Source organism: Vigna unguiculata, chromosome 8, assembly GCF_004118075.2.
Source record: "Vigna unguiculata cultivar IT97K-499-35 chromosome 8, ASM411807v1, whole genome shotgun sequence".
NCBI lineage: Eukaryota > Viridiplantae > Streptophyta > Magnoliopsida > Fabales > Fabaceae > Vigna > Vigna unguiculata.
The window spans coordinates 32,026,130-32,314,487 of NC_040286.1; the positions used below are offsets into that span (position 1 = coordinate 32,026,130).

Below are 288,358 nucleotides of genomic sequence, written 5' to 3' on the forward strand. Positions count from 1 at the left end.
TTGTTTACAAGAGCAGAGAGAGAAAAATAAGTAACATAGAACGGGAGAGTAAAAAATATTTTACAAAGAAGTGCTTTTTAAAGAGCATAATATTATATATGAGATTAGAATTCTTTATTTTGTGGGCATAACAACAGTTACTTGAAATTAAAAAACAAAGCCTAGACATTCAAAACGTAAACAACTCAAGATAGAATATAAACTATATGACTCAATCCTACTTATCTGAATATGCTGACTTTGGTTCTCAGGACTTCAGATATAACTTTTGGAAGAGCTTTTTATTAAAATATTTGCATTTTTATCTATGGTTATTCTGTTGTTTTTCGATGATTTTCGTTCAATGCTATATTCAATCTATGTTCTTAATTGCACTTCTTTTAATGTCTCTATTCCTCAATCAGTTCTCTCTCTCGATATCTCTTTATATCGATCATGTTTTTTTTAATGTCTTAATAGGATATACTCTTGATCTCTTTTCAATTTTTTAATATCGATTCCCCTACTCCTCGATGCACTCAAGAATAGTAAATTACTATCTTGTAATATGTTCTTACATATTCTCTAATAAGAGTGTTTCTGTAATATTTTAAGCAATTTATATCGAAGGTTAGAATAACATTATGCATATGACAGAAAATTTATTATTAAATAATATTCGTGCTACTTCTCAAAGTTAAAAATGATCGTCATATGAGCAGAGGCGGTTCTTACCCACAAATTTTGAAGGGGCCAAAATAATATAATTTTCTAATCATTAGATTGTTGGATCATTAGTATAATATTTTAAAAATTGGTTTCTCTAACTGAATAATTTGATCTTTAGTATAATGTTGTAAAAAATATAATCTATCTTGTTTCCATCTTCACGAATAACTTCACTTTTATCACTTTTGAATAATGAATTTATTCTTTTATTCTTCATCAATATACCAATTTTTTAAAATAATATTAAAAATAATTTATCATACATTACTTACAAATTTGAGAAGTGTAAATATTAAAGGAAAAATATAATATAGTTAAGTCACAATTAAAAATCGGTTATGAAAAAACACATAATACATTATTTTTCTTCTATATTCATAAAAAATGAATATACCAAAGACTCATGAGATAAAAGAAACAATACTAACTATTAAATTAATATTTCATTATCAAGTAAGATAAAAGATAATTACTTTTCTTTTCTTCAAAATATAAATAAGAGAAATGAGAAATGAGAGAAAAAATAATTACTTTTTTCTTAAAAAAAATATGACAGTGAGAGATGAGTACAATTTTTGTAAAATTAAGAAGACAATAAGAAAGGACATAAAAAATATCTTAATAAATATTTGGTTTAATTATTCTTTTAGTTCTTGTTTTAGTTCAAAAATGTTAAGTTAGTCCTTCAATTTTGTTTAGTTTCAATTTGGTTATGAATTTTGAAAAGCTTATGCAATTTGATTATTTTTATTAAATTTCTTGAAATAGATCAATATTTTTTCATTAAAATTAAAGTTGTAAATAGAAATAGTTTGTTTTGTTGGTATAATTAACATAATCTCACTGTCAATCTTGATGAAAATTGTTGATCCACTTCAATAAATTTAACGAGAATAATCAAATTGTATCAATTTTTCAAAGGTCGGGATCAAATTAAAAAATTAAAACTAGAAAATATATTACTTATAATTTAAAAAAACTTTAAAAAAATCAAAATTTTCAAAATGTATATAACATTAAAAAAAATTCAAAAATCTTGGGGGGCCATGGCCCCTCCCAACCCTTAAGATGCTCCGCCACTGCATATGAGACACTGGCGGATCTTGATCAAAAGTTTTGGAGGGGCCAGAATAATATAATTTTTTAATCATTTGATTGGACCATCAGTATAACACTTTAAAAAAGACTCCTCTACAAAACAATTGGATCATTAGATTGGATTATTAGTATAATACTTTAAATACTTTAAAAGATGTGAAGAATATAATTTAACTTGTTTTCATCTTCACGTGTAGCTTCTTCCCTTTTACTACTTCTACAAAATAAATTCATTATTCTATTCTTCATCAATATGTTTTTTTAAAATATATTAAAAAATAATTTATCATAATCTAATAAAATATTGAGAGACATAAGTATTAGAAGAAAAATATAATATAATCAAGTCACAATTAAAAATCGGTTATAAAAAAACACATAATACATTTTTTTTCTTCTATAATCATAAAAAGTAAGTATACAAAAGGCTCATGAGATAAAAAATAATGTTTATAACTATTAAAGTAATATTTCATCATCAAGTAAGATAAGAGAGAGTTACATTTTTTTTCTTCGAGACAATGAAGGAAACAGATGAGAAATGAGAAAAAACATAATGAGTACGTGTCTAACTTTATTTTTCTTAAAAAAAAAACATATGATAGATGTGTACAGTTTTGTCAAAATTTAAAAAGACAATGACAGAAGAAAATAAAAAATATTTTAATAAATATTTAGTTTAATTACGCTTTTGGTTATTGTTTCCAAAAATGTAAGTTGATCTTCCAGATCTTTTAATTTCAATTTAGTGACAATTTGATATTTTTAAACGAAAACAGATACTAGAAGACTAATTAAACCTAAATATTTTTTTTATTTTGGATTTTATATTTTATTATTTATTAACATTAAATGTTGTATTTTATAAAAGAAATAAAGAATCACAATTTAATTATCATCAATTTCTAAAATATACTATTTAAAATTTTAAAATTTTCAAAATTTTTAAAAATTAAAAAATAGATATATAATTTTGAAAGAAATAAAAAATATTGGGGGAGCCTACGCCCCTCCCCGCTCCTATGATGCTCCGCCCCTGATATGAGATTAACTCTGCACTTGTGTCAGTAAAAAAGGGGCAATGTACTATTTGTAATCAAAATTGATGAATAAAACCATTTATGCTTTGTAAAGAAGAACAAACCTAACTTAGGTTAGGATGAACTATTATACAAATTGAAATAATACATTATTATGTTCATGAAAAATGATTTTTTAACTATTAAATTTTAACAACTTTATCTTATAACATGAGGTGACATCTTTTAAGTGGTTTTTCATTTTTTCATTTTTTCATTCTTAATATTCCAAAACCACTTAGAAAATGTCACTTCATGTTGTAAGAGAAAGTTGTAAAAATTTAGTAGTCAAAATATCATTGTCTTTATGTCCATTATTCATTTCGCTCATAGTTGTCTTTTCAAACATCTTACAACATTTTTGTATACTATTTTGTCGGAATGACAAAGCTAATCAATCTTAACTCACCGTTCAATCACCAATTTGCCACACATATTTATATTTTTAATCGAATCTAATATGATGACCTTTTTTTATTTAAGAATTAAAATGTTAAATGTTTTGAGTTGTACTATTTGAATGATGCAAACACTAGTGCAGAATTGCATTTTTACCTTGCCTTATAGGCCTCGGTTGGCGAGGAACCATAGCATATAATGGCGCGGTGGCAATTTTACAATTACAGGCAACCTTTATGCCTCGGTTCACATAAAACCCGAAGCCAAAAGCGGTTATAGGCCTCGGTTAAAAAAAAAAAACCAGTGCCAAAAGAGGTTATAGGCCTCGGTTAAGGAGGCTCGAAGCCAAAAAGGTTGCCAGAAATTTCAAAAATGCCATTGAAGTTGGGACTTATAGGCTTCGATTGGGGAAAAGTCGGTGCCAAAAGGGGTTTTAGGCCTCGGGTGTTAGGGAACCGAGGCCAAAAGGGGTTATATGCCTCGGTTCTAAATTGAACCGAGGCCATATAGTTTAATTAGGGCTCAAAACTGAACACCCTTTCTTCCTCGCGTGCGCTGCTCCTCCATTTCTCTCTGCAAATTCCGGCCACTCTTCTCTCTGCAAGTTCCGGCCACTCCAACAACGCGAGCTCCGTGCTGCCACTGCCACCGTCTCCCGTGCTGCCACTGCCACCGTTGTGCTGCCACCGTTGCATTGTCATCGTCGTTGTCTCCTCCTCTCTCTGCGACTTCCGGCGAGACCACCACGTGAGACCTCCTCGCGAGACCACCACACGAGACCTCCTCGCGAGACCACCACGCGAGACCAGCACACGAGACCACCACGCGAGCCCCCTGTCACCGTTGTGCTGCCGCCGTCTCGTCTCGCATCCGGCTACGCTGCTCCGGCCAGTCGTCCCTCTCTCTGTCTCTCTGCAAGTGTTCCGGCGTCCCTGCAAGTAGTTTAAATGTACAATTATAAATTAAACTACTAAAACTTATAAATTAAGTTTTAAGTATTAATTATAATAAAATGATAAAACATGTAAATATAATAACTTTTAAATTTATTTAATTAAAAATATTAATTAATCAATTAAAATATTAAAATATATTTACATGTGTTTTTAATAGGGTTAAATATATTTTTGGTCCTTTGAGTTGTAGTGAAAATTGAATTTAGTTTATCTCCAAAACTTTGACCCAATTTAGTCCCTCAACTTTTAGATATGGTGGATTTAGTCATTTAAATCACATTTTCTGAGTTTATTTGAAGTTTTAAACGCATTTCATTATAGTATTTGACTTTACTTTAAAGCGAAAATGTGTCAAATGGTGTAAATAACTCAAATGTTAGCATGAAATGTGTTTAAAACGTCAAATAAACTTAACAAAATTTAGTTAAAATGATTAAATCCAAACATTTATAAAGATGAAGGACTAAATTAGTCTAAAATTTTAAATAGGGACTAATTCCAATTTTGACTGAAATTTAAGGTACAAAAACATATTTATACCTTCCTAATATATACATAATTAAGTAAAAAAGAAAAAGAAACTAGAAGGTATGGGTCAGAACTTTGAACCCACCTAACTATTGCACACCAACATGCCTCGCCCGTTTTTGTTGAGTCAATGGTGGCGGACAAAAAGGTTTAGATCCATTTATCCATTCCAATATTCTCAAACCATTATATGTCACTTGTGTTTTAATTAACAATTTATTATGAAATTTTATCTCTTGTGTTTTGTAAGCTATTTTCAGAGTCCAAAAAAATGTCATAGAAGTTTTCTAAAGATTTAATGCTTCAAGATAAGCTATCAACTTCATGCTCCATAATTCATACTCATCAAAAGTGGCTCACCAATTGAATGCGATACATCTCCTTCTATTTTATTTTATTTTTCCTTCATAATAACTTTAGATGACAACTTGTAATATTTGATTTATAAAAAAGCAAGAGAGAGAAAAAACGAGTTACTTAAAGTCACAAACATTATTTATTAAAAGATGCAATGCAATTCTTTCTTTTTTTTCTTAATTTTTAGATTCTCAAATTGAGCATGAAATTCAAATTAATGAATACTTCTATAAAATGTTTGAAATTTTTATCCTCTAAATTGATAAAGGTTACGTAAATAAGTTTAAACATAACTGTAAGACTTACTTAAGTAGAAATAAATGATGATTTGCAAAATAGTGAAATCAATGATGATCTAGATAAGATTTAAGAAATTTGGTCAAAAGCTGAAATGTCATCACGAAATTAAACTATTCTCGTTACAAACTTTGTAGATTCACTAAACTTACAAAGAAACGTGAAAAGTCAAAAAAAATTATCATGCTTAGTCAATAATAATATTACTTCGAAAACATGGCCTTCTTTATAGGATGGCAATTCGTGACGAGCTGGCCTGCAGACCTGTATAAAAAAATGTGAGACGAGCTAAGATGTTGAATATGCTGACTCAAAATGGCTTGTCACGCATAGGTCTGTAGCCCGCACGAGCTAAAGGCGGCGAGACAGGGCGGGCTGGTCCATTTACAAAATTATATGTTCTCATTTTTTTAGTTCTCACATCATTCATCATGTTATTTCTCTAAATTCCTTTTATTTTATTATTATTATGTATACTCATTGTATATAAGATATGAAATATCTTTTTATGCATTTTTAGGTATATGTCTTGTAGCGTGACATGTTACTATTGTATTTATAATTTTTGTTACTATTTTTCTTGTTTTTATTAGGTAAACTAATTTAAATGATTTCAATAGAAAATGAATATCAACTATTATGAAAAAATTAAAAAAAATTATTTTGTTAAAAAGAATATTCGTTCATCACAAATACGAGTTAATCCGCAGACTCACAAGACAAATCGAAAAAAAAATGAATCTAATAATAAATTACACGACGGACCAACCTGCACTTTGCATATTAAAATACGAGCCGACACTACAACAAAAATGAATTTCAGTGACAAAATTTAGTGACAAATATAAATTTTGTCATTTTTTATATATTAGTTGTGACTAAATTTTTATTTGTCACAATTATTAATAATAATAGTGATAAAACAAAAAAAAAATGTCACAAAAACTATATTAAAAAATTTATTAAATAAAATTATTATTAATATATAAATTATTAAATATTAATAACTTAGTTTTTATTTTTATTAGTAATAAACTATTAATTATTACAATACTAAAATATTTGTTTCATTAATAATAATAATAATAATAATAATAATAATAATAATAATAATAATAATAATGTATAACAAATTTATTTCTTATGTTTAAAATAATATATATATATATATATATATATATTAAAAAATATTAAATTCTTATTTGTTCAGATATGAGTAACATATTTTTATTTTATAAGTAGATATTATTTTCATTTTGTCACAACGTGGTTAATACAATAATAAATATAAATTTTGTCACCATTTATTCATAATTTATAATTATCTTTTAATTTGAAACAAAAATTTATTAAAAATGACAAAATATATATGTCACAAATAACTGTTTTTTTACAATATAATTAATAGTGATAGAGATAGAAATTTGTCATTATTTATATATGTAACCGTTTTTTAAAAATTTTATTTAAAACAACAAAATATCATAGTTATTATGACAAAATTATTTTTTGTATAAAAATATAATATTAACTTTCATTATATTATCGGTAACGGTTAAAAATAATAATAAATTTGTTTTATTCTAAATTTAAACTCTAGTTCTTTTATTTAAAAATTAGTTGTATTTCCACTACGCCACTTCATATTTATAAAATTAATTTTACTAATACATTAAATTATCTATTTGTACATACTTTTATACTATGATATTAATAAATAATATATTCATTTTAAATTTAAATTCAACATATTAAATTTGAAATATCTAAATTATATAGTAGGTCTATATTTAACATATTTTTCTAATTTTAATTTTTTTTTTATCATTTGAAAGATGGATTAGATCATTTCCAAGGAGATGATATTTATTTACGAAGATTTGGTGACAAATACTAGAGTTATCAAAATGAGTTGGAACCGGCGAGCCAACCCGACTCACCATGAGTTCAGGCTGGGTTGGGTTGAAATTTTTTTACAAATTTCAGTACGGTTGATTTTTTACCTGGGTCACCTAGAACCCTGCTCACCCGGGTTGAACCCGTGGTAGACCGAGTTGGCTTATCAACTTGTAAATAAAGGGTCATATAAGTATTTTGTGTTAAGTTGGGTTTTGTTTTTGGGTCATGTTAGATTTTTTTTAGCTAACACATAGATAATTTGTATTTTTATGATTTTGATTTGTATTTGGATTGTATTAAAGTTTATTTAGATTTTAATTAGAATTAAAATCTAGTTTTGACTCAAACAAAAAATAAAAAAATTGTATTTTTTTAATTAAGTGAGCCCGTGAACCAATCCATTTAACCCACCAACCCGTAGTGGGCCAGGTCGGGTTGGATTTTTTTTGGCTCGCTAATGAGTGAGCCGGGTTGGGTTGGCTTACTAAGTGATTAATCCATGGTCAATCGAGCCAGATCGGGCTGGGTTACCCGTTTTGACAGCTCTAACAAATACCAAGTAAATGTCTCGATTTGAAAAAATATATTTGGCAAATCTCATGGACATAGTCTAGGTGCAAACGACCATTCCAACAGAAGAGACCTCGAATTAAATGAAACATAAAGAGACCAATTACTATTTCTTTGGAGAGGGTCCTGATACAAGCAAATCAATTACCATTCCCACACAGAGGGTGTTGTCAATGTAAATGGAACAAAATGAAATTAGTGACAATTCATATAAAGAGGGTCGTATGTAAAGAAACCATATTTTTTTAAAGAATTTGAGGTTGGTATATAGGTCATTTCATATGAATGAAGAGGATCATTAACCTAAAGAACCAACTAAACATTTTTTTTTCATTTTCTGAAGAAATGATTTGATAATCATTGATATGACTGAAGAGAATTTCAATACGAAAGGTAGAAATTATTTTTTTCTTTTCCTTTTTGAATTTGATGAATAATATGTACATTATGCATGATTATGTCAACACATAAATGAATGGATAAAAATTTGTTTTCTATTTTCTTCTACCAACACAATATATAGAAACCTTTTTGTTTGAATTAGGTGTCAAAACCTTAAGATGAATGCATGATAAAGAATTTGTTCTTTTATTTTTCTTGCTACTCAAGGAATAAAAAGCTTAGTCTTTAACATTAAAATAATTTTCAAAATCATATAATTTATGATCTACATATATCTCAAATATCAATAGATACCCAATATTTTACATACTTGAATATACTAAATTATTAAATTTAATTAAATATACCAAATAATATTTTAATAAATTAAAAATTAAATCAATAAATTAATTATAAAGTATGAACTAAATTTATTTTTTTATATATTTTATTAAACCTTATCTTTAATTTTATATCTCTAAAAATAAAATTGATTCTTATTTATGATATATTATATATATATATATATATATATATATATATATATATATATTATAATTGATTTGTTTTAAAAAGATTATAAAATTTGTTTGCTAGTGTTATTAGGATATATTATTACATAATCATTATTAAGTTATATTAATACAAAGATATATAATTATAAATTTTGTTTGATTAAATATTAAACTTTTTATTATATAAAATCAAACAGTTTAAAAAAATTTAAATATAAAATTGTTTCTTTAATATATGAGGATTTTATTATGAAAGTTCGGTTACTAAACAAAAATTATAAGCGCTCTTATTTGGCGCTATTAGAAATTTTTATTTGGCGCTATTAGAAAATTGACAGGTAGTTTTATTAAAATTTGAAATATTAATGTAATATTAGATTTTTAGGGAGTTAGTTTTCAAAATTTGTGAGATTTTTGTGGTATAAATGTATGCAGTTTCTCTTTCCATAGTTCTCACCTCCTTTAAAAGCATCCGTTTTTAATTCATACGCTTATGCCACAACACACAGAGAAATATATTGAAGTTCCAACTCAAATTCTTAATCAAATGTCCATGAGGGAAGAACCTAATTTGTCTATATACGGTATTAACTTCTCTCTTTCTCTTTTTTCAATTATTTGTAACGCTATATAATTGTTTATGTCATGTCTATGAAATACCTATTGTTCCTCTTTCACGTGAGACTCAAGAATCTAATTGTTCCTTTCTCATGGTGAGACTATAGAATCTATTTGTTTCTTTTTCATGTAATTGATAAAACAAGTTAAATATGCAGTTTCATTTTCTTTCCATTAGATGTTAATATTTTGCTTTAATGTCATCCTAATTCATTGTTTTCATATTTACTAACAAGTACACAAATCTTGAATCTTTATGTCGTATTACCTTGTAGGTGAGTTTAAAGTTGATTAAAATTGTTTTGCTATTATTTGGCATTGTAGATATATTCATGATGTTAATTATTCTATTTTAATATTTTACAGGACAATTTGATAAAGGGGATTGAGGTGCACGGAGAAGAAATTGAAAAATAACTTGTCCTTTGAGGAAAACACTTTAATTCTGTGTTAGAATACAATTGATTAAAATTGTTTTGCTATTTTTTGGCATTGTAGATATATTCATGATGTTAATTATTCTATTTCAATATTTTACAGGACAATTTGATGAAGGGGATTGAGGTGCACAGAGAAGAAATTGAAAAATAACTTGTCCTTTGAGGAAAACACTTTGATTTTGTGTTAGAATACAATTGAATCATTCAAAGGGTGTGGTGAAACAATTTGTTCGAAGTCAAGATGAAGATGCACAAAAAAGAACACTTAATTTAGAAATAGAGTTATAAATGATCATATGTATTATATTTGGATTCATTAGTATATATTTATAGTGTATTTTTTTTATCATTTAAAATGTAATTAATACTTTATATTTTAATATTTATATTTGATGTACATTTATTTTCTTTGTTATTTATTTTAACACTTTTCAATTATTTGTCTATTTATTATGATATGGAAGGAATGTGACAATTAAATATTAACATAATTTCTAATGATAATTATAAAAATAATTAATAATTATAAAAATAATTCATAATTATCCTAAAATATTTGAATTAATAACATAATTTTAAAATATTGTCACAAATATAATAGTAATTAGAGTATTAAGAGTGACAATTAATTGATATTATTATTATATATAAAATATATATTAGTGATTACTAATTTATCGTATATGTGTGATAGTGTCTTTTTGTCACTATTATATTAAATTACTATAGTGACAAATATTTTTACCACAATATAGTTTAATTTTAGTGATAGTGTATTTTTGTCATTATTATAAAAAATTATTAGTGATAATTATTTTTGTCACAATATACTTTAATTTTAGTGATATATAAAAATATTGTCACAAGTACAATAGTGACAAAGTTATTAGTGACATTTTAATTATTATCACAAGATGATATACGTTCGGACGAGGAGGACTAAGAAATAGTATAAAGTTTTAAAGTAAAATAGTATTACTTTTATAAAATTTAAAAGTTGATAACAGATATTATAAACTTATGTATATAAAATTAAACTCGAATAGATAAGATTAAAGCAATTGAAATGACACGCCACTCTCTCAGACAAATTGAAGATGTGACAAATCAAACTAGTCCATCACTAATTTTGTGATACAAATAACATTTTTAGCCCGTTCTGACTGGCCCATTAATTTACTTTTTATTTATTAAACTTTAAAATAAAAGAAGTTTTTTATTATATTAATTGAAGAATATAAATATGTTTAATGTTAACGAATATTCATAAATTAATTTTTAATTATTAATTATATAAAATTAATTTAACATATTTAGACAATAATTTATTCAAACATCAATTAACCAATTAAAGATTTATAAAATATTTTATGATTTATTTTTTAATATGTATGTATATATTTAAAATAGAAAAAAGGATAATTAAAAAACTGATAAATTATTTAGTCCATCTGCCAAATCACCCTTATGATTGAGCACATATAGCCATATATGCATCCCACTCACTTGTTTTGTCACTATTGAACAAAAAGTACTTTTTTAATTTAGCTTTGAATGTTCTATCTCTATCCCTTGTGTGGTAAAGAGAAAAAAGATAGTAAGAAAAACTACAAATATAAAAAGGAAAAGAAAGAATTTGTTTAATTGAAAATTAAAGTAATTTTTTTTAAAACAATTTATTAAATAACAAAATATTGTTATTGTTTTCTGTTATTTATTTAATAATAATAATATACAAAATTAGAAGATTGGTCAAGAAAAAAGGAAATCTTTAGTTAATTTATCATTTTTTTAGTATTTATTGTATACTTACCTGGTACACATGTCAAAACAAGAAATAACTCATGAGTCAATCTGACTTATCATGAGTTCGAGTTGGGTTGACTTGAAAATTCTGAAAATGGGTTGGGCTCACTTAACCCGCAATTCACTTATTTTTCATTTTGCACCAAAAAAAGGAACTCTTATTTCATTGTATTTATCTGCATCTCTTGACAACGGCAGAACTAGCATGTGACCAAGGGGAGCCACGGCTCCCCCAAGGTTTTTAATTTTTTTTATATATTTTTTAAATTTATATTTATATATTATTTTTATTATATATATATATATTTAAAAATAAAATAAAAATTAATTTGATGGATCTTGATTAATAAAGGATTAAAGTTTTGTATCTGACTATAAAGTTTTTTTTCGTATCAAACTATTAATAAGATGTAAATGTAAAAAGAAAGACAGATTGAGAAATGGAGATGGGAGAACAAAGAGATCGAAGAACTCATATTCACAATATCTCCTGAATCAGTATCTTAGTATTCTAGTATGATTTATGTAGGTTAGATTTATGATTCTTCCATTATGATATTTCTTCTAAATTAAGTTTTCTTTAAATTAGTATGAAAACTAACTTAATTTTAGGGATTATTTTATGAATTGACATAAACCCTAATTATATTTTTCTCAAATTAGTATAATCCTACCTTATAAAATGTTGTGATTTTATGTTTTCAAGTGCATACAATGAATTAGTTTAATAATCTTAAATTGGACTAGAAATTAGAATACCATTTTGCTTGAATTCAATCTATTAAAAAGATTAAAAATTGAGAAGTGTGAATTGCAATATAAAAATGGTTTAAGTAAAAAAAATAATTTTTTTTTATTAATAAATTATATAAAAAGAAATTAAATTGGCACCCCCGAATTTTTTGTCCAAGTTCCGCCATTGTCTCTTGATATCTTTGATATCCTGCAAATTTCAATATCAGAAAAAGAATAAAATTGTTTTCATCTTACAAATTTGAATATTTAGAAATGATTATAAAATATTTTTTATTTTTATATGGGTTAGTGAGTCAACCTACTTAATCCACCAACTTGTAGTGGGTTAAGTCAAGTTATTTCTGATTCACAAAAATGTGAATTTGACTCATTTTGACATCTCTATAAATACTACCAAATATGTCTATATTAAAACTACCAAATTTTGAGATCGAGTACAACTCAATATTTAGAGGAGTCACACTTCGCGTATGTAAAGTCCAATCAAAACGTAATAATTGTCAACAAGTTGACCAAACACCTTAATTAGATTCATAATTTTGGTTAACTTTTATAATAATGATTATTAAGTGATTGAACCTCAATTAGATTAAAAATAAAAGGGGTAAAACTCACTATAAAATACAAAATGTAGTTGATATATTTTTTACAAGCATTTATGAAGACCCTCATTCAGACAAAAACTAACTTGAGATCGGAGTATCTTACTTGGTGTATTTATTATTTGCTTTTCCACCAAGGTTAATCTTCTTTCACTTTTACTTTACTATTTATCCAAACAACATAAACGAAAGAAATAATTTATTCTATCCAAAGCGGTAAGTAAATGACAGCTTGTATTTGAAAAAATATAATAATAATAATACTCTACTTTTAATTTAGTAGTAGAATCTCGTTGGTTTGTTAAAAAAATATTGAAATTTCTTTCAATACTGTAATTTTTTATTCATCAGTGTACATATTAAATTAATGTTTGACACTCCTTATTCCAGACTTGAAATCGATATAATATATACTATATATTTTACAATGTTGAACTTTGGGTATATTCATGAAGGAAAACAACGTAATCCAAAAATTTTAAAAGTTAGAAAGATTTAGTATCGATCATTCATGAGATACTTTATATAGATGATATTAATTTTAGTTCAAAACTTTTAAGATAATGATATTTTTACTATACATCAAAGAGATTCACCTTCATCACTTCGTTTTCTATTCTTTTTATCGACAAATAAATATATTAATTATGGAGCATTTAGGGTGTTTAACCATTTAAAAAAAATACATACTTAATTTTTATAGCATTTTCAAAAATAGTCAAACAAATTTTAAAGTGTGGTAATAAGTAAAATGAGATACATATTTTGAATAGAAAATTATTTTTTAACAATTAAATTTTGACAAATTTATCTGATAATTTAAAGTAATATTTTTTAAGTAATTTTCTACTTTTTTTTATTTTTTTTATTTCTTTATATTACAAAATCATTTTAAAATTAAATTGTAAAAGAAAATTATCAAAATTTAACTCTAAAATTATCATCGTACATTTTGAACCACACACCATAATTATAAGCATCATAAACTCCTTCTACAGGTCTGTGAGCAATTCCAAAGACAGGTATTTATCATATATAGCAACACATACAAAATTGTATGGAGATTTAATCTCAAGATTATCAGTTAATTAAGTTGGATCATGTCTAAACCTTTTGAACCACACTCTTTCTGTGGTCGATTGTTGCTATAAATATAGATTAATTAGATTCTTTACTTGTGTTTTTATATATATATACTGCAGAACTAACTTTAGAAACGTTAATGCACGAAAAAGGTCTTGCCTCATCAAAAGAAGATGTTCAGTGTGACTATCCCTTTTGCTTGCACCAGTAACTTCTGCATAATGGACAAGAAACAAAAAGCACGAAAATACGAACACGAACTAACTTTAAGCACAATAAATTACTTTAACAAGTTTTTAATGTTCATCCTCATATCGGTGGTTGTTTGGTCTACTTGGTCTCAGAAATGGATTTGTCTTTAAGGAAGAACAAGTAGATTTAGCAAAAGTTATGCCTCACAGAAGGTTAGGTCTTCATCTTAGTTTGACTTCACAGTCCTTTATAATTCATGAGGACTTTCTATATATATAATATACTATCTCTTACATATACTTTTCATTTTCCATCAACATTTTTTAATAAAAAAAATACTTTATGTAGTTGTTAAAAGTTGATACTTATCACCTATTAGTTTATTTATTAGAAAACTATATTTTGGTTAAAAGAAGATCGAAAGAGAAAAGTCAAAATATTTCTTTATTCGAATTAACTTCAGAGTTTGTTACTCTTCTTCTTTTTTTTTTTTCAAATTTTACACTCCAAAAATAACCATAGCTAGAAGCTTGGTCCATTTGTAGAATATCTAGTACTACTGTCAGACAGCTTTTGCATGAGTGTTCTGGTAGCTGCAACCACCACTCTTAAGATAGCATTCACTTGGAAACTGAATGGAAATTGTACCGAACACTTAACTCTCATCATAATTGAAATATTGCATTCATTTAGATAACTTGATTCTTCATTATTTTTTGCTTTGGCCATATATGAACAATTCGAATTCAACTCCCGAAAAAAAACTAAAACTCAATGACAATTTGCATGTTATTTTTCTCGTATTATTTATGTTGCAGGAACATGCAGACGAACATAGTTTAGGTCATCAAAATATACAAAGGACACTTGCAATTACATGAAATATAAAACTCATGTTAAATCCTCCAATAATCTTCCCTAAGATTTCCTTGTCTAGTGTACTATAGTATAATTGTAGTGCATTTGGTGTATTAAAGAGAACATATTTTAAAAAGATAATAAAATCTTAAAGCTTCTTTTTAAGTGCTTTTAAAAAATGATTATTTTTTCAAAATTATATACTGTAACAAACATGCACTACTACTACTGGTATATATAATGAGTTGGCAACATGTGCTAACAGTTGAGATCTATTTGTGTGTTGGTGGACTCGGAATTTTGTACTGGCGTGTCTTCTTCCAAAGCACCAATCAGGGAAGAAGGTAAAGCAATTGTTAGGTCAAGATTCAAAGAGGGTGACGAAATAATTGCTGATTCTTGTTCTGTGAAGGAAATCCTGTGATGAGTGGCAGCAAGTGGGGATTTAAAGATGGGAACTTTATTGTGGCCTTTGTTCATGGATTCGGATGTTGATGCCCCCTCAGCAGAAGAAGCATGAGGACGAGAAAAGCTTTGGTGTGGCTTATGGTTGTTTGGATCAATCCCCATCTTTATCAGTTTTCTGCGGATGTGAGAATTCCAATAGTTCTTCACCTCATTGTCTGTTCTTCCTGGCAATCTTCCAGCAATGAGTGACCACCTATGTTTTCAAACATATGCATCCAAATTAAAATGAATTCTCTATCAAGATTATGGATTCTGATATGAAAAAGTTCTTATTAAATTTTGATTACCTGTTACCAAGGAGGGCATGGAGTTTGATGATAAGATCTTCTTCATCTTCAGCAAAGATTCCACGTTTGATGTCTGGTCGTAAGTAGTTTAACCATCTCAGTCTGCAGCTTTTGCCACAACGATGCAACCCTATATATAATATGTTGAACGACAAATGGTTACAAAAATAGTACTGTAAGAAATTCTTTTACTGATACCATAGTTGAATGAATGAATGAAACTCTTTCTTCTTTATGGCTTAAAATCATTCATTCATAAACACTAACCAGCAGCTTTGGGAATGGAACGCCAACAACCTTCACCATGAACTCTGATGTAGTCAATGAGCTTTTGATCTTCTTGCTTAGACCATGCTCCTTTATTGATGTTTTCTTTGTCACAACAAGGTTTTCGCATAGTTGGTTTCTTTGTTGTGGTTGTGGTTGTGATGAGAGAGAAAAATAAAAAGGAAGGAAGTGGAAGGTCTGACAAATGGCAGAAGAGAGGGTAGATGGATATATATTTGTAAAGGAGAGAGGATGAAGTGTGGACTTGGACTGGTGGTTTTGCTGTGTTGTTGTTGGTGGTGTTGGTGAATGGTTATTATAACTTAGTGTGAAATGTGTTGTTGTTTTTGTTTGAACTTTTATGTTTTGGTGATATATGATAGGTTAAGGGCATGCATTTGACCTTAGGTGTTCTTAGCATTCCATTGCTTACCGTTAAGTAAATGTCTTTGTCATGAATCTTAAACATTTACACACTATATAAAATGGTGGTTATTGGGTCTGATTCACAATTTTCGTACTCATATACAAAAAACTCTGGTGTTTGTAATAGCTTTTATTTGGAGAAAGTAACGCATGATATTCCAAATTTTGGAAAAAGACAGATATAACCGCACAAGACCATATCCTTCTTCACATCCAAAATCTAAACCAATCTTCTTAATCCTTTGTAAGTTGAGATTTAGACCGAGTTGTGTATTAAAATTAATGTTGAAACTGATAATTGAGTTGGAATATACTTTGACAGTAATTTATTCATTCACTTCATATAGACTTGTCTCTTTCTTGGTAAAAAGAAAGTATAAATGTAAGTTGGGTTGAAAAAAAGTGAGTGAGATGAAGAGCAGATTTATACGTATTAATGAGATGCATGTGATGGGAGAGAAAGTGATGAAGAAGTTGATGTCTCCAACCACACAGCGTGAGTGATATGAACACCATGGTAGACACGGAAACGAAGTTGTTTAGTTATAACCAAAATATATATATAAGAACAAACAGGTTTATCGTGCTGCAATCATGAATCATCGACTTATACCTAACTCGGTATATCTATATAACAAGCTACCTCAACAACAAGTCGCATCTGCACTTCTCATAATACTTATATTATCATAAACTTATAAGATAATTAAACACTCTCATGCATAATCACATATATAGATAGACATAAGTAGCTTGGTTAGGCAAAACCACAATTGTGCCAGGATGAGTCCAATTCACTCAAACAAGTTGTAATAATGTAATACGACTTTAGTTCAAAAAACATGTTTAAAATTACAGTGATATCAAGATAATACAACTTTAATTTATCACATTTCTTAAGTTATACTAAAATGTGATGAACTAAATTCGTATCACATTAACATGACATCAACTTAAAATTTCTTCTTGGTAAAATCGTTAGAAGTTAAGGCGACTTAGTTATTTCCGTACATTTTTTTTCAGATCTACCCACTTCTAATTTTTCAAAAAGATTACACCAGAATGCTTTTTCCAACTTGGTCCAACATTAATCAAACAGAATGAACACTAAAATTGTCTATTCAGTCACGGGGGATGCACCTTAATTTGTTTGACTCTTGTCGGGACATTAACTAGGGCAGCAACAATCATTTAAGAATAATTACTTTCTGTTTCATTGCTGTGGTTTATGCACATTTAACCAAACCATTTACACGGTCGAAAAAGAATAAGATTTTCAGATGTACAATCATATTAGACTACTAAATTTTGATAACTTTTTTTTACAACATGAGATGTTATCTTTTAAGTGATTTTTAAATAATAAGAATGAGAAAAAGAAAAAATAAAAAACTACTTAAAAAATTACACACCTAAAGTTGTAAGAAAAAATTATCAAAATTTAGTAGTTAAAAAATATTTTTCTTTTCATCTTTTTCCAATTATACAAGGAGAATACTAGATTGACACACTTTCACTCATTTCACATGTTTTTTTAATGGAAAAGTAAAAAATAATGTATTAAATGAGTATAAAAATATGTCAGAGTAATTTTTTTCCATTATATAATATATATTAATACCTATGCATAATTCATCGCCCCTTGTAAATCAAAAACTTGGTTAAAATTTCACTAAGTAATTCATCTCCTAATTGATTTATATGAATTTAATGACTCAATCAATTGTTCTATAGTTATTTAATTGTTCAACCCAGTTCACATATAATACAGACTTATTATCTATGATGAGAGAGGTAAAGAATGTTAAAACTTCAATACAATAATCATTGACCGGATATAATTCAATTTATCTAACTTAATTGTATTTGATAACAATTAAACTTCACATGAAATACTGCTTATTATATTATTTCAATATTAATTTTGATAATGTTGATATGAAATAGCATGCTTATGCATTTTTTAAATATTTGGACTTTATATTAATTAGCAATGTTAAATATTATATATAATTATAGTTACTTTAATATAATCACAGTAATAAATTATTTTCCTAAAATGAAAATATTTCAAAAATATGTAATTAAATTTTAAAGAGTTGTAATTTTATTTGAAATGGAATTGTTTTTTGTAATAATATTTTTTATTACACTTTTAGTCATATTGTATGTTAAAATGGATAGGAAGGATTGCATTCACACAATGGAAATTTAAGTAACATGGTGGAGAACTTGTATTTGATCTCACTGTGTACAAAAATTTGTTCGATCAAGAAGAAAAATAAAACATTAATAGATTGCCTTTTCTATTCTATATATATTTTAAAAAATGCAATTCATGATTATATTGCCATACTTTAAGTAATAAATTCCTCTTATTTTTTGTGCATTATGTGTCATTATTAGTTTTCCATGCTTAATTTTTAAATTATTTTTTATATGAATGTTTTACAGTAATATATTGACGAATATCAGCTCTGGTTTTCATCTAAATATAAAATTCATATTGTTCAAAAAAAATTAGAAAATTAAAAATAAAGGGTAAGAAAAAGAAGAAAAAGAAAGGAGTTAAATTTATTTTTTTGGTATTTTGTCTTGAATGCGTTAAAGCTTAATATATTTGGACCGGTAGGTTAGTCGCAGTTCAACGTCTAACGGTCTTAGTTTTACTCTGTTAAAAATGGATTCAGATTAAATATCAAAATCGCTTTTCTGCTTTGTGGTGAAGAGTCATCCTCATTTCTACCACCAAATTTTCACCTTATTAATTATTCCTTCGATCAACCATTCACTTCTAACACGTCAAAATTAATACTACCAGATGACGCCAAATTAAAATTTTTTCATATTCTAAATTTAATATATTTTATTTTTAAAATTTTAAAAATAAACAAATATAATTTTTTTAATTCAATTATTAAAAATAGTCTAAGTGAATCAAAGTTTATCTTCAGTAAAAAAATAAAATTAAATACTCTATAAGAATAAAAATCTATAAATTCATTATCTTACTTTAAAGTTTATACATATATATAATATGTCTTGAATGACATCCCTATATAAAATATAAAAAATTCATCATCATTTAAAAACATAATTAACCCTTAAATTTTTTTTTTTAATTCTCTAAAATGGACCAGAGCTCGTAACAACATAAAATTTCTATTCATGTTTTTAATAAAATGAAATATTTATGAATCTATGGTTTCCGTTTAACATAATGTGAAAATTATGATAATGTCGAAACTCTAATTTTAAAATTTGTCTGTGGCTGAAAATTTAAATAGTTTAAAACTATATATATAATTTTTTTATCTGCCAAATTTTGTAATTGTTATAAATAAAAGAGTATTTTGATTTATTTATTTTTATGTTTTGGAGATGTTTTAGGGTAGTTCCAAAATCTAAAATCTTAGTCCAAAAAAAGTATAAAAAGATGTGTAGGTTGTAGCATGGTTTGACTTTCCTGCGAACATTCCTGACACGTGTGAAGTGGTTAAAAGGAGGAAATAGGAGGACTCATGTCACCTACTTCTAATCCACCCACATCTCACTTAAACCACGTCTGCATCAAAAATTTTAGTAACTTTAACACAAACTACTTTTTTATGTAGCTATCCTATTTTCTGCCATTTGCAACACCCTACACAAACACCAACACACTTACAGAAAATGCTTCTACAAATGTCAAAGTTTGGGTTCAGCACATAGCACATAACAAATATGTTAACTTTCATTTAATATTTTCTTCATAAACTTATATGAGTAGTTATAGAAAGATATCACCACGTAATTTTGTCCAGGTCATTAGTTAAGTTAATTATCGAGAACTTTTGTTCAAAATCTAACTGGAAGTTTAAGTCTCGTATCAAATAGAAATGAAAAAATTGAATAAGATATCATGTAAAAGATTTATAAACTCATTATCTTTGAGACTTTAGATCGAAGAAAGCGTTAGTCTCTTATGTAAATTGAACTCGAATTTCATTAATTTTGTTTGTCTCTCGAGTCAATTCTTTCAACAAAATATCCATTAGTAATATAAGAGTTATGTTAAAATCAAATCTGTCTAATACTCTTAACCACAAAGGGATCTGAATTGATTAATGAGTTTTTCACTTACTTAATGTGAATCTTGAAGGAGTCTTTAAGGTTTAAAACTCAATTAATCAATTATTTCGCAGTTCTGGGTTAATGGACTGTTTAAATCAATCAAGAAAGATTAAGAGAGAGAAGAAAAAATCAAGACACACAATTTATACTGGTTCGATTCAATGCGAATCTACATCCAGTCTTCTCCTAAGTAACACACTTAGGAGGATTCCACTAAACAGAAAGGATCCAAGAATTACAAACACACCTATGTAATTCTAACCCCCAAAACCCAAGAACTTGATTCAACGATCAAGAACTCCCCCTAGGAGCAATGCATCCACACAATTGCACCTAGGTCCACACTTCAAACACTGAAGCAACTGTAATCAAAAATACAGAAAACAAAACAAGAAACGAATACACCTAAGTTGTGCAGATTTGACTTGATGCTCCTTGATTCAAGCAAGATCCATCATGGTAGAATCAACCATCAATTCTTCTTGGATCTGCACTTGAGTGATCTTGCAGAATCTTCTGAAACTTTGTGTCTCTCAGATGGCTCTATCTCAGATGAAAACTGCGTGATCTTTCTCATTTTTCCTTTCCCAAAACAGATTCCAAAACAGCTTTTATACAAAGGTTTTTGCTGTCACTAATTCGATTAGCAATTTACCTAATCGATTATCGTGAGTATATTTTCACTTACTTTGTACAATACTCACAGCTAATCCATTAGTTAAAAAACTAATCATATGCAGAATTACACAGCAGGCCTGAAATACATTTGATAAAGAGAAGCTAATTGTCTGATGCATATCCTAACTGGACCAAGCTATGTTTTATCCTATATCAGTAGACATCATCAAAATTGTTCTTCATTTATGGATGAAAGGCTCCCCCTTTCAACAAGTTAGTAATGTCAGAGTTAATGGTTAGTTTTGATGGACTCGTATTAAAAAAACCAATTTGCAATCATTTTTTATGAAATAATATTGAGTTTTGATTCCATGATTTAGGCTCTGTTCGCTTGAGAAGATGGATTTAAGGAAAAGTGTGAAGATGAATTTATGTAGATTTGTGTAGATAAATATGTGTGTTTTTTTTAGTGGAGTTAGAGGGTAAAGTGAATGGATTTAAAGATGAATTTTGTGAGATTAATGAGTGATTTGAGTGATGTAATAGATTAGAAAAGAAGTTATAATAAATAAAATTTAAAAATTACCAAACTACCATTTTAATAAAAATAATATTAAATAATTTTTAAATAAATAAAAATATTAAATTTTAATAATATTTTAATTTTAATTATTAATTATTATATACATATATTATTAATAACAATTATATATATTATTAATTATTGTTATATATATATTTATAATTATTAATTATTATATAGATATATTATTAATGACAAGTACATAAATGAGAGTAAAAAGAAATACATGTAAGGGAGTAAATTGGTAAAATGTGATTTTATTCCTCCAAATTTGTTCATAAATATGAGGAGATGAAGTTTTCATTACATTTGAAAAATCCATTGTTTCAAATCACGGTATTTCACCATAATCGAACACGAATGTAATTAAAAGTTCATTGCTCTCAAATCTGCTGATTATTCAAATCAATTGAAGCGAACAGAGCCTTAGGGCCTGTTCTCTTGAGGGAATATGACTGTTTAACTAAATTTGGGAGCACGTATTTATTTTTCAAACGTGTTCCATTTCACTGATATGAAGCGATACGCGAGCGTTGATTTGAGGGATTGAAAAAAAATTTCATCCACGATAAAAGCAGAGATTAGCGAGTATTAGAAGACCTTTTACCATATTGCCCTTGCCCTTGCGTTTGTTTGTAAACCAGAAGCTTGTTTGTGAATGTGAAGGTCATCTGCGTGAGAGATGAGTTATGGTGTGTGATTGTTCAGTGCGGAGGGGGAAGAAGATGAGGTTGTTTGGGGTGTGGTGGTAGTCGTGAAAGGTGTTACAGTGGTGTCGTGAGTGGTGTTGGAGGTGTTACAGAGCTGTGTTTGGGGAAGGCTTTGGGATGGCACCAGTGTAGATGGGTGGCACCGGTGTTATGTTTTTTAGAGAGAGGGATGACACCAGTTACGGAACCAATGCTTTGTTTTCAAAGGTTTTTTTTTTTTTTGACATTTTTCTTGACTTTTTTTTCTAATTTTTTTAACTTTTTTTTTAACTTTATTTAACTTTAGTTTAAAATTTAATTATATAATTTTTTTAAAATTTAATTGTATACTTTTTTTTTACATTCATAAAAATTTAATTTTTTAATTTTAAAATTTTATATAATTTTAATATTTTTTTAATTCATATTAATTAATTATAATTATTTTTATAACATCAAATTACAAAACCATTCTCTTTTTTCATCAAGTGTTTTGATAACTTTCTAATCTATCTATTTTTACAATTTATTTATTTATCACATCAATCAAATCTTTCACTAACTTTTATAAAACTTATCTCCAAATCTACCCACTTTACCCTCTAAATCCACTCAAAAAAACACAAAAATTCATCCACCAAAATCTACACAAATTCATTTTCACACTCTCTCCCATATCCATCATCTCAAAGGAATACACCCTTAGTCTGGTTGTAGGAAGATTTAGAATGGCAAATAGTTTGAAGCATTTATGTTTGTGGGCACAGTCATTTTAATGCCATAGTTGAGGGAATGGTGGTTGGAAGGGCGATATAAGTTGTTTCTACGTTATACAATATCATGTAAAAACGTGAAGAAAGGATAGAGTTACCAGATCGATCGTAAGTGTATGTTATCACAATAGTAATAAAGAAAATTACTATAAATATTCAAACAAACTTAGGACGTGTACTTTTCACTTTCCTAAATCAAATTTTCCGCTAAGTACACTCTCATTGTGCAAACAAAGGGCATGTACAAGAATTCGAGATTTGAAAAATCAGGCTCAACGTTCAATTCTAATGTAATTTATCATTAATCTTTTCTATATTTTCCTTCTTTATTATATAATACGTATAATAAAATTCTTATTTTAAGTTTATTTCTTACAAATGCATTGTTTCTTCCTTCTATAATGAAATAATTCTCTTGGAGTGACTCCTTGCAAATTAACCTAGAGTATGCAACTTGACACTAGATGAATTGAATAAGATGAGTCCATCTTAAAATATTTAAAGTTTTATTAAATTTCAAGTTTCAAATCCATAATAAATTTAAATATTTTCATTAATTAAGTGATATGATTGTTTTTATTATTATCTAAAGAATAATCATAAAAGCTACTCGTCAATTTTATATTCATCATAATATCTTTTTTTTATATATTAACCAGTACATAATTATCAGGTGAAAAGAGAGAAATAAACACGACCAGACAATATAAAAATTAAATAATAAAAACTTAATTAAAAATATAAAAAATTTGAATACTCAATAAATTAAAAAATAATAATTTTAATTAAAAACATTCAAATTTCTGATCGAATTAAACTATCTCTTTTTGAGTGTGTACGTAACACTTCAAATATAAAGTAGTAATATTTACCCAAAACATTCAATAAAACTCAACAACAAATACAATTTCATCTCTTACATGATCAACGTCCTATTTTTTCTGGCAGCAGATGTTCCGTTCTATTGTTTATTACCGAAAACGCTTTAGCCACTTGGTTCATAGTTAAGCACATTCTATGTTATAGTGACAACTTTTATAAATAAATACATATACAAGTGTTGAATTTATGGATGTTGAATAAAGCCTATTAATGCAAGTGTAAAAAAAAATACACAATTATATTCAAACAGACACATGTACACATGTACGAAAATAAAATTTAGACCACATCAAACATTAAGTAAGCTCGAATTGAAAATTTGTAAGAGTATCACATAAAGAAACACGCCAACAATTTTAGATTACCAGAATTATAGAGGAACAGAACAGATTTCATAACCTACGAAAAATAAGAGATGCAAAAAGAGACAGACACAATAGTTAGACAAAGATAAACCACTAAACTTAGACAAATCAAAACACAAAGAATAGAGACATCTAAGATTGACGATAATCAACAAGAAGAAATGATGCAAAACTAATCTTTAACTACTAACTCAACAATTCGATAAATATATAACATTATGCATCGAAGTACATACTAAACTTCTAGTAAAACAATGAGAAAACTCGCCAAAATGTTTCAACAAATTTATAACGGAAAACAGTCTAGTACAAACATAAGAAATAAACACTCCATTCCTAAACCATTCAACAATTTAATAGAGCCTAAAATTTAAGGCCACTTCTGATGAGGAAGGATCAAATATCATGATAATTCTCACAAAACTTATCAGTGAATGCAAAAAGAAAAAGTTTTCCCAGAATCCTTCATGGAGCTTAGAAGGATTTATTGACCCTAAAGACCCCTCACCCACCCAAAATATGATCGTAATGCAACCAATGGACTGTCAAAAATTAGCATTTTAGTGCAATTCAAAAACAGATATCCATTCCCATAACAAACACATTCATCAGCTGAAACAGTTAAGTAAATCAATGAAACTTAGAACAATTACTTTTCTATTCAAATTACATGTAGTAAAAAAGAGTCACTCTTCACATCTTCTTTGCAAGCAAAAGATCCAATCCACCAGTATTCTTAAATCTTAGGAAGAAGCACGTCAAACATGCTCAACCGGTTCCCCTACTTAATATGATACAATTGTAAAGGACATGTAATGTGATTGAATTGCTTTCAATTATATAAATTTAAAAAATGGCATGAACTATAGAAATTCAGAAGGCGAATTGGCATCAGGTTTTACATTACCTAAACCAGCTCCATGATGCAAAACCTGAGGAGGCAATGGCCCTAATCCATTACTCAATCCATCAGTTCCAGACCCAAAAAACTGGCAAAGGAGCCTTGCCATGATCCCAAGAACCTGCATTTGATTCTGGCAAGCCTCAACATGCATCTGCATCATCTGCTTCTCATGCTCAACCTGCATTGCCACCATCCTCTGCCTCCACTCCATCTCCTCCTCCTCCATCTTCTCCTCCACGCGCTTCCGCCACCGCCGCTCCGCATCCAGCTCACGCTCCAACCTCATCCTCTTCTCCAGCTCCCTCCTCGCCCACCTCAACTGCCGCTCCTCCAACTCCATCTCCCGTTCCTCCAAACACTCCCGCCGCCGCTCCCGCCGAAATTCCACCTCGCGCCGCTTCCTCTCCCGTTCCGCCTCCACCTTCTCCCGCCGGAACTCCCGCTCCCGCCGCCTCTCCTCGCGCTTCACCACCGCCTCCCTCAGCTCCACCACGGAACCTAACTTCCTCACCTTACACACATCCTCGTCTTCATCACCACAGTCCTCGTCCTCCTCCTCGTCCTCCTCGTCATCGGAATCGACCTCAAACCCTAATTTACCGGTGGTGAGGGGTTTAGGCGATTCCAACAACTGCACGTCGCCGAAGACTTCTTTATACTTGAGAAAATTCTCCCAGTGATTGTTCCCGTCCTTCCAATTGAAGTGGTGAGGCGCGAGGCGGATCTTCTGCTTGACGCCGAGGTACTGGTGGCGCATGTTCTGAACCTTGATGGAGACGTCGCGCCAGGACCACTTGAAGGGGAAGGAGGAGGGGTCGCGGTGGTGGTGGACGGCGTTTACGTGCTCCGCCACGGGCTTGAACTTCTTCTCGCGCGTTTTGAGCTTGGCGAGGGTCCCCGAACGGAGGAGGTCTGAGTATTTGGACAGTAGGGTTTGCTCCTCCACTTCCGACCACTTCTTGCGCTTCATTGACGGTGGATTCCACTCAGATTGCGTGATCGATCGATTGCTCGGTGCAGAATGAGTTTCGTTGAAATCAACGCTGAAGCGACCCTGTTTTGCTTGGACCCTCTTCACACTCTTTTCTTTACCACAAATTACAGACAAGCAGAGTGAAGTTAGTGGGTCAACCAACCAAACCAATGCCTTTTCGCTTTTATACTTTACTTCTAATTACCACTAAATGGATAGATAATCTATAATAAATTTTCCAAATTCTCTTTTACTTTTTCTATATAATTCAAATTTTTAAAGTTAATATTTTTTATCTTGTTGAACTTTAGTTTGGCGAATTCAAATGTATAAAAAAAGTTAAGTTTATGGGTTTAAATGAAAACGATAGGATCAACTCGAATAATAGTTTCTTTAGGTCAATGTGTTATTAACCAAAGGTTCATGTCCTTTTCAGTACCACATACATTAGTCTTGTGCCGAAGACTAAACTTTAATGCCACTCAACCTTTCCATATGGCTACATCTTGGTTGCCTAAATCTTGAAAGGCGTGTTCATGAGTTAGAGCACTTGCATTGAAATTTTGAAGGCAATATGTTAACATATTTTGTTCTATACTTCTGTGATTTTTATATAACCCAAGAATTCAAATAATCATTGGCTCTTTGGTATGTGTTTAATTTCACGATAGAGTTGAATTTTATTCGTATCAGACGAGATTTTCGTAAATACGATTTGTCACATGAATTTGGTTTTGATACCACACATCTATTTGACTAGAAGTGTTAAGATAAAAATAACGTTCGAATTTGGATGAACAATGTACGTGGAGTTTTACATCAGACTTGCTTTCAAGATAAAAAAAATGAAACATAAATCACTTGAATTAAAACTACGTGTTTGAAAATATGTTTTTTTATGTATACTAAACCTAAGAACCATGTCTAACGTGGTAAAAGATGCAAAAACTACAAACACGAATCAAATTTAACGTAATAAAATTCCAAGTTCTCACAAAATCAGTTTTATAAAGTTAATTTCATTCAAAATCATTTTTTTAAAAGGGACACTGAAACTCCCATTTGTTTGGTCGGTTAGCTGCTCACTGTTAATTTGTTTCGCCTGTATGTGTCGAACATGTAAATATTGCGTATTTGCTTTTCAGCTCGTTGCCAAAATCCACAAGAAACTGCATCCTCGAAAATTGCCATAAACCTTAAATCAACAACTTCCGTAGTGACGGTTGATGTCACTTAAATACCAAATTCACTTCAAACAACGATGGAGATGAATGCATAAAATGGTGACAGGTCAATTAACAGATATGCAAAACCTATTATGAGCCTTTTTACTTCATTATGTTTTTCCAACTATTGGACAGTTGAAGAAAGGGTATTTCTTCTGATATCTCACTAATTTGTTGGCTAATTTGCTATTCATTTTGGAAGGAACTTTCTGGAATCTAAAAATACATTCAGGAAAGCCTACTTAGAAAATCAATGAGGTGATGAAAGTTGTAAAGTCTTCAAGAAGACCAGCCTTGTAGGATAACGATAACGACAAACAATTAAGGAAATTTATATATCTATCAAATATTAATGATAATCAAAGGTAATATAGGTAACCACAGCTAGGACGAAAATAATACATTATAAATCTTGGGCTCAATACGTGCTTCGACCACAACTCAATCATCTCAATTGTCGCGCACTGTATTTACAGAAGAAAATGATAGGCAAACCAGGAAACGAATAAGTCCTCTAACTGAATTTGATGCGCGTGTCATGAAACAAGACCTTCCCGGGCGATGCTGGTCACACGAAGTACAGCTTGTGCACTTAGAGGAGAAAGTTTTGACTGACAGAAGCTTTCCCAAGAACTCATCTCTGGATGCTCATTCACAGTATGATCATTAGCCGTGTGCTCATTCACAGTGTGATCATTAACAGTGTGCTCATTGACAGTGTGATCATTGACAGTGTGATCATCGATAGTGTGCTCGTTGACAGCAGATGCCATGTGATCATGAAATTTCTCATACACGTTTTGAAGCTCAAGAAGTAGAGCTCGAGCTGCTTCCCTGGACTCAGGTAGCTGGTCGCTCAACTGCGATGCGGCTACTTGGATCAATTTGTCAATCCCATATGTCTTTATGCCTTCTGCGCCCTTTTTAAATAAAAGTTCAAGGATAGAAAACAGGAACTGTTAATTAATGCTCCGCATCCTAATTGCAAAAATAAGCTGATCATATCCATTATCCTTTCTAGTTCAACAAAATCCTTCTACATTCCAATTAGATAATGCAGGGTAATATACTTAAATATGTAACAGTCATTAAACCTTTTATAGAAAACCCCCTCCACCCTTTTGTTGATAACGTAAACTCTAAAAAAATAGCAATAAAATAGAACTGAGCTCTTTACATATATAATTATCTAAGTAAAGAACCTGAAAATAATTTTGAAAAGAAGAATACAGAGAAAGAGAAAGAAATAGATGAATGAACATATATTTTCTTTACAAACAGTTTCACAGCATTGCACGATAAAATATTAGAACCAAGCAAGAAACAAGTACATTTACTTAATAATCAAAGAAAAACTTGTTATGGCATGACGTACATTATCAATCAAGACAAGTGCTCCTCATAGGCTAAAAATATTATTTATTGGCAAGTTCATGACAAACCATTCTAAAATCATAAACAAAGAACGGTTTGTTGGATAAATTTTGGACAAGCTGAACAAATTTAAAAATTGTACAAATATATCCATAATCAAGGCAGATTTTGGACATCAAAGTCATCCGTTAGGACAGTTCTTTTCCTGCATCATTAATCACCTACTTAACGTTTTAACTTCCATTTTTTTGAAGATAAAATCACTTTGACAAAAAAAAATGGATAAGAGCATGTTTAAATATCACCAATATAGGAAAAAATCATGAATGTTTCTCATACCAGTCGTGGAACACTTCGAGAAAAGCACATAGATGCCTTTGCACGGATACGAGGATTCTTGTTCTTAAGATATGGTTGCAATTTTGGCAATAGAGAAATAGGGGAAATCCATGTAGTCATTGATATCAAGGCTTTCTCAGCTGCCTCACATACAAAGCGTTTGTCCTGTGAAGCCTTGAGAAGAAGTTGTACCAGCTGCATTCACCATATATGTTTCAATAGAACGTGTTAATTTGCAAATAAGACTATCAAGTGTATATTGAAATTCCATTTTTCTTAAATGAGGAAGTTTATTAGGCCACATAACAATAGTTGACTTACCAGAGGATCTAGTGAATCTATTATGAGATCATTATATGTGCTGAAAATGTCAGCAGATGTCATAATCGCTGTTTTACAAACAGCGCTTCTAGGACTTTTCAAGGACTTTGCAATAGATGTGATCACATCTCCCCTGTTTACCAGATAGAATATGAATAATTAAATAAATCCAATTAAAAGGCAAAAAAAAAAATATTTGATATTTTAATTTAAAAAAAAAACATTTTAATCTAAAGAAAAAGTGTTTGTTACTTACAGCATATCAAGCATTGCTTCCTTATGAAATATAGATAACCGCCGTACGTTATTTAGTGTATCACAAACCAGGACCCAATCCTTTGAGTCAAGTCCAGCTAGAAGGGTCTGTAACAAAACCAAATAACTATTTTCACATAATACAAGTGTTGCATTTCACACATAAGTCTACTAATCAGAGGTAAATTGCTAAAAGAAAAAATGAAACATCCACATTATTTAAGCATTTGAGCTACACCAGTTTCAATGATTCTCAATATTCAAAAACATGCCAGTTCCTTGACTCAATAAGTGGATAAAAAATACCTTGAGACAAGTATCAATATCTTCTAGATCATTCAAGTTCTCAGATTCAATGTATTCTACTTCTGCATTTACAACCTCTGCACCAGAATTAACAGTCACAATCTCATTTCCATTAACAGCTGGAGAAACCAAGGAGGATGAAGTCTTTTTCTTTTGCCGTTCTTCAATATTTTCATCTGCATTGTCTACAGAGGGCTTGGTTAAGCATGCCTTACTGGAGTCCTCATTCTTCCTTTCAGTTCCAAGAGTTGTATTGAGATCTCTAAGAGCTTTCTCTGACATACCTGACAGCTTTAGTCTAGATCAAAAGAAAGAAATCAAATCAAACTCAACAATAAGTGGTACAGAAAACACCATTTATTTTCTTAAAACGAAATCAATGTAAATAATGAATTTAACAACCAAAACCAAAAACTCACAAGTCAAGATCTGAACTTAACGATAAAGGCACGGTCATGAAAATATGATGCACTTCCATAACGCTCCCTCCCCCGACCCAAAAAGAAAATACTAACTCTACAAGTCCATTGAATTTAAACGACTCTTTCTCATTCTCGATTTCTGATTCACACCTAGTCTTCCATCCTCCCTAAACTTTGGTATTTCAACACTGTTTCTCTTCATGTTCTCAATCTCATCTACCCGATAAAAACACAAATAATCGAATTTCCAAAGAAATCCTTTCATTCAGAAGCCAATTCCAATTTTAGAATTGAACTTCACCTCAAGCTCAACAGACAAATACAAAGCAAATCACCACACGCAACACTCCAAACACACACACAAAAAAAATAAAAACACAATTCGAAGTACTAAATGTGATTCACGAGCGTCAAGACAGATAACACTACACACAACGCAGATCAAAACATTACCAAAATCAGAATACAACGCAGATAAAAGCCATAAACCAACAGATTCAATGCAAAATTGACGGTGCGCAGCCAAATCCCCCAAAAAATCTCCAAGAAAAAAGAAAATACAAAAAAACAGCAAGATCTCGGTATATTCCACACTACACTCCCCGAATCTCCATTAACAAACACTCGCATTTCAATCCTAAACCCTAACATCATAGCATTCAATTCGAATACAGAGAAACAAACGAGACAGTAATCGCAATTGCGCGCACGGATCACTTCAATTACAGTGAACAGTAGAGAGAGAAAGAGAGAGATTACCAAATGATGATTTAAGGAAAGAGAGAGTGATCGGAGCAAAAATGCAAAGAATGCGATGAGTAGCTGAGAGAGTAGTGAGCGAGTTAGGAAGACTCAGTCAACTCAGTGTGAAGAAGACGAAGAGAGAGAGAGAATTAGTGTTTTTAGTAACCGACGAATGAAGAGTGGTGACAGTAGTCGCACACCCAAAACGACGGCGTATAAGGTACCGGGGCCGGCAAAATAGCGGGGCCAATATAAATATAAATTGCATTTGCATTTGCATGTGAATGTGAATGTGATGGGAAGCAGAATCAGGTGAACCAAATTAATTCCACCTTTTTTTTTCTTTTTTTTTTAGATTTATTTTCATATTTAATTATTTACCTCGATCGTTTTTATTCGATTCACCAATCAACACTTCGGTTATTATTTTTTAGTAATTTCAAATTTTGATTTTGATTGCAGTAATTAAAACGATGGTTGTTTCAAATTTTAAATTTTGGTATATTATCGCTGTTTTTAACGTTAGGTAGCATGTTTCTCCAGCAATCAATGACGCTCCAACACGATAAAGGTGTAAGTTTTGCGTTTTAAAATGATGCTTTATCATTTTGGACAAGGATTAAATATTTAATTAATTAATTCTGTTAAATAAGGATTGAATAGGAAAAAACAATTATGGAGAGAAGGTTAAGTGGACAAATGTCACCTTAAGGTATTTGTCAAGACTCACTAAATTACTCTTTGACCAATTAAAGGCTATTTTCTTTTAAAAGAAATTTTTTATAAATATAGATTTGAGAATCAATTTCTTAATTATTTTCTTATAACATATAATTATCTACTGATTATTACAATAAAGGTTATAGAATTAAAAGTAGACAACTTGTTAGGTTTATTTAATAAAATGCCAAGTATACTAAAAGCATTTTTTACAAGTTTAAGTAGGTATATAATGAGCATTTCAATAAAACACGATTTTTTTAGTTTTCATTGAACAGGGTAAAAAAATATATTTTTTTCATTCAAATAGCATATTTAGTTTTGAAATTTATTGAGAAGGGTTTGTTGAATATTTATATAGATAGTATGATTGTTTTTTAAGTTAGAATTCGGTTTTTGAAAAGTTAAATCTTGAATTGAATTTTCAAATTTATTTTCTTTCTCGTTTAAAAGAAGAGGAAGAAAATATTTAAAAAACAATAAGATTTATCCAATTTATTTTTAAATCTACTATTTAGTGAAAAAATGTATAAAGAGACCTTTATTTGTATTTCTTTATCTTTTAATTTTTGTTCAGTTACAAAATTTTCACATTGCTTGCTTTCTTTTTTCAAATTTTTATATAAAAAGTTACAAATACACTCAAAAATAGGACACTAAAACCAGAGAACAAAAACATGAAAAAAAAAATAGTGCATCTCATTTTAGCTCTAGAGGAAAAAGTATGAAGTAGTGGTCACCATTTAATCAAATTGTAAGGTACCCACTAAAAAGATGACTCCTTTTAACGATCATAGGTACTTTTTGGCAACTAAAAAATATATTAGCATTTTTTTATTTAAAATTTAGTCTCGTATTAAGATACTGAGATATAATAAGTCTTATTAAAATTTAATTTTAATATAATATTAAATTTATATTCATAATGTAAGAATTAAGGTTAAAAGGAAGTTGGGATAAATATATTTCGATTCTTCTTGAAATTTGATACGAAATTGAAATTTGTTCAAAATTTAAAATTATAATACAATTTGATTACAAACTTATAAAATGAATAGATATAATTCTTTTAATTAAATTATCACTAAAAAGATTTTAACGTGTCAAACATATTTTATATTTCCATTTGAATTATTTACGTCATTTAACAAATTATTATTTCAATATATTTCAATATAAGATATAAAACTCGTTTAATATATAAAAAAAACTTATATTTTGATTATAATAACTATATTTATTATTTTTAAAATTTAAATTCTAAAATATGTTTTAATCTTATACAAATTTTAGTTCCGCGTCGTATTTTAAGGATTAAAAGTATATTTAATAAAAAAATTGAAAACATTATTTTCTTATCTTATTCGGAAGTGATAAAATTATTATAAATATTCAAATTTCAAAATGAATAATATTTCAAATTCAATGACCAACTTTAAACATATTATCTCAAAGAATGAGATAAAAAAAAACGTTATTATACATATAATGCATAATGCATTGCTTAATTAGTAGTGTTTATGGTTTTGATTATAGTATTCATAAAGTTAAACTAAATGGGTCCTTGATTATTGGAGAAAACACCTTGAGTTGAGTGCGAATTGAGATGGGTCCAGAACATGCAATATAAAAAGGTTGCAGCTGATTTTTTTTCATTAATGCAATAATGTGTGCTGTCAATCTTGTCCTTTTTCTTGCCCATCTCACTGTTGGAAGTGTTAGTTAAGATGAGGAAACCCTTCTGGATTTGACATCTTCTGTTCGTTTTTAAATCTAATACTTTTTTCTTTTTACATTTTTATTTTTTCAAGGGTTAAATATCTTTTTAAAGGTTAAATATCTTTTTATTTTTTTAATTTTCAATTAATTTTAAAATTAGTTTATTTTAAAATTTTGAATCAGTTTAGTCTTTTATTTTTTAAAATATGTGAATTTAATTTTTTAATTAAATTTTGTTAAATTTATTTAATATTTCGTGTATATTTCAGAATTGTATTTAAATGATTAATACTATTAGATATATTTTTATTTTAATGTAAAGTCAAACATTGTTATGAAATGCACTTAATGTCAATTAAGTTTAATAAGATTTAAGTTTAATAAGATTTGATTAAAAGAACTTAATTTACATATTTCGAAAAATAAATGACTAAATTTATCTAAAATTTTAAAATAAACTAAATTTAAAATTAATGAAAGTTAAAGAAAAAAATATATTTAATTTCTTTTTTAAAGAATCATCCCGATAATAGTGTAAAATAACAATATATTCACACACTTAATTACTGAAATAGAGGAAAATTAATCGCTGTAAATATCTAATATAGATACATGATTAATTTAAAACAATAATTTAGAAGTTTGGGATGTTTAAATAGAAATAAGTTTGTGATATGATTTTAAAGTGAAGTTGGCTGTAGCAAAATGATGAGTTGGTGTCGGCAAGTTATCGTTGATAAAATATAGAAAATGGAGTTATGTTAATGATGTTGAAATATAGTCCCAATTAAAAGATAACTTTTTTTATCACCATTAAAGTGTTGAACCAGAAATTGAGTGAATCATTTTATGTTTGATTTTCATTTATCCTGTAACAAAGTTTTTTCCAGTTTAATGGAACATAAATCTTATTCTGTCTTACCCCTCTCTCTCTTTTGCTTTCTATATTTTATAACATTTTAATTATTTTTTATCTCGATTCACATTATACTATTGAATGTATCAAAATGAATTTTTAGTCAAACTACTTTTCTATTTTTCGAGTTAAAGGTCAAAATGACGAGAGTCTATTCTTTGAACCTTCTTTTCATTCCAAAAATGGATTCAATGTTCCAAAATTACATTTGTAAAGTGAATTACCACATCCGATATTGTATGGTTAGGAATCTGAAACTTATATTATAACTTTATGCTTGAAAAGGTGTTTCTAAATATTGAAGAAAGAATATAATCAATGAGATACCAAATCTAAATTTATTGAATTTCATTATCACTTATATTGTATTTGTTTGTGTAGATGAAGACATAGAACAAATTTGCGAGCGTTGATTAACAATGATTTTTCATGTTCTTTTGTACGTATTGGAAGGAGAGTGAAAACGTGAAACCGTCAGAAAAGGTCATTTTTTCTATCCTACTTCCACAAAGAGATTTGCAGGTAAAGGGTGATATTTTACTAAATTATACTCGTAAAAAGCCTTACACGTTTCCACTTTTCTTCGAGCTTCAAGTTGTCACATTTTTTCTAGCCACAATAAGATTCCTGAAGCAGCACAAGGGAGATGCCTAACTGAAGCAACACACGAGAGATGTGTGGTATTCCTAAAACAACATAAGTGGGGTATGTGGTGCAAAGAAAATGGTGAGAATGGAGGTTCAGAACGACATTGGTGCATGGAGAAAAACGAAATCAAACCTAAAGTGTTTTGGACCGGATCTACGTTTTAATACCAAAAATGAAATTGATTCTCTTTATTTTGGAACATATTCCTCCTTTTTAAACTTTTGGTTGTGTGTAGGAACTTTTGGTTTTCTTTAAATTTTTTTAGCTCTAATATTAAAAATTAAAAAATTTAATTTTTACATCAAATATATTTTAATTATTGTTTATTTCAATTGGAAATTATTTTTAATAATTTGATTCATCATAAAAAATGTGTGACTTATATATTATGAATTGACCTTATCTCTAGTCAATGTGTGACTTCTAACAAACTCAAAATATAATTAAGCTTTATATAATCCTTAAAATATATATATATATATAGGCGTAAATCTCATCTTATAAATTTTGATATGGTAGGATTAAGTTAAACATGTTAACTTCTGTCACAATAAGAACCTATCTTAACCATGTTACTTCCACCCGCTTTACACTTCTTAACATAACATGTTTTGTATAAAATAATTATTGTTCATGTGGAATGGGAATAGACGATTAGCAGGTGACTACCTTGTTTCTCTAAAAGTGATAGAAGGTGATGTCGAATGATAATTAAGAATATTCATTCCAAATGCAATTTCCATATGCATAGTACATGTTGAGATTAGAGGGTGACACAATCCGAAATTACTCCCCTATTTTTGAGTTTCATTTGCACATAATTTATTCATTTCTCCTTATTATAAAAACATAATAAAAATTAATAATACAAATAAAAATTTAGTACTTCTAAAATTATTATTAAAAATAAAATAAAATTTCAATGTAAATAAATTATTTTTTACTTTATAAATTAAATTTATTTTCATACCAAATATATTGTATTTTTTTTTAAATATTTTTTTTATAATTTCAAATGTTCAATTAAATTTATAAAAACAATTCTAAATATTTATATCATTTTATATTAATTTTAACAATAAAAACAATTTTATAATCTAATCTTTTATCTCTTAAAAGATTTTTTTAATATATTACATCGATCAATCCAATAGACTTTCACTCTGTTGAATCTCTTAATTCACTCCAAAATCATACTAAAAGATACTTCTAAATATCTTAAAAAAAAATAATACAAACTTCATTCTTTAATCTTTCCAATTTTTTTCTCTTCCTTTTCCTTCTTTATCTCTCATATCATTATTACCAAAAAAACATGTCCTTAATCTTTTCTATAAACATAAACTAATCTTTAATTAAAACATTTTCATCCAAACAACAAGAGATTTTGTTATAATTTTCTTTGAAGGTTGTGTGATAAAGGTTGTAATTATAACATGGGAAGAATTAAATTGAAGCAGATTTATTATAAAGGTAATTTAACATTTTATATTTTAATTTTGCATCAATTGCCCTGGAACATTGTTCTCATTTCTCGATTATCCTAAGTTGCAGCACAGCAACATTCTCAGATTCTACTGCCACTAGCACAGAACCCCACCATCTCGAAATTGATAGTGTAACTTGTTCGTTTTCCTCTAATCTATGGATTCTGAAAAAGCGTTAGAGCTTGTCAAGCACGGTGTCACTCTTCTCTTCCTCGATGTTCCTCAGTACACCATGGTCGCCATCGATACCCAGGTTCTTCATTCTTTTATTACTGTATGGTTTACCAAGTCGTTGTCTTTTTATTTTCTTTTTTGTTTCAATGCCGTCATCATGGTATCTGAAAATACAATTTGAAATTCGTGGGTGGAAGGCTAAAATAAAAATCCAACCTTGATTTCAGCTTTATTTCACATGGACAATCTGACATTGTTTTTCTTCTGTTCTTCGTTTCGTAGATATTTTCTGTGGGGCCTGCTTTTAAGGGTATCAAGATGATTCCTCCTGGCACTCATTTTGTGTACTATAGTTCATCAAGCAGGTTTAATCATCTTGCCCAATTATCAAGGCCTATTTTGTATCTTATATTAGTCTCTCTTTTGTTTACTTCTTTTTATTCCTGCAAAAGTTTAGTTCTTTTTATTCCTGCAAAATCCCATGTTTACCCTGTGGATATATTGAGGAGCCTATAAGAGAGTGGTGGGTGTTCTTGTGTGTGATAAGACATTGTTTTTGTCCTTTCAATCTTGTATACTGTGGCAAAGTGTATTTTTTTTTGGAAATAACCTTGGATCATAGTATTTGAAATTATATATCTCTTTCATATGGTCTCTCTATTGTCATGTTTGCTGACCATATAATGTTAAGCATAAGACGTCACTGTTTCTGTCAGTTGCTAGAATTAAAATTTTTCTTAAATTTCCTGATTTTTCAAATTATTTGGTGCATTGAATCTTTTGTTTTTCTTTTGGGGGATTCATGCAGAGATGGGAAAGAGTTCTCACCAATTGTTGGATTCTTCATTGATGCTGGCCCTTCAGAGGTATGAAAATAAAAAATTCAGTGTCTAAAATAGTTCAATGAAATTTACATTAATTTTGGTTTGACAGAGCTTTGATCGAATATGTTTAATAGTTTAGAAATCACGATTGCCACCATATCTTAGTGTTTTAATTACTGTTCTTACTTATTGTTTGACAATGCAATCACAGCTCAGATGGGGTGCAATCTGTATGCTTAGGTTTTGAATGATTTTGTTAGTTTTTGATGAAATGGATTTTTGCTATGCTTTTTCGATAGATTCTCAAGACTTCATTGTTTTTCACTGGCCTATTGGAAAATGTCCATGATACGTCAAAGCTTAAAAATTTAAGAAATGAATTAGTTTTGAGTAACACCAATACACCAATACTAATTTTATGAACATGGTAACTCATAAAGAAGGTAAAGTGATAGAAGCTTACCTGTGACTCTATTTCCTTGCAGAATGATGGTGAAGTTAAAATTATTACATATAGTTATTGCCTTCTTGGTGTGCAATTTTTTTCTTACTTGTACATAATCATGTCTTTCAATAATTTGTGTAAGTGCACTTTAACCATCTTCATTATAAGTAAAATATTTCTAAATATCAAGACAAAGTTATAAATGTGGGAGGAGTTATCTAAAGAAATCAAGACCAGGAAGAAAGGTGAATATAAAAAGGTTAAGAACAAGAAACTCCAACACAACTTGCTAATTTCTCTGTAAATCTAACAAAGACACTCCTTTAAGAAAACCATTAGCACAGTATCACAGAGAATCAAGGGGAAATACTTAATCTATTAATCAATGCTCATATGTTTTGACCCTGTTTGTGGTTAATTTGTATTTCCAAAAAATATCAGAAAAATGTGACTGATTATGTGGTTTTTGGTCTCATGACCGTGCAGGTAATTGTTCGTAAATGGGACCAACAAAAGGAAAGGTTAGTTAAAGTTTCTGAGGAAGAGGTATGTGTTCATTTAAAATTTTTAACATGGATATAGTTAACGTAACATGTCTGTAATGCAGCCAAATGTCATGATGGTATAGTTTACATCCTGTTAGTCAAATTAGGTTATTGTGAGAACAATATTTGGGAAACTATAATTTTAGTGAATTTCCTTCACAGAGCTTGAGCATTTTGTAGAAAATGTGGGGTATTCCCTAAAATTCCATCCAATCAGTGCTAATTTGTGTTTGTGTTTATATATCAGCCACAACTTACCAAGGAAACGATTTTTCTACTTTCATTTCTTTAATTCCATGATCTTCATTTTATGACATATATTTATTCTGTTTTGTCTGTTTATCCTTTAGGAAGAAAGATACAGTCAAGCTGTTAAAAATTTGGAATTTGACAGACAACTTGGGCCTTACAATCTTATCCGTTATGAAGATTGGAAACGATTATCTAATTTTATCACAAAGAATGTCATTGAACGGCTTGGTATGCCATTTACTTGACTGAGTTTTCTGTGTATTAAATACTTCATTGATAAATTGATATTGTATTATATTGTTAATGTTAACTCATGAACAGAGCCAATTGGAGGTGAAATCACTGTTGAATGTGAAAATGAGATTGTTAGAAACTCTACTAAAATCCCAATGGAAGAAGCACCAGAGAAGCAGCTGAAGGTTGGCAATTCTGCATCATCTGTTGGCAAGTCTCAGAAGAAAGGATGTTATTATACTTCAATTCCACGTGTTGTTAAATGCAAGGGTATTAGTGGGCAGGAACTTACTTCTTTAAATCTTGACAAGGTTGGTATACACAAACAGCTGAATGTTTGGTCCCTTAAAAGTAATTGGGATAAAAAGCTTCCTATAATGAATTCTCTTGCCCTGAAATTTTACATATTATTGTTTGCTGATTTGTGCAATTTTTTTTGTATCCCTTCTCAGACACAATTGTTAGAAACTTTACTGGCAAAAGATTATGGAGGTTCTGAAGACATGCTTCTTGGAGAACTGCAGTTTGCATTTGTTGTCTTTTTGGTACTGTGGAAAAACATATTTTCTTTATATATTTTGTTGACTTTTGTTGAATCCAATGTGACATTTTGCAATGGCGCAGATGGGCCAATCGCTAGAAGCATTTCTCCAATGGAAGTCATTAGTTAGCCTTTTGTTTGGCTGCACTGAAGCAGTAAGCATTACTTTTTAACCAGATTGGATAATGCATGCATAGACTCTCTGTCTGGACTTTAGAGTTTCCGGTTTATCTCAGATACTTGTCTATGTGATGACTATTAAACCAACTATCTCAAAAACTTCAAGCAGTTAGGTGAAGCCATGCAAGTGGTTTTATATTGCATCTCTAACATGCACCCTTACGCAAGAGCCCTTTGGGTTTGAAGGGTGGATAACATCCCTACCCGTTGAGCTCAATATGAGAAGAATCAGGGTGACAATATTTTAGCTGTTGGGCGAAGGCAGGGGAATTGTTTTATATTACATCTGTAGCAATCTGCTTTTCTTCCACCTAAAAATTTTAATATATTGAATTGGTAATGTTGAATATATTAAAGCTGTTTATCAAACTTTCAGAACTATATGAGATGTCTATATTTAATTACTCAAAATAGTTTTATTAACCATTATGAGTTTCATTAATCAGCTGTTCATTACAAGTGATATATGTGTGTGTGAACAGCTAACATTCATCCTTTGAATTTATAAACTCGCTATTGTTATTGATTATTTTATTAACAGCTTGAGCTTTAAGTGAATTGACTCTATGACGTCTGCTTAATGTCTGTTGTTGCTCTGTATTCAACGAGTACTTCTGTTTTCTTGGATGCTTGTTTGGTCTTTCAACTTGGTGGGTCGGTTTGTTAAGTTCTGTATTCTAACTTGGATTCTGTGGGATTTACCATTTTTACTTTGCCTAATTTGCCACAGGTTCCTCATCTTTTTAGATTTGTGCTTCTAGCCAGAAAGTAGATATAAGCATAATAAGAGATATCATTTTCTATTCTCTTTTATGGAAATTTCTGCAATATTTTTTCCCGTGAACACTTTTTTCTTCTTTCTTAGGACATTTTATGGTGGTAGAACCTCAATTATTTGTTAGTAGTCCTACGTTGGGTTGAGTTGGTGCAAATCAATTTGAAGTTGTATGATTTCATAAGTATATGTTTTGTAATTATGTTTCCTTGACTTTGTATGCTCTTTTGCAGCCTTTCCGCACACGAACTCAACTATTTACAAAGGTGAACTTTTAATATAACTTTTCATATTTTTGTTACCTTTAAGTACAAAACAGTGGCATTAATCCTTGGAATGGTGTTAAATTCATCCCTGGTTTTAGCAGTTCCGACTTCTGAATGTAGTCTTGGAACTACTAGCTATTGATTATTCATTAAAAGAAGAGTCGTGATCTTGAATCTTGTGTTATTTGTCAAACTCATTTCTAATACATTACGGATTCTTGCAGTTCATCAAAGTCATCCATAATCAACTAAAATACGGACTACAGAAAGATCACATGGGTGAAACAGGATCAGCACTGTTGGATGATTCTTTGATTTCCACTGATAGCTTTTTGCACCATGTTTGCAAGGTATTTTCAGTGATGATAACTCAATAGTCACATGCAGATTTAACTCTCTGACCTACCTTTATTAATTTAAGTTGCTGGATTGGCATCTGTTCTGGTCAGTTATGGATTTTAAGATCCTGAAATTCTAAAACTCGTCATTTTAGCATAAAAAAGCATGAGCCAATCTTCAACATGGAGGTTAGCAGTTCACACATGTGGCTGGTCTTCTTGATTTATCATGGTTAGCATCTTAGATTGCATATTGTTTTTCCTCAAGTTGATATTGCCTCCACTTTCTGATCATCCTTGTCTTTTTAGTAGTTAATGCCCATAAGCAACTCATTCCAAGGTGAAAAAAAAAGAGTTCATAATTTTCATAAGAATAATGTAGGTTTTTCAGGATGCACTTTCCTTACCTTACTGAAAATCAATTCCCCATATTTAAGCATATTCATCCTTCCTACTGGCACCAGCATCCCTATTCCAGAATAACAAAATTAATGTGTGCTTATAACAAACAGACGTGGATGTAAGAATGATAAAACATAAAGATGTTTTTGTGAGAACTAACTTCTAAAAATTTTTCAAGGAAGCCTTGGTCAGGGTAAATGTGGCTAGAAGAAAATTCCTCATTCTTGTTCTATGATTCAGTTATCCTCCTTACTGGGCAGGTTTATTTTGAGGAGGCCTTTGATTCTTGTGGACCAGTTGCCTAAAGTGTTGTTTGTTTCTTCTAACACTAATTGAATATTACTTTACCATCACAGAAATTTGATTTTATACACTTTTCTGAGCTAAACTGCAACTTTTTCCTTTTGATTGTTTTGAAATTGTAGGACTTCTTTTCATCATTGCTAGATGGGTCGGTTGTTGATGGAGATCTTTTAAAACGGGTATGAACATGTAACTCATGTTTTCCTATAATGTGATATTTATTATTGATATAATGGTTGCAGACTTGCAGCATTTGCTGCTTGCTAGGTACAATGCATATGTATTTGATTATTTCTCTGAAAGAGGAAAGTGTAATCTCCCTGTTCTTGCAGACAAGGAAATTTAAGGAGCTATTGGAGAGCAGTCTAGGGTGGGAGTTTCAGCTTGGCAGTGCTGTTGATGGGATATATTTTGAGGAAAATGATGAGGTCAGTATATGAATCTATCTCAGTTACTTTGCTTTGTGTTGTGTATGCTGCTTTTTTCTGTGTAATGTTTGTTTGTTCATGGATCTTACTGGTTCACTTTGCAGTATGCTCCTGTAGTTGAGATGTTGGATGATGAAGCTCTAGTAGGTTAAAAATGTGGATTATGTCATCACTTGGCTATAACATTATGTACAGTATTTCAAATTTCAATTGAGTTAAAAATCAGATGCTGGATCTGAAGTAGAAATTCAGTAACTTTTCTCTTTGGTGTGGTAGAATTTCAGTAACTTGATGGAGGTTGATGTTTATTATTCACAGAGCTGCTGAAATTTGGTATTTTTCTAGCTTTCATAGATTAGGGCATGCATAGGAAATTTGTGACTTGTTTGAGGAGCTGCTAAATGGAGTATTGGCCTTTGAAATTGGGACAATGAGATAATCAGAAGCAGATAAATTGTACTCCATATATGACTTGAAAAGAAGAAAGAACCACTATTTTATATTGAATTCTTTTTTCTTTTCTATCTATCTTCTTTCTTATCCATACACTCCAAACATTTGGTATATTTTTATTTCATTATTTTTGCTGAACTGTATTAAAAGGTTATATAGTGGACATTTGCGTCACTTATTATTATCTGTTTAGCATGAGGCAAACTTTAAATTATTAAAAATTAACTTGATGACAAAATTGCTTTTAAGTGAATAAAAAAGGGCTTTTGTTTTCATTTTTAACATCTACATGACAACTAAGGTGCGAACTCGTTATGTTTTAATGTTTTTGATTAAATATAAGAAGAAAATTATTTTTTTACTTGTCAAATTACTCAATTCCAATTAACCATTGAAACTTGGAATATTTTATCATATTAGTGTTTTGTTTGATTGTTTTAGAACGTGGCTTAATTTTGACGTTGAAATATAATGTTAAATTTCGGTGCAACATCGTTTATCCTGTGTTCACATTTCATTCAATAAATTTAGTCATATTAATGATCAATAAGTTAATGTCAAGGTATTAAATACAGAGGAAGCACAATATATTATTTAATGCATGTCGGGTTTCTTACGCTTACAATTTGTTTAAATCAAAATCATAAAATTTCTAATTTTCTTAAAAAAGCTGGGTAAGACATGACAAATCTTTGCAATATAATGATAAACCATGCATGAAGAAAAATCACTGATAAAATGTGTCCAAAAAAATTGAATGATAGTATGTGAAAATTACAAATATATTGATGAAAATATGTAAAAAATAATGCTTGCCAAATTATTATAGTGGTGTAATTAAGTTGTTTTTTTTATTAAAGTATATAATAAAATTATGGGTGAAATATGTTTTTTTAAATTATATAAAAAATTGTATTTTATTTTTAAATTGAATTATAAAGTATTTAGTCCATTTTATGAAAGTAGTATAAAACACTCTTTTCAACAAAATAGCACACGGGATGTTTTTCATGTGTCAAACTTAATTTTTGAGATTTTTCATGTGTCAAAACACTATAATATATTTTTCATATATTGTTTGTTAAAAAGGATTTACATGACTTTCATAAAATTTAGAAACAAAATATTTATAATTTAGTTTAATTATGAAACACAATTTTTTATAATAATTTAGAAAAAAAATACATGTAATCTTAAAAAATAGGTCCTCTAATAACTTCTAACATGCTTTTACATATTTTCTAGATTTTCCTTAATTTCTTAAAGAGTGTGATTTGTTCCCCTGATTAGAAAAAAAAAACAACTTTAGGTAACTAGTGCTTACACAAAAATAAATAAAGAATGTGTCTTTTATAGATTTAGGTCTTAAATAATGAATTGGGTGGATTCAATTTAAGTATATTTATGCCAAAGTCAATGAGGTGGTGAGGCATTGAAGTGTAGGTAGGTAGTGATCTGAATCACTTCATGCCTTATGCTACTTGGTACTACAATGGTAGACTAGGGTTTGTCATGCATGACCACATTAATTGAAAAACCCAGGTTTTGGTCCTCTCTCCTTACTGTCCAAGCAAGTGGAAAATATAGTAAGAATAATTTGGCACTTTTTAATGTCTCTTATCATGATATTGGTCCCAGCACAAGGTTCTCTCACTGTAGCAAATGCCAATTGTCATAGCCATTGCCAAATATGGTTTCTTAATAATTCTCATGCTCAATGTCAACCCTAAATCATTCACACCAACTTTTGTCAATATGATAATAATAATAAACTACCTACATTCATTTCCCTCTCCACCAACAACTCTTTCATTTTGTTTGGTCAAAAGAAGAGAGAAAACACACACCATCCATATTAATGGCTTATTGTTGAATTATCAGAAGAAAAAGTTTCAATATTTAATAAATTCAGAGAAGACAAATGCTATGGGAAGTTTGCAATAATTTCAGTCAACAAAAGCTTTTTTTTTTCCTCTGTCCGAACCGAACATAGATCTAACTCTAAACTTTTCGCCTGAAAAGTTGCTTTTTTTAAGCCCCCATTTGGCATAAAAAATTGTGATGCACTGGAATCATATCCTTAAATTGTGTGTTTCCAACTTATTCTTCAGTGATACTAGTCAACAATAGCACCCACCAGACATTGAATTGTCTTTTGGGTTACAAAAAGCTTTGAACTTTCACCACCATTTCTCTCTCTCTCTCTCTCTCTCTCTCTCTCTCTCTCTATATATATATATATATATATATATATATATATATATATATATATATATAACGTAATAAACTAGCGGTTGAGACCATGCAAAGTTATTGTCCAAGAAAGACAGCGAGCAACGCAACAACGAGGAAAAAAGATAAGGTTGAAGCTATGGATCCCACCAAGGCCAAAAATAAAAATGCAAACCATGGAATCAATAAAACCATGTATGACAAGGGACAACAACAACAACAGCACACCCTTCATCACTTTTCAACTTTTTTTTTTATCAGTTAAAAATCTACTAAAAGTACAAAATTTATTAAGTAAGAAACATGATTTATAAAAATGGATACTGATATGATGTTCAAGGTTCAATTAACTGATACAAGTTTGAGTTCTGTCACGGATGCTCATGATAATGGTTTTTATATGATTTAATTAGAGTTATCTGTTATTTAAAGAAAAAACATGTATTGATATTAATATTTGTGACAAGATCATGTTCCACTTGTATAATCTAATGTGAGGAAACTGCGGCATGAGGTCAACCCAGTTGTGGTTTTTGTTTTGTCCCTCTGAACGGTCAAAAGTCAAAAGCATGAAGTTTCCAAGATCATCACTCCTGAGGCATTCACATTCACACACCCACAATCCTTAGGCACTGGAAGCCATTGCATTGAATAGGGCGGTTAAATCCGCGCTTGACAGCTAACCTTCATGTGGAAATAGCGTTCCTTTCACACTTGCATTCTTGTTTTTCTCCTCTTCACGGGCTCTCTCATCTTTTCCTTTTGCTTCACCATCATCATCATCTTTCATCTGCACCACTTTCCACAACTTCAACTTGTTGCTTATTTACCAACCCCTCTCTCTCCTCTAGCTTCTGTGTTCTTCCTCAGTTCTCTCTTCATGGGGTGCTGCTTCAGTGCCCAGATCAAAGCTGAGAGCCCTCCACGAAACGGTAATAAACATTCTTGCATGTGTTGTTTTCACTCTTCCCTGCCTCCCCTTTTGCTTCTTCTTTTTGGGTTGATCAACTTTTTTGGATTCCTCTGGAGTTTGAATGACTTAATTTGTGTTTTTGCTGTTCTTTTTGATAAAATATGGTTTTTGGGTACTTGAAACATGGATGTTGTTAGTTTTGGCAGATTCATGTGTGGAAGAGGAAAGAAATTTTTGGACTTTTTTGTCTGTTTAGGAAGTATGATTCACTGATCGCAACACGAGGGTGACTTGGTTTAATTGGTTTTTTGTGCTTGCTTGGTAGTTTTTGCTGTCGTGTAGGATTTGGTGAAGGTGCAAGAGTTTATGATGAAGATAAATAATAAGTGGAACCCTATTGTTGGCTTCTTGAAAAAGATTGTGGAAACAGTAAAAAAAAAATGAACTTTTGATTTAACTTGCTTCGTGTCAGGATTTTCCTACTTTCTTCGATTTAACTTGCTTTGTTTCAGTTGTTAAGATGAAATCTAGAGCGAGAATTAGAATTGAAAATCTTCAACCCTTGGCGTGCTTGCTAAAATAAGTTTATGTAATTTCTGAAGTGTTGCATGTTTTGGTGCTCTAACCAGTGCAGTGTGTGATTGGTATGAAAGTTGTTGTCTTTTCAGTGTACCCTGACAGTGATCTTTCTATTCAAGCCTAAGCTTGATTTGTTACTGGTGTAGAATGCTTATTTTATGGTCTGAAAAATGAACCCTGTTTTTCTTTTGAAATGGGTAGGTTTGAGCTCAAAGGATGGTAACAAAGAAGAGGATGGCTTAAGCAGCAAAATCTCCACTCCCTCCTTGCCTCCAACACCAAGGACAGAGGGTGAGATCTTGAAGTCCTCAAATATGAAAAGCTTCACCTTTGGTGAGCTAAAAACTGCTACAAGGAACTTTCGTCCAGATAGTGTGGTGGGTGAAGGAGGGTTTGGCTGTGTTTTTAAGGGGTGGATTGATGAGCAATCACTTGCTCCAGTTAGACCAGGAACTGGATTGGTCATTGCTGTGAAGAGGCTTAACCAAGAAGGTCTGCAGGGACACAGTGAATGGTTGGTGAGTGTCACTTTGGAACTTTGCTTGAAGCCTCAGAATTTAAGATGCAGTTTTACTGCTCTGGGAAATGCCAAAATCAGTTTTTGATGGGATTTTCTTTTTCTGAGGAATTCCTCCTTTGGATACATGTAGCAAACATTAATGTTTTAGATGATTTTCTTGGTTTGTAATTAATTAGCCCTGTGCTATAGACAGAAATCAACTACCTGGGGCAGCTGCATCATCCTAATCTTGTGAAACTCATTGGTTACTGCTTAGAGGATGACCATAGGCTTCTGGTGTATGAGTTTCTGACAAAGGGAAGTTTGGATAATCATTTATTTAGAAGTAAGTTATTGATTTCTCTCCTTGTTTATCCACTGCTAGACATTGTTTTGTTCCTTAAACATCTCAGTCTCTCAACAATGTGCTCTTTTTGGAACAGGAGCTTCTTACTTTCAACCACTTTCTTGGAACATCCGAATGAAGGTTGCTCTCGATGCTGCTAAGGGTCTTGCATATCTTCATAGCGATGAAGCAAAAGTGATATACCGAGACTTCAAAGCTTCAAATATCTTACTTGATTCGGTAAGCATATCTCATTGAACTTGCATTTTACTAATCATAATACTCTCTTTTCTAACATTCCTTTTTGTTGATGATGACAGAATTACAACGCAAAACTTTCTGATTTTGGCTTGGCAAAGGATGGACCAGCAGGTGATAAAAGCCATGTCTCTACAAGGGTAATGGGCACTTATGGCTATGCTGCTCCTGAATATATTGCCACAGGTAACTCATTTGTTGAGTACTCAGTTTATGAGCACTTTAATTGGTCATACAAACTTCTTTAGATATAATATAATCATGTCTTCTGAATTATTCTGCACCAATCATGTAATAGATTACCAGAAAGAAGAAACCCTCTTATTTGTTCTGTTTTAAACTCTGGTGGAGCTTTTTAGCTCCTTCATTAGCAAGCAAAAATTTCCCACTGCAGCAGATATTATCACCCAATCACATTTTGTATTTTGTATGCTAACTGAAATTCAGAGATCTCCCATAAGATACACTGTACAACAGGCTTATTAATTTGATGTCTCCATGTTACTTTAGACATTCAAGTGTGAGGCCGAGTAAAAATGAGAAAAATGAACGACCTATAAACCTATTGTCGTAAGGTTTTGTGTTAGAGTCGGTGTCATACTCACTTTTTTCTTATTCTAAAGTGCTTATGGAAAAATATATCCAAATTCATCACTTGAACGCCATGCATGATGAAACACTACATTTGAAGTCTCTTGAAGTGTGTAAATAGAATCAAAGTTGACTCCATGCTCTTGTGTTTTTGTGAAGGTCACTTGACAAAGAAGAGTGATGTATACAGTTTTGGGGTTGTTCTGCTTGAAATCATGTCTGGCAAACGTGCTCTTGACAGCAACAGGCCAAGTGGGGAGCACAATTTAATCGAATGGGCGAAACCATACCTCAGCAACAAACGCAGGATCTTCCAAGTCATGGATGCTCGCATTGAAGGCCAATACTCGATGCGCGAAGCCATGAAAGTAGCGAACCTTGCCATTCAATGCCTCTCTGTGGAGCCAAGATTTCGACCAAAAATGGATGAAGTGGTGAGAGTATTGGAGGAGCTTCAGGATTCTGGTGAGAAAGGTGTTGCAGGGGTGGCAAGCCATCATCATCATCATCATCATCAAACTGGGAGAAGGAGTGACCATAGCTCAAGCAGCAGTGGCAACAGACAACATAGAGGTAGACAACATGAAACAACAATGAAGTGAAAGTGAATGTTGGTTTCATGTTATCTGATTTTGCTCGAGTTCGTAATTGTATGTATATGTATATGTACATCATGATGAACTTGAACTTGAACTTGAACTTGTCTTGAGATTTCTGATTGTTGTACAGTTGTTGATTCAGTAATAATATTAAAATTTTCATATTACTGGTTTTTTAAGCATAGTATTGATATGGATTATTCATTGCTGCAATGCACTTTCAAGGATATATATATATATATATATATATATATATATATATATATATATATATATATATATATGTATGTATATATAACACTATTAATAATATTTTGATGTGATGAATAGAACTGAAACAATTTGTATTCCACCATGCATCATTTTACCTTTTTTAACTGTGTAATCCCAATGGGAGCAAGAGTTGTAACATATATGTTCAACCATTTATTAAGAACGAAATTAAATAATTCAATTATTGCGAAACTGGAAGCCAAACAGTAAAAATAACACCATTTATGTAAAAATGGTGACTTTAACTTAGAATTTACTGTAACAAGTACAGACAGTTTTTCCAAAGTAAATGGATATTCTGTTTCACAAATTATGGAATATGCTCGTTATAATTACCGTTGAAAATTTTGATTTCAAAAAGATATTTATAGAATGAGTAAAGAATAATTAAAATAGGATTTAAAGTTCATTTGAATTGGAAAAACAAGTATCAAACATTTTTTTATTTGGTCCAACAACTTATAAAAGTGAAATAATTCAAACATACATTTTCGCATTCAATCCACTAATGCATCAAATTTTCGCTTTCACGGAGATTCTTAGAATGTTCTCCCAGCGTGAAATCACCATTATTTCAATCCACAAATGCATCAAATTTTAACTTTCTCGAAGATTCTTAGCATTTTCTCCTAAAGTGAAATCATCATCATTTTTATCACTCGTACGGGTTATCAAACTAAACTATAATTCTCAACTATCATTACAATTTATGTCCTTACAAAAAAGAAAGTTATTGTATTTGTTTATATCACTAAAAATGCAACTATTAATATAATTGTTTCAATTGAAAAGAAATATCATACATGTAATGATCACTCTTAATAAAAGTATTCAAATAGTTAAAAAGAATTGTTCACTTAGAAGAAAAAAATGATATTGTTACTTTTTTCTTTTCAATATCTAAATAACTTCATTTTTGGATCTTGTACACACCGCTCATCATACTATGGGAGTTAGCTATACCCGAAATCGTTACCTTAACTGCAAGGAGGGGATTTCCAGAGGCAAGGCTAGTGATTGGATTGAAGTTGTAACAAGGTAGTTATAATGCAAGGTACGACTGGATCACCTTTTTAAGGAGAATTAATGCTTGTTGGGTAGTTTGACACTGCTTTACACAAACAACAAGAAAAAGAAGTGAGTTATGTTTGTCCAAGGAGACTCAAAAATAAAGTATGTAGATATATCGATCCAAAGAAAGTTAAGAACATGTAATGACATAGATATCCCATATGCATAGATTTAGATTTAGCATGCTTATACGTAAAACATATATAACAAAAAGATTGCACATCATGTTTCATGCGGATCAATAAAAATAAACATGTAACATATATAATGTCTTTTAACAAATAATTATTTCATTGAACTTTTGGGCACACACAATTTTGTTTTTTTTTTAAATAAAGTCATGCCTATAAAATTATTTGAAAGTTTCATTTTCACAATCTTTATATGTTACCAAAATGGGGGTTACTACCATAAAATTCTTTTAATAATTCAAAACCAAGCAAATTTATAATATTCATGATTGATTTTTTTTGAAATAAAAAGAAAAAAAAGAATCCATTTATTATGTAAAATTGATATAACTAAAAGGATATAATGGCTAGAAAATAACTATTCTTTTAATTTGATATAGAATTAGACATTTACTTAGAAATATGGAATTCCTTAATATTTACTAAAATTTATATCTTTTAAAATTTAATTTAAGTATAGAAATTGTCTACTAACTTAGTCCTAAGGTTAGAATTTTAACTTTTTTATGGTATCTCACTCATTGTTCTGATCATTTTAAGAGAAGGTTTTTTTGCCCTCCACCTAAGTTGCATAGAAAAAGTCCAAAAAGTTAATATAAAAAAACATTGAAATTTCATAGGATCTTTATGTCGCGGACCTTCAACAAATATTTAAGAGTATTACAATCTTTATATAAATATATAAATTTTTTTGGATGTGTTGATAAATTTTTTTGGATGTATAAAAATGTAAGTCTCGCACCTCTTATTTTTTTCGTGAACTTGAAAAAAAAAATCAGCTAAAAATGTTAAAATAATTTATCATGCATTTAATATTTGCCTTTAATTTTTATACAAAATTCACTCTAAGAAAACTTATAATTGATTATATATATATATATATATATATATATATTTATTTGTAAAAATAATTTATTATTAACTTTTAGTTTATGTTAAAAAATCTTCTTTTTTACTTTTTTATTTAGCCAAATATATTTATTCTATTCTATTTCTCATCTGTTTTTACCTTCTCTTCTTTACATAACTTTACGCTTTCTTTTTACGTTTTTTCCTTCCATACCAAACAAAACCTTAGTTTTTTAATATAAAAACTCAACTTTTTATTCTTCCCATTCTCACACATTACCTTATTATAATTTCAATAAATATTATAGCATCAATCAATTGCATAAATCGAACTAAAATTAAAAACAACTTAAATATAAAGTAACTCTACAAGATTTTTTGTTGTTGAAGAAAATAATTTTTATAAGAAATCAAAGACTAAAATAATGAGCATTCCGAAACAATCCTCCAAGACAATGGTTGGTTGGAAAAGGTTCTTGTTTTTATCCTTGTAATCTTAATTATTATTTAAAAAAAAAAAGTACAAAGTAAGGGTTTAAGGTTTTAAGTAACAGTTTTTTTCTTCTTCTTCTCTTCCCTTCTTCATTTTATGAGTTTTCATTATCTTCTTCTCATCTCATGCCAAAGCCAAGAGTGAAGAAGCAAAGGTAAGATTCAACTACACTCCAATCCAATGCTGGCGCTAATTCAGAACTGCTCCATGCCACTCGCACGTGCGGTGCGACCTCCATCTCGCACGCAGGTGCAACCTTATTTCTCGTCCATGGTGTGTGCATCCATGTCCCCACGTCCCAACTCCCAGTCTCAGGTTCTCCTTGGTTTATCAGAGAAGGAGCTGCAACAGCTTGCCCTTGACTTCGGTCAGGTAAATTTATCATCTTTTCCCAATTTAATTGGAGCAAAACATAAAAGAAAAAAAAAAACATTTCAATTTCTCATTTTTTGGTTCGATTTTTTCAGGAAACCTACCGGGGCAAGCAACTTTATCATTTCTTGTACCAGAGGAAGCTTAGAGAAATTAAGGATTTCTCTCAGTGTGGGTTTATTATTATTTTTCTACTCTTTTTTATATTTATTTTTTATTCATTCCCTTTCGTATATATATTTTTGTCTCTTTTTACGTTTTTTCTTTAGACATTTCATTATGGTTGTGTTATGGTTTTCTTACATTGCAGTGCCTCAGGGTTTTAGGAATACTCTTGAAGGAGCTGGATGGAAAGTGGGGCGTTCTCCTATTTTCGAAACTGTAACTGCAGCTGATGGAACTGTTAAGGTGAGGAGTGTAATCATAATTCAACAAAAAAGTTTTAAATTGCGGTTGTGGTTTCGTTTTTATATATTTTGATGGTTTCTTGTTGTTTAATTGGCCATTTTATGTTTCAAGATGTTCAATTGAGGATGAAATGTTGATTTTTGTGGACGAGTTCTGAATTATTTTGGCAATGACTTTTTTTTTTCTTCTTTTGATGATATACTTGGTACTTGCAAAAAGTAGGATATACTTGCTCTTTGAGGAATTTGATTATGGGGATTTCCTTGGCTTCTTACACTTTTTAGTGTTGGCTTGGCGTTTGATTTTGCAGTTGTTGTTAAAGTTGGAGGACAATAGGTTGATTGAAACTGTTGGCATTCCAGTTATGGATGGCACAGGTTTGAGTCGCCTCACGGCATGTGTCTCATCACAGGTGTTTTCCCTCTTTCCTGAAGTATTTGTACAGTTGATATGGTAACTTATTTTTGTTTATGTGATAATTAAGTGCTGATGTTTCCATTATGTTGTTATTGCCATCTGTTGTTTGGATATTAGGTTGGTTGCCCTTTACGCTGCTCCTTTTGTGCCACTGGAAAAGGGGGGTTTTCAAGGAATCTTCAGAGACATGAAATCGTTGAACAGGTTTGTGTCATGTCCATGATCCATCCATGTTTGTCCGTTAAAGCAGTTTGATGTTAGATTATCTGCAGGGTTGATGAGATAGTCAGGTAGATTACTAGTGCTTCTGTGATTAATTAAAAGAGATTATAAAAGAAAATAGAAAGTAAAAAGAATGTATAAAGTAAAGATAAGAGGCTTTGGTTTAGGATTGTTAATGTTCTGAAACAAGCTTGACTTGGTTTTCTGCAAGACAGGGATAAAATTCATCTTATGTGAAACAGGTCTTGGCCATTGAGGAGGTCTTCAAGCATAGGGTGTCAAATGTAGTGTTTATGGGAATGGGTGAACCAATGTTAAATCTGAAGGCAGTACTTGAAGCACACCGTTGCTTGAATAAGGTGAATAAATATATGTGGCATTATTTCCTTCGAAAGGCTTACTCAAAATTGTATGTTGTAAACATGTTCTATGAGATTGGGAGATCAAACTTTCATGTATTTACATAATATATTTTTTATGAAGACTTTCCCGACTTACTTTATGCCACATGTGAATGCATATGTAATTTATCTTCAATACAAGTGCAAAGTTTATATGCATACATTGCTCTCTCCTTCAAAACTTCAAGGAATCACATTGTCTGCATAATATTTGTTCTCGTTTCACTTTCTATATTTCATTGTATTGTGATAAAGTATTATAATAAGATTTTGTTGTAAGTATGCTTTGCTGTGTTCTTTTAGGATGTGCAAATTGGGCAAAGAATGATAACCATCTCCACTGTGGGCGTTCCAAATACAATAAAGAAACTTGCTTCTCACAAACTTCAATCTACCTTAGCTGTGAGGTAATTACCTTTGATATGAATAAAATTTTGACTTGCTACTAATTTTACTCTTCATGCTAAGCTAGATGTCCGGTAGCAAAATGACATTTGCACCAGTATTCAGACCTTTAGGCTGCCAGCACTGTATCTTGAATTTTCATATCATTAGTTTTTAGTCAATGCAACTTCGTAATATTTCCAAAGTTGGGATAAAATTTGAACTTTCATGAGTCTATGTATCTTTCATTCCATTATTTCGTAATTTTCTCCAGAACCTAAATTTTTCTGCAGCTCAACAACAGGCATTACTAGAATGTTGCAAATGCACTTTCCATTAAGTTAGTTGAAGATATAAACTTTGAAATGACATTTCTCTCTTTATCATTTTTTTTGTAGAATGCTCTGAATTGCTGAACTGATCTCTTCCCCTCCTGCTTTAAAAAAAATAAAATAAAAATAAAAGAATCTGTGTTCGACTATTTTGGATTTGTGGCTAGAGTATATTATTATTCTGTGCTTGTGTATAATTTCAGATAGCTTTTTAATGGATTCTTTTTTATCCATATATATGTATATTCTATTATGTGAATTTTCTTTTGTGTTTTGTATCAGTCTACATGCTCCTAATCAGAAACTTAGGGAGACAATTGTTCCAAGTGCAAAATCCTACCCGCTGGATGCACTTATGTTAGACTGCAGAGATTACTTTCGGCAAACCAGCAGACGGGTTTCCTTTGAATATGCACTTTTAGGTATTGAAAGTTCTAATACATACTATTCACTTCTCTTACTAAAAGGTTGGTGTAATCCTTATAATTCTCATGGCACATTCTTGGCATTTGAGTAGCTGGAGTCAATGACTCGGTAGAGCATGCAGCAGAACTTGCTGAGTTACTCCATGGTGCGGGCAGTGGATATCATGTCAACTTGATACCTTTCAATCCAATAGAAGACTCTGAGTATAAGCGTCCTTCCAAGAGAGCAGTATGATAATTTTCTTGTCTTCTGTTCATTTTAGCACACAATTTAGTTCATGCCCTGAATCATCTTTGTAATTTTCGTTGTTTAATCTAAAAATCCTAATTGGGTAGGTGCAAGCATTTTCTGGTGCTTTGGAGTCTGCTAAAATAACTGTTAGTGTACGTCACACAAGAGGGTTGGATGCAAATGCAGCTTGTGGTCAGCTACGGAACAAGTTCCAGAAAACTCCTCTGGCCGCTGACCCTATGGATCTTGCAGTAAGCTGTTGATTGCAGTGTCTCTTTCTTGGCTGTTGATTTTACCTACATGCCTGTATGTCATACAGTAACAAGTTTGCAGTAAGCAGTTGGTGAGAGAGGCTTGATGAGCCAAAAGATGAGCATAAAATCTACTATTACTTGTTGTGAATGATGAAGGTGTTTACTGTTGCTGCATCAGTTGGCAATTTTGCTGGATCTTGTAGACCTTGGAAATTAGTATTGTTGGACTCTATGGCATCTATATGGACTACACTGAGAGCAACACGTTAAGAAACAGCAGAGTTAGACCTAAAAGGCAAGAGGGAGATATTTTCCTATGTGTCTGATCTCTAATCTCTTATTACTGTAAAAACATGCTTAACTTTATTGTTGCAAGATGCACACTTTCCTAGCAGAAAATAACAGAGAGTAACAAATTTAAAACTACTATCTTGTTTTGAGATGTACCAAATATGTTTGTGAATGACATTGTTTAAATGAAGCAAATTAGTTTTAATATCCTAGCTTTTGTTTAATAATACTGTTCTTGGTGACTGTCTTTCTCAGATATATACATGTTGAGAATTTTTGTCCTTCATATACAAAAAATACGTGTTTGGTTTTGGAGCCTTAATACTTGGAAATCATTGAAATAAATAATTTGTAATAACGTAAAAGAAAACTATTAAAAATTTATAATTCTAATATTTATGAAATAGAAAAGGAATACAATTATCTTTTTCTAGAAAATGATAAAAGAATATAATATTTTGTTAAAAATAGCTTCATAACCCTAGTTTTCTATGTGAATAGAAACTTGTAAAACAAAGGTGAACATTTTGTCGAACCAAAATAAATACTTCTATAAATAGTTTTTGGAAGTAAATAAAATATTTTAAAAGTAGGAGGTTTTGAAAAAAAAACAGAAAATCAGTTAAAAAATATCATCTAAATGATAAAAAAAAATTGTCAAAATTTAATTATTAAAAAATCACTTTCCTTCAAAGTAATAACAGACTTTCAATTAAATTATTTGTCTGTCTTACTATTTTTTGTATAAAATTTTGATTTGTATGTTCATTAGTTATATATTCTCTTTTTAAGTACCGGAAAAAATAAATTATATACCACAGCAAATATTCCAGCTTATTAAATATTTTCTCAGGTTTTAAAAATTAAAGTAGATCTATCTATTTGTCATCCCTTCAAAAAAGAGATTGGTAAATATAATTAGTTTTAATTCTACTTCCATTTGCTAAAATCTGAAACTACCCGTTTATTTTTTTTTTAAATCTATCAATTTGTCAACTAACATTTATTTTTTTATATCAATTTTTAATTAAAAGTACCCATTTTCTAATTTAAAAATCCTATCAATTTGTTATTTAAAACTAGTAATTTTAAAATTTTAGAAACATGCCGATTTTTAATGAAGTTTCCAAGGATTTATTATCATCTTTTTGTTTTAAACTTTTTGCACAATAGTTATGATTTGTAATATTTATACTTCCACGCTCTGTGCCGTGTGGCTTGCACAAACCCCCCATCAACCACCGGGTGAGATCGGCCGTAGCACAAATCCCTCCGATTCTGGCGAACGATCTGCGCGCTGCAGTAACTTAGTGCTATTCTGCAGAAAATCAGCCGCGACTCTCACGACTTCGCCGCCATTCTGCCGCAACTTTGTCGCTAATCCGGTGCAACTCTGCGACGACTCTGCCGCTGTCTTCTGTAACTGCGCAGTGACTCCCCGGATGATTCTCCACTGATTTGCTGAGTTGTAAGGGACACTAATTCTCTCTCCCTTCCTTCCTATTGGCCGTGCATTTTGTGTGTCTCCATTACTTTATAGTGTGTTTTAGGACTGTGACTACACTATAAATTTTACACTGTTTTAGGGCTGTTTCTGAAAATTTCCTTCTCTGTTTATGATTTATGAGTGTTGTATTCCTAAATTTTAAAGTAAAATGTGGATTTGTATTATTAAATTTTGAAAAATGGATTTCTCTAGTCATCTCAAGTGAAACTGCGGGAAACTGTTAGTATTATGGATGATGAAATGAATACTGAAAACCACCAATTCTCAATCTTATTGAATAAAAGGTAATTAATCAAAAAGGGCTACATTTAGTAGAAAAGAAGGCTATATATACGCGTAACAGCAGCAAACACTAAAGTCAGAAAAATAAAAAAAATGAAATGGAAAAATAAAAGCAAGATATAATGTTTAGTAAAAGGAGAAAGAGAAGAAGGGAATACGTACGCATGAGGGAACAACGAAAGAGGGAAAAGAAAAGGGAGCAGTGACGCCGCTGAACCAGAGACCCGACGGAGCTGCGACGCGAAGCGATCGGAACTGCGACGTGGACGAGCGGAGCTACGGCGTCGAAGGTGATGAAGATCAAACTCGAGATCACGAAATAGGTCAACGTTCGATTAGGGTTTTCCATTTGGGATTTGGGCTTCGATCTCTGCTTACAATTGGATTTTCGATTTGAGTCGTTGGGGTTTTAATTTGGGCTTAAAATCTGAATGCCAACGACATGTTTTTCTGTCATTTCATCCCGTTTTTTGAACTCGGTATCTCAAACTCACGAGTCTGGTACGAGTCAGCGAGTTAACTCCGAGTTTACTCCGAGTTTGACAAATAACGAGTTTATATGCGAGTTAACTCGTCAACAGTGTCATGACTCGCAGACTCGACCATACTGGTACTGCACTCGTCTCGTCTGAGCCGATATTAACCATCGACTCTGATACCACTTGTCAGGTTTTACAGAGGGTTTCACTGGGGAGAACAACACCAATGAGATCTGAGCCTAACCACATAAGACACTGACACCACTTTCAACCCAAAACTTTAAGGCAATGAGTTTATAGGTCTTTATTCTTATATAGTGCTCTACATTCTCATTTTTTGTCAATGTGGGACTTAGACTCACACTTGGATTCCTAACATAGACTGCATAATAAACGCCTTGACCAAGTTGAATATTAAGTTGAGTTTTATGACATTGGGGATATTCTGTTCTCCTTATCAAAATTTCCTTATAAATGAAATTTTCTTTTCTATGTTCTCCTCACTTTTATACTTTTGATGGTGACACTAGAAGGTAGAGACCAGCATACATGTTCACCAATGAACGGAGGCAACAAGAACGAACAGGGAGATATGGAACTTCCAGAGTGGAATTCCTTCAGGTTTTTCTTCCTTCTCACATTTTCAACTATAATATAACAATGAAAACACTTAACTTGCAATCAATAATAATGTACCAATAAATTGTATGTCTTGTGATTGTTTTTTTGGACCTAGATGGATATAATGTTTGTTTCAGGAATTGGTGACTCAGTTTCAGAACACATCTGCAGATGAAACAAGAGAGAAGATTTTGGCAAATTTGGCCAACTTTGCCTATGATCCTTACAACTACAACTTCTTGCGTCAGGTAGGTCCTATCAGTTTGCTTTCCAGAAAAAACTGTACGTCGTTAACTAAATGCACTTGCATAATATTGCAGCTTAACGTTTTGGAACTTTTCATTGACTGCTTAACGGAACCCAATGAAAAGCTTGTAGAATTTGGCATAGGAGGGATCTGCAATTCTTGTGTTGGTAATTCCAGTGACTGTATCTTCAGTGATATCATTATTTCTGCTTGTCTAATTGTTTATCTTATTGACAAAAATTACAATTTTGTGTAGATCCTGCCAATTCCGCAATTGTAACTAAGTTTGGTGGGATACCTCCTATAATTCAATGTTTATCAAGCCCAGATAGAAACACTGTAAGAATAAGTTCTTGCTTTTTTGGCTCCTAAAATGCAGACCATGTAGCTTGTAGGTCAAGGGGGATTACTAAAACATCAACATCCAGATTTTAAAAATTTCTGTTAGCATTTCCTCCCATAAGTTTAAGTTTACAGGCATGATTTTGTTTTTTACTCCATCACTAAGTATTTTTTTACCTGTGAAAATAATTGTGATTTTTCATATGAAATTTAATTATTTGAAACAAGCACTTTTTCACTTATTAGAGAAATATGTTCTAGTAGGTACTCTTTTAATTACCTAACTCACAATACTAACAACTCATTATGCAAATTATTTTTTGCATTTGCAGAGTAATGTTTCTTACATTAGCCTGTACATTCTAAAGTTATTTTTATTTCATAAAAGAATCAATTACAATGTGGTAAATTAACGGTGCATTTATCTGATGCTTTAGGTAAATTATGCACTTGGGTCACTTTATTATATCTGTGACGATTTTAACAAGGAGGAGATTTTAAAGCCCGAAGTTATTGACATCATTAGAAGGTACGCCGCTGCCGAGGATGTTAGTGTGAGTTTCAGTAATCTGGCTAAAGCTTTTGTGAATAAACATCTATCAGGGAACGAGTGAGATTTAAACTTTTCTGCTCACAATTTACACTACCTTCTACAATTAAGTATGTATTGTTATTAAAACTATGAGTCTTGACTTACACACAAACACATTTATTCCTGTGGTCTGGGTTGAATTTGAGTATTGGTATCATTGTATATTCGATTGGTGCTATAGAATTTAAGAAATTGACATGATTTCAGAATGAGAATTTTCTCTGAAAACCCTATAGACACAATTATTTCCTTGGTCTGGGTTGGTTTTGAGTACTAGAATGGAAACATTTTCAAGTATATTTAATGGATAAAATCTTATCTATGATTAATAATAGACAAAAATCTGTTATGGGTTGCCGGCTTGAACCTATTTTAAAAAAAAAAATAATTGGAAAATTCTTTTATATGTTACAGTAAATAAGCAACGAAACTATGAATTAAAAAACATGTAAGATATTATAATCAAAGTATAGAATAAAGAAAAATAATAATAATGAAAATTTTCAACGTGTTTATATAAGGTATAAATCTATTGAATTATTAACTGAATTTATCTTTTATTGAAAAGAATTATCTTAAAAATAAAATATTTTTTACACTTTAAATATGTTAATTTTTTCTTCGTTTTGTTACCTTATTTTGTGTGAGCTAATTCTATCAAAATAAATCTATTTTGTTTTCAACAAGACACTTCTTTTAGTCTTGTTTTTTTACAGGTAATAAAACAATTCTCAACATACAAAACAAACAAGCATTTGTATTATATGCCTTATGTAACGTCCCATAAGAGGGCTTTACACCTTACATACTCAAAAAGTATAATCAATTTAGTTATTTGATTGTGTAAAATTGATTATTAATTATTCCAAGTTGTGTGATGGATAGTTGAACGTTGGTTGTAACTTAACAAGAGTTTAGAATTTTATAATATAACAATTTTTAATGTTATATAAGAACGGCATTATGAAACATTTTGAAATTTATATTATAAAAAAAATTGCATAAAAAGTTAAACATGTATTTATTGGATAAATTTTAATTTCACAATGACCCCTATAAATTATTCGTAGCTCCATCATTGTTATTGATGTTAAAATAACAATTGAGATTGTATTTGTAAAAACAATTTCTGTATAATAAAAAATTCTTTCCAAGATAAATTCATCAATTTGAATGTCATTGATGATTGTAAGAATATTTGTTCTATCAATTTGATTTTGTTGATTCTAAAGATCCTTTATATCTCTTAATGAAAATCTACAATGTGGGATTTAAGATTTTATGAGAGTTCACTTAATACTGAACAAATTTGAATACCAAAAATCAAATTATCTTGTATACCTAATTCATTTGAATTGAAACCATTTTTTAGTTGATCTATGACGATAATAATATTTTTCCAAATATAAGAACTTCTCATTAAAAAAATATTTTTCACCATAAAAATCATATGTTAAAATCTAAACTCACTATCTTTGAGCAATTCGAAAGAGATTCGATACACACTACTCAAATATCTTTAATTCTTAGTATGTCAATATAGTTTTCATAACTTTTTTTTTTCAACTCTCTGAACTTTAAGTTCTATAAGTGACATCCTTGCAATAAAAAATAACCCCTTAGCTCAATAACATTGTAACATCAACTATATTAGTCAATACAATAACAAATAATAATTATTATAGTTACCAAAAATGTTAAAGGATGTCTGATTTTATAGAAAACCTTTCACATAACTTCGTGTGTAGTGTTGATATAATTTCAAACTCACAAACACCCTAAATCTTAATACTAAATCTAAAATGATTATTGAATGAGTTAAGGTGAACACTAACACGATCATTAATATGTCACATAAGTGTTTGAAATAATGAATTGATAGGCAGAAAGATAATTTTGTAAAAATATATTCTTTTTGAAAGACTTTTAAAAACTTGATGATACATTTCTAAACAGTAGATTAGATACACAATTAAAAAAAGAAGAAGCAAAACTAACTTTTTCGTCTGCTTTTTAACTAAATTGACTAAACATGCTTATAATTCTATTTTCTTTTTTTTCTAACAGGCAATTCACAAACTACACTCACAACTAATAAGTTAATAATTTCAAAACAAATTCATTCCATTTTTGTACTGATATTCCTAAGTATATATTTATCTCACTATTATATTATTATTATTATTATTATTATTTATTTCTAGCATATTATGTTAATTTTTAGTCCAGATGATGAATTATAAATTTAAAATGCAATTAATATATATTAAAATATACTTATCATAAAATCTAATTACCTAAAATACACATCCAGGTGAAACGCTTACAGTTTCTTATGTTTTTGTTTTGCAGGGGTCTTTTTGTCTTTTTATTTGAGGTCGGTCGCGTGCATTGCGTAGTAAGGGTGGAGACGCAGGTAGCGTGACACGGTCGCAGTTTCCAAAACAAACAAGACCCAACAGTTTTGGGCGCGACGTGGTTCACTTGCTTTCTCTCCCTCTCATCTCCGAAGAAGAATGCGACGCAGAAGCGCTTCCCAGCGGAAGAGACAACCCTCAACTTCAGGTAATCAACAACCTTCTTTTTTCTTCCCTATAACAAATTCTTCTACTTTCTCCATTTCAACTTGTAATCGACGTACCAATTCAAAGGTTTGTTTGCTTTGTTTCGTTTTTTTTTTTTCACTTTTTTTTTTTGTGTAACTATTCTCGGTTTCCCCTAATTTTTCTCAAGTTTAGAGTTACTTTGTTTCTCAAATTTTAAAAAGAAAAATGTGTGACTTGGTGAAATGCTAATACATGTTTAAGGATCAAAATGATACTAAGTGTTTAAAAGTTTAGATGAAACAACTAGAAATTTAAGGAACTTGTTTGGATTTTCCATAGTTTCAGGGACTAATGTAACAACACATTACACTTTTCGGGACTGATGTGATAGTGTCACACTTTCATATGCTTGAGTCGAGCTCTAGACTCATTTTCTTAGGGGAATAATTTTCTTATCTTTTTCCTAATCATGAAAATCAATGCTCTACTCTTAATGAGCTCTAATTTTAGTTTTACACCAATTACTGGTAACATGAATATTGTTTTGAGTATTTCCCGTCAATTTTGCAGAAGATCAAACTGGAGCCCAACAAAACTCAGAAGATGGAAACAAATTTCAATCACCTAGTGATAATGGTTTGATAAAATGATGTCCAACAGCTATTACTGAGCAAAATTATTTTACCCACGAGTGATCAACGTTTATACTGAATTTCAGGAGCACTGACCGAAATATCTCGAGAGGCTGTTGGAAAGCTTCTACGCCGTGCTAATAAAGTTGGCACTTCCCGGAGAAAAAAGACTGTTGGTCCCTCTAATTTGTTATTTTTACTTATCGTAGTTTGTGCTGTGCAATTCTTCTGGTGACTTAATTATGTGATTTTACTTTATTCTTAGGCGTTTTTATGTTTAAATCATATTATGAGTGTCTAAACTCTTAAAGCAGCATGTTATTCTTCTGATATTCTTATAGGCTGAGTTTGAGCCTGAACAAAATGGAACCCAAGTCTTGGATCCAATGCTTCAACCAAAAACTTCAGAGGTTGGACATTGTAGTAGAAATCCCTCGGGAAATGCTTCTGCTGGGGAGAAATGTAGTAGTTCGGGTGAGGACCACTTGGATAACAAGGAAGAGCTGGATGACTCCGATTGGGAAGATGGTGTAGTTGCCAGGGATGATCATCCTGTAACCATTGAATTGAATATGACCCCTAATTCAACTGTTAAGAAACAAGTCCGACGAGCTTCTGCCGAGGATAAGGTCAATTGCTATAACACTAAACTTGACTCGGCTTTAATATGAAAATAACATTTAGCTACTTGGTAAAAGTAATTTGTAAAATTCTTCAGGAGTTGGCTGAACTTGTACACAAGGTCCATTTACTCTGTTTACTCGCACGAGGAAGATTAATTGACAATGCTTGTGATGATCCTCTTATTCAGGTTGACTCTTGTTAATTTTTAGTATTTTGAATAGATAAAAACTTTATATTAGCATTTCTTTTATATGCTACATCTTTGTTATCAAGCTTTTGCCTCCTTAGCACCAATTGTTTGTGGTCATCCGTAACTCAACTACTGTATCAGATATTACTCTCTTTGTTATATTTTTTAAAACAGTTGTTACTATAGGGATTTCATTACAACGTGTTCATTTATATGTATACTTTAAGCCACTCCGTCAATTTTGATTGAGTTTACTTGTTCCTAATTATATTTTAAAATGTTTGATGGAAATTTAGTTTGGAGAACATTTTTTTTAAGCTGTCATCTGAAGCTGCAAACGAAATATGAAGCCTGGCTGGCCACAATAAAAGCTAATCTAAAAGTGAAACAATTTAAAACTTGTTTTCTCTCCAAAATTGCTTGTCAAGTTGTGCATTTCTTGATAATGGCAGGCTTCGCTGCTTTCTCTACTTCCAGCACACTTGCTCCAGCTATCAAATGTTGAAAAACTCACTTCAAAAGATCTATATCCTTTAATATCATGGGTATGGTTTCATTTAATTAGGATACATACTATTTGGTTACATTTGATGTGCTGTTGTATATAAATTCATGCTATATCGCTTGTTATATCTTGTTTGATTCCTTGTGTGAAACACATGCAGTTCCACAACAATTTCCATGTTAAAAACAGTACGAGTCGAGAAACTTCACCATGCTTTGGTTTGGCATCAGCTTTAGAATTACACGAGGGCAGTCCTGAAGAGGTAGATCTATTTTTATTATGGTCTTTTTTAAGATGTCTCACACTGGGTAGGAATATGGCTAGATACTGCTTATAAGACTTGGGTAGTCCTGCTCTCCCAATCTAGTATTTTGGGAGCGAGTTATGCTTAGTTGTGTTGTTCTCTAATAGGGTATGTAAGCCTCTTTGATATCAATGTTGGGCCATCTGTAGATGTTCAGCTCCGCAAACTTTAGGCTCTAGATGTCCAATCTTGACGGGTTGTGTGCTTAAGATAACCCATATTGATTAGGAATATGGTCAATACATTTTATAAGGCTTGGATAATGCTTCTTCCTTGAGCTAGCTTTTGGATGCAAGTTTTCCCCAGTTCATTTTTAGTAGCATTTTTGTTAATATGCTTCACTAGATGTTGAATTTGTCTTTTAATGAAGCTTCCATTCTCTGTCATATGATTAACCAGGCATATAACAAATGCTCTAGTTCTAAGGTCGGAACTTGAAATTGCAAGATATGTTACTACTAATTCTTTCATTACTTGAAAGAAAGGATTTGATGGTCTTCTAATGACTGTCTTCATCTGTTTATTATTCACTAACCTAATTAGTAGTAAAATAAAGTTTCATGGGAGTGACTAGATTGGTTCTGTTATCTTATATACTTTATATAACTGCTTAGTGCTTTGCAGAACATTTACAAGGGTAAGGATTTTTTTTTTAAATTGCAGATTGCAGCATTATCAGTGGCTCTATTAAGAGCTTTAAATCTTACAGCCAGGTATTAAAGCACATAACAGAATATCTTTCCTGAATTACTTTTTACATTGTTGATTGGAAAAAAATTGTACATTAAATACTTTAAGTGCAACATTAAGCTAGTATTTTCTATTTGATAGAGAAACACCCTGATATTACATATTTATATTCTTGGTTTCCAACTGCTGAAGCATTCCCTAATTTATGAATCATCCACTCCAAAATGCTTTCACATCTTTAACCACCTGCTGGATCGTGCTTTCTATTCTATTATTTGGGCTGGGAATGGTAATATACAAACAGTGACGGTGCATGTAATGAATCTAGAAAAGGAATGATAACAATGATAACGTAACGTAGCAATTACTCTATTTTTACCTTCATGGTATAGAATGAATTTCTGACTCCAGATACCATGGCAAGTCAGAAGTTTGCCTTTAAATAATTGGTAGAATAAAATATGTTATAACAAAAGATGTTAGTGGATCAATACTATTGCCATGAACAAGTGTCAGTAACAAAATTTATTCAAATTTTTATGACTCATGGACTTCTGAGGATATGTGCTGTTAAATTTCTTATCAAATGCATATTTCAGGTTTGTGTCCGTTTTGAATGTTTCTCCTCTTAAACCGTTTCAAGTTGCAAGCGGATCTAGTTGTGGGATATTTAAAACTTCTACACCAATGATATCTAAGCGAAAATTGGATTTTAAATCACCTCAAGAAGCATTATCTTGTAGTGAGAGAGAGAATGCATGTGAAAGTTCTCTTGCCCATTCTCAGAAAAGTAAGAAATGTCGTGTGACAAAGCACATGGATCAGTCTAGAGATCCTCCTATTGTTGAAGTGAGAAATGATAGTGCTGCAAAATCGAAAGCTTCTGAGACGCAAGATAGTAACCTGGAATCGTGTCTCACTGACAAATCTCGTAAGTCAAAGAGGAAAGGAGATCTTGAATTTGATATGCAGTTGGAAATGGCTCTTTCTGCTACAGCCGTTGAATCTGAGGAGAGTAAAAACAAGTCAGCTGCAAATCCTGAGTCTTCGTGTTTTTCTTGTCCATCCAAAAGAGTGAAAAGGGTTACCGTTGAAGAATCATCAACCTCCTCCCAAGTAATTTCTACAGCAATTGGATCAATGAAAGTAGGATCCCCTCTGTATTGGGCAGAAGTATATTGCAGTGAAGAAAATTTGACAGGAAAGTGGGTGCATGTTGATGCTGTGAATTTGATTATTGATGGAGAGGACAAGGTTGAAGCCATGGTGGCGGCATGCAAAACATCTTTGAGATATGTTGTTGCCTTTGCTGGGCAAGGGGCCAAAGATGTGACCCGCAGGTTTGATATTTTTTCCATATATGTTAAGTATGACAAAGTGAAGCTTTTTTAACTTGTATATTATTACTTCTTTATTATTTGTTTTTGGGAATTTCAAATATTCTTAGAAATTAAGAATGAATTATTTGTGTTTCTTGGAGATCAAACAGTAATTCTGACTCAATACTTTCATGGATACTAACAGAAGGACAATAGATGACAAGTTTTGCAGTGAATAAGCACTGTAGGATCAGTTATAGTAACTGAGACTATAACTAAATTTTTCATTAACTCTCTTCAAGTGAGAGGAATACATGGTGAATCCTGTTCACTAAAATATCCATGTTTAATTTGGTCAGATACACAATGATACGAAAAACCGAAATACTCCCTTAAACGTTGGAGGGATTAGTTTAAAGTTAATAACTTGAGCTGTTGAATGGGTTTCTAAAGTAGGAAAGACATGGTGTGAAGACAAAGTGGATGCCCTTTTATAATTTTACCTTGTTAGAGTAAAAGTTTTATAGGGAACAGGTGGGAAATCTGGGGGCCAAAATCCCACCCTTCCCATTTTCAATTCAACCCAACCCAACGCTTCCCCCTTCCCGCCCTTCTCCAATATTAGGACCAGTTTGGGGAAGAAAAGTGTTTTATAATTTGTGAATTATGCTGATTAAATTGTCTTCAGGTATTTTTTCCTATAATTATAAGGTTATCATTATTTTTTCCCTCCCCTCCACCCTCTTCTTTGAACAAGTTCATGATTACTTATTAGTAGCTTTTCATAAGGCTTGAGACACCTCTACATAAAGTTACATCTCATGGTGGCCTGAAAATGCTACCACATGTTGACATGTCAGGTATTGTATGAAGTGGTACAAGATAGCATCACATCGAGTCAATTCAACATGGTGGGATCCGGTGTTGGCACCATTGAGAGACTTGGAGTCGGGAGCAACTGGAGGTGTGAATGATTTAAGAAAAAGCCAAATCATTTCTAAGCAATCCGACACGAGGGATTCTTTTGTCCCTACTAGGAGCTCTATTGAGGATATTGAGTTGGAAACTAGAGCATTTACTGAACCTCTTCCTACCAATCAGCAGGTAGGTCAAAAGTAATAGGAAACATGATGCTTAATACTCTATATGGCGATATATATCTTGACTATCTATCCCTTTGCAGGCCTACAAAAGTCACCCACTTTATGCCATAGAAAAATGGCTTACAAGGTATCAAGTACTTCATCCAAAGGGTCCAATACTGGGATTTTGTTCAGGTCACCCAGTTTATCCTAGGACTTGCGTGCAAACAGTTAAGACAAAAGAGAGGTGGCTGCGAGAAGGGCTTCAAGTTAAACCAAATGAATATCCTGTGAAGGTATAAACTAGCTATGTTAGCGTTGCTTTCCTGATTGTGCTGTATTCTTTCACTTTAATTAATGCAATTTATTATTTACCCAAAAAAATCCATCAGGAGCTTCAACGTTCCATAAAGCCTCAAAAAGTACAAGATTCTGAAGCGGATGACTATGGCTGCAGTGATTCTATGGACAAAATCAAACTTTATGGGAAGTGGCAACTGGAACCGTTAAATTTGCCTCATGCGGTGAATGGGATAGTTCCCAGGGTAATGTCCCTTACTTTCTGGGTGTTGTTTAAATACTGGAAATAGCATGGATATGTATGGTAAAATGTATGAAAAATTCTTTGCAAAAAGTATTCAACTATTTACCACATGACTTGCGCATTGGATCATTGCAAAACAGTTGTTGGTTTGACATTTTAAGATCATGTCAAGTAGATTTTGTCACCCCAACTAGTGTATAGCTATTCTAACGAAGACTTTTTGTTCTTAGTTATAATATTATCTAGACTATGAGGTGACATTGTAAAAACCTCAATCATATTAAAATCCCCACATGTTCTGTGACCGGGAGGAGCCTTTCAAATAGTCATTTTTTTTGTACTTAAAATGTATGGAAGCAGTTGGGAGAAAGAAGTTTTAGACTTAAATGGAAGAGAATGAAACTGATGGAGCTTGAATACAATTGCCTGCGTTAGTAGCTGCACCATGTTAATAGACATTCACATGAACTAACTGGAAAGGGCAAGTTCACTTTTGCTTGTTTTTGTGGAGATTATAGATGTTTTCGTATTAATGACAGTTATATTTCTTATTTTACATCCAGAATGAACGAGGTCAAGTAGATGTTTGGTCTGAAAAATGTCTTCCACCAGGGACTGTACACTTAAGGTTTCCAAAGGCCTTTTCTGTTGCCAAGAGACTCGAAATTGATTATGCGCCTGCTATGGTTGGTTTTGAATTCAAAAATGGTCGTTCATATCCTGTCTTTGATGGTATTGTGGTGTGTTCCGAGTTCAAGGATGTACTGCTAGAGGTATTTTTATCTTGCTGAATAAATATAATTGTTGCAAATAAACTTAACTTTGACTTATGAAGCTGGTATATCATCTACTTTATTGCTCTCAATATATCTGTTGAATTTAAGTTGATAAACTTTGCTTTGCTATGTATGATAGCTTTGGTATGGTAAGTTTGCTGTGGCTAGCAGTTTATTGTTAAGGATAGCCTCTTTTTCTTTAAATTTATTTCTAAGAAACAATGAATTTGCTTCTTCTTCGCTCATGTAAATTTTGTTTAGTTTTTGTAGTTTTTTCATAACGTTTATGATTTATGCTATTAATTTTATTTTACTCCTTTCCCCAGGCTTATGCAGAGGAAGAAGAAAGGCGACAAGCAGAAGAAAAGAAAAGGGATGAAACACAGGCTCTTAGTCGGTGGTACCAACTTCTTTCGTCTATTGTAACTCGTCAAAGGTTAAATAATCGTTATATTAGTAACAGTTTGCCTTCAGAGATGCCAACTAGTGGCCAATGTATGAACAATGAGTCAATTACCATAGTTGGTGAGAGTTATGACAAGAATCATAACGTAAGACACCAACAACAGGTGGAGCAATGTGATACTACTAGTGTTGTTGATGCATCATTAAGCACTCCTGTAAAAGATCACGAGCATGTGTTTTTGAAAGAGTTTGAGAGCTTTGACAGCGAAACCTCTCTATTGACAAAGCGATGTCAGTGTGGATTTTCGGTACAAGTTGAAGAATTATAGTATTCGTTAGAAGATAACTTCATGCTTAGATCTTAATTCTCTGTCCATGGTGCTACAATCAACGCAAGACATTTTTTCCCCTTCAGTTTTGCATTTTTTGGAGCTCAAGTTATTGCTTAATTAGTGACTTGGGAGTGAATAGCTCTGATTAAAGAACTTGGCTGTAAGATATAGACTTCACAAATTATTAAAAAAATCTTGATTATCGTATAAAATGCGCCATTTTCTTTTTTTTTTTCGTTAGCAAAATCCTAAAAACATGTTTATCAAATGGTCTCTGGTTAGTTTTTCATCATGAGATTTATTTATTTAGTCTCTTTAAATATCATGGGTTTCTTAGTGCCTCTAAATATTATGAGCATACTTCTTTGCTCATGTTGAGCTCTTCAAACCTTCATATATTCTACCAGAATTTTACTGCTTCAAGTTACATGATTTATATGTCGAGAAACACTTCGCCAACATGAAAACTGAGATGAGTTGTACAATCTCAAACCTAAATACGAGGTATCTAGTATCCTTTAACTGACACTAGTCACATTGAATTTATCTGTCGAATCCAAGTGGCGTACTTAGTCATTGCATGCTCCTTAACTTGGAACCTTAATACTAAGAAATCCTGTTGCTGGTTGTGTATCCTCCAAATGAGATTCAATAAGATTCAAACTTGGATGGAGGCTATGATATATTTAACGTCGATTGACTCTGTATGATGAATCTGAGAATTTCTTATTATTTATGGTATCAATTTCCATCTTGTTAGAAGTTTTGGTTATGGTCTTCTTCATCTGACCACCAACTTATAATTTAGGGCAATTAATTTCTGCACCTCATCAATTTCTTCTCCCACCCCATCAAAAACCTTCTCGAAAGTGTTTTCTGTAAAGGGAAGGACATTTATTTTCAGGAAAAAAAGTTTTCAGAATTGTTTTTTTGTGTTCCAGAAAATAAATTCCGGAATTGATGTACATGAAGAAATTCCGGAATTGCTATCTCTTCAAGGATCCAACTCACCCCTAATTTCTCTATCATAAATTTGATTTTTTTTTTTTCAAATCTAGGGCACATATGTTCATCAAATTATCATAATCATTATTACTTTGAACATAAAATAAACTATATTGAGAAGGTAATGCTAGGTTCATCTATAGTGTTAGTTTTTGGTTTAGACGATGAATAATCCTTATCATAGTTATCAGATAAATAAAACTATACCAGAATCATATGTTGAGAGGATTCTAAGACGTGATCAATTCTTTCCTACATTTATTTTCCTATTACTTTTACCATGAACTCATTCTTTTATATCAAATATTTGTGTGTTTAGATAAAGCTAAAAGAGTTTAAACGAACACTTTTAAATAATAACTTTTTATACATGTATTAAAAATCATTGCTATTAAATTTCACAAACAAAAAAAAGTACTTTTCAAATTTAGAACCATAGTATAAAATCTACAATTTATAACAGTTTATAACAAGGTACTTTATTTGGTATGCACAAACACCTAAAATTGTAAGTGTGCAGTAAAAACAAAACCTCTCACTTTTTGTAATACTTAAAAAAATAAAAATATCTACGCAAAACTTACAATGAAGGATCATGGTAATTCTAAACAACAACAAAATGAAAATTAATAGAGTGAGAAAAATAAAGTGGAAGTGGTGAATTTATAGTGAAAATGTGCAGTGGATTGAGACTGTGAAGAATATGTCTTGAGTTTCAAGTGCATGATCATGAATTGCCCATTCATAAAATTTCTCAAAGAGCATCATTAGAGCAACACGTTCATTCCTCTACGTTTTACACTAATTCAATCGAAACATGTATTAAGTTATAACCAACCTACTTGCATACCAAAAATCAAGCCTCAAGATAAGAAAGATCTAACAAAAATGCAGTTTACGACCACAATTTTGGGCAAGATTTTTGAAGTCATCACCACCATTGGCAGCACTTTAAAAGCTTGGCACAGTCCCCACTAACGCTGAATATTGAGCATGTCCTTGGCCTCGGTCTGCTCCTCCATAAGCCCCTCACTCACATACTTACTCAACAGCTCCATCTTCTTCTTCTCCAGCACCCTCCTCTCGATCTCCTTCTCATCCGGCAGCGGCACGTGCACAATAAACTCCCTCTTCTCCCTCTCCTCCTCTTTCTCTCTCTGCCTCTCCTCCTCCACCACCTCCTCCTCCTCCTCCCTCAGCATCTCCCTCGCCACCGCCGACACCTCTGCCACCTCCCCACTTTTCACCCCCTTCCTCGCCTCCCTCCTCACCTCATCCAATCTCCTCCACTCCTCTGCCGCCTCCCGCCGCATCGCCTCCTCCGCCGGGCCCTCCAGCCGCTCCAGCACGCCATCCTCGTCATCACGGTAACCGTAGTAACTCGCATCAATCCGCTTATAAATGTCGTACCGCGTGCGCCTCTTGCGGAGCTCCGGGGGCTTCTCGAAGAGCTCCTTGACACCGGGAAGCTTCTTCGCCGCGCCGAAGTAGCGGTAGCCGGGGCCGCGGCCGCCCGGGTTGGGGACGTCGACTATGTTGCCGTCGAGGTCCGTCATTTTGGCCGAGTGTTTAGCGTAATTAGGCCCGCCGAGCTCCACGATTCGTCGCTCCCAATGAGACTTCTCCCGAATGAGCTTGTTGATCTCGTCGTTGAGGTCGCGCAGGCGGTGTTCGCCCAGACCCTCGTTCTGAATCTCCGCCACCTTCCGCCCGATCTCGCGCATGATCTGCTGGCGCCACTTGTCGGCCTCCGACAGGTCGCGGCACTCCGAAGCAAGGAACGGCCGGCGCTCCTTCGGCTTCTTCTTCTCCTCCGCCTTCATCGTGATGAAGCGGTTCAGCATCGACTGCGCCTTCTCCTCGTTTCGAGCCATTTCCGATAACGAAAAGAAAAACCCTAACTGAATGTGAATGCAGAACTTCACTGCTCCTTCTCTTCTTTGCGATTTGCGATTTGCGATTTGCGATTTGCGATTTGCGAGAACGTAACCCTAACAAAAAACCCTGTGTCGCTGCTGTTTTATGTTGCTGTAGACAATCTTACTCTAATAAGATACAAAACCTCTCTCCACCATTGATTTCACCCATTTGGATGTATCCAAGGGATCACATTTTAAACGTCAATATACTCTCCCTAAAATTTATTTTAAAAAAATCATTAAGCACGCATAAAAAAGTTAAATGTGTTGTAAAACTATTTTTCATTTAAAAAACAAAATTAAAATAAAATACAAAAAATATTTATCATAAATATATTAATTAAATACACTTTACATATTTAAATATTCGTATTATAAATTTTGATTATATAGAATAATATCTATTAATAGTACAGATATAACAGTAAGGTCTATATGATTAATATATATTTTAAATATGAGATTTTAACTTTTAATTTAATCTGTTAGCTCCAAATTTAGCTTTTGAGTATACCGTTACAGTGGCGAATTGGTAATTTGCCCGAACCCTAGTCAATTGGATATATAAATAAAGATCCTGCCCCTTTTTTCTCCTCAGTACTCAGTCTCTGTTTTCTCAGATCTGATATTTTTTTTTGCTAACCCTAGTTATCCCTTCAACAACTTTTCCTTGAGTAAGCATTTTTTTTTTTTGTGATTGTAACTGCATCTTGTATGGTTTTCTATTTGTATTTACATTGGAATAGAGGATTCGAAACGATGCTAAATTAACCGGTTTCTCATGGTCCCTGTTTTAATGGATATTAGCTATTTCTCGCAGGATTCACAATGTCTAATATTTTGTGCAGTTTGTGTTTTTCCCCTTTCTGGTTCTTTTTTCATTTTGTTAAAATAAAGATATAAATCTGCTGCAAGCTTTTTTCTTTATGATATTTTTCGTCTGTTAGGATTTTGTGTTTCTATTATTATTCTCTAAAATTAAGGAATTTATGGCCAAATTTGTATCTATAATTTTTTGTTTGATTTGATTTGGAATTGTTATTCATTAATGTTTTTTTATCTGTCATTGTATATGTATGCGATTGCTCGATGATGAATGATTTGCTTTAACCACACTGAAGAGAGGCTGGATGGGATTTTTAGGGTTCCTTTTCTTTAAGATTTGATGAGATCCTTTTTTTCTTGCTTGAGCCTCATGACTTCAACTTCTAATTGAAGAGGTATTCAGTTACCTATTCTTTTAGAGATTGGGAGAGGGCTTTCGCAAGCATTTGAGGGGGCTCAGCTTAAATTGGAAGGGTCTTTTCCCATCTTAAGTTTTCTCATGTGGAAAAAATTGGCCTTTCAACTGAGAGCAGTTAACTTCTGCAACTATTCTGTAGATTAGTTTTGTGGATCTTCCAAAAGGAAAATTGGATTTGGTGGGTCTTTTATAACATGGTTCTAGATCAATAGTCTCCTCATCATGATATTAGGCTCATGCATAATCAACCTTCTCTCCCTTTTAGGATTGATTTTTTCTTCTTTCAATTTCATCTCCATTCTGTCTTCCAACTTACAGCACTCTATGAATGATTGTGGGAAGATGGAAAACAATAGGATTGATTTTTCTTATTTCAGTGTCATTGCCATTCTCTCTTCCAACTTACTGCACTTTATGAATGATTGTTGGAAGATGGAAAACAATTTAGAAGAGGATGGAGATGAAATTGAAATTAGAAAATTCAATCCAAAAGAAAAAAAGAAGGTTGGAGAAGCTTGAGCTTGATGTTGACGATGAGTAGAAGATTGATCCTGAACCTTGTTGTGATGGCTATAACATTGGATATGTTGAAGATTAGAAGCAGACAAATGGAAGGATTCATTCAGTACAAGAGAAAGCAGTTGAACTTTAGAAAATAGAACTGTAGAAGATATAATATAATCCAGTCTCTATTCTTATGATTTATTTTAATTTTAACAAATAACATTTTGTTTAAAATTAATTTCATTACTTAAATAATAACTTTTATTTTATTTTAAACTAATTGAACTTTATTTTAATTAATTTTAATTACAAGGGTAAAATTATAGTTCATAATTTTATCTATTAAAATAGTTTCTTTAGCATCTATATCAATCAAATTGTTCATAAATTATTTTTTTTCAATTTTTTTTATTTTTCATTATCTTTTATTTTAATCCAAATAATCTCATTTCACTTCTCTTTATTCATTATATAAATATTTAAAAAATATTTTTAATCCAAATGTCCTTTATATTGAAATTACTAGACAACAAATATTAATATTTTTTATTGTATCTATATCCAGGTATAAAATAACTTTTCAATTTAGTTAAAGTAGGGACATAAAAGAATAACTTCATCGAATTCTTCATGTAATTAAGTTGATGCTTTTTGTAAACGGTATAAATACTTGTAACAAAATTAGCATATAAAGGCATAGAACAAATTTAACATATAATAACAAGACTTAAAAAAATGTTTAATTAGTGTAAACATACTAAGTTTGATCTCAAAATTTTAAAGCAATATCCAGTTTCTTTTTAATTATGCTCTTAAGAGTGAGGTGATGTGGCGTAGTATAGTTGAAATGTGTCATAAATGTTAATTGTATAGTGACATATCTTTGGTGTAACGTGTGCATACGAACAAGATAGGGGTTTATATGATACTGACAAGGAATGGTTGCGACCCATACGAACAATAAAGAAAAAGGATGACTTTGTGTGTGAGACATTATCTTCAACAAATTCCTTGCTCTCTTCTGCAATGAAGAATAATAGGAAAATCGAGAATCAGGCCAAAGGAAGATTAGGGTAAAAAAAAATTGAACACATGTATTTAAAACAAAGCACTGCATACATTACTTCAAAAATGTCATTGTACAATTAACATTTGTGACACGTTTCAATTATACTATGCCACATGGTGTACTACATTGATGCAAAATTTTAAATTTGAGTACTAAATTGAAACAAACTTAAAATTGGATATCATTTTAAAATTTTGGGACTAATTAAGCCTAAAAAAAATTAGCATATGAATACTTGTAACAAAATTGCTTACTCTCTCTTTTGTTGTTGACTTTGTAGAGTGTATAAGTTGATCATTCTCTAATACAAAATCTAAAGGTATACAAGAAACATAATAAGTGAATATAAAACATGACCTCACATACTATAATTTATAAATATAAAATTCATCATGTCAAATAAGGTTTAAAACTCTTCACTTGGAGGAATATGTATTTTTCTCCACTTTATCAAAATAGAGAAATCATCAAAGTATTTTTTCTTATGTACGTGATAATCAAAAAAATGTTGGTTTGTTGTCTCGATAATCAATTAGATACTAATCGATAATCAATTAGATACTAATCTAGTCAACTAGGTTAGTTCTGAAACTTGGATTTGGGCATTGTCAATGTAGTAAAGTAGCAAATTAATCCAAAGTTGTGTACTAAATCAAGTATTATTGTTCCATTACTATCACTATTTCTGTATTAGTTTTTTGTAGTTTCTTGAATATGAAATTATGTGTGTTATCATTATGATTGTGGTAATTGTGTGTAATTGTTTGGAGCATTACAATTTGCACATTTATTGAAGAAGTGTTTCCAAAAAAGTGTGGTTTTAGAGTTTAGGAGTTGCATAGGTGTTTCTTGTATTCCTTCTCTTGTTCATATAGTAAAATTTCTAGTGAGAAAAACTAGAGACTGAATGTAGATTCATTGGAATCGAACAAGTATAAATCTTGTTGTCTCTTGTGTTCTATTTCATTCTTTTTTAATTTTTGCTAGGTACAAAGGTTTAATAATATGTATTCTTAAATTCTTTTTGTCAACTGATTAAAGATTTCATAAAAACTGTTTTTCAAGTGTAAGAACAAATCAAAAGTTTAAAAAATCAATTTACCTAAAATTAACTAAACTAACGCGTTATATATATATATATATATATATATATATATATATATATATATATATATATATATATATATATTTCGCAAGAAACAAATCAAAAGTGTAAGAACGTAAAATATTGATGCATTAAAATTAACTAGACTAACGCGTTATATATATATATATATATATATATATATATATATATATATATATATATATATATATATATATATATATCGCAAGAAACAAATTCAAACAAATTAATTTCTTTTTCATACATTTATAAAGGGACCTTTTTGGTTTTCCTTTAAACACATATTTCGCACTGTTATTTCAAATCAATAGTAGAGAAAAGGACAAAGACATCATTCTCTTGATAAAAATATTTGTATAAGTTCAAAAAAAAATATTGTCAACTTTTTATTAATAGAAAAAGATACAAGATTTAACTTAAATAAATCATCACTAGTATATTATTTACCAACAAAATAACTTCTTTATTAATAAAAACTATACTGGATTCTGAAAACAACTTTATAACCTTATTAGACTAATAATAAAGTATTATTATATTTTTTCTAATATAAAAAGCCCAAAATATCATTTAAAACGAGATAATTTCAGAAAAATAATTTTAAACTTTTTAATGTTTTTTTTAAACTCGTTTCACGTTCTCATATAAACAATTTTTTTTTATCACCGCACATATTATCATTAGTGTGAAAGTCTATAAATCAATTATTTTGGCTAAAACATATTTTAACTTTAGGCTAATTACATGATACTTGTAACACGGGAAATAAGAGGTGTAACAACCAATATTTGAAACAATTTATATTACTTCAATAAATAAAAATATATTTACTAAACTTTTCAAGTGTATCCATAGTGAAATTACACTCATATAAGAAATGCGTATAAGAGACTAGTTACACTTAATTAAAAATGCAAAATACTGTATACTTTTAAAATTCAAATAACATTTACCCAATCATAAAATAGTTCAATTTAGAAATTTTATTTTTTAGCAAAATATATAAAATATATAACATATATCACAATTTGATACCGAGAATTTAAATAATTAAATATTTATAAGGAACTACACAAATTTTTTCTTTAATTTTGACAGATGATATTTATTTACAAAAACAATTTTAAAAACATTTGTAAATTATATAAATTATTGTTTAAATAGTTACCAAAAATCTACATCTCTCAATTTTTTTAACATTGCATATAAGCCAGTTGTTTTTAACAAAAGTATCTATTTAATAAGTTAGTATCTCTTTATAAATATTTTTCATACCCATATGTCAGCACTAGAAAAACTAGTTTAATATCTACTATAGAAAAATTCACAAAACAAATGTTTTTTAGTTATTTTAATTTTTGGTTAAAAAAATTAAAAGACTTAAATTTGTATTACGAATCTTACGTTTTTCTTATGTGTAATAGTAATATATTTTTATGTAGTTTTTAATATATATTTTTTCACAAGATTTAACTTAACCTTATTATTTTAACTGGGATTAACAGGCATACAAATACTTAAAGGCTTAATTATCATTTTGGTCCTCTAATTTATTGGGTTGGTTCACTTTGGTCCCCTTATTATTTTTAGGTTCAATTTGGTCCTCTAATTCTTTAAAAAGTTCAATTTGGTCCCTGCCGTTAAGTCAACTTTAACACCGTCTCCGTACATGCCACGTGTCATTTTGTGGAATTTTCAATTTTTTTTTATTTTTATTTTTTATTTTTTTTTTATTTTTTAATTTTTTTTTAAATTAAACTGCCACGTGTCACCTTATGGTTGTGACACGTGTCATCTTATGGTTGTGACACGTGTTACTTTGAGATTTTTTATTTAAAAAATGTACTGTACTGCCACGTGGCAAGTCACGATTGTGCCACGTGTCAAACTAACATTTGTTGTTTTCAATTTAGTCCCTCTATTTACAATTTTGATTCAATTTAGTCCCCCAATTTTTTAAGATGATTCAATTTTGTCCTCTCTAATTTGATACCAAATTAGTAATTAAGCTTAATTACAACTTATATATACATATTAAAATAATTTTTATTATATTTATAGATTAAATTACTCCATCTAACTATTCAAATTATTATTTTTTTTTACATGTATAAAAACTTTCAAGTGTAAAAAATTACAAGTGAAAAATATAACAAATGAAATAACATGAGTATTTAGGGAGTAATTTGATGTATAAATGGTAAAAAATTATTTAAACATGAATGTATAAATTGTAATTAAGCTTAATTATTAATTTGGTCTCAAATTGGAGAGGACAAAATTAAATCATTTTAAAAAATTGAGGGACTAAATTGAATCAAAATTGTAAAAAGAGGGACTAAATTGAAAACAATGTTAGTTTGATATGTGGCACAATCGTGACCTGCCACGTGTCACAACCATAAGATGACACGTGTCACAACCATAAGGTGACACGTGACAGTTTAATTTTTTTTAAAGAAAATTTAAAAAAAAAAATTAAAAAAATTTAAAAAAAGATAAAATAAAAATTTGAAAATTCCACAAAATGACACGTGGCATGTACGGAGACGGTGTTAAAATTGACTTAACGGCAAGGACCAAATTGAACCTTTTAAAGAATTAAAGAACCAAATTGAACCTAAAAATAATAAGGAGACCAAAGTGAACCAACTCAATAAATTAGGGGCCAAAATGATAATTAAGCCATACTTAAAAATATTCATAAGTTTAAATTAATCAGATGAATTTAAAAATCTCGATCAAACCAAATGGATTAAATTAAACAAAAAACAAGACATTAAAAGTGTGTGTTGGTGCTAGGGTTTAAAGATTCGAAGTCGTGGTAGTCTTCATCTTCCTCGTACGCACCTGCGAGATTCCTCTGTCCTCACTCAAGGTATCATCAATCTCATTTTTGTTTCTCACGCCATCTTCTTCTCACTGTCATGGTTGAAAAAGGAATTAAACACGTTTCAATTTGCCTATGACGTTTTTTAATTCTTTCATTGTTTGTTAGGGTTAGCGATGCGGCGTAACAGTCCTGCATACTACAGTCCTCCGCGGCGAGGATACGGTGGCCGTGGAGGAGGGTCCAACAGAAGGGGATTCGGTGGAGGCAGGCGCAGGGACAACAACAATGGAAGCCTCTTGGTTCGGAACATTCCTCTCGATTGCAGACCTGAGGAGCTTCGTGTTCCTTTCGAGCGATTCGGACCTGTTCGTGATGTTTACATACCCAAGGATTATTACTCTGGGTGAGCCACTTTAATTAATTGATTATTTCAGAACGGCTAGGGTTTACTTCAAGTAAAGAACTTTTTAGGGCTAGGTTTTGTTTCTGATTCAAATTGAAGGAGTATGTTGAGTAAGTAATTGTTTCGGGGTGTCAAAGTGCTGCTGGGTGCAGATGTTAACCTCGATTTTGATTTAAGTCGAGTTTGGATAAATTTCTCGATATGCACTTAGAGGAGAATGGAATAAGAAGATCAATTGAAATAATTTTTTATCATAAATAAAATTAGCTTATGCATGAGAGGAAGTCAACAACATGTGGAAAAGCTAAATGAGAGAGCTTTTCTACCAATTAGCTTATGCATATGTTAATTTTAATTTGTGAAAGAAGCTTATTTCATTTTACCTTTTTTTTGTTCTTTTATGTGTTTATTGAGAAGTTTGTCCAAATTGACGTAAATGTTATTCTTTTATTTATTTATTGGATTGTTGAATTGATCTTGGACTGGTTTGTCAGGGGGTATGTTGGTTTGAAATTGTTCAAGTTAAAACAAGAACAAGCCCCACGTTTGAAGAGGAGATCTACTAACTCTTTTAACATATTGGTCCTCAAGTGTGTTAGTGTTCATACATCATACCAAGAGAAATTATATAAATACACATCTCAATGAATGCAAGATTGGTTGGTTGGTTCTTGTCCCAATTGAAGGCTTCGTGCAGTTTTTTTTAGTTTGTTGTGGGAGCTTTGAGTTCAAGTGCTTCTTGTAAGTATAATGAGAGTGTTGAAGAATTTTTGAAGTCTCTCCCGTTTACTACTTGAGTGTAAGTAAAGGAAAGGCCCGATCACAACTAAGCTTTTGGATTTTTAGAAGATTTAGTAAATTCAGCATCCGCTGCTGTGTGTAAAGAAAGCTATACTAAGTAATGTGATTTGAGGTGGTTTACTGGGGTATGCAAATTCTGCCTAGTCAGCATATTCTACAATCTGTCTGCCAATGTTTTTCTAGCAGTGTTAGAATGAAGCTCCACTTTTTTCCCATACAGAGAACCTCGAGGCTTTGCATTTGTGCAGTTTGTGGATCCTTATGATGCCTCAGAGGCACAGTACCATATGAACAGACAGATTTTTGCTGGAAGGGAAATATCTGTGGTTGTTGCTGAAGAGACAAGAAAAAGACCAGAGGAGATGCGACACAGGACCAGGACCAGGTATTTTTGTTTTTTACCTTCTCATCACTGTATGGATTTTATTTTGTCTTAACTATTTTCCTTTAAATATATTTATATGGTTTTTGTATTTTGCAGAGGACCAGCAGGCTATGGAGGCCGAAGGTCTTCTCATTATGGTAATATTAGTTGTCAAATATATATAACTTGGGCTTTCCTTTGTCAGATATGAAATTCTGTTTCACCTGCAACTGTTGCGCATTTTTTATTCTTCTTCCACGTTAGGACATTTGTCCATGTAGGGTGAACATGAGAATGAAATGATAATTTAGATGAATATCTGATTGAATTGATAATTTGATTATCTTTGTTTACTGTTTATCGGTTATCAAGAAATAATTGTTGTTTGTCATGATTGTGACTGTTGCAATAGTTAATCTCCAGTCTTAGCATTAGTGGATTTAACACATATTTTAATCTAATCTGATGTATAGGAGCAATGGTATTATTTTTTCTTTCTTATAGTTGTGTATCAAGACTTTGTTATTCTCTTAAATTGTGTTATCATAATGGTTGCTCCAGTTATAATTGTTTGTGAGGACTTCTGAACCTCTATGGAACCTTGCTGTTTCTCTAGAAGCTAATTTAATTAACATACTAGTTAGCTTACTGAAAACCATTTTAAGGATTTCCTTACTTTGGAGCTGGATTCCATCAACCATTATTGTGATGGGGAACTGAAAACAGCTAACTTGTTAAGTTCAGACTTAATAACTATTTTTGTTTCACCGGATGCTTCAAATTTTTGAAGAATTGAGCAATATTTAAGTCTGCTCTTCTGTTTTCTTGACAAGACCTAGCCTTTTTGTTTATCAGGGCGTTCTCGATCTCGCTCAGTTTCTAGATCACGCTCACCACCTTATCATGGAGGTTCTAGAAGTCGGTATCGTTCAAGGCAAGTTTCTTCAAAGTTCAAAGTGCCTTCGTTTATAGTTCAGTGAAGCATGTTATCCATGTTTTTAATTTTATATTTATCAGGTCCTATTCTCCTGCTCCAAGACGGCAAAGTGATTACTCTGTTTCCCCTAGGAGGCAACCAGAGCATCCTAGATCACCAAGAGGTCCCCCCAGGGAGCGAGATGGTGATCTAAAGCGTAGATCTTATTCTCCTGCATATGGCAATGGTATTGAACAGAATCAAAGCAATGGATATGCTGAGTGAGTTCATCCATTTTCTGTTTAGATTCTTTACTTTATCGTGTGTCTGTATTTTCCCCTTATTTGTGTTTACTTATGTATTACCATTCAATGAAAAAAAAAGGAAATCTATGTACAAGTCTGAAGCTGATCGAGGCCAGTGGAAGTCATCGAGATCACCCCTTGGTTCTAGATCAAGATCTGCTGACCTGTCACCAAGGCGTGGAAGATGAGGTAAAATTTCAGGAGTGATTTTTGTTATTATAGGAGATTGGATTTTCCTTGGGTTTGATTTTTGTTTCGTTTCGATGGTTTTCTTCATGCAGGTTGCAGGTCACTGACAATGTGTTGCTGGGCTTCTGTACATTTCCTGCAATTTATCAAGACATTTGCAAAAACCTGTATTTGCTTGATGTTTACGAATATGATGGATGAATGTATAACAATTGACTTTATGTGCGGGTTTGTTTTTAGACCATTCGAACTTAGCCTACAACCTTGACTTGAATTATTTATTGAGTTTGATTTATGAGCCTATGATCTTAATTCAACTGCTGCTGTTTTTGAGCCTGTCATTAAGTAAAAATTGCGTATGAGCTCGTCCAACAAGATTAGTTTTATCATCTTGCTTTTAAACAAAAGAATCCAAACATCAGATTGTAGTATGCTTTTGATTAAAAATTTATGTTTGCAAATTCTAATCCAAATATGCACTATGGTTACTGGCTACTAAAGTAAAAGCAATAATCATAGTAAAAGGAGTTTACGAGCCTAAGTTATGATTTTTAAAAGATAAATGGTTTTTGGACCAATATTTTATGGGACAATTAGGTTAGATTTGACCAATTTTATTTAGTATAATAATCGCTAATTAAATGATCCATATTGTTCAGTTTAATTTAAACAAATTAATTAAAAAATTAACAATTTTATCACTAATTATACATTATCAAAAGAAGGGTTAATTTGCGTATGACTTAAATGTTTTGGACTTAATAAATAAGAGCTGAAATTACTGCTCTAATTAATATGTTCAATTGAATCATATAATTTTTAAGATATTAAATATAAGGACAAAACCTTGTTATTTATTGCGTGGGTAACTTGTCAAAGCCGACTTTTGAGAAACAAAAGTGGAACAAATAACCTCGGAGATATGGATTGAAAGGCATTCCTCGTCCCAGCCATAAATCAATGGGTAAAGACGGGCGCAGCCAAATCAACCATTTCCTATCAAGACTGGGAGAACGGCGATTTGACAATCGACCAAGAGACAACTATCCTACCCCTCCAATCCTACAGAAGGTCATATATGAACCTCTGGAGATATTTTGATTTAGTTGAAAAATAGCAGCTCTGGATATTATTTAATTTATAGTAATTATTCTTCACAATACTATTTTTCATCGTGTTCCATGGTGAACCCAAAGGTTACAAGAGTACTTCCCATGGAAGAATTTAATTGTCGTGTTTAGCCTCTTTTCTTACAGTGTTTGTTTTTTCTTTGCTGTTTTATAATACTGAAGAATATTCGTCACTTTAAGAATTCATTGGAGTTACTTAGTTGTGCTTTGGACAAAACTTTCAGAAATTGTGTTGATTTTTAACTTCCTATAAGTTAAAAAAAAATGTTTTTATCTGTTTGAAATCCCATGTTGTCTAATCGTAAGGTAAAATAATATCCTATCGAGGAAAAGAAGAGAAAAAATCATATATAAAAAGATCATAAATTTCATTTTATAAGTTAATTATGTGAGATTGAAATTCTTAAAATTTATTTATGTGATATACAATCTTAACGATATTTTTTTTTTTGAATTAATCATTCCATAATTGATCTTTAATCTCACACTCGATTCATATCTTACATCTTGAGTTAAAAATTTATTTTACTCACAAATAAGTATCTACAATACCCTCCCTTTATTATATTGTTAAATTGAGTTAATCTTATAATTTAAAAGTTGACTCAAATAAAAAAAAAATTCATATGTATGTATGTATGTAATGTAACAGCATACCGTGTGAATCATGGAACAAGTCATCTCGTACATCCAATGAAAAAGTGGAATGACGTGAAACAACATTGCGTACTTTCAACGTGGCTGACTTTTTTCAGTTTTTCAGTTAAATTAATTTCACTCGTTTTCACTTTGATGAAGGTAGGTTTTACTTTTCCTGTCAATTTCTTAAATTAATTAGTAATAAGTAAACAAATTTTAAAGCTTTAATAGCACATTTCAAATGAAAATTATTAGTGTTGTTAATATATAAACAGGTTATGATCATGGTTTGATTCACTAATATACAGAAAGTTTGCGAGTTTTATTCGTCCTCTGAAAATGCGTCTTGCTGAATTAGGGATGATGTGAAGATTTTGTCTTTTTTGTTGGTGTGTTTTGTAATAGTAAATTTTCAAGAGACGTCATAAATATTTTACGTGGGGGGTTAGATTAAATCTACTCAGAGGTTTAGTCGTTTGTATCAGTGGCTGTTCATTGACTATTCAAGGCTTTTTGCTTCATTGTAAACCAGGGAAGGTTCTATTTTTCATTTCCTTGCCCACTAAGAGAGAGAGAGAGAGAGAGAGAGAGAGATGGCATTTGGGTTCATGGAGGTGGAGCTGGTGAAAGCAAAGGGTCTTCATGATACTGATGTCTTTGGTAAATTGAATCTTTAGCTCAGATTCCTTTCTTTTCTCATATTCTTTTTCAATTTATACATCATGCCCTTTTTATTAGATTTCAACTTTTTCTTATTCTAAAATTGGGATTTTTCTAAGCATTCATTCATCTATATTCAATTCCTTGTTCAGCTTCTAATCTGAGTATCTGACATCTCGATTCCTTGAGTCCAGTATAATTTAGATGAATTCAAGGCACTTCCATGATGATTTTCTTCTTCATTAGTTGTTCTTCCCTAAAAACGAAGTAAAAATGAAATGCTCAATTGCATGCGAAGTCTTAAGACCTTTCTATTATCAGATTCTGACAAGGTGCTGTGTTCTTTTTGTTAATCTGTTTTCTTTGTTGATAGCTCGTATGGATCCTTATGTCCTGTTACAATACAAAGGTCAAGAGCGCAAGAGCCGTGTAATTCATGGTTAGTTAAATGCTTCTTTTCCTAGAAATTTGTATAGCATTAACTATCAAGTCTAGAAATGCTTAGGATTTCACGATTTTTGTGTGGTTATAGCTTGGCATGGAGGGATAGGTAAAACTTTTTATCACCAATCACCATGATTGCCTTCTGCTGTAACTGTAATATAGAGGAGAGGACAACTGAATGATATTTCAGATTTGAAATTCCATTGATAGATATGGTTTCTTTGAACTATGTATTTTGAAATTGTTCAATCATTTCATTCTTCTGCTGAGATTACAATATAAATCAAGAATTTCGTAATGCTAAATCTAGCAGACATATAGTTCATCTGATAGTGGTATGCTTTTTCTGATGCAATATGTGGTTTCTTCCTTTCCTTCTTTTATGAAGGACTTGTAATTAGATGCGTATAGCTCAAGAATCTCAAGCTAAAAGGGCACCACTGGAGGGAATAAGAATTAAGAACTGTCAAATAAGGAGTTTTATCCCTTCATTTCTCTTCCCTCCCTTCCCTATGTGTGTATTTCACCATGACCATAGTTAAATGAAGCTCCACAACTGTTTTTAGTGTTGTTGTCCAATTAAAATGGAAGTTTCACTTCAATAATCTATGTTCACATCTGTAATCGAAGCCTTGATTATTATGTGGATTTCTGGTGTGAGCCTCTAATTCTAATTGGAGATTAACACTAAAAGCAATTACAAAACTGTATCTAGCTTTTGTCCTTTCACTATTTCCTTTATTGAAGTAGATGGGTAAGCAAAAGAAAAATAAGTGTGCTTTCTTCCCTTTTTCAACTGCCTAAAATTGATAGTGTTTCTTACTAGGCTTAAAGTAACATAGATGCTGATAAAAGCTGAGTTGAATTTTCAGTTTTTTAGCATTAATAAGGCATTTGATTAGATGATTCTTTTATTGATGCAGAGGGAGGCAGAAATCCTGTATGGAATGAGAAATTTGTATTCAGAGTAGAATATCCCGGATCAGGTGACCAATACAAGCTCAACCTTGTAATCATGGACAAGGATGTATTTTCTGCAGATGACTTTGTTGGCCAGGCTGCGTAAGACTTTACTAGCTTCTTAAATATAGTGAATTTTTCATGATGAGTTGCTCTTTTTGACTAAATGAAAATGTTCTACCTCTGACTCAAAATTCTAAAATTGCATGTAGTTTAAAGTTTTTTCACACATCAATAATGACAATAAATATGTCAACAATTTCTCCAAATTCATTCTCTCAAGAAATACATAACTTTAATCGTCTGGAAATACAGACATTTAGGAAATTCCATTTGCATTCTTTTAATAAGTTAAAGTTCCAATCATCTTGATATGAAGGAATTACTGTGTTAGTTTCTGAATTCTCATGTTAACTTTTTGTTAAGGATGCAAATAAGCTTTTTGATTCCTCTATATCCAACGAAGAAGGGTTGCAGAAAATTCAATAAGGAGAAGGACACCCTTAAACCAGGATCATGAGAAAAAGATGATAAAGCATTTTACTTGTATTTCTTGTTCATAATAGAGGGTCAATTTTCTGTATCCAGAGTTCATGTAAAGGATTTATTGGCAGAAGGAACAGAGAAGGGATCGGCTGTGCTTCGTCCTCACAAGTATAGTGTGGTTCGTGCTGACCAATCTTATTGTGGTGAAATTGAAGTTGGTATAACTTTCACCTTAAAGGTAATATTTTAGTTTGAGAGTGCTCATATTTCTTGTTATGCAAACAACAGCAAAGAATCTAAGCTTGAGTTCATATGAAAAAAACATGCTAGTTATTTGCTCTGCACAATGAAAAATTTGAAATGAAGTTTGTCAACATGTAGTATATTATATATGATGTTAGGACTTTAGGAGTTTCTTTAATGTTGTTGTTTGAATTCACAGGAACAAGAATATGCTGATGATGATGAAGATGTTGGAGGATGGAAGCAAAGTTTCTTTTGATTCAGTGTGCTTCAGATTTGGATTTTGGAACGTAACATAACATGATTACATGGAATATGCATAGAATTTGAAATCCCTTCTAGTGTCTGTATGAGATGTTACGAAAACAGTTGGCATTAAGATAGTTATTAATGAGTTTAACCGTAAAATTTGTATTTATCATACACTGAGTGAAGTACATAAGAACTGCATGGAACTTTGGTCTCTGATTAAAACTCTGGAATATCTTTTTGCCACAAGAAATGCTCCTTTGAGTTTTCTATATTCATTGGCCATGCTAAGAAGTTTTATAATACTAATGAAAAGGAAGAATATTTTTGTATTTCTTAAAATAACATTGTTTCATATCTGGTTTAGTGAGACTCACATTTATGTGTTTTCTTTTCTCTTCTTCAACACTCATTGCTTTTCCTTTCTACAAATAAACGATGAAACTTTTAAAGGACGACCTCGAATTTTATTGTGATTACAACCAACACAATTTGGCCATTTATGTCAAAATATGTTAGACTACATATGGTCTTCATATGCAGTTGTTTGAATTTGATTTCTATTGGATTCTTTCAAAATAAATGTGTGATAGACCTTTTTCTATTAAAAGTGCCATAAATAATAAATTTAAACCTTACATTTTTAATAATGTATAAAATATGTGTTACATTATAAATATCTGATTTTATGGGCTATATGTAATATAATATTATTTTTTAAAAGTAGTTTGGCTTAATTTAATTAAATGAAATTTAGAATAATTTATGGAATAGTCAGGTTCAAAATAGTTAAATAAATCTAAATTAAGAACTTTGTTCAAAAGGAGTATGATACAGTACTTCAATTTAACTCCAACAAATTTAAATAGTTTAATATTAGTTCATTTTTATTTTCCACACACTTATATGTGTGTGTGACATTCAGCAGATGATATTAAGTTATGATCATCTAATACATGTTAGATATATCTTTAGTATACTTATCTAATATTTTTTTATATATAATATTTTAATTTAAAATTCAATTATTTAACTTTAAAATCTTAGTATTCCTAAAAATGTGTTTACAAAAGTATGTAGGCCACAACTATCATATATGTTGGTATTGTAATGAATTAAAGACACAAACCAACCAATCAAACCTAAAAATCTTCACACACATATAAGCTAAGGCAACACAAAAAGCCCAACAACCATTGCAATCATCACAAAAACACATTTTCAACAAGTTTTTTCAAGAACTCAAATGACATATCAAACAGACAAATATAAAAAGGATATATCACAATCTTTTTTAGAACTTTCATATTAAAATTTCACACTAGACTTAAACAATTTCCAAGTATTTTAATTACAAGAATCCAATACAATTTAAAAACCACAGTACGTAATGTTGTAAAAAAATCATAGTATTATTATTCTTATAATAACAACTAGCCACGAGTAATAGCAACAATATAATATAATATAATAGAAACCTTAAAAGAGTTTATATGAGAATTTATATATTCAACCCTCAAATAGCTGTCATAATCTTAAATTAGTTTGTTAAAGAGAGAGTAAAATTAAAATTCTTTTTATCATTGCGTTAAGCTACATTAAGATCAATTGATCTAGGTTTAATATTGTTTTGAAATGATTCAATATTTTTAACAAAACTAATATACTAAAACATTTTATTAGGTTTATTAGGTTAGAAAGTGGATAAGCTTGGTTATGACTTTAACATCACTATAATATCATTATGTTAGAAAATGGACTTTAAGCTTAATTCAATCTTACAAAATCGATTTGTAATAAGGTGAAATTTATACTTCACTTATATATTATAAAATTATCTTATTTCTAGTCGATGGGTCTCCAACATTTTCAAATTACTATTTAAATTCATTTTTTGATTTTATAACCTTATATATGACGTTATATTTTTTTTTATAAAAGTATATTTAAAATATATATTTTAATGAATGAAAATTGCAATGCATTACAAAGTTATAATATTAATTCACTTTATACTATATAACAACATTCTAGAAAAAAAAATCAACTAGTATGAAGGAAAATCCTAGTAGCTTGATGTATTCCAAAATAGACCAGCAGACATTTTCATAGTGACTGGTTGAACTGGTCAACAAATCTTATATGACAAAGACAAACTCAGAGAACATAATGACACCATTCATTAGCTTTGTCATCATTCAAGTTCAAACCGATTCTACCCTAAGAAAAGGACTTGTCTTCAAAACGAGTTTGCTACAGCAACTCAAGGGAAATGGACGTTTAACATGAATTATCATCAATACTAGATAATATGACATTTTTAACTCTTAATAAAAACATTTTTAAGATTAACATATATGACATTTTCTAATTCACCTTTTTCTAAAATTATAAGTTTTTAATTTTAATTACTAATGTGAGTTATTTAAAGAAGGAAGCACATGGCAGCGCTTCTAGACCCTCCTCCACCCAATAAAAAGTAGCAGCCATGATGAGTATAACTCAGTAAAAGTCTTACCGAGTCATTTGGTTATGTATACTTTTCATAGAAAATAATACTTAGTTGTCCTTTTCAACAATTTACTACGGCCAAATGACATTAAATTATTTGCGTAGGTTTTTGGAAATTGGAAGACCAAGTTTGAGGTGCATGCGCGTACGGTCTTATCCTATTCAAACTTTTGATTTTTTGTGCAATCCAAAGTCTTGGTCATTTAAACGCATAGTCACACTTAGAACCCTATATAAGCAAACACAAGGCTACCATTTTTTCCAACTTCAACACTCATAAACCTAAACCAGATTAAGCACGTTTATTGTAAGAATTTGGTGAATCAGAATCTTCATTCTTCAGGAACACAGACATGGCAATCGGTTTCATGGAGGTGCAACTTGTGAAAGCAAAAGGCTTACGTGACACTGATATCTTTGGTATATATCAGTTTTCTAAAGAGTTTTATAAATAATGTTTCCTTAGAATAAAGCTGAATCAAACATGGTATCAATATGGTTGTTTATTGTTTTATTTTGCTGATATATAGGTAAAATGGATCCTTATGTTCTCATACAATACAAAGGCCAAGAGAAAAGGAGCAGAGTCGCTCATGGTGAGTTCATGTCCTACATATTCAAGTCCTTCTTTCTTTTCCTTCAATTTACAATAAACTTGGCTAGTTATAGATGAATCTAGGGATACTTTAACAATGTGCATGCAAAAGAAATCGTATTTAAATATAACTCAACTAAGATTTGTATCCATTTATACTGTAAACGTGAATCTCCAACCATGAAAAAATGATTATTGCTTAAACTTCGTTTTCATTTGGACCCTTCAAACCCAACTTTGATGCAGATTAATGAAAATCATGTATATCTTTAATTTATGGTTTTGAAGTTTTTGTTGAACGTAGTGTTATGGTGTTTTTGTGCAGGGCAGGGAAAGAATCCAGTATGGAATGAACAGTTTATGTTCAAAGTAGAGTATCCTGGATCGAAAGATCAACACAAGATCATCTTCAAAATTATGGACAAAGATTTATTTAAAGACGACTTTGTTGGAGAAGCCATGTAAGGCTTCAATGGCTCCATTTAACTAAAACTAACTTTTTGTCGAACTTGTGTAGATGATTTAAAAGAGTTAATTTGTTGTTTTGTATATGTAGAATCCATGTGGGGGATTTATTGGCCCAAGGAGTAGAAAATGGAGGAGCTAAGTTACAAACTCTAAAGTATAGAGTGGTTCGAGCAAACAAGTCTTATTGTGGAGAAATTGATGTCGGTGTTACTTTTACTCCAAAGGTATTCTTCACAAATTGCATGATCTACTTATTTATAAATTATGATCCATCCACCCAATGATTATGTTTGGTAATTGCATATTGATTTTGTTCTTGATTTGATTGTAGGTGAAAGACAAATTTGTTGAAGAACAGATAGGAGGATGGAAAGAAAGTGGCAACTATTTAGCATGAAATAATTCCTAATTTTGATTTTTAGTTAAATAGGTCTTAATTTTCGTTAATTTTATTCAATTGAATTTTTTTTTAATACCGTCATGAACAACACATGTCACTATGTGATTTTTTTTTAATTTTTTTAATTTTTTTAATTCTTTTTAAATGTCCACGTGTCAATCCAACAATGTGTCACGTGTTAAAGTCAATGTTTAAATCCAATCTGGTCCCTATATTTGTTATTTTTGTTCAATTTAGTTTCACTTATTTGTTCATTGTGTCCCATTTAGATCGAGATTTTATTTGACTTATTTTTATTTTCTAGCCAGACACCTTGAGCAAAATCTAAGGGTTGTTTTTGTTACTTGTAACCAAATTTGTGATATATAAGAGGTACATCCATCGGATGAAAAAAAATTGATTAGTAAATTTTAAAAAATTGTACGAAAAGTTATACGCAGCTCCCCAGTTATTTGTTCTTTGTACCCCACTTATTTGCCTATCTTGTTTGATGTATTTTTTTTTTCAAGTCAGTCACCTAGTACAAACATTAAGGGTTGATTATTGTAACTTATAATCAAATTCGTGATACATAAGAAGTAGATCGCATTAGACGAAAAAAAAAAAGATTGATTAGTTTATTTTAAAAAATTATACAAAAAGTAACAAGCAACTCTCCACATATTTGTTCAATGTGCTCCACTTAGATTGAGATCTTATTTAACTCATTTTTTTTCAAGCCAGCCACCTTGTGCAAAAAATAAGGGTTGTTTTTGTTACTTGTAACCAAATTTGTGATACACAAGAGGTACATCCATTGGATGACAAAAAAAATTGATCAGTAAATTTTAAAAAATTGTATGAAAAGTAATACGCAGCTCTCCACTTATTTGTTCTTTGTACCCCACTTATTTGCTCATCTTGCTTGACGTATTTTTTTTTCAAGCCTAGTACAAACATTAAGGGTTGATTCTTGTAACTTATAATCAAATTCGTGGTACATAAGAAGTATATCGCATTAGACGAAAACAAAAAAAGATTGATTAGTTTATTTTAAAAAATTGTACAAAAAGTAACAAGCAACTCCCCACATATTTGTTCAATGTGCTCCACTTAGATTGAGATCTTATTTAACTCATTTTTTTTTTCAAGCCAGCCACCTTGTGCAAAAAATAAAGGTTGTTTTTGTTATTTGTAACCAAATTTGTGATACACAAGAGATACATTGTTGGATGACAAAAAAAATTGATCAGTAAATTTTAAAAAATTGTACGAAAAGTAATACGCAGCTCCCCACTTATTTGTTCTTTGTACCCCACTTATTTGCCTATCTTTTTTTACGTATTTTTTTTTTCAAACCAGTCACCTAGTACAAGCATTAAGGGTTGATTAGATTGATTAGTTTATTTTAAAAAATTGTACAAAAAGTAACAAGCAACTCCTCACATATTTGTTCATTGTGCCCCACTTCGATTGAGATCTTATTTGACTCATTATTTTTTTCAAGTCAGCCACCTTGTGCAAAAAATAAGGGTTATTTTTGTGACTTGTAAGCAAATTCGTGGTTAATAAGAAGTACTTGCATTGGATGACAATAAAATATTGATAAACAAATTTTAAAAAATGGTACGAAAAGTAATACACAACTCCCCATTTATTTGTTCTTTGTGCCCCACTTATTTGCCTATATGATTTGGCATATTTTTTTTTCAAGCCAGTCACCTAATGCAAGCAATCAGGGCTGATTTTGTAACTTATTAGACGGAAAAAAAAGATTGATTAGTTTATTTTAAAAAATTGTACAAAAAGTAACCAGCAACAACTCCCTACGTATTTGTTCATTGTGCCCTACTTATATTGAGATCTTATTTGACTTATTTTTATTTTCTAGCCAGCCACCTTGAGCAAAAAATAACTGTTGTTTTTGTTACTTGTAACCAAATTTGTGATACATAAGAGGTACCTCCATTAGATGACGAATAAAGATTGATCAGTAAATTTTAAAACATTGTACGAAAAGTAATACACAAGTCTACTTATTTGTTCTTTCTGCTCTACTTATTTGCCTATCTTGTTTGACCTATTTTTTTCTTCAAGCTAGTCACCTCGTGCAAGCATTAAGGGTTGATTTTTGTAACTTATAATCAAATTCGCAGTACATAAGAAGTACAACCCTTTGGATGATAAAAAAAGATTAATTAGTAAATTTGAAAAAATTGTACGAAAAGTAACAAGCAACCCCACATATTTGTTTATTGTGTCCCACTTAGATTAAGATATTATTTGACTCATTTTTTTTTCAAGCCAGCCACCAGTGCAAAAAATAAGAGTTGTTTTTGTGACTTGGAAGCAAATTCGTGGTTAATAAGAAGTACATCCATTGGATGACAATAAAAGATTGATCCATAAATTTTAAAAAATTATACAAAAAGTAATACACAACTCCCCATTTATTTGTTCTTTGTGTCCCACTTAATTGCCTACATGGTTTGGCCTATATTTTTCTTCAAGCCAGCCACCTAATACAAGCAATAAAGGTTGATTTTTGTAAGTTATAATCAAATTTGTGGTACATAAGAAGTACATCGCATTAGACGAAAAAAAAGATTGATTAGTTTACTTTAAAAAATTGTATAAAAAGTAACAACCAACTCCCCACATATTTTTTCATTGTGCACAACTTAGTTTGATATCTTATTCGACTTATTTTTATTTTCTAGCCAGCCACCTTGTGCAAAAAATAAGGGTTATTTTTATTACTTTTAAGCAAATTCGTGATACATAAAAAGTACATCCATTGGATGACAAAATAAGATTAATTAGCAAATTTTAAAAAGTTGTACGAAAAATAATACAGCAGCTCCCCACTTATTTGTTCTTTGTGTCCTACTTATTTGTCTATCTGGTTTGACCTGTTTTTTTCTTCAAGCCAGCCACCTAGTGCAAGCATTAAGGATTAATTTTTGTAACTTATAATAAAATTTGTGGTACATAAGAAGTACATCCCAATAGACGAAAAAAAAGATTGATTAGTAAATTTTCAAAAATTGTACGAAAACTAATACACAGCTCCTCACTTCTTTGTTTATTGTGCCCATCTTATTTACTTATCTGTGTTAGCCTATTTTTTTCTTTTTTTCAAGTCATTCGTTCCATGCAAGCAAATAAGGTTGTTTTTTTGTGACTTGTATGCAAATTCGTGGTACATAAGAAGTACATCACCTTGGATAACAAACAAAAGATTAATTAATATAGTTAAAAAAATTGTATAAAAAGTAATATGCAGTTTCCACTTAGATTGAGATCTTATTTGATTTTTTTTTTCAAGTTAATCACCTAGTACAAGTAATAAGGGTCGATTTGTTTTACTTATTATCAAATTTCATTATACATAAAAAGTACATCCGATTAGATGAAAAAAAAATTATATGTAAATTTTTAAAAATTGTACAAAAATAACACGCACATAAAATGATTATTTAGTTTTGGTCTCTAAGTTAAGGAGTTTAAAAGAAAAATCATCCCAATTAACATTTGTGTGACTGCCCCTGACATTTGAGAGTAACTGAAACGCATTAGAAGACCAATGTGAGGTATCTTAGTCAAGTCCACTATTTTCTAAAACCTATTTGTCCTGAAACCTACTTGCTACACACGTTTCTGTGACCAACAAGAAACTTCCATAAAATAAAACAAAGCAAAGACCAACTCTAAATTTTTAGACTTTAATGCCAAGTGACATTAATTATTTCTTCATACTTTGATTTTAATTTTTTTTGTGAATTTTCGTACTTAGATTTTGTGCAATGCCAACTTGCCAAGTCTTGCTCTAATAGCTGCTCATGCAGCCACCCTACATAGAAAACCACAAGGTCACCAATCTTGCCAAGTATTCATGTTATTTTTCTTTGAGAGATCCTTTGTGAAAAGACGTCTTTGAATTTTTATTGTCTCCTCTAAATTATAAATTATATAATGGACTAATAATAAAGAAATAACTTTTTTCTTTTTTTAAGTCTGAAAATCTAAAATAAATTAGTAACTCACATGATCAATTATGTATTATTTCATTGTTTAATTCTTTTAGCATGTACAAGGAAAATAAATGTATTAAAATGTTACTAACAAATTAGTTTGTATTACTGTCATTGTTGTCTCATATCATAATTCTCAATTCATTTGAAACAATCACTAGGCATCATTACTTCTACAATCTAGTTAACAAAATAAGATTTCTTAAAATAATTACCATGCATGAAGCTTTTTTTAAAAAAAAACAATTTATTTGGATCTAAAAGAATTAAAGCAAAGGACTTGAACATGTGACACCCGTAACATTCATTGAGAAGTGGAATTCACTAAAAGAACTTGTACATTAAATTGACCTACTTAAAATTTAAACTGGGAATATTTCCAAATTAAACTCAGCACTTTAGAGTATATAAGTTGAATATTAAATCATTGTAGAATGTGATTAAGAGTTTTAGAAACCTACATTTCACTATTTAAGCTCAATCCAATGTTATGTGTTTTGAAGACAATTCAACCAAACTGAGTCAGAATGGACATTGTAAATTTGACCGTTGAATAATAAATCCGACGAGGACCCATTTTCTTCTACGCAAGAAAATACGTAGCAGCCTTTCCTCTCTCCTAAAAAATTACCACGATTCATAATTTATTGATTTTATTCATGATTTTTTTTATAGCAAAATTAACTACTTGGTTTGAGTGGGATATTTGTTAATAAAACGTAGAAGACAATTTGATAAAGTAATGTACATTATCAATTCATTTACAAGATTTTGTTAATAACATTGCAAAGACTAATATACAGCTAATATTTGATATCATTTCTAGAACACAACCATGTCCTCCCAGTATTTAGATAAAACCATTAAGAAAATAAGTTTCTTTACAAAATCAAATACATATTTAATCTTAATATTTTTATGATGATTAATAAAAAAACAATTGTTTGTTGAAGTCACAACTTCTCCCATCTCATTCCAACTTTGCTATTAAACTAACATTTTAACTACTCTGTATTATCTTAAAGTTGTTTTAACATTTTGATATACATAACTATCACACCCAAAACACAATAATAAGAAGAAGGTTTGGTTTTGTGTTTGAAATATTGATTGAATTTTAGTATTGTCTATTAGTTCTGTCTTTAAAAATATAAAGATTTCATATTTAAAAATATATTACAATTTTTTTAATATATCAAAATTGATGTATTTTAAATGCATATAAGAAGAGTAATTTAAAAAATTCAATATAAAATATGGATTCCAGAAAGAAAGAAACTAATTTAATAGGTTATATACATCATGTTAAGCAAAAGAAAGAAACTAATTGAATAGGATTGCGAAAATTGTTAATTAATTTTTTTTAAAAATGTTAATTAAGATTACAAAGACTAAGAACTAGTAATATTAGTATTACCAACAAAATTAATATGGAAAACATAACCATATCTAAAAATATAAAGAACAAAATCACATTTTGTTAAATATCATAAGATCAAATCATGTAAGGAAAAACTAATATGGTGAAAACCTAATATCATAAGACTGATAAATTAATTTTTTGAGGTCTAGTAGGAAGATATTATAAATTATAAATAAATATGACATGATTTTAGTTCACATAAGAAATTGACATATTTTAATCTAAAATTTCAAGGTTATGGATTTTTTTTCTTGTACGATACTTAATTTCGTCACTTCTATGTAACATAATACTTAGACTCACATCTCAATTATTCTCGATATAGACTAAGCATAGTTTTCATTGAAAAGTAGCACATAGTTGCCACTTAATTATGTACTAGTGCTAATTTAACAATTATTTGTGTTGGGTTTTAGACATGGGAAGACCAAGTTTGAGGTACCGCGTTGTCTTATTCATACGTTGATTTTGTAGGATGTCTAAGTCTTGGTCCTATGAAATGCAGATGCTAAGGACCCAATATAAACATCAACACAAGCTCACTACTTCTTCAACCTTAGCCCTCATCATAAGCCTAAAACAGATACTTCTCAAGCACGTTGCAAAAGTTTGCCGAATTAGAATCAGAATCTTCAGAGACTCAGATAACATGGCAATTGGTTTCATGGAGGTGCATCTTGTGAAAGCAAAGGGCCTGCATAACTCTGATATCATAGGTATCTAACAACTCACTTTGCCTTACATTATATTTGTTGTTAAAAATAACCTTTGTTGTAAAACTCTTTTTCTTTTCTTTAAAACTCAAATGAATGGATAAAAACTTTGTATTACATGTTTAAATCAGTAGCTTATGAAAGAGTTTACTCACTTACCTGTGTTGATAGGTGAAATGGACCCTTATGTTCTGATACAATACAAAGACCAAGAACAAAGGAGTAGTGTCGCCATTGGTATGTTCTGGTGTAACCAAGTCAATGTTTGAATCTCCCTTAGGACAATTCACTTTTTTTTTTCTTAACCTTTTTGGTTGAACACACTCTTCAATGGTGTGTTGTGCAGGCCAGGGCATAAATCCGGTATGGAATGAGAAATTCATGTTCAAAGTAGAATACCCTTTATCAAATCATCAACACAAGATCATCTTCAAAATTATGGACCAAGACTTATATACAGATGACTTTGTTGGAGAATCCATGTAAGACTTCATAATAATTCATTAGTGTTGTTCTTCTGAGCCTCACTTTTAAGACAAATTTGTTTTTTTATATGTAGAATCCATGTAGGAGATTTATTGGACCAAGGAGTGGAGAATGGAGAAGCTAAACTACAAACTCTCAAATATAGAGTGGTTCGTGCAAACAAGTCTTACTGTGGTGAAATTGATGTTGGTGTTACTTTCACCCTACAGGTAATTTTCACATTTTTGTCAAATGTAAATATGTGTTACCATTACCAATGTAACTTTTTGGATTAAAAGTGTTTACTTTTATTAAATAATCTTATATTACCCATCAAAACTTATGTTCCTAATTAGTTGGTTTTGATCTTTGTTGAAATTGATGCAGGTGGAAGACGATTATGCAGAACGTAATCACTATCTACCACAGATTAGCAAGGATGTAGGATTTAAAAAAACTAAGTAGATTTACATCAGAATAGTTTTGGATTTGGATTAGTTGTAGTTGTATACTGTGTAATAGATTCAACCATTTATTTTCAATGGTACATTATATTTCATTTCTTTTGATTCTTTTTAACAAGATACATTTTATTTCCTTTTTTTAATTCTTTTTAGCAAGATACATTTAATAAATTGTTGTTGTATCAAATCAGTTTGTACTATTCCTTTAATTTATGTTAATTAAATGGTTTTCATTATTCCAGAGTCAGTTTAAAATTGATATAAGTTATTTAAACTTTAGAATCGTTTATATTAACAAGTAGCCGTCTTAGCTCAGTGGTAGAGCGCGTGGCTTTTAACCACGTGGTCGTGGGTTCGATCCCCACAGACGGCGTTTCATAAATTTTTATATAGCTTTTCTATAAAACAAATTTGTAGTTGTTTCGTTTATGTGTTTCACGGTACAACCACTTCATTCATGGACTTCACGTCACCGCCACCACCATATTCACACCTTTTCAGTAATGAAAATTCCAGTTCCAGCATTTTCATGAGATGATCATGCATTTCTCAAACCCAAGACACATTCTCCACCGTCCCAATCCACCGCACATTCTCATTATAAATTTACCACTTCCACTTTTGATGTTTGTTTTCCACTCTTTTAATTTAAGGGTCTTCATCGTATCATATTCAACCCCCTCTAATTTTGTAGCTAACTATATACTCTTTAATGTCACCCACTAACAACCAGTTTCTGTATTAATATACCTCACTACCTTTGCTCCCCTTTATATATGAACTTCTTCACTGCCACCAACTTCCCCACACCAAAAATCTATACTTTTTTACCTAAATGTCAAAGGGCTCTTTCGGATTCACATAAAGCTATGAAATTTGAAGACTATCTCATGGAGAAAAGCCAAGAGCCTCACAATAGACAAAGCCTTGAGAAAGAGGTGAGTGAGAGTATACATAGCTCAGGATATGTTTGAATAATGTTTTCTGAGTATGATTTCCTTTATTTCCTATGTTTTCGCAGGTTGTTCAATTGCAAGCACAGTTGAAGTGTGAAGAGGCACTCAATAGGATCCTACGTTGTGCTCTTCATGGACCTGTTTTTTCTCTTCCACTCATTCCCCCATTGTTTCCACCTCAGGTATAGTAAAAACAAACACATAACATATATAGACAAATAGCATCAGGTAAATTTTTATTGTTCCTTTTTTCATACATGGTATATCACATTGGACTGTTTTTGCTTAGTGATTGCAGATTCGGGAGCTTCTTCAAGAATTGGCAAAGGTTGAGGAAGAGATCATCATGCTAGAAAGTAAAGTTCAGGAACTGAAACTTAGATTGTTCCTGGAGAGGTACCAGAACATGGATTTGGAAATACAGCATAGGAGACAACAACAGCCTAAACTATATAAACAGTTCCGAGGATCTTCAAGACATGGTTCAATGATTACCGAGCAGAGGTCAAGTTCTCTCGATTATGAAGTGATAAGTAAAGAAAGAAAGATAAGCAACAGAAGAGCCTCTCTAGGTTCTGCATTGGATTTCCACAGCTTATTTTCCACACCAAGAAGGTCAACAGGTAAACATATAGCACAATAGAAGAGCCTCTCTAAGATGCTTTCATGAGTGATTATAAAAATGCACTTCGATTCCTATTTTCAAACATCCTTAATCTTGTCAGAATTTGTTGATTTCATGTTTTGTGATTTTTCTGTGGACAGAATATGAAGTGCCAAGAAGGAGTAGTGGTAAGATAGCTAGAGAATACCCTATCCATATAGAAGATGCCATTGAAAAACCAAATGAAATGTCAGAGGAACTGCTCAAGTGTCTGATAGGCATTTTTCTGGAATTGAACAAAGCATCATTGGACAGAGAAGAATCAGAAACTGTCCCTAGACTCACTCTTCCATGCATGAAGTCCACTGGCTTGATAGCAAAGACCTCATCAAACAGCAAGGCACCTTCAAATAGCAATGTCTCATGTCTTGATCCTTATGGCATATCATCAGATTTGGATTGCACAGCAAGAGATGTAGGACCTTACAAAGACTTCATTCAGATCACAAGGAGCTCATTGGACATAGACCGTTTTTCACAATGCCTACCAGCATTCAGGAAATTGAGGTTGATTTTGAAGTGTTTAAACATTGTCCACATATGTTGTAATGTTACACTACCTTCTATTTCCATTTCTTCTTTTCATCTGTGTCCTCTTTTGTAGGGTGTTGATGCATAAGCTATGTGATGTGGATTTAAGTTTCTTGACCTATAAGCAGAAGTTGGCCTTCTGGATCAACATCTACAATGCCTGCATAATGAATGTACTGTAAGGCATTTCATTTCAAGCCTTCATTAACATCATCTTATCAAACATCTCTGCGTGGTAAATCTCAGGAACCTTTGTGTTTTGGTCTAATTACAGGCATTTCTAGATCATGGCCTCCCTTCTACTCAGGAGAAACTGTTGTCTCTAATGAATAAGGTATATATGTTAATGTCGGTGAAAAGTCTAGAGTAACTAACAACTGAACTATGTTTTTATTTTCCGAGTTATGAAGCATGAACATATATTTTCTCTTAGCGACTGTTGTAATTTAACTGCACAGCAACATGTTGACACAGGCTGCAATGAATGTTGGCGGGATTGTACTGAACGCTCTTGCTATCGAACACTTCATTCTTCGGCACCCAAGTGAATCAAAACATGTATGATATATACTTTTGTTATGCAACAATAACTTCTCAAGTGTCTGCACTAGCCTTCTTTTTACTTTATTTTCTTTTCTAAGGCATTAAGCTACTTGTCCTAACCTTTATTATTACTTTCTGAAACTAACGTAAGATCCAATGAATTTAGATTCTATTAAAATACCAATTGGTAAAGATTCAGACAACATAAAACTTTCAAATGATAAGTTTTGAGCTGTAAGGGAACCATGCTACTATGCAAATGTAATGTCTGTGTTTCCCTCTCTCCATGTGGAAACCGATTATTCCAAATGGAACAACGTACTTTAGAGAATAAAAAAAGTAATCTCAGTTTCCAAACATTGATATTTCGAGTACTCATAAGATGAACCTTGGATTTTTTTTTTTCATCGATGACTAAGATTACTTATTTTATTCCTACTCCTCTTAGATGGGTCAAAATTGTTGCATGTGACGTGTATTGATGTTCTTTAACACCCAACTAACTATATAGTTCACAAAAGGGTGCTGTGGACGAAAAGGAAGTGCTATTACGACATGCTTATGGTCTGGGATATCCAGAACCCAATGTCACCTTTGCTCTTTGTCGAGGAACCTGGTCCTCACCAGCAGTAAGTGTATTTAACAACCTTTGATGAAGCACATTGACAAAGATTTTTGTTTGATAAACATATGTTACATATATGCGGTGTTTGTTGCAGTTAAGGGTGTACACTTCAGACGAAGTTGTGAACCAATTGGGAAGGGCTAAAGTGGAATACTTGGAAGCTTCGGTGGGTATCACAAACAAGAGAAAGATAGTTGTGCCTAAGCTTTTGGAGTGGCATATGCATGATTTTGCAGATGAAATGGAGTCACTGTTAGAATGGATTTATAGCCAATTGCCACGCTCAGGTTCATTGAAGAGGGCCACCATGGAGAGCCTCATACGAGAAACAAAATATCCTATGTCTAAGATGGTGGAAGTTCAGCCATATGAGTCTGAATTCCGCTACCTCCTTCCTATATAAATAAGAAAGTAAAATGCCACACTTTTACTTTTTGTTTTCTGAAAATTTTTCAGTTAGTAGTGAAATCTTTATATGTTTGATTATATAGTTGTATTTATGTTCCGTTAATTAGCTTAAATTTATGAGCATTGCTACAAAGTGTGAACGTTTTGACATGAATTTGAACGAATTGAAAAGTTAAGGAGAAGAGAGATCATAAAGGAGGGCAAGGGATGCACAGAAAGAATTTCATGGTTTTGACTGTATTTGATAAGTAATATAAATTGAGAGGCATTGTAGTAGAAAAGACTTATTTTCCTGAAGAAGTGAGAGGGGTTTAATTCTGTAATCCAACACAGATTACTGTGACTATTTTTGGGTAATTTTTTTTTAAGTTTTGTCATTGCTGTATGGAAGATTGCTTTGATAGTTAGTAAGTAATAATGTATTTTGATAAACATATGTTACATACTCTTTTGATTTTACCAAAATCTTATTCTGTTATACAAATTGATGAGAAAAAATTAGATTTGCTCTTTGTTCTCTGCTGTTTAGGAAAGAGGAGGTTTCTTTTGTTTTTGTGTTTGTTTTCTTGGTTAAAAGCATAAAAAGGTGATTTTTTTAAGTTCTAACTTACTACTGAGCATAATTAGGTATGTCTGAAATATGAGACAACAAACAAAGTCGTCTTAGCTCAGAGGTAGAGCATGTGGCTTTTAACCACGTGGTCGTAGGTTCGATCCCCACAGACGACAAATATCTGATTTTTTCATTCCAATAATCAGCACGCATATTTTTTTACAGCAGCTATATATATGTATATATATATAGTAATATATATATACTAAAAAGTTTGTCTATTGAGAGAGAGAGAGCTTAAGTACCTTTTATAGTTAATGCTTATTAAATAGAGGTATAATTATTTTTTATTTACTATAAAATTATAAATTAATTAAATACAATGTAGAAAGTTTTTTTTTTTAAGTTACATAAAGATACAAATTATTTTGGATAAAAAAGTTATTTGACATCAACAAGTGAAATTTTACAGTTTAGAAGAATATATTTTTAATTTCTTTTTTGTGAAATGCAGCCTAGATGACTAAAGTTATGTGAGACTATTATAAGCTTCCGAAAGAAGGGAAAAAGGAAGTTCGTTTAAAGTTGAGCTTTGTCTGCCAAATAATAAGTATCACAGGTTTTACAGGTTCCACTTCGGGACGATTTCCCTGTACTAAACTTTACTACTGCTTTGTTTGGATTGAAGACAAATTAATAATTTCCCCTAATTATTTGTTTTATTATAAAAATATATTAATGCTATTAAAAGATTAATCAATTAGGGTAAATATCTATATTATATTTTCGACATGATTGACATATCATCAACATAAATAATTATGTATCTACTTACCATGCAAATTCACCCATAAAAGAAAATCTATGAATGAAGTTGAAAATTTGATTTTTCGTCCTTGTTAATGAATGGGTGACGATATTTGGATAAAAAAAAATACTCACTCAACAACTCAAATCAATAATATTTTAATATATTCGTTTTGTATTTTCAATTCTAATTTTAATATATATTTTCAATTCAAAGTATTATTTTCATTTAAAATTTTGCAAAATAGGATACATAGGCTCGACACACAATTAGTTGTACAAAAATAATAGATCTTTATTACAATCAGAAATCAGAAAAATCCACATGGTAATTTAATATTGCGTGTCAGTTAAGTTCCTTTCCACAAAGAAAAAGAAACAACAAAAATTTAGAACAAACGTATTATTGGATAAATTTATTGAGTTAATTCATTCAATAATAGGATGGATAGAAGAAAGAGTAGCAACACATGCTGATATGAATTTGCTGATAAAAAAACATACTATAAGAATTAGAAGTATAAAGTCAACGGAAATTAGAAATCAAACATTAAAGAGAATACAATAATTTTAATCCCTACCCTACCCGTTTTTTTTCTTCTTTCCCAACAATATATAAAAAGGAAAAATCTGAATTCCAATGCCGCGCCAGAAGTCATGAAAAATATTCAAAACAATTACTTGGACAGCATGAAAGTTTTTCAAATGTACCTACTTACCCACAAACCATTGAGTAGATTTCTATCCGATATCAAATCTTATAAGTGGGTAACAGAAGGCTCAACTAAGAAATTGACAACCCTATTTAAGAAATTTAACCCAAATACGGTCTCTTCACAGTTAACTTTTATAGAAACAATTAATGGGTCGCAGCATTTACCTTCAACAGTAACTGTGATTAAGCATGGCATTGAATTGCTCAAGATCTCACAGCTGAAACGCAAACACAAACCAGATGCATCATCAAGGTTGGTACCGACCGGCATATCCACAGATACAAGGGAAAGGTTTGCATTGCTTAGCATCTTCAGTGCCAACGTTTCACAGATCACAAGGAATTTGTCCTCGGTCAAAGAGTTGCTTCCCTTGTTCAGCTCGAGAATGTGATCAGTAAAAGTGCAACTGTATGCAAATTATGCAAGAAAGTCAACTTTAGAATGACGACGAGGAAACAACAAAGGAAAATGTCTTGTCCCAAGAATGAAACAGGAAAAATATTTGGGAGCAAATGTCTGAAGGCGCAGGGAACATAAAAGCTCATAAGTAACAGATAAATATAAGTGATGATTAATGCACAAAATAGATTCAGTTTCTTGCGTCATTTAAATTACCAAGGCAAGCCCATCTCTACATAGTTTCTATTCAAATCAAGACGCAGCATTACTTTATCTAACAAGAGTTGACTGCACCAGATATTTAATATTCTGAAGCTAGCAAACATTTGCAAAGATCATTTTGTTCGACAATTGCAGATGCTAACGTCATTTAAAAAAAATAGTTAAAAACTAGTTGGGCAAAATGCTGAGATAGGCTATCTGTATAGGCCCATATAGGTAAAAGTAGTAGGGTTTATGTGCTTTGTTGAATTCCATAATAATTACGAAATTGTGACATTGTTTTCACTTTGTTTCTTGCTTTCAAATATTTGTACAAAGAAACAAGACATCTTTGTATCGTAAAAATTGATGAAAACAGAAAACATGTTCAGTAACCAAACAGGCGTCTAATTATTCTAGATTCTAACAGTAAAAATCAACATGCGGGATATACTGATTTAATCATTTTTTGACATATAAATATTCAGAAAAAAAAACCACATTCTAGAGATGCTTTCCAAGAAGGCCCCCTAAAGTATACAGAAATAAAACAAAGAGCTTGAATAAGTAATATCCATACGTTTCAAAATTTAAGCCTCCTTTATGTTTGACATGCTGGAAAAGTCAAATAAGTAAATAAATGGTCAAAAGACCAAAATAATTTAAATTTAAGTTCACTCAATTCCCCCCTCTTATTATAAAGCTTCCATTTTTTAGAGTTCAAATTTTCAGTTTTCTCCCTCACTCTCAACTTGCATATTATCATAAGAAATTTGACCGATACCTAACCCTCTATTACAGTATTTAAGTTTTCAACATAATTAGTACAATCCAAAGGGCTATCGTTTTCGTTTAAGATAATATGATGAAGTATAATTTTTCCTACAAACTACAAGGCACATGAACAGATGTATCCAACAAACAACAAATGACAGCCATACCTCCTCACGTATTCAAACATCCCAGGAAGATGAGATTCCTTATCTCTGAAATCTTCAATACTGATGGGAAGTGGTTTTACAAAGTATCCTATGTCAGGCTTTAACTTGACAGGGAATTTCTTGTCGTTGCAAAATAAAGCCAGTTTTAGAGGCAAAAGGTGATGATGGAAACGCACTAGCAGCATCCGGTTTGCTGTCTGACCAGGATCCAGAGAAGGGATCTCCTCCATGGAAACTAGTGCAGGTTTATCTACATGAAATTTCAAGGTACTGCAACAGAGACATAAAAGTAGTCTAAGCACTTCTAAGCTAGCATGTAAAGACTTCACATGGGTAAATTAGCCTGTTCATATATCAAAGTTTACACAATCTACAGGCAATCTAAATTCAAATTTTCACTCTGAAGTGATAGGTACTGATTTATGAAAACCAGTTAAAAAAACAGAAAAACATACACGTTCTTAGAACACCTCAAAGAGAAGACAACCACCATAAAATATCAGAAAAGATTAAAACTTACTTTTCAGTTGGTGATGATATTTGATCAGTGGAATCAGAGCTTTTGCTATAATCTTCGTCTATCAAGACTATATCAAGCATGGGCTCCAAAGAACAATTTTCAAATAATAATTCCAAACATACAAGGTGAGATGATATGGTAGAAGTATCGGATGAAAATGAATAATTCACTTTTAACCCATTTCCATTTGCAGGGTCTAAGAGAGTGTGGCATTTGGGTTTAACTCGGCTTCCAATATTTCCAATGGTTATTCGTGCTGAAGATCTACGAACTTGGGTTTGTTCTGTCTCACTTCCTTTAGATGACCTGGTTGGTTCATCTAACCAAGACTCAAGAGACTTAGTTGACATCAAATCCTGAAAACCTTCTGTGCCAGAGGTAGCCCCACCATTCTGATTTTCGTGGACGTTGCCTGTGTCTGAAATCTGGATCAATGGATCAACGTTATCTTCAGCTTCATTGCCAGAAACAGATTCATCACTGCCACTAATGTCGCCTGAAGCAGTAATAGACTGTTCAGAACTATAATCTGAAGCACTTTCCTCATCCAAAGGCCCAGATGTGCCAGTATCCTCCTCATCTGAATCACTCTTAGCAGCTCCATCATACTGATCAAGATCAGTGTATGGCAGGCTACAAGGTTTTGGGAGAGGCTCATATCCTGGAGCTGCATGGAATACCAACTGTGAAAGTGACCCAGGGAGATAAAATCGGTAATCAATGGGTTCAGATGGAACTCTCACGGCTTTTGTCTCTCCGAATATGCATTCTGCAAGTATATAGGACTGTTTAGTTTTTTCTGATTCACTATTTGCTTCTTCCCCATGCTGACACTCCAAATTACTAGAGAGAATTTTCTTTAAGTAACGTGCACGATCACGAATATCATAATTAAGGTCACACTCCGCTAGTTCAATTACATAAGTCCAAATTTTTCTCACAGTCAAAATATCTTCCCCCTTTATGCACAGTAAGACCTGTCACCAAAAGACATTTAAATCATAAACTTGTCACTTTCAATGGAACTTTTTCTCACCTTAAAAAAAAGCAAGATCCTGAGTTCTAAATTTGTCGTTATATGGTCCTATAAAATTTAGCATTTCTTTCCTCTGCATTATTATCAGTCTTTAAAAGGTTGTCATTATTAAAAAGAAGCAATTAGGTTTATCATCTTCCGTAAGTAGGTCTTAGGGGCCTTTGTCAAGGACAAGTTTGCTACGCTCTATATATGATAGGTAACAAGAAGGATTTTCCACATTCATAACTGTGACTAGATCCTACGCTATGGCCCATCACGTTTGTCCAATTAACAAATCAATCAACTGATTAGCAATTTTAAAAAAATCAGTCTGTTTCATGCAATAGTATAAAGATAAGTTGATGATATACCTTTGCAGTTGTATTAAGAATCTGAAGCTTAGCTTCTAATGCTTCTGAAGTAAAACATTGGGCAAGATACTTAAGTACTGTACTCAACATCTTGGGAACTACCTCACCCAAAGAGCAGTACTTCCCCAACATCCAAATAATTATTGCACGGGCAGCAGGAACCTTGATTTTATCCAAGCTACGGACTAACTGAATTATAACCTTTTAAAATGCAAAAGTAGAGGGTTCAGAATGAATGAACAAGCGATGTACCAAAAGATTGCAAGTGCTAATCACTCAATTAAAATCCCACTCACAAGGCAATCCATATTGTATCTAGAAGCAAGTTTTAACTCTAAAATAATAAAAAAAGGAATAACAGTGCTGTGGGAGATGATTTTGTACAAAACAATACCTTCTCATAACTGGATGGTTCTAATTTTATAATTGATTTGATGGATGTAATTGCCTGAATTAGCACACCCTCTTCTCCATCCAAGGATCTAATTTCACCACAAAAAAATTCTGCAAATATGGATATTAAACCAGAAACATTATATATTTCAATAGTAAATAAACTAAACAACCATATCGCACACCTTGTCTAACCAGAGTCAACAATCCTTCCAAGCATAAAGCTGCAATGCTAGGAAGTCGCTGAGCACACAGACCAATGGTAGCAACCGTGTCAGCAGCAAATCTCCTATCCGGATCTCTGATATAATCCTAGCAACACACTAAGAAGAGTGTCACCAAACAGCATGATTTAAATATCATAGGGAAGAGTTAAAGGAAAAAAACCATAAAACATAATGAACCCAGTGAGCAGGTGATGTTGATGTCTGCCTAACTTATTTTGGCAAAAAATACATATCAATGTAAAATACCTGAAACTCTCTATAAATGAACGAAATGGATGTATCCGTAGCAATAGAAGAAAGTATATCCAGTTTCAGTGCCTTTATCTGATAGGAATCTGAAGAGCATATGAAAAAATCTTGATAATGTGGAGCAAAGAGAAATGGCATAGCTTTAGCAAACACTTGGATATTGCACAATACCTACAGAAGTCAAAGAACAGACAATAATTAATGCTGAAGTTAATTATAAAAGAAATTGAGAAATAATGTTTTCTTTCCTTATCCAATTATGGGTTCTGTGTACCCCATATATCCCCTAATAATCATTTCATATAAAAATAAATAAAATTTTAATTATTTAACAAAGAGATACTTTCCAGCATTTTAAATTGGCAATAGTACGTTAATGGTAAAAGCAACCAAGTTATCACCCAAGAACAATCAAACACCATTACCTCTCAAGGATCTGCGTAAAAACCAAAAACCTTGAAAATTCTAACACCCTGAAGCTACAAAGCTATCTGTCATTACATTATGTAAAGAAATCACTAATAGTGTGTTTGAATTCCAGTTACGAAAAGTAAGTTTCTTTCAATGAAATGAAAAATCTGGTTGAACGGAAAAGCATCTTGAAGTTGCTTTGAAATTAACCAACGTTTTGGACCAAATGAAACATAAAAAAAAAATGTCAAACGTTTGGCATCACTTTCAAAGCAGAACGAATAGGGGTTTGGGCTCCCAAACGGGAAAACAAACACACCCTGATTCCGTCTGTACTTTGAAAATTTAAATGAACGAATCATCAATCAAACATTACATCCATTCTAGAAACCGAGAACTCTTATTTAGATGTCTGAAAATATTTGTCCATTAATAATGCATATCTTGACAACTGTCACCACTCACCACAACTGAAAATTTCCTTGAGTAAAACTGAAATCAACAATTCCTAAAACATGACAACAATGCCATCCATGTATATAATAATAATTAGATCAAGCGTTTAAAGGAAAGGGCATTAACATGGTCTGCTAAAATGTAAGGTTCTAGGGCTCATGAAAAGTTCCAACTTCATACCCACACCATCTATGTAGATATTTGGGTGTCACCCAAGCTAGAAGACACTGGGCAGATCATCAAAGTAGAGGAGTGACTCCTGGAGGTATCATGAAACCATCAAAATGCAATAAACCAAGAATAACACTATGTTAAGAAGTGAACTTTAAGCCTAATTCAACTTTACAAAACTGTCTTGTAAGGTGAAGTTTGCACCCACTTATATGCTATGAAATTATCTTATCTCTAGTCGATGTAGAATCTCTAACACACTAAAAAAAGATAATTACTAACTACCATAGGATGCTTAAGGTATATCCCAGACCGTACACAAACTGTATTCATTCAACTAGCATTTGGTGCATGGAAATAAAAACAATTATCATTTAAAAATTTATGCTCATCATAATTGCAAATCTAGACAGATATACTAAAAAACCTATGACTTGAAAAAGATTAAACTGTATGAGAGAAATTTATTGAATTTATTCAATGCAATAGAACATAAGCCTTCATATATAAAGAATTCTAACCCTAGAGTAATGATTACAAAGAGACCTCTAGAATCTTCCCACAACAGACTTGTCATTATTAGAATATCCTATTATAGCTTATCAAAATATTTTATCCTGAATCAGCACTCGCCTTCAAGCTGGTGAATGGATATCTATCATTCCCAACTTGCATGTGAGATCATGAAATCATTTAGTGGGAAGACCTCTTGCAAACAAATCTGCTCACTAAAGCCCAAATAGGTCATAAGAAGTGGTGGTAAGGACACTATCTAGTTTTTTTGTAATATAAAGTGTCGGTTTATCTCTATGTGCTTGATCCTATCACGTTGAACTCAATTGTGAACAATGCTAATAGCTAAGAGAAAGGAAATAGACTCAAAAGGATTAAGATCATCTAGTAGAAGTCAAAAGGGTAATAGATTAATAAGATAGATGGCAGTGAGGATAGTTTCTCTCCCATAAGATTTAAGGACGTACATTTGAAAATGAAGTCTCTGTGTCACTTCAAATATTTTTCCTTTCAACAATGTCATTTTGTTGTTGTGTACCAACACATAAATTCATGAACAGTATCATTTTCCAAAAGGAATTTAGACACACCATGATTTACAATCATTAGTAAATGTTACAAACTATTTAGCACCAGATAAACTAGAGTTTGATTCAAGTCCCAATATATCAAATGAACCAAATAAAAACGATGAACACTTTTTTTATTACTAAGAAGATAGGTGGCAGAATGGTGCTTTACAAATTGACATACATCACATTTGAATGACAATAGATTTTTTTTTTTAAAATAAAGAACGGTATACATGGACTTTATAGCATAAAAAGATGAATGCCCTAAACAATGGTGGAGAAGCTAAATTTGGGAGGACTTAGACATAAAGCAAGACTAGAGACAAGAGACAAGAGGTAGTCGTTTGTGTACTAATACTATCCAAAGTTCCCAAGTCTTCAAGGCAATACAACCCATCCTACTACTTGCCCGCTCTAATGATCTTCCCAATGGAAAAAATCCTAAAAAACATAATGTGCAAAAAAGGTTATAGAAAAGTTTAGGTAATGAGTAAGCTTTTGAAAAAAAATAAGATTATTAGAAATTTTTGAAACATGAAGGACATTTTTAAGGCCGAGGGATTGCAGGAGAGAAATATTACTATGTCCAGTTATTTAAATACAGATCCCATTGGAAACAGTAATGTGGTTTCCAAGAAGAGAAACATATGATGTTAAAATAGGTGAATAAAGGATCATATGGTTTATCAGACCAAAGTTTATAACCCAATAATCCTTATGTAAAGTTTTAGAAACATTAAAAGAGTAATTAGAGTCCTTACCAATCATGCTTATAGAGCAAGTTCTAGAACATGGCTTACTATTAAAATCCACGAGAGATTTAGACATTCAATTTCAACACATAATGTAGGCATTTCTTCTTGAATCGAACTGAATGAAGGGGTCTTATCAGAACTTGAAGTTGCCTAATAAAACTTCCTTGAGGGCTAACCTTTTAATTATGCAGAAGAATGAAAACTTTATCCTTTCCACGTAACTTAAAGCAAGTCTTCTTGGTGTTGCCAAATTTCTTAAAATGAGAGCACCAACTATATTTCGTGCCTTCTGAGTTGAGTTTCATGTTCCCAAGGTTTTACAGCCTTTCCAAAGGATGTCGTAACACCTTTAGTGGAGTGCTCATTCATCATGACCATTCAACAAGTCTCATCACACCAGACAATGTATAAAACTATGCAATAGATAATTCTTCTCTAATGGTGGTTATCACATCACTTCAATGGCCCTACATCCAAAATTGTCTATCCTTTCTGAAACTAATTTAAAAGATAGCATACAGATAGACAGGTTTTTTCTCCTTTCAGAGGCTAATAAGATTAATATGCTTCTCAATAAACTCATTTAAAAGTTTCATGAGCCACAAGGCTGATCAGGAACAAAATATAATCAAGGGGGGAGTAGAAACATCATCTAGTAAAAAATCAATAAGAGAAGTAATAATGTAATAAGGAGCAAAGAATAAAACACAACCTATAATCAAATAGTAGACATTTACACAAGGTCCTCAAAAGAAGAATTCATGTATAATTTATAAAATTATATCTAATAACAAACAAATGAAAGTAACTTAGTATGTAGAACTGAAGCAAGACAAGACAAATAAACTAACAAACAATTCAAAGGAATGTTGCATACCACATATCTTGAGGCAGATGATGATCGCAGCACAAACAAGAGTGGTTTAACAATTCTTTTGATGTCCTCCTTAGAAGCCATTATCCAGTGCACACTAGCAGCTGCAAGAACAACTGCGCTGTTATTACTCCATAGCAATGGTGATGTACATTGCAGCAGGATCTTCACAACATTAGTAGTGCAAGATGTATATTGCGATGCATCTAATTTAGGAGCAACAGTATTTGTAGAACTTGAGCGTGATAAGTACTCGTCTGGCCCTTCAATGTAACATTGGAAGATCATTTTTGCTAATTCAGATACAGTCTTATTAATGGCATAACTCGAGTCTTCTTTTGAAGTAATATAGGATTCATCTTCCTCTAAATTGCCAACATCTTCATCTAAATTGCCAACATCTTCATCAGACAAAGAAAACATGACAGATTCTTTGACAAGCCCATGCTTTGCTATCACATAGCGCAGAAGGATCCCAATTAGAATTATTTGACCCCACTCTTCCACATCAGGAAGAATCTCACACAATCGTTTGTAATTTCTTCCGATCAACGAAAAATTGTTAGGACAAACAGAAGTAAATGCAGATGCAGCAGCTCCAACAACTCCCGGGGAATGGTCGTTTAAAAGTAGTCCAACAATCTGCAGCATAAGAAGAATTGTAATTTATGTACTGTAAGGCTTTCCACCAAAGCATTGATCAAATCAATTATCTGGCACAAACCCATCTTTTAATAATGTTTATTTCAAAAGTATGTAGCCCAAGGAAATTGTTAGCATTGGACCAAAAGAGCCTTAGAGACGCTTGCTGGAGCAATAGATTATAATTCAAAATCAGAGAAATTGGATGGAAAATTAATGAAACATGGTTTGAAGCTATTTACAAATGAGGATCCCTGGCAGGGTGGACGACACAATATCTCATAGAGAAGGACAAAAGGAGATGTGTGGCATCTCTCAACCTTATTGGCAAAATCACCATTTAGTTGACCATGAAGTAAGGAAAGATCCAGCCTTGAGAAAAAATTTTAACAACCTTGAGAAGGACCCTAATTCACATTGATGACCATATTCCAATGATTCAATGAACTGGGGAAGTTGTACTACAAGGGAAACTGATGTTGTCAGCCTCTTCTTGGATTCCCAAAATATTGGTTGAATTCACACCACTCCCATGGGATAACATGAAGGGCTTTAAAAAGGACCTACAAAAGGTAGGGAATGAAGGAGATGATCACAAATTATGTAGTGGTGCCACACTTGTCAGCACAATGATTATCAAGTGTTATCACCTGCAACCGTGTTGCAATTGAATTACATTCCCCATGCTGTTTGCAAAGAAGTTAGTTCTAACTTTATTGTGAAGCAATCAAGGTTCGAAGGGATATGACGCTATATTGGTGGTAACTAATAGGCTTAGTGAGTATGATCATTTTATTGCATCAAAAGACCCCTACTCAGCAAGAACAGTGGCAGAGATTTTTCTCGAGAGGTGTAGGTTAAATGAAATTCTAATGATTATTTTTAGTGATGACCAAGACCCTACATTCACAAACCCTGGCAGCAGGTATTTTAATTGCAGGGATTCAGGGAACCATTTTAATAATGAGTGCAGTACACTGTATATCACCTGAAGTCCAATGAACAAACAGAAGTATTAAATCAGAAATTGGAAACACATTTGCTCTGTTTTACTTCAGCACAGTCAAAATTTTGGATTGCCTCCCTTGGTTAGTTAAGAGTATTTGTATAATACTTAATTATTTGGTATCACAGGGCAGCAGGATGTACTCCATTAACGGTGGTTTAAGGCAGAACTCCATCTTCCTTGCCTAAATTCATACCAGGGGAAGTCTTGGGAAAGGTGGTCGCAAAAACTTAAACATCTTTTGGCAAGGGAACAATGTCATATGAAACACTATGCAGACCAGCTAACATTCAGGAAGGTGATTGGGTATTATTCAAAAATTAGACCATAGAGTACAGGGCCAAGTTTATGGAAGAGTAATTCCTCATCTCAACCTTGAGGATAAGGTTGATCTTCCAGGCGGAGAAAATGTTAGCGAGGAATCAGTCATGCGGGATAACCCTTGAGTTGAAGGTTTATACAAGAAAGAAGAGGTGGGATAACCCCTGAGTTGAAGGTTTATACAAGAAGAGGTGACCGAAAGAAGCTCCATTGATTAATAGTTAATATAGCTGTGGGTAATTAGGAAGATCAGTAGAGTTCACTATGTTATACTTGACAGCGGCAAGGAAATAAACTATAGGATATAACTACGGATTAGGGAACACAAAGATAGTGTATGAGTTGAGTTGAAGGTTTATACAAGAAAGAAGAGGTGACCAAAAGTAGCCCCATTGATTAACAGTCAATATAGTTGTGGGTGTTCCAGGAAAACTATTATTTGAGTAATTAGGAAGATCAGTAGAATTCACTACATTGTACTTGATAGCGGCAAAGGAAATAAACTATAGGATATAACTACGGATAAGGGAACACAAAGATAGTGTACGAGGGAACTTGAAACAAAAGCATTGGAATGTAATAAGGGAGATATCTTTTGAAATGTCACCTTGACTTTGTCATTTGAATCAATAACAGTTATCCTTGATTTGTTTCTAATGTTCATCTGGTTGTTGTTACTTATTTTATTAGGTTTACAACATAAACCCTTATGCAAACATCACATTACTCACTCCAGCATTATTATGTCATCTAGATCAGTTGAATTTATATCTCAATAAATAACACAGCATTAACAGACCTCTTCAATTGCAGAAGAATGTTCCTCCATCCGCAAATCATGAAGTTTGGGAAGAGCATTGGCAGCACACTTTCTAACATAAACAGAAGGATCTCTCGCGCATTTCTGCACAGCAACAAGAACAAGTGGTGCAATTACATGAAGGCGAATTCCAGCCATGGCCCGAAGTGCCCAAGCCCTCACCAATGGATTTGTGTCCACAAGGTCCTTCTGAAAGTAATTAATCGACAACAACGCCTCATTCGGACGCCTGAATGGAAGAAACAAAATATTATGCAAACAACATCTCTCATAATTGACAAAATTTAAGACCGCACATGCCACAATTAAACAACAATGTAAATTAACTTCCAAACCAAAGGCATAATTCAAGCACATTCAAATATTACAATTTCGTAAACAAAAATACATCTAATCAACAAGCCATGCTTATTTTTTCAAGTCGCTCTACACAGATCAAAAGTGTTATAAACTTAATCCAGACACTTACTTTTCAGCATAGTGCAGGAGGTACAAGTATACCAGCTTCTTCACTTCCAAGGACTGAGATGCAACATTTTTAACAACCTGTATTCATAATTGAATCAAGCCGTGAACATAAATCAGTTCCAATTTGAATTCTAAATCATGTAAACGAAATAAAAAAAAAAAAAAAAAAAGATAGAACAGACTTTATCGGAACATCTATCTAAATGCAAAATCCTTTTCAGAGGGGAAGGTGAAACGAACTGAAATCCACGTTATATCAGGAAGACGCCGATGGTTGAGGAAGCGTACAGTACCTGAGGGAAGAAGTTAGAGACGTCGAAGCCCTGAGCGATGAGAGCGAGCAAACGCTTGAGAGCTTCGCACTTCTCGGAATCGAACTTGCTGTCGAGGAGAGGGCCGATACTGACGTCCTCGGGATCGTCGTATAGGTGAGCGTCGGTGCCGATCCGGAACACCGCCGTTGATGCCTTGCTCAGAGATTCCGCCGTCGCTCCAAATTGCGGAAACATCATTTCTCTCTTTTTTTTTTATTTTGATTTTTCTTAATCTCTGAATGGATTGAAAAGTTGTTTCTGATCTGTGACTCTGCACTTCCACAAGTGCCAGCAGGAAGCTCCAGGGTGGGGAGAGAGTTCACTGATGACAGTTTGGATGATCCAAAAGCAAACTTAAGGTATTGAATGAGGTAGTTCTCCAGTGAAATTTTCCTTACAGATTATTTACCTTTCTTTAAGTTTTTCTCAGGAAGAAAAAAACACCTGTGATGATTTTTTTTAATTATTAATAATTAAAAACATCATTTTTTAAAAATTTTATTGAGAAAAAAAAAGTCACTGTTAAATCAAAATTATATTATTTTTATAAATATGAGTTGATGGGTTGATATATGAAAGAAAAAAAAATCAGCTTAAAAGAAAATTTTTGAAAGAAAATTACAAATTTTTAAATCATATAAAAAAATCATGCTTACTATTGAAAAGTCTAGTGTTACAACAAAGGAATAGAATATGATAATGTTTTTGTGTTTGAAAGTGTAAATATTATTTTGAAAACATTAAGATAGTAATTTAAACATGTATATTTTCAAGCATAAAAAAAAAAACTACTAAAAAATACTACAAAATTTTAATTTTTAACAGCGATTATAAATATTTCTGAAACGGTTATTATTTTTATTTTCGTCAGTTATTCCATCCATAGAATTTAACCTCATCTAATAACGTCAATATGATATATCCGTCAGAATATTACTTTAAGTTCCATAATCACTATTGTCTAAAAAACAAACTAAATAACTTATCCTAATACTTCTCTACAACTCAGAGTGTTTTATATAGAACAAAGATCTATTTTTCTTATTCATTAAAATCAAACTTTAAATTTTATTTTAAAATAATAAGGTAGCAGTGAACATTCATTAAAAGTCACTGATAATTACATCAAGATTTCCTAAAGATCTTCTTATATTACACTAACTAATCAATTTTTCTTCCTTTTCCAATTACAATTTGGTTTTCTAATTACAAGTTGGAAGTTACTTAATTATATCACATAAGATCAAGATTTTATCTTTGGTCTTCTTCCATCTTAAAAGTTTCATCTTTTATGTTCGTCAGATCTAAGGGTTTAATCATGAACAAAAGGGTAAAAACTATTAAATTGAAATACGATAAGGGTAGAGGAAATTTTGGATGGAGCGATGAAATAGATGTAAAGGTACATTGTTGTAGTTAAAACCTTCAACTTTAAGTATCTCATCTTGAAATATGTTTGCAAAATTAAACTCCAATGTGCTCTTACACAAATAAATTTTATTTTTCCTCTTTTTCTAATTATAGAGTTATTTCAAATTACTTAATTGTATCATCAATATAAGTTTTAGATTTAGTCCTTAATTATTATGTTGTCAACACAAAGACATGAACATGATAAAGCAACATTAAGTCTTTTCCATTTAAATGTAAGTTTTTTTTTTAATTTTCACAATAAATATATTTGTTAGAAGTTCTTTGAAACTATATACATAGACAATTATGTTATGCCTGTGCATGTTGGTAGTTTAGAATTGGTAAAGTATTTAAAATAATTAATACTCAATTATTTTAATATTAAATTGTTGAAGTATAAATAGAAATTTTATAAATAATTTTATTAGTTATAAACACCTCATTAGTTATAAATACATTTTCTTTAGAACTTTCTCCCTTCTCGTTAGACTTTTCACTTTTGTATTCGTTTGTTTGAAGATCAGAGACTGTTGGATGATAATATCTGAGGCGAGCTCTCTAATTTTGTCCGATCAATTTCTCAAATTAAATAAAATGATTTTCTACCATTTTCTAGTTTTGATTTTTGTGCATGTGAGAATTTTTAGCCGCATGTGTCATCTAAGCTTCCTCTGTATTTCTCTACTGATCAGTGGTTTTGATGATGTTTCTTAATCATATTTATATTGTTCCTGAGTTGAATCTGAACTATGTAGCTTTGAAGGAAGTCTTGTCCCGATACTCTTTTGAGTTGTCTCACGGAAAGGAAAGTTAATTTCATTATTTTTAACTTATAAACATATTAGCGTTATAGATTATATGATTGTACTGTGATTGGTTGTTGTATCTGAGAAGTAGGATGACTTGATATGTGAAAGTTATGAAATCTAAGTGTTTAAATTATGTTTGTATAAAATGTTGATGTTTATATAGAAATTACTCGTTGGGCTTGGCGAACTCTAAGTCAGGGACTCAATGACTTGAGATTTGTTGGACGAATTACTGAAGGATATTTTTCTTTGAAGGTCCTAGTTCTACACTTGTTGTGTGAGCAATTTGTCATTGGTTGAAAGGTACTTTTTGCTCAACAAGAAGACATGCTTGTTAAGCGAGTGGATCAAAACCTGGGAGAAATGTTGGCTGATCTACTTTAATAAGTTAGTAGCTTTTATGAACGATTGATTAAGATTTGATTGATGAATCATAATTTGTTGATATTAATCCAGGGATAATTAGTAGGAGATTGTTTAGTGTAAATATTAATGTAGGGGTCCACTTGGAAGTTATCCGTAGACTCGTTCTAATAATGATTCAAATTCGAGAAATGAAATATCTGGTAAGAAGAACAAGAGGTCCTAACCTAGGGTTTTACCTTGATTAAAAGTGTTAATGTAATGTACACAACTTACCACGGTCTGATATCTTAGTTTTCGGATAACAATAATATGATATTTATATATTAGAGTTTTATAATTTAATTTTATCAATTATGAAATATTTTGTTTGATAATTTATACAAATGAGATGGTACACATGTTTTCTTTGTAGAACCTCCCATTATCTATAATTATGATTATATACAGAGGATATTTTATTCAGTAATCGTTGTTTGGTGTACACATTTTTTTTAATGTTTTTTAATATAAAAAACAGTAGGAATTTATTTTGTAACTGCTGTTTTTGTATACACATTCTTTTACCATTTTATCCTTATAAGCATAATTAACTTTATTAGTTAATATAATAAAAAAAATCATAATATTATAAAAACTTACCCACATAATTTTTTATAACAATTTATGAAACTGCTAAAATACATGGAACATTTGTGATTCTGCAATTAATCATTAATGTTTATTTATTTGTTTATATAATTCATTTACACATATAATATAATATAAAATGTAATATATAGTGATCATTTCCATGTTCCATCTCACCGAGTTCCCAGTAACTCTTTGCAGGACAACTGAGGTTTTCTGTCTAGGACTTCAACGGCAATGACAGTTGTTCATAGCACGCCCTACACACCTCCCAGCGCAAAACCCTAGTTTGTGATTATCACATTTTTTTCTCCCTCCCTCCAATATCATCACTTTTCCTCTTCAATTTTGCGCTTGTTGATCTTTATTGTGTCAATTTGGTGAATGTGAAGAAGAACAACAACAATAACGGTCTTCTCTGAGCTTCTATTAGTTTATCTTGTATCCGGCAATAGGTATCTATTCAAATCCTGTTTTTTTTTTTTTTTTCATTTAGAATTAGAACTGATCGCATGCGGTTGAAACCTTTCCTTTTTACTTTTATCTTCTTTTGTACTGCATGTTGTCTACGGGGAAGTTCATATCTGTGCAGTAAGTTTTTATTTTTATGGTTGATTGCTTTCTTTTATGTTGTTTCCTTTAAAAAATACATTTTTAATAATTTTTAATAAATGTCAAAGTTTGTCGTGACTCTAGTTTTGTTTCGTGAACATTTCTCTGTTATTTATCTGCTATCTGACTTGTGGAATGTCCCTTGGATAACACTTTAGATTCTGAACAATGAGACATAGTTTCTTGTTGTTTAGGCCATGAGACCACTTTAAATGATTACAAACTTCTCATTAGTTATAAAAAAATTTGAAAAGTAAAAGAAAAGAAAAGATTTCCTTCTGCTTTCATGCTTGATGGTTGGTAAATTTATAATATGTATGCAGACTGTTAGAATATTTATGTTATTATGTTTGTCTTTGTCTCATTTTGAAGAACTTTGAAGCTGCTTAACTCTGACTTAGGTTCTTAGATGCATTATACTTTTACAAAAACTTTTAGTTCTTGTATTTTCAGTTAAACATGCTTATATCCCTATATTTTCTTATTGTTAAATTTGATCATCAAACTTTGTGAACACATGAGTTTAGTCCTTCCTTATCATTGTTGTGAACACTGAGGATCAGATTTATCAATATGAAAGTATGAATAATTTGAACATGTTTTTCTGAAACTGCAATAACTAAAAGCGACATGAATGTATGTTTTTCCCTTTTGTAAATAATTTGATTCCATAATCAAAGACAAAATATGATTTAAGTAATAACGTACTTGCTTCACATGTTTTAAACTACAGCCCTTGTTGTGGTTTTATCATGTCCCTCGATATTGCAGAAAAATACAGACACATGCAGTCAATATGGTCATAATTGAGATCTTATCATGGTGTGGTTGCAACCACCCCAAAACCTTGACAATGCAGTCAAAATTGCAATAGTCAACAGTTTTAAAAACTTTGGTTGCTAGTTCAATATGATATCTAATGGAGAAATCTGTAAAACAACAAAACAACTGGTAGCATTAACAGTCTAACCATAATTTTAATTTTTCAGCTGACATAGTATTAAGCCTTGGTGAAACCATAATGGTTCAATGCTCTAACAAAGATATTGACACAAGTACATCTCGACTAAGTTGGTGGTACGTAGATATATCTTATCAAGAACTCAAGAAGGGAACTTACAAAGTGAAAAATTCAGATGAAACTTTCATTTGTCCATACTGTCCTGAGAGGAAACAGGATTATAAGTACAGGGAACTCCTTAATCATGCTTCTGGGGTTGGTCGGAGTAGTTCAGAAAAGAGAACAGCAAAAGAGAAGGCTAATCATCTGGCTTTAGTGAAATATTTGGAAAAAGATCTTGCTTATGTGGATGGCACATCAAAACCTGCAGATAAAGGTTTCCCGTTAATGAAGTTACTGAACAAAATTTCAGTTTTAAATATTTTCCTTATTACCTAAGCCGAATCTTGCCAATTTACAATAATATTCAATGGCATAATGAAGATATTTAATAAAATAACATGACAACAGTCAGTACTAACATTAAATTTTTAACTTTCAGGTGTCAAATTATTCAACCCAGGAGAAACAGTAATGTCTCAGTTCTCTAGCAAGGATACTGATACATCTCAAATAAGTTGGTGGTATGTAGATACATCTTACGAAGAACTCAAGAAGGGAAGTTACAATGTAAAAACCTCAGATGTGACTTTCATCTGTCCATACTGTCCTAGGAGAAAACAGGATTATTTGTACAGGGAACTCCTAGAACATGCATATATGGTGGGTCGTAGTAGTTCTGAAAAGAAAAGTGCAAGAGAGAGAGCCAATCATCTTGCGTTAGTAAAATATTTGGAAAATGATCTTATTATTGTGGATGGCCTTTCAGAACCTGTTGATAAAGGTGAGTCTCCAGTTAATGGAAATGACTTAGTCTAGAACGAAATTTCAGTTCTATACTTTCTCTATTCCAAGTTACTGAATATACGGAAATGTGCCAATTCACAAGTAGTTAATGGAATAATAAAGATATTTGTAAAGCAACATGACAGTAGCCAGTACTATCACTGTTTCTTTTGTTTCTCAGGTACCAAATTAAGCTCAGGACAACCTGAAATAGCTCAATGCTCTAACAAGGAGACTGGTACGAGTGCATCTCCGCCAATAAACTGGTGGTATGTAGATAAGTTTTACAAAGAACTCAAAAAGGGAAATCATATTGTGCAATCCTCAGATGAGACTTTTTCTTGTCCATACTGCCCTAAAAAGAAAAAACAGGATTATGTGTACAGGGAACTTTTTGACCATGCTTCTGGGGTGGGTCAGAGTACTTCACAAAAGAGAAATTTCAGAGAGAAGGCTACTCATCTGGCCTTGATGAAATATTTGAAAAATGATCTCATGCACTTGAGTGATTCATCAAAATCTGTAAATGAAGGTAATCACCCAGTTACTAGAGTGGATCAGAGTAGTTCACAAGAAAGAAGAGTCAAAGAAGATGTTACTCATATGACTTTAGCAAAAGACTTGAAAAAGGATGTCATGAATGTGAGAGGTTCATCATCAAAACCTGTAAATGAAGGTGATCCCCCTGTTGTTAATGAAGAGATCGTATGGAGATTCTGTTCAATTTTTTCTAGTTATTGATTAATTCAATTCACTATGGTGTATAATGGAAGTAGCATGCAAAGTGACAATTTTGATCAAAATTAAAAATCAGTGTAGTAACTCGTGGCAGCCAGTGCTAATACTGTTTTTTATTTTTCAGGAACCATAATAATAAGCCCAGGAAAAACTGCAATTGGTTGCTGCTCTGACAAAGATAGCAATATGAGTTCATCTCAGATTGGGCGGTATGTAGATAAATTTTATGAAGAACTCAAAATGGGAAGACACTGTGTGAAAACCTCGGATGAGACTTTCACATGCCCATACTGCCCTAATAAAAAGATAAACCGGGATTATGTGTACAGGGAAATCCTGGAACATGCTTCTGGGGTGGGTCAGAGTAGATCACAAAAAAGAAGTTTCATTGAAAGGGCCAATCATCTGGCTTTAGAAAAATATTTGAAAAAGGATGTTATGAATGTGGGTGCTTCATTTCCATCAAAACCTATGGATCAAGGTGATCCCCTGTTAATGAAATAATTGTAACAATATTTATGTTTCTTCTCTGTTACTGATTATGCCCATATCAGCAAATTCACAATACTTGAACTAATCTACAAAGCAACATGACATGTTTGTTAGTTACGCTACTTTTTGTCTTTCAGGCACAATAACAGCAACCCCAGGAGAAACTGTGACGGGTCACTACTCTCATAAAGATAATAATATAAGGGCAACTCAAATAAGTGGGTGGTATGTGCATAAATCCTACGAAGCACTCAAAAAGGGAAGTCATATTGTGAAAACCTCTGAAATGACTTTCTCATGTCCATACTGCCCTAATAAAAAGAGAAAGCGGGATTATGTGTTCAGGGAAATCCTTGAACATGCTTCTGGGGTGGGTCAGAGTATCTCACAAAAGAGAAGTGCCACTGAAAAGGCTAATCATTTGGCTTTAATGAAATATTTGGAAATGGATCTTATGAATGTGGATGGTACACCAAAAACTGCAGATAAAGGCAATATCCTTTTTGAGGAGCAGTTTGTGTGGCCATGGACTGGGATATTGGTTAATATTCCTACTGGACAGACAGAAGATGGACGTTGTGTTGGGGAAACTGGTTCCAAGCTGAGGGACGAACACAGAATCAGGGGATTTAATCCTTGTAGAGTCCGGACTCTTTCGGATATCCGGGGTCACTCTGGAACTGCAGTTATGGAATTTAATAAAGATTGGACTGGCTTAGCTAATGCTTTGGCATTTGAAAGAGCATATGAATTAGATCATCACGGGAAAAAGGACTGGCTTGCTAATACTGAGCAAAAGTCTGGTATTTATGCATGGATTGCTCGAGCTGATGACTACAAGACGAATAATATCATTGGGGAACAATTGCAGAAGATGGGGGATATCCAAACAATATCTGAACTCATGAAAGAAGAAGCTCGTATACATGACAAACTTGTTTCCTGCTTGAACAATACTCTTCAGGTCAAGAAGAAGCGGTTAATGGAGATGGAAGTAAAATACAATGAGACTTCACGTCGCATGGAAATTGTAATGGGGGAAATAGATAAGCTCACTCAAGACCACAATCAAGGTATATATTGCTGTTGAATCTATGTTGCTTTATTTCTCTAGTTTGGACCATGACTCGTTTGATGTTGTTGTCGTTGTTAGTATTTTTGGTTTCCAATTTATTTTTAAGTCACATGGGTCCAATTCTACAATGAAATTGTTTACATTGGCATAATTTCCTGTGTGTTAGATTATATATCACTGGATTGAGTCTGATTTTAACAATTTTTATTGGTAGAATCAAAGTCCAGACATTGCAAACTTCTGGTTGCATCACCATCGTGGTTGTTACACTGTAGAATTTATCTCTGTAATAGTAATGGTTTCCAAATGTCCTGCTGGATCTTCTACAATACACTTCTGACTTTTCATTGTTTGTAAAGGATGCTGAACTATTTTAATGACATTTTATTATTATACCATGATTGATTGTATTCAGAGATGAAGAAAATACAATCAAGTGCAACTCAGCACTTCCAGAATATTTTTAATGGTCATGAAAGGCTTAAGTTGCAACTGGAATCTCAGAAAAGAGAGCTTGAGTTGCGGAGAATTGAACTGGAAAAACGTGAAGCACATAATGAAAGTGAAAGCAAGAAGTTGGAAGAAGAGATTATGGAGGTTTAGTGTTATTATTATTGCTATTGTTGCATCTCTTCTATCATGCTGTGCTTGAGATTCCTGTGAAATAGAAATTGAAGGAAAAAATCATTGTTTAAGGATACTTAATTAAGATGATCAATATTTATTTGTTTTAGTGATTTTAATGGAAGAGTTGGCAAACAAAATTAATAACTTTTCCATTTTTACTTATCAAGTTTAATGATCACCTAATGATTGGAATATGTTTCCAGCTGACTTGTGTGAGAACTAGGCCCAAGGATATTAGGAATGTAATCTAATTGGTTATTAGTAGTATGCAATTGAAAGCTACACATTTTCTTCTATGAAAACTCTTTTTGTTTCTTTTTTCAGTCAAAAATGGACTACATGAGATTGTTTCTGTTAATGAATATTTTAAATTTTTTTAATGTAATGTATTCTAAAATGGATGTCAATAATAATGATAATAATATGAACTCCATTTAGTTTTTATATGCTAAGGAGTTTATGTGATGAAATTTAGGGAAAGCAGGGTTAAAATAAAAGCTACCCGTTTAGAGTTTTATGTCAAAGAATGTCATTGGGATTTTTTTTTTTCCTTCTATTTTTGACATTATTTTGTCCCTCACGGTAAGAACATTGCTATGGAACCTATAAACAAAAAGTGTGGCATTATGTTTTATTTGTATTTTTTAAATCCTTTAATAATGACGATGTGGTTAAGAATTTGTTAGAATGTTATGTATAACAATGCTGATGTCTATTGTCTTTTTAGAATGCATTGAAAAATAGCTCTTTGGAAATGGCTGTTCTGGAGCAACAGAAAGCTGGTGAAAATATTTGGAAACTGGCTGCAGATCAAAAGGTTTGTGTATCCTATTTTGTGCTTTTCTAATGACTGAGTGTCATTGTCCCCATCAGAATAGCTGGTTGTTAATGTTACCTGACAATATATTTATCCAGCGGCAAAAAGAACATCTTCGTCATAAAATCATCAGGCTTGAAAAACAACTGGAAGTGAAACAAAAACTAGAATTGGAGATTCAACAACTGAAAGGAAAATTAAATGTCATGCAATACATTGAGGAAGATGAAGACTCAGAAGTTCTGAATAAGGTGGATGCCTTACACAAGCATTTAAGAGAGAAGGAACAGTCACTACGAGACCTAGATGCCCTGAACCAGACACTAATTATTAAAGAGCGTCAGAGCAATGATGAGCTACAAGAAGCTCGAAAAGAATTGATTAATGTAAGTGTTTTTTAAAGTCTTCTATTCCCTTAGTTTTTTAAAGTGTTTGTTTTTTAATGTAAGTGGAACATCAATGACATTGGAATTTTGGAATTCCAACTTACTGGGTTCAGAGTCTGTAGTACAAAAACCACTTTCATCTCCACCACCACCCAAGCCTCCAGACCTGAATTTGCTGGCAGTAGCCAGTGGGTTTCCTTCCTATGATAAGACAGTATCACAATGCTATCAGGAAGGGTAGATAACCCTATTTGTGAAAAATAGTTGGAAAGTGAATCTTTAAATTGAAAAAAGATATATGAGAACTTAAAAGAGGAAAAAGTGATGTGTTTGTATAAATTTAAACCCTACCCTACCTGCTCATATTCCTTAAATTTCAAATATACATGTGTATATCTTAATTATTTTAAATGCTATAGAAAAAAATTATAATGATAGCACATTAACTGATAGTTCAGAAGTACTACAAACTAAAACAGTATATCAACTGTGTATACGTCTCCTCTTGCATACCATGTTTGATGTAGTAGCATACCTTGAATCACCTACACTACCATATTGAAGTGTATTGCAAACCAGTTAACAATGTTTAAACTATGACGGTGTTGGGGGTTTCAGTACTCATTTGGTACTTGTGTTTTGAATTTTTCCAACTTTTTCCAAACTTTCTTGAAATGTTATATGTTGCAGGGCATTAAAGAGATATCTTGCCGTGCTGGTGTTGGTGTGAAGAGAATGGGGGAGCTTGATATTAGACCATTCCTTGAAGCTATGAAGAAAAAATACAACGATGAGGATGCAGAAGAAAGAGCTTCAGAACTGTGTTCCTTGTGGGACGAGTATATAAAGGACCCAGGGTGGCATCCATTTAAAATTACCATAATTGAAGGAAAAGATCAGGTGTGCCTTGCTTAAGCTTATAGATATCACTATTTAGTCTTCATCAAATCTGGCGTTTTCTGTAGTAAGCACCTTGAAGTCTTCTTAGTTAGAAAGAATGGATATTTAGAAGCTTAGTCCATGTACCTTTGATGCCTAAATACTTCGATTTTACTTGCACTCCTCATAGATGAACTTTTCATGGTGACAAAATTAGAAGAAAAATAATGCTGGATGACATTGCTATATGAACTATTCTGATTAGTATGTAGATTGTATAATGATGTCAGATGATTAATGTTAGAACTAACATGGTGCCTATATTTAGGAATGTCAATTATGATTTTTTTCTAACTCGTCTGGTTTCACGATTTTTTTCATGGCAGGAAATCATAGACAATGAAGATGAAAAGTTGAAAGCACTGAAAAATGAGTTCGGTGAAGGAGTCTACAAAGCAGTGGTGACAGCTTTGACAGAGATCAATACATATAACCCAAGTGGGAGGTATACAACCTCTGAATTATGGAATTACGAAGAGGGAAAGAGAGCTACCTTGCAAGATGGAGTAAAATTATTATTGATGCAATATAAACTATCTAAACAGAAAAGAGGGACGGTGTAAAGGCTGGTATTTATGTATGTATGTAATTATAAAATAATGCAACTATAATTTTCAATTTTCTTTTGATCTACAAATTAAGAAAGAAAATTTTCTTACTGATGCAATCTGGTGCTGACAAATAAGTTAAGACTACCTGCAGACTGCATCTTCTCTTAGAATATTGTTAGATAATTTACAGTGTTCGGAAAATTTGATTTTCAACGTAACCATGGAATATAATGCTGAATAGTTGAATTGGTCACAGGAATATAAGCGTGTTCCTTTACATTACAACATTATATATTAATTTATAGTGTTCAGAAAATAGTTTTAGACTATACATTGTGTTATGCATATTGTTGGTTAGGCAGACATGTTCGGCCATAAGATGCCACTTAAAAAAGAAAAATGAATTACCAACCCTCTTATTCTAAGTTGAATTATGAGTTTGTTCTAATTATCAATTGATAAATTACTTCACTTGTTGAATTATGTATTTACTTAAAGGAAGCAAGTACATGCCTCCTATAGAGAGAAACCCAATGAAGAAAATGGCAATTAGTGAATCACTGCAACAAAAACGTCCATTCTTTATGTCTCTGTTGCTTGACCAAACAATTGGAACGTGGAACTGCAATTTGAAAAATCTTACTCATGACATTGGACGTGTAACAAGTTTCTTAAAAGCCCAACTCTACACTATTGCAACAATCTGTAAAGTCCACTATTTATTGGTAAAACAGAGAACAAAATTCCATTCAATAAAGAAAACATATTTTAACATACCGCAGAACAAATTAGTTTTTTAATCCATGCTACCTTTTTATTTTGGCATCGAAGAAGTTAAGAGAAACAACACGGAAGGTATAGAATCTACTTTGCTAACAGTTTACGAAGAGACAAATACGGTGAATTAGCACCCATTTCCACAATTTTCTTGTACTCCTTTTGCTTTTCGGCGCAGCTAAGCGTGCTCATCAGCTTTAGAACATCTCATGCATGCATCAAACACAAACACACTTGTCAAGTTTCAATAACTAACTCATCACTTCACCGCATCACAGTTGGAAATTTAAGAGCTTAAAAAAGTGAACAAGATTATAAAGATAAACACACTTGATCTTTTCATTAATATATATAAATATGTCTAAGAAATATAGCTGCGGGCTCATACACTTGAAGCCACTTCAGCACCTTACAAGTTTCACATGATGTTCCCCTCCTCCATTTTTTCAAATCCTATAACACTTCAAACTCGTATACCAAGACAACCCCACTTTCACAAGACAAAGAAAGAAAGAAAAAAAAGTCAAAAAGTTCACTGATCACTACCACCACTTACTTTACTTCCCTCCATTTTTTTCACCCTATATCCACATCCCAAGGCAAATTCAAAACTACATAGAGGTAAAGCTTTTTTCTTTTTTTAATAAGAGAAAAACCCAGAAAACACGATCAGACCCTGAAATTTTTGCCAGTGAAAGTTTGGCCAAATTGCCAATTGGCGGGTACAATGTTCCAGGAGGTGGAGGTGCGCCGGTCACTGGCTGTGACCCTGAACGAGAGTGACTGACCAACCAGAACAGCGTTTGATTGCCAATTCTGACCCCAGTTACGGCTCATACTCATCCACCCAGTCTTAGACCCTTTCACGCTCGTCCTCACCACATCCCCTGCACCCGCCACGTTGGTGATCAAAACCAGGTTGAAGTAACGGAAGCCGTTGATCGTGAACCGCATCCCTCCCTGCTTTCTACAAGGCACCCTGCACATTCACGCACCCAATCACAATCGTCAGTGGCATCATTCGTAATAAAACGCATCCACCAGGGCAGACAAATACAACTACATAGTTACAATCAAACTATCTTATTTTTGGTTGGTTTCGAGAATCGTGCAGTTACGCGGCAAAAGTGCACGTTTGTCAAAATCCTGAACCGGTTTCAGATAACCGGTTCAAGTTTTCTCCAGACAGGGACCCACCAAATAACAATCAACGCTTCTGATCAGTTTTCACTTTTACGAATTACGAATCACGAATCACCAATAGTCTACTGTCTAGTCCCCGCCATAGTGTAAGAATATCAGTACACTCTGTCGGTTTAAACGACGTCGCATTTCTGATTATGCGCTTTGCACCCTCAGAAGGCCAAAAGCCAAACATGCGCGTTCAGTCTATTTTTCTTATTCGCAATTTATTATAAAATAATAAAACATCAAAATATCCCTTTCTTTAGTATAAATTATTAATTTTTCGCTTACAGTGTCTATTCAACTGTCCGAAGAGAAAAACTACACCTTTACCAAATGCGGGAAAAATTCCGTCATATACTTTATTTTAAACTCGTGTTTTGAATTACAAATTTAATTGAAATACAACAAACACTATAACTGAAATTTAAAAAAGGGAAAGTAAAAACAGTAAGAGAGTAGGTTAATAGTAATTAACAGAAAACATATTTAAAAATAAAAGTATGAAAAAATGTGTTATTAATATATAAAAAAAAATGTAACGAAAAGGTAAAAGCGAAAATGGGTGAAGGTAACGTTACCTGCGGTAAGAGACAGGGACGATGCCGGCGCGGTACTCTGCGATTTTGAGGAACATGGGCATGGCGAGGTCGAAGTGTGGTCTGGGAGGGTTGCACCATCCTCCATTGTCGCTGGGGAGAGCGTAGTTCGGAGGGCAGAAGTTCGTGGCCGTCACCAAGATCGAGGGGCTGCCAGCGTGGCACCAACTCGGGTCGTTCGCGCACTTTATCTCGAAGCACGCGCCGCAGCTCAGCCCGCTGTTGAACAGCGCCGTGCTCAGCGCAGCCGTGTTCACACCGTAGCCCTGGCTGTACAGGTTCCCGTACCCGCACGCGCCGCCCATTGTGCCCGACGCGTCGCTCCCCCCGTAAAACGTGGCGTGCGCGGTCTCCCACGCGCCGCCGCCGTACACGCCCGGGATTCGGGCCTCGGCGGAAGTTAGAAGAACAGTTGTGAGGGAAACAATGGCAATGATTCTTTTGAGCGTAGCCATTGCGAGTGGGAACACTGAGCAGGGTTTAGTTAGGAGTTATGAGAAGAGGAACGGTTTCAGAAAGAAACTAACTCTGTTTTGTGTTTGAGTTCTGTGGAGGGAAGATAGAAAGGTTCGTGGGTATTTATGGAGGGAGTGTGAAGAAAACTGGGCCCCACTGCGATCTCTTTTGGACCGTTGATTTTCACCTTCGGTCACTGTTGCTTATTTTGTTTTCTTCTTTCCTTTTGTCGATTAAAGTGGTACGTAGGTAGATCCGATAAGTAAGAAAAGAAAAAAAAATAAAAATAAGGAACAATAAGGTAAAACAATAAATGTTTTTTTTTTTTTACTTTTACTTTTTACCATTTATCTATCTGATTAACCAAATAAAACCTGAATGAGAAAAGTGAGTGGGTTACTATGGTGGTGATGAGTGTAGGGGACAAAAGAAGTTAGGGACCTTAGGACCTGAAAATTGATATGAAATCACCTTGCTTCATTTGCAAGTTGTGCCATAAAACCAAACCATTGAAACCATTTTTTCTATTTTGGAATTTGAGGTTGTTCTTTATGTTACTAACTTCTTACTATGTTTGTGTTCAATGTTTCAACTGGAGTCAAAAAGTCACCAGGATCCAATAGTGAAAGAGTTCACACTATGAATATAGTTGTACGGATGTGATTTGTTTTCCATATCAATATATAGTGGTCAGGGATAACACACTCTTTCATTAGTAATCCACAATTCTTTTCTTCCAAACATTATATTCATACGCATCAAAACTAGGGTATATACATATATTTAGTGTTGATAATGACAATGACATTTAACATACCATATGATTATAATTAATCATTCTCTATGACTTCGTTTTTTTTATCTCCTTGAATTACAACCTTTCAGAATTAAAAAACATAAAAAAAATTATTATGAGCGAGTGATAAAGGATATTTCTTTCACTATATATTAGAGTGGTGTTTAAGGAATATCCCAATCAAGTTTAAGCTCATGCGATGATAACAATAATAATAATAAAGTTGCTTCTGCATCGGTGCTTGTGATGGTAACAAAATCATATTAGTAGTAAAAATTTGAAGTGAACATAAAAACAATGAGAAACCCAAGTCAGAGTGAAGTCACCTTTCACGGCTACTGAAACATAATGGAAAAAAAAAATGCATTCGTTTTCATTGATTTTTCAATATTTTGAGGTGCAGAGTCAGAAACGCTGTAGCGAAAACAGCAAAAGTCGGAGAAGCTGATAAAGTAAAACCTAATTTCGTATTTTATAAAAAAGAAAGCAGTTGAAATTATGAATCTAAGAAAAAGTAAGTACTTATTTAACAAATAAAATTTTGCTAATCAGTATATTATAGAGTTGCTAAATTTGTTAGTCTTCTTATTCACATGGCATTCCATGTCAGGTTTGTCGAGTTCACACATTAAAGTAGTAACTAACTCGTACAATTTTCCAATTTGACTTTCAAATCTCATTCATATTAATCTCTTTGTAACAACACACTTATTTAAGCTTTTTTTTTTTTTGTGAGAAATGCTAATCGTTTATAAGTTGATGGAAAATTGTTATATACTATTATACTTTTTGGAATCGGATGAGATATTATTACATGCTTTGGTTTCGAAAATCTTTTTTAAACAAAACATTGAATTTGTAGATTTTTTCCTTCGTTTTAAAAATTAACGTAAACATATTTTAAAATTAATTAAAACAATTTCAAATTACATTTTATTAATAAAACATGAAGTATGACTGCTATTTTAATTGTAATAATATATATATATATATATATATATATATATATATATATATATATATATATATTTGTGTGTGTGTGTGTGTCTATTTTAAAATTACAAAGCATATGAATGTCATTTTAAAAAAAACGTAGAGAAGTGAGTAGTTAAACAATTCAATATTTGTTTATAAAAAAAATATCCTTTGTATTTTAAAATTTTTAATTTTAATTTTCTTAATATTTAGTTAAATTTAGCCCTATTGATATTTTGAAATTAGATAAGGTAGACGAATGACATTAAGAGATGTGAATGTATATTTTAAGATTATATAACAACAGAAAAAAAATAATACAAATTCTTTATTATAATTATATTTCTTGAAATCAATATTATTTTTAGAATAGAAATAAATAAATTATAAAAAAATCTAAACGACTTTTTATTAAATCCAAACATTTTTCATAGACATTTGTCACGTCCAATTGAGGACCAAATTATTATAAAAATATGGGTTTAATTTATCGATTTTTTAGTGAAAAGAAAAATGTTATCTAAACAGGTAATAGCTTGAACTATATTTTTCATACTATGACATTGGAAAAGAAATTTTCATGTCAATGTTATAATTGGAGAATTTTAAGCAGGTTACTCATTTTAAGAAAAAAAATTAAAATGATTTTGTAATAATATGTGGTTTTTCATAGGAAATTTAAAAAATTTATTAAGAGTAATTTAATGGTTTAAAATTAAATAATTTTAAGTTTCATTTAAAACATTTGAAAAAATTTATACTCTTTATCTCTCAAAGTTGTACTTTTTATTTTCATATACTCAATTTTAATCGCAACATCATTAGTTCATACAAGGCTAGGGTTTCATATGTCTTTAACAAAAATAAATATAAAAGTAAAGCATTATTAATTAAGATTATACAATACATATAACATATTTCTACTCATGCAAATGCAAAGATCCTTATATTGAAAAAAAAAAAAATCAGAAACGGCAGCGTAGTATGATACATGAAATTATACGATGCATTGTGTTTTTACTTAAGATGGTAATCAATATTTATTTGCAACTAATCAAAACACATAAAGGTAAGCTCAAATTAACCAGTGTTTGTAAATATATTTTTGAGTAAATTTGATTTTTTTAAAATTATTGTTTATAATTTGAAGTAATAAATTGTGTATAATATTTTTTATATTTAATAGGAATTGAAATAGCTCATTAAAAAAATGATTATTTTGAAATAATAATAAATTTGTTATATATAATACTTTCTGATCACATTAAAAAATAAAATACTTTTATAGTGTCATACTTTATTTATCAATAACGTATCTCGTTCTACCTCTCTTATAATACGAAAGTTATATGATTTAGCTTAATTTATCTTTAATAATTTTCTAGAAATAGACAAATATAAACACACTTAACCCATTTCGTTTTTATATTTTAAAAATAGTAGTTTTCAGAAACTCTATCTACTTTTATCTAGTATTTTTATTTAATTTATCTTTTATAGCCTTTTCCGTTCTCTCTCTCTCTTTTCTTCAAATTATCAGGAATATGAGAAAATTTTATCAATTCTTGAAATTGCATTATACACTTTGTATAATTTTTAGTAGAAATCAAATTAATTTTCAATTTAGCGGTTCCTTTCTAACTTTTAAGTAACTTTGTTCCTAAGAAATGAGGGAAAATAATTTATATAAATGTTTTAATGCAAAATAAGAGAAGAAATATTGAATCCCTGTCTTAGAAAAATTGCAAATATTTTTGAAACACCATAGTAAAATGCATGTTCTTAGATTGAGTTAAATACTATCATGAAAACATTTTGTTAAAAATACTTAAATAGGGAATTTTGAAGCAAGTTTTTTATTTCATAATTGTAATTTTTGTTTTTTTATTGTTTTTTTTCTTTTTTTGAAAAGTGAAACAGAAGAAGAATCTTGAAAGTTTAGAAATTGGTAAGGTGTGCGAAGAAGGAACAAGGAAGAAGATGCAAAACGGGTGGAAGAAAATGAACGAATATAGATTAAGTATGTGGGTCCCACAGCTGCGATCCAAGCGTCCACCGCATTCAACGCTCCACGTATTACGCCGTGCATTTGACCGTACATCTGGGGACGGCGTTGAGTCTTCCCACATTCTAACGACTAATAATGTCACACCCACGTACTTACGAACGGAACGGAGAACTCGCCGTTCTTTATAAAAACATAATTCAATTACCAAAAAGTAACCAAAGTTTAGACTTTTTAGTTTAGATCTTACTTAATAATTTAGTATAATAGTACTTTTATCATTTCTAAGTCCATTGGGTAAAATATTTACATTTGTAGTTGTATTTTTATACACATTTTTTATGATTTTCTTTTTAATATTGCAGTGAAATATTTTTTCATTGTAATAATTAAATTTTTATTTTCTTTTATATTCTGATTAAAAAACATAACGAAATTGATGAGTCTTGTGAGTGGTTGTTTTGAGAGTTTGAGGGCGTGACTTGGTTAAATTATTGGATGGTATTATCTACCAAATCAACGAGATCTGCCACGTAGTGTGCATAATTAAACCTTATGGTTCAACAACTACGTAGCTGCACGCACCATTACTCAATCAATGCCTATGAAAAACGTTATCCAATGCTATCAGTATTTGACTTCGACATAACATCTCATATTCTTCCAAATCATGTTAATTGGTTCCTTTGTTTCATGGCACAAGTGAAATGCCTTGTGCTACCGTTTTTCCTACTACTACCTACCAAAGTAACAACAACACATCTTAGTCACATTCGTTTTCTTCTCAGGCAGGGATGCTACCATTGTGCACCTGTGAAACTCTTTATTATTCCACCTAATATTATTAAAGTTCTTTCATACTCCAACATTGTTTCCAATCATAACTCATGCACCACCAAAACCACAATCAGTAGTAACAAACAACAATTGCAACATATTCTAATCATAAAGGACAACCTCTGTTACAAGACTGGTCTCAATTTTAATGTAGAATGACAAATACATGTTTTGAAAAACATCATAATGCATTTTATCTTTCCTTTAGTGAAAAGTCTCAATCATATGATGGTAGGTAATTCGGTTGGCACTGACAATTAATCAATGATTATGAGTCTCGATTCAAGAGAGAGACCAGATCAGTTTCTTGAAATTTAGATATTGCCAATTGCATAAATTTTTCTGAATTTCTTGGGGTTTTAATTGATTGCATATAACTTGTTGACACTGTGCAATGTGCTAGGTAACAAAGCAATGGATTGAAGTTTGGTTTCTAAGTCACCGAGCAATATTTTATGGGCACGAGCAAATAAGTTTACTTCGATCTCATCCAACTAAGTCAATTATTAGTGACATATTTGCTTCCAACTCCTGATAATTAGTTATGATTATAACATGTGGTGAAATGTGCAGTCTCTGCTGTTAAATCAATACACTAATACCACTTGTGTTTATGGTCATAAAGAATAATTAAAAATCTTTTGTGGAAAGAATTGTTGTGGTAAACTCTTTGAAATAATAACAGAAACAGTACGCTCGAGGTAGATTTGAGCATGAACAATTTGTTGAAAACAAGGGTGTTGTGTAGGATGGGCTAAGAAGTGTTATTTACAAGGTGCAAAATGGTTCATATCCGACCAATAAACTGGGAGAACAATGAAAAAAGTGCTGTATATAAATTATTTGATAATTAAGCAATGGTATTGCTTAATAAAACACATGTACTAAGATACCAGATTTTAATTAATAATTTTGGGTTCAAAATAATATCGGACGATTCGGTGTTCCTTAAAAGAAAAGGGGGATTTTGGTCTTTTTTATATGAATCCAATCAAAACATGTTACATATATAATAATTTTAAATAATGCGAGATTGCTTTAGTTTACCATCGAAGTGCCTTTAGACATAAGAAGATGAAGAAAAAGGGTCACTTCCGTCCATTTTATTCGTTCGAATGTGCTTCATAAAAAATGAGTCGGATTAGGTTAAAATGTCAAACAAAAATAGGTAAATAATGGTAATCATTTCGTACTAGCCTGTCACTTTTGTTTTTTAAGTTTGATTTCAAATTTTTTAAACTTTTTTTATTTTTTAAATTTGTTTATATATACATATAAATTAATATTAGATAAATTAAAATAATTATTACATTTTACTTGTTGTTTTACTCTATTATAACTAGTTAAAATTTAATTTGTAAGTGTTAACAATTTAAATTACAATATTATTACATATTTACACTTTTTAAAAAATATAATATAAAAAAAATTATTTTTTGAATTATTTTTTATTTTAATTTTTAATTTATAAAAAAAGGGTAAACAGGTCAGGACGTGCTGACCTATATTTTGGCCTGTCAAATTAATGGTTTGGACGGATTGAATCAGAGTGGACTGATAGATTGAAATCTTCAACCTGACCTGTCCTTTTTAACACGGGTTGACCTGTCAGGTCCAACTTGTTTTGCCACCCCTAACAGGTGTCACCACCCACTACCTTCACATATGTTGAATCATCAAAAGCTCCTCTTGCCACCACTAACATGTCCTCTAATAACCCAACTGAACACCCCAATGATCCCACTCCCTTCCAACAAACTCTTTGAGGGATTTAACAGGTCCAAAATAAGTTGAAACCATTCACAAGGCTCATGCTGTAGGAGACAGTTTTCGTTTCCATGGTGGGCCTCTACTTGTGCCAAGGAGGAGAGAGTAGCACCATCATTACCGTTACATCGGAGATGATTATCACTATCATAGTTGGCCCAAGAGAAGACAGTGTCAAAGTACGTGCAATGCACATATTCGACCTACGTCGAGGACAAGAATGGAGAGGTGGGTGAGGGTGTAAGGGTGAAGCTGTCGTGGGTGAGGATTAGGTGGTCGACTTTAAGTTGAATGAGAGGCCATATGGTGTTATTATAGTTATTTAGATATGGTTTGCCTCTCAACTAAAATATAGTGTTACATAATTTGAAATTATTACATTTCACATATTTTCATTAAACCCACAAGAAAGGACATCAAAACCTTTTTTTTAAAAGGAGCACAAAAGCAATGGCCAATAATATACTCAAATTAAACTTAATTCTAATGTAAATATCATCCATTTTTTACCAATTCCAACGTAGTGTGGATGAGTTTTTTTTATTATAAGACCTTTATTATATTGCATGTGAACAGATAGTATAAAACAACTACATCTTCCTTAATCACCACATGTACCATTTCATATCCAAATTATAAGAGAAACCTTATAATATGGTTAGTTTCTCACCTATATATAATAATAATTGATTAAATGACAAATATTTAACAAGAAATTATACCTTTTGTTTATTTTAAATATCTCTGGTATACTTCAACTTAGGCTAAAAAAATCTATAAACACAAAGTAATTTTATAAGGAGTACTAATTCAATTCTCACACCCACTCTTCCAGACTTGAGTATCATATAATCTTCTGCATATGATTCTCTTACTCTTTTATTTTCACCAACAATTTATTGTCAACCCTTATAGGTGGAAAACAACTTTTAGATTCACTCTCTTCGTATTAGGAGATTTACGCTGTCTTATGGTAAAAACAACCAACAACATCAACCCCGACTCTACTATAAAAAAAAATTAAAATAATATATTTGACAGACAAAATCGGGTAGTATACACATTGTACTTGCATAACACATACACCTTTTGAAATCTTGGTACGTAATGAAATGGATAATTGGAGAAACAATCTTACTGTTCCAGAGGTGTGTAATGATTCCACTATAAGCATTTAGTATTACATCATTAATCTACAAAGGTATCATTGTAAAAAACAAGATCATGGCCACAGTGGAGAGACACTTGCTGAGGTGAAAATAAAGTAAGCAACTAATTAACATCCTATGACGACAAAAGCAACAATTAGGACTAAAAAAATGAGTGACTACTACCCTAATACACTTAGAAAATAAAATAAAAAAATGTCATGACACTACTATTTAGCATGATTTAATGCATCCCATTCGTTGATATGCATGGTGTAATTGAAAACGTGCCCAATCTTTGTGGGACAATGGTGGACCATTAGGCCCATTTAGAATGGCATGTCTGTTCTTTAAGTGAAATCCGTTGCTAAAAATCAGCAGGCTCTATTGAGCTTTACGCAATCCCCATAAAAAAAAAAAAAAAAAACCCTAGTTTCCCCTATAAGCAAGCAAGTAACTTGGAATCATATCTTCAACTTTTGTACTTGTTGTTCTCTCCCATGCATTCCACTACCACACCACAACCACTAACTTTTTCTTTCTTTGTGCTCTTTTTCAACTTAACCTTCCTTTTAATCATTCATGGGTCCCAACCTAGCTTGATCAAGACAAACTACCTGATTAACTACCCAGTATACATAATGGCCCAAACATTTTTCACAAAATCAACTACCAATTTTCCTTTTCTTGTTTAACATTTTTATGGACCTTTAGAAATTGGGCCCATGAGATCTTTATTTGATTTGGAGTTGGTGTTCCAGAACATAAAACCTCACATGCTTAATCTCTATTTGTAGTTTTTTACATAAAAAATATTACTTTGTTATAATTTTGTATTTTGTTCTCCTCATTTATACTCAGAAGTATAATTATATACGAACCATTGGAAAAAAAAAATCAAATGCCTATTATGTGGTTAATTATAACATTTCATATTTCTCCTCTGCTATCATCCAAACAAAAATGGAGGTTAATGATAATATTTCATAACAAGTTATAAAAATAAAAACCTCTCCTTCTAAAACTATCCTTTAGAAACTTTGAAAACATGATAAAGTAATATAACAATTTTTTTTTTTATGTCATCTTCCTTCCACAGCCATGTATCTTCTCCTTGGTCAGATCCATAAATAATCGATTCAACATAATAGAGGCAAAGGATATTTCCGAAACAAACGATTTCCTTCTCCACCCCCAATTCCCATATCCAAGAATATCAATTTCAAATAACCTACAAACCATTTTGGTAATTGGTAAGTCATCAGTCTATTTGTTTATCCAAAATCTAATTCTACTTTTCATTCCAACTTTCCACTCGACATTATTACCATACCAATTATTTTGATCACATCATAACATTAGTATCAAAAATAATTTGCGTTTATTTTGGTTATATTTGGGGACATATGTCATTATGAAAAATTTAAATCACTTGTGTATTTTCCTCTTCTTATAATAATAATAAATAAAAAACCAACATAAGGACTTCTTACTAAAAAAGGTATCTTTCTAATTGTAAAATTTCTATTAGGAGTTAGATGTAGGGCTTTTTACTCTTAATACAAAGTTTTCTAAAAAGTGAATTTTAAATTTAATTTAATTTTATAAAATTTATTCGTAAAATGAAATTTGTATTTATTAATTTATTATAAGTTTGTTTTATTTGTCGTCAATGTGAAATTTTTAAAATAAATTTTTTATGTTAAAACATATACATTTAAACAGTAAAATGTGAAACTAAAAATTAATGAGTAATCTAATAGGTGACATAATAAATCCAACAAATAATAAATATAACTATCATAATGAATAGTCTCATAACTGATGATACAAACAAATATAAAAATCATACTAGGATAAACTTTAAATGATTCTAATATTATTTTAAAAAGTGAATATTAAGTCTAATTCAATTTTATAAAATTAATTTATAAAGTGAGTTTGCACTCACTTTTATATATTTATATATATATATATATATATATATATATATATATATTATAAATTCGTCGTTTAATGTACTCACTCATATCAAAACATATATATCTAAAACATGAAACTAAACATGAGTGAGTGATTCGATAGGGAAAACAAATAACAAAATGTCCGTAAGATAGACTTCATATGACTCTAATATCATCTTAAGAAAAAATAAAATTTAAGTTTAACTAAATTGTACGATATCGATGTGTATATATTTATATTTATAAATTAGTTATTAAAAAGTAATTTAATTGACTAGATAATGTGAATTAAAGTTATGTTTTAAAGAGTTAATTGAATAATTTAGAAGCATTGGGGAGATGGGTGTGGGTGGAACTGCAGATTTTTTCTACAAGGAGGCTCAACGGCTAGGCTACGTGGCTCGCTCCGCCTTCAAGCTTCTTCAGATTCAAAAGCAACACAACATAATCAACCGTGGCGCCACCGTTCTCGACCTCGGTTGCGCCCCCGGAGGATGGCTCCAGGTGGCTTGTCAGAGCTTGGGTCCCTTCCACGGCGGTGGCTCCGTCCTCGGCGTCGACACCAAAAAAGTCAAGGTTCCCCCTCTTCACTGCGATTCTAGGGTTCAGACCATCTCTGCTGACGTCACCACCCTCTCTCACCACCGTCTCAAGGCACTTTCTCCCAAGGAAAAAGGGTTTTCGGTGATACTCTCTGATATGTGTCCCTTAGTCTCCGGAATCACTACCAAAGACGCGGCCTTGTCGTTTGAGCTTGGGATGCGTGCCTTGGATTTGGCTCTCGGCAACAAAATTCACCTGGAGCCAGTTGACGATGACCCTTCTTGTTCAGATGACGGTAAAGGAGTGTTGAAGGTTGGTGGGCACCTTGTTATCAAGCTTCTCGAGAGTGAAGATGCCAAAGGTGCTTCCTTGCTTTCTTCTCTGAATAGTGTAATTCATTTGTGCCCAAAATACAATTTGGTGTGTTCAGTTTAAAAAGTTTGACATTTCAGTTTAATCCCTTAAAGTTTAATTGATAGACTGTCTGTATTATTTTATCACACTAATTTCTTCAACTTATTTGTATCAAAAAGTGAGAAAGATGAATTTGGTTTATTCGAAAGTGAAACTTAAAATGTAGATAAGGTCATGAAACTCTGTTGTAGTGTTCAATTCGATTGCTTTGATTGTATTTCTTATGTGTTGTTGATTTCTTTGAATGCTTATTTTCTGCAGAAATTAACCAGCTTTCTAAACCGTTCTTTAAGAAGACATCATGGCTGAGACCAAAAGCTACAAGGCCTTCGTCAAGAGAGATTTATTTGATATGTCAGTGTTTAAAGCCAGATGCTAAGATATAGATTAGATGCTGAGATATAGATTGAATTAGGTTAGATGCTAAGATATGTCAAGAGAGTTTTGCTTCCATTTGATGATGACAACTAGTGTGTTTTTGAAATCATTATTTTCTGGCCAGCTTTTGATGCTCATTATTAGTCTCTGAATAATGATTCCTAATATGTAAGGAGGGTGGTGAGAGGTTATGATGAATTTGTGATTGGAATGTTCTCGTATGTTACTTCAATTCAATCGGGGAATCAGTGTTGTGCTTGAATGCCCTTAGTTACTACCACCACGATAACATGAACGAGATGATTGTAACAAATGAAACTTCATTTTTAGTCACTGGTCTCAAGAGATGATCACTCATTTTTGTAAGACACAATACTTCAACTGCAAGGCATCCATATTATCCCTCCCACGCGTGCTAAACAGATTTTCAAGTCTAGTTCATCATTGTAATTTGTACCAGATGTCATTTGTATACTAGGATTTTTTTCTTCAAAAGGAATCTGGCTTTGTTAAACTGTAATGAACCCGACTTAGCTGCTACAATCTTATAAATAAACCTTGGAAAGCTGTGTTCTTCAACAAATGTAAACGATGCACCACTCAACAGAACATCAATAGGCCTGGACTAGTTAAGGATCCGTAGAAAGAAACCAAATAATATTTTACGGATACTATAATAAAGAACTATATAATATATATACTGCTTATTGAGGTTTAATTCTAATTGCGTATGAAAAATGCTTTTTTAAAAGAAATAGTACTTAATTTAATGAACTTTCAATCTTTAAATGAATCAATCTCCAACTGCCATTAGGAAAATATCATTGGTTCAAAATATAAAAAAAAAATGCGTATTTATAAAATAATTGAGATGGCCACTTCTGCAACTTCCATCGGTGGTTGTGAAAAAAAAGTACTAATTATCTCCAGAAGTTGAGTATTTCATTGAACATCAAAAAGTTAAGTCGATCTGTCTTCTTCAATATTAACATTTTTTGTGCCAAACAGAAGTATATTAGCTATTGCTATGTAACACCATGCTTTTGTTGATGTTCTGATTCAAAAACAAAGCAAGACAAGTTATACAACATGAGAATACTTTCTAAACAATGGTCGGAAATTGTCGACAATGTACAGTACTATACTGTGGCCAATTACAATGTATACCGCAGTTGATACCTGCGAAGCCAATCTTCACCCTTTTCATAATAATCCTGTCTACTGAAAGTTTGCATATGGAACTGTGAGTCTGAGGCGAAGGTAGCAGCCCCACGCCATGCATCCATGACTGGATCCAATGCTCTCACTATTTTTATAGGTGCGCCACATGGTCTAATCATCCGAATTCCAGCTTCCAGACGTTCAACTATACCAGGGAAAAGAGAACTTCCACCAGTAACAAGTATGGAACTAGTCAGTCTCTGTTCCAAGGTTTCATCCATGTATGGTAACCTCCTTAATGAGACTCCAGCCATCTCGTCTAATCCTACCTGATCAACCCCAATCCAGTTTGGATTAAACAGTATTTCAGGACATCTGAATCTTTCCACCCCAAGAACAATCTGAAAATCTTCTTTGGTCAGAGGACGAACACGTGGCACCTCAGCAGGTTGATTGGTACCAGCTTCTAACTTGGGTATAAATGTTGGATCCAGGTCCTATCACATTAACAGTGTATAAGCTTTTGTGAGTTGTAAATCAATACTCATGTAAACAAGTGAACTTGTACAATCATAAACTAATTTTATGGGATTTTATCCTGCAAGACGATCTAACCTGTAGCCTAGAAGAGATGCGGGCCAGCTCTGTTTCATCTTCATCAGGTTCTTCATCATCATCGTTACCATAATCTTTGCTCATCAATTTGTAAAGCTGCCAATCTTCATCTCTAGCACCAAATGTATCTTCACCCTTACCACGGTCAAAAGCTGCAGTTGTCAGGAGACGCATTCTTTCTCTCTGAGCAGCATTCAGTCTTTCACCACGGCCAATACCACCGGACACATTATTTCCGTTTGAATGGCCTCCGTTTGTCTTAAGTCGTTTTTGTTGGTCAACTCTTTCTGAAAGGTCTTTGTATCTAGCATGCAGTTGCTCCAAATAAAGGTCCGGGTTCTCTCTACATTAAGCAGACAAAAAAAGTTTATAATAATCATTTAAAAGCCTAGTCAAGATTGCAATCATGCTATGGACAAAAGTTGTATCCTGGGCTTAAGTAAATGCGGATAGTAAACTCTCCACTTAGCTCTCCTGTTATTCCCGTCCTTCAAAATCCGTATCAGATTCAAGATAGTGGGCCTAAACTTAGATTGAATACTCGTTCTTTTCTATCACTTGTTTTCTCCCATTTTACTTAGTTAGATATGAGGGGAAAATCTGACATAATCAAGCCACAAACAGAGTATACTTTGAAACTTCATAAAGAAACTAAAGCATCAAACATACAGGCGTTTCTCCTCCTCTAGCTGTTGTTTTCTCTCTCGTTCCAATTCCTCTTCATAGCGCTTCTGTTTTAATCGCTGCCTCCCGTCAGCCATAGATTTGAGTGACAACTGTTTCTTCTTTTCATTGAGCTGTTAAATATCAAAAATAGAAAATGCAATTAATATTGAAAAATATAATCATATTAAGATTGTAAGAAAATGTAGCTCGGAAAAAATATGAGTACACTTATCACGTGTTTGGGAAACCTTATTTCCCTAGATTAAAAAAAATCTGAATAAAACAACAAAAGAAAAAAAAATGCTTCTTTCTCTAAAATAAGCAGAAGGTGAGAATACACTATTCAGCTTATTGATAATGTAAGAGATCAGCTGTCTAACGCAAAAACAGACCTGTTCTTCAGTCAACATGTCATCAGGAATGTTTATAAGAGAATACTTCTCGCTAGTGGCAAGATCGTCCTTTTCAGTTTCAGCTTGCTCATTCTTTGGTTCGCCTTTTGCTTTCCGTAATGATTGCATAACTTTATTACGTGCAGACTCTATCTCCTGCCTATTGACATAGCCAGTTTCTGACAGGAATGATAGAACATCACTCTCATCCACTTGTTCAAGCTGATGCAAAAGAAACTCTAAACCATGCAATTCATTTTCCAGTTCATTAATTTTAGAAGATCTCTTGGCCTCAGCCATTTCTCGAAGCCTTTGACCTTGTTTCTCTTTAATTGCTGCCTTTCTTGCGATTTCTTCCTCAGAAGGAGGCTCATCAGTGGGGGGTGGAACCCAAGGGAGTTGCCAATATCTGTTTTTTGCTTCAGCTTGCTCAGGTTCTTTCTATTATTAGATCATTCAAGGAGTTTTAGAAGCAATAAAGGAACTTAGTCGAAAAGGAAAAAAAAAATCCATACTATACCTGAAACAACCTAGCTTCCGAGGCATAATCTGATGCAATGTAACAATGTTCCATCTTCAGGTCTTCAACCTTTTCCCATGTAAATCTAGTCCTGCATTGATCATTCGATAGATTCTAAAACATTCCCCAAATTTAACATTCATTTAGTTAGTAACAGAACCCGAATGATTTGATACGCACAAATGATATGGATATTTAAGTGAAAGGAGTTGCTTCAAATGATTAGTCACATGGAATCCACCAACATTAGTACGACAGCATCCTTCATACACAGGCTCCCCGTCTACAAACTGAAATATGCAAACAATATCAACAATAGGCACAATCTTTCATCACATGCCCAGTGGATTTCTTATTTATCAAGATATTTGAAAGAAATAAAATTTGAGAATTTATTTTTATGCTATTTATAAATTTTCATATTTTTTTCTTCTCCCTACAAGGGCATATTGATGAGTGCACTAATAAGGAAGAAGAAAAGGAACGAGAAAGTTCTAAAAGAATTACACAAAGCATGACCAAGAACCTTTGTTCTCAAAGAAATATGTCTTTATTCATGAACTCCAAAGGCGTAGGACCTGTTGTTTTACTTTGATTGTAATTGTATGTAGGATTTTTAATTGTGTTGTAAGTTGAATATATAGATATTTTGTTGGACCTTAATGGACCAATATCAATTGAAGGCTCAATCCAAGGACACATCTCAATTCAACGCAAGGAAAACATGCTAAAGAAACTCCTGGAACTCTAGGTTTGGGAGTGCGCCACAAAGGAGCATAGCATGGAAAGCATGCTCCAAGGCGTGAAGATAAGTGTGCCAAGGAGAGCACGGAAAGCGCCAAGGAGAGCACGGAAAGCACCAAGTCAAGGAGGATCTAGAACCTATCCAAACACATAACACAAGCAAGGAAAACATGATCCAAGATGTGAAGCTAAGTGCACCAGTTAAGAGAATATTCTAGGACTTTTAGGCATCAAGGTAGCACATGAGAAGAGAAGGAATATTCTAGATCTTGTAAAGGCAAGTACCATGCCTATCCAAGGCAGCGGTGTGTCATTGATTACAACTTAGAATGAATTGAAATTTCTTTTAGAAATTGAGACTTGTGAGTCTTCTTGAGGGTCTGTGCTCTGCCTTCTGAAGTCCTATCTTTAGTTTCTAGGAATTAAAGTGGTGATTCACTTCACTTATCATCAATCTACTCAAGTGGCAGGATTCTTCACTTAACTTATCTTGAGTCTACTAAAATGGCACGATTCTTCATCCCTTCCCCATTCCATCTCTGATTTTCTTTTACTTCTAAAATGCCTTTCATTTGTTGTGTTCTTTGAATCTAAGAGTCAAGCTTGAATGAAAATGGTTTCATACCCATTCTTGAACTATGTTCATGAACACCAAGCAAAGAGGAGATTCATAATATTCCATGGTGATGTCCTTACAATGATTTGATTCCTTTGATTCATAACTATATTACTTTGGATTTGATTGATTACAAGGGAAGTGCCTCTTAATGGGAGATCCCTCTTCCATTCCCATATTCGAGGTTCCATCCCATATCCTCTATAAAACAGATTTTCAACTGCTGCACTCTCTATTACAAGGATAAATTTACAATTATTTTAATTTATCTACTTCAAAACTTAAAAAAGACCGTAAGATGAACTTCCGTTTTTGGTGCATATCAATAATTGTTAATATTACCAAGCTACCCTGAAAAGTAATTATACAGATTATTAACACTACTATGGCAGACAAAATTCTAGGAAGTTAGCTACTGTAGCAAAAAAGAGCAAATGAGATATATTAAATAAAAAATGTGGCATGCAACTGTTACTTAATAATATATGTGACACAAAATAAAAGAATTGTCTTCACATTATATCAGCCTCTAGACAAAAGACAATCTGAAGAGTAACTGCAAGTAGATTTATAAAACTGACTACTATAATTACAAAGTTGGTGATAGTATACAATGAGACCCTATTTACAAATTTAACCATGTTCAGGTGGATGACATTACAATATTCTGCAACAGAAATGACAAACTCATTTCATTGACATATAAGACCTTTTAATTCAATAATATAAAAACAATACCGGAATCACATGGGTTGTGTTGAATCCAGGACACAAAGCAAGACCGTCTTTAGCACAAACTCCTTGTTGTTGATTGTATTTGTAGCTGAATGCCACATCATTACCAAAAGCTGCCAGAACACAGAAACCCAACTAACTTTCGGAAGCAAACTACACGTACAGCATCTAGCAAAAAATCCAGACATGCCTCCCAGGAAAAACCAGTAACAATCATGTGATAAAAACAGGGTACTTAAGAATTTTGTATTCAAATCAGTTTTCTACTGAAAACCGCTAGTTAAATATAAAGTTTTCTTTTCTGCATGTTGCTAAGTATCAGTACCAATTGATGGAACTCCGTAAGTCTCAAAAAGAAGTTCTGCCATTTTACTACGAGATTGAACTGGGTTGCATACACACTCGGTGATCAGGACAGGATGATCAATCTGCTCCAGAGATAGACATTAAATTAGAAAGAGTAAGTTAAATTAACCAAGTGCAGGTAAAAGAAGAACGTATATTTATTAAACCAAAGAGCCACTATGTACCAACTCAAGGACATTATATCCAGTAACTAGCACACTGGATTTAGTAGTATCAACAACACTAAATACACCAAGGAAGAAAAGACAATAAACTAACAGCTTGAAGGAAGATAAAAAAAAAAATTAAACACTAGTTCACCTATTTCCATACCTCAGTAGTTGCACCCATCCGGTCAAATCCAAAATCAAGAATCTGAGTGAAAAAAAATGTCAGTATGCTATCCTCAACAGGTTCTTCTAAATTAATGAAGCGCACAAGTTAAACATGAGACAAGAGGAAATTTACGTATTCCATCGTTTCAAACTGGTACACAACATTATTGTCAAATGCAGAACGTGGTCCAGAGCGAGTGCAGTCGAAGTATTTCAGCAAAGCAGGATCATGGTCACCCACAATGGTGACAGTCTCACCTGTGTGAAAGAACAAGTATTCACCACACCACATAATTGTAGGCAAGCAAAAAGAACCAATGTTGGCACAGAAGTTGTTAGATATAATATAGATGATAATGCAGAAACAAAAATACATATGGGACCTAATTTCCTTTTTCAAACAAACAATGAACAACACAAAAGCAACAATTTACATAAATAAATATTAAAGCCAAACGTTAGTCCAATGCCCTACGCTATGAAGCTCGGACACGCACCATAACGTATCTAACACATATCGGACACCGATACTCATTCCACACGCTATGTCCAATTTGAAAGACATATTTTTGTCTTTGACATGATTTTGATTTTGACATGGCTCTAACATAGTGTTAATAACAAAAACTCTAATCATTTTCTAAAAACCTCTGTAAACTTATTACATAAGTTACTATTATGACGATTAAAACAAGGAACAAATCTTATACATTCTATTCTTTTCACTTTTTGATTATTAGATAAATAGTTTAGATTATTTTTTATTAGTTGACAATGGCTTAGTGAACAGTTTCATGTCCCATATTGTCCGATATTTTGTCAATTTATTTGTATCTCCATGTATCCGGGCATTGTATTGAAAGCAAAATTAATCTAGGAAAACCTTAATATCAAAATTAATTATAAGCCGCTAAATAAAAAGTTATTTTTAGAAACTACAGGTATCCTCCACGAAAAACAGCTATGTTTGAACCAGCTAAAACCGCTCAAAGGCGAAATCTGCCGCTGAGCATTTAAAGCAATAACTCATATCTTATGCAACAACGAAAAAGGGTGATAAAGTAGTACCGGTTACTTTATGGCGTGGCCTTTGCACAATGTTGCGAAAAATAACACGAGGTTCGGACTCTCCAGCCCAACTGAAAATTCACGAAAACAAAAACGAGTCTTAACTAGTTAGATGAATTCGATTGGAAAATTAAACCAAAGAAACAGAGAAAGTTAGGGTTATAATACCCTATGCGGAAATAGGAGGCGCCATTGTCTATGACAATAGGAGTGTTGGAATCGAAGACGTTGAAATCGGTTTGACGCTGAATGCTGGAAATAAAAGGCATGGTGCACTCGTTTCTTCAGCTGGATTTCGGCTCTTGTGTGTGCGCCGCCACTAGTGAAGAGTACCGAACCGGTTTGGTTCGATGGACGGAGAAGCGAATGGGCGTGGAGGAAGAACACCAGTGGATGAACACTATCACACCATTGTATTGCCCTGTTTTGCTTCAGCGTCTTCTCGCTTTCAACAGTTTTCTTCGGAGGTTAGAAAGGGGGAAAATTCAGGAAAACCCAAGGATATGAAAAAAACATATTTAAGTGTTCTCTTATGAAAAATTATATACTCCATCCATTTATAAGAATCAATTCAAAAATTATTTAATGAAAGTTATTAGTTCTCGGTACAGGCGTAATTACTCGAATCATTCTTATTTTGGTTTGAAAATTTCAAAATAGTATTCACTTTGAATTTTGTCTCAATTTAGTACTTAATTTTGATTATTACCATGTGTCACAACCTTAACTACTTGTCACGTGTCAGCCTCTGGATTTTTAATTTTATTTTTAATTATTTTAATATTTATTTTAAATTTCAATTATTTTTAATTTTTAATTTCTTTTTTAATTCTTTTTTAATTTGTCACATGTCAAATTCTTGATGTGACACATGGCATTGTCAGTGACACGTGGTAAGGTATTTGCTAAGTGTCATTGTCTTTATTTTAACTTAGTCGTCATATATGTCTGTTTGTTTTAATTTAATACTCATATATGTTTATTTGTTTCAATTTAGTATCCAATTTATTTGTTTGAATTTTATTCAAATATTTTTTTTTAAATGGAGAAATATTGTATCTTTTTTAAGACAAAATTTATTATTTATATAAATGTTATATCGATATTTGTTACTAAAAATGAGTTATAAAATTAAGTATTGAAATTTATATTAGAGTTAATGGTAAAAGTCATGAATAACATATTTGTAAGTCATTTTTAATAACAAATATAAATATAACATTTATATAAATAATAAATTTGGTCTTAAGGAGACACATTATTTCTCTATTTTGTAAAAAAATATTCAGACAAAATTGAAACAAATAAATTGGGTACTAAATTGAAACCAATAAACATATATGAGTATTAAATTGAAACAAATGTGAGGGACTAAGTTGAAATGAAGACAATGACATTTGTCAGGTACCTTGTCACGTGGTGATACCTTGCCACGTGTTACATCAAGGATTTGACATGTGGCAAATTTTTTTTTTAAATTCAAAAAAAAATATAAAATTTAAAACAATTTAAAAAAATTTTAAAAAAAATCCAGAAATTGACACGTGACAAGGTAGTTAACGCTGTTTGTGACGACTTAACGGAGGGTACTACATTGATGCAATAATCAAAATTGGGTACTAAATTGAGACAAAGTTCAAAGTGGGTACCATTTTGAAATTTTCGAACAAAAATGGGTATAATCCGAGTAATCAAACATTTTATATAATAAATGTATGTATAAATAATTTCATGCCTATTAAAAGGACATTTATATAATTGTAATAAGAAATATAAAACAAAAAGCCATATGCAATGACAACAACTAAATTACAGATTTTTAAAAAAAAATGCATAATGTTATAAAATTGTAATCTAATATAACTAAAATTTTCAATACTTATAGAATCACCTATTATCATTAATAATTTTGAGTTGTAGCTAATGTTTAGATAATGATAATATATATACTAGTATTGAAATTAACATAATTTAACTTATATATAATATATATGCACTTTAGTTAACTCTACTATACTCTATCTTTTATCTAACATGCTTGTCAAATTTAAAATTTTTCTCTTACAAAAAGCAATTAAAAATAAGTTTAAGATGTGCTTAGTATCCGATGAATTAGATATTGAGATAAAGTTGTACTTACCTAATTTATTTAACATAAATAATTATTAATAATTCTAAATTAAAAAAGAATTTTAGAATAAATGTATATTTTCTACTATTAATGTATATTTTTATACAATTTTAATTTTTTTCTTTTTCAATGGTACTTTAAACTTACCTAGATACAATAAATATATGTTGTAATATATACTATATTCTAATGTATTTTAAAGTTATACTTTATAATTTTAATTAAATTGAAAATCTTGTGATGATGCATATGATTATCAAATTTTAACCAAATAAAAAGGTAAAAAATTATGCATCGGCATTATATTTGAACTGCAATGTATTTTTGGATGTACCATTTAAGTAGTATTAATCAAAAATTGCATGTCACAATAGTAATTCGTGTTAATAATTTATTATGAAAAGTACTAAAGTAAAAAGTTTTAAGTAAAAATATATTACTAATTAGTGTTGTAGCATTAGGCTTTTGCATTCTTTACCCCCACAACTTTTTCGTGGACTTCCAAAATTTCAAAATAACCATTTTTCTTTGTTTAAAAATGATTTTCGAATTACATGTTGTGCAACTTTTTTTATAATAAACTTTCCAAAATTTTAGGAATAAAATTTTCAGAACACATTAAATGTATTTCAAAACAAATTTTCTTAAATAGGGTTTTCAAAACAAATTTTTAAAATAAGATTTAGGAAACAGACTTTCCCAAATACATACCATATTTTTTGAAATAAGTTTTCCGAATTATTCCTATATGAAATGGTACTAAAAGAACTTTTCAAATCACATGAAATATATTCTAATTTTTTTTTCTGAAATAAATCCTCTCTGTATTTTTTCTTTCATTTTTTCTTCAGAGGCGATGAGACAGCAGCAGTTGTGAAAGGTACTTTGTCTTTTTCTCATTATTGTAAAAGTGCAGTTAGAAATTGTGAAAGTGCAGAAAGAAACAGCCCAACGTTATTAACAGATCCATTGTGGCCCACGTTACAGGCCTACAGAACATATGGCCCATTAAGGATGTCCATAAGGGGTTTTATCTGCACCTCCAATCACTTTTTTTTTTATCTCCAAATATTTTTTAAATTCTCACTTTGTCCTTCAATTAAAAGTAACTATTTTTTCTCCTTCTCACTGATTTATCCCAATTTTTTTTTCAACAGATGTCAACGTCTATTACCTTATTTATATATAAAAAGGATTTATATATATCGAATGTCGACACCCATAAAATAAAATTGAATATCAGATGTCGACATCCATAAATAAAAACAATTATAACATCAGATGTCGATATTTGTAACGGGTAAAAATTAAAAAAAAAAAATTAAAGTACTGGATATTGACATCTATAGCAAAATAAGGTATCAGATGTGACATTTGTTGAAAAAAACAAATTGTTTGTGGATCAATGAGATAGAAAAAGTAGTTACTTTTAATTGAAGAGCAAAATTGAAATTTTAAAATTTTTTGGGTTACAGGAGAAGTGGTTGGAAATGCAGGGAGAAACCCCTGTCCAAAAGTACTTCTCTAGCACGGCAAGTCTAAGCTACTTTCTAATTTTTAATAATAAAAAATTATTAATATTATTTTAATGTCTTCTAACCAACGGGACACTGGTTGAGAGTACTTAATACACATTAAATTTTATAAAAAATTATAATTAATTGTGATATTAAATTTCATAAAAGTTTATAGTTGTTGTAGTTTTGTTTTATTTAAAGGATAAAAATATCATAAGTGTTGTACTATTATGTTTGATATTTTATTTAATGTTGACAAATAAAGTTAAAAAATATTAAGTAATAAAATAAAATAACATTTTAATTTGCTAAAAATTAAAATATAATTAAACATAAAAAAATTAAATTAACATAAAAATCAATAACAAATAGCGTTAAATATAGGTTTACAACCAAAAGTTAAACATTAAAATTTCATTGTGTTTTCTTTCTCTGACTTGTGGATAACTTGTTGCAACATTTGTCTTAATTTAATACATTTTTTTATATTAAAAAATAGACAATATTTCAATATATGAAATTATTAATCATAAATACATAAAACTAGTAATGTATTAGAGATGTATTTTTATATATTTTTTAATTGAAATCTTAAAAATTTTAAAATATTAATTTTATATTATAGAGTTATTGTTCACAAATTTTAAAAGACATTTTTATCTTTGTAAAATTTATTATACACATTTATATTATTTTAATTAAAAATTAATTATTTTATTTTTAATATTAAAATATGAAATCAATACATATTAATTATTTTTTAATTGGAGTTATTAAATCATGAACATAATTAATATTATCATTATTTTAATATTAGTTATATTAGTTACTTTACCCAAATGAAAATAGTTAAAAGTAATAAATTGAAGGTTAAAATACTCATTTGGTTCAGGTTTTTGTTGAAAAATCTCAAATAGGTTTTAAGATTTTTTTTAGTCTCAATTAGGTCCATATTTTTGAAAATGTGTAACAATTAGGCCCATTCCGTTAGTATAGAGTTAACCGTGTTAAAGATGTGTCACGTGTCAGCTCCACATTTTTTTGAATTTTTTTGAATTTTAAAAATTTTTTTTTTTGAATTTTTTGATTTTTTTTTTGAAAATTATTCATGCCACGTGTCACGTCAGTATTGTGCCACGTGTCAAGTCAGTAAGGTGACACGCGTCAAATCATTGTTTGAATCTCAATTTGGTCCATATATTTGTTATTTTTATTACTTTTCAGTCCATTTTTAAAAAAATTTTTAAATATATTTATTTTAACTTTTTACAAAATTGTTTTAAAATTTTATATTTAAATTTATAAAATTGTTAATTTTAAACCAACTCTAACATTTGTATATAAATTATTTAAAACAATTTTGTAACAAGTTAAAATAAATATTTTAAAATTTTAAAACAAAATATAAAATAAACTTAATATTATTAAAATTTTTAATAAAAATATCATTATAAAATTTATATAAAAGTTAAATTTGATCTCAATTTGGAAATGATGAAATTGAAAAAAAAAATGGACTGAAATATAATTAAAATAACAAATATATGGACCAAATTGAGATTCAAACAACAACTTGACACGTGTCACCTTACTGACTTGACACGTGACACAATATTAATGTGACATGTGGCATGAATAATTTTTTAAAAAAAAATTAAAAAATTTTAAAATTTTTTTAAAAAAAATTAAAAAATTCAAAAAGATGAGAAGCTGACACGTGGCATATCCTTAACACCGTTAACTCTATACTAACGGAATGGACCTAATTGTTACACATTTTCAAAAATATGGACCTAATTGAGACTAAAAAAAATCTTAGGATTTATTTGAGATTTTTCAACAAAAACATGGACGAAGGAAGTATTTTAACCTAAATTGAAATAGGTTGTAAACTAGGTGTCACGCTGTTATTGGTACAAAAAATTCTGCACATAGACCATAACTTACTTTTTTTTTCTGAGTGGAGTCGTGAGCGTTATCCCCCAACATTAAATACATTAAATAACAAAGAGTTGAAACCAATTAAACCACATAGCCACACGTACGTAAACGTAAGCCCATTCAAAAGGACGTTTAATTTAACGGAGGAACGCCAGCGTTGACGGTTTAGGTTAGCTTGACGGTGGCATTCATCAGAAAACGTTACGAAGGTCATTGTGCACGCGCACATTAACTACGTGGCCCATCAACCACCGACCCAAAACTTTCCCGCCAAAATAGAGTGGACTTAATTCAAAGGCCCAAAACATTGTGGAACCAGAATCCTATGCCCCTTCCCCGCGGGCCCATGGCTCCAAAAACCCGCCCTTTTTGCCACGTGGACTCCCTCAAGATTCCACCACACGCTTGCGCGACCCAAAGCACGTAACATACTCTGTCTCCTTGCGGAGCAAGTAACTTGAGTCACCCCAACCTACCTTTTCCTCGGTGTACCTATAAATAACAACGTTCGCGCGCTCCCAAACACAGACATTCTCAAAAGTTGAAAAACATGGTCAAGAACGTTGACGAAGGTTGCCGCACGCCCAAACGAACCCCTCGTCGGATACCGGCGGCGCTGGTGTGCCCGCCGGCTCCCAAGAAGAAGCCGCCGCATTACACGGCGCGGCAGAGGGCGCCACCGAAGAACGGCTACTTTGTGCCACCGGACCTTGAGCTCATTTTCGGAGTTTCCTCCACCGGCGAAGCTTTTGCTTAGTTCACCCAATTCTTCTACATAATTTCACAGATTTAACATCTTAACGTGGGTAGATTAATTTGATTTCTCTCAAGTAGTTCAACAAGTTTCAAGTATGCGTTATCTCCTTGGAATTTTTTTTTCCCTTTTGTATTAACAGGAGAGAAAATGGGGTACATATTCTGTTGGTGAAATTTTTGTACTATATTTTGGTTATTCCTTTTAGTGGATGAGTTATATATGAGATTTCATCATAAATCTGAATTTTCTTCTGGTTTTTTCTGCCACTTTTTGTGTGTGTGTTTACTTGAACGGTGGTTCTTAATGGCGTATCAATGCGATGCAACAAAAATAGGAAAGACGAGTAGTTTATTAATTTTTTGTTACGCGATGTTCGAAGAATTCAACTTTTGTGAAAACGAGTGTTTGAAAATGGTAAGTACTCGACGCGTTTTCGTTGAGTAAAAAGATAAGTACAAATAAAATAAATAAATAAAATAGATTTTATTAGACGTTATGACATGAATAAAATTTGAAGCTGTCCCATGCTCTTGAGTGTTGACTTCAAAACCAAAGTGTGGGACATAATTTTGTTAATTCGATTTTACAGTCAACTCTTCTGCTTTTGTGATTCGATTGTTGTCGGTTGAAAGTAGTTTCCCAGACCTTGCATAATAATGAGCTAAATGTGACAATATAATTAGGTTAAGATTGACAAATACTGCATTTTAATTTAGCACACACAAAATGCCATTTTTAAATATTAAAAAATACAATTTAAGTTGTATATGTTAATTAAGTTAATTGTCATGTTATTTAATGGCATTGATGGAACAAAAAGGTTTTTTGTCTTGTCTTATTTATGAGTGTACTTTCCACACTCATATTTCTTAATATTGAGTATAAGTATAATAAATCATTTCTTTCATTTAACAAATAAGAAAAATGATGAAAAATTAGACAAGAGGATTTTACGATATAAATTTATGAGATGGTAGAAGAAAATGAAGGTGGGTAAGGTGGTGGAAGATGGTACTACCAGTGTATGGATGAAAATGGGCCAACATGAGCTGGGCCATGCCCTTCCATCATAGCCCTAGGCCCATACTGCACTGTTTGCTTCATTTATTTTCATCACTGTTCATGAGGTCTCCTCCAAAACAACCACCACCTTTCTGCCATCACACCCTCACAAGACCTGCAACACATTCCATTCCTATGTAACATCATTGGACAATACCACTCGCTTTCTTCATTATCAAATTTTTAACGAAGTTAATGAATATTTTTAAAAACCCTAGAAATATAGGTGAGTTGAAGGTTCTTTTCCCCGAATGGTGCAATTTGAAATGATATTTCCTAAACTGGTGTATTTTTTTTTGGGTTAAATATGTTTTTGATCCCTCAACTTTCAGTTAAAATTGTAATTAGTCACTCTTCAAAATTTTGACCCAATTTAGTCCCTCAACTTCAATATTATGTGGATTTAATCATTTTAACTAAATTTTCTTAAGTTTATTTGACGCTTCAAATGCGTTTCATGATAGTTTCTTAGCTAATATTGAAACTAAAATGTGTCAAACGGTTTAAACATCTCTAATGTTATCATGAAATGCGTTTGAAACTTTAAATAAACTTAACAAGCTTTGCTTGAAAGGACTAAATTCACGCAATTCTGAAATTGGAGGACTAAATTGGGCCAAAGTTTCGAGGAGGGACTAATTCCAATTTTTACTAAAAGTTGAGGGACCAAAAACATATTTAACCCTTTTTTTTAATTTCCCGGCAGAGGTAAGTCATGTGAAAATTGCAGGACTTTGCCCTGAAGAAGTTGCATGAAAATGAGATAACTTCAATTAAGTTGTGTTAAAGTCATACCAAATCGCAGAGACTTTAATATATTTGCTAGAAGTCGTCAGAGACATAAACAACTTCACTTAAATTAATTACGAGAATAATCAAAGTCGTGCTTTAATGATACGACTTCATTGAACCAAAGTCTCGTCATAATGGGACGATTTCATTAACAAGAAAAGTCTTGCCATAATGGCAGGACTTCATTGTTCATATCCAAGACCTCAGTTGAAACAAATATCGTACGTATGTATTATTGTAAAAAAGAAAATATTATTTGGTTATGATAATATTAAATTAAATAAAGAAGTTAAAATTTTTATTGTATATATAGAAATTATACAAGATATAAAAAGGTAAAGAAAAGAAAAAGAAAAAGAGTTTTTTAATAACAAATGTATGAAATCCAATAATTTTTTGGTTGATATATATTAAAATATAAGTGAACAACAAAGTTGGTAAACCGAAGTTACGAGAGTTACATAAAATAAAATTTTATTGTTTATTTGGGCAATTGCTTCTCTTATGACCAATACTTCTGCAAAAGGGTCATTTCTTTGGTTTATTTAGCAGTGACTGATCCATTTTGTTGTGGATACGAGTTGTAGTTCGTCTTCCTTGTTTGTTGTGTCGCGTGTGAGGGTCATACATTAAATTTGGACCAATACAAGTAGACCAATAATATTCGTTTTGAACAGGTTGAAATTGCACCTCATAGGCCTTGAAGATATTTTGGAGACTATAGACAGGGTCCACAAATGTCGAAGGCTGTAAATGGAAGGATGAGCAAACAACCATTACATGAGTTCAAGGTAGGTGAAGAGCTTGAAACCCCCCGCAATCACACCACCATTCAGATAACTTAACAATGTATGACATTGGTTGACGTCCAAGTTGGGGAGTGGAAATCTCATACACATCAAACACTGAATTTTGGCAATCATATCTCTTGACAAGGCACATGGCAAATTGTTGTTCATTTTTTCTTAATAAAGCATAAATATCCTTCGGATATTGGTGGTCAGCTCGTAACATGCATTCAATCTTTGTCCCTCGTTCCACAAACCACTTTTTTGTTTGTTCAAAGATTTTTTTAACAACAACACAAATTGGCAATGATCTTGCTCCCTTCTTGTACAAAGTTTGTATGTATAATAAACACACAACTTCCACCGCTACTGATATATAGTTTTTTTAGTTCTTGTGGACACTGTACTCCAAGGGTGTCGTCATTGCACTAATTGATATTGAGGTCTCTCCAGTTTGTTAGGCGGTAGTCCCTCTTATCTGTTTTGCGACCATGAAATTTCATCAGGCTGATCGGGTCATGCGACAATTTGGATTTCGCCAAAATATTCCAACTAACCCTTTGAATTTGGATCAGTTACACATAGAAGATATGAGAGGTAGAACATAAAGAAATTGGCCTTAACAAATGCCGCATGGATAACAATGTGGAACGATCGCTATAATCGTCTAATTGAATATTAATTTCACTGACAATGGCCACTTGCGTGACACCACAACGTATATGGAGTGGTACATCAACCATGCTATTCGTTATATTTCACCTCCGCAATCATCATCCGACGACGATGTAAGTCACCTCTCTTGAACAATTTATTTGTAATTTTTTATCATCTTAACTAAACATTTTCATTTTATATTACAATATGATATGCCACAAGAGTCTACCCAACCTCCACCACACACTCCTTATGAACATGTTAGATCTTCTTCATATGTTCAACAACCTTAATTAATACTAGTCGTTTGGTCAACCGAGTTTTCAACCACTTCCTTTTCCACCATACATGGATGCATCACAACCAATATCTTCACATACTCCATTCAAGTTCCATACACATATAACATGTTTCCTCAACAACTCGATACTTTTTATGGTCCTACACAAAATGTCTTTGCAACTTCTTCGTCAACACCTCTATTCGCATATCCCACATCCTTCGAGCAATATTATCGGCCTACAATGCTACCACAAATGGTGGAAGATATCAACCAAAGACAACAACATGAAGATAATGATGATGATGATCCAATTCAGAGCCTTCAAATAAGACCTAGACGACAACGAACAAGACCTCCTTGTGGCACAGACTCTCATAGATAATTTTCATGCCCTATTATAAGAAACAAAATCATCATGAAATTATTAACTACCTATATACATTATTATTTAACTAATTAATATCACTAAAAAATATTTATTTTTTTTCAGTCAAACTGAAGTCATCCGAATATGGTACGACTTTTTCATTATCAATATAATATTGAAGTTTCTTTAATATGGTACGACTTATTTATTAACAATTTAATACTAAAGTCTTCTCATATTGACACGACTTTGATTCAAAAGTTAATTAAAGTTGTTTCGATTTGGCACGACTTTCAAACAACAAAGAAGTTTTTTCATGTTCGCACGACTTCAGCTCATTTTAATTAAAATTAGTTTATATTGACATGACTATTTTATTGTAAAATTTTACTATCTTAGCACGACTTATCCTTCGTTGGAATTTTTAAAATTCTAAAAAATTTCTGCACCACTTTAATAATTGTAAAAGTAAATTGCATTTGTGGGAAAAAAACCTGAGTTGAAAACTCCCTCTGAAGAATGTTTTACTTATAATTGGAAAATAGCATAAAAAGAACACTTGAAATACTGGGCTGCTATTAGTAATTAATTAAAGGTTTTGAGATATTCATAATGGTCCCTAGTATCTTATGAATAAAGTTATTATGAAGCACATTAATGAATAACTAAAATAAGAGAATATTCTTACACTGGACAAGTCTCATCATTTGGAAAGACCCCTGTCTAAATCTTACCTATATTAGTACGGTGCTCTATAAATTTGTTCATCCATTATATATTATAGCAGTTATGTGAAGTTTGATGCTCCCAATATCCCCACTATTTATGCAGATAATTAAAATTCAAAACAATCTAAAGCAACACTTCATACATGCAGATTTAGCATTAACTATTAGCAACATTTTTGTTTTCATAAATATATATTAAGCATTAGATTGAACATTAAACTAGTAATATTAAAACGCACTAGTTCTGCGAACTTTTAAAAGTTGTGCAATTTTTTAAAGTGAAACGATTATCTGTATACAACTACATATTGAAAATTTACTTTTTCGTTATTGTAAAAGATAATCTTCTATAGATAGATAGATAAAGAGAGAGACATTTTTTATTTCAGAAACCTTATCTTACATTAAAAGTTCATATACATATAAATAGAGATCGGAAAAGGAAAGGGTTGTAAATGAAAAGAGCTTGGCCGGCAAGCAAAGTGTAAACAAACTACAATATCAAGAAAATCAAAATTGGAGACTTTCTGGTACATGGGAGAATGGATGGGAGTAAGATATAAGGGATGAGACAATTCAAATTAAATTTGGACGAGAAATATATTAACACCAAAGACAAAAAAAAATCACATTAATAATATTTTAGTTATATTTATTTTATTTTTTAACTTAAAATTAGTATATATTATTATATAAGTTATCAAGTAGATGTATTTTTTAAAAGTTGTCAAAATATTAAGCTTGATAAGTTTGATGCATGAGGTAGAACAAATTACACTGAGCAAAAATAAGTATAGTGCATTGGTAATGGTATGATAAAGATGAGGAGTTGTACATGGTAAAGTCTGCATATGAAAAGCTACAACACTACAACAAAAGGAAAGTTCGTACACTTGATTTCTTAGATGAATTTTGGAGAACAAAAGCACTAGCATTTAGTATGGCAGGTTTTTCGAAATAAATTATAATATAGAGAATCTAAGAAAAAGGATTAAGTTTAGGTAGTTTTCTATGATGCAACTCCATAACCAATTAATGTAACTAATAGTTCACATTATCATATTTTTATTTTTATTTTATTATTATCTTTTTTAAATATTTTATATTTTATTTAATAAAATTGGAAAAGATAAGTATTTGGTTTATATATTTAATATTTTACAAATAAGTGAAAATGTCAAAGAAATTATGAAGAACGTCATCATAATTTGATTATCAAATTTATCAATAGAATCAAATATTGATAAAGTTGATTACTCAAATACAAAATCATGTACAAATATTCAAGCCCAATCCAAATCGAGCTACTCGCCTAGCAAAGGTCCACTCGTCCAACGAGGGAAGTCGCCAAACGAGCTATTAGTTGAGAGAAATCTATAAAGACATAGGACAAAAGAAAACTTTTGAGGAGAAAAACTCTTGACCTAATAGAAATGAAGGTAGAAACACTTTCTGAAGGCTAGAGACATTCACCTTCATCATTATTCTAGTATTCATAATGTTTAGGAGTAACTAACTCCCTTATTCACGGGGTTGGGTGTAATGCATTCTTTATTCTTTGTAAATTTGACTCTTGTATTCTATTTTTGTTTTTACTGCATTTTCTATATTAAATATATATGTAGGAGTACGTGCTGATTGAAAAATAGGTTGAGAAATCTGATTAAGATAGAATAACTAAAATATTTCACATCCTACATATAGATGTGGAACATTTAGTCGTTCATAACATCAAAATATTGGACATTTATGCAAACTTGTAATAAAAATGGCTGGACATAAGAGTTTTATTATTCAAGTTTAGATTTGACCGTAAGATATTATGGTTTGTTATAAAAAGTGTGAATGTTGGAGAAGGAATTAAAAGTATATTGTTTGGTGTTTTTACTTTGAATTGAATAATGAAACCCAATCTCAGTGAAACTTTTATCATATATTTTCTTAAATCAAATTAATTGTTTTTATTGTGTAAATTTTATTGCTTTCTTAGCTTTAGACTTATTTCCCATTCATCAAAGTGTTTTCTTGTTTGAAAATTCTTAACCTTCATTAGTAAAGAAACATATTTTTTCTTAAACCACATTACTTTCTTGGAAAACTATTTTTGGACTTTTCACTTTATTATTTGTGCGATATGGTACATTTGTCAATCCCGTAATAGTAACATTTCAAACAATTCCATCTATCATATTTTAGGTGTAAGGGAAATGAGAAATTGATATGTATATTGTTAATTTTGGATCGAACACTTATAATTGATCCAAAAAATTATAATTAAAAATCAAGATACAACTTTTTTTACTTAAGAGTGTCTAGAAGTTAAAACATGTGATTGAATTATAATTTGACCTACTTAACCTTTATTAGAAGTGAATTAATACCACCTACAACAAAAAGTTATTTGGAATTGATATAATTAAGAGAATAAAATCCGACTAAAAAATAAGAGAGGAGATGTACAATAAACATTTTGTATTGCATAACTAAAAGTATTGCTTCGATGACCAATAAGTACCCAAATACTACATTTTCATACAATGAAAAGTGTATGTACCCAAAACTATGGATAACAACTTTGTAGAAAGTGGAATAAAAGAAGCTAAAAAGATAGTGTTTAGAGAAAGTGAAGGTTAAACTAGTGGAGATAATTCAGTGTAAAAGGTATTGAGACATGTGATAGCTCATAATAGTTAACACAGGGGAGGAGAAAGAGTAGCAAATCCAACTATCATAGTAACCAAGTACAAAATACTAATGAATGGGAGGAATTTGCATTGGCTTGGTGTAACCTTAACATGGTTGAAGTATGTGTCTTTTGTTATGTTGTGCTTTTGGAGAAAGTGGAAAGGAGGACGTGAAAGGATGTAAGGTAACAAACATCATAATCCCATGCTCAAGCATGTAAAGTATCTAGTTGGGTGAAAAACAAGCTAATATAATTAAGAACATCTTTTTTATATATGGCTTGGAAGAATTATGATATAACTAGGAACATCTTTTATATGGTTTGGAAGAATTCTGACATTGTACATATTTTGTGTCAGATATGGGTAGATGGAATAATATGATGTGAGAATGAAATTTATTTTGAATAAGGAAATGGTTTGAGTGGAAATTACATCAGGTTAATGAGTTCATGAAAGATATTTTATATAAAAATGGATCGAGGATAGTACACAAATATATACCATGAAATCAACTTATAGAAGTATACAAACTAATTGCTATGAGGAACAAAAGGACTTCTACAAAATAATTTGAAAATCAAAAGCAATCCCTAATGAATTACACTTTATATGACATGTAGGATTGAATTACATAGTCACAAAGGATAATTTAAGGAAGAGAGAAATGCAACTTATAATTTATGCAATACCATGTGTGATGTCACCAAAGTATAAAGTCTTACATATATTTTTTGAGCGTAAAATGTCTAACCTATCATAGAATCTTTGTTTTAAATGGTTTGAGTTGTTGCAATTCAACATAATCAAACCGTACAACACATTGTTAAATTCTATATACTTGAATTGAATTTAGAAGGCAATAAGATTTGGAAGATTATGTGTGGGTGGCTATGATGAGAAGTATGTGGGCCATAGAAATATAATTTTTTTTTTAAGAATGAGAAAAAAGATGGTGAGAAATTTTTGGGATGAACAATTAAATGCTTGGATATATGACTTAGAAAAAAAAAATCAAAGACAAATTTCACATACTTAAGATTGTTGCTTATGTCCATAAATTTGTATCCAGTAGTAGTCTAAAGATATTAAGCAACACGGATAAACAAGCAAGTGTGTGTTTCTATTTATGTCATAAATGTTTTAGTTATTTATGCTTTATGAGTTGTTCCATCTTGCTCGTGCTAACCCTTGCTTCCAGAAGCTACCCTATATATATTTTTTATGATGTTAATATTTATTTTTATATCAATATTATTTGTAGTATATCTCAACCACTATTTTCTCATTTATGATCAGTGAGTAAAACATTTCAAAACTATTTAGAAATAAGGATATAATTAAACAGATAAACAGAAACAATTTTCTAAACGAATGTGTCAGAAATGGCACCCAGTTTTTCGAACGAGTATGTTTTACAATTTGTAAAGTAAGAGGTGCCATGCATGCAATTCGAAAGAACAATTAAATGAATATTCATAATCGATTTACAATAGTCAACATTAAACATTAAAGAGTATTAGAATTAAATGCTTATTTTATCAAATAACCCTCACATCTATGAAATAGTAACTACAAGTCTTTGAAGGCAGGGTTGTGCGTGAAAGTTTTCAACTTTTGAATTGTTAGGGACACAATCATATTTACATGGAAGGTGACTTCTGTGTTCTCTTTGCTGCAAGAAAATCGTACTAAGCTCAGGAACATGAGTGTTTTCACAGACATCATAGAATTTTGGGATGCGAATCAGTGTTGTACACCTTGTTGAATATGAACAATTTTCCATATCTTGTGCATTTCAAGTCTGGATCTAATTGATAAATTTGCATTCCTAGATCCAAATAAATCAAAATTGCCACTACCATTTTGGAAAGAAGATCAAAATTTTCTTAGCAATTAGATAAAAAAGTAGTGATCATAATTCATATTTACAATAGCAAAAAAAAAAAGATATTGTCAAAGGCAATTCATTGAATGAAACTCCCACATACATTAATGGAGTCTGAGTAATTTTTTGTTTCAACTCATTTAGAATCTCCAAACATGGTCACAAATTTCTAACATGTTTATCAATTGTTGCTTCCAAAGAAAATTCCTGGACAATCTCTCCTCGTGTAAACCAAAATTCTTGAATAGTGGTCCTAGAAAATACGACATGCATATGTGGATAAATTATATAGATAATCCTACTTTTAACATCAACATGTTCTCGATATAATATGTCATGATGACTTGGAAATGTATAATCAAAATTTTACTGCACATATTTGATGGAATTATTGGAAAGAATATTCACATGTCATCATTCATATTAATGAAAAACTTGGATGATAAGAATGTAAAGAACTTCATTCAACTTTTTATCTTAAATATGTATATGTTAAGTTGGTCCTCACAATGTGTTAGAATTGATTGAAAGACTTTTGAATGAAATAAAAACCATCTTACTCATGTTTCCAAAGACGAAAAGTAGAACATTTTCCCATCCATATGCACTGTTTTTACTTTCAATTTGAAAGATATTGACACAAAATAACTAATTATATGTTATTTTTCTTATTAGAATATTTTATTAATTATACACAATGAAAGGAAATTTTACTTCAGTTCTATTATAAAATATTTAGTTAATTATATATTCAATCTTATAACTCATATTCTTTCATTTTACCCAATATTACTTTCCTTACCTAAGTTATTTGCTTACCATCTTTGACATATTTATATATGAAAATGGTAATATAAATATAACAAATCTAATAATCATATGAACCTGAACCATACTAAAATCCCCCTCTTAAAAATTCTCATTGGAATTCTTATTTTTCATTATAATAACATGTTTTTTTTGCTTCCAATTCTCAGGCTCCCGTTTCAACTTATCTCCAAAATAGCATAAAAATCAAATTAAAATACGAAAAGAAAAAAAGTGAAGATAGGTATAGAACTAGAGGACGTTTAAAACAGTATTTACATGATTTATATTTATGAATATTACTTATTACTTTTATTATCATTTTTAAAATTGTTTGAATAAGTTTTATCATCATTTATAACTTCACATTTAATGAAGTGTTTACTATACTTAAATGCAAATTTTAAACAAAAGAATAGTGGTAGTTGTTAAACCTTACAACAACAATTTCCACAAGTCAAGCCAATGCTTTAATTCCCCGGAACACAAATGTGTGAAGTCCTTATAGAACAAACGAAATCAAGGACGTTTGGTTGCGAGAAAATAAATACAAAAGTATAAATAAGTTGACAAAATAAATAAATAAATAAATAATATAATTATTTAGTAAAAAGAGTATTTGAAAAGTAGAGAATTTTTTTCTTATAAGATATGTAATTTGATTGATGTGATAAAACCTAAAGATAAAAAACAAAAGGTAAAAAGAATAGTAGAATGAATTTCATTTTCTTTTTCCAAATTAACTATGATTCTCTTCTCCATAAACCAAATTAATTTTCCTCTTCTCCCTCTTATCAACCAAACAAACCCTAAAACATGAAAAAAAAGACCAAATGGAAAGTATGAACTGGAACTGAAGTACATACTATTTATAGATAGGAAAGCAGCACATGTGCCATATATCTAGTTAAGCAAACAATTTGATGTATTCTGAGGGGCAACTAATCTAGATTTTCCTGCACACAAGGATCAAAATCACTGACAATGCAACACAAACATAAATACATCACACAAAAAGTTAAAAACTAATCATGCCCCTTCTGATATGATGGCCATTAGCCAATCTGATATGATAGCCATTAGCCATTAACCACTGGCCAGTAAGAGATTTTCTTCACTCAGAGAAAAAAAAATTGAAGATTGAAATATAGATAACACAAAGGGAACAGGAAAGGAGGAGAGGGAAATAATGTTACCCCAAATATCCATGAAGTAAAAGCATTCAATGATTCGTGATAGTACACAGAGTTCCATCATGGTACAGACATACCTGCTAAGCTTTACAGGAAGTTGTTTTGCAGTACACATGCCAGAAGGGTAGTGAAAGGACCCCAACTTCATCATTACTGTAAATTAAACCTCAAAATGGCTCAAGATCAGGGATTATAGTACATTACCACTTACCAGATACGACACAGGTCATTGCCTTTATTATCTTCATCATTATTAACATGGTTCCGCTGCAATATTTCACTTAATTTGTAACATGTTAAGTTAATTTAGCATCTGTTTACCCACTTAAAAATACAGAATGGAAGCAATTTGACAAAAGGGGTTTAATTAGCTAGTTATATCATTATTCATTGATAATCCAATTTATTTTGTAACTAGTTTAATATATAGCTGTTGGCTTCACCTCTGGTATAGTATCAATCTGAGAGAATGAAAAATCCATCAGAATAACCTGGTAGTTTTAGTCGTTTATTGCTGCTGCAGCATCATCAAGATTCCCATATCAAAAGGTTAAGTTCATTTGGGAGAAATCAGGGACCACCCCAAACAAAACCCCCTTGAAGCCTGTGAATCTTGATGATGCTCCATCAGCAATCAGCGACTGTTTTCTTCAACTTTGTGAATACCATCATTAGTGTAGTAGTAGCACCCATGCAAAATAGAAGGAAAAGGCAAAAACAAAAGCAAAAGGTGGAAACAGCCCTAACCCTAGTCCTACACATCTAAATCCAATCAAACGAGAAACCACAGACAAATGAAAAAAAGAAAAAGAAAAAGGAAATAGGCTCAATCCCATCCTTCTCTATACCTAGAACAACAAATAAACAAAACAAAGACCAATCACTTGGCAGTGATTTAGCCATGGGATCAGTAACAAGTCCCTATGTATATAAGAAAGAAACAACAAGTACTATGTGTTTATGGACAGCAAAGACACATGTTGAAAGGGAAAAAAAAAGAAGAAACAGTAGGAGAAAAAGGAAGAAGGATGAGGGGAGAGGGTGTGGGATTGAAGAGAAAGAAGTGAGATACATTGTGAGAGGGAAAGGGTTGAAGGTATATATAGATAGAGTGGAAGCAGCAGCACAAGAGAATTAAGGTAGTTTGTGTTGTGGGGGCGCTTATAAGTAATAAATGAGGGAAGAGATTGGTTGGTGTTTAAGATCTGTCAGTGAGAGAGAGTGAGAGAGAGAAAGAGAGAGAACAGTTATCCATCATAATCCTAGGTACCAAATGAACCGAAAACTTAAAACCTCTCTGACCGGGTCCTCCTTCCAGAGAAGGAAACAGAATAATAGCTGAGATTTGGAAAACGAAACATACCCTTTTAGAGGATTGGTGTGGCGTTTAGGATTGGAGCATGTATATATCTATGTGGTGCGTTTGCGTCCTCATTAACCTTTTCGAGTTGGGGCCGGAATTGACAGCCTCTGCCTGCACTCTTCATCCTCTCTCACTCTTACCTTTACCCTTATTATCATTATCTCAAAGGGGTGTTAGGGTTTCAACTTCTAACTTCATTGTTTTTGTTGCTTTGATTTGATTCATTTCATGCACACCCCCACTTACCATCTTCACTCCTTCCAACTTGTTCTCTCCCTCATCATCCCATCACAACCTTGGGCTCACCCTTCAACAATGTTGTCCACTTTAGATTCTCCTTTTGTCGAATACTATATTCAATTGGGTTACCCTATCTATGTGCCAGCTCCTTAATCACCATCCCTGTCCATACTTTGCTGTGTGTTTAATTATATTAAACTGGATTAATGGGGTCTATTTCTTTTCTTCTTCTGTAATTATTTGTATGGGTCGAGTAATAATCACAGCAAAACCTGCTTCAATATGTCACCTTTACCAGAATGCACCATCTGCATTATTAATTCTTGTGTTTTTTTTTTTTTTTGCTAGAGTTTGTCACAGGCTATACCAGAATAAACAAGAGAACAGCACGCAGTTGAAAATATCCCCTTTTGTTTTGCTTTCTTTCTTACGCAGCTTTGTTTATCTAGATCTCGAGTATTCAAAAGCAGGGTTAAATATTCATTTTATATTGAAAAATGAATTTGATAAATACATTCTAGGAGAGTAAAATGAATATAAGTTTGATATATTAAAAAAAAAAGGAGAGAAAGTGTGTTGGCACATCAACTATTTCACATTGTGTCTTATCAACAAAACATTGGCATGTAAATTATAAAACATATATTTTTATTCAGGAAAATATTTTTTGTGCATAAAATAGGTTGACTAAGTAATGGATATCAGGGTAAAAAAATGGAATAAGTGAATAAATAAATAAATAGTTTTTTAATATTGACAATGACATGGAACAAACATTCGTGTTGAAATAAAAAGTTATATATGTTGCGACTCAATTATTTATATTATATATTTATTAGGATAAACGCATGTGCAGAAGCACGTGTTTCGGTATTTAATAAAAATAATATAATTTTAAAAGATATTATATATATATATATAATTGAAATTTTTTTAGTTATTTTTTAATTCAGAATCATGCCATTGTTAGATAGAAATTATAGAATTATGTATTTGATTGCATGATAAAATTATTTTAATTTTTGAAAAAAAAAATTATCAATAACACCAGGAACAATTATTAATACAATGGAGCACTCTTACCAGAGATATGAGGGGTCCAAATACACGACTTTTGGAAAAATTAATTATGTATTTAGTGTTGTTATCTTCTGTTCCTCTATTTTTGTAATTTGTTCTCTTTGTCTTTAATTTTAAAGTTGGTTAGCGTCCTTGATTACGTCTTATTCCCCTGTTAGTACATTACATACTTTTTATGTTTTATTTATTTTGATATTTTATTTGATCTTATATTTTATTTTTCTTATTATGAAAATATTTGTTATTAATATTTTTAATTGTATTTTTTATTAACTTAAAGTCTTGGATTTTACCTCTTCGTAGCACGATTTTATATGTTGATTATTGTTTATTATTAATTTTTAAACCATTTTAGTTAATATTGTGTTAAAGAGGAAAATATTAAACTATAAACATAGAATTAAGAAATAACGCATACCTTACTTTTTAATAATGACCATCTTTAAGCATTTTTCTTGCGTTTAAAAGTATGATTACAATTATTATCAAATACTCTCATTAGTGTTTATAATATTTTCGAGATGGCATATACTACTCTTACGAACTAATATTATGATTTTCTTTCTTTCGAAATAAAAATTTATAGACACTAGCATGCATGTATTAATGAAACAAAAAATCCCAAAAGAATTAATTACTTCCAAATAAATATTTTTTATCAATGAAAAGAATATATAAATGTTTACTATGAGAATTTTTGCAATTATCGATAATTTTTTATTGTCCAAAATGACTCTGGATGTAAATAAAAAATTATTGAGAAATTTTACTAACCTATATTACAATTTAAATTATCAACAAAGTTTTCGTCGATAATGAATTTATTAATAAAATTTATTGGTTAGATTCGTCGATAAATTAAAATTTGTAGTATTGATGGATACTTTTGCCAGTAATGTATATTTGACCATCTCTATTGTCGGTAAACTATAACTGATTTTTATATGATTTTTTGTCAATAATCATTGATAAATTGAGCAACAAACTTGACACATAGGTTGATGAATTTTTTTTATATATTATGGGCAAATAGGTAATAAGAAGAAGAGAAGAAAAAAAATGACGAGGTGGAGGAGGAGGCGGAGTCGGTGTCATGACCATGATGGTGGCAACAACGAATGAGCAATGACGACGACAATGATGATGGGTCACAACATCGAAGTGCTATGGTGACATAGAGATACGACGAGTGTCTGTCGGGATTAGAGGAGGTGGAGGGAAAAAAGGAAAAGGAAAGAAAAAGAAGAGGAGGAGGAATTAGAGGTGACAACAATTGACGTGAGTGACAATATCGACTGTGGAGGCACAACAAGGAAAGAAGGAAAAAGAAAAAAAAAGGATGAAGAAGAGGACCCAATAGTGATTTCAACCGACACATTTTATCAACGATACTATCGGTCGATAGATTTGTGGTCATCAACAATTATGGAGATTGAAAAATTTGTTGGCATTATCGACAAACACTTTATCAACAAATTTTTTGTCATTGGTAATTTAATGGAAAAATTAAGATGCTGAAGGTTTTTTTTTTTCTTTTATCAGTATATGCAATCCATTCATAATACACACTTTTTTGAATGGTTGGAAGACATAAACATATTTACAAGTTAAAAAATAATCATATATATATATATATATATATATATATATATATATATATATATATATATATATATAAAAGTTAAAATACTTTTTTGAACCCAATTTTTGTTAAGTTTTGTGAAATCAGTTCTAATTTTGCTTTTGTATTCAAATAAGTCTCAATTTTCGTTAATTTTATTCAGTTTGGTTCTTCTTTGCTCACACCGTTTAAATCATTAACGATTATGAACAGTAACGTGTCACTTCGTGTGTTTTTTTTAATGTCCACATGTCAACCCAGCAACGTGCCACGTGTCAGAGTCAATGTTTTATATTCACTTTGATCCCTATATTTTTCATTTTTGTTCAATTTAGTCACAATTTTGTTAAAAACTAACCAATTTTGTCCATGTCGAAAATGGAACCAAATTTAAGTTTTATATAAAAATTATAATGATGTGAATTTAATATATTATATAAAAATATTTAATAAAAAATGAGAATTTTAATATAAAAATTAAATTTGATTTTAATTTGAAGAGGAACAAAATTGATTAATGTTAACAAAAATTGGGACTAAATTGAACAAAAATCATGAATATAGGAAAAAAAATTGAATATAAAATATTGACTCTGACACGTGATACACTGCAGGGTTGACACGTGAACATTTAAAAAAATTAAAAAAATTAATAATAAAATAAAACCACAAAGTAACCCGTGACCGTCATTGTTCATGACGGTTGATGATTTAAACGGTGTTAACTAAAAATGATCAAATTGAACATAATTGACAAAAAATATGATTTATTTGAGCACAAAAACATAATTAGGACTGATTTGACAAAATTTGACGAAAATTGATATCAAAAAGATATTTTAACACACACACACACATATATATATATATATATATATATATATATATATATATATATTATTAAAGAAACCACGTATTATAAAAAATAAAAGTAATATTTTATCCAAAATCTTTATACACAAAACTCTTTTTCATCTAATCTAACAAAAAGTTATTTTAAGCATAATAAAATAAACATATAAGAAAACTATTCGGATTGGTTTTGAATTATAAAAAATATCTCTCTAAAATTAAGCGAAAATAAATCTACAACTGAGACTTCAAGATAAATATACTTTTTTTCTTTCATATCCTAGCCATCAACATTAACCAAAGGTATTTCCTTCTTCAAGGCCCTATGAATGCTGAGTACACCCTACAACCACTTTTATTTTACTATTTAAAATGATTTTTTATTCTATTTAGTTTGTTTGTTTATTTTTCTTAAACAACCATGTTATTTTGATACTCCTGAAAATTATACAATCAGTTAAACTTTACTATTTTATCTTTTTCTTTTCTTTTATGATTGTAAAAGTTTATTTGTTCTAGTAATGATAATGCTCTCAAAAGCATGTTTTCGAATTATTATTGAGATACGAAAATATCATTTTCCTTTTCTTTTTGGGCGAGAATCCTCTGGATTGAGCAAGTATCTAGGTCGAGAAATCAGGAATACTTTTGGATTTATCATGGAAAAAGTATTCGATAAGAAAAACCATCTACTGTCAAAGTCAGTCACCATCAAACGTGTCTCCACAAGAACTAGCCGTTACTATCACTTATTTATCATCATAGCTATCAATTAAAAAAAAATCTATAATATAAATTTAATAATTTTATAAATGGTACAATGATAAATAATTTAATTTACTTCACTTTTTCATCTTAAAGTAAAACTTAAATTTATAAAGTGTGAGATTAATTTTTCCTTGCCTCTTAGTTACTGCTGAATGGCAAGGACAAATTTGATGTGATATATATAAAAAAGACTTGCAAGCGTTACCTTTAGAAGCCAATCTAAACTTTATAGGTATATAAATATTGAAAACACGTTCCCATATAATTTATCATTATTACTTCAAGAGTGATTATATTGGATACGGCTATTGTAGTTAATAGTAGTGAGGAAAACTTGAACAAAAAGTATAAAGATGTGAAGTTAGATTTTTTATAAATAAATTATTGTTTTTAATTAAATAAAAAAATCGTCATTTAATCTGCTTTAACTATTTTCAAACAGTGATTTGTATATGTATTTTTTAATTTTTAATATTTATAATTTATTAAATTCACGTAGCAGGATGTTTTAATTTTTATTCTAATTCCAAATATTTTAACATTATGTGCAAAATATAACTCAAGATACATTAAAATTTTATAAATTTTACCGGTGAAAAACACATAAATTTCTAAATTTTATAATTTATAACTTTACTAATTTGAAAAAAATATAAACGTACATATTAATTTCGTAAAAGTACATATTAATTTCGTAAAAGAATTTTTAAAATTATAATTAGGATTCATACTAATTTAAGAAAAACTTTATATAAAACAAATATCGAGTGAATAATTTTTTTATCAGAATAAATAATACATTAGTGGAACAAATATAATATTCCATTCAAAAGGTTTACATACACAATAAAACTGAAATAAAAAATGTTTTTCAACCTTGATCATGGATCATAAATCATGAGATATAATGATAATGTGTTCTTCGTTCTCTTTGTTCTCCAATCTCCATTTCTCAATTTATTTCTTTATCTTTTTTTTTCTTTTCTCATATTGATGACATATTGTGAAAGAATCTTATAGTAAGAGAGAGAATCATAATCCCTTCTATTAACCAACATTTATCTATTAAGATAGTTTTTATTTTATTTTTCTAAACAAGAAATATATATATATATATATATATATATATATATATATAATATGAAAAAAATTGGGAGAGTCATGACTCCCCTGTGTTATAATGGTAGAAAACAATAAAATATATGAGTAATGAAATTATATATTATTGAGTGTGTATAAAAAGTTATAAGAGGTGGGTTATATACATAGAAAACTAACCCTATAAAATCACAAGTAAATGGGTCTAAAACATATGTTTATGCTAACATCTCCATAAACTCACAATGTTATGGCTAAATACATGAGAGTTTGTCAAATAAAAAACATAAAAGTGTAAAACGGTGTACGACTAGGTAAATATATCTGCAATCTGTAAAACCGAAGATATAGTGTCAAGTTGAAGATGATGACGAGTAAAATGACAATTTGTTTCAATATGTTTGGTTCGCTCATGAAAAAGTAAGTTGCGAGCAATATGAATGACACTTTTATTGTAATAATGTAGAGACGTAAGATCTTTCAAATAGACACACATATCTACAAGTAACTAACGCAGTCAAAAAATCTCACAAATAGTCAAAGTTATAGTGCAATACTCAACTTCTGATATAAATAAAAAAAAAATAAAGAGTTGTAACAGTGATTTCTATAAAAAATTTGATCAAGCACCTTGGTAGGTTTTTTATTTAATTAAATTAATTCAATATTTATTTTATATTACTTTTAACAATATAGACAATTTTTTAGCTTTTTTTTGTATTTATTAATTTTTTTTAATTTATCACATCAAATAAATTTTTTACAAATTTTATCTGTAAATGTACTCACTATTACTTCTAATTTCTCCTAAAAGAAACAACAAAAGTTTCTTCGAAGTAGAAGTAATTTGGTTATATTTATTATGTCCTAAGATTTTATGACTACAAATCCTTTAGTTTTTTAAAATCTTTTTTATATATTTTTGAGAAGGAATTTAAAAGAGAAATATGATATTAATAATATATGAGTACAATTTATACAAGTAATTGATATAATCTAAAATCTAAAATAGGAAGATAATAGATTTATGAGTTTTATTTTTTATATTGTTTATATTTTTATCTTTATTTAACATGAGACTTAAATTCAGAATGAAGCTCTAGTAATTTTTTATTCAAGTATAAGTTCTTTCATATTTGTATTCCCTCTATGTAACCATTATTTTCGTACTTGTATCGAAGTTCATCCTAACTACAGGCGAATCTTAGTGTTGGTGTAGGGCCATGGATCCCCTAAAGTTTTAAAATATTTTAAAATCAGTGGCATATATTATATAAGTGGAAATTAAATTAGTAGATTTTTATTTCTTGTATAAAATACAAGCATAAACACAGGGGTGACAATGCAGATCATTGTTTACGTATTTTTTATATATGCATAATATTATATTAGTAGATGATGTTATTGTAATGTTATTAAATTAACATACAAAATAAATTTATATTCATTAAAAATAAAGTAAAATGAATGGAAAATATAACGACAAATCAATTGGAAAAAAAGAAGAAGGACAGAAGATAGACAATTGTATAGAAAACATGTAAAATTAACAGTTAATTTAACGGTAAAATATTTTTTATGTTCTCTTTCATTATTTATTTGGTCTCTCACATATTCTCACTCTCACATGTTTTCTTCTTGTGTGAAGAAAAGTGGGAAGTTAAACACAACTCATGCTTTTTATTCTTATTTCTCATACATATCTCTCCTTTTACATTATTGAAGATAAAAAAGTAACTCTCTTTTGTCTCACTTCATAGTAAAATATTAATTTAATAAATAATATCTTTAATCTTATAAGTTTTTTTGTATAGTTATTATTTTTTGAATATAAAAGGAAAAAATTATATATTGTATGTTTTTTTATAACCGTTTTGCAATTGTGACTTGATTATCATTTTTTTTTCTTTTAAATAGTTACGTCTTTCAATTTCTTATTAAATTTTGATAAATTACTTTTCTTCTTAAACTTTTTTAAATAGATATGTAAATAATAATAAAAGAATTCATTTTTAAAATGATAGAAGGAAAAATATATGCCCAGATGAAAACAAAAAATATTCTACTTTTTCACATATTTTGAAGCGTGATAATAAAAATCTGATTATTAAGTTAGGTGAATCTTTTTAATATTCAAAGAAGTACATGTATAAATTAACTTTTTTTTAGAACAAAATTTTAACTCTTTTTAGAACATAATTTTATAATTTTTAAATATATTATTTTGGTATCTCCAAATTTATGTAATTCACCGCTAAAAGATTTCTCTACAATTTCTAGTACATGGTCATATTATACTACTATCATGTGAGACAATTACCAAAATGAATCATGGACCTTAAAACAACTCATAAATCTTTCCTAGAAGAAGGAAGAGACATAAATAAATAAATAAAACATAAATCTAGTTTGAGTGTAGAAATATTTTGATAGAAAAAATTTGAACGAAAATTTTGTTTTGTTTTTAAATTATAAAAACGAGTTATTTTTTCCTAAATTACCTTGTAACGTGTTCCAACATATAATAAAAACATATAATAAAATCTTAGAGAAAAAAGAAATAAAAAGAAGAATTTTTAAGCAGAGTAGAAGAGGAATACTTCGTGAAAACCTTGTCGTTTGGATTTCGAAGAACAAAATGCAGAACTGCACAACCCTGACGGATGATAAATGGAGGTTTGAATACTTAATGCAGATCACATATGTATGTAGCGAATTCATCTAAATGAAGAAATAATGAAGTTGACTAATTGAGAAAGATGTAAACTAATACATACCATACAACCCATCCGAGAGATTAATATACAAAGATCCTTTCTCGCTTTCTCTTGTTTCAACTCTGTTATGTTTTTAATACCGTATTCTTTTCTCCTACAGGATTACACTTTCCGGACAATTCTATTCTATATTTATTTATTTTTTAATCAATATTATATTTTAAAATTAAAATAATTTTTTACCAACTAAATTTTGATAATCTTTTTATAACATAAGATAATATATTTTAAATAATTATTTATTTAATATTTTTTTATCTCTTTATATTTAAATACCATTTAAAAATGACATTTTAAGTTATAAAAAATTAATTAAAAAAATTAATGTTTTCCGTACATCTAAATTATTTTCTTTCATAAGAGGAAGTTGTACGGGATTTCCACAAATAAACAAATATGGGCGCACAGAGAGACAGATATATATTATTATCGATTCACTAATTTACGTTTATTTATTTTATAGAAAATTAAATGTTAAATATATATTAGAAAATTATAATTATAGCTTATTTATGCATTCTCTTTTAGAGTACAAGTGTGTGTATGTCAATAGACTTGTACAATTGCACTATCGATTCATTTCACTATATTTTCTAATTTATTTATTTATTTATTTTCATAAATTTATTTATAACAATTTTTGTCATATAATTAAAACATTAATTATTTTCTTCTTTGAATTTTCAAAAAGATTGATTTAAATTTTTTAATTAACATATCTACGTATTTTTATATAAAATAAAAAATTATAATATATAAACCACTATTAAAGATAAAGTGTATGAAACGAATGAGTTAAAACAATATTACCTTATTTAAGTTATTAATAAAGTAAATTTGATACTAGACTCGTAATGTCTTGAATTCTCAAGTTTCTTTCTCTTCTTCAAATCTCAATTTTTTCACAAACTTGCAGAATTTATTTTAAGATTAATCATAATTAAAAAAAAATTATTCTTTTCGACTCTATAATAAACCTTTTTTTCTCTAAACTTAAATTATCTTTCCACAAAAAACTAAACCTGTAAATCTATTATCCAAAACAATAAAACTCTCGAGAAACCTGTAAATCTAAAAATACTGAAAAACAAAACTGGACAAAAGAAATACATTTTTAATTCTAATACAAATCCAACAAATAAAATGAAAACAACAATAATACAAATAGAAAGAAAAAACATACTAACAAAAAATGAGAATGATAAGATTGATACACACGGATAACATTAGATTCAAAATATGTAATCTGTCAAAACCCTAACCCTAAAAAATGACTATAGAATATTAGAAAGTACGAAGAGACAACAAAATTCACAAAGAAAAAATAGAATCAATATTGATTATAAGAAGATTTTAACTCATTAAATATCATTTTTATTACCAATAAAAATTAACAAACACTAATAATAATTTAATTAAATTTTATTCTCACATATAAATTTATCATTAATTTAATAGAGCTACAATTGTAATATAATACTATTTTTGAGTTTTTTTTCTTAAACATAATTTTATAATTTATTTAATAGAGATATGTTGCTACTAAAAAAATTTCCGAGGGTTTTTTTCTTAAATATAATATTATAAGTAATTTAATAAAAAGATTAGTAGTAATTTTTTTTATACATTTTTTCTTTAGAGACCTAAAGCGAGTGCTTCAATTGTTTTACTTTTGAGCCAACACTAGATTACGCGACTAACACATCTTTCAGAATCCACAGTTTATGGGACTAGTGAGATTACACAATCACGAAACCGTGCACAACCCAACCGAGTACATCTCGATCCTGTAAGACAACATGTACTTGGATCATCGGTTTGTCAAGTCAGTATGATAATCCCAAGTAAGATAAATCAAAGATTAATCAACTCATCTTACCAACTAAACCAAAGTCCAACTAGGTACGACTCACAAACCCTAGTATAAAAAACACATTTTATGAGGTACATGATTACATTTTACTTTGACATCAATCCCTTATAATTTGAAATTACTTTGGTATTAAAGTATCTTTTGTAGACATCTCCTCTTTTGTTCATGATCGAAAAACGAAATATCCTTGAGACTAAAACTGTATAGCCTTAAAACTTATCTATGAGACTTTACATATATATTTCAATTTCCTAAGAACAAAAAATATTCCTTAAAGAACATTCAAATGTGGGTTGGATTTTTGAATTATTTTCATTATATTATGATTTGGATTATATTGGAAAATTTTCTTTCTTTTATTTCAATTTCCGTTCGTGGTGAATTTTTGTCGTACATTTGAGAATCATAAAGTTTACCAGTTGATAAATCTAAACTTCTGTGAACAACATTATTAGGCGGTTATTACGTAAAACAAAATTTCTAAGAAATAATTATTATATTTTTAAATAATCTATTTATGAATTATTGAACCATTGAACCTTTAATATTCTAAAATCATAACGATAGGCATAAATATTTACTATTACGTTTGAAATAAAATGGGTTGAGTTTGTTAAAACAGATATGTCTAATAATCTTAATCAAGAAGGGGATCTGAACTTGTTATTGAATCTTTGTTAAGTTGAATCTTGAAGGTTTCTTTAACCCTTATGACCCAATTAACCAATTCTGCAGTTCTGTGTTAATGGACTGTCTAAAGCAATTAATAAAGATGTAAAAGAAGAGAAAAACCAAGAACACAACAGTTTATACTGGTTGATTCAAAATGAATCTACATCCAGTCTTCTCCTAAGTAAACCCACTTAGAAGGATTTCACTAACTCAAAAGAGATCCAAGAATTACAAGAACATCTATATAATTCTAGAACCTAAAAAACCAAGAAACTTGATCTACCAATCAAGAACTCCCCCTAGGAGCAATGCATTCACGCAATTGCACCTAGGCCTACACTTCACACAATGAAGCAACTGTAATCAGAAATACAATAAAAAAGAATCAAGAAACGAATACACCTATTGTTGTGCATATTTGTCAATTTACTCCTAGATTCAAGCTAGACCCATCAAGGTAGAATCAACCATCAATCTCTTTGAATCTTCACTTGAATGATCTTCAAGAATGCTTAAGAACTCTGTGAATCTCAGAGAGCTGTTTCTCAGAATGTTTTCAGTGATTTGTAACTTTTTCTAGACAGAAACAAATTTCAGAAAACAGCTTTTATACAGAGTTCTCTTCTGTCATTAATGGATTAGGAATTTACCTAATCGATTATCGTGAGTGTATTTTCACTGTCTTAGTGTAGTACTCACAGCTAATCCATTAGTTAAACAGCTAATCAATTCATGATTGCACAAACAAGAGTGTGATGGTTAATTACAACTTAATGCAGGCTTGATTTACATCTGATAATTTCATACTAACAGTCTAATGCACAGCCTAACTAAAAGAGGACTAACTCTAAACTAATAGACATTATCAAAACCATCTTCATATAGGTTGAAGTAGCCCCTTCAACAAAGTTTACATGTAAAAGTAGAAATTGTTTTGAAAGTCACTGTTTAACATGTAGTTACGATCCTAAACATGGATTAGTGGAAGATTAGATGGCGTGTAATTATTCTCAGTTGTTTAAGAGTCTAATCCAACGGAATAATTAGTGGAATGTAACAGGATTTGAATTGACGTAAGAACGGAGTGACCTTATCCTTTATGGATTTGGTATCTAATCCTATGGAATGCAATGTATAGTTCAATGTACGAAAACTTGATTTGATGTAAGTGTTATTTCCTTGTTGATTTTAATACATAATTATTCTTCATTGAAGTAACTGTGTTTAAAGATGGGAAATAATTAAAGAGAAAAGGAAAAAGAACAACATTGTATACAAAGTAAGATAATTTAATTCTTTTGTGCTGATTAAAAAGTATATTCCTGTCCACCAATATTGGTAAGTGATAATTTATTGCTGTAGTGATTAAATATTTTAGTGTAATAAAATATTTAAGATAAACAGTAAAATAAATGAAAAAGAGACATCTGTTTGTGATCTTTTAACAGCCAGAAACTACTATTTTAACTGGCAAAAGTTATGATTCTTTCTTAATTGCCTAGACGATCATGATTGATTGATTTCATAACTCTAAAACCCAAAAAGACGTTAAAATTGCATAGACGATCGTAATAAGTTTTTATTATTATTTAAAAAGTAAAGCTATAATAATTTTTATTAATTTTATATTTTACTTCAAAACATTGATAATAATATATGGTATAGGTAGATTTAGGAGCTTTGTTGCCTTAGACAACATTTTTAACATTTCCTAGTGTATTTGTAGTAAATTTTCCGCAGTTACTTTTAGTAATTTGTGGCAATTAATTCATAACTAGTTCTTAATAAAAATACATTAAATTGCGTACAATAATTAGCAACATTCTCCCTAATTAACCTTATTTGTACACTATCAAATGTATGCCGTTATCATTATTAAATAAAATTAAATCACACAAAATAAGAAACCTTGTTAAACAATTTAAAAGAAACAAGTAAAATTTTACTATATTAAAAATAATAAATGTGAACAACATAATAAAAATAGTATTTAAGCATCATAATTGTGAAAATATAAATAATTAGAACAAGGCTTACTTATTCTTTTTATCCCTAATTTTCAAGCAATTCAATGTTTTCTCATTATTTATTCTTAAATGTGGACTCTATTTATATATTAACGCTATTTAGAAGAAGATGAATTGATATCTAATTCTTATTCTTTTCATGTATTTATTATTCAAGACTCCTAAACCTTCCACATATGCCTACAACCACTTTAAAAACATTATTATCCATTAACATGTCTCTAAAATTAATTTTGTCATCTCCTCCGAAAACACTATATTGTGATATCATATTGAGCGTGAAAACCTTTGTGATTTCAAATTAGAAGACTAAGTTACATCAAAGACATTATATGCAATGCTAAAAAAAGTATTACATTTTGTATAGTGGATAGAAACAGTGATATAGAACATAGACCCAAGTCCACATTATATTAATGTTTGAATATCCGTGTGCATAAGAGCTAATGTCACAAAGTTGATACATAAAAATGCGTTGATAAAAAAGAAACCAGTTAGGATGAATGGATAAGACTAACAACCTAAACTGTATTTTATCTCTATTTCAATTATTGAAGGCAAGAAATTGGCAGTATTTTTCTTTTTTAAACAAAATCTAAAAAATGAAATAAAAATGAAGAAAAAATTAGAAAAATCACGCGTTGACATGTGATACCAATTTTAATGTCGTTTGATAATACATAATAGAAATGGCCTATTTGATACACATTTAAAAAAAAAAGGACCCAATCGGGATGACTTAAAATCTGAGGACCCAATCGAGATTTTGGAACAATAGCGGAGACATTCCGAGAGATTAAACCTTTTTTAATTTGAATATTTACTTTTCTTTTATATTTTCTTAAAAAAAATTTAGATTTTATAAATTAGGTTTCATTAATGTTTGTAATTTAATAAATCTTTTGGTTCTCATGAATTTTTTTTTGGTATTTTAAATGTATATGATTATTATATAATTTATTTCTAAATGTTTGATATTGAAGAAATAACACTCCTTCTAATATTTGAATATTTAATAATATTATATTTTCTTTACAGTGATTGTTCTTGTCGGATATATACTAATACTTAGGAGAATACAATATATTCAGGCCAAGGAGTATTGAGATCACACGTGTCCACTAGTCTTCTACCTTCTATGTTGTCCATTGTCGAAGTATCCTCTCCATGTGCGTGGGATGATCTGGACAGGGAGCCTTCAATGTTGTCCACTGCCAAAGTGTCTTCTCCAAGTGTGTGGGGTGAACTGGGCGGGAAGCCTGCAAAGCCACTCCAACGCTCAAGTCAGATATATGATCCAAAACAGTTATAACAGTAATAATGATTAGTGTTTTTACCTCGTGAATAGAGACTTTACTAACTTTGCATATAGATTAAACATTGGCTTAAATACATATTTGGTCCCTTTTACGTTCAATTGAACAAAAATATATAAGAATTTTATTCAATTCATAATTAAATTTAATAATTTATGAATTTCAAAAATAATTAATAAAAATGTCAATTTTAGAAAAAATATTAGTATAATTTTTATAAAAGATATTAAATTTGGTATTAATTTAAAACGGTCAAAGTTGATTCATTTTAATAAAAATTGGAACGAAAATGAACAAAAATAATGAATATAGAAACTAAATTGAAAAAAAATAATGAATATGGGGACTAAATTGAACAAAAATAACTAATATAAAGACTAAATTGAAAAATAAAATAACACAACCACAAACTGACACGTGAAACAATTATAACTTGATATGTGGACAATTTTTTTAATTGTATTTCTTATTAAGTTGAGGTAACTAATGTATTTATAGTTTAAGTGAAGGATTTTTACACTCAAGGAAGAATGATAAAAATGAAATCAGTGAGTTTCAAGAGATTCCAGTATTCACTAAAAAAGTTACTAATTTAAATATATTTCAGACTCTATAAAAAAGAATTGACTTAAATCCTAAATATTCCAACTCAAATTATATGAAAACTTTTCTAAAACGACCTTTCTTTGTTTAAGTGATACTCCAACAAGGAGAAATTAAATTTTTATTTGAGAAAAGTTTTCGAGTGAAAAGACTTTTGAATTAAATATTATCTTATTATCAATGAAATAGTTACTTTGTTAAATTAGTTTAAAGGTTCTAAATTTGATATATAACGGTTTAATTACTTTCTTTTTCACTTGATAACTAGTGTGATTGGATAATTGATATACAATATATTATTTCTGTTGTATTAGCTAAGTACTTAACTGCTTTGTATATCAAGTCTCTGGGCACCAATATAATAGACAAGCTAATTGTTGTAGAATTAACTTAAAATAGTTACAATAATATTAATTTACTAATATGATTTTATAATGTAAAATTGGATTTTCACAAATATTCACCTTATGTAAACATTAATTATTAGTTTTATCTTCCTCATTAAAGTAATGCAAACTAGTTTTTAATGGAAATTATAGTCGAATTGATTTTTTTTTTCTGAAATATTCCATCAAATTATTACTCAACGAATATTTTGTATTTTATATTGTCCTTAACTAACATAAAGGCCATCTGATTATGGCGTTTGGGGTCCCTTTCAGCTTTTCTTTCCGGCTTAGAAAATTTAATTCACATCTTATTACTCATTTTGTTTGCCTGTGTGGATTATTGGATTATTATATAATATACTCATATATGTAACATGTTCTTTAAATATTTAAGAACATATCCATGCATGCTGTGTTGTGTGGCCACATAAAGCATTGCATTGCGCAGCAAATAATCATGCACTTTTAAGATTACTCCATACTATTTCACTCTTTTCTACTTCTATTATATTCGCACGGACCCACTCATCACTTCCACAACTTCTCTTCTCTACTGAATCCAAAGGGATAGAGGAAAAAAAGTGGTGACATGATTTTTAATAAAGCCCAATTATCATAATTTTAACTTAATAGAAGAGTAACAAATAATTATACGAATGTGATGTTATAATTTTATACATATAAAATAAAACAAGTTGAGTTTTATTTATTTTAACTTATAGCGATGAGTGATTCTTCTAAATTCTTGAGTGATCGAAGAATCTTTGAGTTTTATTAAGGTCTTTCACCTTTTTTGTGTTTTTAAACTTTTAGGCTTATCTTCCATACTAGGAAATGTTACGTCTATCAATTTTCACTTAATCTTCAAATCTATTTCCATTTCCTCGTTTTAAACAATTCTTCAAATTTCTTGTTTATTAACATTCCAACTTAGATAGATCCGTAAAACAAATCCACCATTATAGAGGAATTAGAAACGGTGGTGGCGACAACATAATGGCGATAATGGACGAGGTGGTGGCGAATAATGGACGAGACAGTGACAACAATGAAGGAGAAAAAGAAAGAGTGAGAGATGGAGAAGCAGAAGTAGAAGGAAGAGGATGAGGAGGATGAGGAGCTAGCACAACAACAACAAAACAGAAAGAGCCAACAAGAGTGGTGAAAGCTTTGCTAAAGGAAGAGGAATAAGAGAGAAGGATGAAAAAGAAGAAGAAGAAAAGGAAAACGAATAAGGATGGAGGAGGAAGAAAAATCAAATTGTGGTATCTTTTAACAAATTTTACTGAAAAAAAAAATTCGGTAATTACCGATAGATATTTACTTACAAATGTTCACCTATACATTTTTATGTTGGTAATTATCAATATAAAACTAGTGATGCATTTTTGGTCATCAATAATTACTAACAGATCGAAATACACAAGTAAAATTTATCAACGAACATTTCTATTGATGACTTTTTGGTCATTGATAAGCCATCAATAATTTTAATTTAACAACTAATTTTAAGTATTATCTACAAATTTTGTTAGTGAGTAATATTAATTTTTCTCATAGTATTACACTTTCATATTTTTATCAAAACCTTCACCACCTACATAAAATATTCACTAGAGCGTTTTATATAAAATATCTTTTATAAACCTCGTAGTCTTATTTTTTGTTTTTAGTTATATATCTTAAAATGGCAACATTTTAAACATAAGTAATTTATTTATATTTTGCATATATCACGTGTTCTTATTTTGTTTTTAATTGTCTTAAAATTGCAACATTTTAAACACAACTTTAAGTTTAAGTATGTAACATAAAAGTAATGTTATCTAACATTATTTTTGTTGAAATTTTAAATTACATAAATCGAATATAAAAATAGTATCAAATATTATTATAATAAATTTATAAAATTTATAGATTAATACAGGTATTAAATGAACTCATTACAATAATATCCCTTCATAAAGGAAGGTTTGTCCACCATATCTAATGTAGTTTGAATTTATAATTAAATCAAATACGTTTTAGTCTTTAAATTAAAAATGTGAAATTAAAATTTATTCTTGATTTACAAACATTAAAAATAAATAAATACAATTATTTTAGGTTAGTAACATTAATATTTTTAACTTGTTAAATGGTTACCGTCTATATAAACAATACAAACGTTATGCTAAAACACGTTTAATATATAAAAAAATTTAACATAATTAAATTAAAATATTATATTTATTTATTTTTTAAGTTTGGAAACCAAACTAAATATATAAAACTTTTAAGATAAGAAAAAATTTCAATTTTACGTACTAAAATCCATTCTTACCTATAATTGACTAGTCTTTATGCGTTGTCCATATTTATGTGGTTCTTGGCAGTGAGAAGATAACTCTCAACTTACATCTCAATCTGTTGTCATGCATATTTTATTTAATAAGCCTGACAAAAGGTGGTTGTAAGCTTGACATGGAAAATGAAGGAAAAATGAACTTGTATTATTAAATTTACTAAAGAAATATGTTGTGGTAAATGTATATTTTTATTTAACACCTAAATGAAGAATAAAGTTTTGTTCTTTTTAATAAAACTTAATATTCGTGTTATTTATGATTAAATAACAGAAACATTTAAAAGAAAGGAAAGAAAATAGGAAACATAAAAAAGCAGTTGGTGAACAGAGTGTGAGTTGTCGAACGTTGAAGGAAGAAGCAACCGAAGTGAAAATAGAAAACATAGATTTGAAGAAAATAGATTGAATTGGAACACATATGATTGAACATTAAAAATATATTATATATTAGTACTTTAAATATATTTTAAAATATTAAAATTAATAATAATTAATGTGTTATAAAAACACATTAGAAGAAAATTTAAATTCGATATTTTGTTCTGTTGACAGCATTATCACAGCCCATAGGAGGCACAATTCAAACCACTCATCCATCAACTCACATATCCATGCACTGTTCTTAAGCCACCAACCCCCGACATAACTCATATTTCCACCACAGCATCACACAACAACTTGTAGGATTTAATCAAATTATCACAAACTTTGCATGTTAAGGCCTTCATCACTACCAACCCTTCCTTCATAATTAGGGAATCAAAACCCATGATCGTAAGTCATTGCCACCGTTAGCGAATAACGTTGGAAATCCACATTAAGATCAATTTACTCTAAATTTTATTTTATAAGTTCGTTTTTTAAATTTAAGTTAATAAGATTTTCACCGCTCTAATTATCATTTAATTATTTCTTTTTTATTTTTATAGTAAATAATTTAAAAGTGAGTAAAGTAATATGAATTAAAAGTTAATAAAAAAATAAATCAAAATATCATTATTTATATCAAAATTATAAACTATAATTTATATTAACGAAATTTATTATTTAATAAATCATATAATATAATATAATATAATATAATATAATATATATATATATATATATATATATATAATAATCTTAAATTAGATTTAAAATCTATTTCTTAATTAATAAAATAACAAATATAGGTGAAAAAATATATCAACAAAGAAAAGACTCAAACTTAATTTAATAGTGCACTCTTTCAACGTATAATAAAACAAGTATTTCAACAGAATTTAGAATTTACGAGAGATAAACATTAATAAAATTTGAGTGAAACTCACAATTAACTATTTTTCTTTTTATTTAAATTTTTCATTTTTATTTTTCGTGGTGTTTCACATTATATTACATCCTCGCAAAGAAATATTTCTAAACAGAAATATATTCTCACAAACAATCGTTATTTATACCATATAAAACTTTATCAAAAAAGCTTAAATTTATATTGAAATTATAAATCATATATTTTAATTCATCAACAAGCAACAACATTTTAGCCCGCAAAAAAATTTAGAAAACTTGTCACCTTTGCTTTCACCATATTCAAGGCCTTAATAATTAATAACTCTTGCATGATGTGAATGCTTTTAGTTGTAAGTTAAAAGAAATTAAATTACAATAAAGTTTTCAGACACTGCTTTTTAGTAAAAGGTGTTTTTTAGTTTCAACTATTTTAATTTTTAAATTCAAAACAAATTAGTTAATTCTTTTTTTCTTCTTTTACTTTAAAAGCATATTTTACAATAATAACAATACCAAATGCCAGCCTAATAATAATAATGACCATTAAAATCATTACGTACCAAATAGATTCAGTATTTTTTAAACTAAAAAACAGATTTACTATTAATTTTTCTTAGTTTAAAACAACTATAGAAGGTTTCAAAATTGAATAATTTTTTTTTCTTCAAATGTACCTTATGTTTTATAATTTCGAAAAACCAACAACTCAGCACACCAAAACATATTAATTTGATTATTGTTGGTTCCTAGTTTTGAAGGAGACTTTCCTATTGAAGTTGGATTACGAGGAGAGCATGAAATTGCTTGTCTCTTATCTTAATTCTAATTAAAACAACTCAATATATTTCTCTTTCAGTGTTGCTTTTCTTTATTGTGCTATTACAGTGATTTGATTGTTGCTTTAAATAGATGTTGTCATATGGGTTGTCGTTTTTCTATTATTTTCGAACAACCCAAATTCATAATGTTGCTGCACATACTAAAGTTAATTAATAGGAATACAACTTTTCAGAAATTATAGGCTTTTCTTTTATAGAATCAACAACGTAAGTGTAGTCATTAATTAAAATAAATCTATTTTATTTTGTTACCATTTATGTATATGCTTTTTACCATAACTTGAATTATTAATTTTTAGTAAATAACTGTTATTTTATACCTTTTATTTTAAAATATACACCTTAATCTTAGAAACAAACATATTAATTAATTCTAAAAATTATTTTAATTCTTATAAAATGAGGTTTACACCTCTCATATATATATATATATATATATATATATATATATTATATACATATTTTATACATATTTCTTAATTTTATTGGATATGCAATTTTTAAAACATATCCTTACGTCTCACTTACATATTATAAATTGACCTTATTTCTAATAAATATAAAACTTCCAACATTCTTACACGGTTAGAATAAAAAAAAACACACCCTCTTGAAGAAATGCCAATATATAAAAAGTTAAGGGAATACGATTAATGACCATAGACAAAGTGCTTATTTTTACACATACTTCAACTTGTGCATTGAATCATTGAGGTAATTCACCAATTCTAATTTTTGTCTTACTCTTTAGTTTTTTATGACTGGATTTTAATGATGCCTATAAATAAAAACAAAATATATCAAATCTTAAAAGTGTAACTAAGACAAGATTTGACCATATTATTATTATTATTATTATACAAAAAAACTATACAATTCATTTCATATAATTAATTAGAAAATCTATTACAGTTTATACTTACTACCCAATTAGAAAAATTGATCACATAGATTAAATTAGCTGTAGATAGATTCTTTGGAGTGTGAATTGAATCAATCATGTCAATTTTGTTTTCAAGTGTGTTTCTCTTTTTCCATATACTTAATTAATTGTGTCCAAGGGACACGCATTCAACTGTACCTTGATAAGAATCACCCTTTTTTTTTCGAATTAGACGTGAGAAATGACTCGATTATTCAACTACTACCTTTATCTTTCTTTTACCTTTTCAATCGCTGTGTTCTATTATTATTTAGTATTTCTTTTGGTAAAACATTGATGGAAACTTAAATCAACATTGAAAATGCAGCATTTCTCCATTGCCAGACGAATAAGAATCTTTCAACTGATAAAATTGTTGCAGTCTGTTCAAAATCACAACAATTGGGAAGAAAGACTTGTTGTATCTATCATACTTTTTTTTTCCTTTCTATATTTTTGTTTTACTAAAATTATATAAAAACGTAGAGACTTTTTTTTTCCCATTTTTATCGTATATGAATAAAAGGCATTATTATTAGTTTATCTGTTATCTTTGAGAAATGTTTTGAGATGCGTTAATGCAAGTGAAACCAAATTCTTAGGTGGTGTAAAATATGCAATAAGTGTGTCTGCCATGAATTCTGGAAGCTAATCGTACACGTATGCATGTTGTGAATTTTCTTTTTTCTATTATTTTTTATGGTGTAGAAGACTATGAGTAATTTACTGGGCCTGTGTAGTGTCTTGTCAAACTGCGTTTTTTCCTTTTGAAAAAAAAAATGAAAATGATTGCCATAGGAAAAGAAAGAAAAAAAAAAGAAAAAGAAAAGACGGTTGGGATATTGGATTATCCTTATCACACAAGAGAGCCGCACCACTCGCTGAAATAATGTGCAAAGCACAAAGCCTCTCTCCCAAAATATATCCAAAGAGCTCCAAATCCAACCCACTAGGCCATCAGAAATCCAATTAATTTGACACTTGATTTGATAATTAATTCATGATACATATTTTACGTTAATTATATAAGTCAAATATTGAATGAAAAAATTTATTACTTTATATAACGGAATTCAAATTAGTCATATATATTAAATCAAAAACACAAATACTTTTTTATTGTCTTATTTTTTTATTAACAAAAAAATATACAATATAAAAAGAACATTAGGTACCTCAACCCTTCACTAACACAAAAAAAAAAAAAAAAAATTCTTTGCATACGATATTTTATACAATTTATGTCTGACTTAGGTCACATGTAATGGTAGGAAAGGTAAACGTATGTTTAGTAAATGTTTCTACAACAAAATGTAAATTTATTATCTGTTTTTTTTTTCGCTAAGAAAAATCAACATACAGTACAAGAATACGCCATAAAAGTTTCCAGAATTTTGAAGTAGTATGGGCCTCTCAAATAAATAGATAAAGTATATAAAAATAATGAAATAGTAAGAAATTAAAAAAACATATCGTAATTGATGGTTTTTATGAAATTTCAAACCTTCAATCCCCTTCAGATGTTGACTAGTGCATTCATCACCTCATTTCCAATAACTTTCATTTTTGAAGTGTCTCCACTTGAAGTTTGTAGCAAAATTTGTAATCGTTTGAAATGTTTACCCACTAAATCTTGCCAACTTGAAATCTTTGAGTAATATGTGAAATGCAAACACTATGCACTTGAATATAACCTAAAAGAAGTTATCACAAAAAATTTGAGTCAAAAATCATTTTCTACAAATTTAATGTTTTACTATTTTTAAGCTAAAACAGACAGAGTCACACACATGGAAGAAGATGAGAAAAACCAACCTCAATGACAGGGAACACAACACAACCTCCAGGCACCCAACAATGACAAAAAATGCAACATTGGCGCATACAACAATGACTATCACACATACATTCTTCTGTTTGTGCAAAGTTGAGAATTTCTGCTCGTGGTGCAATGAAGAAAGTGAATGAAAATGAAGTATGATAGGATTTTTTTAAAACATATTTACATTTAACTTGTAAGCGCCAAATATAAAAGTTGATTTTTACGTCTAATCCTTATGAAAGGATTAAACGTAAATCAATGTTTGATTCTTGTATGTCAAACATAAATTTACGTCTAACCCACATAGATCAAATGTAAAATTCAATTTTTACGTCAGACACATAAATATCATATATAAATTTTGATAAGTATAAGAACACATTTTTCACATATGATTGTTATGGGTCTGACATAAATAGAGACATAATAAACTTATTTTTTGTTTGTGCTTATACATAATCACTTTTATCATTTTCTATCAAGATACACCACAGTAAGATAATATTCTTCAAATTTGATATGCCTTATAGACATAAAGATTTAGAATACACAAGTTCAGTATGATAACTGTATAACTTTCAGGATACAAACATTCTTATGCAAAATTACTTGATAACCCTTCAAGATGTTTTCCATGTATATTAACCTTTAATATGATATATGTTTTTTCTTTTGTTTGTTACTTTGTTTCTATTTTTTTATCTTTTTAATTTATACATAATAAGTATTTTTTTACTTTTATTCTTTATTGGTTCTTTTAATGAGAGTAATTTAAAATGAAAAAAATATTTTAGAAGTTAAGGAAAACAATATTAGAAAGATTGAAATACAAAGATGAATACCAAAACTATTTTTAAGTAATATTTGCATAAACTTGAGAAAGTGTTTAGCATTATAGGTACATGTAGTAAAAGAAAAAATAGATTATATAGAGAGTAAAATTTGAGAGTTAGGGAAGAGAAGGAAATGAAGAGAAAGAGGGTAAAAAATGAAGTTGAGTACATTAAAAAAAGAGTGGAAATTGAAAAAAAAATATTTTATGAAAGTTTAAAATGTCATATTTATTCTCAAATCTCCTCATCACTTCATTTTTTGTGTTTTATTAATATTTAGTTTATTCTTTTTCAATTTTTTCACTAAATCTAATTTAATTTTATAAATCTATATTATATAAAATAAATAAGATTATTCTCATTTACCTATTGTAAATTTTATATTTAGTCGATGTAAGAGTTAATAATAGAAAATACTAATTTTGACTGCGATTTTATATATCTAGTATTTAATTGAGATTTTAAAATCCTTGTTAAGTTATGTGTATTTAAGTCATGGAAATGGAGAATAATCAAAAGTGGTTTGATCGAAGCAAAATAACCAGGACAACATCTCTAACTTCCTTCATCTTCTTCACGACGATCTGAACTTGACTAGGTTGGTACAACATCCTTTTCCAAAACTTGAGCCAAGATCTGTGTGACGTAGATAAAAGACACCGTAAGAATGAAGTTCCCTAAATTTTTTAGATTGCAGAATGAATAAATAATTGGGGTAAAGTCAAGTACAATAGGAGTGAGGTATAAAGTGGGAGTTAGATGAGACTTAGGGTTTACAAGAATATAAAAAGGAAAGGAATAACAATAAAAATAAAATAAGATTTATTAAAATTATATGTTTTCTAATTATAATTTACTTAATTACAATCATTTACTAAAATTTAAAATAAACTCTGAGTATTTCTGTGAGGTTATGAAATGAAATAATCCTTTTAAAATACCTCTGTTAATTAAATTCATTCTTCATGAGATTGTAATACGAATAACTTCAATTCTTTGAGTGAGTATTTGTGTCAAGAACTACTTCGTTCTTAATTAAAGCTCCACTATTATCTGTGATGGCAAGTTAAGTGGAATTTTGTTATAAAAATTAGTTGTATAAACCAAGTACATGCACTCCATCTGAAGCTAGTTATGTGTAGGTGTATATTAACTTCAGGTTTTAGAAGAATGAGTGAAAGAAGCCCGATTGGTGTAGTTGTTGGTACATCTAAACTCAATGCATTCGAATGTCAGCAATGCAATGCACTTCTGTATCTTACTTCAACTGGAAAACATCATTGTCCTGCTCATGCTGCATCATGGACTCTGAAGTTTGGTATTAGCATGAACTCTGAAGTTTGTAAAAGAAAAAGGTTTGAAGTTAATTAAGCGAGTATGTTGTTGGGAGTTGTGAGTGGTGAAGGAGAGGAAAAGTGGAGTCCAAGGTAAGAAAGTGCAGGTAAGTAGTGTGAATTATATGATGAAGAATTTTTAGGTAATCGTGTTGATGGCAGAAGAAATCACATCGACCCATTTGTGGCTATTAAGTACTTGTGGGGAATACGAGTGGCAATGAGGTGTACTACTGCAATCTGAGTTTGACAGATGACATTATCGTACCTTCATCGTACATGTGTGGGCCTCTTGTTCTTGGGGTAAAAGAACCTTCCTCCATACATATCCTTTCCTATTTAGAACATTTTTCCTCTCTTTTTCTCTCTGCATAATCACTAACTCACTCATCAAAATCTTTCTTTCTCTTCATTCAACTTTCAAATTTTAGGGAGGCTATGCAGTTAACAATGTGACTCTCCAACAATATGCTTCATGCATGTTCACTTGATCATTAGTGTTAATGGTAACAATTATCACTTTGTATATTCGATGGAACGATGAAATCATGTCATGCAAATATTATCAAAAGCAAAATCATGTGTTTGATTGCGTTGCGTTGTCCATGTTAATTTATGTAATCCTCAGAAAAGTGTTGATTATGAGAAAGTTTCCACCCATGAGTTGAAATTTGAGAGAGAAAATTACAATGGTGAAACATGGTAGAGGAGGTTCTTGTGAGATATTTGTCTAGATTCATAATTGAGTTCTGACTACTCGTTGAGTCAGATGTGTGATCGAAATTGACACGACCAGCTCCAAGTGTCAGTAAATTGTACTGTGAGTTGGATCATGATTCAGGAAAGTGTCTTATTAGTTTGTATTTCAGCTCCAGTTTCTGAGATCTCTCACCATGAATCATGGAACTGAAATCACAAGGGTGACCCAAACTTCATAAGGGAACAATCAACATAACTATGTATCATGTGCCAGAAAGTGAATTGACCTAAAAACCATTACATATTCCCCATCTTTCGCGGCCATTTTGCAGCCTAAACACTGGAATAACTGCACTTCTTCATGAACTAGTCAAAAATACAACACATGTTTCAACACCAGGAATCATTTTATACTTTAAAAAAACCACCACCACATAATTTTCATTATATTTTATGAAAACCCACAAATATCTTTCAAAGGAGTCAATTCTGGTTTAGGTTAAATAAAATTAAATAATTACATGGTCAAACTTTTCTTTTTCTGAGTTATTATCTTAGATTTGTTTGTTAACAAATATCTAAGATTTGTTTTCTTCTTTTTTTTTCCTATCATTTTATTATTATTATATAAATATTTTGGAACAAAATTAGAGAAAAATATAAAGTCATCTAGAACTATATATAAAGATGGTTTCCTTTGTGTCCACATTTATAATTATAATTTTATTTTTTACGATATAAATATTTGTTAAACTTTTAAAATTAATGTTTATTTTTATATATTTTTATAAAACTGTTTTTTTTACTCATCAAACATTAATTTCTCATTTTTATTTTATTTTTAATATATAAATTTATTTTATATATTAATACAATATCATCATCGTTTACCGGAACTTGCATCGAGAGATGATAGTAGTTTACTGATCGAGGCTGTAAATACATTGTTTACTTCCGGCTGAAAATAAGGCAATTATTTTTTCTTATAAATAAATTGACATGGGCGTTTAGTAAATATTAAAACATCTGGAAAAATGTTAAGCATTAATTACTTTGAATAATCTTGTAACCATTTTTACTAATAATATTTAGAAAATTTACGATTTTTTAGTTAAAGAACAATGGTATTTTTTCCTCTTCTTTTTAGTTAAATTGTAATTTTTTTTAAAATTATGTGGATATAAATCCCACATAAACGAAAAATTTGAATAGAATATAAAAAAAATATATCATAAGTTTATTATCTAATATTTTTAATTAAAAGTGGTGTCTTGTTAATTGGATTCCCAATTATCTTTGAAAAAAAAACCATCAATTTTTGCTCTCTTATATTCTCAATCTGTGTTTTTTCTTTCGTGATTATAATTTATAGATTGAAAAAAATTGCAAAGTTTGTCACATCCTCGATTTTGCATGGCATCTTTTTAGTCCAACTAAACCCTAAATTTAAGATATTCATCTTAAGTTACCATAAAAAGTTATTTAATTAAAATATAAAAAAATTACGTAAAATTATGGATTGAATAAGAATTATAGATTTTCTTAAAAATAATAAGAGATTAAATTGTTAGTAAAAATCACAATTAATAAAAGGGATTAGACCTGTAATGAGAACGCAGTCCCTTTACCCTTGGTAGCAGCTAGTCTTAAAACAAGAATCTGGGCTCTTTCTTCAGGCACCCTCATAATTTCTTCCCGCACCCCATGGGCCAAGGTAAATGATTGAAATATCCTTAAGTTAAAAATTATTAAAAATAAAAATAAGAAAATACTTTCCGCTTATCATCTCTGCGCCTCCATCACCTGAATACATAATTTATTTGGATCTATTTGCTACAATACCTGCTTACATTTTACATTTAACTTTGACATTGTACAATTGCTTGATCGTTGTGATGTCATTGTTTTATTTTAATGTGAGTAATATCGACTTCATCAGATTTTTGGTTATGTTAATAATAGATTACTCATTTAATTTCAATCTACCAGATCAACTAATCAGTGGCGGAGCACAGGCCAGGGCTCCCAAAAGTTTTGAATTTTTTTTTATATTATATATATTTTAAATTTTTTTAATATATTATAGATATTAAAAATATATTATAATTGTAAGGCCCCATTTCTTTTCTGCCCTAAAGTTAGTGGGCTGCCCTACAGTTTTGAGCCTAAAGGGCTGGCCCAGTAAATAAAGTCCCTTTTCAGCTGACCTAGGTCACATTCTTCACTCTTTCACAGAACTTTGAGTCGCGGCCGTCAACCCCCTCTGCTAGGGTTCCGCCCCCACTGTTACGTGAGCCAGGAAGTTCCGTTACTCCATGTAAGTGACTTTCGAGTTCGTGCTAGTTCTCTTTTGTAACTTTTCGTGATCTGTTGTAAGAGCCCTGGCTAACCCACCTGTCTGGTTCTGTTCCACTCTCACCGCAGTCCTGTAGTGCATCCTTGGAGCTGCCGTGCTCGTGGTCACGTAGTAGAGGTCTTCGCTAAGTTTTTCCAGGTACGGGAAGTTAGAATCCTTAGTTTCCAGTCGTTTTGGTCAGTGTTTGCGTTGGTTGCTGCTTGTATGGTTTAATCTTTCGATTTGATGCGTGAGAACACTCTGTATGCTTGATTTTGGGTTGAAAAATATGGCTGTGTAGTGAAGAACAGTGGCGAGACCTGTTAATCTCGCCCAGGGGAGTCAGTCTCGCCTAAGCGAGATGAAACAGGGGGCTCGCCTAGAGCTCTTGCACGAAAAGTCGCCCAGGTGGCTCGCTCAACTTTTGAGCGAGCAGGCAACTCGCCCAGGCGAGAGGGATCTCGCTTAAGCGAGATCCCGCGTTGCTCATGCTTCTACTCTTGTGCCCTCGCCTAGGCGAGGGGGAGGCTCGCCTGAGCGAGACCCCTCAGCCTGAGCGAGGTGCTGGGCGAGACGGTGCTGTGATTTGGATGTTTGATAGTTCCCGAGGAATCTATCTTGGTTGAGTATGATTGTGTGATGATGGATATGTATATAATAGAATATTCTGCATGTTTGGCATGAGTTATGAACGACGTATGACGGGTTGGGGATGACATTGACATGTGAAATGAATGAATGGATTGGAACTAAATGAATACGTGATTAATATGAGATGAGACCCTAGATTCATGGGGTGGTGATGATCCGAGGTATGGATTCGAAATCTGACGCGTATGAGGAATTAATCTCAGGGGTTGGTATGGAAATGTAAATATGGTGTAAATATTCTCTTATTGCTGAATTATGACTGTTAGTCTGTGTCAGCGTGTAAATTCCTTGGGGTCTCTAGGTGAGACCTCTGGGGTCGCGCTTCAGTGGTCGGGACGTAATTCCATGGCCCCTGTTAGTGGGTGCCCATGGTGGTGCCCCATCTGTATAACTAGGTAAGGATTTAAGGTAAGGACTGCATCCTGACACTCTAAGGGGCCAGTTAGTCTCACTTAGAGCAGATTGACTCCTGTGGTGAGAGTAGCAGGAGGCCTGAAATTCATTAAGGGCTAACCTTGTGGTGAGGAAGATTTGATTCATCGTAACACTTGTAACACATAGCTCGGAGATGAGCAGCTCAGAGTCGAGCAGGGGTATTCACCACAAGTGCAAGCATCCGCTGAATCCGACCAAGTTATACGTATCCGGATGAGTCGAGTCGAGTAGTAGTGTATTGAATGAAGAGTCATAACATGTTTGGTTGTTATGTGGATATGAGATGAGGAAAATATATTTGACTGCATGATGAATATGTTGTTGGCTCTAGCTTACCCGTTTTGTTGCATGGTTGTGATGTATGTGGCTGTTCTCTCTTGCGATGATCATCAACTTGGTTGATGGGAGCAGATGAGCGAGGTTCTCATGGGCAACAAGGGCATGGCGACTCCGCTACTTAGCCATCTGGGCTGGATCTCACACTTCTTTCTTTCTTGTTTTCTTTAGGGCTATGGCCCCTGTATTCGTGGTTTTTAGATTGTAACTTTTAGTCAAACTGCTATCCTACTTTTGTTGGCATCGTGGTGTGCCTAATTTTGTAGGGGTGATGTTGGGGACCCCAGGACTGCGTTGTTATGCTATCTTATGTGTGGCGTTCCTTTAATTGCGTTTATAAATTAAATGGGACGTTACAATAATTAAATTAAATATTTTATTTCTTTAATAAACATAATGATTAATGTTAATAAATAATAAAATATAAAATTAAACATAATAAAAACTTAAGAATAAAAAGCTTTATCAAGATATTTTTTTATTTTTTTATTTATTATGGTTTGAGTTTCTCACAAATTGTTTTCATATTTTGATTCTTACTTGTTTTTTTCTTGTTTTTGAAAAGAAAAATATCTATTATTTTTACTGTTATTTCTCTTCTATCATCTTCCATTCTCATGGGAGAAAAGAAGAAAGTAATTATTTGGTCTCAATTGATAATAAAATATTAGTTTAATAATTTATTTAATGATCATCTTTTATATTAATTGTTTATTTCATGAATATAGAAGAAAAAATATTGTACTGTGTATTTTTTTATTAACCGAATTTTAATTGTGGTTCCATTATAAGTCTTGAGTTTCTCACAAATTGTTCTCATATCTCATTCTCACCTGTTTTCTTTTATTTTTGAAGAGAAAAAAATCTATCATTTTTGCTCTTATTTCTCCTCTATTCTCTTCCATTCTCGAGGGAGAAAAAAAGAAGGTAATTATTTGGTTTCAATTAATTGAAATATTAGTTTAATAATTTATTTAATGAGCTTGTTTTATATTAATTTTTTATTTTATGAACATAGAAGAAAAAATATTATACTGTATGTGTGTTCTTTTATAACCGAATTTTAATTGTGGTTCTATATATGTCTTGAGGTTCTCACAAATTGTTCTCACCCTTTTTCTTTGGTTTCTGAAGAGAAAAAGATCTATTATTTTGCTCTCGTCTCTGGGCAGTCTTCTTCCATTCTCGAAGAAATAAAGAAGAAGATAATTCTCTCTTGTCTCACTTGATAGTAAAATATTAGTTTAATCAGCCTCTTGTATATTAATTTTTTATTTTATGAAAATAGAAAAAAAAATATTGGACTTTGTGTTTTTTATAACTAGATTTTAAGTTTGGTTTGATTATTATTGAAATTTCTTTTGACAATATTTTTAGATATGTGTGATTTCTTTTTTAGTTATTGTTATACTAAATTATGTATTTTTTTTATTTTATTAGTGATAATAATTAAATATATAATTTTTTGATGTATTATTTTGGCTCCCCCAACAATTTTCGTCAAGATCCGCCATTGCAACTAATGTATTAGACAATTCATGATTACGATTATCACATAATACCTTCAAAGCCGAGCCTCCTTCGTTGCAATTCGATTTACCACATAATTTAAAGGGATAGATACAATTTCTTGCCCCTGATATAGCCACCTTCAATCCCTATTTGTATTTTTTATACTTATCTTTTCTTTCATAGCCTAACAAAACATAATTTTTTTTCCTATTGTCCATTTGTTGTGTTAGATCTTAAAATTACTATTACAAAACCAAAATCAAAGGCAACCCTACACCCTATTCAAGTAAATAATCTCAGATCCCAAATACTTCACATTTAAATTACAATATCAATAAATTTCTTTTCACTACTTTTTCAAACTCACAAATTAATTTCAACTAACCTCAACAGTTGTAAACAACACCAGACAATCCCTTCCAACAAATTCATCTTTATTTTTCCAATACCCCGTTATATTGGACTCTTCCATCTTAGACAATTGATTTACCTTATTTGATATATTACTTCAATAATCCATTTATGTAAAGTTAGTTTAAATAACACAAAAAATTAATCTCAAATACAAAAACAACATTGTATGCATTATGATAGATTAACAATCCCAATTATAGAATCTGACATGTAAAAACACATTGAATTTCAAAGTTTGTAATGTAAATATACATATCAAATTACATAATCTAGAATATAACAACACATATTGAATTGTACAATGTGACTTGTAAAAATATATACTAGATTATAGAATTCGTAATATAAATATACAATAATGTATAGTTTAAAATGTATATTTACATTACAAACTCTACCATCCTATATGTGTTCTTATATGTCAGATTGTAGTTTCAATTAATGTTATGGATTGTAGAATTTGGTATTATGTATAAATTTTTATTTATCACTTACATAATGAGTAATCATAACGTTTACGAATTACACAATCTAGAACTATAATGGAAAATGAAATGCGTAAAGACTTATTAGAGTGCGACGAAACTGTAGCCGGCCACCACCTCACACGAATCTGCTTATGAAACGCTATCCAAAATGAATAACTATGGAACTAACACCATTACCTTTGTGGAAGATGAACTTCTACCTATAAATGCTACTGATAAAAACCCTAAATTATTTTTCAATGTGTGTTATTATATATCATAGTATCAGGGGTAATTTTGGGATTTAGAGGAAATATAGGGGGTATCGGAAGAAATTATGGGGTTGCAGGAAGAAAGAGCCAAAAATCTTTTCTTTGTAAAATTCACTGTGGTACACGAAAAGAAACAGGCCCGACTATTTTGGGCTTTCTAGGACTTGATCAATGCCAGAGGCCGTATAAGAATCCAACTACAGTGAGGTTGATCGAAATATGAAAAGTTAAGCCCAAATCTGTTATAACTCTTGCTTGAATAGCAGAATATACAGGGGTGATTATTTAGCTTTGAAAAACTGACTAACGATAATAACTTTCTTAATTGATTTATAGATGTAAAACAGATATGTTTTGTCGGCCAAATATAATATATAGATCATAAGAATAAATTAAATTTTAATATCTAATTATTGTCCACGAAAAGTACATTAATATTTTTCACTTTTTGCAACGTGTATTATTTGTAATGAAAGTTTCGTTTGAAATTCTTTAAAGTTTTAAACTATTTTTGTGTAATTAGACCAAAGAGAGTAAGACTATGTGTAAACATTATTAATTATTTACACATGATTGCATGTGAACAAGTTGCCTTTCTCGGCCTACCCCAGTATGACTTCTTCTGGAAGGGAAATATAAATAAATTTTCCTCACATAATAAAATACCTCTGTTATATTTAAAAAAGTCTGCATTTGTCAGGTTCAAATTGGTGGTTTAAACCAAAATTCCTACGTATTTTCTCGCAAATTTTATTTTTGAGAAAAAAAAAAACTGTTAACTTCATGGAGGATATTTGACACAGAACTAAGAGAGAAGAGGAAAAGAACAATTGATATATAAATTGGAATAAAATCCTTCAAAAGACAGTGCAAATAACTTCATGCCAACTTTTTTGTTGTATTTATTCGTCTAAACCATGATATCTTGGTAACTACAACAAATTGCCCAGTGTTATAAGTCATACATTACATAATTTTGGTTAAATTTATTTATTTATATATTTAGTTCAATTTCATTTCTTTACAAATAATAATGCAATAAAATTTATCAATTTTAACAAACAAATAAAAGTCAAATAGTTAACAAATAATTAACATACAAATATTTTAATTTACACAAATTTATAATCCATTATGTTATCCCAAGGCAGATTTATCATAAATAAGTGTAATTTTCATCTTATAAACTGATTTATAAAACTGAATTAGACTTAAAAATTCACACCTTGAAATAAGATAGTATTAGAATTGAAGCTTATTTTATCTTAGCAAGATGTGTTAATTGGACCACTCACTGTTATCCGCATTGGGCTTGAGAGTCACATTCGGCTTCGCGAGTGCAAATTTTCATGCTTACACGTTTCCTATAGCTTGAAACTGCACGTGATGTGTTTTTTTGGGACTTCAACTGGGAAAATTGGTTAAAAAAGTCACAATTTTTAAGTAAATTAACCCCTAAGTTTCTCGACATTGTTGCACAGTCACATAATTCATCACCAATTTGAAGATATGAATGTCTCAATACACTGTCAGTAAATGGGTACTACCGTACTAAAAAAATGGCTTGTCTCTTGTCTCAACCCTCAAGTTTTTTCCTTCATGGTTTTCTTTGGTCGCCAAAGTTATCAGTCTAAATCCATTGTATATAAGTACAACCTTATTAATGTCAATGGGGAACTCAAACATGTTCCTGTCAACCAGGATCTTCTTGAATGTAAAGTTTGTAAGCAACATGAATGTTGCCAAAACAAGGTAGCATTAGTGACAATTGATGTTTCCTATGCCACTGCAATTAATGTTGTAACATGAGGTTGTTCTAGTTTTGCTCCTCTTTAGCCTTCATGATTTTGTATGATTAAGCAAAGGGCTTTGTGGTTTGTGATCAAACATCCTTATAAAGAATCAATCAAGAACAGACACATATTCTTCTAAATCATTTTCACATCAATCATTACATCATAGGATTAGATTATAATCATAGATCACTTCAGAACTAGATGCATAAATATATTTCAGCAAGGTTTAGAAGAATACATAAAGCAAATATGAAAAATCACAACAGAAGCATATGGCATGCTTATAGAGTGCTGCTTGTTTGTTAAGGTTGTATTTCACTTCTCAACATAACATACCATGTGAAGTCATTTATAAATGCACCATGATGTAGACCTGATTCTGATAATTAATGCTTCAATGCAGAAAAAGAGGTTAACGGATCCTTGTCCATTTTCCGTTTTCTGGTTCAGGGTAGGTAGACTGAACAATCATTTGTAAGTGAGACATGTTTCCTCATACTCACTATTGGTGTTTGTATAGGTTAACATGAGAGAGGAATATGCAGATTGCCACAAAATCTTGGAATTTTAAGTCAAAAATTACACTACAATTGAGTGGATATAAAGTAACTAAGAGGACACTAATTTAGAAGAAAGAGAACTTTATAGTTTCTTCAGTGTTGAGTTGAGGTTAAGTAAGGTTATCCATTTTACAAGAAACTGGTTTACGGTCTTAGAGAATTGTGAACCGTGGCCATTATTTGCTCAAATTTATCTATCATATCTAAGTGATGACTTACATGAATATTGAGAACTAGAAAAGTGATTTCATTGCAAATAATTTCTGATTTATGAGCTTCAGGGTCGGTCACAAACTTTGAAGCACACAAAACCAAAAGGTTCTTTTGATTGTTAACAATTCATGAACAGGACAATGACACCAATCTAGCTCGATTCCTCCAAGTCCATTCATTATTGTAATGCTGCAGAAGCCAACAAATTTCCCTTTCTTGGAAAAGTGGCTGCACAATTTTCAATTGGTAGGCTTATGGAATCCTGCGCCGTTCAGAAGTTTAACGTTGTTCAAGTATTCATTATCCATGCGACAATTGAATTAAGCAACTTCATGATACGAAGACTTTTTTTCTTTTTTTTTTAAGTTGAAATTTCCCTTTGGTCCAATCATTCAATATGATGTAGCAGTCCTAGGAACATGCACCACATAAGAAACCTTTTGTTTATCTTTCGTATGCATTGTGTTTGGTGGCGTGTATTTAATTCATAAATCAATGATAATGTCATCAACTTCAATGCTTTGGCGAGAAAAATAAAGAGAAATAATTCAAAGTTTCAACTTTTTATTTTGAAGATGGTATTGGAAACACAATTTGCCCGTAAACATAGCAGACAGAATGTGTGATAAACCAGTGTAATTCGACATAGCTCTCCAAAAACAAGCTTAGGTTATATATATTGAACGCTAAATTTACCTCTTAAGTAAGGCAGCCAAAAGAAAATATTGTGAGTAAAATACAAGCCTGTCGAATCGAATTTGTAAACTGAACATGCCTGCATTAACTACTTTGTGATATTTAACTAATACAAGCTCTGCACTTTAAGAAACTAATTCTATGGTAAATGCTATGCAATTTAGCACAAGGTTAGATAAATATGAGTTTAACTTACGTTATTAATGCAATAATTTTACACTATCAACTGGGAAAAACTTGAAAAGAGAAAATGTTCCTTGTTACTGCATATCATGTAATTCCTACTATTCCTGTACGCATGGCACAAGAAGCAAATAAAAAAGAGAACAGTTTTAAGCATGAAATTTATTCAACATGTTGAGTAGAAGAGGAGTCGTTAGACTAATGTTCAAAAGATATGATCGTGATTCGGGGGATTTGGTTTTGGTTGCTGCAGACAAAATAAGGCAATTAAAAACATAGCCATTTTGTGCCATTATTTTTCTAAATGCAACTAACTTGACCAGTGACATAGCAAAGAGAATTGGATTATTAGATCAAAGTATATTCAGGGTGGTGAAACATTTTTGTTGAATGATACATTACCATGTGTAATGTAGGCATGGTCCAAGAGTTTAGGAAATTTAGTAGACTTTAAGTTCAAGTAGTGTTTGTGTTGTATACTTTTTTTATTTGTTTTTATCCCGATAATGTGGGAGTTCTCCTGTTCAATGAATTTGACAGTGATTAATAGTCAAAGGAGGATCTGAAATTAATATCTTCTATGGTAGATTTTGCTTTCTTCCCTTAAAAGTTGATTTTCACTTGGATGGTCAAATGTCACAAACTTCAAAATATCCTTTATGGTATATAATAGTTTCTTCCCAGAAAACTGAAAAGCTTATTTACACTTGGCTAAGGTGAAAAGTCATTTTCTTCAAATATTTATGTGCAAGAGTAAGGAATCATGCAGTAGGGTGACAATCATTACTTTGTTCTTTTGAGATCAAATGAAAGTGTCAGATGAAAACAAAAATTGTCGGTCACCCTTTTAGTACAATTGTCGCTTCAGCCAATTCATGAGGTTTCTACCTAACCAAACTCTAATATGTTACATATATATTCCTTCTAATTCTTTAGAAATATTTCAAACCATCCAAAAAAACTACCACCGTTGCTTTAGAATCCTTGAACTTTTATCCTTCATAATTCATCAACCCCATTAATGAAACCTATCATGCTTTTACGTAGCCTGTCACTGTTTTCTGCTTGTGTTTCACAGAAATTTTGTCCGAAGGATGAGACAGTTACTTACCAGTATGCATCATAAGAAGTGACAGAATACAAAAACTGTATAACTTTTGTAACCTTTGGCCTCTGTGTAATGAAGTGAGTAGAATTTGAATCAAGCAAACAACAAAATCTTATGGTGAGATTGCAAGAACATACCAAGTTGAGTGGAGAAGAAGTAAGAGGAAATATCATTATTTTTGGTTAGAAATTTTTTTCAGTGTTGAATACCAAAGATTATCAATTTCTAGATTGTTTCTGCGTTTCTGTGGAGATGAGGAACTAGAGGGTCTTCTCCATGGCTAACATCATTTATTGAATGTAGGATAAGACTGAGTAACAAAATACCAGCTAGGCATGAACACATTAATTGTTAACATTTTAGAAAAGTCCATACCAGAAACTACAAAAATGTTAAAATTGTTATTTATTTATCAGCCAAGATTTCAATTCGGTTAGTTTGGATAGTGTTTTATAACCATAACAGAAATCAACATTGAGATTTCAATGTTGTTGTACAATTCCAACAAAGAGACACAAAATCTATTCTAATAGTAATTATAATCAATCATTAAATGATGGAATCTGACAAAAACCAGAAACTCTTCCCATAGATATGTTCAGATCCCTAGAAATTATTGTTAATGAGGTAGATTAAGAATTTTTCTGTTAATTGCATAAGAAAATGTTTTAGCAACCATGACTCTCTCACTTAATTAACAACATCGATTCAAGAGTTGAGGACTTGGCTTTAGATAACACTGAAAGATTAGAAGTTCAACTTTAAATAAACAAAGCACATTAAAATGATTTGGAGATTTATATATTAATCCTCACATGTCTAACAATATGAAAGGTCATTAAAGAAAAAAAAAATAAAACTTGACTTACAGAATTAGACATCTCTAAGATCAACACTTCAACAACTTTATTTTTCAATGTCTACACTTATCTAATTAATTATTTGCAAGAGAGAATAATAATGTTACACTAAAATACGAAGCTGAATTATGCAATAATTAGGCCTAATATTTTTCAATCAGTGGAGAGTGAATCATGTGGCAGATGAGCTTAATATGAAACGTTTTACATATTCAAGTTCCATGCCTTAGAAGTTTGACCTAGTCAACACAGCTGAAAAGTAAAAGTGGAAAATCCAAAAAAAAATATCATCATAAAAGAGAATTTGAGAAAATATCTGTAAGGAGTATGTGTTCCCCATTTCATAAACAAGTTGATAGTGCTGGTGGTAACTTCATATCAGTGGTTGTGTTCCACACCTTGCTGGAAAAAGGAAAAAGAAAAAAAGTGCAGAAACTGCATGCTAAATAGTTGCAAACAAAAACTAGTGCACAAAGAAAAAGAGTGATTTAACAATCACGTTCCGTTAGAAGGTTCCCTTCTCAAACAATTATGAAAACAACAGCTTTAAACAAACAAAGGTAATTAAGATTGAATACAACCTTCTTGTCAGACATAAATATTATTTAATTATTTAAATATTTAAATATATCTCCAACAATCATTCTAGATGAGTCATGCTTGACCACGTTGGTTTGGAATGAGATGATGACCAATGCAAAGAAAAAAAAAAGTAATGGACCTTTCTTACAAAATAGCAAAATTGAAATCAAACTTTTCCTGCTACAATTCTTAGAAGTTCAAATTTTAATCGATGTAACCTTATTATTTTAAAAATAATTTTAATTTAATTTAAAAGCGAATATGTATTCTAAACGACACATCTGACAAACTAATACTTTGTACCAATAATATATTATTTTTAGTTTCATAAAACTGAAGTCGAAACATTTTTTAAATAAAATAATTGGGTGAGTCAGATAAACTCTAAAAACGTTTGGATGAGATAAATTGTAGGGTTTTTCGTGTGTCTGTGGCACCTTGTTTCTAGGGTAGTTTTGGTGTTTGGTAGGTACAGATATATCTCTCATTTTATGAACGACACGTTTGTAATTAGTATGAGACAAATTACACAGTAAACTACCCGAAGACCAGGCCCACTAGGTGTACCGTTCCATGTGCTGCCATCAACTGCAAAGTTTATAACTTGGATTTTAGTTCGGATTGGCTCATAAAAAATAAAAAAAGTAAGAAAATTATTTTTTTATTTTTTTAATATTTTGAGGAGGCAATAAAAGAAAAAGAATTTCAAAATCGTCTATTGATTGATTCATAATTTGTCCTTTTCCCTTTAAAAGAAAGTGAAAAATATAGACATGAGAACAACTCTTGTCTCGATTGTTTCTAGAAATTTAGGTTTTAGGTTAGATCAGTTTAAAATTAATCCTATGTTTGAATAAAAATTTATTTGTTAAATTTTAAATAAAAATTAATGTCACAATTAACAACAAGAGCTCATTTTTTCACTCGTACTGTTGTATGAGTTAAAAACCAATTTACACGTGATTTTAAAATAGTATATAAGACTCAATAGTTTTATTATATATATATATATATATATATATATATATATATATATATCAATAGTTTTATTATATATATATATATATATATTTTAAATAAATTATAATGATCATGATATCTCTTTGAACAGATTTGTATAAACTGTTGTATAAAAATAATACAAAATAAATAAATTTATCCATAGATTAAAATTAATTTATGTATGAATAATTTGTAAACCTTCTCCGTTAACTTTTTTAATTTTTATTTTTAAATTATGTATAAATTAATTTTAATTTATAAGATATCTAATTCATTTTTTTACTTATAATTTTACTTTGTACAACAATATATTTTACTCATTACCTATCTAAATCACATGAACAACTAGAGCAAAATTCTTCCAAGATTAAAGTATTTTTTTATCTTTATTCCATACACATAAGAATATTCCATTAATTGACTATACCAGACAAAATCAATATTCCTGACAAAATCCATAATCAAATAGTGAAGCTGTGAAAAATCCTTCACAAATGCTTGAAGCATCTCCATGGTCTTTAACATGGTATGTTGAAGACAAATCAACCAGAAAAGTTTGTAAAAAAATGTGTTCTTATAAATGCTGGCAAATCTAGATATTGCTAAATTCACCGCATTCACTGATATAGGTCACATGAGTAAAATTTGATGAACTTAGTAAGAAAAAATATTCTAAAAATATGAACTAGTGTGAAAAAGAGCCATGCATATATAAGACACGTGGGTCATTGGCCAGCTTGCAAACAACATGCTTGTTGTTTTTCTGTAAACCATCCTTGAGAATAGGTCATATGAAAGTTATGACCCTAAATTTACAAAGTAACTTCACTTTGCAGTAAATAATCTATTTAGAGTTAGTGAAGACATTTTTTTGGAGAAATTTTAACTTTTTGGGAGAAACATCTTATAGGTTTTTGTTTTTTACCAAGAAGGTTTTCTGCAAATGGATGGGTCCAAATAGTGGGTCTGACGTTCGAGCAAGGATTTCCATTTGCAGAAAACTCTTCAATGTTTAAGTAAGTAAGTGTATTTAGTAGAAAAAAGAGAACTTGTCTAGCTAAATGGAGGAAGTTATATTTATAGTGTTATTAAACTTAGGAAATGGTTGGTTAAGCTACATGTAACCGTCTTATTGAGACTTTAGGCTGAAATATCTTACTGGATATACGAGGTAGTTGAGATCATGCTCTCGAAATTAGTGAAGGCGTGGGTTCAAGGTTGAGTGAGTGCGTTGAACGTGTTGAGCTTTATTGAGTTGTGCCTTTAACTGACTCAGATAAGTACATTTTAATTGTTGTATATACAGTGGCGGAACTTCATGCAATATGTTGGAGGTGTCAAAATTTTGGATAAATTATTCTTTGGTCCATTTTTTTTATCATGTTGGTCCTCTAGTGTTTTTTAGTTTTAATTTGGTCTCGATTTTATAAAAATTAATGCAACTTTATCTTTTTTGTTAAATTTTTTGAAACAGAACAAGAATTTTTCATCAAAATTAATACTACGATTATGTCAATTACACCAACAAAGCAAATCATTCACAACTTCAATTTTGATGAAAAATTATTGATTTGATTCAATAAATTTAACGAGAAAGAACAAAATTACATAATTTTTTAAAATTCGAACCAAATTGAGATTGAAAAAAACTAGATGACCAACTTAATATTTTTGAACAAAAATAGGAACCCAAAGAGTAATCCTAAAATTTTTATATAAACTAGTCAAAACATTGTATTTATTTTTTTATGATAATAAAAAATAATAAAATTACAATTATTATTATTATAATTATAAAATTAGATATAAATAATTTTTATAATTTTAGTATATTAATTTTCATTTATAATGATTCAATTTTAAAAAATAAAAAATGATTAAATTAAACAAATAACCATTTAAAAATAATATTAATAAAAATTTATTTTTATTTAAAAAATATTTAAAAGATTAAATTGAAAAATAAATGTGAAAAAGAAAACTTTTTCTTATATATAAATATAAATGTGTAAATATTTATTAAAATATTAAATTTGAAAAAAATTATTTAAAATCATATATTAAATTATATAAATGTAAAAAAAAAATAAAATTGGGGGACATGACCCCTTTTAGTTCCAACGTTATTCCGTCATCGTGTATATATCTTGATATAAATGCTCTACACGATACTTACATATTTGTTTATGAGATATAATGAATATAATCTTGTTAGTATTTATCACCATAAAAAAATATATTTGTAAATTTGAACAATCTAACATATGTTTAAGTGCGCTAGATTATCTTTTTACAAGAAAAATCTAATAGTTACTAAATATAAATAAATACTTGAATTGATAACATTTAAAAATATTTTAACATGCATTTTTTTTTTTTGAGAGAGTTAAACTTATACACATCAAATCCTTAAAATCTATTTTTTTTAACCTTATACGAGCTATTATTACTGTGTGATATTAATTCATACTTACCTTAAGAATAATCAAATTCATAATGGTTGTTCTATATTTAACATATATTTGATAAGAATTTATGTGCAAAACTTAAATCTTAGAGTAACACAATCTTACTACTACTAGTAATGAAAAATAAATATTTCAACAATGTGAAATAATAATTTAAGAAAGATTGATCATGATACGAACAACATGAAATTAAATGTAATCTAATTATATTAATTATTTATCTACAATTTTATACTTGAACTCACTTCAACAAGCATCAAATATTAAAGATATTTTTATGCAAAGATATTTAAACACATTATCAAACACGTGAAGATTACACAAACAACCACAATCTTTTCTGAAAGCCTACAAAAGAACAAAGATGCTAAGATATAGTGTATGAAAAACTATAATGTTACTTTATTGTGATATAGCCTTTTGTTATAGGCTTTATGTGTAATCAATTCTTTAGTTGTAATTTGTTAAACCTTTATAATTTTTTCTTCTTAATTGGAAGGTGTCCATATTCATGAAGAAACACTTTTTATATATATTTTTTAGAGTAAATACTTCTTCAACTTCTTTGTTGTCATTATAGTTAAGAGTGTGAATAGTATTTTCACTAATAGGAAAAGATTAAGAAGGGATAACCAAATATGTTGGTGTACACATATTTAAGTTTTAGTTAGTGAAACTTCTTTAAGTGTGACTTGACTAAAATCTAGATATAACCCAAGTATTGTAAATAAACTAATATAAATCATTGTGTTATTATCCTTGGAAATTCTTATCTATTACACGGTCTAATAATTTATAACAGGTCAATAAGAAATTTTGTTATGCCATTTTATTAAATAACATTATATAACAAACAAATAATATGGTGTGAGTGTATTGAAAAAACATTTTTTCTTGCACATTAATTAGTAACATCTTCTTAATATATGTTTTCATCAAATTCACAACCATTTATTGTGATATAAACTTTTGTCCTTATAATCGATAGTAGTTCAAATTTAGTTATATTTATAATAACTCAAGATGCATAAATTTTAATCATTAAAGTATATCAAATTATAATTCATCTCTCGTACCAATCCGTAAACTAAATCTAAAACCAAATTACCCATATCCATGGAACTCGTATTTTAGGACTATTAGTATTAATATAAAACTATAAACTTATTGTTCATATATTCTGAGTGAAAAAAATAATAATATGACCAATCAATTATAGAAGTAATGTTATTTTGTTTTTTAAAATAATTATTATGGAGGTCAGTGAACTTTTTATACGTACATACTGTATTTATTATTTTTAATGTATATTCTAAAATCTGTCAATTCAATTCAATATTAACCCTCAAATTTTAAATTCATTAAAAAATCATTTTATTACAGGGATACGTTTCTAAAGAGATGTTTTATAAAAGAAAATTAAATCGGTTAAGATTTTGCTTGTAACCATCACTAAGTATTATCTTAGCAAACCGTCTCTTTCTTACAAAAGAGTACCAGTCTATTATTATATGGTGCTACTATAGCGTGAATAAAAGATAAACCATACATACCAAAATTTTTAATAAATGAAATATTATATATATATATATATATATATATATATATATATATATATATATATATATATATATATATATATATATATATATATATATATATAGCACATGGTTATGTCTATACACATAATTTTGAGATAACATTGTCTAAAATGTAATCTCAATGCAATTCACGTGGCATACTTAATTATTAAAATAATAATCATCGTGCATGGTGCGTTACGAATTCAAACACAACTATAAATTATCCTTTTTTATACAATTTTTTAAAACCCGCAAATATAACCTAAACTTAAACTACATACTAGAGAATCAACCTTAAACAAGATTACGACAATGAACTATTCAAATTACTCCAGAAAAATCTAGAAAATACCAACAGATGAAAACACAATATTGTTACATATAATCCAAGTAAAAACTGGACAACAACATGACAAGAGAACAATCTAGATAATGGAATTTTTACAAAAGATTACGAGTAATCCAAACTTACTCCAGAAAATTGTAAACAGTTTTATATAATAATAATAATAATAATATTTTGACATTCTCTATTTGCAAAGGAAAATAATGAAAGATACTATCAAAGTATGATATATGAAAAATAGATTTTTTGATTATTAAATTTTGACAACTTTCTCTTATAATCTTAAGTGTCATTTTTTAAGTGATTTTTATTTATTTTTTCTCTTTTTTCATTCTCAATATTTAAAAACCACTTAAAAGATGACATCTCTGATAAGAAAAATTGTCAAAATTTAATAATCAAAATATCATTTTCCATCATATGTTACTAATAAGATTGTATTAGAAGTAATTGAAAAAAAGTTTAATACGCGTATGGAGTGGGAATGGAATCAAGGGATAAGAATGCCGACATGGAATAAATAACTACAGACCAAAGCATTATTTTTACCGAAAGTTCATAAGTGCTCGAGAGGTAGGACAGTGGGAAGAGCATTTAATAGTGTACATACTAAATCTGTAAATCAAGATTGGAATAGTCCAGAAAAGTCAGAGTTACACTCGTGCAAATTTCCTATACACGATTAATTCAGATTTTTCTTTCCATACATAATTGACCAAAGTTTTTAAAACAAAGGGGTCCATGAATGCTACGACGTGAAAGCAAAGACTCCAACAATGGAAAAAGAACATTATTTGAATTATCGAAAGACACTCACAATAATTGAAACTCGACCCCGTGACGTTGGGTGATAGTTTAGGGAGTGAGTTCGAAAAGGAATTGTCCATTTTCGCGGCGAGATTCATTTGTTTGGACATTGAAATGTAAACAGAAGATCGTTGATGAGAAGTTACAGAGATGAGCAGTGACATTTCCAATCACGGGCTTCATATTATTATTATGATGATGATGATGATGATGAAATTAAAGTAAAAGAAAAATTTTGATACGTCGCAACTTGTTTGTTGCACATGCAGATGAGCACCTCATAGGGTAGCTAATTAAAGGCAACAATGGTGCTATGTTGGATCAGGGTTCGTACAATAAACACGGCTTCTGATATGTCACTGTGGGTCACACACTCTTCCCTTAGAGCTTCACCAATGGGGCACAAGTAGAATGGACCCCGATTCCTACGTACGGTCACATCCACACTCTACGTATTATGCACCTTTCGTTTTGGGTTCTTCTTGTTTTCTTTTTTTTAATGTTATCTTTTACCCTAACGCAAAACCAAGAACCAACTCAGCCATGGACAATACAAAGATTTTCCCAGAATCAGAAGTTGCTTATAGGGTGTGCTGTGCTGGTGCACCCAATGAAGAGAATGGTTGAGAGTTAAGAGATGACATATGCAACAAAATGGAGAAACTTTTGTAGGTCTGTGTACCCTCCAAGAGTAGGTAAAAGGGAGTGACTTTGGTATTGGTCACTTCTTCACACGTACCTTTTGCATTCAAAATTCATACCTATCAACTTCGTGGTGGTTATGTGTTATCAACCCAACCAATTCCTTTTTCTATTTCTTTCTTTTTATTGTAATATACGTTATTATTATATTATTGTTTCTTAATTTTATTCGATTCATCATGTGTAGTGCATAACACATGCATCTCCATTTTGAGTTATTGGATTTTAAAAGTTTTTGTTGAACAGTATACTGTGAAGCCCAGATACGGACACGAACATGACACGGAGATACGATTAAATTGAAAAACACAGAACATGGGACACGGCATGCATATACATATTAGTTTCAAACTTTTAACTAACACGAGAATGAATCTAATTTCTTAATCTAATATCCAAAAAAGTGAAAAGTAGTGATCATATAATATTTTTTTCCTTATTTTTATAATCATAATAGAAACTTATGTGATAAATTTACAAATTTATAAGTTTTTTTAGAAAATAATTCAATTTGTGGTTATTATATTGTGTTGGAGTCATGTCAAAATCATGTTAAAAACAAAAAAATGTCTTTCAAATTGAACACTTGAATGATACGTGTCATATAAGTGTAGTACAAGTTTCGATGTCCCATACCTATCGAACACGAGACACGTCATTGATGATGAGGCATAATGATAGATTTTTCGTTTTCAATATATGGTTCGGGACACTTTTCTTTTCTCTTTGTCTGTTACGAATTATCAGACAACGATTGAAATTTGATCTTAAATGTTTGCCAACATTTTCGTTCACTGTTTATGTTAAATAAGTAAGGAATGATTAGTTTTTTGTTTCTATGGAAAAATAATGGAAATATTAGATACGAATACATTGGCTGTTACTTCTCAATAATGTCTTTCTTATGGTTGGATATAATAATACAAAATTTCTCTCACTAATTTAACTGTATGAATAATTATTGCCTATTGTACTTTAAAGAAAGTATTATCTATGTTGTGAAAATGAATTATATTGTTTACTGAAATATGCGAATAATATGATACCTTCGTTTTAACAAACTATTATTTATTTGGTAAATTTTTACATGAGTGATCTCGGTATCTTTTTATATGATAGATCTCATTCCCAAACAAACATATACATATGAGTTCTACCTAATAATTAAATGGAGACGTTGATTTAACTGATTTTGTATAATCAGAAATCATATTCTTTGAAATATTTATTTAATAAAAATATTTAATAATCATGTCCGGTTTGTATTCACAAATTTACAAAAATAAGTGTAACACTACGAGAAAATTAGTATTTAGCGTTGACTAAAAACTTATACTAACAAGAAAAAGTTGATGTTAATAAACGTCGACTTTGTATTGCTCATGTATGTTAAAATCGTTAAGCATAAGCTTTTAAGATCGAACTTAACTAGCGTTGCCATTAATTTTATTTGTTTTTTAATTAAAATAATTTAGCATTGACTTGACCGTGACACTAAGAAATTTTTATTATTTGTAATATTAGTTTAAGTTGTGGCTGCTTGGTTGATGATAATAATAATAATTTAAAAAAATGTACAACATCTCGGGGTTCAAATAATAAAAGATTAAGGAAAAAATCACAACATATCAAAGTCCAAATAATATAAATGAAAAAATATGCGTAGAAAAAAGGGAGATGAGGAGAAAAAGAGTATATAAACAAGATGAAAAAAATGATGTATAGATGAATGCAATGAAGGGGATGCAAGTGAGTGAACGACGAAAATGTGTTTGAAAAACGAAAATAAGTGTAATGATATTTATATACAAGAAAAGAAAATTATAAGATTTCACATCTTTAAATTTCGGTTTTTATAATAAAATGATTTATGATGAATATTGAATTAATACGATAAACACACATAATTATAATATATAATTTAATCGACGCTCACATAAATAAGTAAAATATTAGAAATAAATTAAATATTTATTTTAATATTTATTTTACTATTTTTATAATTAGCATCTGTTTAACTGATAATAAATTAAAAAAATATAAATATTAAAAAAATTTGAGAGTTTATTAAGTTGATACTAATCTTATTTACTTTTAATATTTATTTTAATTTTTTTATAATTAATTTTAAGGGTGTCAAAATGGATAGTGACTTGCGGTCTAACTTGCTAGTCTATCAAAATAGAGCAGATCGAGTAAAAGTTTTTAACCTACTAATCTGGTTTTGCTCAACTTGTCTAACCTGTTAAATTAGTGAACTAAAAACGGAGCACTGTGTTCTTGATATGCTAGTCGTTTTTGCTTTTTATTTTTTATTTTTCCTAAACTAAAACAACAACCAAAATAATATATTTTTTTTTTAATTGCAATAGGTAACTTTTTGTGAAGAATAATTTTCATTCACAATGGAAATGGAAAGGATTAACTTTTCTAAAAGTAAATATACTTGAGAATATATTCTCCAGATCCTCGTAGCAAATGTAAAATTATTATTCTCATCTTCATATTACAGAAAAAAAAAATTATATCACATGAAACAAATATACTCCTTAACAGATTGTTTTAGAAAACAATGTTACAAAACTTATTACTAATATTCCTGTTATCTGTTATATGTTTGAGGAGTAATTTAGAACCATTGATGAAAAAGATAATGAATGAGTTTATCTAACTCTTGGTCTTATATGACCTTTTGATCAAAGTGTTTATTTGAACTTACATATGATCCAATCAAGATGTAGAACACTAAATTATCTCATTGTTATAATATAGTTAATCATAAAACGAAAATAATGTGAACCTTGAATTAAAGTCTACTTTACAATACATATTTTAAAATCAACAGTCCTATTATAAATATAATATCAAACGTTATCCGTTTTTTTTTTAATATAATTAATAAAAAGCTGTAGTTCTTAAGAAATTGTTAACTCTAAATTGAATTGAGACAACTTCAAATATAACCTAAATTTGTCATACAAAATACATTATGATATGAAATTCATCTCATAAAATGCACTAAATGTATTCTTTTTATAAGTCAAACGCGATCGAATTCAACCTCTAGACAACCATATTAGTATTTATGTTATGAAAATCATCACCTATTTTATGTTTTAAGAATAATTATTTGACCATTATTTAACCATTGATAACATAAACATCAACGATTTTATAATATGAAAATGCATAATTTGGAGAACATTGATTTTCAAGGTTACTTAATTAAAATTTAACTAAAGATTTACGTTTGAGAAAAGATAAGTATTGGAATAGTATGTTTTATTGGAACGTGAAAAACTACTACAATAAGCGTTTCAAACACGCTATTAAAATGAAATACGACACCTTTTTTTCCCATAAAACTAAAAAGGGAGTGAGATTTTGTGAGTAAAAATTGAGATGGTTTTATGACGAAGAAAACAAAAGGGATAGAGATAGTTTTGTTGAGGAGGTTATAGGAAAGAAGAAGTGTTAAGAGAAAAAATAAAGCTTGACACGATTTTCAACTAGAATCTGGTTGTCACCTCAGCACTAATATGATGTGCATTTGGTTTTGTAAAAGAGCCAAATAACACAAAGGAGCATAAATAAGGTGTTGTCCTAAAAAAGAGATATGAGGCAAGATTCCTAAATTCCACTGAGAAAATGACAATCCCTTTTGAAGAAAAAAACATAGGCTTTGTAACAGACAAGAGAGCTTTATCCATCCACAGTAGAAGTAAAAGTGGGTTCCAGATCACATAGGTAAAATTAGTGAACAGCAACATAAACAAACACTCTTGGTCCCCCACCTCCTAGAATCTCTTCTGCATTGGGGCACTTGTAGCCTACAAAGGAAAATCAAATAATGCTCTTTTTCACCACCAAGCTTTCCCAATCACTTCACTTTTTCACTCTTTAAAACTTTCACTCCCATTTTCATCCTCTGTCAAAACCCCTCCCACATCCTGACAAACTTTCCTCTCAGTTTCAGACTCTCACCACATTCACACACAATTTTACAGTTACCTACACTTACCTTACCTCACTCCTATTCTCTCTATATTTTTCTTTCTCTTTCCCTACCAAAATCAACAAAGTATCAGTCTAAGATTTCCTGCATTCAATTTCCGCTCTCCCTTTCACCACTGACGTGGGCATTGGGAACCCACCTCACTATAATAATACTTTTCATAACCAACCTTTTATTTAATAATAAAAAAGTCATTTCCCAATATTTACCATTAAAAAAAAAAAACTAAGGGTGGGGCTCTCTAGGCAAAGGAAGAACCAGGTGACACACACTGCCACACACATGAGACCCCCCCTCATCAGCTACCCCTTTTTTCAATCTAACCCCTTATAAATACTCACCCTCCCCTTCCTCTCTTCCTCAGTGATTCAGTCTCTCAGTAAATTAATTCACACCCCACAAGCTAAAGTTTCTTCCTTTCCCTCTCCTCTGTTTCCACCAAAGAAAAAACCCCATCCATGGCTTCTTCTGTATCCACCACACCCACTCTCTACTTCGACGACAAGTGGAAGCTGTCCAAGAAAGAAGGATCCACCAGAAGCAGGTCCTCCACCACCACCCCTTTCATCAAGAATTCCTCCTCGCAGAGAAGGTGCGCGTTTGCGAGCAAGTGTGCCAGGCTCGTCAAGGAGCAGAGGGCGCGCTTCTACATCATGAGGCGCTGCGTCACAATGCTCATATGCTGGCGTGACTACAGCGATTCCTGAAGACAAGAACAAAAGGGTTTGCGAGGGAGACACAATGGGTTGCTGAGAGGGCATAAAGCCCTCTCTTTTTGAGTCCCCTTAGTCTTTTTTTTTTTTTTCTTTTTTTTCTTTCGCTTTAGATCAGATCCCTTTTCAGTGTTGCGGAGGCCGCTTCAGATATACCTGTACATAAAAAAAATTGTTTCTCTTGGCTAGAAATTTTGAATTTTGTTTTGCTTTTTTTAAGGTTGTTGTTCCGAGAACCCCCGTCAATGGAGGGTATCAGTCATGTTTGGTGTTTACCCTTGTGCTGTCTGAGAAAGAACTACTACTGATAGAGGAGACATATGTTTAGATTGGAGAGATTAATTGAAATATATGATATAGCTTAGAGAGATAAAAAAAAAAATTCTGCTTTTTTTTTTTTTATATTTAGTTTTTTGTGATGCTCCTCTTAAATACAATTTCTCATCTTTTTAGGCTTTCGATTCAGTTTCCGTTTGTGGGTGTTGTTTGTTTGTCTTTGGGATTGAGGAAGAAGTGATGGGTGGTGCGTGTTTGATTGAGAGATCTTAAAAATCTCTGAGATTCCCTTCGAACCATTGCAGCTGCTGGTGGTGAGATGAGGTAAGCTATAGGGTCTCTACTGTGTAGATCTAAACGTGCTTAGGCTGACGCAACATCGGGCTTTGTTTAATCTTTTTCCGCAATTAATTTCACGACAACGAAACCATCGAAGTTAAGAACTGTTATCACTTCTAATCACAATCGTAAACGGACATCATTAAACTCGATCGGTTTCACAAACATTCATTGGAACTGACAGAAAAAAAAAATGTAGAAAGTGAGGGTGGTGATGATAAGGTTGTTTTGGCAGGATTGTTAATGAAAAATTGCGAATGACGAAAGTGTCCTGAATGTGCTAGGTTGAGTTGAGTTGTTTGACCAGTGGATGGACCACTTTGACCCTATAATGTTGGTCAGGAGGTATTTTTGGTGTGTTATTCTTTTTCCTCGTCCTGATCCTTAGCACAACGTGCGTTGCTTTATTATTTAGAGGGTACATTGGACCAAGAATTTATTGAGGGTGTGGTGAATTTGAATTGCTTGGCCTTGGGAATGAACCATTGCTTCATTAACCAATTTGGGTCATTTCTTTGATCAAAATAATGCCCTTTTCTTTGGCGTCTAACTGCACAAAAACATCCACATGCGGTAAACCTTTGTGCAGTAAAAAGTTATAGAGTTTGTTTGTCCTAATAAAAGTGTAAAACTCTTTTTATTTTTATTTTCCTTTTCATCATGGCTTTGGGAATGGCAGGCTGGCAGGAAGTGGCATGGATGATGAGTTGTTGACAATGGCAACACAAACACACCCAAACATCAACTCTCACGCAAACACCTTACTCTATCACACACGCATAAATTATTATATTAATTAATACCCACTCTCGCTCTTTTTTTTTTTCTTTCAAAAACATTAATAGCATTAAATAAATGCGACTTCGTTTTTTTCGTTTCTTTTGCTCTCCTTAAAAACTTATATTAAATTTGTTTTGAATTGTAATTTATGGTTGAGTAATAATGTAAAATTATTTTACATAGCATCATGCTCTGTTCTTCTCTTTACATTAACTACTTTGAAAGTCATATAAATTTAAATTTGTCATTTGACTTTATCCTGTTCTACCCAACTGCTTATTAACGAGAACCATCATTTTTCTATTTCGTGTTCGGTACTAAGATGACGTACGTAACCTCACATTAATTATGTTATGTGTGAAAATGAATGAAATGAAATCATGTGAACTATTATCAATTAAGATGAGATAGGAGCATTTGGTTAATATAAGGTATAGTTTATAAAAGAAGCTTTGAATACGAAATATATCCACATTTTTTTTTAAAAAATGTTGTTTTATTTATTTAGAATCTGCTTTGCAGAATTGACTCTTTTTTTTTATTTAAAAACTTTTCACTTAGAAAATGGTTTATGGATTTGACTTGGTTTTAATTTTAATTTTTTTTTCGGATATTTTAAATTTGTTATAAATAAAATGAAAGTGTTAGAAACTAACGACATGCCACGAGCCTTGAGAGGAGTATATTGTAGATACAGAGACAATGAACTGAACACTGTTTTGTTTCTTTGGTTATTTAAAGCTAAACAAATTTAAATGAACATTCCAAAAATGGGGTCGTGTTTCACATTTTACTGTTTCCATTATTGCAAAATATAAATGCACATATGGACCAACAAAATTTCACCCCAACCATTTCTATTTCAGAAGCAATAAATTAAATAAACCATTTATCAAATAGAGACGAGTTTAATTTAATATGATGCAAAATTAATCCGGGTAGTTGAATAGAATTATAAAAAAAAAATGGAGGGTTCGTTTGTTGCATAATTAAATAAAAATGTAAAGGAAGCAACTTGTACATATAAACTTTAGAAACTTTGTAACAACTATTTTAAGAGTGATGAATCATATTAAGTAATCTAAATTATTTAAAAGGGTATTGAAAGAGTTTTATCGTTTTAATATGCTTCATATTTATATTTCTCTAATTGGTACTTTGAAGGCATTTATTAATGGCCATATAGTGTAGTAGGTTATTGTTTTTTCTGGTCAAAAGGAAGATTTTGCTTTTCCTTCAAAACCTTCTTTTGGTGCACTTTGTTTGTATGTAATCAAAGAAGAATCATTCTCAAAATTTAAGATAAGTTGAGATGTTAATGATTGAAATTTGTTTGCACTTGCCGAAAGGACATCTATTCAATCAATTTAAAAAAAAAAAAAAAAAAAGTCTACTTAAACCATATTCTTCAGCAGATTTAATTAGAAAAAAAGGTTCTAGAATCTTATTTTATTCTTTTACCTGCATGAAGTTATTTTCTTTCATTGATAACACAAGCCTTAAATATACATTATAACAGATCTTTGAAAAGTTAAAGCATAATCATCTCACATCAAAAACCCACTTATAGTTTAACGATCTATGGAATCTGCACCGATATTTGAATTTGATTAAAGCATATTAAATATTATTTGACTGGTTTGTGTTGGTATTAGTAACTATTAGTGAATAGTGAGTGTGAGTTGGAAACAATGATTTCTTCTACACAATAAATCATACACTAAATAGAGGAATAGAAAAAGTGAAAAAGTAACACATACATGATTGGATAAATAAGAAAAAAAATATTAACATTATCGTAAAAGTAATTATAGGGTTTGAATGAACGTGATAGGGAACAGAGATATGGTGAATGAGAAAAAATTGATGAGTTATTTATGTTAATTATGGTCAAAAAGTAATCGAAATTCATTGATTAAGCATTGTCCCCACTTTGATCCATCTTTGTCTAGTTTGTTGAAAGATCTCCAACAGTGTGCGCATCTGAATTATTATGAAACTACATCACTCCTAATTATTAGTTGATAGCTCCTATAGTCCTATTCCATAATTATTGCATGCCCTACTTTTTCTTCTCACTTTTGGACCCTTCTCCTATAACGTGTCTTTCCATCAAAAAAATTTACTCTTTCATAAAAATTTATGCACTTGCTTCATCATTTCAAAATAGTGTATTTTTTTTTTACCCTCAATTTATTAAGTTTATAATAAAATAAAACATGTATAATGTTGATAAATCAAATGTTGATAAATCAACCGTTAAAGCTTTTTCCTTTTCTGGCATACACTAACTTCAAGCACTCTTCAAAAGCTCGATCCTTTTTGGGTCTTACTTATTAGTCAAAACCCCTCATTTGTTGATGCACTTTGTTTTATTTATTGAAAATGTAAGTAATAATTACACATGACCCATCAAATCTTTTATATACTTATAAATCGTTAGAGTTGAGGGATACTGATATTGACTCTTATCATGATTTCTATTAATAACCCAATTGCTCAATTAGTATTGAATCGGATAAGATCGAGTTTATAACATAAGTTATAAAAAGAATATATTTATGTGTTTAGACATATATATAAAATTGTATTATTATTATTTATTATTATAATATTAGTTATAAAATAAAATTGGTGCAAGTACAACCCCACCCAGAAAGTTAAAATAGCTACATACCCTATATAGAAAATAGACCATGAGATGAGGGAATTACTTTATCCCTTTAGAGTATTAGACTACTAGGCCCATTTTTCATCTGATTTTTCAATAAAACCACCCACCATGAATAGGAGTTACCTCTTTTGATTAAATATTTTGAAATTATATATAATGCAAGTTTTGATACCAAAAAATCATATAACTAAATTTATATAAGATATTATAGCATTGTCTTTAACTTTCGTATGAGGGTGTTATTACGATTAATGAGACTTTAATATCACTTTTAGATCTATTAAAGAAATATGTCAAGAAAAATTATAACACCACTTCTAATTTAAATTTTTGAGATAATAAATTTATAAAATTTTACTATTATATATGGACCAATTAGCCCATTTTACTTTTATTTAAAACTCAAATTCTGAATAGGTGAGTAAAATTTGGTTAGGTAATAGAAAAAGCCCGTGGGTTAAGAGTAGGGGCCTAATAAAAGACAAAAAGTAAATAGGGTTAGAAGATGTTATGTTGGGCTTGACCTAACTCCTAAGGCACATAGGTCCACGTATGGTCAAACGTCACATCACCGCACGCATGCCTTAAAATCGCAACATATCATTTTCATGTAAAATGCATGCATTAATAGTAATTTGTTTTATACAAATAAAACTATGCGAATAAATGATATTTTAAAATAATAAGAATTAAAATAAAATGAAATTACATACCGACTAAATAAGGTTTTGGTTTACGGGCATACTTTTCGATGTAATAATGTTTAGGAAATTAATTTATATTCTTAATCTTAATCATTATTAGTACTTTGTTTCATTTAATACGACGGGATTATTTGTTTAATTAAAAAAGTTGTCAGAGTCAAAGTCGACTCAGAGACACGCATGCACCAGCTGGCAATAGAGAAATTTTCTGAAGAAGGAAGAATGGAGGAGGGTGTGTTTGTCCATAAATAGCTTTATTATTTTATTTTATTTTTTGCTTAAAGAATTAGAAGACAAAGTTAATATTATCGACAACCAAAGGGCTAATTATAAATCATAAACTTGCAAGCATTAAATTAATTAATGTAATTAGTTCGTTGAGTGTCTCTCTGTGAATATATAATTTCGTAATTATAAGATAACAACTTCGAATTAAAATAAAAATTTTCCAATAATTAGCCATGCATAACGAATTATTCCTTCAATTTCATACACACTTGTGTTGGAGCAATGTCACGTCACGTCACTTTGAATTTATGGCCTCGAAAACTGTTCCCTTGTTTGTTCATATTTTTAGTTCCCATTCTTAATGCGAAATTTTTGCTTCTAAAAAGAGTTAATTGCGTGCCATTTATTAATGTAAGATGTAATAATTTTGGTTATTCATATATTGGTGCCATTTTGTTTAATTTTATTACAATTGAGGGGTACAAAAACAACAGTAGCTGGGCCTTGGACGGAAGACTCTATTGGACTAAAAAATAAGCCCAACTAATGATTTTGATTTGTGCGGTGTTGTGTGATTAAACGTGATAAACGCGTTTGAATTATGGACAGTAAAGTATCTTAGTATGGACCTAGGGGCATGGCCCCCATTTTTTTCTTATATTTATATAATTTCATATATATTTTTAAAAAATTTAATATTTCAATATATATTATATATTTATATTCTAATAGATTTTTATATATTTATATTTATAAACGAGGAATAGTTTTTTTTTTTCACACTCATTTTTTATTTTATCTTTTAAATATTTTTTAAATAAAAAAATATTTTATTAATAATATTTTTTAAGTGATTATTTATTTAATTTAATATTTTTTTAATTTGATTATTTTTCAAATTTAAACATTATTAATGAAAATTAATTATAATAAAATATAAATTATTTTATATTTAATTTTATAATTATAATGATAACAATAATTATAATTTTATTATTTTTTATATCATAAAAAAGTAAATATAATCTTTTTCTAGTTTATATAAAAATTTTGGAATTACTCATTTGATTTTTATTTTTGTTCAAAAATAATAAGTTGGTTCTCAAAATTTTTTTAATCTCAATTTGGTCTTGATTTTAGAAAAAAATGATGCAATTTTGTTATTTTTTTCATTAAATTTTTTGAATCGGACCAATGTTTTTTCATCAAAATTGAAGTTGTGAATAATGATGGTTTGTTTTGTTTGTGTAATTGACATAATCCTGATATAAATTTTGGTAAAAAATATTTGCTACGCTTTAAGAAATTTAATAAGTAATATCAAATTACATCAATTTTTAAAAAATAAAAACCAATTTAAGACTAAAATACATTAGACAACCAATTTAATTGTTTTAGACGATCAACTTAATATTTTTAGACGAAAACATAGATTAAAAAAAAAATTCAATCAAAATTTGAACGCTTCAAACATAGTGATCGAAGATCTGTCACTCATCGTGAAATAGTTGTATAAACGTACTTATGAGATAGGTACTATTGTTAGTTGTAATTTTGTAGTTGAATATTGTGAAAAGTCCTTTTGATAATTAATGTGGTATAATATGTTTGTCTTTTTTTGCATGTAGTTTACGGTGTAAACTATTGGGATGCAGTTGATTTGACTAAGGATGAGGACTTATTACCTAAATTGTATGGCTAGAGAAAATTTTACATTCACAGTTTGATTAAGCACAGCTTTTATGATTAAACACTAATTAAATCTGATTTAGGTAAATGAATATGTTAGTTGAACGTATAGGTGAAAGTGGGGTACCTATAAAAACTATCAGTATTCAAATTGCTAGCAACATTATAGTGTACGGTAAGAAAATTGGCCTGTACTATGAAACAGATGATGAAATTTAAATGAGAGAAAATAATCAAAACAATTTTTATTTTTTTTAGATGACCTATGTTTTAAGATTAGGCCGAAGAAGTAAAATTGGAGCAAATGAATATTTTAAGATTATTCAATAAGTTGTCCTTTATGTTGATTTCCTCTCTAGAGAAAATAAATATTTTATAACGACTTTATTTGACGAGTACTGTAACAAGTAGCATGGTTATATATATATTTTTAATTATGTAAGATTTTTCATGTTAAGTATTAATTGACTCATTATATTAAGCTTTTATTATGGTATTCGAATTTTGGTATGTCATAGTAAAATTTATTATGTAAATTTAATAAATAACCGACATGCTAGATAGGTAATATAAATACATAATATTTTCTACTTCCGTTGTCTATAATTTATTATTTAAATTTGATCAAAACGTAAAACTAAAATTAGGGAAAATTACATTGAAAATTTGTTTTATGAATTTTCTGAATATAATAATCATGTTGGAAAATAATCGACTTAGCCAAACTTTGATTTTTGCATGTCTCATAAATAATTAATTATGTCAACCCTTTTGAAAAAGCTCAACTTTTCATAATTAAGTTAAAAATATAATAGATTAAAATTTTCTTAAAGTGGTTTATGAATTGATGAACAAATTAATAAATTATCTTCAATAATAATTAATTATCATATTCTGTTAAAGCTTCTTTAAAATAAAAGCTCCCTTTTCAGAATAACAATTTCATATCTTTTAAATCAAGAAAGTTTTGTTGTGATATATAAATATTTCGTAATAGTACTTTTACATATCTCATTTATTTTGAAAAAAAAATTGATCTATAGGATAACTTTTTTAAAAATCAATCACAGTTCAGGTGATATCTTTCTTTTGTTTTCTCTTGTAATTTGATTCAAATTTTGTGCACCATTTGATGTGTAGGTATACATAATTGAGTATTTTCATTACCACCGTAAATCTTCTTGAAGACTGTTTAGTCCTGGATTCTTAATTACAAGTTCAACATTTTAGTTCCGATTTGAGTAAAAAGTGATCATGGAAGACGATATATTTTATTTTAAAATAAATTAATGAAAAAAATTTGGTATGAGAAACATGTACTGAGTTATGAGTCCACAAGAATAACATGTCTCTCTAAATATGTTTTTTGCAACTTCTCGTAAATAAGCTGGTTTTCATCACCATTGTGGTGAATGGGGATTTTCCCGATCTTCATTCCTTTACGGTAAGCATGTAAGGTATTTTCCATACTTTCGCCACTTCGAATAATAGGCAGTGATGATGTTTATGAGCTGAATGGTGCATTCCTTGGTCGTTAGACATGTTAAAGAGGATCATAACTCCTGGACTAACTCGTGGACTAATTCAATTCACCACAGGTTTGAACTGGATAAGTTTGAAATTTTTTTACAAATTTTAGTATAGTTAATTTTTACAAATTCTTTTACAAATGTGAGAGTTGGATTGGCTCACCAATTTATCTGTAAATAAAGAGTCACACAATTATTATTATTTTTTTTGTATTTGGGTTGGATTATGTTGTTTTTTTTAATCACCATATTTGGTTGGCAAATGCAAGCATAATATTTGTGCGATTTTAGTTCGTATTCGTGTTGAACGTTATTTTAGAATGTATTTGAATTATATTAAAATTTATATAGATTTTAATTACAATTAAAATTAATTTTTTTTAGAGAAGAAAAAAAAATCATATTTCTTTAAATTAAGTGAGTCAATTCATTTAACCCACTAATCTGTTGTGGGTCGGACTGAGATCGATTTTTATTTTACTCGCTTATAAATAAGTTAAATTTAATTAACTCTCTAACCGAACTGGAGAAGGTCAATTAGCTTGTTTTAACAACTCTATCTAGACCCATCAACTTGGAGTTAATGAGAACTATAATCCAATGGAGATGGATTGTAGCCATGGTCAAAGCGGTGATTGTAGGAGTAGAGTGATGGCCTCCAAACCTTCATTCCTTTTGTTATCTGATACAGTAAACCTCCTATTAATTGTTGTCATTGTCAATTATTCATTATGTGATTCATTTTATATATTCAAAAATTACACACTTAATTAACATTGAATTTTTTATTATATCGACATTTAATCTACCGATTTAATCGGTCTTAAACTTATCAAAAGTTACGTACTTAATTAACATCTCCTTTTAACTTTAGTCTAAAAGAGCCTAAGGCTAAAAGGATTTTTCCGAATACTAACCCAATCACATTAGGCCTCATACCACAAACATAATTTCTTAAACAAGTTTTTCAGAACCTATGAATTACATTCTAAAACAGGTTTCTACGAAACTTTCTGAAAAATACAAGATGTTTTTCAAAGTGAACTTTATGGAACAAACATTGTTAAATAAGTTTTCTGAAATTCTAACCAAACCCACTATTCTAAATAATGCAGCGCCTATAGTGAGCAGCGATGATGTAGCAAGAAAGGTATCATGGGGATCCATTCATTGAAAACCTAATAACATGAACCCAACGAAAGTAAAATGTAAACCAACAGAAAAAATATAAAGGGGAAAATTATACATACAGGAACAAGCCCAGTTTCGGGTACCCAGCAATGGCTGATTTATTATTAGGCTGTTTCTTTCTTCCTATTTTCTTCCTCACCTCCATAAAATTTGTAATTCCCGACTATTTTTATTAAAATTATAATTAAAAAAATGACCCCACCTCTTATTTTTTAATATTTTTTGGATTAATTATTTCGAAAAATATTTTGTTTCGAAAACGTTTTCTGGAAGATTTAATCTCGAAGATTTAGCCGGGAAGATATATATTTTTTTTTTATATTTCAAATTGAATTTTTCGAATATTCCTAAATTTAGAAATATCTTTCCCACTTAATCTTGAATATAAAAATATATTTCGAATTCAAAAATATTTTTCAGAATATTTATTTAAAAATATTTTTATATTTTAGGTTGAATATTTTGAAAGATATTTTTAAATTCAAAATTATCTTATAGACCACCCAATCTAAAATGTATAAAAAATATATTTTGAATTGAATATTCTGAGATGTATTTTTGAATTTGAAAAGTCATTCTGAAAAAGTGGAGTGCAAAAAGAAACTACTGGGTGCATGAAGAAACGGGCCTTATTATTAATTCCTCACAAGCCTAAAAGTATGTACTCTTCTCTTCAACGCCCAAATTAAAGATAATATAACGTTATAGGGATGACAAAATGGGCAGTCTGACCTGTTTTTGCCTGATCCGTATGTGGCCATCAAAAATGGACCGGGCTGGCCCGTCAACAGACATAGACCAATAATCACAATCCGTTCCGTATAGGACGGGCTAACAGGTCACCTGTCTAGTTTTTTTTTTTTTTAAGTTTTTTAATTTGTTTTCAAATTTTTCAAATTTTTTTTATTTTTTAAATTTGTTTATTTATACATATAAATTATTATTAAAGTCGTATTTAATCAAATAAAATAATTTTTAAATTTTTAATTGATTAGTTAATATTTTTAATTAGATAAGTTAAAATAATTATTAAATTTACATATTAAATTATCCAATTATAACTAATAATTCAAACTTAATTTGTTGATGTTAATGATTTAAATTACAATACTATTATATATTTATACATTTAAAATATATAATATAAAAAATTAATTTTTTTAATTACTTTTATTTTATTTTTTTTTTAAAAACGGACAAGCAGGTCAAGACAGACTGGTCCATACTTTGGCCCGTCAAGTTGACGGACTGGATGAGATAGGCCAGAACGGACTGATGGATTGAAATCTTCAACTCAACCCGTTTATTTTGATCGAGACTTAGGGACTAATCTGTTAAACCCAACCCGTTTTGTCATCCCTAAAATGTTCTAACCAAACCGAAATAATCTTTTTAGTGAAATGTGAAATAAAAACATATATAACGAGGAAACAAAAAAGGGAAGTAAAATTAGTTCTAAGCTTAATAAGCAGCGTTTGGCGCATATTCTGACAATGTTGACAAAATTTAGTGTTGACATAACTTAGAAGGCAAACAATATTTAATGTTCACAGAACTTATGTGTCCTACATTAATATGATGTTTTATTTTCCCCTAATCTCATGCCATGACTTTGTATCATAACATTTCCACAAAGAAAATACGACAATTGATTTCAATGAATGCTGGTGTCTTCCTTTCCTGTGCATTCACAAGGCTCCATAGGATAGCTTTGAATATGGTTACATCATTTTTTTTTATTTCTTGATTTTATTTAAACTTTTAGTGGTCGTGATAATTTAGAAGTACATTAAAATAAATATTAATCTAGTGAGTTCAAAATTTATTTTATTTTTTAAATAATGCTTAAGTGGTACCAAGTTGCATCGGTATACAGCTATCTCTATAACCGCAGACACACAACAGAATAATGCCCCCACCTAATCAAATTAATCTCAAAATTTCAGTGGACCATAGGATTTAAAAATAGAAAAAGAAAAAAATTACCATTTATAATAAAATAAACAGGGTGAAGTAAATTGTCTGAATGGGTGTTTTGGATCCTAGTCAATGCTCCAGGTTTCACTAAATTTTCAAGACAATTTGTGTTAAGAATAACTAGTTTATATGTTCCAACATATACATATTGTTCTTTTGTTTTTCTTCTTTTGTTTGATGATAGAAGTAAACTTCACATTTGAAGAAAAGGTTAGATAAAGCATCTTTTAATATAAGATGATTACTTAAGCAAAAGAAGAATTTGTTTTACTTCTATTATTAAAAGAAAGGAAGAAAAACAAAAGAGTGCAAATTGTATAAGATGATTCACTCTTTGTTGAAGTAGAATGAAACCGTAGGCGAACTTTACCTGTAAAGTTGAAGAGTCCAAATTCTATAAGATGATTTTAGTGTTTCTCTAAGCAGTATCTCTAATCCGAGGGTTGATAATTGATTAATGATTATACTCAGTAAACAAAAAAATAAATCCCATAATCAAACGGCTATAAACGAGTGTCCAAGATCTAAGGAGAGAGGCCCAACCGTTGACTGGCGAGGTCACACGTTGTCTCGGTGAACCCCACTCTAGATTTGACCAAATCAAACTCCATCCACACGTTCTGCTGATGATGATGCCCAATCACGTAAGCTTCAATTCCCAACAAATCAGAGTTTCCAAAAGTGAAGCAATAAACCCAATCACTCCCCTTCCTCGCCCTATACAACAGCCTCTCCCCGGAAACCTTCATCTCCGCCCCATCAAACACCAGCGTCACTGCCGGAACCGCCGCCAAACTCGCTGGTGCGTGGTAGCACAAGTCCATCGCCCCCTCAAACACAAACTCCGGGTCCTCAATTCGGGTCAGCACCCCCTTTGTTTGCTCCAAGAACTCATCTTTCAATGCCGAATAAACCGACCCGAGAAGAAACGTGAACTGGGTACCCGAATCCACCATCGTCTGACCCGCCCCTGTGTGATCGGGCAAGAACACCGACTTCGGAAGTTGCAGAAGTTTCTCCCTAACCTTGATCCCCTGGAGCTGGACCGTATACGCCACGCGGTCAAAGTACGGCAACGAGGTTGTTGCCGTGACTAAAGGTGTATATTTAAGCGGCCCCAGCCACGGCGCGGCGGCGGCTCCGCCTCCCAGAAGGAGGACTCCGGAGGCGTCCTTCCCGGAGATGCAGTAGGAGAATTTGGGGAGCCCCATTTGGGTGACCAGCGAGAGAGAGCCTCGGTTCATCCCCATGAGACCTGTGGTTTTGGAATCCTCGTCGGCGTCGGAGGTGTACCCGGCGGAGTCCATGCACCCGAACAAGGTTCCCGGTTGTGCTGCGCCACCGATGGAGAAGGTTTCTGCGGCGAGGGTGCCCTCGACGGAGGAGGAGTCGGCGTAGGAGACGATGACGTGGCAGAGTTTGTCGGGGTCGCAGGAAGCGGGTAGGATAAGGTCACGAGTTCTGGTGTTGCATATGGATGAGTTGCATGGAGCTGTGGTGTATGAGGATGAGAGCAGAGGGTTGAAGGTTGAGTTTAGGTTGGGGAGTTGTTTACAATGGAGCCAGGAGAGTTCACTCCCTGTGTCGAGGACCATGGTAACGTTCTGTGGGGGTGAGCCTACGGTTAGTGAGACAGTTAGTGTTACATTATGCTGGAAAGAGAGCTTACGTGAGGGTGTTTGTGTTTGTGTCTGTGTTTTTAGAGACAGTAGGAGTGGGTTTTGTGTTTGCGATGAAGAGAGACATGTTTGGATTTGCAGGAGAAGGAAGAGGAGGGGGAGAGGAAGAAAAAGAGAAGACTTAGAAGAAGCCATGAATGGAGAATATTGATTCAGGTTTGTGTTGGTTGGTGGATTGAGAATATTGATTCAGGTTTGGTTTGAATCTCACGAGTTGTTGAGTTGGAAGTTTCAGCTGATATTAAATGGTGGGAGAGAGAGAGAGAAAGATTGGATTGTCCTTTGAGACAGTGTCCCTGTGAAGGTGTGGTGGAGCTCTCCAAAGATTCTTCTGTATAGCTGTATCAGACGAGAATTCGTGTCGTGACATTCACTGGAAAATGAATGTCGTGTTTGCTGTTATTATATTACCTAAAACTATTCACAATTTCAAGCTTTTTTAACAACAAAAGGGTGATTAGTATGCAACTATTAGTGTTCATAGGAAGTAGTTGACTGCGTCAGACTGTTAATTATCTAATTACTCTTTGCCTGCATTAATCTATGATACTGATAGTCTGCCCATCTCACTTTAGGTTTAAATATATCTTAGATTATTAATATATAGTCAATTTTTATTTTAAGTATTTAGTAAATATTGTTTTTATTTACTTATATTTAAAAAATTAAACATTTTTAAAGTTACCTATATATATGTCTGTTTTATTAGCCACCTATCTTCTAAATTGAAACATGGATCATGTGATTTTATTCGTAACTTCAGCACTGATTTGATTGTTGTGAGATTACGTTTCACAAAGTAGAGACATGAGCACATTAGTTATCTTACAATGTTACACTCAAATCAACATAACATTCATAAAGATTTACTCATATTGTGCTGCGTAAACCCTTTAAGATATATAGGATTTATCTTTTTAATAATAGTTGAAAATCACAAATTAAGATGTAAAAACATAAAAAAAAATTCAAATAGGAAAAGATAGATGAGTGACTTTGAAAACGAAGAGAGACGTGTATATAGAAGTGAAGGAATTTTAACTTACGTAATCACACCTTCTCATTAAAGAGTTAGATGAAAGTTGCTAAAAAACAGGAGTCAACATTAACAAGTGAGATGTAGAGATCAAGGATCTGCAAGCAATGGTCCAACATTCAAAATCAAGGAAATTAAAATAAAGTTCCAAGTATTTATACTAATAGAGACAAAATAAATAAATAAAAACGGTAACAAGAACTTGAACCTCCTTATTGGAAAGCTAAGGAGGAAAGTAAGCTAAATTGACAGAAAAATGAATTGAATAGAACATAGCCCAAATGAGTCCACAATCTTTATTATCCACTTTAAAAGTAAACAAAGAGCATAAATATTTTGAAACTTAGATAACTAAGTAACTTATATCGACATTTTTGGAATTCAAAATTTGTAAAAAGATGTCACGATTGTAAACTTTACATGTGAATATAACTCATGAGATTGAAGGAAATGTTGTATTTAAATTGTCGTGATTTTTACTTCTCTGATTCTTTTAAAAATAAATTGTCTTTAGATTATGGATATCTAAAGCATGTATGGTATAAAAAGTATCTTAGTTTTTTAGGCTTCTTATCTTGTTTGCTCGATGCATATTCATAGAGATAGATACATATAATGTGCTTGAACACAAGGTTAATTTGAAGAGTGTCCTAAGGAAAAAAAAATAAAATAGTCATTAGGAGAATGTTCATGCTACCGACACTTTCTTTAGAAAAAGCAGCTAAGGAAACCAATAAGCACAGACAAAAAGTGCCAGTGTTGTAGGAAAAGCCGGAAGTGCCAAGAAGCACAAAAATCTACTGCTGAAGAGTTATGAAATGGTGTGTATTATCACTATTTCTATTAGATAATACTTGAAAATTTGCCACACGCTAATATTAATGAATGATTTGATTAGTCATAGTTATTCATTATGAATCACTTAATCAAATCGAATACGAAACTTTCCAACTTGATGTAGATTTTGCTTTTGATTGCCAAAGGATACAGTGTCTTCCTTTAATAATTTTTTTGCAATTAAAAATGAAAATTCACTTGTTGTTTAGCACTACTATAATTATGATTATAATTCACTGTTAATTTGATGTTGTTAGGGAAAAATTTTAATTGTTACCGGTTTATTGTTGCTGTTATTTATTGAGAAATAATTAGAGATAGACAAAAATCCATAACCAAGGTCTGTTATTTAATTTTGACACGCAAAGGAGTTCGCATTACTTAATGAGAGTTTGAAATCTTATTTAATAATTAATTAATAAAGTCAAGTTTATAATAAATGAGATAACAACACCAAACTAGACAATAATATAGGGACATTCACACCGATAATTTATCATATACTCATTACAATGATTTAGTGGGAATATCTATCCATAAAGTCATAAGAATCAGCTTGAAGGTTGGGGTTTTGAAGTTTGCAATATATATATTATTTTTATTGCAAGTTTATCACTTACAGTTCTCAATATTAAAAGTTATCTCTTTTATCGGTATAGTAAATTAAAAAAGTTTAAGTACTGTTTTTTTAAAGAGACTTGTGTTTGTTTAGTTAATGAGTATTCTTAGTAACTCATAAAGAACATAAATATTGATTCGTACAATTTTTGAAAACTATAATAATTCTAATTTTAAAGCATTCAAAGCAAATAAATTAAGCTTATATCATTGAATCATGTAAAGATTCACTAGGGTTTTTTTTTATCAGCAAAAAATAAAATAAATTAAATTAAATAGAATACTTGAGGAGTACTTCAATCCTTATAAAAAAAGCAGAACCTGGACAAATAGATGCAATAACTTAGCATTATGGCTCCATCAAAACAAAAGACCATTTAAAATTAGATGATCACAATTTGGAACAACTTTGTGATCTATAAAGCAAAGGATACAAAGATTATGCTTACCTAAAACACAGACCCCTACCAAATTTCTGAACAGTATAATAATAGTATACATTAATCAGACCACATTCTTCCTAATGTCAATACTTAAACGTTTGAACACGTCCTCCACCCCATAGAAGGAAGATAAATTCATTCACTAGGGTTGAATAAATCATGAATTGAACTCAATGCAATACTCTAAAAAAATATATCTCTACATAACTTAAACATTCACACTACAAGCGTAATAATTTTAATTCTTAAAGATAAATTCTAAATATTTATGTGAAATACTAATCTTTTAGTTTTCTTTACATAATATTTGCATTAAGAATAAGTATTTGGATGACTAAAAGATAACAATCTATATTTAAATTGTTCGATCTTTAAACTTAGTTCCAAATGTTTAGATACAACCAAAACCTCAAGTGATCAATCATTCAACATGAAGCACAAAGAAAAAACACAAGAGTCATAAAAAAACTTTATTGCAAAGACAAAACTACATCAATAGGAGATTTATTACATCCAATTTCAATGATCAAGAGATTTAGCTACTACTCTTACACAAGTGGAATACAAAAAATGACAAAAAGGAATTTCAAACTTGAAGTGGAACTCGTCCTTAAGCTTCTCCTTCAAACACAACCCTCCGAAAATTGCTTCCTTCTTTCCCCCGTTAAAAAAAGCTCTCATCTTGGTTCTTATTTCACTTTTTAGCAACTTGAAAAAGGTGACTTCCCATGAGAGAAAACTTTTTGGTCAAGGTCTTATTTGTTCATTCATTGAGAAGACGAGTTTCTCACTAGATGAATAAGTTGCTCTTATCGCTAGATGAAAATAAGAGTCGATGGATGAATGGGAAAGTCCTCTCATTAGGTAAGAAGGTTTCTCATTAAGTGAGATGACCCTGAAAACCTTCTTTCAATTCTTTTCAAGCTTCTATTTTCTCTAGAAAAGTTTCAACAAAAAAGTTTATGTATGTTATCCCAATAAAAAATTTAAACCTAGATTTTTCATGAAATAAACAAAAATGCATAGGATAAAAACAAATAAAGAGGTCCAAATAAGCATGAAAAACAAGATATTATGATACTTATCAACAAAAAGTTTCCCTTTAAGAAAATATGGACCATAATAAGAAAAAATAAAACTTAAATACATTAACAATAACGATGAAAACATTTAAAGTTTATTTGGATACCTAGATATACGGTAGACGAATAAAAGTAAGAGGGGAAATGATGAGTTTTATTTACATTTAGATGCAAAGGTATGAGTGAAAAAACTAAGAAATAAGGAGGAGGAAAAGGTGAGTATTATCCCTCTCTTGTACAAAAGAGGAGAAATAAAGTTTGAATTTTAATTTACGAATTTGTCCCTAATGTATGATGAGGCAAATGTTGAAAAAAAAATGTGCAAAAGGTGATGGAAGAGGTTTTTTATTACCAAAGTAATTTATTTTTTTGAAATTTATCAAAATGAAAAATTAAAAAAAAATTACAAATATGTGAAGAAGTTGTGCTAAGGTGGCACGACTTTAGTTTATAGCATTTTTAAAGTTAAAGTCGTGTCAAAGTGGTATGACTTTAGTTGAGAGATGTTATGTGAAGTTGTGCCATAATGACATAACTTCTACCAAAACTGAATAAAATTCTTATCATCTTGACATGATCACACACTAATACAAAAAGGCTTTTAACGTATGATATTTTCTGTCTTTGACGTCTGCCCAAACATCGAAGTCGTATTGGGTGACGTCAAAATTGACGTCGGAAAGTAGAGCAGACGTTAATTAACGTCGGAACCGGGAGAGTCATACGTTAATTAACATCAGGTCCAGGAGAGTCAGACGTTAAATAACGTCTGTCAAGGTTCTACCAGACGTCAAACAGTGCTGTTTTTTTAAGTTTTGTTGTTTTTACAACATTTTCACACCTGAAAATCAGAAAAAATCCATAATAGTTTTCTAAACACTTTTCTTAAGAGTATTAACTTCTATATTCCAGAACTACTAGTTAATCAATAACTAGAAAAAGCCATTGAATCAAATGCCTTGTAGTTTAAAAAAAATGAGTACAACAATATTGCATAGCTATGATAGTTTATACTACATAAATTTGTTAGGTATTTGTTATCCTCATGCCATCACCTTAATCTTATGTTGAGAGAAGAAAATAACTCTAGCAGATTACAAGAGATGTCTCATAACAAAATCAAACCAAAAAGAAACAAAAGACATGAAAAAGAACATTACCTCAGTTACTTGCTGGTTTTGAGGTCCTTGATTTAACCTTACCTCACTCACCCCTCTTAATGGAGAATTAAAGATCAAGTAGTGACCACCTAAATATTACTCCAAGGCAACTTAGAGGTCAGTTTAAAGAAATGTAAACACCTCAACATCATTCATAAAAAAGAAAAATACTAAGAACTCTCATGTAATGAAAACATAAACTTTATAGTTCATGGAATGAGTCACCCTTCATTATTCACTCCACCCTAAATTCATTATGACTCATTTTCGTATGGAGTTCACAACATTGATCACCACATCACGCTCATTTACCCTCCAAATTAGATACACAAGTTATTAATTCAATTTCAATTTCAATTTCAAACGGCATGCATAATTAAAAGTCTAAAAGGAGGCAATCCACATGAGAGTGTTTGGTACACTTCTTATAATCATACACATATGAAAAGAATTACCTACAGTATTCATCATGCCATTGTAATCACAATTAACGCTCAATTTAGTAATAACCCTAAATTTAGAAATGGAAAACTAACCCCTTCTAGCAAATGAAAGACGAACTTGGAGAAGGTGGCTTTAAGGTCTTTGCACGCTGTTAGCCAAATGGGGATGAAGAGCAAGTGGGACGAATCTCAAAACGCTGCAAATGGGGATGAAAACGCAAAATCTTCGGTTCAAAATGCCTAAAATCAATTCATAATCAAATCCCAACAAGTTTGGTGGTGAAAAACGTTCGAAACTCACCTAGATAAAGTCGAAATGGGGGTCGCCGGTGGAAAATGCTTGCAGAAACAGTGAAATAGTGTAGGGTTTCTGCGTTTTGCGTAGAGATAAGTAAAACTTAACGTCAGTGGTGAAGGAGTCCGACGTTAAGTGACGTCGGGGGAACAACAGTCTGACGTCCTTTTTTAAATGACGTCGGGGTTTTTTGGGCAGACGTTAAATTACGTCTGATCTGGAATGGACAGACGTTAAATTACGTCTGACCTGGAATAGACAGACATTAAAAAAGTCCGATAATTTACAAAAATGCCACCGATCATTTTTAACATTGGACTTTTTTTGGGCAGACGTTATAAGGGTGACATTATAACGCTTTTTTGTGTTGGTGACAGTTTCAGTTTAAAGTGTATTAAATTAAAGTTATGTCACTTTAACACAACTTCAATTTAAATTATATTGAACTAAAATCATATTACATTGACATAACTTCAACTGAAAAATATTTTTTACAAAAATCGTGCTATTGTGACATAACTTATTCATAATGAAAGTTTGTCGAGAACACACCTCTTATCTATATCCATAGTTGTTTTCAGAAATTAATGATAAATTAAAAAAAATTAATTTAATTAAAAAAAAGACGAAAGGAGACACTCTTAAGGCACCTATCTTTATTTTCATTTGCAAGCATATATGAGGTGCATAATCCATTGTGTCGTATGCATTTTCTCATTCATTCTTACTATTTAATGCTATTAACTTACGTTCAACAATTTAAACATTTATTAAAATTGAAATTACAAAATTAAGCTATTCATCAACAAATTCAAAGATTGTAATGTATTTTTTATTAGAAATTAATTGTATTTCATAATTATATGCAAATTAACTATATTTCAAAAGGACGTACATTAGTCGATATGCCGCAAGTATTGTATTTTAAAGCGATCTTAATATTTTTAATCTATTTGCTTAATCTAATATTCATGACTTTTATTCTTCCTTTTAGAAATAAATATTAACAAAATAAATTATAGTTATATAGAAATACAAAATTATAAAAAAATTTGTTATGTTTTAAATTCGTATCTTTTGATGAAATATTATTAATAAAAGCAATTTAAATATTATTTTTAATTTTATAAATTAATATTTCTAAATTTTAATTAATACTCATTTATATTCAAATGAAAACAAAGATGTTTTTTTTTGTAATTTATTATATTGTCTAGGTAATTTATTTTTTCCTTGTTACACCAATCAGTCCTACTAATAATTTTTTTCATTCATTTCTACTTATCACTTATTTTTTCTTAATTCAAACAACTTAAATTTTCATCTTTTTTTTTTCTTCTTTCCTTCGTTTTCTATCTTCGCCAGAATCTTAACAAAGCAATTAAACTTTTAAAACTTCACACTCTATATTAGAAAACGGATAGATTGCAACAGCAACAAATAAATTAATATGTTTCTTCTATTGATATGGTTAGGAACATGAGGGGAAACATGAAAAAGCACGCCATGAGATAAATTGACTGTGCATTAGGAAAATAATTTATTCTTTTATTAAATATATTTATACCATTTTATATAAATCACTTTTATTTTTTACAAAATCCACTACTAGAAGTTTTTTGTATTGTTGAGACTTTTAGATTTAAACAAAAAAAAAATCAAGAAATGAGAGACTTAGTATAAACATTTAGAAAAATGAAAGCAATAAATTTAGAAGAAGACAAAAATGAAAGGAAATAAAGTTATGAATAGGCTAAATTAGAAGGATAAAAATTTAGAAAACACGTTTACCTGTGTTTTTAATAGTTTTGAATGCTGATGTTTGTATTAACCTAAGACTACTGTATCATATAAATAGTATTAATCTACGATTAGTGATGAATTATGAGATAAATTTGTGAGTGGTACTGCTGGGTGTCCAATAATGAACAAACAATGAAGAATGTGACCTGTGAGTGGGGACTGTATATGATATAACATAGTCCTTGCCAATCGGCTTTAACATCAGACATGACAATATTATATTAAGAAAAGTGATTGTCATGATTCTCGATACAAGATAATGAAATAAAACCAATTTATGATATATATATATATATATATAGATAGATATAAACTTAATCTTATTAATAAATTAATTTTATAAGATTAAATTAAACATAAAGTATTAAAACAAATTAATTTTTTTCCATAGCCATGGACATGGTACCTAGTTAGGGTTCTATTAGTCTTGCACAAAAAACAATATATGTCTTTTTATAGAAATGGATGCATTTTTAAGCAGAAAACATTTAACCCTACACAAATCCTGAATTCACTTTGAGGGGGACCTCTGTTAAATTATTGCCATAGTTGGCTTAAAGTGATAGCTGGAAACAATTGCTGGGGCACTTTCTTACAACCAGCTATGGTGCTAGATCCTCAATAAATAAAAGCTGAATTTCTTTGAACCTTTTCAGGTAACTAATAATGTGTTAGGATTTTAATGCTTAGAAATTATATTAACTATATATTGTGCACAATAAAACTCTATCCTCATAACTTAAAGCACTTTGTAGTTTTGGTAATGAGATAATCTATGAATGAAAGATACTATATTTTCTTTCTCATTACAGTACTTGTTAATTAATTTTATTATTTAAATATTTAAATATTGTTGAGCTAAGGAACATTTTACCATTAAAGTTTATCTAACTATCTCCTAAATTTCAAATGGTACATATTTGAGAACAAATTCTTTTCAAGAATGAAGGTATGATAAAAAACTATCTCCAAAATATATATATAAGAAGAACTTGAAGAAGAATATTTACAATTCAAAGGATCTATGACAAGGTCAAAGATCAAAACATTTATCCTTGAAACTTATAATGTTCCATGAAAGATGAAACTTAAAGAACTTGAAACACATTTGAAAAATAGTTTTTAGAAAAATTAATTTTATGTTTGTTTTTTGGGCTTTGGGGTTTCTCCTAAAAATTAATTTATGTTTTTATGTTTTTCGGCTTTTTGTTTTCTTTTAGAGTTTCTAGATTTTTTTAGACTTATATGTCTATATATAGATGTACCAAAAACTAATGTAAACAATTTTAGTTATATTGAATTTTATTTTATTATTAAAAAGATATTTTCTTTGTTTTTGACTTAGGCCTGAGGCTCTTATCAAAGATTTCAAAGATTAATATTTTTGTCGTAACTCTTTACTTAACTTATCAATATATTAGATTGTGTCGTCCTCCATCATCTATTTTATTCCGTGTTATTCTCTTATTTATTTTTGTTTATGTATATGAAAGATTCAAATTCACTAACTATCATACTCTTAAATGGAAATGACTGTATCAATAATTCTCCATCCAAACGAAAAAATTATCATTTCAATATAATTTCTTGAAAACAAATATTGAAATGGATAAATTATAAAAAAAAAACTATAAAATTAGATACGGCATGCTTAAAAAATATGACTACGTTTTAAAGGAAGATTCAAATTCAGTTATGCTCTACAAATACAACTACAATTTTTTATTTTTCATAGTACAAAAATTGTGTTTAGTTCACTTATATAATTCCTTTGTATTGGAATGTTTAATTAGTAAAACTCTTTTATAAAAGTCATGTTTCATAATGTTTAGCTCACTTATATAATTCCTTTGTATTGGAATAATTTTTAATAAGTAATTTTTTTTACAAAATTCATGTTTAATAAATATAAGTTATATTTTTCTCTCTTTTTTTTGGTTAAATTTGTACTCAATAAACATGATTTAAGTAAAAAAAATTATAAACTGAAACACTTTATTAATTAGAGATAAATAAAAATTTCCAGTTAATTTAAATAAAGTAATCTTTAATTGACAAATTATTTAATATAATGAAGAGATCCAAAAATCTTAAAAGTAAATTATAATCAAATTTTTTGTTTTAAAATAAAAAATAATTATCATTTCTACACGAACTATAAAAGGAAAATAGTGCATTCTCGTAAAACCAAAAAAAAAAAGATTAATATTTTTGTCTTCAAAACACTATAATAATAATGCTAAAATAAGAAATTTTATAAAAAAAATCATTATTTAATTCCAAAATTTAAATTATTTTTAATATTAATACTTTATGTATACATATACATAAAAACTTAAACTGCAAAAAAATGAGGGACACAGCCATCTCTTTCTGTCAATGTCTCATAATATGAAATGGGGGAAGAAGTTCTGGGACGTGGAAACCGATCTTCAATGCAAAACCAATTTCCATAAATAACTACAAAACAAGCTCAATTCGGTGTTTCTTTCACATTTGGAATTGTCCACCATCACATTATTGCTACAATATTTATAGCCCTTTTGTCCTTCCCTACAATTATTGAAAACTTCCTTCACAAAAGGATCATATGCTTTGAGAACACACATACATGATATACCTAATAATTTTGGAAGATAAACCCATCACCTCATTTACTCAATCTTCTTCTCATAAATATAATAAGGACACTTTCTCACTTGTTCAATCTAGGTGTGAAGGTTGGGAATTCAAGTATGAGTATAAGTTTTATATTGAGTAAAAATGAGAAAGTTGAACACCATATAAAAATGAAGACCCACAAATTCATTATCTTAAGATTTTTGGTCAAGAATGTTGTCAATTCATTATATGTGAGTTAGATTCATGTCTCATTGGTGTTAAATTTCTGAAATGATCTTATCTCGAAAGACCTAACAACAAATAAAAGACAAAAAACATTATACTCTGACTTGTCGAAATTTTACTTTTTGGCTGGAAAAGAAAAGTTTTTCGGAACTACATAAGATTAAGTTGGGACCATCCAAAAGCAATTAAGCTTCAAATGGAACTGATCCTTCTGGTCTTTAGCTTTCAAATTGTGCATATATGGGTGTAGCTACGGAAACAAATTCAAAGTTCAAAAGCTACCTACTTTGAGATTTTTATGAGCCACGGGTTTGGTATTGAATAGTTAGTAGACTTTTGTCTCTCTTCTCTGCTGAAAAGGAAGAACTGATCCTTCTGTTTAATTAATGAGACAGAAATTTGTTGATACATTTTTTTTTCTTATCTAATCTTCTGAGGTGTGCCATCACAGCCGTTCAAATTTGCAGTTGATTGAACCAGAAATTTGAATTTGAATCACCAAATTCATTCATATTATTATGGTGGCTGCAATTTCCCAGTGGAAGGTAGAAAGCAGATACCAGTTTTATTCACTACATTGATGATGCTATTCTATTTCCAAAATATAGTAAAAGGGAATAGTATTAAATTTTGGACTTATAGGTGTACGTGAAACATACTCGAGGCTATGTGCCAATTCAACTAACAAGAGCAACCAATAATTAGAGAGATGGTAGTTTACCTAATGACATTTAGGAATGAAACTTGGAACGGGTGAAAGAGTGGTTCGAGTAAGAGCAAATAATTAGCTACTCCAATGGGAAGATGAAACAAGGGTGTTTGATAAATTTTGGGAAACTAGGTTGTGTTTGTTTGTGAGTAATTACTGTAGTGAGTGAATGGTGAGATATGATTTGTAAGTGAGAGTGTTGTTCGCATTTGTGGATTTGAGAGCGAGAGAAGGAGTGGATTAGTAAGATTATAAGATTTTTCGAACCTCTACTCAACTAAGGTGATTTGAGGGTGATATATATACAAATACATATACTCTTCATGTTTCTTCACATGCATGCTTCAATTAGTTCAACAACATGAGATTGTATGAGTAAGCAAGTTCCATGGCGGTGAAGGATGGAGGTTGTGGTAGATTCCATGGTGGTGAAAGACGAATTCTAAGAGGGTGGATCCAATTCCAATGATAAGAGGTGAGACTAAATCTAATTCCAAGAAATGATGGATCCAATTTCAACCAAAAAAGTGAGAATGGATCGATTCCAAGAAAGGTTGGATCCAATCCAATGAAACTGGATCAATCCCAATGATATTGGATGTGATTCCATGATGCTTGGATTTGATTCCAAGTTATATATATATATATATATATATATATATATATAAATTAAAATATATTAATTTTAATTATAAAGACAAAATTGTAATCTTACATTTTAATATATAAAAACTTTATTTTTATCTATTACATCATTCAAATCACTCAAAAACTTTATCTTTAAATCACTTTGACCCTCAAATCACATAAAAAAATAAACAAGACACATTTCACTCTTTAATCCATTCAAATTCATCATCTCACTTTTTCTCAAATTAATCTTTTGAAGTGAACATAGCCTTAAGGTTTTCCTGTTAGCTCAACATGTTACCTGAATAATTATATTGAACAAAACTACTACAAATGACAATTTGGTAGGCACATGTTACATATAATTAGGGATGATAATCGATAAGGTTGAGTACGGATGGTGCATATCCACTATTTGCTCTGTTACCTATCAATATCCATAAAAAAATACTTGTGAATTTTTTATGATTGTGATTCCAGATTGTCCGAATTATTGCTTCTCATACTACCTTCTAAAATTTGTTTTGTTTTCCATTTAGTTTGAAAAGTTAGAACTATTTGAATTTTTTCTCGACATGGTTATGATACACAAACTTATACCCATCCTCTATCACACTACATCCAAACTTGCTTAACAATGAGATACCCACAAAATAAGTGCACAACATTCTCAATGGTTTGGTTACATAACTCACATGAATTACTATATTTCTACGTGCTAAATTGTCTTTGTTGTTACCTTATTTAATAGGACTTTCCATACAAAATGATATACATTTGGAAGACCTTCCAAACTCCAAAAGACATTACTCCTCTATGAAAACATTCTACATTAAATTATATACCGATCTTATTGTGAATACCCCATCCTCAACTTAATATTTCCACATTGGTTAATAGCTTCCTTTATTTCTAGCTCTTGAATGTTACCAATCAAGGTCCTATTGCCTTCATCTATTAAGGACGGAAATCATTGTGAATACTCAATAACTGATGTTTTAAGAACCAAAACAAAATTTTCTGATACTTGTCTAACTTATCTTGGCCATTGCTCTAACCATTACGGGATACCAAAACTCTATATATTACGCTCTTAGTTGTGCCATTAGTGCTACTATGTACCTACCACCAACTATAAGCACATAAAGTAAATCATTTTATGATTTATAAAAATAATGAAGTTATTGAACAAATCAGCAAAACAATAAAAGTTATCTTAATTTATAATTTCATGATTATTTTCTAAGATGTCAATCTACAGCAACAACAAAAATGAAAATAAAAAGCATATATTTTAAAAAACGACGTTTCTCGTTTTTTTTATCTGCAAATATAGTGGACTCAACTCAACCTTAGCTTGTGAATATATCCTCGAAAAGCATCATAATGTTCATGAATACTTGATTTTGTCTATATTTATTATATTTTTTTTATTTCTCTTTTCTAATTATATCACGTAATTAATGAATATGCCATTTTTATTCTCTCTAAATATATACTAGGTGTTAGTATACATTTTTACTCTTCATGAATCATTACTCTATGTGATTTCCTTAGCTTTTATGTTATGAGTGATCATGCATCCTTGATCTATGCTTACCATGCAATGTGAACAACAGGGTATAGGTGAGGGGCAGAAACCCTGAATATGCATGCATACGCTTACCGTGCGGATTACCCGTTTCGTAAATTAAAAACAACGATAAGAACACGAATTTGCAAGACAAAAACACCGAAGCTAATCAAACTCTACAAACAACAAGTAAAAAAAGGCATGAACATCATGAAGGTGCTTCAAATCATTACAACGAAGGTACCACATGTAAATTCCCCCAAAAATATACACCAAAATAAACGCAAAGGCTTTTTCTCCTTCCTTTCTCCATTAACCCATCTGTAGATAGCTTCTCATATGATTCCCCATTTGACATGGAAAAATCAATCATTGCACTGCACCCTCCATTTTTACTCTCACACAAATTCAACTTCCATGCCTCCCATGCAACAGATGTTACATTACCTTACCATGGTCTGGTTCCACCATTCACATCCATTGACCAAGACCTACGCGTAGATGAAGAAGGACCCATGTTAGGACCCATGTTAGGACGCGAAGCCCTAACACTGGTACTCGTCGCGCTTCTCGAAGAACCAGAACTAGAAGAACGTTGAGGCCCAACACCACCACCTCTCAAGCAACTAAACAAACCGTTAAACATTCTTCTAAACGTGCCACCTCTTCTTCTCCCTCGAGACTCCGAAACCGACCATGAAATCCTTCTGGGTTCGCCCATAACAATGTTGTTAAAGTTGAACCCACCATCCACTTCCGTGTACACAAGAGGAACGTTAACCTCTCTCTCACCCTCTCTTCTCCCCAACCTTCCCACGGCAAACCCTCCGCCCGGTAGCCGCCAAATTGTCAACCCCACGTTGTTCTCTACTTGCTCCTCCACACGCTCCAACCCCGCACGTGCGTTCTCAACAGGCAACTGTTTGCGGCACACCGGGCATGAGTTCCGAATCGCGAGCCACGGTAAGATGCATTCTGGATGGTATATGTGTTTGCATGGCATTTCTCTCGCTCTGGTGCAAAGCTCAAAAGGCTCCTTGCAGACCGCGCAGTGTGACTCAGTCACCATGTGCGACGCGTTTATCTCAATCTCCGGCAAGGCATCCACGGCAGCTTTAGACGCCGGCGCGTGGTGGTTGTCGTGCCTCCCAGACCCGGAGTTTGACTCCACGTTGGAAAGTTGGTCCATCACACGGTCGAAGCCTGTTCCGAGGAGAAACTCCGACATCCTCGGAGGGAGTGGTCGTAGACCCGTACCGGCGCCATCGTCGTAGAAAAGGTCGAAGCTTGAGCCACGTTCGTGGCTTGATCCCTCGCCGCGGAGCATGATAACCGGGTTGATCGCAGACGGGTCGCCGGTGGCTGTTCTGCAATGTTGTTGATGGCGAGAGGAACGGGGATTTTGGTCGGAATTACCGGATCGGTGGCCGATCATGTACATTGCCGCCGCCGTGGGGAACCTACGGCGGCGCGGTTCGACATGGACGGGGCGGCTGGAAGATTCGATCTCTTCGACGAATCCACTGTCACATTCTGGACACATCGGCATTTCCTGTCTCCATACTCTGACGTATTTGTTGCACCGGAAACACCAATGGGAAGCCATTACGATCTACGCCTAGATACGATTAACGGATACGGTGCGGTGTATATGATCCAAGAATTTAGGTCTCGAGAGGGGTATTAAAATGAGGGGGAAATATTGGAAAAGCAGAAGTTGTGCATGATCCTGGATTCTGTGAGATAGTAGTTTGGATTGAGGAAGAGAAGAGAAAATGAAAGGGTTATAGATTAGTGTCTAAGGGTGTGGTTTGAAGGAGATTGCAGTTGCAGAAAAAACGACGTGGTTTTTTTTGGCGTGTCGGCAACGTTGTTCGTTGCGCGACACGTCGTATTGAGGGTAGAATGAATGAATGAACAGCTTTAAGTTTTTCGAGTTACGCTGATGCGAGATTACAGGCTCTTTGCTGTTTCTTGTTTCCTTTGCCGTTTTGTCTGAAAATAGCGAACGGAAGATTCTGTTACGCTTGAAGTTTGTCTTCAAAGGTTGTTTCTAAACTTCTTATTCCTAACTCATGAACTGCCTCAACCTGCACTTTTCCTTATTCAGTTCTAACAAAACAACGATATTATTTTTGACATGCAAAACCCATTAATCACATTTTTTTTGGGTCTGTTTATTGAATAAATCAAATTTATATTTTTTTATATTTAAAACTAGTTAATGAGTTTCACTAACGAATATCCTAAAAGTACTGAATAAAATAATAATGAAGTTTTTTAAATTGGGATTACGTTAAAAATCACAATAAGTATACAGTTACACTTCTTAGTGGACGTTTTTATTTTTTGTATTCTTTAATCAATATACTAAAACCATACTAAAAATACTTGTTAGTGTTTTCTTTACTTAATTTTTTATTCATAAATTTAATTTATCTCATAATTTACTTTTTAAAATGACATTAGGATTTGATTAAAATCCGCTTTTTCCCAGTTAAAATTTATATTTTTAAGTGAATACCAAAGTAAATTGTGTGTTTACTTCTTCTAAAGCTTCAAAAGGATATATCATATACGGGTAGTACAAGCCCAATTTAGTATAGTCCACTAACAAATTAGTTGCTTAGTTCTGAAATAACCAGGGTGCATGTAAATCATTGATAGAGCATTTCTTTCTGCACCCCATAGAATTTATTATCCCCATGTTGTCCCTGCAGCAAGCTCCACCATCTTCCTCTGCAGAACAGCTATGGTAATGCTCACAGTTGCACTACACTGTCTCACACATACCAAAGAGAAAATTAGTTTCATTGATGGTTTGGTATGTTCGGACAAGAGAATAAGAGCATTCTAATGATGCATTTGTCAGTGATCAATGGATTCATTTTGAATTCGTTGAGAGAATGCATCATTGCTATTACAATATGTTGTGTACATGATTTACTTTTACTCCATTAACCACTCAACACAGAATTCCTTTTTACTCAAAACATACTCAGAAATGGGGGTATGTTGCAAGATGAGGTGAAACACGACGGTGGTGAATGAAAAAGGTGTTCTATTTAGTCTGTGATGTATGGGTTATGCAGCCCTCGCAACATGGCCATTGCTGAGGAAATGAAGATGAAGGGTACCCATCTCACGTGCTCATGGTAATAAAACATTTAGGGGTAAGATGGTAATAAAACATTTAATTGGGTGCAACAAGAGAAAAGGGGTGCTGGAAGAAATGCTCACGTTCATACGTGCTGGGGGCCTTCTCCCTGCACCTCCAACGATTCTTCAGTACCCCCAAAAATTACTCTAATACCCTTATTTACAACCGGCTGAGAGAGTGGGTGAAAGTGGTTACGACGCAGTAAATTTCATTTACTGCGTCACCAACATCCTGCACCCCCAAAACGTTACTTCTTCAAATCCGTTTCGTTTCTTCTCCATCCCGTGTTCACTTTCATTTAAATTTTTGCTCTCTCAGTGGTTCCTGGTGCCTCGGAGTTTTAATTTCTCTGTCCTTTAACAAAACGGAATACAAAAGCTGTTTCAATGCGTTTCAAACTTTAACAAAACGGAATACAAAAGTTGTTTAAATAAAAAAATCAAAATGCATGCGAAACGGAATACAGAATCCGTTTCATACAGTTTTGAAACGGATTCTGTATTCCGTTTCATAAAAAAATTGGCAAATTTTTTTATGAAACGGAATACGGAATCCGTTTCATACTGTATGAAACGGATTCTGTATTCCGTTTCATAAAAAAATTTGCAAATTTTTTTTTGAAACGGAATACAGAATCCGTTTCAAAACTGTATGAAACGGATTCTGTATTCCGTTTCGCATGCATTTTGATTTTTTTATTTAAACAGCTTTTATATTCCGTTTTGTTAAAGTTTGAAACGCATTGAAACAGCTTTTGTATTCCGTTTTGTTAAAGGACAGAGAAATTAAAACTCTGAGGCACCAGGAACCACTGAGAGAGCAAAAATTTAAATGAAAGTGAACACGGGATGGAGAAGAAACGAAACGGATTTGAAGAAGTAACGTTTTGGGGGTGCAGGATGTTGGTGACGCAGTAAATGAAATTTGAAATTTACTGCGTCGTAACCACTTTCACCCACTCTCTCAGCCGGTTGTAAATAAGGGTATTAGAGTAATTTTTGGTGGTACTGAAGAATCGTTGGAGGTGCAGGGAGAAGGCCCCTACGTGCTGCTCCACTTAGGTCCTTGAATAAATGGGTTGCCCATTTAATTATTAATAGTATTTAAAAATAGACAAGTTAAAATAATTAAATTATAAATTACATATTGCATATGCTTTTTTCAATTCTGGTCTTTAGACTAATTTATTAATCCAAATTACTACCACGACAAATTTAATTCACGATTAAGTTCAGAAAATACATATGTAGAAGGACTTCTAGTTTATATTGATCTTAATTCGAAATTCGCGAACCCATAAATTAAAAACCATATAATTAGTGAGAACCCCCAATGAAAATTATTAGAGAATGTAAAATTGAAAGCGCCGTGGTCAACCACTTCTGAAACAACGAAAATTATTTGTCACTATAGTATATATACTTAAGAATATATTTATGGAAGTTCTTCGTGATGAATGTTAAAAATAAAAAAGTGCATATTTGCAAGTTACCAAAAGCCACATATGTTTCTGTCCCTTGATCGATAGTTAAGGGGAAAAGTCTCTTTCACATAGCTACTTATTTATTAAAGGTAAGGATAATGATATTTTAACCCTTTTTTTTTAATTGTTTTTAATTCACTACTCTAATCATTTTTTAATTAATTATTTTGATTTTTTTTAATAGTATGATATGATAATTTAAGGATGATCGGAGTGATAGATTAAAAAAGGATAATAAAAAGTGGGTCAAAATATCATTATCCAAAGGAATGCATTGTAACATACCTCTAGCCTTACATGCATTGCTAGTGATATATATATATATACTAATTTCACATCTCAAAAGATTTTGGTGATAAAAATATTTAGTATGCGAGAAGTGTTTTAATAGAGATTACTAATATACAATTTTAGTTCTCCCTAAGTATTATCCATTTGTTCATAATTTTCCTTTATCTACCCAGTCCAATAGATGATGCTAGGTAATGCAGTCCAATAAGACTCAATTAGCCACATCACCAGAAAAATTACAAAAATATTCTAAAATACATCGATTAGGGTAAACATTCACATATCAATTATAATTATGGCAAATCTTGGTAGTTTTATTATGTCTTGATATTCCATAATACCAAATATTTACATGATGTTTGAGATATCAGGTAAGGTGTCACATTATTATTGTTATTATTTCTTATTTGAGGTAAGTGGTTATTTTACTGATATTACATTACTTGTTTTATCACATGGATCCAAGAACTAAAAGATACCATAAATACATATAGTATTCTTCAAGAAATACACACCCTCATATACTCATTCACATTCTCTCTTATACAAGATCCTAACTCTCTTAGTGACCTGGCTTGAGTGTCAAAGAGTCACTCCATCAAGTTCTATCAAAGTCATCATAATTTTGTCACCTGTCCGAAGGTTCGCCTCAAGTTCTGTAAGAACAAAATATTATATGGAAGTAAATTAGTGTGTTATTGCTAACAAATGCCTTTTTGGTTTTTATAATAATAATAATGATAACGATAATGATAATGATTATGATTATGATAATGATAATGATTATGATAATGATAATGACGATGATGATGATGATATTGATAATGATGATTATACACTACAAAGTTAGTTACTATAGTTAACAATTTAGATATCAATTTACAAAATAAAAAATGATTGATTACTAAAATAGTCACTATTATAAATCAAAATTCATAATTGGTCACTAATTAATTAGAGACTAATTTAGAAACTAATTTATTTTGGTAGCCAAACTTTAGGTAGCTAATTTTTAGTGACCAATTTTCTTTGGTGGCTAATTTTAAAGACCAATTTAGTGACCAATTATAATTTTTATTCATAATAGTGACTATTTTAGTAACCAATAACTTTTAATTTTATAAATTGGTCAGTATAATTACTAATAATTATTAGTCCCTAAAAGTGGTCACTATTTAGAAGTCTTCTTGAAGTGATAATAATGATAATGATGATAGTAATGATAGTAATGATACTAATGATAATAATAATAATAATAATAATAATAATAATAATAATAATAATAATAATAATAATAATAATAATAATAATAATAAATACTATTACTATTTCTATAATTATTAATATTTTATATAATTCTTGAATGTAATTTTTTTATATCAAACTTTTCGTTCTAAGTCACAAGGTATAAATCATTTTTTATTAATATAAAAGATTTTTTTTCAGATATTTAAGATTATTTATATTTGTTAAAAGTTTGACGTAGTAGATTTACGTTGATATATAAATATTAATTGACGTTGAAGTTGATAAAGTTTGACATATATTTTGACATTTTTTTATATTTAAGTGGTTTTGAATCGAAACAAAAATTAAAAAAATATAAATATCAATTGTATTAACTTTGTTCTGAGTATATCAAATACAATTGAAAATAAAATGTAAAACAACAAATAATATGAAAAATTCATACAAACGTGAAATATCTAAATTATAAATGTTTTATAAATTTCTATTTGATAAAAAGTAACGTTAAAGAAATTTCAGAATTTTTTAATAAATATAGCTAAGTAAAATAAATGCCTAAAATATAAAAAGATAACATAAAAGTACTAGAAGAATAAAAACGTTGACTAAATGATTTTTATTTTATTTTATTGAGATTTTATCTAGCAGATTCCTCTTTTTTTTTTTTTTACAACTTTCATGTAGAGTGTGTTTTAATTCAAACTCTGTCACAAAAGTTGAGTTTATGAAATTTGCCTTTATCAAATTTATGTTTCTAGGTTAAATCATTTTATTAGTATTATTTTTGTAGGGAAATCTTAAGTAGACTTTTATTTTAAAAAATTCGTTGCAATTAGGTCATTTTCCTTAGTTGTACACTAACCGTGTTAACTATATGTCACGTCTCAGCACGTGATTTTTTTTAATAATTTAAAAAAAAATTGTCACGTGTCAAGCTGACATTGTGTCATGTGGCAGAGTTGAATTTGACAATGACAGTGTCTTGTGTTACTATTGGATGTGAAAAGTCTCAATGTAGTATTTGTAGTTGTTATTTTGTCTCAATTTGGTCTCAATTTTTTTAAAATTGAATCAATTTCATCCCTATATCAAATTTAATTTTTATATAAATTTTACAATGGTATTTTTATTATAATTGATTTTTAACAAAATTAAGTTTATTTAAATATATATTTTGCCTTGAACTTTATTTAAATTTTGTTTTAAATAATTATATATCTATAATTCATGATAAATGTTAGAGTTGTTTTAAAAATAACAACTCTATAAATTCAAATATAAAATTTATAACAATTTAAAATAAATATATTTTTGTTTAAAATTTTATAATTTAATTTATGAAGTTGTTATTTTTAAATCAACTTTAACATTTGTCTATAAATTATTGATATATGAATATTTGAAAAAATATTTAAATAAAGTTCAATGTAAAATAAAAACTTAATATAGTTAAAATATCATCGTATATTTATATAAAGGTTAAATTTTATCTCAATTTGAATGGGATGAAATTGATTCACTTTTTAAAAATTGAACCAAATTGAATCAAAATAAGAAATACAAGGACTAAATTGAGAATTTCACATTCAATAGTGGCACATGGCATTGTCACTTTCACATCACATTGCATTTGTCACCTGACACAATGTCAACTTTGACATGTGAATATTTTTATTTAAAAAAAAATTAAAAATTTAAAAAATCACGTGCTAATACGTTACACATGGTTAATGTCGTTAGTGTATTATTAACATAAATTACCTACTTGCAATGAATTTTTCAGAATATAAACCTAATTAAGAAAAAAAAGTGACATACTTAATATTTTCTTACAAAAATGAAGATCAATGAAATGATTTAAAGTTTTTAAAATATACGACTATTAAATGATTTAAAGTTTTTAAAATATACGACTATTTTATTATTGAATATAAGGATTCTATAAATATATATTAAAATAAGTTGTCTCAAATATCAATTTCTTGTTATTTTTAATAAATTTTACAAAATTGGTTAAATAGTAAAAATAAAAATTTAAAAAAATGGATACAGGAAGTTCAAGATACGAAATGAATACGGAAAACGTTTAATACCACATATGACAAAGTATCATTTATGTAACTATTGAAAACATGGACAAATTTATCACACCTATTAATTTATGGTTGATAATGTAAAATTGATAAATAATTTTATTTCTTTTATATAAGTATGGCTGTTTGTTGGGATGAGTTGATGGAAGAAAAGAATCCGAAAGATAATTTTCACATTGGATATGTGCTGGGTTTGATTAGTGTTAAACAGAGTAACATGTCTATGTAATTATCCTTAGTACATCCATGTGGTCCGAAACGTGCTTAGTAAAAACAACAACGTCGATATCTGCTAGAGTTAGACGTGAAACCAAACACGGTGTTTGTATTTGTGATAGTTCTGTGAAATGTTGCTTCCAAAACAATGCACAGCAACGGTTCGAGGAACATTGGTGTGCATGTTTGAGCCACGGTGAATATAAGACTTTGTATGGTTCGTGTAATATTAAATTTGCGTTTTTTCATGCAACTTGTTGTTAGATGATGTACATCGCTGGAGCTGCAGCTATCTGATATGAACTTTCATTGACATTTTTTACCTTGGTAATGACATTTCAGTACCTTTTTTTCTCCCATTTTTGGAAGGATATGAGAAATCTTTAAAGAAAACTTACACAAAGGATATACCTTATCAATTAAGGGTTTTATCACTTCCACTCCATTTCTTCTGTAATAAATTGTATGAATTTCTATACTTGTCCTTGTCGGGAAAAGTATCTGCTATAATTGAATCCGACAAGCGTGCAAATTTTGTTAATTAAAAGTACATCTTGTTTTGGTTAAATATGGATGTAATTTTTTAATTAAAATAGTTATTCCTATATGTATCTTTATTATATGGGAAACACAAAACTCGTTAATAAAGTATGACATAATTATATAGGCTCCCTTTGATGTAAAATGATGAAGCTGAGTAAATATCTCTTTAATTATTATAAATCCTAATATATTGAAGAGTGACTGTAAACATTGGTTTGGGTGAAAAGAATAATAAGGAAAAAGGTAGTTGTGGAAAGAGAGAGAGAGAGTCAATAATGATATGAAAAAGAAAACAAGTGTTTTAATGATTATATGTTTTATATTAAATTAATTCTTAGTTTCATGCTTAGCAAATTAATTAACTATACATATTATTTCTTGTGCAAAATTACTATTTTTACGATTATGTATTATCGGTTAAGTGAAAAATATTGTAAAATAAAATTAGTGATAATTTTGTAATATATATAACATATATAATGCAATGTTATCTCTTGTTGTAATAAGGAATGTCAAATAACCCTATTTCTGAATATTGTCCGAAATTCTTTCTGTTTTGATAAGAAATTTCCGCATTGAATGAGTATGGAGAACATTCGACTTTTTCAAATAGATATGAGGATGAGATAAGGATGTACATATCTGCTTCATACCTGTCATAATACTCGTCATCATCATTGTTCTATCATGTTCCCGTTTAAATTATTAAAGTATTAGATATGTTTTTGGTCCCTTAACTATAAGTAAAAATTAGAATTAGTCCATATTCGAAACGTTGGTCTAATCTCGTCCCAAACTTTATAAATGTGTGAATTTTAGTTCTTTTAACCAATTGTTGTTAGGTTTATTTGACGTTTTAGATGTGTTTCATGATAATTGAACTTGTTTATACCGTTTGACACATTTTCGCTTCAATTTTAGTTAAAAAACATATTTAAACATCAAATAAACTTCTTAACATAATCTAGTTAAAATGATTAAATCTACATGTTTCTAAAAGTAGAGGACTAAATTGATCCAAAATTATAAAAAGAAACTAATTTCAATTTTTAATAAATTTAACCTAAGATCCGTAAGAAATTTGTTTGTAGATAAAATCCAAATATAATATGTTTGTAGGCAACGATTATATACAAGGGATTTACTTACATATTTCTTGTTGTAACTAATCTAATTAGCGAATCATAATAATATATGTGGATTTAAGCTATTACTTAGGATTTTAGTCGTAGGTAATTATTTATTTTTCTTATAAATAAAAAATAAAAAATAAGTAACTATTTATATAATTAAATTACATCTTTAACAATTTTGTTAGTTATTAAATCTAATGACATTATCTTAAGATATTATGAAAATTATGTATCTTTAAGTTCAATATTGTTAAGTTTGAGAGACTCGTAATGTAAAATATTGAGTTTCTCTGTATCTTATTATTATGGTCTTTTTGTTTTTAAAATACTAATTGTATGTTTTCTTGTAAAACACTAAAAATATTTTTTTTAATTAAAATTTTGTGTGTTTGGGGAATTGATATCAATTTAGAAGCAACATTCAATATGAATTTTTTATTTTTTAATTGATTTTGAAAATCAAATTGTACACCTTGGCGACCAGACTCTAGATGACGTATGTGTATGTGCGTATTGGGCCGACCTCCAGACAACCTTGTGTATGGACTATTGGGCCGACTTCAAGACGACCTATGTGTATGGACTATTGAGCCGACCTCCAAACAACATTGTGTATGGAATATTGGACCGACCTCAAGACAACCTAGGTATGTGGACGTATTGTGTTTGGACTGGAGTCGACCTCATTGCAAGGACGTATTGTGTCCGACTTGGAGTTGACCTATGTACTCCGATGCACTGAACCCCAACCTATCTAGAAGACCCAATTCACTTAAATTGCCCTCTCTCCTCAGGATAACGGTAAAACAGTCATGTAACCACATCCTCACAAAGGTTGGGGTAACGCCGCACATGTCAACTACCTCCTGCAATCCTAGGAAGACTGAAGCAAGAATGAGCTGGAGACATCTATAAAGCTAAGTAGATGCTCTCCACCAAGGAAAAGAAGATATGACCGAAAAAGGCAGGTATAAAGAGAAACAAAAGTATTCTTTGTATAACATTTGACAAAAAGACCGAATTGGACTAGTGTGCACCTCAGATCCCCTTTTTCAATAACATAAATATATATTAATTCTGTTTTAGAAAATTAATTTTAACCATTTCTACACTACTTTAATGCATAATCAAACACGTTGATGATAAAAAAAATGTATATTAAATTTCACGTATTTAAAATGTTTTATAGATAGGTTATTTAGTAACGAAAGTTTATATACTTTAATATTATATGAAATATTAAAAAACAAGTGGTGCAATAAACCGCAAAATTATGGGAAAGTTTGTCTACATTATTATTTGATCAATAGAAAAATGTGAAAAATCATTTTATAAATAGATTAAATGCGTATTTTATAAAAAAATATTTATGAAAAGTGGAAATTGAATAATTCCTACGGTGTGTAAATGTTTCCTAACCCTAAAAATTTCGAAAAATCAGAGGAAGCAGTCTGCCAGAAGGAGTTGGTGTGTCGTGTGGTCTGAGAAATGACTCCAATAATGACAAAAATGTCCTGAGACACGCAATTTAAACAATTTTGAAGTGTGTTGTTGATTGAAAAGAGGACCAAAAAGGACTTCTAAACAATGAATGAATGTCCCATCTACTTTAAGTACTCCCACCAAACTATATATTAAACACTTCGAAATTAATGCAAAATCAATCTAACTACTACATTTTTTACAAAATTGTACGCACTAATTGAACTTAAAAATTAATAATTAAGTAAAATTATGCATATCTTTTTTACTATATTGTGACAATGATCATAATTTATGGTATTGTTACATATAATAGTAATTAATGAGTATACATTTTTTTAAAATAATTAATTACACTGAAAAAAAGGCACTAAAGAAATACATTTAAAAGGTTAGCTTTCTGTCATATCCGGCAATTTTAACGGTTGGACTTTCTTCACACATCATATTATTCCCTCATGGGTACTCATGCATGATATTTTTTTAATGTATAAAAAAAAATTAAATATATTATTTATTATACGTCAAGTTTTGCAATATTTATAGTGTAATTGTATATAAAATATGAATTTTCTACGTGGTTTCATTGTGATTTTAAAATACTATTAAAAACGAAATGAAAAACAGTTTATATATTCAAACAACAAATAGCATTTTATATAATTCGAAGACAAATTTAATACTTCATGAAAAATTGAACAGACACTAAAACTGAAATCACTAATTCAATTTAGAAAACAGTTTATCAATTTCGAGATAACAAAAAGAAAACCAAATTAACAACTTATTAATCTACATTTAAAATCCAAAAGGAAGATTATACAATACACAAATTTATGATGTTCGGTGCAGAAGCTAGCATCCATACATACATACAGATTAACAAAATAAAACAATTAACCAATATTAAAGTCTTATAATGACAATAATGATTAGCATAATAAATTTTTTACTGTATGAACGTTCTCACCACCTTCACCATCTGATCCACCAATGAAAAAGTGGGAGACACAGTGCCGTCGTTCCCCGCCAACACCCTGTACTTGTCCTTCCGAGTGAAGTTCGTGCACTCAAACCCTAGCGTCGCCGCTAGTATCCTCTGCACGTAGTTAGCCACGTCATGTGGACTCTTCCCCGAAGAACACGTGGCTTCTACCGGCAACTGGTTCAAGAAAGTAACCTCGTACACCGGTCTAGGGTTCATGAAGAAGAAAATGGGGTCCAAACCCTTCCAACCTCTCGCAGTTGTGGCGTGGAAGAACCCTACCCTGTAGTTCATGGCCACCGGCACTATCCGGTCAGTGAGTTCCGCGAAGAGGGCACTGAACCTCAAAAGGAAAGGCTCGCGACATGTTGTTCCTTCGGGGCACACTACTAAGTCACCTTTGGATAACTCTCGTTTGATTTTCTCAGCGTCCACATGGCGTGTTCTCGTGAGCCTTACGGTGGGGATGGGGGAGAGGATCTCCGATAACCGCGAGATGGAGTACGTGACCGCCGGGATTCTGCGGAGGAGGACGGAGGAGAGGACGACGGGGTCCATTAGGGTGCGGTGGGTGCAGACGAAGAGGACGCCGGAGTTGCCGCCGGAGGGAGGGAGGGGTGGTTTTCCCTTTACGACGACCTTGCCACCGAATAGCCATGACATGTAGGGAATGGCCCAAAAGGGTATAATGGAGCCAATGGCGATGCGGATAATGGCGAGTACAATGCCCACCGGAATCCATAGGAGGATCAGTAGGGAGGTGGACGGCGTTGGCCGCTTCACAAGGCGGCCGTCGTGGAAAATCACCGGAAGCGGCCGGAGCAGCTGTTGGTCGTAGTTTTTGCCTGTCAAATCTGGTGGATGTGATTGGTCCTGCATGTAATGGAGAAAAATACTTAATTTTAAGTTGTAAATGATAATATGACAAAATTTTATTTGAAAAAATTTCACAAACAACTATTTTTGTTAAAAAAATCTTACAATCTTAAAATTTTATTATTTTATTTTTATAATTCCCACAAAAAAAATACTCTATTTAGTAATTTTATCAACTTTAACAACAAAAAGTTAATAAAAAAATCATTTTTGTTTTTAGTTTACATTATCTACTGTGTAAAGCAATAAAATTTTTTATACCCTAAATTAATAAAAATTACTACTAATACTTTAATATAAAATTAACAAATTTATACTTTTACTTGATAAGTTTTGTTTCAACACACCTTTTGTTTTAATTTTAGTATAAATATAAGTGATATCAAGTATATTCATCATCAATAAAAAAAAAATATCATAACATTGCTGAAAATAAGCCCATGAGATAAACAAAACGTCATTTTAAACCACTAGAAGGACTCAAGGGTGAACTAAAGTTGCAATAATTTGTCCAAAACCTTAAACTAAAAGCTAATTTACATATATAAAAAATTCCCAAGGTGTTGATCTAATTAAACCAGCTAAAACCAAAAATAAAACTGAAATTCAACGAAAGTACTTATTGGTGATCACTGGTACAACTATGTATAGTATTATTTTATTTCAAAATTTAATTATCTGAATATAATATTTTGTTATTAAAAGAATTGTGAAATGAATGTCAGAGAGAAATATAGGTGTGAAGTTATTTTCCAATTCCTATATAGATAAAGAAAAGTAAAGTGGGCTTTGGTTTCCTTTTCCATGCATATATGTTTCATTTGATAGTGTAATGTGACTTACCATAACCAAAGTGGGTTCACCATTGTTGAGAAGGTTGGCGACCCTTTGAGAAACGGTGTTACTGGAGTCAGCATGGACAAAACCAGTGGCGAGGTCGAACCTATTGAAGGAGAGTTGCGTTCCGACGACCTCATCTGCGTGAAGATGCTCCTTCACGAACATCTCCACCATGATTTTGGGCGTCTTCGTCACCACAATCCTCTTCTCATAGGAGCTGAACACCTTCCACTTCTCCATGTCCAGATCATCCATGTAGAACTTGGGCAAAACTGCTCTGGCCACGGACTCAATCTCAGACTTGGGAACCCCGGCCACAGCCACAAAGATCATCAACTTGAGAGACGCGTCGTTCATGCCAACCATGTCAAGTAACCGAATAACAGGCCACAGCGCTAGCAACAAGGCGAAACGAACCAAACCTGAGGCTTCAAACGCCACCAACATGAAATAAGAGAATGCATCGGAATCCTTCAGAAGCGTGCCTTCTAGCTCAGACACCACAGACTCCATAACCACGATCGAGATTTGTTTCGTCTGAAAACGTTGTTTGTTGTTGTGCAGTAGTACTGTTTGGTTTGTGAGATTTTCTGAGTTTCAAAGTTTGAGCTTATAAAATGAATTTGTTTTTATGGTTATGACTTACTTATATATAAAAAATGAAGAAATAGGGTGTAATTTATTTGACTGGTCTCTAATACAAAGCAGTTTAGCGGTTTCACAACCACCTTGTGTCCACTTGGGTTTTCTTTGTCTTTGTTTTTGGGTGGATATATCCGCGAAGAAGAATAGAGCATTAGAAGCCACGTTTATACGCAAAGATCGATGACTTAACCCCAACAAATAAAAAACCACTGTTGGTAGACGCTACTTTTTTTTTGTCTTTGGGCACCTAATTAAAATTAACGCGTCTCTTACCAGTATTTTTAGGTTACTTACCACTACTTCAAATTAAACATACGTATCTTTTGACCAGTTTTTTTTGTTTAATAAGAAAAATTATTTATCCCCTACTACGACTGTTGACTATTGTCTAGAGAGTACGATATACAAAGTTGATATAATCAATATGCCTCACATTATCTTAAATTAGTTACAACCGTATTTTTGAGGTATTGACGTATTCTATACGTGATCTATAATCTTATACATACGTACAAGACTTTGAATCTTTTATAAAAGATATCACTCAACCCTATATATATATATATATATATATATATATATATATATATATATATATATATATTATAAATTATTTTTATAGTTAAGGTAAAATCTTTCATACATTTTTAACGTTAACATCGATCTAACAAACAATAAATTTTATTATAATAAATATTAGATAATTTTGATATTATTATAATAAGTTAAATTTAAGTATAATTTAGTTTTATAAAATTATATTATAAATTTATTTTACCTGTTGAGGTAGAATTATATATATATATATATATATATATATATATATATATATATATATGTAATTTTACTAGGAGAAAATCTTACAACAAGATAGAAATAAGTGTAGAAAATATGAAGTAAGATGAATAAAGTGGTGAGGGTAAGTAGGAAAAAGAAGATTACGTACTAAAAAAATATAATAAAGGATAATGCTATTTTTTTAGTGATGTGGTACTTTTGTTTATATGGTCAGAACATTAACTTTTGTGATGTGGGTTGAGCTAATTATACAGCATTCTGGTATATAGGCGTACAACTTCAGGAGCATACTGGGATAGAATATTTTGAATAACTTATAAAGATGACTCCAGACATTCAAATGCGTTACTTTTGAAGGGTTGTCATTTCAATTTATTTAACATTTTAAATTCTTTTAGGTAATTTTAATCTGTGAAATTTTAAATTTTTTCCATATAAAATATTTTAATTAAGAAGTTATTAAAAACTATTTTTGCATATTAAATAATTATTAATAATTAAATATATTATTCTTGACAATTTTTTCCGATTGACTTTTTGTGAATGATATTTTTCAAATAAAGTTTGTCAAAAGAATTTGTTCCATTTTTTTTATCATGTCGGTTAAAAAAATTTCAATTAATATTAACAAAAATCATTCTAACTTCATTTTTTTCTAATAACAATAGAAAAAAATCCTATTACAAACAAAAATAAGATTGGTGTTGCTTATAAAGAGAATTACCATCAAAATTGATTAAAAAAAAGTAACCATAAAAAGATTCAATTCAAATCCACAAAAAGAAAATACTCTTCAATAATAATTGAGAAAACTTTAACTAATATTAAATAAATAAAAAACAAATTATTTATAACAACAATAAAAAAAATAACCTTCATAAAAAAGAACATATTTTACATTCATCGGAAAAAGTAATTTAATTGATCAAATTCTAATTAATATCCCATCAAAAATAATAATAATTTATAAAAACAATACAGTAGTAACAAAACCAATTCTAACAATGTAAATAAAAATTGCTCACATCAACCTCTATTAAAAAGTAATGATTCCAATGTTAATTGACAGATAACCCTGACCTGCGGTCTAATTAATATTTGCTGAAAAAAAAAATCTTCAAGTAACATAAATTATTAACTGACATTTTTTTTTCTAACATCATTAAGAAAAACACCATTAATATGTACTAATAAAATTTTAAATAAAACTAATTGAGAAATAACTAAATAAAACTAATTGAGAAATATTTTGTGACATTTATAAATAAAAATGTAAGAGTTATAACACTCAAATGTCATTCATACTAACAGTTTCTCGGATGTTTCTCGGATGTTGACCAAATATTTGGGAGTGATCAAAGTAATTAATTATTTTTAATTGAATCATTAGTAAACTGTTTTAAAAAATTCTTTTTATTGAACAATTAAATTATTAATATAATGCTTCAAAATATATGTAAAAAAAATATAATTTATTTTTTTTCATTTGCATCAATAATTTCCTTCTTATCATGCATAAAAAATGAATATATTGTTATTTTTCATTAATATATATATATATATATATATATATATTTAATAATATTAAAATATAATTTATAATAGTCTAATAAAAAATTAATAAACGTAATTATTAAAAAAAAATATATTATAATCAAATCACAATTAAAAATTGGTTATGAAAAAACATATATTATATTTTTTTCTACTATATTCATAAAAATGAATATACAAAGACTCGTGAAATAAAAAATAATGTTAATAATTATTAAACTAATATTTTATTATCAAGTGAGACTAGAGAGAGTTAAATTTTTCTCTCTTCAAGCAAGGAAAAAAACATATGAGAGTGAAAAATAAATACAATTTTGTAAAAAACTAAAGAGACAGTGAGAAAGAAAATAAAAATATCTTAATAGATATTTTTTTTAATTACTTGTTTAGCTTTTGTTTCCAAAAATGTCAAGTTGATCATCAAAATCTTTTAGTTTCAATTTAATCCCGATTTTTTAGTTGCAATTTGACATTTTTAGATAAAACCATAAGACAAAAAAGTAATTAAACCTAAATATCTTTTATTGTTTATTATATTTAATCTTATGTTTTAATATTATTTATTAACATTAAATTAAATGTTGTGCTTTAAAAAAAATAAAAAAAATACAATTTAATTTTCATTAATTTCTAAATATACTATTAATAATTTAAAAAAATTTAAAAATTAAAATATATATATATATATATATATATATATATAATTAACTAGAAAAAATCAAAATTGTTTGGGTTCATGTCCCTCCTGCCTCTTCTATAATTTGTCATTGCATACTAATATGTCTATTATGTCGTAATTTTATGGGCTTAATTACCATTTTGGTCTCCTGATTTGTTGGGTTGGTTCATTTTGGTCCCCTTATTACTTCTTGGTTCAATTTGATCCTTTAATTCTTAAAGAAGGTTCAATTTGGTCCCTCCAGTTAAGTCTACGTTAATACCATCTTCGTACATGCCACGTGTCATTTTGTGGAATTCTCAATTTTTTAATTTTTTTAAAATTTTTAATTATTAAAAAAATAAAGTGCCACGTGTCATCTTATGGTTATGACACGTGTCAATTTGAGATTTTTTTATTTAAAAAAATATACTGCCACGTGACAGGTCACGATTGTGCCACGTGTCAAACTAACATTGGTTGTTTTCAATTTAGTCCCTCTATTTACAATTATGATTCAATTTAGTCCCATAATTTTTTAAAATGATTCAATTTTGTCCTCTCTAATTTGATACCAAATTAGTAATTAAGCTTAATTATAACTTATATATACATATTAAAATAATTTTCATTATATTTATAGATTAAATTACTCCATCTATCTATTCAATTTTTTTTTTTACATGTATAGAAAATTTCAAGTGTAAAAAATTACAAGTGAAAAATGTAAGAAATGAAATAACATGAGTATTTAGGGAGTGATTTGATATATAAATGGTAAAAAATTATTTTAACACGAATATATAAATTGTAATTAAGCTTAATTATTAATTTGGTCTCAAATTGGAGAGGACAAAATTGAATCATTTTAAAAAATTGGGGATTAAATTGAATCAAAATTTCAAATAGAGGGACTAAATTGAAAACAACGAATGTTAGCTTGACATGTGACACAATCGTGACTTGCCACGTGACAGTATTTTTTTTTTTAAATAAAAAAATCTCAAATTGACACGTGTCACAACCATAAAGTGACACGTGACAGTTTAATTTTTTTTAAATAATTAAAAAAATTAAAAAAAATTAAAAAAAATTGAAAATTCCACAAAATGACACGTGGCATGTACGGAAACGGGGTTAACGTTGACTTAACGACAGTGACCAAATTGAACCTTTTAAAGAATTAGAGGACCAAATTGAACCAAAAAATAATAAGGGGACCAAAATGAACCAACCCAACAAATTAGGGGATCAAAATGATAATTAAGCCTAATTTTATGCAAGTCAACAAGATCCTAACAGAAATGGAGGTGAAAAGAAAATATGATATGATATATATATATATATATATATATATATATATATAATTTTTTAAATATATTTTTCTTAAAAATATATTTTATCATAAAATATTTCAAAATTTATAAGAAATATATTATTCTTTTAAATATCCTATCTAAATACACTAAAATGTGTTGCAAGTAGAGATGACAAATAAAACCGTCCCCGTGGGTATTGCCCGAACCCGTCCCCGTTTTGACGGGGAATCCCCGCATTGACTGGGTATGGGTATGGGTATGGGGAATCCCCGACTTTTTCAGTTGGGTATGGGGATGGGTATGGGGATATACATATACCCGCCATAATACCCGTCCCCGCCATATCTCCATTCTCGTTTAAATTATTAAAATATTCACAATTAATCAAGTAACCCCTATATATATATATATATTTTATTTTTTTTCTATTTTTTTTTTCTTTTAATTATTTCATTTGTTATGAAACTCATTCTCATCTCCAATATATTTTTTATCTTATCATAACCTTTATGTAATTATGTTAAAATGATGTATGTTAATTAAAAAAAAATTATGCCTCACATTTGAATATTTATATTATTTTTTAATATTTTTATTTATTATAAATTTTTCTTTCACATGAGAATGTTTATACTCTCAATTTAAGATAATATAAAAAAAATTCTTTACTTATTATTATTATTAATTTTTGTTTAATTTGAAGAACTCTTTTGTTTCATTAAAATAATTTTCGTTATTTTTCAACCATTAATTATATGTTAATATTTGAAAAGTTTTCTTAATTCTCTAAGATATTTTTCGTCTTATCATACCTTAGTTATACATTTGATTTCCTTTGTGTGATTTTTTTCGATAGTCTCTCAAATTATTTCTAAAACACACATTTGTTAGTTTTTTAATATTTTTATTTATTTTTTTTATTTTCATCATGTAGAATAATATTTTGATATATTCTATCTAATTATTTTTTATTTTATAACTCATTATTAATCATAATGTAATTTTTTCACTTTAAATTCTGTTTAAAGTGGTTAAAATTTTATATATATATATATATATATATATATATATATATATATATAATGATATTTAGGAATAGTATATGATAATTCACTACAAGAAAAACATGAAATGGTGACTGATTTAGTCAGTAACCCATATCAGTCACTATTTTTCGTCATTGGTGGTAGTAGTTGATTTATTGTCTGAATCAATGACTAAATTAGTGACCGATTCAATGATCGAATCTGTACTTGATTTAGTGACCAATTTAATTACTAATTTATATGTAATTTAATGACAAATTTTTTGGTCACTAATGATATTTCTATTTAATTTTAACCACTTCAAACATAATTTAATAATTAGTTCTGTAAGGTATTTTTCATTTTATCATACCTTAATTATACATTTGATTTCCTTTGTGCGATTTCTTTCGATAGTCTCTCAAATTATTTCTAAAACACACATTTGTTAGTCTTTTAATATTTTTATTTATTGTTTATTTTCATCATGTAGAATAATATTTCGATATATTCTATCTAATTATTTGTTATTTTATAACTCACTATTAATCATACTGTAATTTTTTCCACTTTAATTGTATAAATAACTTTTATTTACTACAATATAAAAATTTAATGTAATTGCTATGAATATTTTTTTGTCACTATCCAACATATATTGAAGTTCAAAAGATATAAAATCTATGTCAAAATTTTATTATTATGTTTATTATTTGTTCTTTGTGTCATTTTGATCAAGTGATGTATTATAACTTTTATTAGTGTATAAAAAAGAGATTCATTATAATTTAAAAAATTGAAGTAAACAAACATTTAAAATATATTTTAATTTGAATATTTGTTTTCCTTTTATTATTATGTTTATTATTTATTATTTGTGTCATTTTGATCAAGTGATATATTATAACTTTTATTAGTGTATAAAAAAGATATTCATTAGAATTTAAAAAATTGAAGTAAACAAACATTTAAAATATATTTTAATTTAAATATTTGTTTTCCTTTTATATTTTTTTGAAATATTTTTTAATTTTATCAACTAAGTTCATCAATGTTGTAGTTTGCAAATTTAACAAATGTTTTGGTTCACATGAAATTTTATTTGGTATTCTAATATAAAATGTAAACAATTATAATTTATTTTAAGGTATTTGGCATCAAAGAAAATCCTCCTAATATTGAATATTTCATAATATTATGTTTTCTTTACCGTAATTTTTTTTCTTTTATAAAAATTAATATTGAAGTAGTTAGAACACGGGTACGGGTATGGGTACGAGATTATACCCGTTACCCGGTGGGGATGGGGATGGGAAAAAAGTTTGATACCCGTTGGGTTTGGGTATGGGGATGGGGATGAATTTTTTATGCGGGGATGGGTATGGGATAGCGAAACCCGTCCCCGCCCCGCCCCGTTGCCATCCCTAGTTGCAAGTATTAAATTTTGTTCAACTCAAATTTTTATGATTTCTCATATATATTATTAAGATAGGTTATGCTGAAAATTCAAATGTAAGTATAAGTCTCGTACCGGATAAAGATGAAAAAGATGAGTATCTTATAAGATAAATGATTGATAAACACATTATTTTAAAGTTTTAGGTTGAATATATAGGGAATTCTATAAATAGTTTGGAATCATATCTCATTAGTAGTCTTTCCAATAATCCTTCCTGGAAACTTATAAGTTGTAATAATATATCGATTGTGTTATATCTTAATCTAAATCTTGTTAGTGATACATTTGTTGAAGTTAAAATTTAAAACATTTACAACTCGGAAGAGTTTTCCATAAAACTAAAAGATAGTCAAAATAGGTACATTTAATTTTATATTTTGTTTGTTTAATATGTAAAATTTGATAAAGTTTAATATGTTATTTGTTACTGGAAAATAAATTTTCAATTTGTATAATAATTGATCACATAATATAAAAATATAATTGATTATGGAGTTTTATAGTGGTTTATTAGATAGTAATACAAAATACTAGTTTATTACAACTTATATTTATTTTGTAATTAGTTTCTCAGAAGATTCCTATTACATCATATATATTCTATTAATTTAAATAATAGTTGATGATATTGATCTATTTGAACTGCAAGCCTTATAAGGAAATGGATGGAGAGCAATAAACTTTATAAGTCTTGCTCATCTCCTATTCTTTGTAAGAGGAGATTTCTTACAACTCAATAAAATGTGTAAGCTGCCAATTTATTAGAGATATTTTTATATTGGAACAAAATATATTTCAACTTGGTAAGTTTTCATTAGTTTGTATAACATATGTTGTGGTAAAACATTTCCTTACTTCAATCTTAGTTGTTGTTTTGAGGATGTAGTTTATAATTTTTGAGTGTGGAACAAGAATTTCGAGAACTTTCTTTTAAGTGCCTTGTGTAAGTCTAATGTTGAGTTGTGTTTGCTGAATTCTGTATAATTTTAAAGTGTGGTTATCACACTTTTTAAATTAATTAACCTAATTCCTTTTATTCGATTGTTTTTTTCACCTAAAGAAAAAAAATGAAGTTCTTTCTATCATTTACAGTCAAATTAATTTTATGAAAAACAAAGTTTGAGCAATAGGAATCAATCAAGACATCGATTTTTTGACATCACTCTTTTTTTACTATCATTTGATACTATTTTATATTACTATTTACTTTTCTATTTTTTACAAATATAAAAATTAATTTTTATTAATATTATTTTATCTTTATACAAGTTGTGAAATGCCAATTAAAAATTTTTCAAATATTTTTTGTTAGAAGTTTTGTGATAGACTTTAAATTTAACAATGCAGGACAATGGTTGAAGTCAAAGTTGGTGGGAAATATGTTTGCTCATGCTAAAAATGGTTTAAGCCAAAACACGAAGTTTGGTGTCACTTTTTATCAGGATTTAGCAAAAGAATTGAAAGTAGGTCAGAAAATATACCCCAATACCTATCTTCTAAACAAGTATACGGTTGCTCAACTCCTACATGACCTTAAGCTAAAAGTAATTGCTCTTATTATATATACTCCTATGTTCCCAAAAAGGTTTACAAATTTATTTTAATTATTCAAAATTTCATTTACCACATTGTTCCTTTTGAAATTTTGATCTACAAATTAGGTAAGGTTGATACGAAAATTGAAATCCAATGCCCTTTTGTACTTTAGAATTTATTTCTTTGGGTGCAATGCAATAAGACTACAAAATTGGAGACGAATAGTGTCTTTTAACACCCACAAATATTATTTTTTCAAAAATTTTGTATAAAATTAATTAAAAGTAAATTTTGAAAATATAAACATAGGTTAAAAAATATTTTTAAAATAAAATACAAATCAAATCACTATTTAATATACTATTGCAAATAATTTTAGTCTTTCTGAAAAATAAATTCAAATAAGTTGTACCAAAATAAAAAATTTAAAATATTAATACTTTTAAAATTAACTTCAATTTCATGTCTAAATAAAAAAATAAATATATATAGTTAAGTTTAAAATATTCTTTAATTATTAACATTTATTTCACTGAATTTTTATTTTACTTAATTTTAAGAAAAATAATCAAATAAATTTTATTAATAATTATTAACAAATAACATGTTGAATATCAGAATACTTGTTCTCATCTCAATAGTAAATAGCAAACAAATAATTAGATACTCATGTCATATATTAGTTAAGGATATACATTTAATATTGATACATTAGTTTAAACAATATTTCTGCCGTTAATAATTCATGACACTTAAAAGGTACAAGTATGATAGCATAATAAACTATGTTGACAAAGTTATTCCCCATTCAGTAACAATGTATGGTCAAATTTAAGCTAAAAAGAGATAAAATAAAAAAACTATGATTCTTTAACAATTTTTTTTTTTTAATAAAGTTTGACAAAATTTATTTTTTAACACACATTAAACATTTTTTTTCTTTTCAAGTCGTATCAAACATTTATTTCATCTATTAAAATATTACCACATATACTTTTTTAAAAATTTGTTAATAAAACTTTGTAAAAACATAATTTTCCAAAATAAACAAGTTTTACCTTTGTCCTTCTGATTGTTCTAGCTACCATCTTGAGAATCACTTTATCCGACTCACCACTCATCACAACAGGAGTCTTAAACTTTTCAAGGAATTGCAGAGTTTCTCTCTTTGCAATATCAAAACCATCAACCAACCTAGTCTTGTTTCTTCTATAATTAACGTTTTTTGTTGAAGCATAGTGAAATAAACAGAAGTTATGTATGGTACTTCTCTTTCATTTTAGCTGAGACTTAAATGACACAACAGCAAAGCAAATATAAGAGTTACCTCATACAGTTGCATCTATTTAAATGACAATTTATATTTTCTTTCATCCTCCTAATCACTTAGTTAGTGGAATTTGTGCCAAAATGTTTTTCAAAAAGTTATCCCAGAGCTTATCAGTCACATGGCTGAGATCTCTTCACTGCAAAAGCACATCGAGCATATTAGATAACCACTTCATTCTTGTTCAAACTTCATTTGCAGTTAACACAAAACAAACAAACACCATCTCACCGTTGAGGACTTCTCCATATGCATCAACTGGTTAGCCATGCAGTGCATCAAGATTTGATTGAGTAGATGGTGGTCAGCGAGATTCAATCAAGTAGATGTTGGTCAACAAGATTTGATCAAGTAGATGCTGGTCACCAATAATCACCACATGAACAAAGCTCATCCTTAAAGTGATGAAAACGGTTAGAATCCCTCACTATGACTTGTCAAAATCTGCTCTTTCTCATCCTCCTCAACATCTTGTAGGACATCCTTCCCATTTTCCAACATTTGCATAGACATTTGACAGCAAAACATAATAGCCAACGTTGTCTGAATTTAAAGCAAATGTACCTATTCTGCATTTCCATTTATTGGCTTTTTTTATTTCTGGTCCTTTTGACCATCAACCGTTGATAAGGTCAAATCGTCATAGGAGAAGACAACATTAAAGGTGAAGTTGTCCTCTCCAAATCGATTTTTTAATATTTGAGATTGAAATCGTTAGACAGGAAGTCAGTTTCACTTTTAGGTTATTTTTTAATATTAAGATTGAAGCAGCTGAAGAAAAGGAAACCATTCCTACGAACACGATGAACCAAGATGATAGAGGATGAGCGACTCTGTAAGCTCAACAAGAGGCATCATGAACAACTTTATCAAAGACTTTATTGTGCTTTGAATTGATTCTATCAAATTTATGATAGAAGGGATATTGCTTGGCCCATGGAGACAGGCCAAGACTCTGAACTTCTCAACCATTTCTTTCCTAGACCCCCAAGAACTGTCACCCAGCTTCCGTCGTATTTTCGTTGAGTTTCCTCGTGCTGGTTTATAGATTGCCATCACTATTGGTGTTGTGATGAAGGTTGTGAATAGAGCCATAAACACTAAAATTGAAAACATTTTATTCTTTAAATTCTGGAAAAAAAAAACTGTTAAGTTAAGAAAAAAATTTAAAAGTGAAATCATCCTGTGATCTAACGACTTCGATTTAAGATATAAAAAAAACCGGTCTTCACCCTGATGACATCGCTTTTTCAAAAAAAAATGAAACCAGCTTGGGAAAGTACGACTTCACCTTTAATGTAATCTTTTTCCATGACGATTTGACCATGTTTTGCAAAAAAAAAAAATTGAGGGACCATTTTCTACAAATTCAAGTTACAATGGACCCCAATTACAAAAAAACCCCATTTATTCTAAAAGCAGAGCAAGGAGAGTACCCCAAATGGATGCATCTGTGCTTGTATGTACCGGCTCAGACGAGTGCAGTACCAGTATGGTCCTAGTATCGAAAGTCTTCCTGGCAAGGGTCCCAGGTAAGGGTTCCAGGTAAGCGTGTCCCGTTAAGAAGAACGGCGGTACAGAAAAGGGCAGAAAAGGAGTACTCGTGGTTGGGCAGCTTCCGCTGGAGGGGGAGTGTACCAATGTGGTTGAAGGGACTCACCCTTGAGAGGGAGATTGTTAGGAATCCAAGTGTGAGTCTAAGTCCCACATTGACCAGAAATGAGAAAGTAGAGCACTATATAAGAATAAAGACCCATAAACCCATTGCCTTAAGGTTTTGGGTTGAGAGTGGTGTCAGTGTCTTATGTGGTTAGGCTCAGATCTCATTGGTGTGTTGTTCTCCCCAGTGAAACCCCCTCTGTAAAACCTGACAAGTGGTATCAGAGCCGATGGTTAATATCGGCTCAGACGAGTGTAGTACCAGTATGGTCCTAGTATCGAAAGTCTTCCTGGCAAGAGTCTCAGGTAAGGGTTCCAGGTAAGCGTGTCCCGTTAAGAATAACGGCGGTACAGAAAAGGGCAGAAAAGGAGTACTCGTGGTTGGGCAGCTTTCGCTGGAGAGGGAGTGTACCAATGTGGTTGAAGGGACTCACCCTTGAGGGGGAGAATGTTAGGAATCCAAGTGTGAGTCTAAGTCCCACATTGACCAGAATTGAGAAAGTAGAGCACCATATAAGGATAAAGGCCCATAAACCCATTGCCTTAAGGTTTTGGGTTGAGAGTGGTGTCAGTGTCTTATGTGGTTAGGCTCAGATCTCATTGGTGTTGTTCTCTCCAGTAAAACCTCCTCTGTAAAACCTGACAGTATGGGCATATTGTTTACTAAATTATATGGCTTCCCCAAATACCCAACTCTGCCAAACAAATCCACCATGCAGCCACAATGTTTCAAATTAGGCTTGACCCTACAATCTTTCTGCATCAAATCAAAACACCATTGACCCTCGTCAACTAAACCTGAATGGCTACAAGTCGACAACAATGATACAAAGGTAATATGGTCAGCCTTTACCTCTTCAGCTTGCATATCCTTGAAAAGTTTCAAGGCTTCTTCTCCATGCCCATGAATCCCGAGAGAAGATATTATTGCATTCCAAGGGACTGAAGTTTCCCGAGGAATTTCATAGAATAGAGACATTGCATCCTCTAACCTCCCACATTCCCCATTGTCAGGTTTTTACAGAGGGTATCACTGGGGAGATACAACACCAATGAGATCTGAGCCTAACCACATAAGACACTGACACCACTCTCAACCCAAAACTTTAAGACAATGGGTTTTGATTCTTATATAGTGTTCTACTTTCTCATTTCTGGTCAATGTGGGACTTAGACTCACACTTGGATTCCTAACACCCATACATGTCAATCAGGCAGGTGGCCACAAAGACATCCAAATAGATGAAGTTCCTTGATTAGCCTCCTTCATTCTATTAGATTTAGATTTACAGAGGGATTTTCACCGAAGAAAACAAATATCAATGAAACTTAAGTCCAATCACATAGATATTAGCACCACTCTCAACCTAAAACCTTAAGGCAATGCGTTTCCCTACTTTCATATCTCTGATTAATGTGGAATTTGAATTTACACTTGAATTCCTAACAGATTTTTTTTTGAAAAACTCCAATTTGGGAATATGGTGGGAGAATGCTCACCCATGTCCCTTGGTTGGGGATTATTGTTCTACATTCTACCATCATGTTGTAAGCATCAATTGTTGTCATCCTTCTAAAGAAACCAAGTGCAGTATCTGGATCATCATTCTGCTCATATGCAGCTATTATAGAATTCCAAGACACCACATCTCTCACCTTCACGCCATCAAAACCCTTTGTGCATCATGCAGCCTACTAAACTTCGAATACAAATTAATCAAAGCATTGTAAACAAAAACATCACTTTCCAATCCATGTTTTATGACGTACAAATGAACCAACATCATTCAGTTGTGCACAAACAAGAAGCACGCTTGCCACTGTAATTGTATCCATCCTCACCCCTTCGTCCGAGATGTAAGCTTCTCAATTTTTTTAATATATTTTTTAAATTACATGTCAAGTTTGTATAATGATACATACGAAGTTATTGTCTGAATTTCAATTTGGTCCACGTGTTCATGGGAATCTATATATTTGTGCTTTTTAGACAACTCTTCCATTGAAATATCCGGCCTCCCTTTATTTTTTATTGCAGTCTTGCAACCAGTTCACATAATGCATTCTCATTGTCATCTTTAATCTTCATAACTCATATAGCCTTAAAACAATTATTTTTTGTTTTCCATATAAAAATAAATAGTTTATTCAAATTTATAAAATAAATTAATTTAATTGGTTTTAATTATAAATATCACGATGAAAGTTTTTATTTCAAATCATTTTAAAAATAAAACATTATAAATAATTATTTTTTGTTTTTCATATAAAAATAAATAATTAATTCAAATTTATAAAATGAATTAATTTAATTGATTTTAATTAACTATTTTCAGTTTTATTTCAAATCACTTTAAAAGTCAACCATTTAAATAATTTACTGCAGATATTCTAAGGATATCTTCCCTATGAGTGATATGGTCATTAGGCAATTTATTAGGACAACAAATGTATTTTTTCAATTCAATTTCATTTCCAATATATGATATTGTTTATTATTTTTTATTTTATAACAAATAATGAATAAATTTGAGATGTCCGCATAATATATATTAAAAAATTTATAATAATATTTAATACTTTGGAGAATACATTCTCTTAACTCAAGAAATGTTATACAGATGATAATATTTGTTCATAGATGTAAGTTGTTAAATCATGTACATGTAAGTTATTTAAGTAAGTTTTGTATCTAAAATTTGTAAATGACTCTTGGATTTTTTTTTCTCCTTACATTTATTTAAGTTTCAAATTAAGGAATGGGTCTATATGAAAATTTGAATTTTATGATGAGTTTTTCTCTACTTAGTCCTTTTTCCAATTAAATACTTTTTAATGAAAATTTAATTCACCCCTTTCTTAACCTAAAGTATTTTAAGGCTAAAAAAGTAAAACTGATACATAATATAATAAGAATTGCGTACAACACTTACTTGGCATTGGGATTATTTATTTACCAATAAGAGATTTTAGACTTATTTATCAATTAGAGATTTTAGACTTCCTGCAAAGAGTTGATGGCGTTGGTTGATGTATTTTTATAACACTATGCACGTGAGCCTCATTAGTGACTCTGAGATAAATAATTGTTAAGGAATAATTAATTTACCAACCATAACCAAAGAATTAATTGGAGCAGGATTTTACACTTTTATATTATTATTATTTTTTTCACTCGGATCATTTTCTCTTACATTATAAAAAATAATTATTAAAATTGATTTGATTATAGAATTAATTTAGTTTATTACGTTAAATTGATGTTAATAATGTTTACAGAGTGTTCCATGTAAAATTATTCGAAATGTATTATAAATTAATATTTAGAAGGTGCTTAAGGTGAAAAATAACTCAAAAGGAAAAGGAAGTTAAAATAGAAAATAATTAAAAAAATTCCCAAATAAAAGATTATCGAAGAGGGATACAAGTGAAAATGGCGAAAATAATTCGTATTCACGAATTAAATCCGTGAACAAATACTAAATGAATATTGTTAAGGGATATTATGAGAAATGAGGATTGATTTTCAATTACACGTTTATTAACGAGGCACGCACAAGTATTATGACATCTTACTATCTGATGATCAATAGATATCTACTATCCAATTATAATTCTTTTTTATATTTTTTTGGATAATAATTATTAGTGACTTTTATTTTAGTACTTTTCTTTCTAAAAATCAAGTGACTAATGAAAAAAATAATAAATATTAAAAAATTATTTAAAATTTAAATTCATATATTTTTATTTTTTATTTAGATCTATAAATATAAAATATCAATTATTTTTGAAATATTCATTTTTAAAAATTTATATTTTGATATATGTGAGACCTTTTTTATTTTTACATTATGTTCCATAAAGGGATTGGGACCTAGCCTTTTCAAGGACTCATGTTCAACCCACTTTAGATCCCCAAGACCCCCTCACAATCACTCACTCTTCATTTTGCCACTTTTTACATAAAACAGTCTCTCCCCCTCCCTTGTGGTGCTGCAAGAGCTCTGCTAAGACACCAACTTTTGCACCTTGAGCTAGTGAACCGTCCATGTTCGGAGTTGCTTGAACTCATATCTCCATGTAAGTTACATTAAAACCTCGTTTCCTTTTTGCTTTTCTTTGTTCCTAAGTCTTGGTCTCACAAAGTCTTTGTCAAGGTCTCAGTTTCATACTTGTACGTCCTTCTTTTTCAGCTTCTTACACTACCGTTATGCTATAGTGAGCCTTGTTAGAGCTCTCTTACGCTACAGTCCTGTCCTCTTCTTCTAGGTAAGGGAAGCTAGAACTTCTTCTTTTTCTTTCAAATAGTGCGTACTTATTTTCGTTCTGGAATGTGCTGAGTAAGTTTGATTGATGATTGCATTGAATTGAGATGAATTTCATGTTTGGGTATCTATGGGTTAGAGAATTTTATGTAGTTTGGATTGCAATGGGAGTGAGAGATATTGATTGTTGCAATTGTTCAGTTTGGTATCATCTATAAACCACTTTGAAATGATTTTGAGCAGATAAAAGTGCAAGATACCAAGTTGTGCAGTGGAACAAGTCAAAATCTCACAACCAAGAAGCATATGATGTGGTGCTACCCATTTTCCTACACTGCACACATTTCGTAAAAAGAGGGTTCCTACTTCGTTAACTGTTGGATCGAGCTGAAATTTTAACAGTTGATCCTTAACACCCAATTCTTGACTTTGACTGGTCGGATCTTGAATTGGAGCTTTGTAGTGAGAGCTGTTTTTATCGCAAGGTCCCTGTAGTTTGGTTGTTGACAGAATTGACCTTTGTTGTTTGTTTGGTGCATAACTTTCTATATAGTTATTCAATTAAGTTGGTTCTTGTTGCATTTGGTTCTTGATTCAATCATATTTAATTTGAATATAAATACAAAATTTTTGGAGCTTTACACAAGCTGTAGTTTTATTTCAAAAATCCTAAATCGTTTGCATAATGTGTTGTTATGTAATGAGCCATGTCTTGGTTGGGTTGGACATTGGTATGCATTTATAAAGCATGAGATTGAATGTGATCTTATTATGTTGTGTTTGAAATGGAAAACATGATTGTATGGTTGGTGGTGGTTTGGCATGAGAATTGAATGCTTGATATGGCATGTGGATTTTGTTGGTAAAAGAGTTTCAAGGGAAACTCTTGGTGATGGTGGTTAGTGTATACCTTGATATAGGAGATGTCTAGATAAAGGAAGGTATTCTGAACTCTAATAATTATTCACGCTCACATAGAGTAGAATAATTTATGTGGTGAGAGTGGCAGGAGGTCCTAGCCTTGTGTGTGGTTGGGTGATAACCCCTTGTGTTTAGACTCTACAGAGTTTAGAAATCATCACAGGTGCATACTTCCCTTAGAATTCTATATCAAGAGTATGATCCAGATATTTAGTTAGAGAGTCCTTCAATTGTTTACTTTCACATGTTTCGGGTACTTACTTTTCTCTTCTCTATAACATGTTTTATAATATGTTTGCTCAATAACATGTTAAATATTTTATCTCTAGCTTACCCTTTTGCTTGTGTTTGTTTTCTTGTGTGGTATTTCTTTTTGCGATGATCACCAAATCCTTGGTGTGAGCAGACGTGGAGATTCCTAGGGATCATTCGGGTGATAGTGATGTTGTTATCTTGTTTTGGGCATGGTAGCTGATGCTCTTTTGAGCAACTTTTGTCATATCATTTTTTTCTTTTTGCAACTCCTTGCTATATGAGCACTCTCAAGTTAAGCTTATGGTCAATGTTTTGTGTCTTAGTACTCTTCCTCTAATAATATTATGGATAACTTTAGAAGGTTATTCTTATATGATTTCTGTTGGTGCTCCATTTTATACTATAACCCTGCAACATTTTATTTATTAGAATTATTCTACTAAATTAGGACGTTACATTTATGGTATCAGAGCAGGTCATCCTTAGAATGCCCTGAGGGTTGTGGGTTTGTCATGTCTTGTGGGCTTAAGTATTCAAGTTTAGTCAAGTTTGTTTGTGGAACCAATAGTTTTAAGAACATAAAATGTGTTGATAAAATAATGAGGGTGCACACTTATGACTAGATCAAAGGTTGTTTTCATTTCTTAATTCGAATGGTTTAGGGATAGAAAGGTGTCAAACAAAAGGTTTGGCTGTCGGTAGATGATGGAGTTTTGTTTTGTATGTTCTAGTTGTCTTGTTTGCGCCTCTTTGGTTTGTGTTTGGTTTCTATGGTGGTAAAGGAATGCAGATTCAATGCCAACTTGACTTGCTTACCTTTATAAGTGTTGAATGACGTCTCTGAGGCAACTTCTTGCCTCAAAGATAGGAAGTTGTTATATGATGTATATCGTGGAGCGAGGGAAGATAAGTTTTGGGTTAGTAGACTGGGAGAATAGGCTAGAGTTCATAAAACAACGTTTGGTAGAGGAAGCTGCAAGGATGAGTTCTTGGAATTAGATACTACAAGTTTTCCAAAAGGAGTGAAATTTGAAGGTTAGAACAATGGAAAAATCAGTGCATGCAAGTGTAACAACGCTTGAGGAAATCAATTTGGTTGTATATCTCGGTAATGTTTGAGTTCTAAGGTGGAAAGTTGTTGAAAGTTTGAGGTTAAAGCTAAGAAGGCTAAAGACCATGAGGTTTATAAGGATGGCAAACCCTTTGATAGGAGGTTAAGTTGAGGCAAAATTTGGAAGATTAATCAAGCAAGAGTATAAATTATTTTCTAAGTAAGGTGGCTCACACGAGAGATAGGTTTGACCTTGTATAAGATGGAAGGTTTTGCGTACCAGAAGGAGAAGCACATCTTTAAAGATCATTCTTGAATGGAAGGACAACCAATGAGGTTATAACACAATGATGGAGGAAATGAAAAGAAAAGTTTTGGGTTGTTAACAGTGTGTCTATGATGGGTGGTGTTGAGGTGGTTAGCACGAGTAACCTCATTCCAAGATACAAGTTACAAAAGTGATGCTTGGACTAAGTCAGTTTTGCTTGGGGTCGTATACCTCTTGGTGTCGCCAATATGGTGAATTAGTCAGGGTTATATGCAAGAGGGAGTAAGAATTGAGATGGTGGTTTCGCAACTATTATAGCCTAGTGAAGACTGCTCAAGTTTGTGGTTTGTCCTGGGGTGACCAAAGGGTTCAAATTCAAATTCGATTTGAATTGTTCCCTTTATTTTATTTGAAAAAGAAAATTATATTTTATTTGAAAAAGAAACGTAAAGAAAGATCACGTGAATATGTTCTAAGCTTTCTGCTCTAAGATGAAATTTAAACAAAAAATAAAAAGGTAAAGAAAGATCACGTGTGAAGAATTTAGAAAAAGTGAAATAAAAGGTTGATGTGATGTACATCTACTTTTTCAGTAAATTAAATATTATTAAAATTAAAAAAAATTAGAAGCTTCATCAAAAAGTAATATTTCAAAAAGTCATTTTAGAGGCGGGTAGAAAACATTTAAGCAGAAAACACTTCAGCAAACCTATTTCAGATGCTTTCACGATGCTTTCTTCTTCATGGTGCTTTCTTCTTCACGAAAATGGTTCTTCACGAGCAGTCAGGTTTTCTATGCTTCTTCTTTTCTCTTCCACTTTATGCTTTTTCTCCACCTTCTTTTCTTTTCCCTTCTTAATTTATAACCAAATATACATCCAATGTGACTCTTCAGTTTGTTGGATTTTTTTTCATTTTCGATGTGTATTGTATCTTGCGTGAAGTGTATCCGGTGTGAGTAACATGTAGGCAATGTGTCGCTTCGTGAGATGTGTATTTTGGGGAAGTGTAAGCATGGGCATAATCGGGTGAAACAAAACTGAATCGGGAATCATACGATTCCAACACAATTCAACCGATTCAAGTTACAAAATTTGAACTGTATCGCGAAACGAATAGTACAATTCTAACGATTATAACGATCGATTCTAACTACCATGGGATTCATTACTTTCATTTACTTTCCATCCCATTCCAAACCTTAGGAAGGGTTACCTAACTCTCTTAGTAAAAGTATATTAACGGTTCAGAATGTCATAATTGAAATTCCAATTGAATGTTAATGTACAATGTTAAAGAATTTATAATTTAAGGCATATTTTTTTAATAGCTCAAAAGAAGTTATTAGCACATGCTAATTGAGAAACTCACAGTAAGAATTTCTTATTTAAAAAATGTTTTCTTTAAATGAAAGATTTAAGTTGGAGAGATAATAATGAACTATATTGTTTATTAACAAATGGTATGGTTATCTTAAATTAATCATCTAAATTAAGCAACTTAAAAAATATTAATTTTAATCTATGGAAATTATAGATAAAAGATATTGAAATAAAATTTAATAAATGAATAATATTTTTAGTTATAATTAAAAAATGTGAAAATTAACTTGATTTTACAAGTTTATATATTATGAATGATAAAAAAATATACACAGTGTGAGGATCTGATTAAAATTCTAAACAAAGTAGAATTTTATTATTATATTAATATTTTGATTTCCTTATTAATAGCATATTATATACATTAAAAAGAATTAAAAGGTTTTAGAAAGGTTTTTTTTTTTTAAAGAATAGAAGTTACCTAAATCTTATAGAACTTCATTTCATTTTTAGTTCTTAATCTTTTCCTTTCTCGATAAACTGACCTTCTGCATTTTTCTCTTCAAGATTTAACTTCATAGAAGCAATTAGTGTCGAGATTCTATCATACAAGTCGATCAATCTTATATTAGGGTAAGTTTAAAATTTTCCTCCTCCAATAGAGCAATTCTAATCTTTCTGGTGTATGCAGTTATCTCTGGTTATATGTGATTTTTTTCTCTTTTCTATATGCATCTTTAATCCTTAAACCATTATTCAATTGTTGATTTTAGTCCTTGTTGTGAATATTAGGGACTATTGTAAGGGGAAACATTGTGTAAGAGGAAGAATAGTGATATTTTACAAGGTAAGGGAGCTAAATTTATTTCAGATTTTTAAGTCATATCCTGTTATTTAAGTTATTGGTTAGTTTGAATTGGTTTGATTGGTATAACTGAACATTTGTATTGAATTGAAATTATGTTGTGAATGATGCTAGTAAGATATTGATAGGATGAAATATGTTGATACCTGTGATATGAAACTTTTAATTTAGTGAAATTGTGCATTTTTTAGTACCAAAGTGGTTTAAGGATTTTTTTAGTTAAAATAATGATTTGAAACATGTTAGATTGATGAGTTGTTTAGGGAAGAATTGCTAAAGTGTTATTTATATTTGTTCTGTGTTAAAAACAATGATAAAAATAAATTTTGTACAAACTTACAAATTATTAAACAGTACGGAATTTTTTTTATATGTTTAAAATTTATGTACAATTATATGTATAACGTGTGAAGATCAAGAAAAAAATAAATATTTTATAAATGTAGGATTGTCTATTTACAAGGAAAAATGCTGATATAAGATGAGGTCAAGTATATTGGAAGGGACTAATAATGTGATAATATGACAGGTGCAGAGTCTCATGAGTACATTTAATATACTAGTTTTACAGAAATAAAAGTTTTAGAGTCTAAAAATTTGTCTGTAGGCAAAGAAAAAATTAATTTGATGAAACTAATTTCTTTCTGATAATTACTAAAAAGAAGATTATAATATGTGACATAAAATTGGGTGACATATAATGATTCTATAATTTGATAGGTAACTCTCAAAATAAAATCTTAAAAACAAAATTTAATATAATAAATTATTGATAACAACTTGAATTATTAATTAAAAGAACATTAAATTTTATTTAAAAAAATAACTATTATATAAAATATGAAGAAATTTTGAAGTAATAAATAATAATGACAATATTCAATTTCAACTTCAACATTTAAAATATAAACAATATTACAAATTTATAAAATTTTATTTTTATCATAACAAAATGTAACAAAAATATTAACAAAAGAATAGCAGTTTTATTTAATTTAAACTAATTATTATAACTTTAAAATTCAACTAATTAGTAACAAAATAACTCAATTGTATCTATGTAATTCACACAAGACAGAATGATTTAAAACAACCAAAACTAAATTAAAAATTAACTGAACACATTTGAACATGAAGAACCTTATTTTTAATTTGTATTAAACATAGAAAATATCTCCACCATGAACATTGATTTTTTCTGACAGAAATAGTCTTAAACTTTACCCCTTAATCCTTTTATCTCATGTAAAAATTGATAGCCTACGTATTTAAACAAAACAAATTTGGAATCTGATACTCTTGTTTATCTAAAATTTTAGATATTATATTAAAGGGGTCTTATTATGTAAATATGAGAACCCAAACACTCTTTACCAGTTCAATAGGTAATAGGAGGTAGTAATGACGGAATCAAATCAAATATTACATAAACAAAGTTTCATATAAAATAAAAATTTTAAAAATTATATATCACAAATTAATTTGTATATAAATTATTTATACCCATTATTATATAATTTTCCTAATATAACTATTTTTTATAAATTAAAATTAATATAATTTTTCACATTCATTATTACATAAAAATATATCATAAATTAACTCGAATATAAATTATTTTTAGTTTATAAATAAGTTAATTTATACTCAAAATGTTCATTAGAAGTATTTATAGTATATTAGTATATTATTATAAGTTGATGTTTATATATATATATATATATATATATATATATATATATATATATATATATATATATATATATATAATTTATTGTGATGGTGATACAAACAAAATTCAGTAAAACCATTCTGATGCGATGACAGAAATTTAAAGACATTACATGTATTAATTGAAGAGTTCGCGTAAATTTTAAGCTGATGAAAAAATATAATTAATTAAATATAAATTAAATTTTAAATATTTATACAACAAAATTTCACGACTTACATTATTTAAATATTTATCATTATGCTATTAAATTATATAAATATAACTAATTAAGATATTTATTTAAAACCACAACATCTCTCATACAACATCAAGCCAAATGCAATTTTCCATCAAATAAAATTGTATGCATAACTATGCTCCAAACAATTCATTCTAAATTAGGCAAAACTTATGCATTTTTGTTGAATTTTCCATAGTTTATATATAAGTAATGTTGAAACCATCTAAATCTCTTAAGGGCATCCCAAGACACAATTTTAGACATCCCACCGCTTCAACCATTATAGCAAAAGGCCAAGTGTTTCAATCTTTTTAACACCGAAGGTTGAACAAGATTCATTCATGTTATGTTTTTGTAGGAATGATTGAATATATGATATAGAATAATCAGAATAAAATTGTTATAATTAGATGTGATAGAAATTTTGAAATATAAATATGCATGTAATATCATAAATATTTGAGTATTTTTATTGTCTATAACATAATACTCTTATTTGGTAACATATGTTTTTTTTTTTTACTAAATCAAATATTAATACCTAAGATATGATTCTCCAATGTCATCGAAGAGAGGATAATGTTTTATAAATTCACACGGGTTTATGTTAAATGAAAAAAAACAAAGTGGGTGCTTAATACAAATATAACATATACTACAAACCCTAGAGAGGTGTAATAACAAATCTTGAAGCAATTAATCAGCACCGTCCTTCTTAGATCAAACGGTGGGAGAAGGCCAAACTCTCGTACTTATCACTGCCACCATCTTCACACTCGCAGTCTCGCCACTGTTTCTGTTTCGTTTCTAACATGGACCAACACATCGTCGATCTTCCGCGTTCGTTCTCTTCACTCTAAAGTCCGATCTTCATTCTGATTCCCACATAACAAAATAATCACAAAACTCACCAATAAAGTTGAAGTTTTTTCTCTATTCAACTCTCATAACTCCTGTTACTGAAGCCTGTAACCCAAAAATAAGAGAAAAAACAAACCTTGTATTTTGGGTTTTTGGATTTGCAACTGTTCAGACCAGAGCAGTTTCAAACCAGTTTTGAGTTTTTTGGTTGAGTTATTATATGTGTTTGTTTGTTTTGTTAGTAAAACTTTGTTGTGCGGTGTAATGGTGAGTGACAGTTACGGTAAGATGATGTCTGATGTGGCAATTCGATCGATGTTGAAGAACGGTGAATACACAGGCGGCGAAGATTTAGGGGTTCTGAGAGAGAGGGAACTCGCTCGGTTGCGAAGTGGGTCGGCCCCTCCGACTGTGGAGGGGTCCTTGACGGCGGTGGGAGGGTTGTTTGAGGGGTCTCCGGCTGCGCCAGGTTATGGTGGCAGAAGGGGTTTTGGGAGCGAGGAAGAGCTTCGGGCTGATCCCAATTACGCCAATTATTATTACTCTAATGTGAATCTGAACCCGCGCTTGCCGCCTCCGCTGGCCTCGAAGGAGGACTGGCGGTTCGTGCAGCGGTTGAGGGGTGGTTCTAAGGTGGGCGGTGTTGGGGATAGGAGGATGACCAGTGATGATGGTGGAATTGAAGGAGGTGATAACAACCCTTTGTTTTCTGTGCACCCTGGTGGGTTTGGTGTGAAGGAAGAGGGTGGTTTGAAGCACCGCAAAGGCGGCCCAGAATGGAGTGGTGATGATGGGTTGATCGGGTTGCCGGCATTAGGTCTAGGGAGTAGGCAGAAGAGCATCGCAGAACTGTTTCAGGTGAGAGTTTTGTTATGTTTGTAAATTGTAATTTAAGTATTGAATGTGTATTATGTTTTGTTTCTCTAATATTCATATGCATGTTGTTTTACATTAGTTGTTTGGTTATTGATGGTTGGTTGCTTCTCTGATTGAAGGATAAAAGTTTGTGTGTGCGTGTGTGTGTGTGTGAGTGAGTTTGTGTTTATAGGATGGAAAGCAATGCATCACTGTTTCTGGCTATCTGGAAGAACCCTCGGAAGTGAGCCTCCTGAGATTCTACATGCTTAGGTCATTCAACAGTGTGTTCTACCAATGCCTTTGTGACATGGACAAACCATTTTTGTGATCGTGTCTTGTCCTTTTTTCCCTAGTGGTTGGATTATTCACAAACTGCCAACATTGTCAATTACATTTTGAGCTTAGTAACCCATGCTTGGATTATTCATACACTGCCAACATTGTCAACTACATTTTGAGCTTAGTATCCGAGCTTTGGAACTAGGTTGGCTCAAGGATTAGCAGGTAACACGGCCCAAATAATTGGTCTAAATCCAAGAGGGTTCATTGATACATTCATTGGCTTTGTTTTAGGGTTTGATTGAGAGTTGGATTTAAGAGGTCATTTATTTAATGAATTATTAAATTAAAGATTTTTGTTAAAAAATAAAGAATTTTCCTGGTCTTAGAACTCTTTCTCCTCCCCAACATCCCCTAGTGTCGAGTGAGGCAGTATTCTTTTTTGATTAAGCTGAGATGTAGTGATTTGCAATGGAAGTTGTGGATTGTAAATTGATTAATTTTTCGATAGTGGTTCCTCTTATTTCTGTTTTAGTTGGATGCTGTTGTTGACCCTTCTATGCTTACCAGGCAGTGTTTTAGTGGACTATTGAGTCACTCTATCTTTATTGCATATTCTTGGTTTGCTCTGATCAGTTTTGGCTGACTAACCTTTCAGTTTCTAGTTGTGGCTGAATGGTGTGGAGTTGCAATTTTAAGAGCTTGAAATTTAAAATTTTGTCTTTACTAGTTAGTTTTGCAATGAAATGATGTTATTATGTGTGGTTATCATAACTTGTATTATAATTTTATGTCGTTGCATTGTCTCTGATGTTTGTTGCCATACTTTCTTAGCAGGACGAAATAAATAATGCATCATCTGGATCCAAGCACCCTCATAATCTACCTAGCAGTAATTTATTTGATGACATTGCTGAAAAATCTGAAACCCGTGTTGCTTATGTGCATCAAGAACTGAATGCCCTGCGGTCTGGTGGAAATAAGCTAGGCATATCTGCTGCCCAAAATTTTGTTGGTTCGGGACCTCAAACGTATGCTTCCGCCTTAGGTGCCTCCCTATCAAGGAGTAGCACCCCTGACTCTCAGCTTCTACCAAGAGCTGCTAGTCCTTGTCTTCCACCCATTGGTGATGGCAGATCCAGTTCAGCTGATAAAAAAAGTTCTAACAGTCAAAATTTACTCAATGCTGTCTCATCTAATTTAAATGAGTCTGCAGATCTGGCGTCTGCTTTGGCTGGTATGAATTTATCCACAAAAGATATAATAGATGATGAAAAACATTCCCAGTCATCTAGGCACAATGAAGATTATACTCATAGTTTTAAACAGCAGCCTGATTCCTTGGCTTTTCAACGTCATTCTGCTACCCAATCCCACTTAAAAGTGAATAAAGTCAGCAGTTTTGGATTGGATCTGAATAAATCGTCAGGGTATGCAGATGAACAGCTAGAACCCCATAAGGCTGGTGGAATTTCTGTTAACACGCATTTGAAAGGACATTCTACACCAACTTATACTAGCAGAGGTAGTTCACCTGCTCACTATCAGAATGTTGAAGATATCTCATATCCAAACTATGGCATGAATGGATATAATGTTAATCCTCCATCACCATCCATGATGACAGGCCAGCTTGGGAGTGGGAATTTGCCTCCTTTCTTCGAAAATGCTGCTGTTGCTGCATCTGCACTAGGATTGAATGCTATGGACTCTAGAGCACTGGGAAGAGGTGCAACTTTAGGACCTTTATTGGCTGCAACTGAATTACAAAATTCTAGCAGGCTTGGAAGTCATGCTGCCAGTGGCACTCAACAGTTGCCTTTGATGGACCCTTTGTATCTTCAGTATCTGAGATCGGGGGATGTTGCTTCTGCTGCACAGATTGCTGCGCTTAAGGAATCAGTGATAAATAGGGAATGCACAGATTTACTTGGCCTCCAAAAAGCTTATGTTGAGTCTTTGATTGCTCCCCAAAATTCACATTTCAATGTTCCATACCTTGGTAAATCAGCTACCTTGAGCCCTAATTCTTTTGGAAATCCTTCGTATGGTCTGGCCACATCATATCCAGGGAGCCCACTGGCTGGTTCCCTTTTCCCTAACTCCCTCTATGGACCGGGTAGTCCAATGAACCAAAGTGAACGAAATATGCGTTTGTCTGGGATGAGGAATGTGGCGGGGGGGTTCATGGGAGCTTGGCATTCAGACACAGTTGGTAGCTTAGAAGAGAATTTTGCATCTTCCTTGCTTGATGAATTCAAAAGTAATAAGACCAAATGTTTTGAACTTTCAGAAATTGCTGGGCATGTTGTTGAATTCAGGTACATACTGGTGATCTACTTTGGTTTGCTTCTTCAGATTTAATATTTAGCTAACTTGTTTTCATATTCTTTCTTAAACAGTGCTGATCAGTATGGAAGCCGATTTATACAACAGAAACTTGAGACAGCCTCGATGGAAGAGAAAAACATGGTTTTCCATGAAATCATGCCACAAGCACTTTCTCTAATGACTGATGTCTTCGGTAATTATGTGATTCAGAAGGTACTTTGATATTTTCTTTGCTATATATGGAATCTCGCTATATTTTCAATTTTCAACTTGTATAGTGTATTTTTTTCATAATTGTTTGTTATGTACAAAGGGTATCAAATTCATCATTTAAAGCAAAAAACTATGAATTCATTGTATACATGTCTAACAAATTGCTATTCGTGTTTAGTTTTTTGAACATGGAACAGCAGCACAAATAAGGGAACTGGCCGATCAGCTTACGGGTCATGTGCTGACCCTGAGTCTTCAAATGTATGGCTGTCGGGTTATCCAGAAGGTCTGCATATTAATTTATCTACCTTATGACTGTTTACATAATTATATACTGTGTTTTTTTATCATTATACAAATTCTGCTGTTTTAAGTGTTGGATTGAAGTTTGTTATGCGGTAGTCAATCATGCTGTCAGTTCTTGCCCTCGACAGTTAGGCATAGTATCACATTTGGTTATCACAATAATAGTTGCTGTGATTGCAGTAAAATTGTGGCTGCAACAGCTGCCACAATGTAATGTAGGCAAAATCTCCGTCCCTTGGTCTGCTCCTGCCTTGGGTTAGGATTTTCCAACCAACCCAGCATGTTTCCCTGCCAAGACCTGCCATTGGTGTTTGGTTGTGTTTCATCTGCAGCTTCTTAAAGAAGCTGTATCCCTTTTGTAGAGATGATACTGTTATTTAAGGTTTTATGAACTAATACTATCGATTAACCAGCTTGTAATACCCCCACCATTAAATGCTTCTATTTGCTTAAAGATGAAAGCATTAACTATTCTTCTGAATTTTATATAATAATTGTTTTACTTTTCATTCAATACATTTTAAATTTGATTCCTTATTATACTCAGGGCACTTGTTAGTAATTCCTTTAATATTTTTTTCCCAGTGGAAAATGAACCTATTCAGAAAGAAGATATCATTGTCCTTTTCTGTTGGTAGTTGGCAATGTTGTCTTACTTCAGTAATAGTAATAAGTAATAACTCCTTTCTTTTTATTCGTGGTTTGTTTGGTTGTGCTTTTAAGACTTGTTATTACTATCAGTGCTATACATTGTTCAAAACATTCTAACTAATGGAATGGTGATTTTGTTTTAAAGTATTGGAACATTCTTTATTGTTTTTTTTAATTTACGATACAAAACTTTAAAGGATTATTAATGTTGAAATAGTAACGACGAATGTATAACACTTTTAGTGCTTTTTGAGCTTTGAACTGTTACTAGAGCTGCATTTACACTTGCTTTCTTGTTAATAAGAGATACCATGTTGAAGGGTTGTCTAGGCACCCTGTTGAAATAATCACAACGAGCTCCACTTTTATTTTTATTTGATTTATCTTTGCAGGTATGTTTTCCCCAACATTTCCCATTTTACTTCTTGGGTTGGAGTGTGTTTGGGAGCAACCTGAGTCTTCTAATTATTTTTTCATCATCTTAATGTCAGGAAAGCTATGGTTTCTTTTCTAATAGTTTTGTTGACTTGACTGTCTATGAGGTTTTAAGTGAGAAAAATATATTGGGTGTTATTATTATTTTCTTTTTTTTTATATTTGTGGGTACTCAAATAGCAGTCTTATAAAGGGTGACACGATAGATCCAACAAATCTCGTTAAGATAGATTTTGATATCAAGTTAAAAAGTAAAGAATTATTTTATTGATGTCAATCATTCAAATTACATTCTCATTGTCTTTGTTTGTAATAACCAAACTTTAAAAAGGGATAAAAATGCAGTGTAATAAATAGGAAGATTATGAAGATATTTTTTCCTATTACTATGGAGATATTGAGAATATTTTTTATCCTACTAAATTTTTATTTACAGCAATATGTAATTGCTTATTTTGTGTGTGAAACTGATATTGTCTTGTTATTAATGCTTTGAATTTAGGGTGCTGTTGTGATTTATGTGGGTTAATGGTAAAGTCAAGAGTTATTCATTTTGTTTTTCTCTTTTAAATTCTGTAGGCTATTGAAGTTGTTGATATGGATCAGCAGACTAAAATGGTTACAGAGTTGGATGGTCATATCATGCGTTGTGTACGTGATCAAAATGGAAATCATGTCATCCAGAAATGTATTGAATGTGTACCAGAGGATGCAATCCATTTTATTGTTTCAACGTTTTATGATCAGGTTGTGACATTGTCAACTCATCCTTATGGTTGCCGCGTTATACAGGTTAACTGTTGCCTCTCGTGCATTTGTGTAAAAAACATAGCTGGATTGCTAGTTTGTAAGATCAACATAATAGTTCTAAACTCGTCATATTTCAAATGTGCAGAGAGTCTTGGAGTACTGCCATGATACAAAAACACAACAGATTATGATGGATGAAATTTTGCAATCTGTGTGTATGTTAGCTCAAGACCAATATGGAAATTATGTTGTGCAGGTTTGTTGCATTTCATTTTGGTTTTTGCTTATTATCCGATGGTCACTGCTTGTGATTTTGTTCTCTAATTGAAGGTCTGCACCTTCCAATGCTCAAAGACCCAATTCTCTCACAAATGACAAGACACTGTCTTTTCTATCTCTCTCTTATTTATAGGAAATATGAGTTTTTTCTTTTCTGTCTCAACAAACTGACAGATTTTAGCAATTAAGCAACAAGCTTTCTCCCAAATTACCTACAGACTTCTACTATGCATTTTTGCTGATGACTTTTTTTTTTTCAATTACCTCTTTAGATTTCAGTCATTGCCTTCAGTTCAATTTTTTTTTATGCTTGGTTAAATTTTGCAGCATGTGCTGGAGCATGGCAAACCTTATGAACGTTCAGCTATAATCAAAGAATTAACTGGGCAAATAGTGCAGATGAGCCAGCAGAAGTTTGCCTCTAATGTTATAGAAAAGTGCCTTACCTTTGGAACTCCTGCCGAGCGACAAGTCCTTGTGAATGAGATGCTTGGTTCCACTTATGAAAACGAGCCCCTGCAGGTTTGTGCACGAACTATGTACTGATCTCTTGTCATGCATTATGCTTCTTTTAGCAATCTTTCCTTATCTCCTGCTGAAAGTAGAACTTGAAGTATTTTATACTATTTTGAATATTTTTGCCCTTTTTCACTCTGTCCATTTTACCATTTACTTCATTCAATAAGATTTTTCGTTGTTCTGGTTGTTAGGAGTTTAAGGAAATATGCTTCGTGTGAAGTTAGTTTGGATTGCTGAAGCAAATCATAGGTTCTGGTGTTTACTAGCTCATCTTGTTTTTGTTGTCGATGTGCTACGTCACCTTTTTCTTCATGAAAGATCCATTGCAGTACAAATTAGGCCTCCCTATTTTCTACCTTATTAAAGACTCCCGTAAGCTATTTGCTTCATAGCTTCACCCCTCCACTATCTCCTATGAAAATATGTTGCTGTCTGAGATGTCATTGAAATGTCAAATAGATAGGGGCGGGAGGAGGGTTGGTGGTGATGCCAAGAGTAGGATAGGTCCCTCCTTCCCCTTTAAACGTTACATGTTTCTAAAATGTCACTGATATATACCCTTTTCTTAGTGCCCTCCTTCCCCTGATAATTTGTTCTAT

The 288,358-nt window shown here is 30.7% G+C and overlaps 24 protein-coding genes, 3 long non-coding RNA genes and 2 other non-coding genes across 35 annotated transcripts in view; 18 read left to right on the forward strand and 11 right to left on the reverse strand.

Annotated features, from left to right (window-relative positions):
* Positions 1–9,284: 9,284 nt before the first annotated feature.
* On the forward strand, positions 9,285–10,138 carry LOC114193459. The gene is made up of 3 exons (XR_003606265.1): positions 9,285–9,371; positions 9,772–9,854; positions 9,946–10,138. It is a non-coding gene; the product is annotated as an uncharacterized LOC114193459 (long non-coding RNA).
* Positions 10,139–14,993: 4,855 nt separating this feature from the next.
* LOC114193856 (transcription repressor MYB4-like) lies at positions 14,994–16,574 on the reverse strand. The gene is made up of 3 exons (XM_028083816.1): positions 16,165–16,574; positions 15,898–16,027; positions 14,994–15,803 (listed from the first exon to the last, which is right to left on the reverse strand). The coding sequence occupies exons 1-3, from the start codon at positions 16,292–16,294 to the stop codon at positions 15,401–15,403; spliced, it is 663 nt and encodes a 220-aa protein (XP_027939617.1). The 5' UTR covers positions 16,295–16,574; the 3' UTR covers positions 14,994–15,400.
* An 11,450-nt stretch (positions 16,575–28,024) lies between these two features.
* LOC114193103 lies at positions 28,025–31,752 on the reverse strand. Its single transcript, XM_028082802.1, has 6 exons — positions 31,493–31,752; positions 30,312–30,609; positions 30,007–30,113; positions 29,751–29,883; positions 29,430–29,624; positions 28,025–28,636 (listed from the first exon to the last, which is right to left on the reverse strand). Exons 2-6 carry the CDS (start codon positions 30,591–30,593, stop codon positions 28,253–28,255), a joined length of 1,101 nt encoding a protein of 366 aa, XP_027938603.1. The 5' UTR covers positions 30,594–30,609; positions 31,493–31,752; the 3' UTR covers positions 28,025–28,252.
* A 5,239-nt stretch (positions 31,753–36,991) lies between these two features.
* Positions 36,992–43,181, forward strand: LOC114194266 (protein AAR2 homolog). The gene is made up of 13 exons (XM_028084390.1): positions 36,992–37,220; positions 37,424–37,506; positions 37,950–38,007; positions 38,897–38,956; positions 39,306–39,435; positions 39,529–39,752; positions 39,894–39,986; positions 40,066–40,137; positions 41,171–41,203; positions 41,428–41,553; positions 42,369–42,425; positions 42,579–42,674; positions 42,779–43,181. Exons 1-13 carry the CDS (start codon positions 37,125–37,127, stop codon positions 42,824–42,826), a joined length of 1,176 nt encoding a protein of 391 aa, XP_027940191.1. The 5' UTR covers positions 36,992–37,124; the 3' UTR covers positions 42,827–43,181.
* Positions 43,182–45,912: 2,731 nt separating this feature from the next.
* Positions 45,913–49,311, forward strand: LOC114194264 (receptor-like cytoplasmic kinase 176). The gene is made up of 6 exons (XM_028084387.1): positions 45,913–46,291; positions 47,053–47,369; positions 47,561–47,696; positions 47,794–47,936; positions 48,017–48,140; positions 48,705–49,311. The coding sequence occupies exons 1-6, from the start codon at positions 46,240–46,242 to the stop codon at positions 49,145–49,147; spliced, it is 1,215 nt and encodes a 404-aa protein (XP_027940188.1). The 5' UTR covers positions 45,913–46,239; the 3' UTR covers positions 49,148–49,311.
* Positions 49,312–52,077: 2,766 nt separating this feature from the next.
* Positions 52,078–55,986, forward strand: LOC114194265 (probable dual-specificity RNA methyltransferase RlmN). The gene is made up of 10 exons (XM_028084389.1): positions 52,078–52,393; positions 52,489–52,564; positions 52,704–52,801; positions 53,112–53,213; positions 53,336–53,422; positions 53,683–53,799; positions 54,145–54,248; positions 54,840–54,979; positions 55,075–55,211; positions 55,319–55,986. Exons 1-10 carry the CDS (start codon positions 52,202–52,204, stop codon positions 55,475–55,477), a joined length of 1,212 nt encoding a protein of 403 aa, XP_027940190.1. The 5' UTR covers positions 52,078–52,201; the 3' UTR covers positions 55,478–55,986.
* Positions 55,371–57,974, reverse strand: LOC114194268. Its single transcript, XM_028084394.1, has 3 exons — positions 57,711–57,974; positions 55,607–55,715; positions 55,371–55,518 (listed from the first exon to the last, which is right to left on the reverse strand). The coding sequence occupies exons 1-3, from the start codon at positions 57,895–57,897 to the stop codon at positions 55,452–55,454; spliced, it is 363 nt and encodes a 120-aa protein (XP_027940195.1). The 5' UTR covers positions 57,898–57,974; the 3' UTR covers positions 55,371–55,451.
* Positions 56,868–60,142, forward strand: LOC114194267 (armadillo repeat-containing protein 7). Of its 3 annotated transcripts, none has more exons than XM_028084393.1 (6): positions 56,868–57,227; positions 58,558–58,648; positions 58,786–58,896; positions 58,969–59,062; positions 59,152–59,234; positions 59,675–60,142. In XM_028084393.1, exons 2-6 carry the CDS (start codon positions 58,577–58,579, stop codon positions 59,849–59,851), a joined length of 537 nt encoding a protein of 178 aa, XP_027940194.1. In that variant the 5' UTR covers positions 56,868–57,227; positions 58,558–58,576; the 3' UTR covers positions 59,852–60,142. The 3 variants fall into 3 exon arrangements, with proteins under 3 accessions (XP_027940194.1, XP_027940193.1, XP_027940192.1); XM_028084392.1 differs by lacking the exon at positions 56,868–57,227 and adding an exon at positions 57,707–57,838; XM_028084391.1 differs by lacking the exon at positions 56,868–57,227 and adding an exon at positions 57,768–57,871.
* Positions 60,143–62,221: 2,079 nt separating this feature from the next.
* Positions 62,222–69,860, forward strand: LOC114195468 (DNA repair protein RAD4). Its single transcript, XM_028085950.1, has 14 exons — positions 62,222–62,394; positions 62,946–63,011; positions 63,094–63,179; positions 63,349–63,636; positions 63,726–63,818; positions 64,274–64,366; positions 64,487–64,588; positions 65,294–65,343; positions 65,920–66,660; positions 67,500–67,743; positions 67,823–68,017; positions 68,114–68,266; positions 68,829–69,038; positions 69,368–69,860. The coding sequence occupies exons 1-14, from the start codon at positions 62,346–62,348 to the stop codon at positions 69,773–69,775; spliced, it is 2,778 nt and encodes a 925-aa protein (XP_027941751.1). The 5' UTR covers positions 62,222–62,345; the 3' UTR covers positions 69,776–69,860.
* A 1,609-nt stretch (positions 69,861–71,469) lies between these two features.
* On the reverse strand, positions 71,470–72,866 carry LOC114193345 (pre-mRNA-splicing factor ISY1 homolog). Its single transcript, XM_028083096.1, has one exon. The coding sequence runs from the start codon at positions 72,655–72,657 to the stop codon at positions 71,758–71,760; it is 900 nt and encodes a 299-aa protein (XP_027938897.1). The 5' UTR covers positions 72,658–72,866; the 3' UTR covers positions 71,470–71,757.
* Positions 72,867–79,387: 6,521 nt separating this feature from the next.
* LOC114195556 (serine/arginine-rich SC35-like splicing factor SCL30) lies at positions 79,388–82,772 on the forward strand. Of its 2 annotated transcripts, none has more exons than XM_028086063.1 (8): positions 79,388–79,522; positions 79,643–79,880; positions 80,902–81,066; positions 81,163–81,203; positions 81,901–81,979; positions 82,063–82,242; positions 82,346–82,455; positions 82,548–82,772. In XM_028086063.1, the coding sequence occupies exons 2-7, from the start codon at positions 79,651–79,653 to the stop codon at positions 82,452–82,454; spliced, it is 804 nt and encodes a 267-aa protein (XP_027941864.1). In that variant the 5' UTR covers positions 79,388–79,522; positions 79,643–79,650; the 3' UTR covers position 82,455; positions 82,548–82,772. The 2 variants fall into 2 exon arrangements, with proteins under 2 accessions (XP_027941864.1, XP_027941865.1); XM_028086064.1 differs by having other exon boundaries at positions 79,414–79,522; positions 79,649–79,880.
* Positions 82,773–84,508: 1,736 nt separating this feature from the next.
* LOC114193445 (elicitor-responsive protein 1) lies at positions 84,509–87,491 on the forward strand. 2 transcript variants are annotated; one of them, XM_028083248.1, is made up of 5 exons: positions 84,519–84,884; positions 85,258–85,323; positions 86,252–86,390; positions 86,877–87,012; positions 87,217–87,491. In XM_028083248.1, exons 1-5 carry the CDS (start codon positions 84,818–84,820, stop codon positions 87,274–87,276), a joined length of 468 nt encoding a protein of 155 aa, XP_027939049.1. In that variant the 5' UTR covers positions 84,519–84,817; the 3' UTR covers positions 87,277–87,491. The 2 variants fall into 2 exon arrangements, with proteins under 2 accessions (XP_027939051.1, XP_027939049.1); XM_028083250.1 differs by lacking the exon at positions 85,258–85,323 and having other exon boundaries at positions 84,509–84,884.
* A 2,561-nt stretch (positions 87,492–90,052) lies between these two features.
* On the forward strand, positions 90,053–91,635 carry LOC114195612 (elicitor-responsive protein 1-like). Its single transcript, XM_028086138.1, has 5 exons — positions 90,053–90,197; positions 90,308–90,373; positions 90,698–90,833; positions 90,929–91,064; positions 91,172–91,635. The coding sequence occupies exons 1-5, from the start codon at positions 90,131–90,133 to the stop codon at positions 91,235–91,237; spliced, it is 471 nt and encodes a 156-aa protein (XP_027941939.1). The 5' UTR covers positions 90,053–90,130; the 3' UTR covers positions 91,238–91,635.
* A 5,568-nt stretch (positions 91,636–97,203) lies between these two features.
* On the forward strand, positions 97,204–98,469 carry LOC114194069 (elicitor-responsive protein 1-like). The gene is made up of 5 exons (XM_028084112.1): positions 97,204–97,392; positions 97,561–97,626; positions 97,736–97,871; positions 97,949–98,084; positions 98,242–98,469. The coding sequence occupies exons 1-5, from the start codon at positions 97,326–97,328 to the stop codon at positions 98,317–98,319; spliced, it is 483 nt and encodes a 160-aa protein (XP_027939913.1). The 5' UTR covers positions 97,204–97,325; the 3' UTR covers positions 98,320–98,469.
* A 150-nt stretch (positions 98,470–98,619) lies between these two features.
* Positions 98,620–98,691, forward strand: TRNAK-UUU. The gene has a single exon. It is a non-coding gene; the product is annotated as a tRNA-Lys (tRNA).
* Positions 98,692–98,899: 208 nt separating this feature from the next.
* LOC114194068 lies at positions 98,900–102,158 on the forward strand. The gene is made up of 9 exons (XM_028084111.1): positions 98,900–99,256; positions 99,340–99,456; positions 99,573–99,897; positions 100,040–100,445; positions 100,543–100,642; positions 100,744–100,803; positions 100,944–101,027; positions 101,534–101,641; positions 101,732–102,158. The coding sequence occupies exons 1-9, from the start codon at positions 99,095–99,097 to the stop codon at positions 102,038–102,040; spliced, it is 1,671 nt and encodes a 556-aa protein (XP_027939912.1). The 5' UTR covers positions 98,900–99,094; the 3' UTR covers positions 102,041–102,158.
* A 544-nt stretch (positions 102,159–102,702) lies between these two features.
* On the forward strand, positions 102,703–102,774 carry TRNAK-UUU. Its single transcript has one exon. It is a non-coding gene; the product is annotated as a tRNA-Lys (tRNA).
* Positions 102,775–103,879: 1,105 nt separating this feature from the next.
* On the reverse strand, positions 103,880–116,138 carry LOC114194186 (AP3-complex subunit beta-A). Its single transcript, XM_028084280.1, has 11 exons — positions 115,743–116,138; positions 115,451–115,527; positions 114,961–115,210; positions 112,196–112,834; positions 108,438–108,611; positions 108,150–108,276; positions 107,966–108,075; positions 107,572–107,772; positions 106,183–107,159; positions 105,663–105,932; positions 103,880–104,527 (listed from the first exon to the last, which is right to left on the reverse strand). The coding sequence occupies exons 1-11, from the start codon at positions 115,959–115,961 to the stop codon at positions 104,164–104,166; spliced, it is 3,408 nt and encodes a 1,135-aa protein (XP_027940081.1). The 5' UTR covers positions 115,962–116,138; the 3' UTR covers positions 103,880–104,163.
* Positions 116,139–119,140: 3,002 nt separating this feature from the next.
* Positions 119,141–127,132, forward strand: LOC114194486 (protein INVOLVED IN DE NOVO 2-like). 2 transcript variants are annotated; one of them, XM_028084740.1, is made up of 11 exons: positions 119,141–119,433; positions 120,580–120,927; positions 121,093–121,434; positions 121,618–122,112; positions 122,299–122,655; positions 122,804–123,739; positions 124,157–124,338; positions 125,096–125,185; positions 125,284–125,571; positions 126,262–126,471; positions 126,837–127,132. In XM_028084740.1, exons 2-11 carry the CDS (start codon positions 120,612–120,614, stop codon positions 127,071–127,073), a joined length of 3,453 nt encoding a protein of 1,150 aa, XP_027940541.1. In that variant the 5' UTR covers positions 119,141–119,433; positions 120,580–120,611; the 3' UTR covers positions 127,074–127,132. The 2 variants fall into 2 exon arrangements, with proteins under 2 accessions (XP_027940541.1, XP_027940542.1); XM_028084741.1 differs by lacking the exon at positions 120,580–120,927.
* A 1,018-nt stretch (positions 127,133–128,150) lies between these two features.
* Positions 128,151–130,168, reverse strand: LOC114192995 (expansin-A4). The gene is made up of 2 exons (XM_028082680.1): positions 129,605–130,168; positions 128,151–128,817 (listed from the first exon to the last, which is right to left on the reverse strand). The coding sequence occupies exons 1-2, from the start codon at positions 130,075–130,077 to the stop codon at positions 128,508–128,510; spliced, it is 783 nt and encodes a 260-aa protein (XP_027938481.1). The 5' UTR covers positions 130,078–130,168; the 3' UTR covers positions 128,151–128,507.
* A 9,725-nt stretch (positions 130,169–139,893) lies between these two features.
* On the forward strand, positions 139,894–141,238 carry LOC114193704 (ribosomal RNA large subunit methyltransferase E). Its single transcript, XM_028083599.1, has 2 exons — positions 139,894–140,474; positions 140,789–141,238. Exons 1-2 carry the CDS (start codon positions 139,910–139,912, stop codon positions 140,911–140,913), a joined length of 690 nt encoding a protein of 229 aa, XP_027939400.1. The 5' UTR covers positions 139,894–139,909; the 3' UTR covers positions 140,914–141,238.
* Positions 141,239–141,903: 665 nt separating this feature from the next.
* LOC114194719 (actin-related protein 5-like) lies at positions 141,904–148,619 on the reverse strand. Its single transcript, XM_028085092.1, has 12 exons — positions 148,271–148,619; positions 148,103–148,173; positions 147,168–147,292; positions 147,033–147,074; positions 146,680–146,782; positions 146,358–146,467; positions 144,440–144,549; positions 144,260–144,350; positions 143,740–144,180; positions 143,351–143,478; positions 142,682–143,024; positions 141,904–142,563 (listed from the first exon to the last, which is right to left on the reverse strand). Exons 1-12 carry the CDS (start codon positions 148,369–148,371, stop codon positions 142,060–142,062), a joined length of 2,169 nt encoding a protein of 722 aa, XP_027940893.1. The 5' UTR covers positions 148,372–148,619; the 3' UTR covers positions 141,904–142,059.
* Positions 148,620–163,762: 15,143 nt separating this feature from the next.
* LOC114193598 lies at positions 163,763–167,389 on the reverse strand. Its single transcript, XR_003606284.1, has 2 exons — positions 167,061–167,389; positions 163,763–165,850 (listed from the first exon to the last, which is right to left on the reverse strand). It is a non-coding gene; the product is annotated as an uncharacterized LOC114193598 (long non-coding RNA).
* Positions 167,390–194,670: 27,281 nt separating this feature from the next.
* Positions 194,671–196,502, forward strand: LOC114193374. Its single transcript, XR_003606258.1, has 3 exons — positions 194,671–194,761; positions 194,869–194,938; positions 196,277–196,502. It is a non-coding gene; the product is annotated as an uncharacterized LOC114193374 (long non-coding RNA).
* A 19,569-nt stretch (positions 196,503–216,071) lies between these two features.
* LOC114193717 lies at positions 216,072–216,881 on the forward strand. Its single transcript, XM_028083618.1, has one exon. The coding sequence runs from the start codon at positions 216,246–216,248 to the stop codon at positions 216,492–216,494; it is 249 nt and encodes an 82-aa protein (XP_027939419.1). The 5' UTR covers positions 216,072–216,245; the 3' UTR covers positions 216,495–216,881.
* An 11,251-nt stretch (positions 216,882–228,132) lies between these two features.
* Positions 228,133–229,727, reverse strand: LOC114193493 (aspartic proteinase PCS1-like). Its single transcript, XM_028083321.1, has one exon. The coding sequence runs from the start codon at positions 229,699–229,701 to the stop codon at positions 228,412–228,414; it is 1,290 nt and encodes a 429-aa protein (XP_027939122.1). The 5' UTR covers positions 229,702–229,727; the 3' UTR covers positions 228,133–228,411.
* Positions 229,728–243,264: 13,537 nt separating this feature from the next.
* On the reverse strand, positions 243,265–244,920 carry LOC114192983 (probable E3 ubiquitin-protein ligase RHC2A). The gene has a single exon (XM_028082669.1). The coding sequence runs from the start codon at positions 244,646–244,648 to the stop codon at positions 243,491–243,493; it is 1,158 nt and encodes a 385-aa protein (XP_027938470.1). The 5' UTR covers positions 244,649–244,920; the 3' UTR covers positions 243,265–243,490.
* Positions 244,921–255,467: 10,547 nt separating this feature from the next.
* LOC114193214 (glycerol-3-phosphate acyltransferase 5-like) lies at positions 255,468–258,148 on the reverse strand. The gene is made up of 2 exons (XM_028082934.1): positions 257,396–258,148; positions 255,468–256,549 (listed from the first exon to the last, which is right to left on the reverse strand). The coding sequence occupies exons 1-2, from the start codon at positions 257,903–257,905 to the stop codon at positions 255,641–255,643; spliced, it is 1,419 nt and encodes a 472-aa protein (XP_027938735.1). The 5' UTR covers positions 257,906–258,148; the 3' UTR covers positions 255,468–255,640.
* A 22,816-nt stretch (positions 258,149–280,964) lies between these two features.
* Positions 280,965–288,358, forward strand: part of LOC114193097 (pumilio homolog 1-like) — an 8,978-nt gene continuing 1,584 nt past the window's right edge. The window contains exons 1-7 of one of the 2 annotated variants that reach the window (XM_028082795.1): positions 280,965–281,996; positions 283,113–284,596; positions 284,678–284,819; positions 284,998–285,105; positions 286,791–287,003; positions 287,107–287,217; positions 287,568–287,762. In XM_028082795.1, the coding sequence (XP_027938596.1) occupies positions 281,403–281,996; positions 283,113–284,596; positions 284,678–284,819; positions 284,998–285,105; positions 286,791–287,003; positions 287,107–287,217; positions 287,568–287,762 (2,847 nt within the window). In that variant the 5' untranslated portion in view covers positions 280,965–281,402. Of the gene's footprint in view, positions 281,997–283,109; positions 284,597–284,677; positions 284,820–284,997; positions 285,106–286,790; positions 287,004–287,106; positions 287,218–287,567; positions 287,763–288,358 lie in introns of both variants that reach the window. The other variant, XM_028082794.1, reaches the window with a different exon arrangement.

What these genes read in the sequence shown, in the direction of transcription:
- LOC114193856 (XM_028083816.1), bottom strand. Translation starts at nt 16,294, where the DNA reads ATGCGAAAACCTTGTTGTGACAAAGAAAACATCAATAAAGGAGCATGG. An exon ending in TTCCATTCCCAAAGCTGCTG is followed by an intron (nt 16,028 to 16,164) that starts GTTAGTGTTTAT and finishes TATTATATATAG; the next exon opens with GGTTGCATCGTTGTGGCAAA. An exon ending in CATGCCCTCCTTGGTAACAG is followed by an intron (nt 15,804 to 15,897) that starts GTAATCAAAATT and finishes TTGAAAACATAG; the next exon opens with GTGGTCACTCATTGCTGGAA.
- LOC114193103 (XM_028082802.1), bottom strand. Translation starts at nt 30,593, where the DNA reads ATGTCAGAGAAAGCTCTTAGAGATCTCAATACAACTCTTGGAACTGAA. An exon ending in GAAGCAATGCTTGATATGCT is followed by an intron (nt 29,884 to 30,006) that starts GTAAGTAACAAA and finishes TCTGGTAAACAG; the next exon opens with GGGAGATGTGATCACATCTA. An exon ending in TAGATTCACTAGATCCTCTG is followed by an intron (nt 29,625 to 29,750) that starts GTAAGTCAACTA and finishes TGGTGAATGCAG; the next exon opens with CTGGTACAACTTCTTCTCAA.
- LOC114194266 (XM_028084390.1), top strand. Translation starts at nt 37,125, where the DNA reads ATGGATTCTGAAAAAGCGTTAGAGCTTGTCAAGCACGGTGTCACTCTT. An exon ending in TGGTCGCCATCGATACCCAG is followed by an intron (nt 37,221 to 37,423) that starts GTTCTTCATTCT and finishes TTCGTTTCGTAG; the next exon opens with ATATTTTCTGTGGGGCCTGC. An exon ending in TTAAAGTTTCTGAGGAAGAG is followed by an intron (nt 38,957 to 39,305) that starts GTATGTGTTCAT and finishes TTTATCCTTTAG; the next exon opens with GAAGAAAGATACAGTCAAGC.
- LOC114194264 (XM_028084387.1), top strand. Translation starts at nt 46,240, where the DNA reads ATGGGGTGCTGCTTCAGTGCCCAGATCAAAGCTGAGAGCCCTCCACGA. An exon ending in TGAGAGCCCTCCACGAAACG is followed by an intron (nt 46,292 to 47,052) that starts GTAATAAACATT and finishes TGAAATGGGTAG; the next exon opens with GTTTGAGCTCAAAGGATGGT. An exon ending in AGGGACACAGTGAATGGTTG is followed by an intron (nt 47,370 to 47,560) that starts GTGAGTGTCACT and finishes CCTGTGCTATAG; the next exon opens with ACAGAAATCAACTACCTGGG.
- LOC114194265 (XM_028084389.1), top strand. Translation starts at nt 52,202, where the DNA reads ATGCTGGCGCTAATTCAGAACTGCTCCATGCCACTCGCACGTGCGGTG. An exon ending in TTGCCCTTGACTTCGGTCAG is followed by an intron (nt 52,394 to 52,488) that starts GTAAATTTATCA and finishes CGATTTTTTCAG; the next exon opens with GAAACCTACCGGGGCAAGCA. An exon ending in CTTTGAATATGCACTTTTAG is followed by an intron (nt 54,980 to 55,074) that starts GTATTGAAAGTT and finishes GCATTTGAGTAG; the next exon opens with CTGGAGTCAATGACTCGGTA.
- LOC114194268 (XM_028084394.1), bottom strand. Translation starts at nt 57,897, where the DNA reads ATGGAAAACCCTAATCGAACGTTGACCTATTTCGTGATCTCGAGTTTG. An exon ending in CTTTCGTTGTTCCCTCATGC is followed by an intron (nt 55,716 to 57,710) that starts GTACGTATTCCC and finishes CTCTCAGTGTAG; the next exon opens with TCCATATAGATGCCATAGAG. An exon ending in ACCTTCATCATTCACAACAA is followed by an intron (nt 55,519 to 55,606) that starts GTAATAGTAGAT and finishes TATGACATACAG; the next exon opens with GCATGTAGGTAAAATCAACA.
- LOC114194267 (XM_028084393.1), top strand. Translation starts at nt 58,577, where the DNA reads ATGTTCACCAATGAACGGAGGCAACAAGAACGAACAGGGAGATATGGA. An exon ending in ACTACAACTTCTTGCGTCAG is followed by an intron (nt 58,897 to 58,968) that starts GTAGGTCCTATC and finishes ATAATATTGCAG; the next exon opens with CTTAACGTTTTGGAACTTTT. An exon ending in CAAGCCCAGATAGAAACACT is followed by an intron (nt 59,235 to 59,674) that starts GTAAGAATAAGT and finishes CTGATGCTTTAG; the next exon opens with GTAAATTATGCACTTGGGTC.
- LOC114195468 (XM_028085950.1), top strand. Translation starts at nt 62,346, where the DNA reads ATGCGACGCAGAAGCGCTTCCCAGCGGAAGAGACAACCCTCAACTTCA. An exon ending in GAGACAACCCTCAACTTCAG is followed by an intron (nt 62,395 to 62,945) that starts GTAATCAACAAC and finishes TCAATTTTGCAG; the next exon opens with AAGATCAAACTGGAGCCCAA. An exon ending in GCTTTAAATCTTACAGCCAG is followed by an intron (nt 65,344 to 65,919) that starts GTATTAAAGCAC and finishes TGCATATTTCAG; the next exon opens with GTTTGTGTCCGTTTTGAATG.
- LOC114193345 (XM_028083096.1), bottom strand. Translation starts at nt 72,657, where the DNA reads ATGGCTCGAAACGAGGAGAAGGCGCAGTCGATGCTGAACCGCTTCATC.
- LOC114195556 (XM_028086063.1), top strand. Translation starts at nt 79,651, where the DNA reads ATGCGGCGTAACAGTCCTGCATACTACAGTCCTCCGCGGCGAGGATAC. An exon ending in CGACACAGGACCAGGACCAG is followed by an intron (nt 81,067 to 81,162) that starts GTATTTTTGTTT and finishes TGTATTTTGCAG; the next exon opens with AGGACCAGCAGGCTATGGAG. An exon ending in AGAAGTCGGTATCGTTCAAG is followed by an intron (nt 81,980 to 82,062) that starts GCAAGTTTCTTC and finishes TATATTTATCAG; the next exon opens with GTCCTATTCTCCTGCTCCAA.
- LOC114193445 (XM_028083248.1), top strand. Translation starts at nt 84,818, where the DNA reads ATGGCATTTGGGTTCATGGAGGTGGAGCTGGTGAAAGCAAAGGGTCTT. An exon ending in TCATGATACTGATGTCTTTG is followed by an intron (nt 84,885 to 85,257) that starts GTAAATTGAATC and finishes CTTTGTTGATAG; the next exon opens with CTCGTATGGATCCTTATGTC. An exon ending in GTATAACTTTCACCTTAAAG is followed by an intron (nt 87,013 to 87,216) that starts GTAATATTTTAG and finishes TTGAATTCACAG; the next exon opens with GAACAAGAATATGCTGATGA.
- LOC114195612 (XM_028086138.1), top strand. Translation starts at nt 90,131, where the DNA reads ATGGCAATCGGTTTCATGGAGGTGCAACTTGTGAAAGCAAAAGGCTTA. An exon ending in ACGTGACACTGATATCTTTG is followed by an intron (nt 90,198 to 90,307) that starts GTATATATCAGT and finishes GCTGATATATAG; the next exon opens with GTAAAATGGATCCTTATGTT. An exon ending in GACTTTGTTGGAGAAGCCAT is followed by an intron (nt 90,834 to 90,928) that starts GTAAGGCTTCAA and finishes TTGTATATGTAG; the next exon opens with AATCCATGTGGGGGATTTAT.
- LOC114194069 (XM_028084112.1), top strand. Translation starts at nt 97,326, where the DNA reads ATGGCAATTGGTTTCATGGAGGTGCATCTTGTGAAAGCAAAGGGCCTG. An exon ending in GCATAACTCTGATATCATAG is followed by an intron (nt 97,393 to 97,560) that starts GTATCTAACAAC and finishes CTGTGTTGATAG; the next exon opens with GTGAAATGGACCCTTATGTT. An exon ending in GTGTTACTTTCACCCTACAG is followed by an intron (nt 98,085 to 98,241) that starts GTAATTTTCACA and finishes AAATTGATGCAG; the next exon opens with GTGGAAGACGATTATGCAGA.
- LOC114194068 (XM_028084111.1), top strand. Translation starts at nt 99,095, where the DNA reads ATGAACTTCTTCACTGCCACCAACTTCCCCACACCAAAAATCTATACT. An exon ending in CACACCAAGAAGGTCAACAG is followed by an intron (nt 99,898 to 100,039) that starts GTAAACATATAG and finishes TTCTGTGGACAG; the next exon opens with AATATGAAGTGCCAAGAAGG. An exon ending in TGTTGTCTCTAATGAATAAG is followed by an intron (nt 100,804 to 100,943) that starts GTATATATGTTA and finishes ATGTTGACACAG; the next exon opens with GCTGCAATGAATGTTGGCGG.
- LOC114194186 (XM_028084280.1), bottom strand. Translation starts at nt 115,961, where the DNA reads ATGATGTTTCCGCAATTTGGAGCGACGGCGGAATCTCTGAGCAAGGCA. An exon ending in CTCCTGCACTATGCTGAAAA is followed by an intron (nt 115,211 to 115,450) that starts GTAAGTGTCTGG and finishes TCTTCCATTCAG; the next exon opens with GCGTCCGAATGAGGCGTTGT. An exon ending in AACCATCCAGTTATGAGAAG is followed by an intron (nt 107,773 to 107,965) that starts GTATTGTTTTGT and finishes GCATTTTAAAAG; the next exon opens with GTTATAATTCAGTTAGTCCG.
- LOC114194486 (XM_028084740.1), top strand. Translation starts at nt 120,612, where the DNA reads ATGGTTCAATGCTCTAACAAAGATATTGACACAAGTACATCTCGACTA. An exon ending in TTCAGAACCTGTTGATAAAG is followed by an intron (nt 121,435 to 121,617) that starts GTGAGTCTCCAG and finishes TTTGTTTCTCAG; the next exon opens with GTACCAAATTAAGCTCAGGA. An exon ending in AACTGGCTGCAGATCAAAAG is followed by an intron (nt 125,186 to 125,283) that starts GTTTGTGTATCC and finishes ATATTTATCCAG; the next exon opens with CGGCAAAAAGAACATCTTCG.
- LOC114192995 (XM_028082680.1), bottom strand. Translation starts at nt 130,077, where the DNA reads ATGGCTACGCTCAAAAGAATCATTGCCATTGTTTCCCTCACAACTGTT. An exon ending in GTCCCTGTCTCTTACCGCAG is followed by an intron (nt 128,818 to 129,604) that starts GTAACGTTACCT and finishes GTGAATGTGCAG; the next exon opens with GGTGCCTTGTAGAAAGCAGG.
- LOC114193704 (XM_028083599.1), top strand. Translation starts at nt 139,910, where the DNA reads ATGGGTGTGGGTGGAACTGCAGATTTTTTCTACAAGGAGGCTCAACGG. An exon ending in CGAGAGTGAAGATGCCAAAG is followed by an intron (nt 140,475 to 140,788) that starts GTGCTTCCTTGC and finishes TATTTTCTGCAG; the next exon opens with AAATTAACCAGCTTTCTAAA.
- LOC114194719 (XM_028085092.1), bottom strand. Translation starts at nt 148,371, where the DNA reads ATGCCTTTTATTTCCAGCATTCAGCGTCAAACCGATTTCAACGTCTTC. An exon ending in GGATGGGTGCAACTACTGAG is followed by an intron (nt 146,783 to 147,032) that starts GTATGGAAATAG and finishes TCTCTGGAGCAG; the next exon opens with ATTGATCATCCTGTCCTGAT. An exon ending in ACACAACCCATGTGATTCCG is followed by an intron (nt 144,550 to 146,357) that starts GTATTGTTTTTA and finishes TGCATATTTCAG; the next exon opens with TTTGTAGACGGGGAGCCTGT.
- LOC114193717 (XM_028083618.1), top strand. Translation starts at nt 216,246, where the DNA reads ATGGCTTCTTCTGTATCCACCACACCCACTCTCTACTTCGACGACAAG.
- LOC114193493 (XM_028083321.1), bottom strand. Translation starts at nt 229,701, where the DNA reads ATGGCTTCTTCTAAGTCTTCTCTTTTTCTTCCTCTCCCCCTCCTCTTC.
- LOC114192983 (XM_028082669.1), bottom strand. Translation starts at nt 244,648, where the DNA reads ATGGCTTCCCATTGGTGTTTCCGGTGCAACAAATACGTCAGAGTATGG.
- LOC114193214 (XM_028082934.1), bottom strand. Translation starts at nt 257,905, where the DNA reads ATGGAGTCTGTGGTGTCTGAGCTAGAAGGCACGCTTCTGAAGGATTCC. An exon ending in GTGAACCCACTTTGGTTATG is followed by an intron (nt 256,550 to 257,395) that starts GTAAGTCACATT and finishes CATTACATGCAG; the next exon opens with GACCAATCACATCCACCAGA.